The 205,106-nt window shown below is 41.5% G+C and overlaps 6 protein-coding genes and 1 long non-coding RNA gene across 8 annotated transcripts in view; all 7 read right to left on the bottom strand.

The window, feature by feature from the left end:
- Window positions 1–28,174: 28,174 nt before the first annotated feature.
- gad2 (glutamate decarboxylase 2) lies at window positions 28,175–50,870 on the bottom strand (the record flags this gene model as incomplete). Its single annotated transcript, XM_083778206.1, has 16 exons — window positions 28,175–28,348; window positions 32,931–33,020; window positions 34,249–34,356; window positions 35,423–35,572; window positions 36,325–36,403; window positions 37,180–37,244; window positions 39,955–40,071; window positions 41,489–41,543; window positions 42,130–42,209; window positions 43,605–43,720; window positions 45,583–45,695; window positions 47,432–47,522; window positions 49,177–49,410; window positions 50,042–50,203; window positions 50,359–50,421; window positions 50,780–50,870. 16 exons carry the CDS (start codon window positions 50,868–50,870, stop codon window positions 28,175–28,177), a joined length of 1,788 nt encoding a protein of 595 aa, XP_083634332.1.
- Window positions 50,871–56,494: 5,624 nt separating this feature from the next.
- On the bottom strand, window positions 56,495–79,205 carry LOC310867635 (myosin-IIIa-like; the record flags this gene model as incomplete). The annotated part of the gene is made up of 14 exons (XM_083777753.1): window positions 56,495–56,609; window positions 58,127–58,321; window positions 62,855–62,895; window positions 63,832–63,923; window positions 68,026–68,182; window positions 68,305–69,817; window positions 71,463–71,586; window positions 71,676–71,762; window positions 73,041–73,203; window positions 73,351–73,462; window positions 73,585–73,790; window positions 74,211–74,288; window positions 77,143–77,225; window positions 79,190–79,205. The coding sequence occupies 14 exons, from the start codon at window positions 79,203–79,205 to the stop codon at window positions 56,495–56,497; spliced, it is 2,982 nt and encodes a 993-aa protein (XP_083633879.1).
- A 7,217-nt stretch (window positions 79,206–86,422) lies between these two features.
- On the bottom strand, window positions 86,423–118,434 carry LOC310867634 (myosin-IIIa-like; the record flags this gene model as incomplete). Its single annotated transcript, XM_083777752.1, has 16 exons — window positions 86,423–86,596; window positions 91,580–91,727; window positions 92,102–92,196; window positions 92,781–92,896; window positions 93,727–93,853; window positions 98,926–99,040; window positions 99,175–99,273; window positions 101,371–101,573; window positions 103,058–103,192; window positions 103,462–103,545; window positions 104,828–104,932; window positions 105,153–105,269; window positions 107,455–107,551; window positions 114,951–115,106; window positions 116,329–116,394; window positions 118,406–118,434. The coding sequence occupies 16 exons, from the start codon at window positions 118,432–118,434 to the stop codon at window positions 86,423–86,425; spliced, it is 1,866 nt and encodes a 621-aa protein (XP_083633878.1).
- Window positions 118,435–119,899: 1,465 nt separating this feature from the next.
- On the bottom strand, window positions 119,900–158,823 carry LOC310868083 (myosin-IIIa-like; the record flags this gene model as incomplete). The annotated part of the gene is made up of 6 exons (XM_083778339.1): window positions 119,900–120,049; window positions 128,476–128,552; window positions 138,970–139,069; window positions 139,600–139,704; window positions 157,240–157,374; window positions 158,656–158,823. 6 exons carry the CDS (start codon window positions 158,821–158,823, stop codon window positions 119,900–119,902), a joined length of 735 nt encoding a protein of 244 aa, XP_083634465.1.
- Window positions 158,824–188,875: 30,052 nt separating this feature from the next.
- LOC310867849 lies at window positions 188,876–190,094 on the bottom strand. The gene is made up of 2 exons (XR_014570033.1): window positions 189,689–190,094; window positions 188,876–189,655 (listed from the first exon to the last, which is right to left on the bottom strand). It is a non-coding gene; the product is annotated as an uncharacterized lncRNA (long non-coding RNA).
- Window positions 190,095–190,764: 670 nt separating this feature from the next.
- On the bottom strand, window positions 190,765–200,076 carry LOC310867940 (coiled-coil domain-containing protein 106). The gene is made up of 5 exons (XM_083778112.1): window positions 199,943–200,076; window positions 196,166–196,379; window positions 194,047–194,256; window positions 193,021–193,227; window positions 190,765–191,149 (listed from the first exon to the last, which is right to left on the bottom strand). Exons 2-5 carry the CDS (start codon window positions 196,365–196,367, stop codon window positions 190,767–190,769), a joined length of 1,002 nt encoding a protein of 333 aa, XP_083634238.1. The 5' UTR covers window positions 196,368–196,379; window positions 199,943–200,076; the 3' UTR covers window positions 190,765–190,766.
- Window positions 200,077–201,911: 1,835 nt separating this feature from the next.
- Window positions 201,912–205,106, bottom strand: part of anxa13 (annexin A13) — a 9,389-nt gene continuing 6,194 nt past the window's right edge. For both annotated transcript variants that reach the window (XM_083778348.1, XM_083778349.1), the window contains exons 10-11: window positions 204,676–204,788; window positions 201,912–204,175 (exon numbers count right to left, since the gene is read on the bottom strand). In XM_083778348.1, coding sequence (XP_083634474.1) covers window positions 204,056–204,175; window positions 204,676–204,788 — 233 coding nt within the window. In that variant the 3' untranslated portion in view covers window positions 201,912–204,055. The remainder of the gene's footprint in view (window positions 204,176–204,675; window positions 204,789–205,106) is intronic.

The following is a 205,106-nucleotide window of genomic DNA, read 5'->3' as shown; positions in this document are numbered from 1 at the left end:
GCCGTTTTTCATCATTATTGGGGATTTGAAAAAAATTCAAAATTTCAAAAAACATGGGTTATAGCCCATCGTTTTTTGAAATTTTGATAATATAATTTAACCTCGTTTTTCATCATTTTTGAACATGGGCTATAGCCCCTACCGTACGGCATACTATAGCACGTCGTTTTTCATCATTTTTGAGGATTTGAAAAAAATTAAAAATTTCAAAAAACATGGGTTATAGCCCATCGTTTTTTGAAATTTTGAAAATATAATTTAACCTCGTTTTTCATCATTTTTGAACATGGGCTATAGCCCCTACCGTACGGCATACTATAGCACGCCGTTTTTCATCATTTTTGAGGATTTGAAAAAAATTCAAAATTTCAAAAAACATGGGTTATAGCCCATCGTTTTTTTAATTTTTGAAAAAAAAATTAACCTCGTTTTTCATCATTTTTTAACATGGGCTATAGCCCCTACCGTACGGCATACTATAGCACGCCGTTTTTCATCATTTTTGAGGATTTGAAAAAAAATCAAAATTTCAAAAAACATGGGTTATAGCCCATCGTTTTTTGAATTTTTGAAAAAGGAATTAACCTCGTTTTTCATCATTTTTGAACATGGGCTATAGCCCCTACCGTACGGCATACTATAGCACGTCGTTTTTCATCATTTTTGAGGATTTGAAAAAAATTCAAAATTTCAAAAAACATGGGTTATAGCCCATCGTTTTTTGAAATGTTGAAAAAAAAAATTAACCTTGTTTTTCATCATTTTTAACATGGGCTATAGCCCCTACCGTACGGCATACTATAGCACGCAGTTTTTCATCATTTTTGAGGATTTGAAATCAATTCAAAATTTCAAAAAACATGGGTTATAGCCCATCGTTTTTTGAATTTTTGATTTTTTTTTACCTCGTTTTTTATGATTTTTGAACATGGGCTATAGCCCCTTCCGTACGGCATACTATAGCACGCCATTTTTCATCATTTTTGAGGATTTGAAAAAAATCTAAATTTCAAAAAACATGGGTTATAGCCCATCGTTTTTTGAATTTTTGAAAAAAAAACATTAACCTCGTTTTTCATAATATTTGAACATGGGCTATAGCCCCTACCGTACGGCATACTATAGCACGCCGTTTTTCATCATTTTTGAGGATTTGAAAAGAAATTCAAAATTTCAAAAAACATTGGTTATAGCCCATCGTTTTTTGAATTTTTGAAAAAAAAAAATTTACCTCGTTTTTCATAATTTTTGAACATGGGCTATAGCCCCTACCGTACGGCATACTATAGCACGCCTTTTTTCATCATTTTTGAGGATTTGAAAAAAAATCTAAATTTCAAAAATCATGGGTTATAGCCCATCGTTTTGAAAAAAAAATTAACCTCGTTTTTCATCATTTTTGAACATGGGCTATAGCCCCTACCGTACGGCATACTATAGCATGCCGTTTTTCATCATTTTTGAGGATTTTAAATAAATTCAAAATTTCAAAAAACATGGGTTATAGCCCATCGTTTTTTGAATTTTTGAATTTTTTTTAACCTCCTTTTTTATGATTTTTGAACATGGGCTATAGCCCCTACCGTACGGCATACTATAGCACGCCGTTTTTCATCATTTTTGAGGATTTGAAAAAAATCTAAATAAAAAAAAACATGGGTTATAGCCCATAATTTTTTTAATTTTTGAAAAAAAAATTAACCTCGTTTTTCATAATTTTTGAACATGGGCTATAGCCCCTACCGTACGGCAAACTATAGCACGCCTTTTTTCATCATTTTTGAGGATTTGAAAAAAAATCTAAATTTGGAAAAACATGGGTTATAGCCCATCGTTTTGAAAAAAAAATTTACCTCGTTTTTCATCATTTTTGAACATGGGCTATAGCCCCTACCGTACGGCATACTATAGCACGCCGTTTTTCATCATTTTTGAGGATTTGAAAAAAATTCAAAATTTCAAAAAACATGGGTTATAGCCCATCGTTTTTTGAATTTTTGAAAAAAAAAATTAACCTCGTTTTTCATCATTTTTTAACATGGGCTATAGCCCCTACCGTACGGCATACTATAGCACGCCGTTTTTCATCATTTTTGAGGATTTGAAAAAAATTCAAAATTTCAAAAAACATGGGTTATAGCCCATCGTTTTTTGAAATTTTGATAATATAATTTAACCTCGTTTTTCATCATTTTTGAACATGGGCTATAGCCCCTACCGTACGGCATACTATAGCACGCCGTTTTTCATCATTTTTGAGGATTTGAAAAAAATTCAAAATTTCAAAAAACATGGGTTATAGCCCATCGTTTTTTGAATTTTTGAAAAAAAAAATTAACCTCGTTTTTCATCATTTTTTAACATGGGCTATAGCCCCTACCGTACGGCATACTATAGCACGCCGTTTTTCATCATTTTTGAGGATTTGAAAAAAAAATCAAAATTTCAAAAAACATTTTGAATTTTTGAAAAAAGAATTAACCTCGTTTTTCATCATTTTTTAACATGGGCTATAGCCCCTACCGTACGGCATACTATAGCACGTCGTTTTTCATCATTTTTGAGGATTTGAAAAAAATTCAAAATTTCAAAAAACATGGGTTATAGCCCATCGTTTTTTTAAATTTTGAAAAAAACATTAACCTCGTTTTTCATCATTTTTTAACATGGGCTATAGCCCCTACCGTACGGCATACTATAGCATGCCGTTTTTCATCATTTTTGAGGATTTGAAAAAAAATAAAAATTAAAAAAAACATGGGTTATAGCCCATCGTTTTTTGAAATGTTGAAAAAAAAATTAACCTCGTTTTTCATCATTTTTGAACATGGGCTATAGCCCCTACCGTACGGCATACTATAGCACGCCGTTTTTCATCATTTTTGAGGATTTGAAAAAAAATCAAAATTTCAAAAAACATGGGTTATAGCCCATCGTTTTTTGAATTTTTGAAAAAAGAATTAACCTCGTTTTTCATCATTTTTGAACATGGGCTATAGCCCCTACCGTACGGCATACTATAGCACGTTGTTTTTCATCATTTTTGAGGATTTGAAAAAAATTCAAAATTTCAAAAAACATGGGTTATAGCCCATCGTTTTTTAAAATTTTGTAAAAAACATTAACCTCGTTTTTCATCATTTTTGAACATGGGCTATAGCCCCTACCGTACGGCATACTATAGCATGCCGTTTTTCATCATTTTTGAGGATTTGAAAAAAAATCAAAATTTCAAAAAACATGGGTTATAGCCCATCGTTTTTTGAAATGTTGAAAAATAAAATTAACCTTGTTTTTCATCATTTTTTAACATGGGCTATAGCCCCTACCATACGGCATACTATAGCACGCAGTTTTTCATCATTTTTGAGGATTTGAAATCAATTCAAAATTTCAAAAAACATGGGTTATAGCCCATCGTTTTTTGAATTTTTGATTATTTTTTACCTCGTTTTTTATGATTTTTGAACATGGGCTATAGCCCCTACCGTACGGCATACTATAGCACGCCGTTTTTCATCATTTTTGAGGATTTAAAAAAAATCTAAATTAAAAAAAAACATGGGTTATAGCCCATCGTTTTTTGAATTTTTGAAAAAAAAACATTAACCTCGTTTTTCATAATATTTGAACATGGGCTATAGCCCCTACCGTACGGCATACTATAGCACGCCGTTTTTCATCATTTTTGAGGATTTGAAAAAAATCTAAATCTAAAAAAACATGGGTTATAGCCCATCATTTTTTTAATTTTTGAAAAAAAAATTAACCTCGTTTTTCATAATTTTTGAACATGGGCTATAGCCCCTACCGTACGGCAAACTATAGCACGCCTTTTTTCATCATTTTTGAGGATTTGAAAAAAAATCTAAATTAAAAGAAACATGGGTTATAGCCCATCGTTTTGGAAAAAAAATTAACCTCGTTTTTCATCATTTTTGAACATGGGCTATAGCCCCTACCGTACGGCATACTATAGCACGCCGTTTTTCATCATTTTTGAGGATTTGAAAAAAATTCAAAATTTCAAAAAACATGGGTTATAGCCCATCGTTTTTTTAATTTTTGAAAAAGAAATTAACCTCGTTTTTCATCATGTTTTAACATGGGCTATAGCCCCTACCGTACGGCATACTATAGCATGCCGTTTTTCATCATTTTTGAGGATTTGAAATAAATTCAAAATTTCAAAAAACATGGGTTATAGCCCATCGTTTTTTGAATTTTTTAATTTTTTTTAACCTCCTTTTTTATGATTTTTGAACATGGGCTATAGCCCCTACCGTACGGCATACTATAGCACGCCTTTTTTCATCATTTTTGAGGATTTGAAAAAAAAATCTAAATTTAAAAAAACATGGGTTATAGCCCATCATTTTTTTAATTTTTGAAAAAAAAATTAACCTCGTTTTTCATAATTTTTGAACATGGGCTATAGCCCCTACCGTACGGCAAACTATAGCACGCCTTTTTTCATCATTTTTGAGGATTTGAAAAAAAAATCTAAATTTAAAAAAACATGGGTTATAGCCCATCGTTTTGAAAAAAGAAATTACCTCGTTTTTCATCATTTTTGAACATGGGCTATAGCCCCTACCGTACGGCATACTATAGCACGCCGTTTTTCATCATTTTTGAGGATTTGAAAATAATTCAAATTTTCAAAAAACATGGGTTATAGCCCATCGTTTTTTTAATTTTTGAAAAAGAAATTAACCTCGTTTTTCATAATTTTTTAACATGGGCTATAGCCCCTACCGTACGGCATACTATAGCACGCAGTTTTTCATCATTTTTGAGGATTTGAAAAAATTTCAAAAAACATGGGTTATAGCCCATCATTTTTTTAATTAAAAAAAAAGAAATTAAACTCATTTTTCATCATTTTTTAACATGGGCTATAGCCCCTACCGTACGGCATACTATAGCACGCCGTTTTTCATCATTTTTGAGGATTTGAAAAAAAATCTAAATTTCAAAAAACATGGGTTATAGCCCATCGTTTTGAAAAAAACAATTAACCTCGTTTTTCATCATTTTTGAACATGGGCTATAGCCCCTACCGTACGGCATACTATAGCATGCCGTTTTTCATCATTTTTGAGGATTTGAAATAAATTCAAAATTTCAAAAAACATGGGTTATAGCCCATCGTTTTTTGAATTTTTGATATTTTTTTAACCTCCTTTTTTATCATTTTTGAACATGGGCTATAGCCCCTACCGTACGGCATACTATAGCACGCCGTTTTTCATCATTTTTGAGGATTTGAAAAAAATCTAAATCTAAAAAAACATGGGTTATAGCCCATAATTTTTTTAATTTTTGAAAAAAAAATTAACCTCGTTTTTCATAATTTTTGAACATGGGCTATAGCCCCTACCGTACGGCAAACTATAGCACGCCTTTTTTCATCATTTTTGAGGATTTGAAAAAAAATCTAAATTTAAAAAAACATGGGTTATAGCCCATCGTTTTGAAAAAAAAATTTACCTCGTTTTTCATCATTTTTGAACATGGGCTATAGCCCCTACCGTACGGCATACTATAGCACGCCGTTTTTCATCATTTTTGAGGATTTGAAAAAAATTCAAAATTTCAAAAAACATGGGTTATAGCCCATCGTTTTTTGAATTTTTGAAAAAAAAAATTAACCTCGTTTTTCATCATTTTTTAACATGGGCTATAGCCCCTACCGTACGGCATACTATAGCACGTCGTTTTTCATCATTTTTGAGGATTTGAAAAAAATTCAAAATTTCAAAAAACATGGGTTATAGCCCCTACCGTACGGCATACTATAGCACGCCTTTTTTCATCATTTTTGAGGATTTGAAAAAAAAATCTAAATTTAAAAAAACATGGGTTATAGCCCATCATTTTTTTAATTTTTGAAAAAAAAATTAACCTTGTTTTTCATAATTTTTGAACATGGGCTATAGCCCCTACCGTACGGCAAACTATAGCACGCCTTTTTTCATCATTTTTGAGGATTTGAAAAACAAATCTAAATTTAAAAAAACATGGGTTATAGCCCATCGTTTTGAAAAAAAAAATTACCTCGTTTTTCATCATTTTTGAACATGGGCTATAGCCCCTACCGTACGGCATACTATAGCACGCCGTTTTTCATCATTTTTGAGGATTTGAAAATAATTCAAATTTTCAAAAAACATGGGTTATAGCCCATCGTTTTTTTAATTTTTGAAAAAGAAATTAACCTCGTTTTTCATAATTTTTTAACATGGGCTATAGCCCCTACCGTACGGCATACTATAGCACGCAGTTTTTCATCATTTTTGAGGATTTGAAAAAATTTCAAAAAACATGGGTTATAGCCCATCATTTTTTTAATTAAAAAAAAAGAAATTAAACTCATTTTTCATCATTTTTTAACATGGGCTATAGCCCCTACCGTACGGCATACTATAGCACGCCGTTTTTCATCATTTTTGAGGATTTGAAAAAAAATCTAAATTTCAAAAAACATGGGTTATAGCCCATCGTTTTGAAAAAAACAATTAACCTCGTTTTTCATCATTTTTGAACATGGGCTATAGCCCCTACCGTACGGCATACTATAGCACGCCGTTTTTCATCATTTTTGAGGATTTGAAAAAAATTCAAAATTTCAAAAAACATGGGTTATAGCCCATCGTTTTTTGAATTTTTGATATTTTTTTAACCTCCTTTTTTATCATTTTTGAACATGGGCTATAGCCCCTACCGTACGGCATACTATAGCACGCCGTTTTTCATCATTTTTGAGGATTTGAAAAAAATCTAAATCTAAAAAAACATGGGTTATAGCCCATAATTTTTTTAATTTTTGAAAAAAAAATTAACCTCGTTTTTCATCATTTTTGAACATGGGCTATAGCCCCTACCGTACGGCAAACTATAGCACGCCTTTTTTCATCATTTTTGAGGATTTGAAAAAAAATCTAAATTTAAAAAAACATGGGTTATAGCCCATCGTTTTGAAAAAAAAATTAACCTCGTTTTTCATCATTTTTGAACATGGGCTATAGCCCCTACCGTACGGCATACTATAGCACGCCGTTTTTCATCATTTTTGAGGATTTGAAAAAAAATCAAAATTTCAAAAAACATGGGTTATAGCCCATCGTTTTTTGAATTTTTGAAAAAAGAATTAACCTCGTTTTTCATCATTTTTGAACATGGGCTATAGCCCCTACCGTACGGCATACTATAGCACGTTGTTTTTCATCATTTTTGAGGATTTGAAAAAAAATCAAAATTTCAAAAAACATGGGTTATAGCCCATCGTTTTTTTAAATTTTGAAAAAAACATTAACCTCGTTTTTCATCATTTTTGAACATGGGCTATAGCCCCTACCGTACGGCATACTATAGCATGCCGTTTTTCATCATTTTTGAGGATTTGAAAAAAAATCAAAATTTCAAAAAACATGGGTTATAGCCCATCGTTTTTTGAAATGTTGAAAAAAAAAATTAACCTCGTTTTTCATCATTTTTGAACATGGGCTATAGCCCCTACCGTACGGCATACTATAGCACGCAGTTTTTCATCATTTTTGAGGATTTGAAATCAATTCAAAATTTCAAAAAACATGGGTTATAGCCCATCGTTTTTTGAATTTTTGATTATTTTTTACCTCGTTTTTTATGATTTTTGAACATGGGCTATAGCCCCTACCGTACGGCATACTATAGCACGCCGTTTTTCATCATTTTTGAGGATTTAAAAAAAATCTAAATTAAAAAAAACATGGGTTATAGCCCATCGTTTTTTGAATTTTTGAAAAAAAAACATTAACCTCGTTTTTCATAATATTTGAACATGGGCTATAGCCCCTACCGTACGGCATACTATAGCACGCCGTTTTTCATCATTTTTGAGGATTTGAAAAAAATCTAAATCTAAAAAAACATGGGTTATAGCCCATCATTTTTTTAATTTTTGAAAAAAAAATTAACCTCGTTTTTCATAATTTTTGAACATGGGCTATAGCCCCTACCGTACGGCAAACTATAGCACGCCTTTTTTCATCATTTTTGAGGATTTGAAAAAAAATCTAAATTAAAAGAAACATGGGTTATAGCCCATCGTTTTTGAAAAAGAAATTAACCTCGTTTTTCATCATGTTTTAACATGGGCTATAGCCCCTACCGTACGGCATACTATACGCTCTGGATTAAGAGCGTCTGCTAAATGCCTAAATTGTAAATTGTAAATTGTAAAAAAAAATTAACCTCGTTTTTCATAATTTTTGAACATGGGCTATAGCCCCTACCGTACGGCAAACTATAGCACGCCTTTTTTCATCATTTTTGAGGATTTGAAAAAAAAATCTAAATTTAAAAAAACATGGGTTATAGCCCATCGTTTTGAAAAAATAATTTACCTAGTTTTTCATCATTTTTGAACATGGGCTATAGCCCCTACCGTACGGCATACTATAGCACGCCGTTTTTCATCATTTTTGAGGATTTGAAAATAATTCAAATTTTCAAAAAACATGGGTTATAGCCCATCGTTTTTTTAATTTTTGAAAAAGAAATTAACCTCGTTTTTCATAATTTTTTAACATGGGCTATAGCCCCTACCGTACGGCATACTATAGCACGCAGTTTTTCATCATTTTTGAGGATTTGAAAAAAATTCAAAAAACATGGGTTATAGCCCATCATTTTTTTAATTAAAAAAAAAGAAATTAAACTCATTTTTCATCATTTTTTAACATGGGCTATAGCCCCTACCGTACGGCATACTATAGCACGCCGTTTTTCATCATTTTTGAGGATTTGAAAAAAAATCTAAATTTCAAAAAACATGGGTTATAGCCCATCGTTTTGAAAAAAACAATTAACCTCGTTTTTCATCATTTTTGAACATGGGCTATAGCCCCTACCGTACGGCATACTATAGCATGCCGTTTTTCATCATTTTTGAGGATTTGAAATAAATTCAAAATTTCAAAAAACATGGGTTATAGCCCATCGTTTTTTGAATTTTTGATATTTTTTTAACCTCCTTTTTTATCATTTTTGAACATGGGCTATAGCCCCTACCGTACGGCATACTATAGCACGCCGTTTTTCATCATTTTTGAGGATTTGAAAAAAATCTAAATCTAAAAAAACATGGGTTATAGCCCATCATTTTTTTAATTTTTGAAAAAAAAAATTACCTCGTTTTTCATAATTTTTGAACATGGGCTATAGCCCCTACCGTACGGCAAACTATAGCACGCCTTTTTTCATCATTTTTGAGGATTTGAAAAAAAATCTAAATTTAAAAAAACATGGGTTATAGCCCATCGTTTTGAAAAAAAAATTAACCTCGTTTTTCATCATTTTTGAACATGGGCTATAGCCCCTACCGTACGGCATACTATAGCACGCCGTTTTTCATCATTTTTGAGGATTTGAAAAAAATTCAAATTTTCAAAAAACATGGGTTATAGCCCATCGTTTTTTTTTTTTTTGAAAAAGAAATTAACCTCGTTTTTCATAATTTTTTAACATGGGCTATAGCCCCTACCGTACGGCATACTATAGCACGCAGTTTTTCATCATTTTTGAGGATTTGAATTTTTTTCTAAATTTCAAAAAACATGGGTTATAGCCCATCATTTTTTTAATTAAAAAAAAAGAAATTAACCAAATTTTTCATCATTTTTGAACATGGGCTATAGCCCCTACCGTACGGCATACTATAGCACGCCGTTTTTCATCATTTTTGAGGATTTGAAAAAAAATCTAAATTTCAAAAACATGGGTTATAGCCCATCGTTTTTTGAATTTTTGAAAAAAAAAATTACCTCGTTTTTCATCATTTTTGAACATGGGCTATAGCCCCTACCGTACGGCATACCATAGCACGTCGTTTTTCATCATTTTTGAGGATTTTTAAAAAATTCAACATTTCAAAAAACATGGGTTATAGCCCATCGTTTTTTGAAATTTTGAAAATAGAATTTAACCTCGTTTTTCATCATTTTTGAACATGGGCTATAGCCCCTACCGTACGGCATACTATAGCACGCCGTTTTTTCATCATTTTTGAGGATTTGAAAAACATTTCAAATTTCAAAAACATGGGTTATAGCCCATCGTTTTTTTAATTTTTGAAAAAAAGATTAACCTCGTTTTTCATCATTTTTGAACATGGGCTATAGCCCCTACCGTACGGCATACTATAGCACGTCGTTTTTCATCATTTTTGAGGATTTGAAAAAAAATCAAAATTTCAAAAACATGGGTTATAGCCCATCGTTTTTTGAATTTTTGAAAATATAATTTAACCTCGTTTTTCATCATTTTTTAACATGGGCTATAGCCCCTACCGTACGGCATACTATAGCACGCTGTTTTTCATCATTTTTGAGGATTTGAAAAAAAATCTAACTTTCAAAAAACATGGGTTATAGCCCATCGTTTTTTGAATTTTTGAAAAAGAAATGAACCTCGTTTTTCATCATTTTTTAACATGGGCTATAGCCCCTACCGTACGGCATACTATAGCACGCAGTTTTTCATCATTTTTGAGGATTTGAAAAAAATCTAAATCTAAAAAAACATTGGTTATAGCCCATCATTTTTTGAATTTAAAAAAATAATAATTAACCTCGTTTTTCATAATTTTTGAACATGGGCTATAGCCCCTACCGTACGGCATACTATAGCACGCCTTTTTTCATCATTTTTGAGGATTTGAAAAAAAATCTAAATTAAAAAAAACATGGGTTATAGCCCATCGTTTTGAAAAAAAGATTTACCTCGTTTTTCATCATTTTTGAACATGGGCTATAGCCCCTACCGTACGGCATACTATAGCACGCCGTTTTTCATCATTTTTGAGGATTTGAAAAAAAATCAAAATTTCAAAAACATGGGTTATAGCCCATCGTTTTTTGAAAAAAAAAAAAAAAAAAAACTCGTTTTTCATCATTTTTGAACATGGGCTATAGCCCCTACCGTACGGCATACTATAGCACGTCATTTTTCATCATTTTTGAGGATTTGAAAAAAATTCAACATTTCAAAAAACATGGGTTATAGCCCATCGTTTTTTTTAATTTTGAAAAAAAAGTTTTACCTCTTTTTTCATCATTTTGAACATAGGCTATAGCCCCTACCGTACGGCATACTATAGCACGCCGTTTTTCATCATTTTTGAGGATTTGAAATAAATTCAAAATTTCAAAAAACATGGGTTATAGCCCATCGTTTTTTAAATTTTTGATTTTTTTAACCTCGTTTTTTATGATTTTTGAACATGGGCTATAGCCCCTACCGTACGGCATACTATAGCACGCCGTTTTTCATCATTTTTGAGGATTTGAAAAAAATCTAAATCTAAAAAAACATGGGTTATAGCCCATCGTTTTTTTAATTTTTGAAAAAAATAATTAACCTCGTTTTTCATAATTTTTGAACATGGGCTATAGCCCCTACCGTACGGCATACTATAGCACGCCTTTTTTCATCATTTTTGAGGATTTGAAAAAAAATCTAAATTTCAAAAAACATGGGTTATAGCCCATCGTTTTGAAAAAAAGATTTACCTCGTTTTTCATCATTTTTGAACATGGGCTATAGCCCCTACCGTACGGCATACTATAGCACGCCGTTTTTCATATTTTTTGAGGATTTGAAAAAAATTCAAAATTTCAAAAAAATGGGTTATAGCCCATCGTTTTTTAATTAAAAAAAAAGAAATTAACCTCGTTTTTCATCATTTTTGAACATGGGCTATAGCCCCTACCGTACGGCATACTATAGCACGTCGTTTTTCATCATTTTTGAGGATTTGAAAAAAAATCTAAATTTCAAAAAACATGGGTTATAGCCCATCGTTTTTTGAATTTTTGACAAAAAAAATTAACCTTGTTTTTCATCATTTTTGAACATGGGCTATAGCCCCTACCGTACGGCATACTATAGCACGTCGTTTTTCATCATTTTTGAGGATTTGAAAAAAATTCAACATTTCAAAAAACATGGGTTATAGCCCATCGTTTTTTAAAAATTTAAAAATAGAATTTAACCTAGTTTTTCATCATTTTTGAACATGGGCTATAGCCCCTACCGTACGGCATACTATAGCACGCCGTTTTTCATCATTTTTGAAGATTTGAAATAAATTCAAAATTTCAAAAAACATGGGTTATAGCCCATCGTTTTTTGATTTTTTGATTTTTTTTTAACCTCGTTTTTTATGATTTTTGAACATGGGCTATAGCCCCTACCGTACGGCATACTATAACACGCCGTTTTTCATCATTTTTGAAGATTTGAAATAAATTCAAAATTTCAAAAAACATGGGTTATAGCCCATCGTTTTTTGAAAATTTGAAAATATAATTTAACCTCGTTTTTCATCATTTTTGAACATGGGCTATAACCCCTACCGTACGGCATACTATAGCACGCCGTTTTTCATCATTTTTGAGGATTTGAAATCAATTCAAAATTTCAAAAAACATGGGTTATAGCCCATCGTTTTTTGAATTTTTGATTTTTTTTTAACCTCGTTTTTTATGATTTTTGAACATGGGCTATAGCCCCTACCGTACGGCATACTATAGCATGCCGTTTTTCATCATTTTTGAGGATTTGAAATAAATTCAAATTTTCAAAAAACATGGGTTATAGCCCATCGTTTTTTGAATTTTAGATTTTTTTTTTACCTCGTTTTTTATGATTTTTGAACCTGGGCTATAGCCCCTACCGTACGGCATACTATAGCACGCCGTTTTTCATCATTTTTGAGGATTTGAAAAAAAATCTAAATTTCAAAAAACATGGGTTATAGCCCATCGTTTTTTGAATTTTTGACAAAAAAAATTAAGCTTGTTTTTCATCATTTTTGAACATGGGCTATAGCCCCTACCGTACGGCATACTATAGCACGTCGTTTTTCATCATTTTTGAGGATTTGAAAAAAATTCAACATTTCAAAAAACATGGGTTATAGCCCATCGTTTTTTGAATATATTTTTTTTTTTAACCTCGTTTTTTATGATTTTTGAACATGGGCTATAGCCCCTACCGTACGGCATACTATAGCACGCCGTTTTTCATCATTTTTGAGGATTTGAAATAAATTCAAATTTTCAAAAAATATGGGTTATAGCCCATCGTTTTTTGAAATTTTGATTTTTTTTTTACCTCGTTTTTTATGATTTTTGAACCTGGGCTATAGCCCCTACCGTACGGCATACTATAGCACGCCGTTTTTCATCATTTTTGAGGATTTGAAAAAAAATCTAAATTTCAAAAAACATGGGTTATAGCCCATCGTTTTTTGAATTTTTGACAAAAAAAATTAAGCTTGTTTTTCATCATTTTTTAACATGGGCTATAGCCCCTACCGTACGGCATACTATAGCACGCCGTTTTTCATCATTTTTGAGGATTTGAAATAAATTCAAAATTTCAAAAAATATGGGTTATAGCCCATCGTTTTTTGAATTTTTGATTTTTTTTTTACCTCGTTTTTTATGATTTTTGAACCTGGGCTATAGCCCCTACCGTACGGCATACTATAGCACGCCGTTTTTCATCATTTTTGAGGATTTGAAAAAAAATCTAAATTTCAAAAAACATGGGTTATAGCCCATCGTTTTTTGAATTTTTGACAAAAAAAATTAAGCTTGTTTTTCATCATTTTTGAACATGGGCTATAGCCCCTACCGTACGGCATACTATAGCACGTCGTTTTTCATCATTTTTGAGGATTTGAAAAAAATTCAACATTTCAAAAAACATGGGTTATAGCCCATCGTTTTTTGAATATATATATTTTTTTTAACCTCGTTTTTTATGATTTTTGAACATGGGCTATAGCCCCTACCGTACGGCATACTATAGCACGCCGTTTTTCATCATTTTTGAGGATTTGAAATAAATTCAAAATTTCAAAAAATATGGGTTATAGCCCATCGTTTTTTGAAATTTTGATTTTTTTTTTACCTCGTTTTTTATGATTTTTGAACCTGGGCTATAGCCCCTACCGTACGGCATACTATAGCACGCCGTTTTTCATCATTTTTGAGGATTTAAAAAAAAAATCTAAATTTAAAAAAACATGGGTTATAGCCCATCGTTTTTTGAATTTTTGACAAAAAAAATTAAGCTTGTTTTTCATCATTTTTGAACATGGGCTATAGCCCCTACCGTAAGGCATACTATAGCACGTCGTTTTTCATCATTTTTGAGGATTTGAAAAAAATTCAACATTTCAAAAAACATGGGTTATAGCCCATCGTTTTTTGAAAATTTTAAAATAGAATTTAACCTCGTTTTTCATCATTTTTGAACATGGGCTATAGCCCCTACCGTACGGCATACTATAGCACGCCGTTTTTCATCATTTTTGAAGATTTGAAATAAATTCAAAATTTAAAAAAACATGGGTTATAGCCCATCGTTTTTTGAATTTTTTAATTTTTTTTAACCTCGTTTTTTATGATTTTTGAACATGGGCTATAGCCCCTACCGTACGGCATACTATAGCACGTCGTTTTTCATCATTTTTGAGGATTTGAAAAAAATTCAACATTTCAAAAAACATGGGTTATAGCCCATCGTTTTTTGAAATTTTGAAAATATAATTTAACCTCGTTTTTCATCATTTTTGAACATGGGCTATAACCCCTACCGTACGGCATACTATAGCACGCCGTTTTTCATCATTTTTGAGGATTTGAAATCAATTCAAAATTTCAAAAAACATGGGTTATAGCCCATGGTTTTTTGAATTTTTTATTTTTTTTTAACCTCGTTTTTTATGATTTTTGAACATGGGCTATAGCCCCTACCGTACGGCATACTATAGCACGCCGTTTTTCATCATTTTTGAGGATTTGAAATAAATTCAAAATTTCAAAAAACATGGGTTATAGCCCAACGTTTTTTGAATTTTAGATTTTTTTTTAACCTCGTTTTTTATGATTTTTGAACATGGGCTATAGCCCCTACCGTACGGCATACTATGGCACGCCGTTTTTCATCATTTTTGAGGATTTGAAATAAATTCAAAATTTCAAAAAACATGGGTTATACCCCATCGTTTTTTGAATTTTAGATTTTTTTTTAACCTCGTTTTTTATGATTTTTGAACATGGGCTATAGCCCCTACCGTACGGCATACTATAGCACGCCGTTTTTCATCATTTTTGAGGATTTGAAATAAATTCAAAATTTCAAAAAATATGGGTTATAGCCCATCGTTTTTTGAATTTATGAATTTTTTTTAACCTTGTTTTTCTTCATTTTTGAACATGGGCTTTAGCCCCTACCGTACGGCATACTATAGGACGTCGTTTTTCATCATTTTTGAGGATTTGAAAAAAATTCAACATTTCAAAAAACATGGGTTATAGCCCATCGTTTTTTAAAATGTTGAAAAAAAAATTAACCTCGTTTTTCATCATTTTTGAACATGGGCTATAGCCCCTACCGTACGGCATACTATAGCACGCCGTTTTTCATCATTTTTGAGGATTTGAAAACAATTAAAAATTTCAAAAAACATGGGTTATAGCCCATCGTTTTTTGAATTTTTGATTTTTTTTTTACCTCGTTTTTTATGATTTTTGAACATGGGCTATAGCCCCTACCGTACGGCATACTATAGCACGCCGTTTTTCATCATTTTTGAGGATTTGAAATAAATTCAAAATTTCAAAAAACATGGGTTATAGCCCATCGTTTTTTGAATTTTTGATTTTTTTTTAACCTCGTTTTTTATGATTTTTGAACATGGGCTATAGCCCCTACCGTACGGCATACTATGGCACGCCGTTTTTCATCATTTTTGAGGATTTGAAATAAATTCAAAATTTCAAAAAACATGGGTTATAGCCCATCGTTTTTTGAATTTTGGATTTTTTTTTAACCTCGTTTTTTATGATTTTTGAACATGGGCTATAGCCCCTACCGTACGGCATACTATAGCACGCCGTTTTTCATCATTTTTGAGGATTTGAAATAAATTCAAAATTTCAAAAAATATGGGTTATAGCCCATCATTTTTTGAATTTTTGATTTTTTTTTAACCTCGTTTTTTATGATTTTTGAACATGGGCTATAGCCCCTACCGTACGGCATACTATGGCACGCCGTTTTTCATCATTTTTGAGGATTTGAAAAAAAATCTAAATTTAAAAAACATGGGTTATAGCCCATCGTTTTTTTAATTTTTGAAAAAAAGAATTAACCTAGTTTTTCATCATTTTTGAACATGGGCTATAGCCCCTACCGTACGGCATACTATAGCACGCCGTTTTTGATCATTTTTGAGGATTTGAAAAAGAATCAAAATTTCAAAAAACATGGGTTATAGCCCATCGTTTTTTGAATTTTTGAAAAAAAAATTAACCTTGTTTTTCTTCATTTTTGAACATGGGCTTTAGCCCCTACCGTACGGCATACTATAGCACGTCGTTTTTCATCATTTTTGAGGATTTGAAAAAAATTCAATTTTTCAAAAAACATGGGTTATAGCCCATCGTTTTTTGAAATTTTGAAAATAGAATTTAACCTCGTTTTTCATCATTTTTGAACATGGGCTATAGCCCCTACCGTACGGCATACTATAGCACGCCGTTTTTCATCATTTTTGAGGATTTGAAATAAATTCAAAATTTCAAAAAACATGGGTTATAGCCCATCGTTTTTTGAATTTTTGATTTTTTTTTAACCTCGTTTTTTATGATTTTTGAACATGGGCTATAGCCCCTACCGTACGGCATACTATAGCACGCCGTTTTTCATCATTTTTGAGGATTTAAAAAAAAATCTAAATTTCAAAAAACATGGGTTATAGCCCATCGTTTTTTTAAATGTTGAAAAAAAAATTAACCTCGTTTTTCATCATTTTTGAACATGGGCTATAGCCCCTACCGTACGGCATACTATAGCACGCCGTTTTTCATCATTTTTGAGGATTTGAAAACAAATCTAAATTAAAAAAAACATGGGTTATAGCCCCTCCCCCTGCCTGGCCCCTCCCCCTCCTACTCTCCCCCTGCCTGGCCCCTCCCCTTCCTACTCTCTCCCTGCCTGGCCCCCAACCCTTCCTACTCTCTCCCTGTCTGGACCCTCCCCCTTCCATCACAGTTATGACTAATGTGGGATTTGAACCCTGGACCTGTGGCTCCCAAGGACAGCCTCTGATCAAACTGAGCTAACTGCTGGATACTACTACACAGCTTTTTTGTGCTATTTGATGTAAGTGTGGAAAGCAAAGTGTCACAGTAAAGAAAGACCGCTGGGACACGCCTACTCTAGGTGTTGGTGATTTGAACACCGCATGTCATATGTCGGGTTTGAACCGGCACACTTCTACTAGGTATACTACGGATATCATCTGACTTATCCGTTGGGCCACTGAGGCACACAAACATGGTGAATTTCTGGGCTGCTTTAAAGTTGTCCTTCTGGAAATCAGTGTGCAAAGCAAAGTGTCACAGTTATGACTAATGTGGGATTTGAACTCTGGACCTGTAGCTCCCAAGGAAAGCCTCTAATCACACTGAGCTAAGTGCTGCATACTGCTACACAGCTTTTTGTGCTATTTGATGTAAGTGTGGAAAGCAAAGTGTCACAGTAAAGAAAGACCGTTGGGACACGCCTAGTCTAGGTGTTGGTGATTTGAACACAGCATGTCGTATGTCGGGTTTGAACCGGCACATTTCAACTAGGTATACTACGGATATCATCTGACTTATCCATTGTGCCACTGAGGCACACAAGCATGGTGAATTTCTGGGCTGCTTTAAAGTTGTCCTTCTGGAAATCAGTGCAAAGCAAAGTGTCACAGTTATGACTAATGTGGGATTTGAACCATGGACCTGCGGCTCCCAAGGACAGCCTCTGATCAAACTGAGCTAACTGCTGGATACTACTACACAGCTTTTTTGTGCTATTTGATGTAAGTGTGGAAAGCAAAGTGCTTTTTTGTTTGTTTGCTTGTAAGTGACAAATCCAGAATGTATTTTTCAATGTATTGTTAGTTCTTAAACATAAACTCATACAGTTCATCACACAGTGAGATCAGCTTGAGGGTCATACGGTTGTCTGTACCTCATTTCAACTGCCGAATCTCAGGTTTGAACCAGGAACCTTCAGATCTACAGCCTAACGCTCTCCCAGCTGAGCTATTACGGCTTGAAAGTAACACATCCAGTATTTATTTTTACATTGACTGTTACTTGTTACTTCTTAAACAAAAAAACTCAAAGTTTTTCACCCAGTGAGATCAGCCTAAGAGTCATAGGATTTTCTGTACCTCATTTCAACTGCCGAAAGCCTGGATTGAACCAGGGACCTTTAGATCTTCAGTCTAATGCTCTACCAACTGCGCTAATTTGGCTTGTAAGTGTCACATCCAGAATATATTTTCCCAAACCTTTTCTTGTCAAGGACCCCCACATTTACACTTTATTAACCTGTGGAACCTGAACCTGAACCTAACCCTAACCCTAACCCTAACCCTAACCCCCCTAACCCCATAAGAGAAGATTGTTACAGATCTAGCAGTGATCTAGAATGATCAATTATATTAATAAAACGTCAAAAAATGTGAAAATGAAGAAAATGAAGTTGAAGAATCACTATAAATCTAAAACAGGTCAGAGTATTTCATCCAGTTATAAACAAGGAAGTGGTCCGGGTCTGCGACCATTTGATTGGAGGAGACAATGTAAGGAGCCCTAGGATTGGCTGAAGGCAGACCGATCTGATTGGCCAAGGAATCTGTCAATCAGAATGATTGGCACGTAAAAAACCAGCAGCTTCCTACTGAGTGTGTTGGGTTTGAACTAGCACAATTCTACAAGGTACTCTACAGATAACTTGTGATTTATCCGCTGGGTCACTTAGCGGCACACAGTTCAGCTGGAATCGTTTTTTGAATTTTGGATTTTTTTTTAACCTCGTTTTTTATGATTTTTGAACATGGGCTATAGCCCCTACCGTACGGCATACTATAGCACGCCGTTTTTCATCATTTTTGAGGATTTGAAATAAATTCAAAATTTCAAAAAATATGGGTTATAGCCCATCATTTTTTGAATTTTTGATTTTTTTTTAACCTCGTTTTTTATGATTTTTGAACATGGGCTATAGCCCCTACCGTACGGCATACTATGGCACGCCGTTTTTCATCATTTTTGAGGATTTGAAAAAAAATCTAAATTTAAAAAACATGGGTTATAGCCCATCGTTTTTTTAATTTTTGAAAAAAAGAATTAACCTAGTTTTTCATCATTTTTGAACATGGGCTATAGCCCCTACCGTACGGCATACTATAGCACGCCGTTTTTGATCATTTTTGAGGATTTGAAAAAGAATCAAAATTTCAAAAAACATGGGTTATAGCCCATCGTTTTTTGAATTTTTGAAAAAAAAATTAACCTTGTTTTTCTTCATTTTTGAACATGGGCTTTAGCCCCTACCGTACGGCATACTATAGCACGTCGTTTTTCATCATTTTTGAGGATTTGAAAAAAATTCAATTTTTCAAAAAACATGGGTTATAGCCCATCGTTTTTTGAAATTTTGAAAATAGAATTTAACCTCGTTTTTCATCATTTTTGAACATGGGCTATAGCCCCTACCGTACGGCATACTATAGCACGCCGTTTTTCATCATTTTTGAGGATTTGAAATAAATTCAAAATTTCAAAAAACATGGGTTATAGCCCATCGTTTTTTGAATTTTTGATTTTTTTTTAACCTCGTTTTTTATGATTTTTGAACATGGGCTATAGCCCCTACCGTACGGCATACTATAGCACGCCGTTTTTCATCATTTTTGAGGATTTAAAAAAAAATCTAAATTTCAAAAAACATGGGTTATAGCCCATCGTTTTTTTAAATGTTGAAAAAAAAATTAACCTCGTTTTTCATCATTTTTGAACATGGGCTATAGCCCCTACCGTACGGCATACTATAGCACGCCGTTTTTCATCATTTTTGAGGATTTGAAAACAAATCTAAATTAAAAAAAACATGGGTTATAGCCCCTCCCCCTGCCTGGCCCCTCCCCCTCCTACTCTCCCCCTGCCTGGCCCCTCCCCTTCCTACTCTCTCCCTGCCTGGCCCCCAACCCTTCCTACTCTCTCCCTGTCTGGACCCTCCCCCTTCCATCACAGTTATGACTAATGTGGGATTTGAACCCTGGACCTGTGGCTCCCAAGGACAGCCTCTGATCAAACTGAGCTAACTGCTGGATACTACTACACAGCTTTTTTGTGCTATTTGATGTAAGTGTGGAAAGCAAAGTGTCACAGTAAAGAAAGACCGCTGGGACACGCCTACTCTAGGTGTTGGTGATTTGAACACCGCATGTCATATGTCGGGTTTGAACCGGCACACTTCTACTAGGTATACTACGGATATCATCTGACTTATCCGTTGGGCCACTGAGGCACACAAACATGGTGAATTTCTGGGCTGCTTTAAAGTTGTCCTTCTGGAAATCAGTGTGCAAAGCAAAGTGTCACAGTTATGACTAATGTGGGATTTGAACTCTGGACCTGTAGCTCCCAAGGAAAGCCTCTAATCACACTGAGCTAAGTGCTGCATACTGCTACACAGCTTTTTGTGCTATTTGATGTAAGTGTGGAAAGCAAAGTGTCACAGTAAAGAAAGACCGTTGGGACACGCCTAGTCTAGGTGTTGGTGATTTGAACACAGCATGTCGTATGTCGGGTTTGAACCGGCACATTTCAACTAGGTATACTACGGATATCATCTGACTTATCCATTGTGCCACTGAGGCACACAAGCATGGTGAATTTCTGGGCTGCTTTAAAGTTGTCCTTCTGGAAATCAGTGTGCAAAGCAAAGTGTCACAGTTATGACTAATGTGGGATTTGAACCATGGACCTGCGGCTCCCAAGGACAGCCTCTGATCAAACTGAGCTAACTGCTGGATACTACTACACAGCTTTTTTGTGCTATTTGATGTAAGTGTGGAAAGCAAAGTGCTTTTTTGTTTGTTTGCTTGTAAGTGACAAATCCAGAATGTATTTTTCAATGTATTGTTAGTTCTTAAACATAAACTCATACAGTTCATCACACAGTGAGATCAGCTTGAGGGTCATACGGTTGTCTGTACCTCATTTCAACTGCCGAATCTCAGGTTTGAACCAGGAACCTTCAGATCTACAGCCTAACGCTCTCCCAGCTGAGCTATTACGGCTTGAAAGTAACACATCCAGTATTTATTTTTACATTGACTGTTACTTGTTACTTCTTAAACAAAAAAACTCAAAGTTTTTCACCCAGTGAGATCAGCCTAAGAGTCATAGGATTTTCTGTACCTCATTTCAACTGCCGAAAGCCTGGATTGAACCAGGGACCTTTAGATCTTCAGTCTAATGCTCTACCAACTGCGCTAATTTGGCTTGTAAGTGTCACATCCAGAATATATTTTCCCAAACCTTTTCTTGTCAAGGACCCCCACATTTACACTTTATTAACCTGTGGAACCTGAACCTGAACCTAACCCTAACCCTAACCCTAACCCTAACCCCCCTAACCCCATAAGAGAAGATTGTTACAGATCTAGCAGTGATCTAGAATGATCAATTATATTAATAAAACGTCAAAAAATGTGAAAATGAAGAAAATGAAGTTGAAGAATCACTATAAATCTAAAACAGGTCAGAGTATTTCATCCAGTTATAAACAAGGAAGTGGTCCGGGTCTGCGACCATTTGATTGGAGGAGACAATGTAAGGAGCCCTAGGATTGGCTGAAGGCAGACCGATCTGATTGGCCAAGGAATCTGTCAATCAGAATGATTGGCACGTAAAAAACCAGCAGCTTCCTACTGAGTGTGTTGGGTTTGAACTAGCACAATTCTACAAGGTACTCTACAGATAACTTGTGATTTATCCGCTGGGTCACTTAGCGGCACACAGTTCAGCTGGAATTTCCAGGCCACTTGATGTCAGTGTGGAAAGGAAAACTTCACAGTAAATAGTTGAGTGGGGTTTGAACCTTCAATCTCCAGACAATGACGACAGCACCCTAACTCAGTTACCTATTGCTATCTGCAACAACGGTCTTCCTTTGCCTGTGAGTTAGAGTTTGGAGTTGGATTTTGGCTGATATTTTTTAATCCTCCAAATCATGAAGTACACATGTATGTGTTCCAAACCCATGAACTATAGTATGTCTTTTTTTTATCCTTCAAAATCATGAAAAACAACATAGTAAGTCTTCCGAAACTATATACAGTTTTCTGTAACTCATTTCAACTGCCGAAACGCAGGATTGAACTAGGGACGTTTAGATCTTCAGTCTAATGCTCTTCCAACTGAGCTATTTCGGCTTTTAAGTGACACATCCAGAATGTATTTTTCAATGCATTGTTAGTTCTTAAACATAAACTCATACAGTTCATCCCGCAGTGAGATCAGCTTGAGAGTCATACGGTTGTCTGTACCTCATTCCTACTGCCGACTCACCATCTCCCGATCATGTGGCAGCGTTCTAACACACTGAGCCACTGGCTCCAGACAATTCACACTGCTTTTTTGTTTGTTTTCTTCTTCTGAAATTGGTCTTAAAAATAAAGACTTATTTGGGGTTTGAACTCACCATCTCCCAAACATGTGGACAGTGTTCTAACACACTGAGCCACTGGCTCCAGACAGTTTCTAGGTGAAAGTGATGTCTTGACTTCAAGGTCCTTTTCTTTACCAACTGCACCATCAGTACCTTAGCCTGACTGAGTGAGATTTCTGGGCACTTTTATCCTCTTCTTTCTTCAAAGTAAAGTTTCTGCAAAAGACCAGAGTGAGATTTGAACACACAACATCTGGATCATGTGGACAATCACTTAACACATTGAGCTAACAGGCTCTCTGTGCTAAGTCATGTTTTCTCCTCTGTATTATCTGATTAACATCCATGATAAGTTACTAAAGACACCTTTGATGCACCGCAAACACCATTAAAATGCTCTGTACATGATCCCAAGGCCCCATTTGAAAAGTGTCACCCTTGTTAAGACGACGTCCATGTGAGCCAGAGGTTGTGAGTTCCAATCCAGCTGAGTTCCTCCTCCTTTCACTCTGCAGCATGTAGGTTAGAGAGAACATGGTGGCTCCCTCTCTAAGGGCAATAGAGACATTAAGCAACAACGGTTTTCAGGACGGCTCCGTTACAAAATATCTCGCGATCTTTATAGTCATGTAATCACGCCAGATCTGTCGTAATGTTTAAACACATGCATTCATCTTCATTACATTACTAAGCATTATGAATATACCCTTACGTCACAAACGATCATATCCTGGTTAGTCATGTTTTCAAATTCTTCTTGTGTGATTGTAATCGGTAGGAATATATGTCTCTCTCTCTCTCTCTCTCTCTCTCTCTCTCTCTCTCTCTCTCTCTCTCTCTCTCTCTCTCTCTCTAGGTGTTTGGAAGACACAATGTAGTAACATCTGAGGGCACATAGAAGTATCAAAACAACAACAAACAGCTTTTCTTTTTATTTTTTTCTGTTTTGGCAATATTTATTTGTATTTCCCCAAGAGAGTAACATAAGCCTACTTCAGGATAACGGAACATCTGAGAGAAGCTAGCACAGTGTTTTGCAGAAGAAGATCCATAACAAAGGTAACCGTATATGACACATTAGAACTGCTTTCTGTGAACAATGGAATTACATAATGAATAATTTGTTTTCTCAAAGTCGCACGCACGCACACGCACACACACACACACACACACACGCACGCACGCACGCACGCACGCACGCACGCACGCACGCACGCACGCACGCACACACACACACACACACACACACACACACACACACACACACACACACACACACACACACACACACACACACACACACACACACACACCATCTTTCACTGGTATGTTTTTCATAGCAATTCACATAAATGTGTTCTGGAAATGAAGCCAGTCGAAAGCGAGCAGACAAGCTATGAACAGAATCTGTAATGTCCACATAGTTACCAGAGGTGTCGCCAAAAACACAAAACAAAAGCAAAAGTTACACAGCATGACTTTAAACTTTGTTACAGGAAAAGAACAAACTGTGTCCTTTGGACTAATCTTTGAGCAACTGACACTGATTATGGGTTCATTAATGTGTTTTTCTTTTATCCAGTACATCACAGAGATTCACTTGACAAAAACAAACATGATGTTCTTGGCACCATGACACAAATCAACAAACTATCTTAGACATACAAATGGAACAGCAGTGGGTAGCCAAGAAACTTTGTAGAGGAAAAGTATTAGTATATAGTGTTATATAACATGGCATTGCTAGGGCAAAAGCGAAAGAGAAAGAGAAAGTTCATATACATAGTTACATAGGATACATACGTATGCACAAGAGAGAAGATCAAGCTTTCAGGAAGACATGCATGGGGACTACACACATATATATGTAGGCCTACTGTGTATATATATATATAGCATTCTACGTACTGGACAGTGACAGACCTTTGAAGCAGAAGAGAAAAGACAGGAGCGATAGACATATAGAGACAGCTATATAGCGCAGAGAGAGGGGTGATTATAATATTAGGCAAGATTTAGCATGCTTGCGGTGTGCGAACATTCACAGGAAGCCAAAGAGAGACACACAAACACACACACACGCGCGTGCGTGCGCACACACACGCGCACACACACACACACACACACACACACACACACACACACACACACACACACAGGTCACATGTAAAGGCTATAGCGACAGTAGTGCACTAAGCTACAGGTATAGGCTATATTCATCGGACGCTAACGATAAGTACAAGAGCTACATACACGGTTTATATATTTATATAGGTTGGGGTTGTTTATTATACACAAGCTGGATAGGGCAAGGCATTGCATGCACGTGCAAAGGAGGAAAGTTTAGCAGTAGCAGCAGCAGAAAGAGAGAGAAGAAAGGTTATCTGGCTTTTCCGAGACTACCACAGTGAGGTTCCTTTGTTGTCGTAATAAAGCAGATGCTATGTGTCATGGTGTGCGAGTTCCAATTATTATTCTAATAATACTTAATAATTTATTATTATTATTATTATTATTATATTATTATTAACCTTATTATCATTACTATTACCTTATTATCATTATTAGATTCATATATATATATAGGGCCCACACTAGATACACCCAACTACGGGGCGGGCGTTAATTATTTCAATTTGTAGGCTCCCATCTTCAAGAAAGACGCTTGGCAGGATAAATATCTACAAACAAACTGCAAAAGCAACAACAGAACAAGAAAAGAGAGTATTTACAAAGACAAAACCCAATACTTATAACAGAACCCTCAAGTCGGAACACATTCAGACTAATGAATTTAAGATCAGACCTTTTTGTTTTAAACATCAACTTATGAACAACCATTGGACATTGCACATTAATAGGTCATGTGTTTATACTCTAAAGTGCACGAGCTCCCCGTCGGAGGGAAAACTAGACAATACTGGCAATTGATACTATAAGGCAACACAGTTACAAACACTAAGGAACACGTCATCAGCACATATACTGTCAAGTATCACTTGCGCACAAAAACACACAAGAGCTTCAGAGTCAAAATGGCTTCTTAGCGTATTCATTGGAAATCCATACACCAGAGTCTATGAGGATCTATGTAAGTTTTCCAAGGTGAAATCTTGTCACTTTCCCTTTAACCATGTTAACCATGTTCAGTCCCTGAAACATGTAATTCTTTGAAATAGCTATATTATATTCACTAAACCAAATTAAGTTTTTGACACACATACACACAGCTTATTTTTTTTTAGGAAGAAAATACAGGTCATTTATATATATTGAATAGAGAAAATATGAATAACTTTACCTCACAAATAGTCTCTGGTTATATGTCTTATATACACGTTATGTATACACAAAGATATGTACTTAGATAGGACATCTTGAAATTCTATTTACAGTCTATGATTAAAAGTGATTGTACACTGACAAACCATGTTGAGCTAATTGTGCTTTTCTAACTCGTGTTCAAATGCTACAGAACCTCTGCACGGTATGGACAGGGTTCCCCATCCAAAGTCTTTCTACAAACTACATGTGCATTTCGTTTTCAAGTGTGTGACAACAAAGCTTTCCAGGAACTTGATCATCATTAAAGCAGCACTATGTAACAAAAAAAAAAAAAAGGATCTATAGCATATTTGTCCCACAAAATGATAAAGTTACACGTTTAAACAATAACAATCATCCTTCCATAAATGTATAGACTCAGGGGGGTCCCTGCTATGGGCTTGACTGTATTACTATGTATAGACAAATCCACAGAGGGGTGCACTGGGCGCAGCCATTACTGAGGTGTACCATTACTGATTAGCTACACCTGGGCTACAGGGCACTAATCCATGGAGCAGTACGTTCCATGTAGGCCAGGTGTAGTCAGTTAATGGTACACCTCAGTAATGGCCGCGCCCAGGGCACCCCTCTGTGGATTAATTCGTCTATAGGGGAGACAATGAGTTTCTTCCTGGCATTTGCCACGGTGCCAAAGGCAGAACTGCCAATCGAAGCGAAGCCTGGCCAATCAAATCACATCCTCACCAGACATGCTTGCAGAGACTTTTGGGTAATTGAGTCATAGTCTTTGGCTGATACCCCAAACAACATAGTGCTGCTTTAACTATTGTACATTGGAAATCATTGTTTGTATTAATATTTTTGCAGGGTGTATAGATAATTGGACCCATAATCAAATATTGCTTGTGAATGATTATAATAGAAAACTCAGTCACAAATGGCAGATGCTTCCACCTCTTTTTGACTATGATTTAGTGCAAGTGATGTCAGGTTAGCTGCTAAACTGGTGCCGATTCTTGAAACAAGACAACTACTAGTTGCCCGTGGCCCAGTTTCTTGTGATCCTGGATCTTTTCTTCTAAGTGCTTTAATCTTTCAAAAGTAAACTAATAAAACCACTGACAAAACCCTCCCCACGCTTGTTTCATTACCAGTATTCCAGTATGGTGAACAGGGTTCGTACAGTGATTTATGTGAGTTTCGATAATTTGATAATTATATTGGCAAGAACACGCCACACAAATACTATAGTAGTGTGTGGCGTGCATAAAATATATATAATATATCATTAATTAACGTCCAAATGGGATCTCAAACGAGTTTGAGTTTTATACATATTGAAGTTACTGAACATCTTGGTGACCAACTCAGAACTCCCAAGTTGATTGGACAGAATGTCAGAGAAGCTCCACAAGGTCGGCCCCCGAGCACTACATGGCATGCAAAAGTTAAATTATATTAACCACTTATATCCCTGCATCCGTATTGGAAAATAGCCGATCAACAAGCTCACAAGGGGGGGAATGTTGAAGACCCCTGACATGGATAGACAGATACAATCAATTACACACCCCATGAAGCCTTGAAGAATTCAAGTCTCTTGTTTTTTTTTCTCTCATTCCTGAGCCAATATAAGTCGATGACCGGGTCATCGGTCAATAGGAGACTCAGTAGGAGACTCTCTTTGAGACTGCGCCAGTCATCATAATCATTATTGGCTTAGGAATGGGACAAAAGACAAAAGAATCTCCCTGAAGTCATGGCTTCATTGGGTGTGTAATTGATTTTTTTAAGTGTTTTTTTTCTTTTGGGGGGGGGGGGCATTTTCTTGAAGTATATACGTAGCTGTCGAGGTTATTCTGAATGTCGGTTACAGAGGAGCACAACAACCACATTTTGGCACTTAACAACATTACCTGGCAGATGAGAATAATGGCTGAAAAATAATCTCTTCCTCAACGACCTATTATTGCACAAAAATACATATAAAGTTACATCGATTACACTAATACTTCTACACGAGGAAAGGCAGACAGAAGCACTTTCACAGAGCTTTGGGGTCGGACCCAAGACATTGATCCGCCCCACAGCAAAAGCTAACAATACGTAATATATATTCTACTTATAGATATTGTTTCCCTCAAATATACTGTTCAGTTAAGGGACTTTGGAGGAAAAGTAAAAAAAAAAAAAGAAGAAAAAAAAAAGAGGATATATATTACCGGTACATTCACGACAATCATTTCATCCGTCTAGGGGTGGAAAAAACATGGACGGGATGGTTTTGGTGAGACGATGATGAGTCTTTTTATAGATCCTGGCTGAGCCGTTCGATCTCCTCGATGAGGAAGTCGATGTCCTCGAAGGTGGCGGCGGGGTTGGAGATGACCATGCGGAAGAAGTTCACCTTGTCCCCTTGGGGCTGGTAGCTTACCATGGTGGTGCCGTATTCCATCATCCTGGCCTTGATGACCGGAGCCACCTGACCGACAGTGACACAAACATTGACGCATTAACATTTACTCCATGATGACAATTGGCAATTCGTTGTTTCACTGCGGTAACAACGGTAACCGGAACGCTCGTCCCAAAACACACTCGCTTTACTGAGGTTACGTTTAGGAATAAGGTTAGTTTTAGGTATAGTTTTACTGAGGTAAAGTTGAGGAATAAAGTTAGGTTTAGGCATAGTTTTACTGAGGTTGTGTTTAGGAATCAGGTTATAGGTTTGGGATTTTACTGACGTTACATTTAGGAATAAGGTTAGGTTTAGGAATACCTGGTGGCGACAGAGGTCGCCGGATTTGACCCAGGGCGATTGTGTCTTGGGGCGAGCGTTCCGGTATTCAGCAGTTTGTTCGGTTTTTAATAATTGAAAGCAAAATAATGTGAATGCATCTGTGCACACACAAACCCCATTTAGTCAGTCAGTCAGTCAGTCAGTCAGTCAGTCAGTCTGTTTTCCTGCAACGTGATTGGCTGGGCAGACGCCAGGGCAGCCTTTTATGTTGATGCTGGAGGAATGCGGAGCCGCAGACCATTTGGACTCAATAATAAAAGTGTTGGGGTTGAAAACAAGGCAGGCGCCTCAACAGAAGTGGCCTTGAGGCTTGTGAGGTTCCCCTGAGGGAGGTGCTGCCCGCACGGGCCCTATAGTATACTATACAGTATACGTTTAGCTGGAGGACTTTTTATTTGAAATGAATGACAGATGATGAGGGGATGCACTGGCTAGTGAAGTGTGTGGCCAGTAATGGAAGAAGTACTCAGTTTTTCTTAAGTAAAAGTACCAATATGGCAAGGTAGATATACTCTGTTACAAGTAGAAGTCCCATATTCAAAATGTACTTGAGTAAAAGTAAATATTCTTAAAGTACCACAAGTGTACTCATTGTGCAGAAATGTCCCATGTCAAGTTTTCAAAATGTATTAAAATCTTTGGAAAATAGGAGATCTACGAGCTCACAACGTGGGACGTGTTGTGTGCTTGCAGATCGGCTATTTATTTACGTGGTTTCTCTTCTGAGGTTTCGTGAGGGAAAGAAGCCACAGAACGCTGCTGTGAAATCCCGGTGTACAAGTACAGGACTCGTACAGGGGATGCTTAATTCAACAGGCGATATAGTGGTACAGGCTTAATGAAATGGACAGTGTGTTCCATGGCAGAAGAAGCGTTGGAATGACACGATAGGGCGTGAGATCACCTCAAGGGTGGATCAAGGATCACGCCATGTCACGTGAGGTTATGGATGTACTTCTGTGTTCACGCCACGAGATGGCGCTCCCCATAGCCGATCCTCTGAGCGGAATGAGATTAAATAAACTAGTAACTAAAATTTTCAAATAACTGTGGAGTAAAAGTTTGCATCTGAGATGTAGTGGAGTAGAAGTATGGAGAAGTTAACTGCCACTGTGTGGCCACTGGTGGTAGTTAGCTTGCGCCGGCCGGATTTGGGCAGATTACTACGCAAACAAATCTTGTTTTAAAAACATCTGCCTAATGATGATGTCACTGGTGGACGGGTTTCTGAACTGCCCACAGCCCTCCTATGAGACACAGACCGAGTAGAAAGAAATTGACATTAGTGAGGACCAATTATATGAAGAGATGTTGAAAAGTGGTGAAGTGGTCCTTTAATATTTTAAACGCAATGCCATGAAAAATCGGAAATCAGATCCGAACCTCGGATGTCTGATCAACACCACAGACAGAGACTTTATGGATGTGCACACATGTTTCGTGCGGGCGGGGGTGAGCAAGGCATTGCCTATAGCAACCGGCTCAGGGCTAAAAGTCGATTTTTAGCTAAACGGTTTCATATCCTTAAGAAGCGATATAAAACATATATAGGCCTATACATCAGCAGCAGACAATAGATGGCTATTAAAAAAACTTACAAAAATGTATATGTCAGCAGTCAATGTGATATTATAGGATTTATTTAAATAATAATAATAATAATAAGTCTTGAAAGACTAGTAAAAACGCAACTCGTGTCTCAACGGGACTATTCCTGGTAAAACATAAAGGTGCAGAGAAACAAAACCCCACAAAAAGAACAGTACTTGAGTAAATGTACTTAGTTACTTTACACCACTGTAAGCTGGTTGTACATAGTTCTCATCACATCATAATTACACCCATTCCTCTGAAATCTGTTGCAGGTGTCCCATTGGCAGTTGGCAAGGATACCATTTGAGCTAAAATAACAATAAATCAGGCAGCTGTGAATTTTCCCCCTCAAATAAATCCACTGTCAATGTTCTATTTCGCCCCCTCCTCCCTCCAATTAGCTTTTAAAAGTAGACACCAAAGCAACACGAGAGGAAATGGAGTAGTGGTGCATGTGGGCCTTCCCATCTGGGCTCTTCATTCTGCTAAATGGGAAGCGTCACATCACAGTGACTGTCAATGTCACAGTGTGCGTGCACGCGTGTGCCTGTGCGGCATGTGCGCCTGCGTGCCTATACTTGCATGTGTGTGCATGTGCGTGTGCGTGTGTGTGTGTGTGTGTGTGTGTGTGTGTGTGTGTGTGTGTGTGTGTGTGTGCGTGTGTGTGTGTGTGTGTGTGTGCGTGCGTGTGCGTGCGTGTGTGTGTGTGTGTGTGTGTTTGTGTAAAAAGAGCAAGCTGGCTAAACATTTAGTCTAGTGAAGCGTGTCCAGGGTGAGTTTTAACTATTGATATTTTGGGGGAAACAACAAAGGAACCTCTCAATCAGATCATCGCGCAATATGACGGAGGTCAACGTGATTTATGTTTGCTTTCGTGGAGAGCGAAGCAGTGGTGGAAAATAACTAAGTACATTTACTTAAGTACTGTACTTAAATACAATATTGAGGTATTTGTATTTTACTTGAGTATTTCCAAATGTTGTAGGCTACTTTTACTCCCCTACATTTATTAGAAAATTACTACTGTAGTTACTTTGATTATTATTACAAAACATACATTAAGCACTATACAGCCCTATTTTGGCCATTTGAAAATAGCCGATCTACAAACTCACAATGTGTCGCGATGCAACGCATTGTGAGCTTGTACATTTTTATACATTTGAAAACATTTGAAATGGGACATTCTGCATAGTGAGTACTTTCTACTTTTGGTTTAAGTAACATTTTATGCCTAGTACATTTCGAATTCTGGACTTTCACTTGTAACAAAGTATTTCTACATTGCAGTATTGATTGATACGTTCTCTCTCTCTCTCTCTCTCTCTCTCTCTCTCTCTCTCTCTCTCTCTCTCTCTTAGGTAGAGAGAGAGAGAGAGAGAGAGAGAGGGAGAGAGAGAGAGAGAGAGAGAGAGAGAGAGAGAGAGAGAGAGAGAGAGAGAGAGAGAGAAGCGACATGGAGAGAGGTCTTTGTATGGCTCGCAGGCAGCACCATCTGTTTGTATTAATTGTCGATTAGTAGCCCAAGCCTCCCACTGCCGCAGGCACCTCTGAAGGACTGCCCCAATGACAACCTTTTCTTGGGGTCGTTTAGTGTTGATTTTCACAGCACATGTGAGATATTCTATAGGCAGGCCTATATGAGATTGAGGCTTCCACCCGACAGAGACTACAGTCTATGCCATAAAGCAGTTTCTTTAATAATTCTAAACACCGTGCCTCTCCCCGTATTATCCTCTGCTGCACTAATTATTTTTAAAAGTGATCTCTTCATTCAACTCCCACCTCCCTCAGCTAGCCTCTCCCACCACATTCCCACTCTCTTTCTCTTGAATACCTGCTGTTATATTATGAGTTGCCCAGACATGTACATCTTAGTCTGTGTACTTGAACTTGAGATACAGTGTACTTGATATGTATTGTGTACTGCCTGTACTGTAGCATACTTTATGGATAGGCTACGAGAGACATTGTGCGCCAGCAAGGTCAGCCTTGCTGCATTAGTCATTATCATGTCACGTTCCTACTGTATGTCTTATCTTGTTGTCACGTCATTATGATCCAGCACTATATATGTTCCTGTTTGTGTAATAAACTTTGTGAACCTTTAGCGTGATACGGTCTCGTGTCGCGTTATTGTTCTCCCGGGCAGTCGCCGTACCAAAGGAATACTTCAACCGGATTATCACACACACACTAACAGTCTGTCAGAAGAGAACCAGACGAGGGTCCAGTTTAGAGATTACAACACCTGCTACATTCCATAATGTCATGCTCCACCGACTCATCCTCCTGGCAGTGTTCACATAGACCTGTAGGGTGTTGTTTGCCCATCAACTTCAAAGTTTTAACCGTGTTATTATTACTTCTCGAAAATGGTGCAGGGCCCTATTGTAAACAAGTGTAATGCTGGTGTCATCAAGTCTGTATTGAGTTGTACTTGAAATGTACTGTAATTCTGTAAACTGTTAATCAATCAATCAATCAATCAATCAATCAATCAATCAATCAATCAATCAAACAAACAAACAAACAAACAAACTCATCTTTGCTGCCATTCTTCCATCACCTTATCTTAATATCTTCCATATCACCACTTGTGCGTGCGTGCGTGCGTGCGTGCGTGCGTGCGTGCGTGCGTGCGTGCGTGCGTGCGTGTGTCATGTCTCACCTTATGCAAACGCTCTCTCTTCTCCTCTTTGTCCTCCAGATAGCGCACCCCCGGTGGCAGGTACCAGAAGCACACGTTGGTGTGTTGGGGCTGTGAGAGGACACATAATACATTATTCATTATTATACCAACAATAGACAGTGGTGGAAGTAAAATTCCGGAATTCTGAGATGTAGAGGAGTAGTAAAAAAGAATACCTCAAATTTGTAATTAACCCATTTTGGGCGGGAACCCCTTTTGGTGTTAACATTATGTTATGCTTTAGCTATTGAAAAATAGCAGATCTACAAGCTCATAGCGCGCCACCGAGTGGTGCGCTACGAGCTTGTAGGTCTAGTTGTATTGCTAGTGGTGGGAAACAAGTATTCATTACCAATGGATGACTGGCCATGCATGACATTCATACAGCTGGGCTGGTTCAGGTCTGCTGTAGGCCTACTCTACATTACATTGATGCAATGATTCTCTGGGCAAACCCCAACACCTGGGGAGTAGGCCTCACTCGAGGACTCTGATGTTTTTTGACCCCATTATTGTGTCTCAGTGGGAAGATAATGAGCCTTAAAACATTATCGATGTTGGCTCTCCAAGCAGCTCTTGGTTTCATAAGCGTTCCTGTCTTTTGGTGGGGGATGGGTATGGGGTTGCTCTTTTTCTTCTTGGTGGTGGTGGGTATTTCCGAAGCCAGGCTATTCATATGGATATGAGTAATTAGGGGCTATTATGCTATTCATTGAACATAATAGCAACATATTATCCAGACAGCCAGTGGGGAGAAAAAAAGGCCATTCATCCAACACAAAGCAAAAGCACACGGCTTGTCGGTCAAGTCAGCCATTAAGTGGCACTGAATAAATGGGCAAAATGATGAAATGAAGTAACATGGACTTGCACTTTGACTGTGCATGCATGGCTAGTCAGTCAGGTTAGTTCAGAATACAACTGTTCAGAATTGCCTTCCAGAGTTGACTGGTTTCATTGTGTTACTTTTAGTGCTTTATTGCTTTTAATTCTTATATTTTATACTTCTTTATCTGTTTTCCTAATACATTTATTATTTTCTTTTGTCCTCTCCCCTGGCCCCCACACATGTAAAGTGTCTTTGAGTAGCAAAAAAGTAGAAAAGCGCTATATAAATCCCAGATAGTATTATTATTTGAAAACCTGCATTCACCCATGCCTATATACTGTACATATCATTGTGACATGACATCACGCCTCCATACTTTAATATATTAGCGCCCCTCACTTCACACAGGTGTGATTGTTTTGGGTTGTTTTTCACAGAAGTAAAATGGAAAAATAAATGTGGACATACCTTCCCATCAAAGACCATCTCATATCCTTCTCTGTCCTTGATCTTGTTGTACAGGTACTCTGACAGCTCCAGACACTTGTCAATCTGGGCTTCGAAACCGATGGTACCCTGTCAATGGAAGTACAAAACATTTATAAAGTTGTATTAGTGTGTACTGAAACAAACAATAACCAGGCAGAGCTCACAAATAGAACAAATCAACCAGTTGATTTCGTCGACAAAACCATGTCAAAAAATGTCGACTATACCTTTTTTCACTGAGGAAAACTAAATAAAAACTATGACTAAAAGTATGACAAAATATACTGACAATTTCTTCAACAAATAAAAACAAAAATGTTAGGGAGGGACTAGTGGAGAAGAGATCTAGTAGAACTAGAAGACATGTCGTCTAAGTTTTGGTTGTGATCGGGTGTTGTGCTCTGAAAATAGCAGATCTACAAGCTCACAACGCATTGTGCTGTGACATGTTCTGAACTTGTAGATCTTCTACTTTCAGCATGCAACCAAGTGTAAAATCAGCCATTTCAATGCCATCGGCCCGACAAAATTTTAGTTGACTAAATCAACTAAAGTATTTAGTCGACTAAAATATTAGGATAATAATTAGTCGACTAAAAAAGGTCTGATAACATAAATATCAAATATCATACTGAATTAAGCTGTATGTGTTCACAAAAGCCTGAGTAGACGTTGAAATGACCCCAAACATGTTTGAAAGTGAAATATCCCTTTAATTAATGCCTAGAGTGTGACTGTGAGTTGACATTTTGGACATTCACTCAAATGTTTAGTGTTGATCTTCCAGGGAGCAGGACTGCAAACATCCATTTGTGGAAGTGGGGTCCCCAAAATCAGAATCATTATTGGTGAGTATACATTAGAGTTTCATGGAAAACCAATTGTTAGATTTTGATAGTTAATGTGTGCAAATGAACGATGTAACCTCATGGTGGTGCTAGAGGGAAGGCACTGGGAAGCATGAAGGCATAACTATAATATCATGGCAATCCAGCCAGTAGTTTGTAGTGTTGATAACACAGCAAACAGAATCTGTATTGTCTTTACCACTTACTAGTCCAATAAACAGAGTGTAGTCTAAGGCTAGATGTATGTATGTCTATGTGTAGTTGTTTGTCTCAAAAGGACAGCATGGCTGCTACAGTATGCCTACCTTGGCTCTCCACATGAGCCAGAGCTTGAAGATGTCCACATGGCGTCCACACTGCAGGGCCTTGTCTCCGGTGTCGTAGGAGAGGTCGTAGTGCTTGTCCTGCTGGAACAGGTAGCAGGCGTGCATCTGGTTGCAGCTCTGCATCAGACCCTGTTGAAGAGACAGAACATATAGAACAGGTAGCAGGCATGCATCTGGTTGCAGCTCTGCATCAGACCCTGTTGAAGAGACAGAACATAATAGAACAGGTAGCAGGCATGCATCTGGTTGCAGCTCTGCATCAGACCCTGTTGAAGAGACAGAACATAATAGAACAGGTAGCAGGCATGCATCTGTTTGCAGCTCTGCATCAGACCCTGTTGAAGAGACAGAACATGATAGAATCCATGTCACTGTGAGTGATGATGGAGCAGAGTTGATGGAACCTGCTGAGTTATGGAAATGGAACCAACAATCTAGACATATGGTTTGTACAATAATAACACGCAATATTTGCTATGACCAGTGTTTCAATCCCAACCATATTGAGGCACCACAACAGAGCCTTCATTATGTGCCTTATAATTGGTAAGACCTGAAGTAAGGAAGAGGCCCAATTTCTTTCCAATATGGCTGCTGTGCATTGAACATACTGTATCATGCCACTCTACATTGCTTCCCATTGTATACCATGCTATTAAATCAATTAATAAATGATCACATAACATTAGAACCAGTGGTTCCCAAACTGTTTAGCCCGTGACCCGAAAGAAAAGTTGGATGTCTCCCTGCAGGGACCCAAACTAGTGAAAATAGCCGATCTACAAGTACAAGAATTTTTTTAATTCATGAAAATGTTTGCTTTTTTGGGAATGTTTTTTGAAAATGGTTTTAGACTCTGCGTAAAATGAAGCATACCATACCTCCTCTCTGACTAGCAGGGCAGAACACTGCAGAGGAACAGACATCATTTTGTGTGGGTTCCATGTTACTGAATTTGCCCTGGAATTGGAAGAATCAATTATATTATACAGTATTCCAATCATCATCATCATCATCATCATCATCATCATCATCACCACCTTTATTTAAAGGAGAATTCCGCAGTAGCCGCTTTGGATATATTAACGTCAGATTACAGTAAGAAAACGGCTACTCTACTACGGAGTCCGGAATTCTATATATAGATAGACGCAATCCAAATCCATTACAAATTGACAAGGGATGTGAATCAAAGTGCAATTACAAAATAATAGTAGTATGAAAAAAAGTCACTGAAACGAAATAACGTAATTAAAACAGGTGCAATCACAGTAAAACATGTTAAGGACCATTACTCTGAACTGACCCTATGGCAAGGGCTTGATTTAGACCTCACAGTCACAGAGGATAAACCTGAGTTCTCAAAAAGTGCACACAGGCCCCTTTTCCACCGGGGTTGAACCGCTTCAGCTTCTTTTTTTCCCCCATCTAATTTTGAAGCAGCTCAGAGTGTTTCCACTGAAAATGAATTGGTTCAGAACCCTTAAAGTCCCAAACTGGAACCAAAAATGGCTGCCAGTTCCGTGAAGGCACCACGGTTCCAAGAACGCAATTCTAGAACCAACTAATTTGGTTCAAAATTAGGCGAGGGGAAAAGAACGGAACCGGTTCAACCCTGCATGGTGGAAAAGGGGACTGTCATTGGTGTGGACCAATAATAATAAATAATAATAAATAATAATAAAAATAAACGACAATGAATCCTGCACACACAGCGTCACGTTGATGACACTGACCTGTCGACACCGTCCAGCTTCCACCTGTGCCTTCTGGACATGAGGAGACTTCCTCCCCATGCTCCCTGCGAGAACAGGGACAACATGACCATCACACACTATGGTATATATTATAAATAGGACTTAGCTTCAGGCTGTGGGCCATGTTGAATTATACCAGGCACAACATGCAGGGGTAGTACGAGCTTACTGGCAGTGGTGGAAAGTAACTACAGTAAGTATATTTACTTACCGTACTTGAGTACAATTTTGATTTGTAGCCTACTTTACTCAAGTATTTCCAATTTCTACTGCACTACATCTCGGATCCAAATATTGTACTTTTACTCCGCTATAGTTACAAGTTACTTTGTAGATTTTGATTGTTATTACAAAACATACACTTCAGCCATATACACATTTTGAAAATAGCCAACCTACAAGCTCACAATGCATCGTGATGTGGCCCATTGTGAGCTTGTAGATCTGCAATTTTCAAAATATTTTTATACATTTGAAAACTTTGCTAAACTTTGCAGACATTCTGCATAATGAATATACTTTTATTTTGGTATAACAATTCTTTTGTACATTTACTCAAGTAAAATTTTAATTCCGGACATTTACTCGTAACTCGAGTATTTCTATATTGCAGTACTGATACTTTTTTATGTATCTTTTGAAAATAGCAGATCTACAAGCTCGATGTGACACGTTGTGAGCTTGCAGATCTGCTATTTTCTAAAAGATACATGTATGTTGTGGAATAATAATCTTTATCCACAAAGTAACTAGTTACTAAAGTTTTAAAATAATTGTAGTGGAGTAAAAAGTAAAATATTTGTCTCTGAGTAGAAGTATTCATGAAAAGTGGAAATACTCCAGTGAAGTAAGAATACCTCATTGTAACTACAGTCTAGTTACTTTACACCACTGAGAATCAGACATGTTATAAATAGGACTTGGCCGCAGGCTATGGGCCATGTTGAATCATAACAGGACAGCATGGGGTGGTGCATGGTGAGAGCTTTGCTGGAATAGATTTTGTACAGTGGCCATACCACTCTACTACGCAAGAAGCCTGGTTTACACGTCAGAATGTGCACCGGCAGATCTACAAGCTCACAACTTCCCCTCGCACCTAATGCTTGGTGGTGCAACAAGACACACAGCCACGTATGAATCAGGCATTATAGATTTGTTCATCACTCGACACAAACATAGATCTGCTCAGAAACTGCCGGTAACAAAACATGATATGACAGGCTATCTACTAGCCTTGAGCCCAGACTGATTTCCCCCGTTTGGCGCATATATTTTCCCCAAATAGGTCAGGGTCCACACACACACAAACCAATCAGAAGCCGCAGTGCCTGGGCGCCCGTGGGATCAGTACCAGTCTGAGAAGCACTCAGATTGGAGTGAATCAGTCCTGGATCCCAGGCTAGATAAGAACCACTATACTGATATACACTCACAGGCGCGCACACGCACGGTACAGCACTTCAGAATGACATTCTGACGTAGCAGAGGACCTTTCTTTATTTTCCTCTCTGAGCCGGGTGAAAAATGACAGGCGATGATGTTTATGTCTCTTAATAGAGCGACCCCCCTCCCCCCCTCTCTGTCACGTCTAAATCACCGTCATTAATAGATACTGAGAGAGAGAGGCCGTGATGGTGAAGTCAGGGGAGGGGATGATTTAGTGCCTCTGCTCCCATTCCTCTGGTGCTAGATAGGAAATGGCTGCTATCTAGGTCGACTGAAAGCAGCAGAGGGGGAGACACACATATTCCATTTGTCAGAGGCTGCTGCCCGTCGTCGTGTCTACATTATGTCCTCCGCTAAATGCCACTTGAAGTGCGTACGTTGGAGTACAGTGAATTATACACGCATGTGATGTAACTAACAACCACATTTAGACATGCAAGCATGCATCCCCTTCCCCGCACCACGATATCCGTCCCCCGGCCATGAGTCATTCCACGCACTCTCCCCATCTCTTGAGCACACTCGTCCTAGTTCTTTTGTGTTTTTTTTCTGTAAAGGATGCGTTACATGTGATCGCGACAAATGATAAAATTAGACAGATAACTTGCAGATTTGAGATTGAGGCCAATACTAGCTTGAGAACATTTTATTTATAAAATGTGAATAGTATATAGTATTATATTTATCTAGTATATATGTCAGTATTATATTTATCTGTGAATAGTATATATGTCAGTATTATATTTATCTGTGAATAGTATATATGTCAGTATTATATTTATCTTGGTGTTCAGGCTATAAGCCCAAAATAACTAGCCAGACAAACTAGTCACACTGTTGTGTGGTATACCGGCAGGCAATTTTTCACAGCTGATTCGCGTCTGGCTTATTAGCCAGGATACAAAATAACACAAATATCGACCAAAATGTTTTCAATAACACAACATTTTGCTGCCTCCTGCATTATGTGACATTTAGAAACAGGCCGGTTGAGTGATTTCCAATGAGCGCCTCCAAACTCCCAACACTCCATGCTGCTCAATGTTTTGCCACTCAGACAGTCTAGATGAGGGGGCTTGTCCTGATGGGAAAATCATGCATGTGCATACTCTCTATAGTGCTGCAGCACATAAACCTCTGAGTGTACTGTATCTGCCTGAACTAGCTCGAAGGCTACGGATCATCATAATTGACTTAATGTCCTAAAACAGAGAACAACAGCTTTAACTCCAAAAGGGATGCTCAGGATCTACTGTATAGTCGCAATTCTCGCTATATTTCACTCAAAGAGAGAGCATTACTCACATCCACGTGAAACCACACGTTGTACTTCTTGCAGATGTCGGAGATGGCGATGAGTGGGTCAAAGGCCCCATACACTGTTGTCCCTGCAGTTGCACTCACGAAGAAAGGCACGAAGCCCTGTGTGTAGGCAAACACAAAGAAACAGAATGATGGTTGGTCCTTAAAGCACAAAGCCCTATATGCAAACCAGAGCTCTTCACAGGTCCAAACAAATGGTCCCGGACCTGAAATTCACTAAATTTTCTCCAATTTTGATGTGACAATTTAGTCTGATTACAAGCAGTTCTGTCTTTTCTTTTTTTAAACTTAACCAAGAAACATAATGATGGTATACATGTTTTATTAAAGCACAAAGGCTGCAATGCGACAGATGCTTTTGCACCAAATATTGACTGTGACGTTTCGAGCACAAGGCTCTTCTCTTCTTAAAGCACAAAACCATATGCAAACACAAGAAACATGATGAAGGTACATGGTTCTAACATGGTTCTCTGGAGCTATAATGTTTTGAGTTTTAATGTTACAGACGATAATTATGTTGATTGAGGTGATGCTGCCTTTATGACCGATATCCGATATCCGATTATTTGCAGGTCGGGTCATGGTCTGCCGATGCCAATTCGGACCAATTCCGATATTATACAGAGGATCACAATGGAAACAAGCCTAGGCCGTAGGGGCTTCGCCCAAAGCCTGTTAATAAAGTATTCAAGCAATCAATAAATATACTCTTTTTCCGAGTGTCTGTTTTCACTACTGAATGACTACTGAATGAGATGAGTATAAACAAGTTAAATGTAAAATCTATCCATTGATGGTCGGTCACATTATTATTGCGTCATCAATATCGGTGAAAGTAATCTGGATTATTTTGAGACAGATCAGAATTCCCTAATTAGTAGGGTTTGAAATGTCCGACATACATCGCTATTTATCACACTGCATTTCTGTCAAAAAGAAATGTATCACACTGTATTTCTAACAGAAATAATAATAATAATAATAATAATAATAATAACAATTAATTGCATTTTATAGCGCTTTTCCAAGTGCTCAAAGCACTTTACAATGGTTCATGCATTCATACATTTGGAGGTGAAGCGGTGAACCGTCGACGCCAGCTTCCTCACTTCCCACATTCACACAACAATGGTGGCGAGCTCACACCGACCAACTCATTGGAGGCAATGTAGGGTTCAGTGCCCAAGGACACTTCGACATGTAGACAGGAGGAGCTGGGATTCGAACCGCCGACCCAGGGATCATTGGACGACCTGCTCTACCTCCTGAGTCACAGCCGCCCTATGCATTAATCAGATGGCCTTTCTGTCAGAAAGGCAGTAACCACACTGGTAATTCTGTCAGAAAGACACCCGTGGCTTCTGCGTTCAGTGCCACTCAAAGTGAGTACTGGGTTGGACTGCTGGATGTAAGCGGTTGCGCTGTTATGTCTGGCAGATATAGCTGAAGGGTGATTTCACCCGTGCGCGCTATATTGGTTTATTTCACAGTGGGTGAGGGTGTATGAAATTACCTTCTGCTTGGCCTCCTGGATTCTCCTCTCAAGGTCAGCCGGGATCATTTTACCACTGCAAACGGTATGGGGAGAAAAGAACAGTGTACTCTGCAGTCACATGTTTTACATAAGTAAAAGTATGAATACTGTTACAAGTAAAAGTCTGGATAATCAAAATTCACTTGAGTATGCTACAGTAAAAAGTATTGCCATCAAGATATACGTAAAGTACCAAAAGTAAAAGTACTGCTTCTGCAGAATGTCCCGTCTAAAATGTAAAAATAAAGTGTAAACGTTTTTTTTAAATAGCAGATCTACAAGCTCAGATGGGCTATTTTCAAATAGCCAACGTTTAAACAGGGCTGAAGTGATTAATGTATATTTTAATAATTTCATTAAAATCTACAAAGTAACTAGTAACTAAGGTTTTCAAATAATTGTGGAGTATAATGTACAATATTTGCCTCTGAGATGTAGTGGAGCAGAAGAAAATGTATTGAAATTTGGAAATACTCCAGTAAAGTAAAAGTAGCTGGAATTAGGTATTGAGTAAATGTACGAAAAGAAAGGATATTATATATAAGAAACGAATGAATGGATATTAAGTGTTTCATCTTTGAGCTTTTCTCCTGTGATGTTCAGAGGCTCTCCCGCCTTACCATTCATCTGCTTTGATGCAGATCACACTCTCCGTGCCAATGCCGAGGGCGGCCGCTCCTTTCTTGATTGAGAAATGGCTCTGAAAGACCATAGAGCGAGAGCCGGGAGAACAAACAAGAGAAGAAATAGTAATTAAAAGAGGGAGAAGGTGAATGCCTAATGGACCCAATGCAGGGGTCTTCAATGTGTTTCAGCCCAACCAAATGACCACTTAGCTGGCAGAGAGATGAAGCAAGGACCCCCCCCCCCCCTCCCCACTACATATTGTATAATAGTGTTTCATTAAACCTTTTCATGGATTTCCTAGATAGATTCATGGACCTGCTATGTTTGCCAGTGTTGTGTTGGATTCACGCTAATGTGTATTTTCAGACATGTAACCACTTAAACTGTCAATAATTTGTAAACTTGAGCTTTTGCATTTCTTTCCCCCCCCCCACCTCTACACTAAACCACTTGGCCGAACATAGCCGATCTGCTATTTTTGGCTAAAGCTCTCCTCACAATAGGAATGCTATGAGTTCAAGTGTAAAATGTAAAAAGGGATCACACAAAAAGCTATGCCCTGTAACACAGTTCAATAGATAGAGCCCATGTAGTTTCATTCTACACACCTACTCTATTGGCATTAGCATTTGAGAATTGGCTGGGTAATCATCTTTCAAAGCATGTTGAAGTGGTACAGAATCATCTTGTGTTCTTTGCATTTGTCACATGCATATGCCTGCATGTATGGTACAAGTGACAAATAAAAGCCACCAACCATCCGACCAACACAAAAGGTTAGCATTATTGAAAGTGAGTTACAGTATGTCAGTATAAACAGCTAGTGCTGTTCCACTGGCTGAAAGTCCTCTTTAGCATCTCTTGAGCTGTATAGCAAGGAATGCCTAAACCTGTCATTTTGTGTGGACTATGTGAATCACTGGTTTATTTCAAAACTGCCCTGAAAAAAGAATCAGGAGACCACAAGGGGAGGTAAATGCAATTTCCCATAGAAAGGAGGTGTCATTTACTGACAACGTTTTTTTCATTTTTTTTTTTTTCATTTTTACATTGTATTTGATGGCATGTGTTATTGTATGAATGTAATGTCTGTCTGTCTGTCTGTCTGTCTGTCTGTCTGTCTGTCTGTCTGTCTGTCTGTCTGTCTGTCTGTCTGTCTGTCTGTCTGTCTGTCTGTCTGTCTGTCTGTCTGTCTGTCTGTCTGTCTGTCTGTCTGTCTGTCTGTCTGTCTGTCTGCCTGCCTGCCTGCCTGTCTGCCTGCCTGCCTGCCTGCCTGATTGCTGTATACAATTATAATACAGCACTCAATCTATCACTCAAAAACTTTTGAAAATAACTTTACATTTCAATACAATTGTATTTGGATCCCAATCAGTGATCAGATAAATAATCCCTAACAATAAAACAAAAAAAGCACTAAACCATGTATAAAATTAAGATGAGAGGTGGATATTGTAGAGAATCCTACATGTTCGGATGTGAAGGCCACCAATCTGGGTACAGCTGACATTCCTTTCTCCTTGACATCAGGGAACATCTTGTAGCGAGCAAGCAGCATGGCATACATGTTAGAAATGGCACCACCTAGAGGACAGATGACGAAACACTGCTCAATTTCTCTTGATTCACATGATTTGCATAATGCACATTGGCATGTCCCACTGTCGAGATCCAGGACCAAGTCCAACAGCCAGTGGTGGAAAAGGTACTCATATAGTTTTTTTTTTTACTCATTATACAAAATGTCCCATTTAACACTAGCATGACTGAGAGCTTTGACCAATTTTTTGAGATTTTGAAGTTGATTTTATCTTTGCCCATGACGCCTTCAGAAGGTTCCCCTTCCATGACCATCATCATCCATCATCATTCCATCATCTCAGATATCTTTGACATCTGAAACATTTTCTAAATGTGAATTTAAGCACATGCTACCAAGTTCAAAATGTATGAAAAAGTATTTTGAAAATAGCCGATCTAGCTGCATTGTGAGCTTGTAGATTGGATATCTTCAAAATTTCGAAATTAAGTGGTTACACTGCAATGTTTTGTAATAATAATCAAAATCTACAAAGTCACTAGTATAGTTTTCTTTTATATGTAGTGGTCGAGTAAAAACACAATATTAAAAACCGCAATATTTTCCTCTGAGATGTAGGCTTAGTGGAAGAAAAGGTACAGAAAATTGTGGAAATACTCCAGTAAAGTAAAAGTAGGCCTATACCTCAAAATTGCACTCAAGTTATACATACTTAAGTACATTTACTTAGTTTCTTTCCACCACTGCCATACAGCCAGCTGGGATAAATTAAAGCTTAGCAGGGATGAAGGGAAAAAAATAATCCCCCATCTTAATCGACCATGAAACGTGTTCTGTTTATATCATCAAAATGCAAATTGACACATCATATATACTGTACAACAAGCGTGCAGACTGTTCCATTTTCCTCAGAGAGGGGGTGCCATGATAATGATGATGTGAGGTACCAGAGGCGTGATTTCAGAAAGAATAGGGGGTGGCAAAACAAAAGTTACCATTGCCCCCATTTCTAAAAGACCTTGTACATCAACTATTTTCCAGTAATTTGTTCAGGGGCAAAAAGAGAGAATGTTTGACAGTGTTCGCCTGTATTGACATTCTCGAAATAGGATGCCACATTGAAAGTGGTTTAATACATTCATGGTTGAATACAATGAAAGGCTTAATTAAATTATAACACAACCGCCATTGATTGCGATCAAACCATATTCATAATAATAATAATAATATCTCAAAACTTATAGCACTAACACGCGATGTGTTCATGATTTGCAGCATTTTGTTTGAAACTGAGCACTCCTGTGAACTTTGGAAGCCAATCTTAACCAATCAGGATGGAGTCTGAGAAATCTGAAAGACCGGTTTTGTTGAATGGCTCTAGAAAGACTGTGTACCAATTTGCGCGATGTTTGGACAAAATCTGTAGGTGTACTGTGCAAAAACTTGTTTAGCACAAAGCGGCCTCCTGGTGGCGCTATAACAGGCCGTTCTGGAAAGTTTGGGGCAGAGGTTCATCGTTGGCATCCAGGGAGTGTGTGTGCAAAATGTGGCATCGACCGGGTTAACGGTGGCCGAGATTAGCTGCTCACGGACACACACACGGACACACGGACACACGGACGGACGGACGGAGTGCAAAACATACTCTCCCCCCATGCCTTCGGCCTGGTGGAGACAACAATTAGCTATAGGGAAAGCAATATTGAAGAGGTGGGTTTTGAGGGGGCGGTTTTGAAGGTTTGGAGGGTGTGGGCATCTCTGAGGAGTGCATTGTGCATGAAATAACCAAGTTTGAGGTTAAATGTGGACACTAGGGGGTGATAATTGCCATCCCCCGAATGACCCAAATCATAATGGCCCCCGTGAGGGACTTCATGCGTCACCCTAATGATCATTGATGACGTACCCGGGGAGAAGATGCCATCCCCTCGCCCGTCCGACCAGCCAATGATCTCCCTCATCTTCTTCAGAGTGACGTACTCCAGCAGGACGAAGACAGGAGCCACCTCGTAGGTGAACCTGAGTGGTCGCACAGCGGGGGAGACACCATGACGCAGGTTAAGGACATCAAAACCGCTTTCAAACAGAACTTTAATACGGGTGGCTACAAGTCCCGTCCCGCCTTTACTGCACACTTTTTTTAGTTTTTTATTTCTAACCGTATATTTTGCATAGTAGGCCTACTGTCTGTATATATGTGTATGTCATTAGATGGTCAGATTAATTGAATATGAAGGACCGCAATGGAAACAAGCCATAGGCTTTCTTGAGATTGAATTCCTCTCGTATTGAACTGTACATTATTTGACTGCAAAGTGCAAACTGTTTATAAAGTATTCAATCAATTGATCTGTGTCATTTTAGATAATAGCCTATTGCTCCATTGGTTGGCTATTCAAAAAATAGCAGATCTACAAGCTCATATAGCTTAAAAAACATCATGAACATTGTTAGAACCACTGATATACTGCAACATACTTATTGTTCTTTCTTTTATTCAGAAAACGTTTTTTAGAAGGCATTTCAAGAATCACCCTTCTAGGTCTAAATGATGCGCTCACACTCACACACACGCACGCACGCACGCACGCACGCACGCACGCACGCACGCACACACACACACACACACACACACACACACACACACACACACACACACACAGATTCTGATTCATTGTGACATTTAGAGTCTTTCCTCCCCCCTTTTCTCTTTTTTTCTTGCTCATGACACATGATGTTTTTGTAAGCCCTGATCAGAGTTGATGGTGTCGACCTATAGTGCAACCTTCTGTGTCAATTTAACTCAGAGGCAACAGTGTAACCAAATGCACTTTGGTGTTCAAATAACACCATGGATTTATAAATACTGTGTGCATGAGGAGTTCATGGTCAACCTATAAGGGGCTTGCAGAGAGGGTCAACCTTTTTAGGGGTTATGGGGCAACCTACACTCCTACAGTAGCCTACTATATAAGGGTAAGGGGTTCAGGATTTATCTATAAAAGGGGTTCAGGGTCAATGAGTAAATATACATGCAGCATTTTGTTCTTGCACAATAATGCAATTTTCTAAAACAAAAATTAAAAATGAATAAATACAATTCTGAATAAATAATAATTAATAATTACCACTCACATTATACATGTAGTCATCAGATGGATTTATTGGAATTCAATTTGTGTGTTTGTGTGTGTGTGTGTGTGTGTGTGTGTGTGTGTGTGTGTGTGTGTGTGTGTGTGTGTGTGTGTGTGTGTGTGTGTGTGTGTGTGTGTGTGTGTGTGTGTGTGTGTGTGTGTGTGTGTGTGTGTGTGTGTGTGTGTGTGTGTGTGTGTGTGTGTGTGTGAATGTTAATAAATAGCTTTTATTTTACATGGCTTTTTATTTACCCGAAATAAAATACAATTTCATCCATTTGAAATGTTGCCAATTCTCTCTTTTTTATCAACCCACAACACAGAGTATGATTAGGTTCAGATTAGGGTGATTTTTTAAAGAGCTAATTTTCTCCCCTTGCATGAATGAATCCCCATGGGGACATAGAAAGAAGGAGGGGGGTCAAGGAGGGCTGGCTTTCAATGGCTGGCTGACTGACTGACTGACTGACTGACTGACTGACTGACTGATTGGGTGAAAACCCTGCTATCAGCCTCTGCGCAGACACAGGCAGAGGATAATAGGGGACGCCATTATCATCATTAGAATCAGCCGGGCCATAGATGATAGGAAACATAATATAGCCTGCAGCGTATACTTACATGTTGGTGTTGGCCGTTGACGTCAGCCAGTCCGCTGCCAGGCCGACCATGTCTAGTCCTGTAGACAGCTGATTGAAGTAGCGAGGGTGTGCTGCATTATGGGGAGAGACAGAGACACATAGCTGTGTTTACACAGTGCTATATATAGGCCAATGCCCTTGAACTGTATACTTTCTCCATGTTCAACCGTTTTTTTATTATATTTTTTACACTTATAGTGCTTTGGTAATGCAAACGTGTTTTCTCATACCAATGAAGCTCCTATATTTGAATTGGAAAAAAAGGATGAATGAAAGGGAGAGAGGGACGTATTTAAATAAACATCCCAGACAAATCAGTAGCCTATAGGCTAATAATAGTTCTCACATTTTCAAGATTTTTAAAAAATGTAAAAAAGAAAAAAAGAAAAGGGGAAATGGCTCGCAGCTCTGGCTGCACGAAGTGACGCACTGAGAGCTCGCTATTTTTCAATAGACAAGGCAAAAATCTAAAATTATGACTATGTTAATGGATTAAAATAAATGGCCCTATATAATTGGTTTGGTATACACATTTTAGAATGTCACGATTCACGACCATTTACATTTTTTAGCCTACATAATTTAAATGTTTACTATCGAGTTGACGATATATTATTGTATTGCTACAGGGCAGGCTATATTGCAATGTCTCAATTAATTGAACAGGACCACAATGGAAACAAGCCCTTATAGAATAGAGTTTATGGCCCTTAGCCATAGCCATAGGGCATTTTGCGTGTTATGCTTGGTGCTGGTGCACCATTCATTGTATAGCCTACCACTTTTTTAATACATTATTCAATCAAAAAAGCAATCAATCACTGTGTATACTGTGTGTAGTGACTATTAAACTAATTGTCTGCGACAGACAGTCCACAAAATAAATATATGCGACAGTCCACCAGATCATTTGTTTAGGTCTAAACAATTCAAATATGTATTTTCAAGATATTCGTATATAATTCGTTCAATTCTTCCTTATCGGCGATAATAATGATTGTACATTTGGCCAGGTGGTCCGTGGTTCATCCAGCTCCTCCTACATAAATGTCTGCTCATTAAGTGCTCCAATCGACCGTCACACAGAGGCTGTAATAGACTTGGCCCCAAGTAGCTTATTCGCTCGGTGCCTCCGATATAAAAGCCAAATGTAAGCTTTGACGTAGCAGGCATAAGACAAAGACACGATGAGATGAGACAGTGGTCTTTTTTGTATGGAAAATGAGGATCTATAAAAAAATATATATAATATATATATAAATGTAAAATAAAAAAACTGGACTATAATTCACAATGGGGCCTTTTTGATGGGAAAAAAGGACAACTATTTCAGTTAAAAATAATTAAGAAACAAAGGCTGCGGGAAATAAGCAGGTCTACAAGCCCAAACGGAACGACTAGGCCAAATGAGCATGAAAAGTGACATTTTAAAATAGCAGATCTACAAGCTCACACAAGCATGGCAATGCCACGCTGTGGGCGCCTTATAGATCTGCTATTTAGAAAGAGAAAAACAAAATCTTCGAAAAAGGAGGAAAAGTAATTAAATAATAATTTAGGCCCAGTGGAAGAAAAATAAATAAAAGAGAAAAGATGCAGAAAAAGAGAAGAAATAATAATAATAATAATAAATCACAGAGAGACGAGACTCATGTCGCCTGTCGCGTCCTTTTGCAGTGAAAGGGGAAAAACCTCTATAACGTCATCATCGAGCCGATATTATACCTGTTTTGATGGCATATTTCAAGGTGGCGCGACAGCTAATCAAGATATCATCCAGGGTCTCGGGCTCGTCCTGCAGCTCCCAGTTGTTTCTCTGGAGCAGCTCGTTTGGATAGTGGAAATCGATGACTTTCGTCTCCCTGTCGAAAGACTCCACGATGTAGGCCAGCAGAATGTCCACCACCTCCTGCAGAAAGGTCAGTGTTTTCGTGTCGCCGTTCAGGGCCGGTAGCAGGTCTAAGTGTGGCACAAACAGTCAAGTCAATTTGATTTATATAGCATATTTAAAAACAACAGTTGACCAACGTGCTTTCCAGAGAACATAGACCGTATAGTCTATCCACAGTGCAATGGATAGAACAATCATAAAAACAGGCCAAGCAAACAAACAAACGGCGCGGGAATTCATTCATTATTATTTAATTTTTTGCATTTAACTTTGGATTGACTTGTCTTAATTGAGGGAAAAAAATGTATTTTGATATATATAGAGGCTAAAATGGAAGATATTTACATGCATCGTTAGGTCTACACATCATCTACCAGGGCCTCGTCATAGGGGTCATGCTTTTAATTTGGCAATAATAAATTGTATCTTGGCCTCTGAGGGCGAATAAACCCCTCGACAGACTATAGTCAAGCATTTATTTATTCTTTAATGAACCTTGTAATTGAGTGGCAGCTTCATCCGAAAGGCATTATAGCCCATGACAATGGGTTTAGCTGAAGGTGACCTTATAGAATATGCCAAGTGCAAGGCCAGCATGCAGCCCGGGAAATAAGGCCAGACTTTAAGATTCGCTATAGACATAATGATATAATACAAGGTGATAAAACAACACGGAGTTTTCCGTTTTTCCTTTGTTACCTGTTGAGTAGAGATCGGAGAAAGCGACAGCATCGACCGTTTTGGCACAATTACACGGTTTGTTACAATCGCATGGCTCCGACGGCGTGCTTTCTGCTTCTTTGGCGGTCGGTTGAACAGCCGTTGTTGCTTTTTGTTCCACTTCCCCGACATTAAGTAGAGCTTTGGATAGGCACACACAATATATTGTCGAAAAGTGAAATATATATATTATGTCCTTATAACAACAACAACATCTAAGCTACAAAGCAATTGGAAGACAATGAAAGTTGCCAATATTGCTTCGAGACACATGCACCCTCCAGTAACCAACATACCACATAATTTTGATCCAATGCCCCCTGACAATTTTTGGGCAGCCGCCTGGCACCATGCCCTAGCTGGAGAAAGAAACACATGATCGGGATAAATAATGGGGCTCTGCTTCACTTTCACACTGCATACGAAACACAACATCATGCATTCAAATTGGAATAGCATAGATATAGTCCACTCGAGTTTGATTGCACGTAAAAAATAAGTGATACAAAAATTAACATCGAATTAATACATTATAGCTTATATAAGGCCCGTGGGTGGTCTCTCTGCACTGGTCTGCTATTTTAACGGAATGCGAGGCTGGCCCCGAAACTGTGCCACCTGATTTAAAACAAAACGACAGTTAAAATCAATCCCCACCGGCGGTGGCACATATTTCAAGGATCTTCGGAGATTAAAAAAAAAGCGTATACTACTCACTCGCGCTGGGGCTTTGGCTCCCTGCAACGCCTGTATTGTCTCCCTCATTGTTATCTCCACCACCAAGAGACCAAAATCCGTGCGCTGCCATTGTATCAAGCCCGGTAGTGGAGTACAGTACTTTCTAAGAAGAGCTGTGAGAGAGACGGAGACGAGCGGTGCCCATCAAGACGGACTGGGAGCTGTTCACAGAGACGTGGTTCTGAACCCTCCGCACCTCCCTGAGTGGGAGCTGTTCACACAGACGCGGTGCTGAAACCCTCCGCACCTCCCTGAGTGGGAGCTGTTCACACAGACGCGGTGCTGAAACCTCCGCGCCTCCCTGAATGCTGAAAACCCAGCAGCGGCCGAGCAGCATTCGACTCGACTCGACGGAAAGCTTAAAGAAAACGCATGCTTTGTATTATTCGTCTCGTGTCGTCTTCACAGCAGCAAGGACAAAAAGGTGTCTGTTGTCGTCGTCGTCCGTTCGCCGGAGGCTGAGCCCAACACAGGTGCACAACACGCAGGAGACATGCATGGAAGCGCGGGCGTTTCGGAGTGAGACTCGCGCGCTTCGACGCAGAAAGCGCAGCCACCTATATGCACTCCTTTTTTGAGGATGAAGGGAGTGCAGAATGCAGATCGAGTGTGAAGTGCAGGGTCTGGATCACAAAATGAAAATCCGATGTCTGTCCCTATATATTATGTCCCATGTGTCTCCTTTTATCCACAGTTCAATATTTGAAGCCAATTATTAAATTAAAGACACATAGACAGCATGAAAGGTGCGCTGGAGGTGGAATGATGCTTATGGTTAGGAGTTAAAATGAGCGTCTCCATCCACTCATTGCAGGACTGTCACATGTCACGGTGTCACCTGTGTTGTCGCCTGATGATTTCACGTCACCAAAGACATTCTGGTCATTCACACGAAGTCATGACGAACTAAGTTGCGTGGAGGAGTCGTGACTCTGACGCCCGTTGTAACTTGTGTTAAGTGTTGCCAGATTTCGCAAGCAATCAGGTATATGGAAATATAACAAGCCGGAAAAGAAGCGACTATTAGGCTATAGGCCACTCAGGGTTAGGCCTACTATTGGCTATTTGAAAATAGCAGATCTACAAGCTCTCAACGTATTGCGATGCTACTAATATCTGCTATTAAAACAAATCTTGTTAAAATGTGGAATATTTTTGACAAATTTTAACAACACAAATCTTGTATGGGCCGGTCCTTTGGCAGTGCATCTGTTCATGTGCCAAATAGTAATGTGGGGGTCCTTGATATGAAAATGTTTGAGATCCACTGGTTTAAACAACATTAGGAATGAAACCCAAATAAGCAACTATAGGGCCCGCATGCACTTTAATAACTGCAACCCTCAACTATAGCAATATACTAAGCAACTTTACAGAATAAACAAGCCCAACGTCGCTTAACATGAGCAGACATGGCAACACTCCTTGTGCCCCCCCCCCCCCCCCCCCTATTTCTGGGCGACTGCTATAATTGTCCGCCTCTGGTAGAATATGAAACATTGGCCGGCCCGGTATGCACACGCCATGTGCGCACTCACGCACGCAGCAGGTCCCTCTGTCTGTCTGGCACGAATTATTGTAGCCCCCAGAGGAATGTTTTGCTAAGCTCTCTGCATGGCAGACTGGAGACTACATGCATCACGTACAGTACAGTGCACCACCATGGCGGCAGCTATGTGGGCACCATCATTACACTGACTGTGTAAGAAATATTGTCATGAAAATAAAAACATTTGTTTTTACATTTTGAATTAATGAACACGCACACGCTCGCTCGCGCGCGCACGCACACACGCGCGCGCGCACACACACACACACACACACACACACACACACACACACACACACATACACGCACACACACACACACACACACACACACACACACACACACACACACACACACACACACACACACACACACACACACACACACACACACACACACACACACACACACACACACACACATTTTAGTTGACAAGACTAAAAGACGAAGATTTTGATATTTAGTCGAGTAAGTAATTTACACTCTTGAGAGTGTAAAATGAAACCAAATGGTCCCGTTTTGGTTTCATTTTACACTCTCTAGATTTAAAAATGTAATAACAGTCGATCCATTTACCATTTTACCAACTCTCCATTATTTAGCTGGGGAGCACCTAACCCACTTAAGGGCCACTGGTGGTCCCCGAACCACTGGTTGAAAACCACTGCACTATAACCCATAAGAAACCTGATATAAAATGGCATCATTATGTAAATAATTTAATTGATAGCCTATACCTAAACAACTCTAAAGAGGAAGCACATAGAGGTTGAGTGCCTTGCCCAAGGACAATTTTATTTTATTTTAAATAAGTTAGTTTATTGTTAAATTGCTTTATTATGATCCATGGAGGCACAGAAAGCCAACATTTCCTAAATAATGCAAATACATTCATGTCAAATTATTTTTTGTATTTTCTTTCTTTTTGTTATAGACTCAAGTCTCAGAGTTTGAGTGTGTGTATGCTGATGTAGTTCGCCACTGTTGGCATGTTGATGCCTGGATGATGTTGATATTTTCCAGGATAATACATTTAGCATATGATTAACACCTACAGATATATTATAAAACTATATTTTGTCTCTCAAGTGTATCTTCATATGTGACCAACTGGGAAGAAATTGACAGCATTCAAAAGTGAATCAATTATTATTTATTTCCTCAATACATTACATTATGTTAAAAAAACACTTAAAAGAGTAGTTCACCCAAAACATTAAAATGTTTTCCCAATCAATTACACACCCCATGAAGCCTTCAATTCATGCAGGTTTTAGTTTCTTGTCGCCAATAAAAAGCCAATAATTGAATAAAAACAATAAACTTAATAATAAGGCTTCATGGTGTGTGTAATTGATATAAACTCATTAGTGGTATACCAAACCTACCCTCATTGGCTTTCAAATTGCCTTTTTTTTACATCCAATTATTCACAAGTTCTATTAAGAACAGCACATAGAATCTTTACAAAAGTGAAAGAAGAGGGAAATATTTTAGTTTACCCATATGACTAACACGTGCAGAGTTTAAGGCAATTTGCCTGGTAGTGACATCATGTAATCTACACGGTACATTACATTAAGTGCGAGAAGGACTCAATGTTTCTCTAACATAATAATTCACCTTGGTTAAAGCAGCACTATGTAGTTTGGGGTATCAGTGCAGCCACTTTGGACACAAATAACATGGAGGCCAACGTCTTTGATTTCATTACCCAATAGTCTCTGCGAGCATGCATGTCCGGCGAGGACACACTGTGATTGGCCAGTCTTCGCTTTGACTGGCAGTTCTGCCTTGGTGCCTTGGCAAATGAAACTCATTGTCTCCCCTATACAAATAATACAGTCAAGCCCTGAGTCTATGGAAGGATGAGTATCAGGGCAGGAATTTCAGGGAGACCAAGAAGGCCATGGCCGTCGTTGTGCCTCAGTTTGGCCTTGTGGCCCTAAAAACAAAGTCATGCCCTGAGGCCTTAATGCCCCCAGCTGACTGTACCACTTTCTCCTCTGTCTCTTTCATGTCAATATGTAGACACCAGTGTCTCTTTCTTGTCATGTAGACTTTTGTTGAGATTCTGAATTCTTAACTCCCCCGAGTCCCCATCTTTAAGCCATATGACTTTGGTGCAGGGCTGAGCATGGGGATCAGATAGTGAATACAAAAATGTATTTATTTCACTGCATATAGTCTACATATAAAATGTGAAATCATCTTTAACCCTTACATTCAATTAATTATCTCAATGGACTAAAATCTTGTCAGACAGTGTAATTTTTTGTGCCCTCAAAACACCAAAAAGTGGCAGTGTCACCAAAAATGATGAAATTCCAGGCCTGATTGTTACTGCTTAAACATGTTATAACGTTGTGGGACATAATATGCCATATAGTTGTTAAAAAGTGACATAGTGCTGCTTTAACAATAGTATCAAAAATAATATTAGTGTTATGTGCAAGCCGTGATGAAGTAAATATACTGTAGTGCTCGTGCACACCCAGCAGGAAAATGCATGTGTTATACATAATCACAACATGTGATACCGTTGCTGTCACGCAGAAACCTTGTGTCTCCAAAGTTCAACTTTTTATGGTTATTTTTCTCCGTAAATTAATGTCCTATACTTAGATCATACAAGAGAGTGTCGCACAAAAGTAGGAGATATAGTAGCAGATCTATGGTCTACAGATCACGGCACGTTGTGAGCTTGCAGATCGGCTATTTTCACTAATTCGGCCACATTAACAGTTTCCGTGCCTTGAATGGATTACTCCAGGTTAATGTCGCTGCCGTATCGGACATACCCGCCTTTTGTTTTATGTGTTTAATCCGCCGTAATGTAATGAATCAAAAGAAAATCCGTCTTCGTCGCGGAGTATGAGACTGGATGCCTTCGCTGTGATGACAAAACCGGAAATCGTCACATGCTGTGGGCTGCTAGGGCTTCTGGGAAATTGAGGCCAATGGAAATGCATTGGATGCAACGCCTCATTGAAACCAATCTTGTGTGCGTCTTCCGGGTGCACCAAGATGGTGGATGCTACACACAGATCATAACAAACCACGGGAGCTTTTTTTGATGGATTTTCGCGGATTAAAAGCCCAAATAATTCAGCGTATGCTCTAAAGGTAATACAACAATCTCGGCAGTGAAGGGGGGTTGATTAAAATGCGGGTTAATCGTAAAAAACAGTCAAACTGTTAAGTGAAGGTGGGGGCCGCATGAGGCCCCCGGGCCGCCAGTTGCCCACCCCTGGCCTAGATCTATCTCCTATACCTGCTGCATCATTGTTCCTTATTGCCTATGTCCTAAGCCAATCAGAATGCTTGTTACATACATTCCAAAATGACTTAGGCAGAAAGTGCTTTAAAGCCAATTTAGAAGAAACAGCAGTGTTTTGAGAGTAGAGTTAGGCAGTCAGGCAGATATAAATTTAAAAATATATATAAACGAAACGTTTTTTACTCTTGCCTAAGTCAACATATGACTTAGGCAGAAAGTGATTTTTTTTTTTTTACTTTCCCGGAAATCTTAAAAATATGACATAGACAAAGTTTTAAAATAATAATGAAAAAATGAATGTTTTTTTGTACATACCGTACAAGGTTTATCACCCGACAGCAACGATATATAACTTTAGGTATATTCTTCGTTCACTGCATCTTGGCTTCTTGAATTGTGGTCCGAAAATAAACAAACTGTCTCGGCGATATTGTCGGTGCTGGAGCTGCGGTTTTGTATCATTTACGATAGTCAGTCACTCATTTGATACAGTCTGTTTCTGGCACAAAATGTAACTAAAGTGTAATTATTTGTTTATTTTTGGAACACAGTTGGAATTTGTCGCGATATAAAATTCAGATCCGTCTGAATTGAGTGGTGCTTTGTGTTGTGTGTGTGTGTGTGTGTGTGTGTGTGTGTGTGTCTGTCTGCTCATCAACAGTGACACTTGGTGGTCAAGCAATGTATACATTTCTGTACTCAGACATACACATAGGGACAGACATACATAGGGACACACATAGCTGTTCATATAGGAGTGGCTAGTGCCACTCAAAAAGTCTATGGGAATTCAGAATGGGGGCGAAAAAGAAAGAAACTAAACGCGCCCCGGGTAGGACGTGTACAGTATGTACAGTACATGACGTCAGACTTGTTTGATGAGCCGCCGTCTCTGGGAGGTCTTCCTCAGTAGGTGTCTGTAGTCGTACGGGTTCTCCTCTTGCTGGCTCTCCGTGGAGGGCAGCCTGGGGACCGAGTGCCTGTCAGCAAAGCAACAACAGATAAACGTGACCATAATGTATGCTGTGGCATAAGATGGGGGGGAAAGTAAGAGCTGTAGGGGAAGGAAACAGAGAAAGTGCAAACGGAGAACGTGAGATGCCTTGAGAGATTCGCGTTAAAGGAACGGAGTTGAGAGTATCAGATGAAAAGACGACAAGATTAATGGTAAAGGCCTTCCTTTACCATTTCTTGTGTATATGAGTTTATCCTCTCTAGCAGCCATTTATCATGTCTTGTATCACCTCCAACTATGTCATAGTTGGAGGTGTATTCTTTTGTTTTGAATGGTGTCTCTTGAGGCAATGCTCTACGATACAGCATGCCTTGTTTGCTAACCATGCTACCTGTGTAGCATGGTTAGCCAGTTGCTGCAAGTCCATTTACTTTCAACAAACAGATGTGTTTCCGCTGATGATCATCACATAGTTGCCCCGTTTCTCCCTCTCTCCTCTCTCGGAAGAATTGGGTACAGCTGAATATTAATATTTTCTTTATACCAGTATTGCACAACAACAGCCGCTAATGACACATCCTGTCAATGTCTCAACTACAGTATAGGCTATGGGCCCTATTAGGGACCGGCGAAAATCTAGGGCCCCAAAGGCCCTATCCATGAAACCCAGCCATGTGGCCCATTGGACAGGAACCTCGTTTCTGTAGCATGAGGCAGCTTGATATAATAGCCTACAAGTATGTATGAATGAATGAACCATTGTAAGCGCTTCGAGTAGGCACGTAGTGCATAGAAAAGCGCTATAAAAATGCAATTCATTATTATTATTAAGTACATTCCCTGGACATGACACTATGTGTCATGTGACGATGTGTCACATTGTGTGCTTGTAGATCTTCTATTTGCAAAATATTGCTATACATTTGAAGACTGTAAATGAGACATTCTGCAAAATGAGTACTTTTACTTTTGGTACATTTTGAACAGGCTTCTTTTGTTTCAAGTGCGAAATTTGGTATATAGTATTTTTTATTGGCCTAAAATATTGTCTACAGTATATACATACATTCATGAATCCACTTGCTGACCGGCTGTCATCACAAATGTGATGAGGTCAGCACATTTTGAGCACATTTGTGCAAGTGGCTATGGCCGTTTTTAGGAGTGTTTTTTGTGCAAAACAAATGCTTGGAATGGATTCAGAATCATGAAAAAACCCTAGTTTGACATGTCACATGCTACATAAAGCATAATGAAAATGTGAAAATCTTGCCTTATATAGGATGTTAATCGTATGGTCACATATAAATCCCTATAAAATAAATTGCTCTATGCTGACAGCTGGTCAGCAAGTGGATTCATGAATATATGTACCTGTATATAGACAATATTTTAGGCCAATAAAAACAATTCCCACTAGTTTGCAGTATTAATACTTTTACGTAGAAAATGTGAGTACTTTTTCCACTACTGATTATGTGGTTGATAGCAGTGGCAAACCTGACCACACACTAAGATGTACTTCTATTTGTGGTCAAGCACCTGTTGTCTTTGGCAGGTCTGTTGGCAGTGGGGGGTGGTGGTTCTGTGGTGGCCCTCTCCCTGGACTGCCTTTGGTGGGCAGCAGCAGGCCCACCCATCGATTGCCTGTCGTCCACAGACTGCCTCCTCTCGCCCGCCGCGGAGGTGGACATGCCCTGGTAGTACTGGTCATCTACATCCAACTGCTTCCCTGAACTGAAAAACACACGGAAAAACAAGTGCATGAAAGGATATTTTAGCTGTCGGGGGACAAGCATCACTCGGTTTCATCTGTGATGAGGCGTAGGCATATTCGTTTAAAGAATGGGTTTCTAACAAGCACATCGGGGAATAATTGTCATAATTTATACAAAATCAAATCAAATTTGTTGCTAGCTGTAGCGAGCTGTATATCACTGCTCGCCAAAGAAAGCAACATTAGAGGGAAGACAGATTGAACTGAATTAACATTAAACTACTGTGTGGTACAACATCAGCAGCTTTGACAGTGTTCAAGTTGAAGACTTGCTTCTCTCTAACTTAGCAAGACACGTTTATTAAATACATTTGGTACAGCAAAATCAATATATTCATATCATCCCATAAACATATTTTTCTAATATATGTTTTATCCCACGATTTTGTCAATCATCTAATGTGATCCTGGGCTCTACACACCCTCCGCCAACCTGGTCCCCATATATGGGGGACAAGGGGAGAGCAACGGACTTGAACTCATGCTTCCTTCATGCCTGAGTGTCCAAGTTGCTCCTTTACACCTGACAGGGGGAGTTTCCCTGGTTGGACGTAGCGCGTGGAAGGAACACGTTATTCCAACCAGTTCCTTTCCCCTCCATCAGGCTGGCCAGAGGGAGGCAGTTTCATCCCATAAACATAAACATAAACAAAAACTATACGAGCATTTTGTCAATTTCAGTTAATCTTAGTTAGTTTTGAAAACACAATAGTATAAAGGTTTTTTATACATTTTGAACCTGTGAAATGGTTCATTCTGCACAATGAGTACTTCACTTTTGGTTTATATTCTGATGCCAACTTTTACTCAAGTACAGGCTTTAGATTAGACATACTATTGGTCCGACTGTCATTAGACCGACAACCTCCCTCAAACCCTAACCTAACCCTAACCGCAAGCACGGGAGCAGCGCATGTTCAACTGCATGTCCGACCATTGTTGCCGCATGTCGGTCCGTTGGTGTGTCTAATCTGCGTGTGCATCCCGTAGCAGACTATGTATTGATACTTTTACTTGAGTATAAATGTAAGTACTTCTTCCATCACTGCCCCCTCCCCCCCTCCCTCTCTATGCTGTCAGCCTCAGCTGGAGATGCCATCTCTCCTCCTGACCTTCTCCTTCTTAATGATGCATGTAAACGGCTGCTGTCCGTCCAATGGCTGCCTTTATTTATCTGATAACAAATGATCACCCTTGAATGATGTTTAGAGTCTGGCTTGTGTGTGTGTGAGTGTGTGTGTGTGTGTGTGTGTGTGTGTGTGTGTGTGTGTGTGTGTGTGTGTTCAGACTGCTGTGATGAAGTACCCTGGCCCGTCCCCTCTGCACCCTCCGATCATCACCTCTCCCCAGATGGCAGAATAGCCCCCCCCCCCCCCCCCCCCAAATTAACTAGAGGTTGGGGCCTCTATACGCTATGCCGCACCCCCGATCCGACCGATATTTGATACATGTATATCCCTGTATCAAAATGCCTTGTTACATTTATGCCCATATATGGAGATCCAAGATGCCATCGGTATGCTCGTACTAGGGGTGCAACGGTTCAGTTAGCCCACGGTTCGGTTCGAACCTCGGTATGGGGGCCACGGTTTCGGTTCGGTTTCGGTACAGTAAAATAAAAAAATCACACATTTGTGAAGTGAGTGGTGCAACTCTGTGTGGGGGTTCCCGGGGGGGGGGACCCCCAGGAACGCGCCCAGGGTGCCGGGCCGGTTCCGAACTGCCGCCCTGTGTCCGAAACGGCTGAGAAATGACAGAGTTCTGTGTGCCGGTCCCTCTACTGTACTGTACTGTAGCCTCCTGGCACACACAAAATCATCATATATACAGTTAATATGTGCGTGTGTTTGTGTGTGTGTTAGGTTGCAGGTACAGGTACAGGTGGTGAAAAACAACCATGCTGCTTTCATGCTCATACCCACACACATAAGTCCAGGGACTGGCTTGCACCAAAAAAGTTTTTTTTATAGCATTTTCTTTTATTCTTTTTTAGCATATATTATTTTATTAGGCATTTCTGCCTTTTCATTATTTTAAAGGGGGGGAAAAAACCTTATATTGCTATTTTAATGTGCCTCATCAATATTATGTTCAAGGGAAAAATAATGCACCCATGCGCTCACACGTGGTGCAGACTCACAGCACATGCAGGGAGGAGAGGAGAGTGGGGGGGAGAGGGGAGGAATTCACAGCAGAGTGCCGTGTCGCACAGAAACATTTACAAAAGTTTACAATAAAGATCTCTGCATGCCATATTATGCTTTGCTTATATTATTAGAAGAAGGGTTTCTATCTACAGTCATGGATTGGACAGGAGTATTTTGTTGGGACTTTTCAGACGGAATATTCTTCTCCTGCTCCGAAAAAACAACGAGTTGTTTTTACTCTCTCTCTCCCTTTTCACCACTCAAACAGCGAGTGCAGATGCAGAAGCAGATCTGAACAAACTTAAAAAGATGCGTGCTTAGAAGCCTGTTGATTCGAGGTTACTCCGCTGTGTGTGTGTCTCTGTGACGATCAATAATTATTCCACAGAGAGGTCTTTTCAAGAAGATGTTTAAAGACGAGGGCTGGATTCTCCTCATCATGCCGTCTCTCTCTCTGTGTGTGTGTGTGTGTGTGTGTGTGTGTGTGTCTGTGGGGGGGATAGGGGGTGGGCCGACAGAGTGCTACACTTCTGTGACCGAAAGAGTGCTAGACTTCTTAGTAGGACGGTGTGTGACCGATAGAGTGCTAGACTTCTAAGTAGGCCGGTGTGTGACCGAGAAATACATTCTTCGCAGCTGTAAGAAATTAATTAATGCAAACCGAAATAGCGCGGTTCATTAGAGCGTATTGAACCGTGCATGCCGTACCGAACGGTTTCGGTTTAAACCGAAAACCGTTGCACCCCTAGCTCGTACCGTATATGGGTGTAACGATACATTGGTTGACGATACGATACATGGACGATATTGGTTCATTATGGCGATACGATACGATTCAATGATTTGAAATCGATACAGTAACTATTTAAAATACATTGACATTATTTTAAACTAAGTCATTAAACCCCTCTATTTCTTTTTTTTTCTAAAAATTGCTAAATATCATGCACAAAAATGTATACAATCGATTAATTGCCTAGCAAAACAATTCGATACCGATTATTTGCATTGCAAAACGATACGATACATAGTCAATGTTGCCGTTTTCATTTCGATATACTTCGATTCTTGAAATAGATTTTTCGATGCAGTTACTATATCGTTACACCCCTAGTATATGGGGATGCCTGCTTTTGTGCCCATATATGGAGCTGACTGATTTGTTTGCGCCTGATGCCATGATGATACATTGCGGCTTAGACGTGCACCCCAGATTTGCCATTCGCCAAGTATAGCTACATTAGGAAGTCCTTATGCTTATGGATGTGTCTTAGCCGTCAAGTAGTTTGGATATCGAGTTGTCCAGGAACCGCCGATCCGGACACAGGTAGACAGACAGAAACAGACGGTACAAAAGGGACACAGACAGACAGGTATACGATGGGTATTTTCACTACTTTGACAAAGCCCCAGCAGTATATTCGTCGGATCGGCAGTGCAACATTAAGTGTGAGGACCGCAAAAACCCAAACCTACAAAAAAGCCAAAACCTACAAAAAACACATCCCACAGAAATCAACAATAGTTTATAAACCACACAATATTCGCTTGGGATGCCCAACCTTAGATAGATCATTACTATTTCTCTTTGTCATTGCAGCAAGCACTGAACTTGCCATTGTCCATTATTCATCGCATGGAAAGGAGGTGAAAGATTAAGCTAATTAATTTCATAGTGGCTGTGTAATGTCACAGGTCGTTAGGCGTGGACCCACACACATGCACTGTCCTCATGTTGGCACAGCGCCCACAACCACTACTGTCTGGACGTAGGGCAGAGTGCCAGCCTTTTAGAATGCTGCCAAGTTAACGAAATAAGACCTGAGGCCGATTCTACAAATGCTGTCTAAATCAGTGGTTCTCAAACCTGTTTGTGCCAAGGAGACCGCCAAATTTATATGCAATCAAACGCCTTCCGTGGCCGAGTCGTTAGCTGCCAGAGATTCAGGGCGTTTTCACTAACCTTTGAAAAATTACAGAATATTCTTCTTTACAATGATCCATCCTCCGATCACTTTAAAGGACGTGGTAGTCTTGTAGAATCAGAGGGAAAAAAACCTTGCCGTCGCGATAATTAGTTTGTTTAATAGCTTGTTTTTGCCAAAAAGCAAGAGAAACCAGAGAAGAAAATCATTTTATAAATCATATACACAGTAACAAAACAAGCTTGGTAATCCTGGGATCATGCACAGGCTGCAGAAGAGAGCTCTATCGTAAACCACTGAAAAAAACCACATTGGCGGTGTGAGCCTTGGAATGAATCTCGTCATTGGCAGTCAAAAGTTTGATTGTGACACCGATGCTTTCAGCGGTTTTAATGTGTTAAAATAGAAGCCATATACTTACTCCTGTTTCCTGGGCCGGCGCTTATCCTCCTGGACCGACCGCTGAGAGGAGAGACACATCCAAAATTACGTGTCAATCAAAGACACCCAATAATTGTGCCGTTTTAGTAGACAGCACAATTATTGGGCTGAGGGTAGCCCAATTATTAAACTTGAGTGATCCAAAAACACATTTGAAAACAAAAACACATACAATACATACAATAATTTGTATACCTACAATAATTAGTTTGAAGTCTCTTCATCTAAATCAGTGGTTCTAAACCTGTGGGTCAGGACACCCAGGGGGTCCCCACGTGACTTTGCAGGGTCCCAAGGTGACAGTGAAGTGACAATGTAAGGACTTTTTTTAAGGGATTTTAGACAGACAGTTCAAATATGATTTGATTTCTGGTGACGTGGCCCAAAAAGGTTGAGAACCACTGTTCTAAATGATTGACATCTTATTTCAGTATTATGTAATGTATTAGTTGCCTATATATGATTAGGTTGATTATTAGATCTACTGTAACTCTACTACAGTTAAACAAACGGCAAACAAACCTTGAGTGCTGTGAATAGGCCTAGTTTGCGTTGCACTAGTGTGTGCTGAAATCATTGACAAAATAATTAAGCGCTGAAAATGTACATCATGAATATCTTAGCTCCTATTTATTTTGGAATATATCACAGCCTCTATACACGACACAATCAAGAAATCTTGACAATGTTGTCTTTTTCAAATGTGTTCCCTAGTTAAGAAAAATATGGACAATCAATAATGCATTATAAATGCCAGTAGCTAGGAAAATAGTCACAACATCTCGCCTGCCTCTTGGCTGTAAGTAATGCATAGCTGTTGTATCTGAAATCATTCAACATTGACCTTAACTAGCATAACCAGACAGGGGAAATTGTTTCATATACCCTCCTGCCTGAAGAATGATGTTGGAGCAAAATGGCCACCCTGTGAATATGTTAAATTGCTATTGGACTCACATGAATCAGGTTGTAATAGGTGGAGTCCTCTGGCGTGTGGAGGGTCTTGGGCTGCTGAGTTCTGCGTGGGGTCCGCGACACTTTTGCATCTGCTGAAAGATGACAAAGAGAGAGACAGTGACAAACATCTGCCACAAGTCAACTATTTTCTGTCATTTAAACCAGTGGTTCCCAAAGTGGGGTCCGGGGACCCCCAGGGGTCTTTGAGGGAGCTCCAGGGGGTCCCCAGCTAAATGATAGTTAGGAACCAAATGGACCCTTATGGGTCTGTAACTCTGAGAGTGTACAAATGTAACCAAACAGACCCAAACGGATCAATGTTAAATTAACATTGATTTTACAATATAAATTGGGGGTCCCAGAGAGAAATGCCAAATGCGGAATAAATAACGGACCTTGACATGAAAAGGTTAAAAACCACTGGATTAAACTAAATATCTAAATCAGATGTGTCTGGTCAACGCATTCTCACTCCAAAGACGGAGAACGTCTGGGTGATTTCTTCCGTATGACTGGAAGGGGATCATGTATCATGATGTAACCACCATTAACCACCTGCTAGCTCATTGGCATTTTTAAACAGCCAACAAAATATGACGATATCTTTCCTTTATAGTATTGTGTATGATATTAATTCATTTGGGTAGTTATATTTGTTTGTTGTTCCAAAAAGACCGAGAATGTTTTTGCGAGGTCATTCCACATGTCCACTCTATTACAACCTATTGAGTGTGAACCGCACCGCAGCGACCTTTTGACCCAAATGTACTTATTGAGCTGCCCTCTATATATCTATAGCATACATGGGCAACTGGTGGCCCGGGGGCCACATGCGGCCCTCACATTCACTTAATGTGGCCCACCGGTTAATATTGGAATACTGATATATTATTGAATTCAGCTGTTACAATTCTAAACATGCAAACATGACCCGCTTTAATTACTTCAGTCTATATTAGTAGCTTAACGGCTAGTATTAAAATGTTAGTCTTTTTTATTTCCAATGTTTTTGCATTTAAGTTCATAATAAAGTTAACATAAGTTATAACGATAACAATGTAACTTTTCACGATTCCAATTAAAAAAAGAGCAAAAAAATAATACCCAAAATATTCAGGATTTCAATTCAAATATAGCAAATTCAATAGGCCTATAGCAAAAATAGCAGATCTACAAGCTCAAAACGCGTCGCACTGTGACGCGTTTTGAGCTTGACTGCGACGCTCTATAGTGGCCCTCTCCATCAACAAAGCTGCCCTGATCTATAGTAGGCTATACTGCAGTTTAAACCTCAGGCCTCTGGCGGCTTGCATTGTCAAACGGACATTATTCAGAATGACCCCTAGCTCTGCCGGTCACCATCACAAAGTGTTCAGTCTCTCTCCTCAGAGCCATTATCCGGCACCATCATGGTATTGAACAGTGGTGTAAAGTAACTAAGTACATTTACTGTACTGTACTGTACTGTACTGTACTGTACAGTACTGTACAATGTTGAGTTTTCTTTTCTTCTTTTACCTTACTGGATTATTTCCTATTTTCAGTACTTTTACTTCTATACTCCACTACATCTCAGAGTCAAATATTATACTTTTATTCCACTACAATTATATGAAATCTTTTTGTTACTAGTTACTTTGTAGATTTTGATTATTATTACAAAACATACAGTACACTACACATAACCACTTCAGCCCTATATACATTTCGGTCATTTGGAAATAGTATATATACACAAGCTCACAATGCGACACATTGTGACAAAACCCCCCTTTTTTTTATTTCTACTTTTGGTACATTTTCAACACTTTTGCACTTTTGTACTTTTGTACTTACTACTTAAGTCAAAAAGTACATTTTTCCACCACTGGTATTGATCATGAAGATGTTCAATGATTGTGTTGCCCGTCTGGACAGCACAATCATCAGGGCGTACGTCATGCATGACATATTCCCCATATTGTATGAGTTGCAATCCATCACGTTTGTCACAAGCAATGTACTCCACAAGCAATGTCCCCCCCTCCCATTGGGGGGGGGGGGGGGGGCATGTCTAACGTTATTGCAATTATGAATACATTACAGCGACCTTTGGTTCTTGCTCTGTATTAATCACTGTTCATGCCAGGCCATAAAAATACTGCAACGGCATCCATCAAATGCAGAAGCTATCAGGTGAAATGGAACAAAAAAAAAGAAAGTTTGGATTATTATCAAACATGTCTATCTAAAGGTCATTTCTGTATTGCTCAAGGAATTGAGGGCAATAATTTGATATCCCACCATATTAATTCCCGTTATAATTGCAAGACAACCTGCGCACGTGAGATGTGATTAACATTTAACAACCTTTCCCGTGGAGAGCGGTCTGAACGACATTCCCCACTCTTTCATTTTGCAGGTCACAAATTAGGCGTGTGATGCTTATTGTTGTCACTGCAATTTACGAGGACGTACAGCTGTGCTCCACCAATGGAGAAACTCCAATATGGCTATAACAAAATCTGCATACTGAGTACTTTCATTCTACTTTTTTGATACCAACGTTTTTTGTAAAAAACAAAAAACATAGTTGTTGTCGTTGAATCTGTCCTTTCTATCCTGGCCCCCATCTGAAAGAAATGTTTCAAATATATTCCAAATATGTCCCGTTTTCTTTTCAAGATACTTTTGAAAATAGCGTTGCGTTGTGAGCTTGTAGTTTAAAGTGATATGTAGCCTATAGTCACTTCTTTTGGGCTTTGTTTTCATAGACCTGGCTGCTTATTTCTCTCACAAAATCTGGCAACGGTGCTCACAACCCGCCCAAAGCAATTACACATATCACCAGTGAAAATCTAATGAACTATACATTCACAAAGCTGAGGGAAGCCGAGGGATTGTTTTGATGACAAATCTTATAACGAGTTTTCCTTTGGAACTTGACATCCGCAGGGTTTTCTGATACTATCAAGCATCATAAGAAAAGAAAAGAAACCTATTATGTGCTTTATTCAGTGTATTTCATACACATAACAAGCAATATAGGAGGATGAAAACAGACCTGAGGCTGATTCTAAAAACACCTTCTAGATGTTTTCAGAAAAACGTCCAAAAATAAAATAAACATCACACCCGTGTGAAGTGAGGGGCACTTTACCAAACCCTTATCATATTACATCATTGCGATATCATAACATAATATCATATGCCGATTTGCTCAGTGACAGACAAAACAAACATTAAACTCTGTTCATTGTCAATGGCTTTTTTAATGTTTGTCTAGGAAAGACAAACATTAAACGGCCTCAAAAGTGGCTCAGGGGTAGAGTGGTTGGATGGTAACCGCAAGGTAGCCTGTTCAAACCCGGGCTCCCCCAGAGTTAGTGTCGAAGTGTCCTTGAGCAAGACACTGAACCCCTAATTGCTCCCGATGTGCTGGTTGGTGCCTTGCATGGTTTCCTCTGCCATCGGTGTATGAATGTGTGTGTGAACGGGTGAATGTAATGCACAATCTATGTAAAGCGCCTTGGATAATATAAATGCACCATTTACCATTTAACGCTGCGTGAAGAACTGCTACTTTTACTCTTTTGTGTGATGCTGTAGTATGATCACATTAATTTACGAAAAAGAAAGAAAAAAGATTGAATAAGGGGATAAGAGATAAACAACAACTAAAATGAGGCGGATAAACAAAAAATAGTATTTTAAGAGTATATCAACCTATAGGTGTAACAGGTCTAAGGATGCGCTCACACTGAACTTTGATTTTGCCAATGCTTTTCAAGGCATATCAATTGCACTAACCTTTCTAATTTCCACAGACGTAGACAATTGTTTTTTTTTTTTTTTTTAAGATTTTTTTTTTGCGGCTTACGCCTTTTATTGATTTTTGAAGGGACAGACAGTAGGCTGACAGGAAACGGGAGAGAGATGGGGGGATGACATGCAGTAAAGGCCGTGTCGGGTCCGGGAGTCGAACCCGCGGCACACTGCGACTGGATTACCAGTCCGGTGCCCAGACCGTTACGCTACGGCCTGGGCCAGACAATTGTTTTTTGACGACGTTTCAGACAATGTGTTAATGAATGGCTCAATTACTCTCAAAATGATTTAGACTGGAAAAGATTTCATGTCCTCCTAGTCAGTCATTAGACTATCTAAGCCATAGATAGAAGTTAGACTTCGAAGATCCAGTTGCACTTATCTTACCTGATTGGTTAGCTGATTGGTTACACGTGGGAGCAAGGCCATTGACTGCAGGTCCTTTTACAAACATTCCGTTTTTTCCCGGATTTAATTGGTGAGCCAGGATTATATCATTGATCTTCTGTTGAACGGCGTTTAAGTCCTCCGAAGTTTGTGCAATCTGTGGAATGTAAAACCAAAACAATAAAGCTAATAAACAACAACAACAATAGCAGGGATTGAATTGGTATTAAACATTAATGATTGAATGAATACATATGAGGTGCTTTAAATGTCATTTACCTCGTTGGAGAATGTTTCCGTCTCTTCGGCTTCACCCAGAGCTCTGTTTTGGTGTTTTGCTCTGTTTTGCTTCAACTCCTTCCGGTCCTTATTGCCCCTGAACTTGCTCTGGATCTTCACAGCCGCCTGCTCCTGCTCCAACCGTTCCCCGTCGGCGTCCGTCTCACCTCTGCGCTCTATCACCACATCGTCCAGATCCAGGGGCTTTGTGTCATCTACCGTTTCCTCCTCCACGACACTTGCAACCGTGTCGACTGCTTCCTCCTCGTTGTGTTTAGTGTTCACATCGGCAAGATCCAGGGAGCTATCCGTCATTTCCTCCTCTGCGACACTTGGAACCATTTCCTCCGGGGGCTTCTCATTGTCCATCGTTTCCTCCTCCTCCTCTGCAACACTTGGAATTGCGTCCATTGCTTTTATCTCCTTGTTATTTCTTGCTTCTCTTTCGGCTTTGAACTTCTTCCTGTCTCTGTGGCCTCTGAAGTTGCTTTGAAGGACAGTTGCAGCTTTCTCTTCGTCCCCATCCCCCTCACCCTCCTGGCCCTCGGCGGATTGCTCTGTTCGGAGCTCTGCCGCTGGCTCCTCCTCTTCCTGTATAACCTGCTTCTCCACTGGAGGAGCAGGTTCGGCCACGGTGTCTGCGCTCGGCTTCGTTTTCTTGGGTATTTTCCCTTCGTCCTCGAGTCGTTTGCGTTCCTTGTGGCCACGGAAGTTACTCTGAAGGACAGTCGCTGCTTTTGCCTCTTCCGCATCGTCCAAAGTCTCCACGCTTGCAGGAATGTCTGTAGTTTCTTGAGGATCATTTGCTGCTTCTTGTTCTGCCGTCTCCCCGCTGCATAGCTCCTCAGCCGGAACTTCGACCATTGGTGCGTCTTCCTCTCCGGCGGGAGGACTCTTCTCTTTTGTTTTTCTGGCAGGGATCTTGCCCTCTTCCTCCAACCTCTTTCTCTCCTTGTGCCCCCTGAAGTTACTTTGCAGACAGGTGGCCGCCTTGGTTTCGTCTTCTAAGTTAACCTCTTCAGCCGCACCGTCTCCGCTTTCCGCCTCGACGTTGTCACCCTCTTCTCCGCCTCGACCGGACTCTCCGACCGGAGCCTCTTCATCCTCGATCTCCTTGAGCGCCTCCGAATTGTCCTCGTCGTCGGGCACCTGCGTGTCATCACTGTTGTCTCCCCCCTGCTCTTCTTCCAATGTACTATCTTCCTCCTCCTCTTCCCCAGCCTCGACCCCCTCACCTACCACTACTGTCCCCTCTTCCATGGCGGTAGGCTCCTGACCGCTCTCCTCGCAGGCCTCTGCCACGGCCTGCGATACGTCTACCTGGGCTCCGGCTGCATTCTGGTCACTCTGAGGGACCACGGCGGCCATTTCATCATCGCCCTTGTTGCTCGCTCCGGTGTCCACAGCGGCAGGGGTGCATTGCTCTGCTCCACTTAACTCCTCCGCTTCTCTTGCCGCCTCGGCTTCTTTTCCTCTGACATCTGTCTCCTCGTTGTCCTTCTGTTTGGCATCTCTAGAGTCAGAATGAGTGAATTAAACTTTGTCTTGTGTCTGAATCGCCATGCTATACTAACCGGAATAGTAATGCTAAAATGAGTCCTCATTTGTTCCACCCTTTTGCGGTGGAACCATAAAAAATATGTAAAAAATATGGACAAAGCGTTCCCCGGGTCTAACATGGACGTAAAATGAAGCCTGTAATTCTATGGTAATTCCTGATGTAAATCGCCATATTTCTAGATCCGTTTTGGCCCAGCTGGCCATTGGCTGGCTCCGTTTTGGCCCAGCTGGCCATTGGCTGGCCCAGACACGAGGCGGGACTTCCCCCCTTCTTCTCCGTTGGTTTGTATTTTGACTCGAGTGGGAGGGGAATCCCGATCATAGACTGTAACGGTAGCCACGCCCCTCAGAACATACGCGACTTTATGGTCATTTTTTTAATTAATGGGACCATAATTTTCCAAAAAGAATATTATGACATTAGAAATGAGACTTTAAACTAGTGACTGGAAGCAGAAAGTATTCATGACCATGTTTATTAAGGTAATACAGTCTAGGTGAAGTTGGGCCCAAATACATGGACTTCTATGGGGCTATGGGTTTTTCTGGGTCCAATGACAGCGCCACAACAGGCCATTATATGAATCGCGATTTCCTTATAGGCTTCACAAAATATCTGTCTGACTGCCCCCCTGGGTGGAACAAAGGGGTTCCACCGCACCTTAAGCCAAATGCACGCTGGTCCAGTGTATCTCAGGAGTGGGACTGGTATGTGTAGAAGTAGCAAGAAGTAGACAATTAAAAGGCTTCTGTATTTAGGGTGAATGCAAATAACGTTTCGATGTCAATACATCTTCATCAGGTCACGGATATATATATATATATATTATTGTCTATCTATAATAGACCAATGATTTGGGACTGGGCGCACGGATGACTGTTTCATGTAATCAATTCGAATTCCCAACAGATCTCCAAACCTGTTGTTTTGGGGAGCGCTGGTTTCAGTCCATTCAACCTCCGTTTGTGAGTTGGCTAGTGAGATGCACCCTAGGAGACATTTATACTTCAAAGCTCAACAGTATTGCGCACAGAGAACAACTGATATACAAGCTCACATCGCATCGCAGATGCGACTGTTGTGAGCGTAGAGGTCTGCGTGCGCTACACCATCGCGGGACGAAGGATAAATTATACTTAATGGGCTGCAGGTGCGCGTGCAGCCATGCACACAGCCGTGTTCATGAGCGCACCTCCCGTTCTTATGACAGCGACTGGAGGTGTGGTTTGTTTGTTCAAACACAACAGAAACCAAAAGATTATATATTTCAAGGGCTAGAGATCACAATAAAAATCCTAATCATTCTTCCTCCACACTGGGAGAAAAACAGCATCTGAAAGTTTGATGGGGCATTTTTTACACATGAGTGCAGTTAGAACTTTTCCATTGCATTTTATGAGAGGCAGGGTTCTTGTGCTGCCGCTATGCGCGCGCATTCTGGTGCTTATCAGTGTGACGTCGTCTGTTAAGGCCTTTACCTTTGTGGTAACAAGAACAGTATAGCTAACAGTTACACCAACTATCTTTAAATAAAGTGTTTACACTAAAGTGTATCTGTGTTAATTCCAATGTTTTATGGATTCAAGCTTTTGCTTACCTTTTTTTGTTGAAGCTCTTCCTTTCCTTGTTCCCTCTGTAGCGAGCCTGAATCTTGGTTGCAGCCTTATTCTTCTCCTCCACTAACTCCTTGTATTTCTGTCTAGCGAGGTAGCTTCGACAGACTTAAGAGGGCGACAAGAGAGAACAAAGTAATATGTTACTCAATAATCTGGGGTTCTCTGGTTAACTCATCCTAATTTGTCGTACATACCAGCCTGCAGTTGAATGATGATGGTCTCCAGCTTTGCTTTGCTATTGTCATCGGCAGATTTCTTCCGAACCTTATGTCCTCTATAGGCTGATGGCAGAAACACAGGGAGATAAATTATGAACTTAAAGACGCGGCCCGAAGAATCTTGATTTCATTCACCCGTTTGATTCCCATTGCTGCACATTCCTCCCAAAACAGCTGATTTTAAATACAGAACTATTAAATCAGTTTTTAATAAATTCAAGATAACATCCAGAGTGTATTACTCTTTTTAAACTTAATCAGCACGCTAACATATGTATCTGAAAACATTATAGGTTAGAAATAAGCCACGTGGGGGTGCCCGTTGGCCTAGTGGTCCAGGTGTATGCCACATACTGTATAGGCTATGGCCTGATAGCGTGTGTGTGTTCGAGTCCCGTTCATGACGACCTTTGCTGCATGTCTCTCCCCTTCTCTCTCTTCCTCTTTCCTGTCCATCTTTTGTAACTAAGGCACAAAAGCCAAAAACAAATCTTAAAAAAAAGAAAAAGAAATAAGCCACGTGGTAGCAAACATGCTTTGTTTGTAACAAACACGTTGTGGATGGCAGAGCTACGTCCCATAGACTGAAGGGATGCGACACTCTGATTGGCTCAGAAGCACACAGGCTTCCGTTTCAGACTGAAACTTCAAAATAAAATGACAGAAAAAGCCATTTCACACCGACTTTAATGTGTATTTGTAAACAACATTCATAACAGGATGTCATGCTGCATACAAGAAAGCTCGTCCCAAAACACTCTCGCCCCCGGTCAAATCAGGTGACCTTGGAACAGTCGCCACTAGGTATTCCTAAACGTAACCTCAGTAAAACTAAACCTGATTGGCTCAGAAGCACACAGGCTTCCGTTTCAGACTGAAACTTCAAAATAAAATGACAGAAAAAGCCATTTCACACCGACTTTAATGTGTATTTGTAAACAACATTCATAACAGGATGTCATGCTGCATACATGAACGCTCGTCCCAAAACACTCTCGCCCCCGGTCAAATCAGGTGACCTTGGAACAGTCGCCACTAGGTATTCCTAAACGTAACCTCAGTAAAACTAAACCTAAACCTAACCTAATCTTATTCCTAAACGTAGTACAACTATGCATTAAACCTAAACGTAACCTCAGTAAAACTATATGCCCAAAACCTAACCTAATTCCTAAACAAAATCTCAGTAAAACTATGCCTAAATTCCTATAGTATAACCTTAACCTCGGAAAAACAAATACAAGAATAAAAGTACCACCGGGGGGGGCGAGCGGTCCGCAGAAAAACAAAGGGGGTCGAGTGTGTTTTTGCGAGCATTCCGGATGGCATAATGTTACCGACCTGACTGCAACACCCGTGCACTGTGGGTTCTCTCCTCCAGCAGTCGGCGGTAGCGCTTGACCCCCAGCCAGCCATGCACGTACGCCTGGACCAGGACGATGCGGTCCGTGTTCCGTTTCACCATGAGATTTAGATGTTCTACGTGGTAATACTTCAGGAACACCTGAGGAAACGACCGCCACAGAGAACAACTATTTCGCAAAACACCATTTGTTTGCATTTCTTAGGCAGCTATAGTGATCGATCAGCAGTCACCAGAAATACGTGAAACGAATGAACCCATATTTGAGTGCATCATAAAGGGACATACTTTAGTTTTCCCCATGGCCCAGTTCTCCAGCCTGGACTTCTCCAGAATAGCAGCACACGTCTCTGGACTCACGGATGGCTCTTCATGGGCCCGGAAAGCCAAGATGTAGTACCTGGATGTGATCCATTGAATACTTATACCAGACACTTAAACCATTTTCTTACTTTACTTTATTTCTTTATTTAGACGGGACACAGAATGTGACCTGTTTTCAGCAGATAGAGTCCTGCTGACCTCTTGATGAAGTTATTGAACATGATGCGGTGAGAGTAGCCCTGCCGCCGGATCTTGGCCGTCTCCAGGACTCCGGTGTAGCGCAGCTGGACCAGAACCTTCTCTCGGTCAAACTTGTTGGCGTGCCGGTCGTTGTTGGGCTTGATGCAGCGCACAAACTGGGGCTGACCCGCCACCATCTTGGACAGCAGGTCCATCAGAGAGTACTGACAAGACAGACAAGTTCAAATATGTTTTATTTTGGAAGTGTCTCTGCCTGAAAAGGTTGAGAACCACTGAACTAAACGATAACAAAACGGACGCTGGTTTGGCGCAGTGGTAAAGTGCCTGCCCACCAACACGGAGGTAGTGGGTGTCTATGTGAACACAATTGGCCCGTGTTCAGGGTAGGGAAGCCGGACGCGAGGGTGATATAGGTCATTGAACGTACTCCTACAGGCTGGAGTGTTCGGTGGGAGGAGTAGGACAAAGGCCTCCCTGTGGTGGCTCCTGCCGGGTGAGTCAGTATACAACAGCAGTGACAACACAGCATGTGTGGGGAGGAATTCATTGGCATAACTACTACATTGGGACAACAAAAATAAGTATTAAACTGACAACTATATAGCAAGGAAACATGCACTTACTCTGAAGTAGGAAGCTACGGTCTGTGTCCTCATGTTGGTGGTTGCTCTGGGGTGTGAGGAGGACTCTCCGGGATCACCCTGATGAACAAACAAACACTTACCCTGGTCAAAAAGCACTAGAAACATTAGTTATGTTGGAGTTACACCATGCACGACTCAAGCTGGTCCGGGGCATCTCAGGAGCTGGTATGTGAAGAAGAAGGAAGGCACAGGTCATGGCCTGATGAAGATGTATTGACATCGAAACGTCACGTTATGTGCCTGCACATTGTTATTAAAAAAGGCTTTCATTGTCCATGGTCTGAGTTTGCTCCAGTGCCTTCCTTCGTCTATCATTAGTCAAATTGGATTAGGAATACTATATATATATACTGTATGTATATATATATATCAAATATATCAGATCTAAAAGCTCATAGCGTGTTACTTTGTGCATTGCGCTATGAGCTTTTAGATCTGACATTTTTGAAAAAAATTGTGCCAAAACAAACAAAAAAACTATATTTTGGTGAAGGAAATGTTGTATTTCTGTGCTATTGAGACCGCCTCTCATGTATTTTCCCAGATGGCATATTGGGCTTAGTTATATATATATATATATATATATACACGCTATATCTATAAATCAAAAAATGACCCAGGATTGAACAGGTTAAATCACCATTGGTACTTTGTCATGAACAGGCAAGGATTTGTTCACAGGGCTGAGCATTAATTTCCAAGTAGGCTGCAAAAGAGATGTATGAAAAGGCATAAATGAAAAGAGTGTGCCAAATCAAGAGGATAATTGCAACTTGTTCAGATACATTAGGCTACTTCAAATTTTCTCAACAAATTAATTAGTACCGAAGATCTGTGACATGTATGAAATACTGGCAGCAAACTATAATATAAAGGGGAAATTAATTAATTGTGCAAATGTTTGCTAATATTGGTCATACCGTAGGTAATATTAATCGTGACATTGCATATACAGTATATCATGGTACAAAAAAACATTTAGCAAACTATACAGTACAGCACACAACAAACAGCACTGAAATCAACTAAAGCAAACAGCTAAACATACAGTTTAATCCAACAAAGTGAATTATCTAAAAAAAATCCTTTGATGGGCTTAATTTCTCAGGCAACATTCAAAAATATGCAGATTAATGCTAATATATTCATTCAAAAAAAAAAAGAAATCATTCAAAAAAAAAAGTCAGCTTGTATCTATTGTCAGTTGCTCTTAGGGTACAAATTGCCTTAAACTTGTCATCCCAGTGGGATGTGTGCAGTGACAATTTAGCTAAATCACAGCGCTCTCACATACTCAAGTTTAAAGAAAGACGTGCATTAATCTTGACAACTACTAGAAACATATATGTTCAGGTTAACATCTTATGTTGATTGCAAAACATAATGGAGAATTCACTCTTCTTTTTAATCATTCACTGATGAGTGAACTTTTAACCACATGAATCCTATAGCATACTGAGGTTCCCAAACTGGGGTGAATTATTTGATGATAAGCTTAATAATTAACATAGTTAACAGTAAACAAACCAACATACAGTATACGTGTATACAGGGTATCTGCACATTTCTAAAAATGTGACAATCGATGGACTTTTTAAGACATTTTTTCAGTGTCAATTGATGTAAGTAATCCTGGGCGCTACACTTCCTCTGCCAACCTGGGGATGGCAGCGGACTGACTTCATGCTTCCTTCTAGTTCTATGCATGATGAGTCCAAGCTGCTTCTTTTCACCTGACAGGGGGGGAGTTTCCCTGGCCGGACGTAGGGCGTGGAAGGAACACGTTATTCCGACCAGTTCCATTCCCCTCCATCAGGCCAGGGGGAGGTAGTTTAGAGACCAGGATTACTGCATGTTTTTTGTGACGTGGAGAACATGCAAACTCCACACAGAAAGGCCCTTTCGCCAATCCCGCCTTGGGTATGGGCACTGATGACGTGGAGGAGAGAACACGCACGCACCCAGCGCCCACAGTGTCCCCAGCGGGAATCGAACACAGGACCTTCTAGCTGTGAGGTGACATTACTACAGATTGTGCCACCGTGCCCCCTTATAAATAAATATATAATAAATATTTAGAGTAGGAGTTGAACGTTCAGTAGGGGTTTTTTACTTTCCCTCTCCACACGCAAGTGATATGAACAAACTGACACAGGCAATTAACCAGGATAAGGCCAAGCATATTTATTAGGCCTAATCTGCTTTGATTAAAATTATTATTATTTCCCCCCTCCTGTCTGAGGGGGGAGGGGGTGCTCCAGCCCCCCCAGCACCCCTACTTCCCTCAGCCATGTAGTACACGACACGTACACCAACATACACAAGACTGTATGCATGCTCTATCACAGAACACTGAATGACTATATTGAACACAAACCATACAGGTATGCCTAGCTTTAATACCACATTTATTCAAACACAAAGTACTGAGAACAATGGAAACTAATGTTCAATATAATGCATCCTTTACCTCAGTGAGTGACAAAGAAGTGTATAACCCCAACTTTGGGGTTAAGGCACGGGGAAGAGAGAGAAAGAGAGAAAGGATGAAAGGGGAAATGTAAAAAGAAACAACTTACTGCAAATGGTCAATAAGGTAACCATTTTAACGTATTGTGTGATCACCCCGGACAGTTTTTAAGTTGCTTGATTCAGTATCAAGAATAACGATTGGTCACCATAACCAAGGTTTGAATCTAACATGGTTAAAATGGAGTTTGAAGTTTGCATAGGAAGGGGGCGTGTCTGATATAATTAATGTAAAATATCTGGGGTATATCACAAAAGGCTGAATATACGTTGAAATTACCCCAGACAAATTGGAAAGTGAAGTATCCCTAAGTATCCCTATAAGAGACTGAAACCCGTAGCACTTTTAAATGGCAAACCTGTAGAAGAGTGCTGACATTACCTTGGTCATGTTGATGGTGCGTGTCGGTGTAGGTGTGGAGTGGCGCATGTTTACACCTTTGCCCTTGGTGTGGGCAAGGTTGCCTGTGAAACAAACACAAAAGATCAAGTATGAGAACTGGCATTAGGTGATAGTTAGCACAATCATACACCAATCAAGAAAATTAAGAAATCAAGAGAAAGCAAAAGCAAGACAAAGCCAATCTGTACCTGTAAATTGGGAAAACAAATTCCCAAACACTTTCTAATGGCTTTTCATTGTTTGATCTAAGGAAGCTAAAGCATTATGTAGTCATTATGGTCATGTGTCCTGGGTGACATCAGTGGGTTATGGAGGGCTCTGCTACTACTAGAGCCACGATACACCACCGAACAAGGAAAAGCAAGCTAGTTGCCGTGTCGAACGTTGCGAAGTTCACTTGAGCTGACTCAGCGCCGTCCGAGTTGCAACTCGATTTTTGATTTGATTTGATTTATTTAGAAAAGCAATCATAATAAAACATTATAATCAGCGATTCAAGGATTTCACAGTAATGTCCGAAGACTTATTTCCACTGAGGTCCTATCGCACTGAACGGAACAATACTTTAAACTACATCACAATACATACACAAAACAGTACATATAGCCTACATTACATACACAACACAATATGTACGTCCCTACTCCCTATCCTTCCCTCTAAGATGACCCTTAGGGGAACCTTTTCCAGTAGCCACATAGTTTAATATTCTGTTTAAATGACCTCAGATTGTCGATTGACCTCAGTGTAGTTTAACACTGCCTTCCAGGCTGTTCCACTCTGTGGCTCCTATGTACAGTAAATGAATGAACCTTTGCCCACTTTACTTTTAAAAGCAGGAAACACCACATCTGCAATACTGGCTCTGTGCCCGACAGGCACAGAATAGTAACACCCCCCTAGTGTGCTGTCCAAATGAACACAGCGAGCGCTTGCTAACCCACTAACGCCACTGTGTTGCATAAAGGTGGGCCCATCCTTAGGATGGCATAGGATGGCTCCGGGTAGAAGACAGAGTCAAGCAGTTGAAAATGGGTCTGACTTTCAAAATAGTAAATTCAGCCCTGCCCTCTGTGCCCTCAGTCCTCATTTACTTAACCGATTACCTCACAAAGGTGAGCCCTTATATACTCTCCCAGACCACACCCCACTCAGGTGTACACAGTTGGCCTGACGGCCTGCTCCACTCTGCCCTAATCACCCAGGCTGCCAGATAGCCTACTGAGCAGAGGCAGAGGAGGCAGGGCCGTCACAACTCTCACAGCCACAACACTAGAGGGAGTATAAATAATGATCTGGTGCCACCCACTTATAGAACAAATATGGGTAAATTCACTTTCCACAGCACTGCCACTCAGGTGTGGATTGCCCTGCCCCCTTCCCTCAAAACAAACAAATCACTGGCTTCCTTTAAAACCGGGATGAAAAATCACCTAGCAATGTCAGCGGGTCAAAAGGAGAGAAGATGACTGCCCAATCTCCATATACCCCCCCCTCTGAGCGATTTATTTGGTATTTAGATTTTTTTAGATTTTTTTGGTACTTACACCTGTAAATAATTTTCATGTTTTTTGAGGTATCTTCAATTAATGTCATCATAGTATTGTGAATGAATGCATTGGGACCCGAATGGAAACAAGACCGCAAGGTCTTTTTTTGGTGCTATCCTTTTGGATAAATGTGCTTTTGACTGTACCATGTACTGTTTTTGCATTTGATATTGTCTAATAAAATAATCAATCAATCAATCAAACTCACTGGTGACAGTATTGGGAGGAAAGGGCAGGTCATGTTTTAACCATAAATTATATTATTATGCAACAAATCCAGATTTGAACTAGAAAAAGTTTTAGTTGTTAACGTTAGTTCAACTTAGAGCTGTAATGCTCCATCATCCGTCTGCTCCAATCAGATCTGCGTTACCTTGTCCGCACCCCTTTATAAACGGTCCTCACTTCCCTTCGCTCATCTGTGCTTCCGTTCAGGTGACAGGTAGCACACAGACACGATCGAGCTCGCAGCTCACCTTCATCGTCCGTCATTTCCATCCAAGTTCAAGAGTCAACAAACTTCTCCACGGCCGCAGCTTTCATCCCAGGACACACCGACGGGTGTTTCGCCAGCGTCCCAGGCCCTGCATGCCTCCATCAGATACAGTATCATTCTAATTGCTCGCCACTGCTATTTATCCACCTAATTGGTTCAACCTTCAAACAAACGTAACTGCTAACAGCCTCATTTCGATTCCGTTCCGATGCTGCCTCCGCACGCAATCGCCACTTTTTATCCTGCTTGCTTGCTGCTACTCAGTGCTTTGTATGTCGTGCGTTGCCGTTACAGGCTGCTTATGCTGTATAGTGTATACTGCTGCTAATGCCTCATGCCACGAGTCTCGCTACTGCTTCAGGTGGCGTCTGGGCGATCATGCATTAAACGTTGCTTTCACGGCAGTAAGCTACTGGTCATCCTGTGAACGTAGCATAGATCAGGCTGCAGGTCTAAAATCATACACGGCGTTTTAGTTCGTCCACAGTGTAGAGTGGCGACACGCTTTGTCTAGTTCCAAACTTTTTGTTCCTTGGCGGAACTTTCCCCCGAGATAGAACGAGCACTTCCGCATTCCATCGTTGCCACGGGAGTCAACACTAGTGTAGGCTCGAGGATCGTTTGCTTTTGCCTGAAGGCTGGCGTGCTTTGATGACGCAGTGTTGTGATGCGCCAGTGTTGGCTGTGATGAGCTGTTGGATGGAATAATAATAAACGGAGCGACCGGTGGCGTTCCAATGATAAACTCCTCGTCATCTATCCTTATAAAGAGAGTCTAAAGCCTGCATTTTCTTCTAGCTGCGGCCGGCGCTACACTAGCGTCACCACTATCGTATCTTAGACTCCTAGACTACTCTGAGCATGTCCGGTGCCGTCAGGTTGCCACGTCCGCTCATTATAAGCGTCTCAGGCTTGTTTTATTTAATCACTTGCCGGGTGGACGCCGTTGTTTAAACCCACGGTTCATTCGAAGCACCCTCAGTGTTACATGTTGGTAAATTATCTGACGCTGTCGGATCGTTTTCATAATGATTCAAGTTAGTTTTCGTGACTTGTTTTCGCGGACCTGGCGCTTGTCTCCTCCAACATGGCAACTCGGTGCCCCATTCATTCATGCCCTGGCAATCTACTAGTGCTCCGGATTCATGCTTCAATCATGTGGATTGTGATGAGATGTTGAGCGTAATCATAGGAAAAAGAAAAAGAGAGAAGAGAGAAAGGGAGAAAGAGAAGGAGGAGGAAAAGAAACAAAGTAAAAAGAGGAGAAGAAGAGAGAAAAGAGAGGCCAGGTCAGTGTGAACACGTTCAAATAGCTGATCTACAAGCCGTGAGCTTCACAGGTCGGAGCTCCCACTATCAGCTCAATAAGTCACATTTTGCTGTGGTTTATTCCCGGGTTTTCATTCCATGTCTAACCCCCTGATCGACGTTAGACCCTCAAGAACGCTCCATTATTACATTGTCAATGAAGGGAAAATGCTTGCCATATTGTCCCTCTTTACGCCACTCTGTTCCTATCATTCACGGCATTTAATGTTCATGCCGGCACCGCTCGTTCACTTGACCTTTCATCACCTAGTTAACTCGAGCTTTCAACGCGTCAGTCACGCTAACTCGACGCAGGTATAGTGCAAACATACAAATGGCTTGTCTTCAGGGCGGCCGTGTTCCATCTGGTATTCCTCTCCTTTCACAGCAAATCTCAAATCTGCTGCCGCGTTTGCACATTGTCGTACCTCGCCCAGCAGATATGGGAGTTTTCGCCACGGGTCACGTTCTCAATCTCCAGTTGTAATCCGTGGGAAGTACGTGTCTCTGACGTCTCGGTTCAACACATGGTTAGAAAGCGTAGCTCGCTTTCCACTTCATTCACGCGCAGTGGGCGCATAGTCTGTCTTCTCTCAGGATTCAGGTCCGCCTATGTCGACCTTCTCGATGGCGAGACCGTGCTCACCGAGCCGTACCTAATTAAGATTTTCTCTGTTACTCACCCGTCAACTGCATTATTTCTCCCGTCAATTAAGTCTTAATATTCTACTCTCACTCCAACTGCCACGTCGGTCCGACCATACTAACTCCATGCTTGTGCCCCTCCTGTCCAGCTACCTGCTCGGCGATCATCAGGGAAACGAGCACTGTTCACGCATGCCTGGAAGGCCAGGTTCCCGGCTAGGCCTCAACACGGACCCCCACCGAGCTGAACTCGTCAGCCATCCACCGCAGCCTAATCCCATCAGCAGCCACGCACTGCAGCAGCCAAACCCAGCCGGCAGCCACGCACCGTGACAGCTAAACTCAGTCGGCAGCCATGCACTGCAACAGCTAAACTCAGTCGGCAGCCACGCACTGCAACAGCTAAACTCTCTGGCAGCCATGCACTGCACCAGCTAAGCTCGACAGCCACGCACCGCAACGTCTCAACTGCGCCGTAATGTCTAAACTCATAGGTAACCACCCACTCAACGTCTCAAACCACTCACCTCAACCCATTTCCGGGCGGGAACCCCTATCGGTATCTTACCCCCTCAGGCCGGGAACCCATACAGTACGTACAGTATTCAAATGTAAAATTTCGATGCTGCTTTATAAATATTTGAAGTTTTTCAGAAACCTTAGGTCAGGATTCAGAGGCGTTTTTAGAATCCGCCTTAGGCCTAAATGGATTAAGCCATAACCTATTCACAGCCTCCGTTGCTCGGAGAGCTCAGGCCACCGTGCTACGCTCCCACTTCAGTTTTGGGGGGGAATTCCAAGCGGAATAGTTTCCCGCAGTCGGCCATATCACTATTAATAATTTCGGTTCCACGTCCACTGCGTCAGCCATAGCCCAAGAACCTATGTTCGTCAAACCTTTCCCCTCGGGTCTGCCGCGTTCGTCAAACATCACGACGCCCAGCTTTCGCTCGATGCCCAGAGATCCATGGCGTCTACTAGTCCGGCACCGTGGTCAGGTACCTCTCCTCCGTGCTCCTCCCCCTCCACGTTAAGACCAGTTTCTTCCCTGCTACTGCGGAGACCGTCCTCCTCCTCGGCCGTGAATGCCGGACACTTCCGCCCCACGGAAATCCCTGGACGGGTGCTGCACCAGGATGTCTCCGTGGTACTTGACATCAACCAGGATGAGCACATCACCAACGAGCATCCGTACGGGCCATTACCAAGTATAACAGAGAAGATAGCAGTGAGGAGACTAGCTGGTCACTGCCACCGCCATCGAGAACTCCCGGCCAAGGCCGCACCGCGGGAACCAACGCTGGGCGTCGATCGAGAGGACGTCCCACACCTTCCTAGGCAGACGCACTAAAGAAAGATACCGGTGCGGAAGCACAAAGGAGCTGGCCAGATGTACGAAGGACCGAGATGACCGGAGTCGTCGTTGGAGGGCTCGTCTGAGGTCGTCGTAGAGAGTTCGCCTCCCATCTACGCTCGCTGCTCCTAAGATGTGGTCTCCCTCCTGACCGCTATACTCCAGCCACTCCCTGAGAATCGGAGCCGCCACCACCGCTGCTGCCAGCAGCGTCTCCGTCCTGATCCTGCAAGCCTCGGGCCACTGGTCGTCCTCCGCCTTCTCCTCCTATGTCAGACCTTCCTCCGCCTCCGTGCTCGATGCCCAGAAGTCCATGGTGTCTTCCAGCGCGGTACCTACATTGACTGGTGGATGTGTCGGGTGGCGGGTACCTCCTCCTCTGCCCTCTTCTAAACATGTTCTCCCTCTCCAGGACGCCCACTCACTTCCTCCAAAACGACGGTCGACCCGTCCTCCGGCCACGCAGGCCTCCTCCGTCGGGAGTCTCCCTGTCCCGCCAGGCGAATCAAATTCTCACTCACTGCCCTCTGTCGAGAGGACGCCTGCTAATCAAATTCTCACTCACTGCCCTCTGTCGAGAGGACGCCTGCTAAACAATCATTCCATTCACGTTTCATTCATGCCATGCTAACCAACCTTACTCTCATCCCAAACAGACTCCGCCGGCAAACGATTTCCGGCCAACCATCCAGAGGCTCGCTAACCATCGGGCTGTTCGCCTACCAACCATACCTATTAACCATTCTCCCACAAGCCCCTTCCGCGAAGGCTCCCATGTCGGCGGCACCAGCCGTCGTGAGGCTCCAACGGCGCGGGGCCTTCCTCACTCTCCCACGGATCCCTTCTCGCTAAAGGCCCCGGCTCGTCGAGGGAATCTCTCCAACATCGTTTGTATAGTCCCTTCCAGGTAAACCTTAATTTACTCCTTCCTCCAGACGTTTGCACCATTCCTCCAGGCGCGCACTATTTAATTCCTTTTGGGGGGCAGGCTCAAGAGCCCCCCCTGCCTCCGCCAGGCAGGATCCGAACCGAGGCTCTGGTCCGTCCCCAGGGGGCCCACGCCAAAGCTCCTCCACTGTCTCCTCCTCGTACCGTCATCATTCTGTTATCATTCTGTTATCATACTGTCAGTCACTTCTCTGTCCATTCACTCAATCCCAGCTCCATACTGTAATCAATTCATCTGCAATAAATCTCACCTCCAACCTCCACCCTCCGTCTTAAGTGTAAGCTCGTTAAGAGTTGAAGTTTTAGTTGTTAACGTTAGTTCAACTTAGAGCTGTAATGCTCCATCATCCGTCTGCTCCAATCAGATCTGCGTTACCTTGTCCGCACCCCTTTATAAACGGTCCTCACTTCCCTTCGCTCATCTGTGCTTCCGTTCAGGTACCCGCCACCTCCCCGACGACCGCCCAGCAGCAGGCTCCACCAGGTCGGCCCCAGGGGGGCAGGCTCAAGAGCCCCCCCTGCCTCCGCCAGGCAGGATCCGAACCGAGGCTCTGGTCCGTCCCCAGGGGGCCCACGCCAAAGCTCCTCCACTGTCTCCTCCTCGTACCGTCATCATTCTGTTATCATTCTGTTATCATACTGTCAGTCACTTCTCTGTCCATTCACTCAATCCCAGCTCCATACTGTAATCAATTCATCTGCAATAAATCTCACCTCCAACCTCCACCCTCCGTCTTAAGTGTAAGCTCGTTAAGAGTTGAAGTGCCCTTCTGGGCACAGGTCTCCACCAGGTTATCCACAGATCCGTGCAGTTAGAGGTAAAAACACTTTTCGGCCAGTTATAGCGCCACCTTGAGGCTGAGTTGAAATTGTTCATGTGGCATTTCGTCCTCGGCCTAGTGGGAATGTGGGTGCACAATTTCACGGAAATCACGCGATGTGTTCATGATTTGCAGCATTTTGTTTGAAACTGAGCACTCCTGTGAAATTTGGAAGCCAATCTTAACCAATCAGGATGGAGTCTGAGAAATCTGAAAGACCGGTTTCGTTGAATGGCTCTAGAGAGACTGTGTACCAATTTGCGTGATGTTTGGACAAAATCTGTAGGTGTACTGTGCAAAAACTTGTTTTGCACAAAGCGGCCTCCTGGTGGCGCTATAACAGGCCGTTCTGGAAAGTTTGGGGCAGAGGTTCATCGTTGGCATCCAGGGAGTGTGTGTGCAAAATTTGGCATCGACCGGGTTAACGGTGGCCGAGATTAGCTGGTCACGGACGGACACACACACACACGGACGGACGGACGGACGGACGGACGGAGTGCAAAACATACTCTCTCCCCATGCCTTCGGCCTGGTGGAGACAATCATGCAGGGACATTGGGAGATTGATGGAAATGGAACCATTGACGTAGTTTTTAGGTGCTCTGAGGAAAAGGGTACCTGTTTTGGTGAGAGGATGGGTGACCAGCTTCTGAATGAGGGTGTTTTCCGACGACCTCAGCAGGAGAACAATGTCAGCCGGCAGGGTGTCTCTATTCTTGGCCAGGAAGCCTGCAGCGTTGTAAATCACCTGAGAGGAGCCACAAATATTCATATTTGAGTACAGCAAATTCACAAGTAGGGCAATACTTATTATTTTCTATCAATTACACAGCCCATGAAGCCTTGAATTCATGGAGATTTTCTTGTCGCATTCCTGAGACAATCATTTCATGTCCAGTAGGAGATTTGCGGAGTGAGATATTAGCATCTTTCCGCCGGTCACAAACTGTTTTTTTTGTACCTTAAGTAAAGTCCATAGTATATCATGTATAGTATACATCTGCTGCCATGCTTTTCAATGGAAATAACAAAAACGATAAACTTGCACAAAACACATTATCCACTTTTTTACCTTACCATATGATGTGGCAATAAAGGTAATTCTGATTGTGGACACTATTAATAATAATTAGACATATCAGGCCGCATGGGGGGAACTAACAGATAACTGAACTGACACATACTGTACTGTATTATATCCTTGTATTTACCTTTCCAGCATAGTGTTGAATGCCAAAACCAAGATCTACCCGCTTTGGCCTCCAGAAATGTTTGGTCTTGAGGTTATCTTCAAACTTGTCTACAGAAAGAAAAGTGTTGCTGAATGAGGACAATCACGGGACAATCATGTTTATCTATAAAATGAGTGACGATGGAAACTACGCAATTGTAGTTGTGAAATGTGTTCCTAAAAATAAATCAGTCACACTTTCTATCAAGCCTGTGTCTATAATGCATTATAAACACATATACCACTGTATATAATCATAGTCACAAACATTCACCATTCATGTACTCATAATGCGTTAAACCTAAACATAATAATAATCATAACACATTACAAAGTATATTATACTGACTCATGAGGTCAAGTAATAAAGTAATGAAATGAGGAAAAGCATTGCGTTAAATAAATATCGTCTCTGCTGGATGGAAACCTCATACAGGTATGTCCAGAACTGTTACTTTTCAGGATTCAAATTCAAATTTGGGGGGGGGGGGGGTTGGGGGTGGGGGGGGGAGAGTCAGAGTCAAGACCGTGTGTGGGAGTGGGGTAGAGTCCGAGTCGAGACCGACGGGGGGGGGTGAGACAGAGTCGAGACCGAGACCAGTTAAAGAAAACACTGTGAGAGCTGTTACTTAACAAGTATAGCTGTCTATAAGCGCCAGACAGCTCTCTTATCATGTTAATCTGAATGGGCTCATAATATGGGTATAATACATTAATTTCATCGCAATATAGTGACTCGTGACTCGAGTGGACTCCTGGGTTAAGAGTCCCGAGTACCTTGGTCCGAAACCGAGTTAAGTCCAACTCAAATTAGGGGCGAGCCGAGACGAGACACATTAAATTAAAATGTGGACCCGAGACCGGACTCGAGACGAGTCAAGCACTCGAGTACCACAACGCTACATTTCAAGGGTTCAAGGACTTGCCTACGAGGGTCTGGTCAGTGGCCTGTGGGAAGCGGCTCTCCTCGTCCAGCAGAGAGAGCATGCCCATGGGCTTCTGGAGGAACATATCCAGGAGGGGCCGGTTGTCCTCGTACTCGATCATGCGAGCGTCCACCTCCTCGTTGAGGTACTCCTCCTGGCAGGGCATAGAGGAGACAGTGACAGGGTGAGGTACTCCTCCTGGCAGATTGGTGATTGTAAAGCGAGAGGACTTCACGTGGAGTAGACCTACTGCCAGCAGCAAGCAGTGGACAGCTTTGCTCTTCAAGCCCGTGAAAGTGTCTCTCATAATTATCTAGGAAATCGTCTTCTTTTATTTTCACTTAAACCCCAGCATTCATACAGTCTCTATAACCCTGCTAATGAGAGCAGATGAAACATTAAGTGCAGAATTTGTCTGAGAACTTAACACATTGTATGCTAGAGTTTTCTATTTGCTCAGGCTTGCTGGTGCTAAGCGATTAACATTGGACTTTTGAACTTTTTAGGGGCCCACAGCGAGGGGCCTCTTATAGCTAGAATCACATCGCATAAATAAAAAGTAGGCCAAACATGTCCACTTCAATTTAAAAAAAAAATTATGATTCTACCATCTTCCATTCTGGAGATATTGACCTTTTTCTAAAACCTGCTTTTGAAGGCACGCTGCTCGCTTGAAAAAACAGCAGAGATATGGAAGGTTGAAGTTGACAGACATTGACAGACAGATATAAAAATGAACACAAATAATATCATATACATACTACACACTGAATGAAAGCCCTGAATGTCTACTTTTAGGAGGAAAACAAATACACATGGTCCCATGTATAGTTTGTCAGTAATTGGCTATTGAATGCAGCTTGCGCCCACCAGAGAGGATTTCAGAAAATGCATGGACCAGAAGAACTATTATTCACAAAATAAGGCCTATAGCGAAATGTACATACTATATACCGTATGAAACAGAAGACTCTCTGCTTTCATAAGAAAAATACTTCTACTGTAATAATAATGAAAATCACACCCCTGTGAAGTGAGCAGTGCAATGTTGCGCAACATTGCACTGCTCACTTCACAGGGGTGTGATTTTCATTATTATTACAGTAGAAGTATTTTTCTTATGAAAGCAGAGAGTCTTCTGTTTCATACGGTATATAGTATGTACATTTCGCTATAGGCCTTATTTTGTGAATAATAGTTCTTCTGGTCCATGCATTTTCTGAAATCCTCTCTGGTGGGCGCAAGCTGCATTCAATAGCCAATTACTGACAAACTATATTTGTATATATTTGTATATTTGTTTTCCTCCTAAAAGTAGACATTCAGGGCTTTCATTCAGTGTGTAGTATGTATATGATAATAATTTATTTATGTTTATATCTGCCTGTCAATCTCTGTGACTTTAAACCTTTATAACTCGCTATGATAACTTCATGAGGAAATGCTCACTTCACAGGGGTGTGATTTTTATTATTATTACAGTATTAGTTTTTTTCTTATGAAAGCAGAGGGTCTTCTGTTTCATACGGTATATAATATGTACATGTCGCTATAGGCCTTATTTTGTGAATAATAGTTGGACCTGAACAACTGCATTCAATATCCTACTGACAAACTGTACATGGGATCAATATTATGTATTTGTTTTCCTCCTAAAAGTAGACAATTAGGGCTTTCATTCAGTGTGTAGTATGTATATGACAATAATTTATTTATGTTTATTTTTATATCTGCCTTCAGAACGATAGTATAACGGTGAGATGCGTTACTGGATCGGTGAGTTTAGTGGTTGAGGTTGACATGTCTGGACATGTTTGAGGAAAGAAGCACAGGAGAGAGAGATGATCAAATAACTGGCTGCTTTGTTGGACAACGCTATCTTCACTTTGTTTGGGCAAAGAAGCAGAGATCAGCGATGGAAAAGAGTTTTATCCACGGCAGATAAGTAATGACGTATTATCGAGGGACCGCCATGATCAACTAACTGCCTGGGACCGAGGCTACGTTGTCACCAGCCAATGCAGCCATCGCTATCCGTTGTGTGATTGTAGCCTTTTTATTCATTATAATTGCAGTGATAAGACCTATATCACAGCCGGGCGTCTCTCTCGATACCGTGGATATAGCCTACATCCATCCACAATCACACAACGGATAGCGATGATGGCTGCATTGGCTGACGAAGACGTAGGCAGTAAGTTGATCATGGCGGTCCTTCGATAATACGTCATTACTTATCTGCCGTGGATATAAAGCTCTTTTCCATCGCTGATCGTGCTTCTTGCCCAAACAAACAAAGTGAAGACGCGATGGCGATCCACACAACGGATAGCGATGGCTGGTGAAGACTGAAGACGTAGCCAGGCAGTTAGTTGATCATGGCGTGTGCCGTGTGCGTGTTGAAAACGTTATGAAATGGCGATCGTTGAAGATTATTCTTGGTTTATATACTGGCAGAGGGCAAATCGACACGACTGCGTTATATCTTTTTCCGAGAATGAGAGCGCGGTGCAAGGCGATTACAAGGCGCAGTGTGGCCTGGGGCCAGGGAACTCAAACTGCAATGCGATCCGGGCAGAAGAGACTCAGACTCCCCCCACAAAGATTCCTCGGGAGAAACCATGTAGAAACAGGAGGGGAGGGGGAATCGAGTGTATTCACAGACACTAGACTAATACTAGAGTATGGGTAACTCCATTTTAGATGCCCTGACATCTGCGTTGGTCTATGCCGTTGCCGTGCAGACCCATACGTGTAATGGAGGCATTGGAGGAGGGAGCGTCTTCGCCACAGACAGACCTCTTTTCAGGAGGGAGGGGCTTTTTACTCCCGGATCACATATTGGAGCTTCCTGGAGACGATCGCTGTTATTTTCCTCGGTGTCCTGGAGCATAGGACGTTGATGTACAGTAAGCAATAAAAAAACGTATAAAACGTATACATACGCTTCGCGCGTACGGCGTTCGATATTAATAAAGCGTATGGATACGTTTCCAGCATTTTTTGTGTTAAGTGTCCAAAATGAAAATCGATTACTATAATTAAATATTAACGATTAATAACGTGTAATGATTTATTTATTTTTATAAACCATAAAAAAGCATCATTGTGGGGGAAGAAATCTGTTATCCATCCACATAAATTTGCCTCAATCAGGCTAATGATAACAATACCATTACCACCAATAACGCAGGCACACTTTGGTAGGCACTAGGCCTGTACTCAATATAGCATTCAGCTCACCTGCAGTAGGCCTAAGCTAGCTGGTATCCTAGCTGGTATCCTCTAAATGTAGTTACTATGGGCAGGGTTTGGATGACAATATAACCTTTGCAACAGATTTTCTTTATATATATGTATATTGGTCTGCCCGGGGGTCTCCTCCCAGTGGGACGTGCCTCGAGGACCTCCCCCTCCTAACCAGATGCCCGAAACTAAAGCTGGCTCCTTTCCAGGCGAAGAAGCAACGACTCTACTCAGAGTCTCTCTCGCCTGACTGAACTTCTCACCCTATCTCTAAGGGAGATGCCAGCCAGACACCTGTTGAAGAAAACTATTTTGTCCAATTGTATTCGCAACCTTTATTCTTTCGGTAATGACCCACACTTCATGACCATAGGTGAGAGTAGGAACGAAGATTGCTCGGTAGACAGAGAGCTTTTCCTTCTGGCAATACTGTTCATTATGTTGATTAATCCGATCGCATGGGACTGACTGACTCGACCCGATGTGCTTAATTTTTTTTAAATAAAAAACATGATTTGTTACAGAAGCACGTATCGTTGCAGAGATTATATCAGAGAAACTTTTCAATAAAGATTCATATAATTGAGAGACTACATATTCAGATTATTCTATTCATGACCATTTTGCACAATATACAATTTGTCAGTCACAGTTGGTCTGGGGAGCCAAGCTATATTATATGATATTTCTATTTCACACAGTTGAGTTGGATTATTACCTCAGGGTCCTTTTGATGGATATCAAAACACTTCTGTGCACATTACAAGCCCCCTCAGGCACCGCTGCATACGTTGCATCGCAGGACAAACTATATTTCTGGGCCCACTGCCAACAGCGCCCCAGAGTGAGATTAGCTCCTGTACTAACCGTCTCCCATTCCTAATTGACCCTTGTTGGGGGATGATTTATGGCGCCTCTATCTCCATGGGGGATACCAAATCATTTAACATTAGCAAACTGTTCTCGTAGCCCTTGGGGCAGAAACAACCCCATGAGACCCTTCATGGAGAATACATGCGTGTACACCCCAATCTCCCGTAAATAAAGACGCTGACATTATTCACCCCTTGCCGGCCCTCCTGAGCCATAAGGTGACAGGTCATTGGTTCTCAAAGTGAGGTCCGTGGACACGCAGCGGACCTTGAGAGGTGCCAGGGGGTCCCCAGCTAAATGTGTTAATTTAGTGTCACAATCATTTAAATTGTTAGCTTGTCTGCTATTGATCTGCTATTTTCAAATAGCTAAAGCAGGGCTGAAGTGGTTAATTAAAACCTCTTAAACCTCATGGGGGTCCAGGAGGGAAAATCAAAAATATCGGAGTTGGAACCTGAGACCTTGACCAGCCCCATTTACCCGCTGAGAGCTGTTCATGAGGTGGACAGCCGCTGCCCCCGCCGGCGGGGGATTGGGGCTTAATGTATGCTTTGTAATGGACCGTTATTGTTATAGATCTTTAACTCTTGAGAGTGTAAAATGAAACCAAATGGACCCTAATGGGTCTGCATTACTTAATTTACAATTAGTCTACTCTATAGTCTACACCAGGGGTTCTCAACGTTTTTGGCTGGGGTCCCCCGGAAATGCTTTGACCATGTGTCGCGATTGTGATTTTGATCAACATTTGCCTGTTATCTGTCCTACTGTACCAACATCAATACTGTACATCATGGCATTGTGTACAATTCCTTATCCAACGACAACAACAACATATTATAGGTTTTGGCCTGGGTCTGAGAGGCTAAATCTCATCAAAATTGGTGGTCCGTGGCTGAAATGGTGAATAAATAATGGACATTGACATGTACAGTAAAAGGTTGAAAAGCACTGATTTAGATGATTTTAATGCATGGTGGGCCATGTTGTCCGTGGTGGCCAGTATATTGCACTGTACCTGCTCCCATGCAAATATGTGTTGGTTGAAGTAGAACTGGATCTGCTCGTTGGCTATGTTGATGCAGAGCTGCTCAAAGGAGTTCTTCTTGAAATTCTCAAAGCCAAAGATGTCCAGGATGCCGATGTTCAGTTCCTTGTCGTCCTCTCTGGTGGAGGAGAGGAGAAGAAGGACCAATGTTGATTTTGACAGCAAATGTTGATTGAGTTTTAGTCATAGCCTTCAATTCAATTATTTTATGTTGTAGTCATATTTTAGTCACCTGAAATATTTTTCAGGTGACTAAAATATGTTTTAGTCAATATCTTCCCTAGAGGTTTACTTTGTGTGACTTTGACGATATGCTTTTGCTGTTTCTTTTCTTTATTATACACTTTTCATCTGTATGACATGTCTAATGTATCCTATGAATGGACAAATGTTCCCTGGAGCGTTTTTAGTCATTCTCCTAAACATTTTAACTGTCACTTTGTGTATTCATTTTAAATGACCTTGTAAGTGAAAAACAAACAAACATCTCACCCTAGCTGGCCGTCGGGCCGCAGCAGGGAGTTGATGCGGTTGACGATCCAGTTGAAGAGGCGACCGTAGAGGGCCTTGCTCATGGCGTCCCGCACCTTAGTGTTGATTTTGACAGGACATTTTGATTTAGTTCTTTTGATTAAATGTAATTTAGTTTGAGTCATATTTTCTATATTATCTGAATGTTTTAGTAATTTGAAAAGTTGTATAGCTTTGTCCCGTTGTGAGCTTGTAGACCTGCTATTTTCAGAGCGCAACACCCACGTGCATGCCAAACATACAATGACTTGTCTTTTAGTCACATTTTCATTTGTTGACGAAATTGTCAATATATTATAGTCTTAATTGGTCTTAGCCCATTCTGAACGGGAACCCATTTTGGTGTTAGCATCATGTTATGCTTTAGCTATTGAAAAATAACAGATCTACAAGCTCATAGCGCGCCACCGAGTGGCGCGCTACGAGCTTGTAGGTCTGCTATTTTTGAAAAATCGAAGAACGACTGACATTTTCAGGTCAGAATGGGTTAATCAGACCAGTGTGTGTCCAGTGGAAACCTCGTGTGAATCTGATCTCAGGTCAGAATGGATTAATTGGTCTTAGTCATCATAGCTTATGACGTTTTCGTCAGTGAAAAATAAATGTAGTCGACGGATATTTCCTAGTTTTAGCCTCTTACCTCGGCTGCCTTCTCCACGGTGTTGGGCCTGACGATGGTCTCCCCCCGCGCCACCACGCAGTGGGAGGTCAGAGCCTCCTGGAGCTCCTCAGAGCGGATGCACAGCAGGGACGCCGCTGGAGCAACATGAAGAAATAAACAAACACAAAGTTGCTGTCGGGAGGAAAATCACCATTGTTGAGGCTTTCGATTTCAATAAATCACTGCTATTACACCCTTAAACATCTGTGTGTTGGTTAAAACAATATTGAACTAATGGATAGTAGTAAAAAGTGCTTTGGACGAAACCTCTTAACTCCATTGTTGGACCCTCAAACTGTCTGCTATATGAAGCAGTTAACTCGAAAATAGAAGTTAATAGTTAAATAGAAATAATAATTTCTTTCATTAGATGATAAATGTACATTTTGGAGTTAGGTGGTTGCTCCCAGACAGCAGAGATATTCATGTGTCATCATCGATGATGAATGTGTGGCCGTTACTCATTGTGCGTTCAGTGTGTTATACGGATCAACATAAACAAAGCAAATATGTATTAGCCGTCGTCTTTGCACAAACCAGAAATGATTCCATTATTCATGAAAAAGAGATAACAGAGGCTAGTTTTCGCCGGTCAGCAAAAGCCCCTGAGTCGTCTGCTCCAGAAATTCCTCATCCATCACATCAAGCAGATAACAGCCGTCTAGACAGCTCTGTAGAACTGCCTTTTGCTGCCAAGACTTCCATGTTAAAGGAAAATGTACTCCAGTGGTGGAGAGCACATTTAGGGCATGGTCACACACACCACACTTTTATTCTACCTATGACGGCGGATTCTGCCAATGCACTTCAATGGGACTGGAGCATATTTATTTTAATTTTAATATTGTTTCGGCAGAATAAAAGTGTAGTGTGTGTGCATGTGTGTGCGTGTGTGTGTGTGTGTGTGCCCTTATATATGTCTCACCGTTCTCCAGGACAGAGCTGTCGGAGATGTCGCTCTTGTCGGTCTGGTGTTCCGTAGCGACCGGAGTGAATTCTATGTCTCCTATGTTGAGGATGGCTGCCAGGGTGCCGTACACACTGCCCAGTTCCTGTGTGGGACAGAAGGACATTATCATAAGAGAGCTACTGTATATACGGCAGTGGTTTTCAAACCATTATTTATTCCGCATTTGAGCCACGTACGGACCACCGATGGGTGTTATACCGATGATACTAATTAAGGCTCTGTTCCATTCAGTGTGCAGTGGTTCTCAAACTTTATAATTTCAAGGACCAGTAGAGCCTTAATTAGTATCAGCGGTAACACCTGTGAGGGAAGTAGGGAAGGGGCCCAAGTTCTTTCTAAAATGGTGTGTGTGGTGTGTGCATACTAGAGCCCATTGATGAGATTTAGCCTCTCTGACCCAAGACGTACAATTTTGTTGTTGTTGGATAAGATTTTGTCCACAATTCCATGGTATGTTGATGTTGCAAATTAGGAGAGATAACAGGCAAACATTTATCAAAATAACATTCTGAAATTGTGTAGACTTCTTGTAAATTAAGTAACGTTAAAAATAATAATAAAGAGCTGATAAGGGTCCATTTGGTTACCAACTCTCCAATATTTAGCTGGGGACCACCTGGAACCCCCTACACCCAGACCACTGGTTGAGAACTACTGAGCTTCAGTATTAAATCACTATAGAGTGTGACACCAGATGATTTGCTTAATGTGCAACATTGTTTTCTCACTCAACAATAAATGAAGCAACATACAGTGTATATCTGCCCATTTCTAAAGTGACGATGTAATGACTTAACCCATTTTGACCTGGGAACGATTTTACGAATGTCTTCTAAATCAGTTTTCTGAAAAACCCATGTTTCTATGTCAGTGGTTTTCAAACATCATGTCAAGGACCCACAAAAATGTATGGATTTTGCCGCCGACCCCCCATCTGAAAACATGTTCCAGGGACGCCCCAAGATTTGAGTTAAAAACCTTGGCTCTGAAAGAATATATTCAAAGATTTGCGACACGTTTTCACAATCTTTCTAAAATAGCAGACCTACAAGCTCGTAGCTGAGCTTGTAGATCTGCTATTTTTCAATATAATAGCTAAAGTATAACATAATGCATAAAACACCAAAAGGGGTTCCCGCCCAAAATGTGTTAAAGGGCCACTTCATCCCTTTTGCAACCAGATCTGATTTTAATGATGTTTAGGAAACAACATTTTTTTGTATGTATTTTTAGATATTTTAGTTTTTCTAAGGCCTGATTGATGACTCATATGGCATTGGTCTCACTTCCTTCCTGGACTACATGCTGGACTCCCCCTCTCCACAAGGAGGGGCAGTGCACCAAAGCATTATGGTCACTGCAGGAATTAAGCAATACAACATATTTTATTTAGAATTATATTATATATAATATTACCACACGGCCAAATCACGATGCATTGCCGCGTCGATTATTTTTGACACCACTAATGTTGAAGTTATCTGTCTGTCTAGACTCTAGTCTAGAAGGATAATATCCCCAAACTCTCCGCAGTTGGTGTGTAACAGTTGCACACTGTACTGATTTCATGAACTGCCCTCCTACCCAAGTACAACATAGCACATACTATACATCATAGACTGTCCTCCAAGTCTCTGACAATGTGTGCTGACATCATCACGCTGTTTCACCTCGTTTCACCCACACAACAACCTGGGCAACGCTGGCTACAGTACTGCAGTGGTGATTTATAAGCACATAAATACTATGCCGTATCTGCCCGTTCAACTGCTGTTATCATCCTGCTACATACTCGACTACTGAAAGCTGGCAAGCTCTATATTGGGTCTTCAATGGGGGGTCTGGGACCACCGGATCTTTGTGCAAAGAGGTTTCGTGTAGACAGACACACAATTCAAAATATGCTGTCAAAATCAACACTAAGACAGAGAGACAGAGAGACAGAGAGAGAGAGAGAGAGAGAGAGAGAGAGAGAGAGAGAGAGAGAGAGAGAGAGAGAGAGAGACAGAGAGAGAGAGAGAGAGAGACAGACAGACAGACAGACAGACAGACAGACAGACAGACAGACAGACAGACAGACAGACAGACAGACAGACAGACAGACAGACAGACAGACAGACAGACAGACAGACAGACAGACAGACAGACAGACAGACAGACAGACAGACAGACATGCAGGATTTAGCTAATCAAATTTGGATAAATGGTAAATGGTGCATTTATCTCACGTTTGTGACAAACTCACCCACAAGTTAATTTTAATATTATGGGTACATTTGTTGTCCTTCTGAATCAATTAAAGTGTCACATTTCTTTAGTTTTTCCAGTTTTTCATGTGTTTATGAGGTGACAGTACTTCATTAGACACCCTGGAGTCGTTTTTATGTGCAATGGTGTATTAACTTTCTATTTAGGGTTTCTTCCTGGAGGCTGAACCCTTGACAGTCAAACGTGCCAATGGGTGCGGCTTCAGTTCAGGTGGATCACCAACCATCACCACCCAGGCCAACCAGGCCTACTTAATGAACTGGTGGGGGTGCAACTGCATGCCCACATAAAAACGACATTTTAACAAATACTGTACACTTTTTTGAAAGAAATCTTCCTCCTATATAATATAACAAGTACAATTTACAATTTACAATTTAGGTATTTAGCAGACGCTCTTAATCCAGAGCGATTTACAATAATCAAGAACAAAAGCATGGGAATACATCACAAAAGCATTTATCATAAAACATGCGTAAGCTAAGAAAGTAACAGTGGAATATCTATATTATGAGACTATACATATAAACTATGTACTATGGCGTGCTATGACAAGTAAGACGCGCAAACGCGGGAAGCGAACGCAGCTCGTAAATGGCAATAACAACAATTAGAATAAATTACATACTTTTTCAAGGTTTTCTTTTTTGTGTTTTTTTAAGATTTTATTTTTAAGTTAAGTTTTTTTTAAGTTAAGTGTTTTTAAAGTTTTTTTTTAAGTTAAGTTTTTTTGTGTTTTTTTAAGATTTTATTTTTAAGTTAATTTTTTTGAAGTTAAGTGTTTTTAAAGTTTTTTTTTAAAGTGAAGTTTTTTTTAAGCTAAGTTGTATGTGTGTGTGTGTGTGTGAGTGCGTGCGTGCGTGTGTGTGTTTTGTGTGATACAGCTCCGCCCTCTGGTGGCGGGCGGGTGGTGTAACAGCGGGACAGACAGACACACACACACACACACACACACACACACACACACGGACACACAGACATGATCTGCAGGGTCTCATAGTTAGTGCTCATTGCGTTCGCAATAATACCTGATGATCATGTTTTAAATCGCGGCACTCCATCTTTGAATCACCACCGTCCAGTTGTACACTTAAGATGTGCTTTCGGCAATTTAAATAACACCAAGTTGGATATTAGGAGTCAGCTCCAGCAGCACTGCTACAGTAAGTGGTTCATTTTAGGATAAGTGCTATTGATGTGCATGCAGGTCCCAAAGGCAATGTGTTCTCTGGGCTCCACTAGCCTCCAAGATTTGGTTAACAGGCTTCATGTTCCCGTAAGTATATCGTAACAGCAAGCCGCCATGCATTCATGGCGGTCTTTAAACTTTTTGACTCATTGACTGCCATTAGTAGCCACATACTATTTCTATCCAGTATATGATATGGTAAACACTGAAAACATCAACTTAAGTCCTTAGCGGTGGGCTTGGGCCATGGCTCAGTGGTCCAGGCACCTTGGCTGGTAATCCAGCCTGGCAGTGTGCCGCGGCTTCGACTCTCGATCCCGACGGCCTTTACTGCAAGTCTTCCCCCCCCTCTCTCCCCATTTCCTGTCTGTCCCTCCATGAAAAATATAAAATAAAGGCGAAAGCCACAAAGAATAAAAAAATCAAACTTGTGTGAACCGAGTGGTGCAACTCCCCTCTCTCTCTCTCTCTCTCTCTCGCTCCCCCCCCTCTCTCTCTCTCTCTCTCTATCTCTCTCTCTCTCATTAGCAGGCAACAGTGCAGTACTACAGCACCCCCACTGGCCCCTACTGGTACATACTGGTGCTCATTAACGTCACATAGGTGCATGACCAATACATAGGTGCATGACCAACACGGACATTGCTGGTTGTAGGAGTGGTTGCACCACTCAAAATAAGAATTAACGACCCACTTGATGATCATACAGCATCACACAAAAGTAGCAAAAGTAGCAGATCAACATTGTCTACACGAACACAATCGGCCCATGTTCAGGGGAGGGAAGCCGCGCGGGGTGGGTGACAAATGACAACTGTCATTGCACGCAATGCTACAGGCTGGGGGCGGCACCTCTCAGGAGGGCGGGAGGAGTAGGACGAAGGTCCAGGGCAGTGTTGTTTTTAGTTTTAGTCCTATAGTCTCTTGAATAGTTTTCATTTAGTTTTAGTCACATTTTAGTCACCTGGAATGTTTTAGTGTTTAGTCTAGTTTTAGTCGACTAAATATCATACGATTTTAGTCGACTCAATCTACAGTTGATTTAGTCGACTAAAAATTATTTTGGCGGGCCTTGATGACTGTTTTGACAGTTTTTGACTCTTTGACTGTGACTGGTTTTACACTTGCTGAGAATTGCCGATCTACAAGCTCACAACGCGTTGCGCTGCGATGCGTTGTGAGCTTGTAGATTGGATATTTTCAGCATGCAACCAAGTATAAAAATCTCTTGTCCACTAGTCCCTTCCTATCATTTTAATCTAGTTTTTATTTGTTGACGAAATTGACAGTATATTTAGTCTTAGTTTTAGTCATAATGGCTTAGTTTTCATTTAGTTTCCATTTAGTTTTCGTCAGTGAAAAAAGGTAGTCGACGAATATTTTTCGTCTTAGTTTTCTAAGACCTGCCAGTGGGGGCTCCTCACTGGCAGGTGAGCCAGTAGGATACGACAGCACTGACAAAACACACATGCATGTGTGTGGGGAGGAAACATGGCATAACGACTAAATTGGGGGTAAAAATAAACAGTTCGAGCTTTTGATATTTTTGTATTTTAATCCTGAAAAGTAACATTTTTGGACGTGCATAAATAAAAGTGTGCACAATGTACATACTGCTTTGTGCCCTATATCTACAGAGAGACCTCTTTTCGCTTCTCGACCAGTAATTAAATGCTGTGTTGTTGGGGTTGGGTTACCTCCAGGGTAAATCCAATGACTTTGAAACACTGCTCCACTGCATCAAACTGCTCCTTGTAGAAGGCGTTGCTCACAATGTCAGGCCCTAATTTAATGTGCTCATTGCACAGATACCTGCAGGACAAAATAAGGGAAACACGAACAAGGTCAAGTTGTGTGTGGTCTCAGGAAGTGTAGTGAGTGAGTTTGATACATGAGGGGGGAAATAACAGCATTTCAGAGGAAGGTTAAAAGAATGTCAAACCCACTTAGGAGTTTTGCTGTCGGAGAGCTTGTAGTGGGCGAGTTTTTTCCTGTCCGCCAGGCCGGCGTAGATGTAGTAGAAGATGTGGAAGTTCTTCTCTCCCCTGTAAAGACACAGAAAGAAATAATTTACTGGCGTTTGCAATCACTGGCGTTCGCAATTATACAGCATTTTAAGGTGTATCTATTCGATGCCCCTAATATTAGCCCCTAATCTGTTGTGCAGATTTTGGTTTATCGTCCCAAAGGGGGACTGCCCATAAGTCATGGTGCTCACACATTTCTTTCAACGTGCTCGCCATGTGATCAGAAATATTAACTACTAGAGATTAATTTTTCTCTTCTCGATTCCGACTCCGATACCCATAACTTGCATATCGGCCGATTCTGAGTACCGATCCGATACCATTGCTTAATAAAAAAATCCCATCACCCGTGTGAGGTGAGGGGCACTCTTATCATTATACTTTGTCATACATCATCTCTGTCTGGCCAATCACAATTTGTGTCTTATTTACACACTTCAAAAGCTGGACATAGGATCGGCTAGCGCCCCTCAAAAGTAAAATGAGCAGCTACAAGTTAGTACAATTATAATGTAAATAGTACCATAAAACAGTATAAAACAGTAGTGCATCAACTGAAGCATTCAAAATATGACTGTAAATGAAATGCCATCCATTCCCCCGACTCCCTGGTTCTCCCCTCACCTACGTCAGCTGAAAGCTGAAGGTCGCCAGTTGGAGCGGTTATCCCGCAAAACCAGACTCACTGTTCACAAACAAATGTATGCCCACATCCTCCAATACAAAGATGCCCTCCCCTCAGCTAAATCTCAATATTTCACAGATAAAATTACTGCTGTTACTGGGAACACCAGGGCCCTGTTGTACCTCTCTCCTGCTTCGAACTCCCCTCTGCCGCTGATTCATCCAAACTCATCCGGAATTCCAAGCCATCCACCTGCCAACTTGACCCCCTGCCATCCTCCTTGGTTATAGCCTCCCTCCCCTCTCTCTCTGCTGCCCCTGATAACTGCCATCATTCACTCCTCCCTCACCTCTGGTTCTGTCCCTTCATCTCTCAAATCCGCTGCTGTTAGACCATTACTCAAAAAACCTGTTTTAGACCCAAACATCTTCAATAACCTCCGTCCCATCTCCAACCTGCCATTCCTCGCTAAAATCCTGAAAAAAGCAGTAACATTCCCTTCAATATTGTGTGAAGAATATTCCCTGAATCTACGTCCACAATTTCCAGCCATCAGTCAGCTTCGACAAGTCTGGTCTACGCCAATATAAAAAAGAAAAAAAAGAAAAGGACTAAAGTTCAGATTGTAAACATAATTAGTTGTCCTTCGAGATTGTTCATACAGTAATTGTTCTTGTAAAGATGTGATTTAGGAACACCCAGAGGCAGCTATTGTAGTCCTCCACAAGATTATAAATTCCTGTCTGGAGGAGGAGGAATTAGTTAGTTAGTTAGTTCATTACAGAAACAAGAACATAAACAGCATGTTCTTTTCTGTCAATACAAGCCTTTCAGTCCTTTGTGTCTGCCTTCTAATGAAATACTCAAGCCTGCCTTGCCTTTGAAGATGCAAGACACTTCAGAGCTGCAATCTTTGATCAAACAGGAAATAAATGTGCCCCTTTCACTTGAACCTCTGTACTTCCGAGAGACGGTGAAAAAAAAGAAGATACATTCACTGAACTGCAGGAGGAAGGCAAATGAAAGAGAAAGTCCATTATGACCTGATCCATTGCCAAAAGGCTAAGAAAATAAGCCTTGTTCTGATGTTATTTTAGAAATCGGCAAAAGACACAATTTACATTTCTACAAATGTAAATGTCACCTGAAGGTCGGCATAGTAATAGTTATATAATCATCATATACATAATCATAAGGTCAACAGAAAAAGACAAAAATAATGTGGCCTAGGTTGCCGGACGTCTACGGCAGATGTCCGGGCACCTACAGTAGGCTGCTGACAGCGTGTTGCAGGTTCAAGTCCCGATCCCGATGACCTTTTGCTGCGTGTCACTCCCCAACTCTCTTTCCCCATTTCCTTTCAGTCTACTAGGAGATACTGTCCTCAGAAATCTGTAACCTTCTACCGCTGCTACTAACTTACCCGGCCTGGTGGATGACTCTGGACTTCTGAGGGCAACTAAACTAACTAAATTAACTAACTAACTTACCCGGCCTGGTGGATGACTCGGGACTTCTCCAGGAGGTACTCGGATATCTGCGCTCCTACCACGGTCCCGGCGCTGGTAAACTTCATCTCCAGGTACTTTCCGAAGCGGCTGGAGTTGTCGTTGATCACTGTGCAGGCGTTGCCGAACGCCTCCACCAAGCCATTCACCAGCAGGATCTTCTCCTGTAGCGTCCGATTATTGGCCTGGATAATACAATATTCCATCAGCCAATCGATTATTGGCCGGGATAATACAATATGCCATCAGCCAATCGATTATTGGCCTGGATAATACAATATTCCATCAGCCAATCGATTATTGGCCTGGATAATACAATATTCCATCAGCCAATCGATTATTGGCCTGGATAATACAATATTCCATCAGCCAATCGATTATTGGCCTGGATAATACAATATGCCATCATCCAATCGATTATTGGCCTGGATAATACAATATTCCATCGGCCAATCAATTATTGGCCTGGATAATACAATATTCCATCAGCCAATCGATTGGCCTGGATAATACAATATTCCATCGGCCAATCTGGGGGAGAAGAACGGGGAGGGATCAAACAATAATGCTATTTTTGCTATCTGCTTAAAATAAAGAGCACTATACTGTAAGTATACACAGTGGTGGAAGAAGTACTCTGATGTTTTACTAAAGTAAAAGTATCAATACTGCTATGTAGAAATAGAAGTACAAGTTCAGAATTAAATTGTACTTGAGGCAATACAAAAGTATTGGCATCAAAATGTACCAAAAGTAAAGGCACTCATTACTGTATGCAGAATGTCCATATTTAAAGTTTTCAAATGTATAAGAATCTTTTGAAAATAGCTGATCTACAAGCTCACAATGCGTTGTGAGCAAAGTATATACTGTAGGGTTGAAGTGGGTAATTGTTTTGTAGTGATAATTCAAATCTGTAAAGTAACTAGTAACTAAATTAAGTTCTCAAAGTAAAAGTACAATATTTGGATCCGAGATGTAGTGGAGTAGAAGTAACATATTGGAAATTGGAAATACTCAAGTAAAGTATAAATACCTCAACAATATACTTAAGCACAGTACTTAAGTAAATGTACTTAGTTACTTTCCACCACTGCATATACAGTAGCCTATCATGGAAACTGAGCTTTCTTCTTCTTTAAAAAAAAATCTTAAATTGCTCTATATTTCAATAATAATACACTTGCTAATGGTATAGTGTCTTGTCACTAACAGAGGTCTCCCTTTCTCTCCAGCTCAATTTACAGGAAATATATTTTGAGGTCGGGACCTCACATACTAGGAGAGAGGATAAACAACTGAAATTGGATGTGATGAAAAACAAAATAATGAGTAGACTAAATTGAAACTGGAACACTATAAAATTGAACGTGATGAATGGGTTTTCTCTCTCTCCTGGTTGGATGAAAAAGCTGAAAATACGGTTAAATCAAAAGTTACAAGTAGCTGTTCATGGGGGACGTGAACACACACTGCCAAAGGCGTCTTCGACGTCTTCTTTCCCAATGGCACTGGAAGGCGCTGTTGGCTAACCTATGGTTCGGGGGTTCTCAGGACACCACGTGACACGTCAATCACGTTGATCACCGTGCAGGCGTTGCCGAACCTCCTTGAATATTCTATGATTTTTCAAAACGCTATGAATCCTGGCATTCAAAGTGATCATCACCGGTTTAAAGTCCGCTTTCCAGGCACCGCTGGGTTGGACTGGACTCTCGATATGGCTTTCCTCCACCGGGAACGGTCCATGGCCACCTCGCGGTCGATGCCGAGCGCTTAAAAGTGTAGCCTTGCTTAGCCGTACCTGGCCGAGGGCAAGGGGTTTTTTTGCACCGGAGATTCGCACTGCGAGGCTAGTCAAAATGTTAAACTTCAAGTGATCGTGCTTTGGTTAACCTATTTGACAAATTCAATAGCAGTGAGTCGGGATGTGTCCCAAGAGAAGCACCCTCTGAACATTCAGGCATTGTAATTATAGTTTATTTGACTGCACGCTGGACTACTGTACCTCTACATACAATTACCAACGTACTGTACCTACACATTTCACTCTGATTCTAATAGAACACTGACCTTTCCGAGCACTGTGAGCTGCTGCACCAACAGATGAGCACCCTCCGTCTTCCCTGCTCCACTCTCCCCACTGATGACCATGCACTGTACATACAGTAGACACACACTGATGACCATGCACTGTACATACAGTAGACACACACTGATGACCATGCACTGTACATACAGTGGACACACACTGATGACCATGCACTGTACATACAGTGGACACACACTGATGACCATGCACTGTACATACAGTAGACACACACTGATGACCATGCACTGTACATACAGTAGACACACACTGATGACCATGCACTGTACATACAGTAGACACAAACTGATGACCATGCACTGTACATACAGTAGACACACACTGATGACCATGCACTGTACATACAGTAGACACACACTGATGACCATGCACTGTACATACAGTAGACACACACTGATGACCATGCACTGTACATACAGTGGACACTGGACACACACTGATGACCATGCACTGTACATACAGTGAACACACACTGATGACCATGCACTGTACATACAGTGGACACACACTGATGACCATGCACTGTACATACAGTAGACACACACTGATGACCATGCACTGTACATACAGTGGACACACACTGATGACCATGCACTGTACATACAGTGGACACACACTGATGACCATGCACTGTACATAGATAGACACACACTGTCACTGATGACCAGTGTTCATTCATTTCTCAGACAATACTTTGAGGGAATGACAAAAAGGGAGTATGAAATTGAACAAGTAAACACCAATAACCAACCATTAAATATAAAACAATTACACCCTCAAAATGAAGCAAAGACTGGACTGAGCCAGGCTTGCTGATTCATTGTTACCAACCGCCCACCGGAAATAATAACTCGTCTTCATGTCACAGGCATAGACCACACTTTCAAATGATTCTGTCCAAAGCACCCCGATATGATAGGATTTATTTTTATTTTTATTCAATTACACAAGAAATAGATTTCATCGTGGTGATATTGAAACAATCATTCATTTTATTATTTTTACTGAAACGATTTTTAATTAATGAATTTATAGGAACCCCTGGTGGTCCCTGGCCTGTACCCTACTTTGAAAACGGCTGATCCAAACGATACAAAGTACTATTCAATGTCTAAACTAATGGTTCTCAAACCTTTTTGAGTGAAGGACCCCCACAATGATATGTATTTGAACAAGGGATCCCCATCTGTGATCACCACACACACACACACACACACACACACACACACACACACACACACACACACACACACACACACACACACACACACACTCGCAATACATTTTTCGCTCTCATCCACCATGGATCAATATAACCTGAACATGCACCTGATCAGCATTGTCTGACACCATAGACTGGTAGGCCAGATCAGCCATAGCAAAGATGTGTGGTGGATTGGAAGTGCGTTTGGCTCCTATGTAGGTCTTGGAGTACTGCAACGGGAGGTAGATACAAATGACAGATGAGTTACTGTACTTTCATTATAAATGGTTGGAAAAAATGGAGCACTTTAGCACTACGGGGCATTTTACTCATTGCTAAACTAAATGTACTATACAATATTGTACAGACACAGACATTTTCTTTTTAATGTCAATTCATTGCTGTAATACAATTTAGACGTTTATTTTGCGCACACAAACATACACTGACCTCAGGCGTATATATGTCCATCTTATGGAAAGGATTAACGGCAATGAGGATGTCTCCAACATAGGTGTAGACTTGGTCCCTTCTGTAGCGACTTTGAAGCTGTTCTGTGACTGCATTCTGAGACAAAAAGAAACGCACGAAAAGCACATACTGTAACAGTCCATGCATCATATTGGCATTCAACACTGTATGTTCAATGAGCAAACAAACAAGGGGTATAGGCCGTGATATCACATTGGTCAAAATACTTAAAACGCCTCTAGAAAGGGCCTAGAAAAAAGTATTTATTGCATTAAAAAAGTAAACCCGGAGCACTTTGACCAACGGACCGGATGTTGTTCCGGATGTGACTGTAGCAGCTAGATGTAGCCACACCACTCTAGAGGTGATCGACGACAACGGGAGGTAAGAATAAATCTATCGCGACTAGCGACTGGACCGCGGAGGGCCATCTAACACAGGATCTTTTTTTATAATTAGACGGGATGATTTAGATTGCGAGTTATTAACGTTTTAAGATATTCGTTGTCATCGGCTAAACGGGAGGAACATTTTCGATGACGTCTCACTGTTGCGCAACATCGAGGATTGCACAACATGCGCTCCCAGGCTGTGGAGCGATGCGATCCGTTTTCATATCAATAAACTTCGTCTTTTGGATCAAATTTCGTCCTGGGCGTCGGGCGTTACTAATAGAAAGGACAAAGAACTTCGCCCTGGGCGATGGGGGTGTTAACCACCCTCCCCACCCAGCTTCCGTCCCCCGAACATGGGCCAATTATGTTTGCATAGACGCCCAACAAAGCCGGATGCACCATGGTGGATTCGACCCCACAACCTCCGTGGTGGTGGGCAGGGACTTTACCACTGCGCCATCCGAGAGCATCCCTGTGAAAAGTTTCAACAAAGGGATTTGGTGAAGAGGGAAAAAGGAGGGGTCAAGTATATATCCCGAGGGGACCCGGTGAACAACGTATACAGGGTTTAAGTGATTAATGTCCATAGACAGGTACATCATCAACAACAGGACAGTACTGCCTCCCTCCTATCTTGAAGGATGGCTGGAAATATCCGTCGGCAAGTGAGACTGGTTGTATCAGTCAATATGTCAGTGGAAACGCTCAGCCTTGATGAATCGCCCTACAGTGCATGGGATTTGGACAAACCGTGGACACAGTGCGTTTGTCACTCAATTCGTTCGGCCGCGACCGAACGAACAACAACCAACCAAGGGCCTTGGGAAGAAGGCAGCTGGGAGTGATGTGTTGTTGTTAAGACTAAAATAACAGCACTGAGTTTAACTGAGCACACATTATATCCCTCTGAGCAACTACAGGGAAAGTTCCAGACCCACAGGAACAAGGAAGCCAGGGGGCCGGTTCCGGCGTGCCGCCCGGCGTCCGAAACGGTTGAGAAATGACAGAGTTACCGTGTGGGGGTCCCTGTACTGTACTGTACTGTACTGTACTGTACTGGCACACCCAAAATCATCATATGTATACAGTTAATACGTGCATGTGTGTTTGTGTGTGTGTTAGGTTGCGCACAGGTGGTGAAAAACAACCATGCTGTTTTCGTGTTCAGACCCACCCAGCCACCCAGCCAGCCACACACATAGCTCCGTAAGGGAGTGGTTGCACCATTCAAAAATCACACCTGTGTGAAGTGAGGGCGCTCTTATCATCACACATCAACATACTTCACATTCCGTACATGCTCAACCAATCAAAACATCACAAATGTAATTCCGGCCAATCACTTTTGGCTGTCCTCACTTTTATCTTCAATGTTTATGTTTAACCTGGAAAGTTGGGCATATGAGGGGATAGCGCCCCTCAAAAACAATACTTCTATAATAGAGAGTATGCACATGCGTCACGTTCCCACTCAACAGTCCTGTGTACCACCTGTTTCTAAATTGCACGTCATAATGCAGGAGGCAGCAGGAGGTTGCGTTACTGAAAACGAGCACTCCCAAACTATGACACTCACACCTACACAGAATTTCTTGACATAAAAGTACAGTAGCATGTCTATGATGGATTTTTCTGAAACAAAAACTTTGCAGATAGAATGAGGATAATTCAAGGTCTCCGTACAGCTGTGATGTTGGTGAGTCAGATAGGACTGTCAAGGCCAGAAAGTAAGTTCTTTGCCACTCAGTCAGTAGACATTCCCGCACGGGTACGATCTATAACCAGAACCGTCCCTGAAGCCGTGGTGCATGAAACAAATCCAGAACCAGTGGAATATGTTAGTTATTGTGGTAGAAAAAAAGCCATGAAGTCATCCTCTTTTTTACCTCATCTAGAAACTCCAGGGTGGCGAGGTCGTCCACCTCATCAAAGGCCGTCTCCGTCTTCATGTAGCTGCCTTTCTTGGTGTGGATGCGCTCATGCCTGAAAATCACAGGACAGTATGTACAGTATACAGCATGTAATGAGGTAAACAAAACTGTGAGTGATGCCGTATACAATGTATCGAAGCATAAAGGTGTCGGTCCGAAACGTTGGTGATTTCTGTCTCTGTGTCCACTATAGGGCATAGCAGTGGGCGTGGTTCTCTGGACCCACTGAAAAATAGGCCAATCATTTTTATTTTTATATCAATTATTTTAAGCCAAGAATCCAACCATCCGGGATTCTGGTGAATCATGAGTGAGTTTTGACCATAAAATTGATATAAACTATTCTAGTAAATCTCTATGGGAAAAATGAATGGCCGATTTTTCAGTGGGTCCAGAAAACCATGCCCACTGCTATCTTCTATTGGCTGCTATACCTCTTTATTCTTCACTCAATAGCCTGGCATGTCCAGACAAATATCAGGGCTATTGTTTTAGAGGGGCGCTAGCCCCTCCTATATTCAGCTATAGTGTCGATTCTTGTCCTAACACAAACAATAAATGCCATTGACACGTTACGTTACATGTTACGTCATGTCATGATGATGGTAAGAGAACCCCTCACTTCACACAGGTGTGATTTTATTAGGGACCAGTGTGCAACACGTAAAGTGTTTGTTGCCAAGGGGACTTCAAGGTTTTTAATATTTTGTTGTCATTCCACAATTCTATGCTGTATTGATGTGGTACCATAGGAGAGATAACAGGCACACGTTGATCAAAATAACAATTCTTACATTCTCTAATTGTGCAGACTTCTTGTAAATTAAGTAATGCTGATGTTTAATGTAACTCTTGAGAGCATAACATGAAAATCAATTTTACACTCTCAAGAGTTACAGATCAATAAGGGGCCATTTGGTTACCAACTCTCCATCATTTAGCTAGGGACCACGTGGACCCGCCTCAGGGACCACTGTTGGCCCCCGAACCACTGGATGAGAACCACTGCACTAAAACACATTGTTGTGCACGGTATTTGGCCATCAGTACACAGTTCTGCCCCGTGAAGGATAAACGAGGAAGTGGCAGAATTAAATGCCGATGGCTGACCACAGTCAAGTCTGACTAGAGTGTAATCTGCCTTAAAACCACATGACTCATTCCATTCAATTGAGGCCTCGCTGGGCAGCAGGCCCTGTAGGAACAGATCCTTTGTTTTCTAAACTCGAACGGCTGATTCAAGGTGGCAGCAGTGATGTCATTCTAATTACTGTACTGCACAGTGACAGTGAGCATATCTAGTCTATGCATTTAACTGTTCAACTTCAAACTAGCAAGTGTAGAATGTTTCTTTTTGTCACAGTGGGGGGTATTAGTCCACTTGCCAGAATGTGTATGGGTCCAGAGCATTCAGAAACACACAAATGGTGACTTGCATATGTTGGGCAATTTTTATAATTATCATAATAGCTATAATAAGACAATATTTCAGCAACTGCTTGGCCAATTTGGAGTGGTTTTATGGGTAATTGGAGAATCTCAGTCTATTTCTGACATATTGCAATTTTCTAAATCGCTGTTTAAATTGGAAATAAGGTAATTTTGGTAAAAGTTAGCATTCGGCATGTGTTTCTAAATGCTGGGGACCCATACTTAACATTTCTAACGTACAACTTCAGGGTACTCAACATGTCCGGGTTCACAATGGGGCTCTATGGGCTGGCAAGTAGACTAGATATTGCAAGGTACAAGGTTCTACGCTATAGGCTTTACACCAAACAATAAATAAATATCTGAAATAGCTGATCTACATTACAACGTGATGGGATGCGTTGTGAGCTGGTATTTTTTTTTATAATTTACTTCTGTGATTAGGTGGCCATGTGTTTCATTGGTTAGGTGGTTCACTTCCACATGATTAGCTTCAGTTTGTTGAATGCTATAGAGCGCTAAAGTCCTGACGTCACTCGCTCATCCCCTGGTTCCAAGGGGTTTGCGGAAGTTTTCCTCTATGGAGAATAACATTAGGTCATCTTAAAATCGTCTCATATAAGAATGAAAGAAGAACAATAAACAAACTGTCTCTGCGATATTGTCGGGGTGGTGTCACACCACCCCAACAATATCGCAGAGACAGTTTGTTTATTGTTTTACGATTTTAAGATGACCTAATGTTATTCTCCATAGACTAACTGAGAGAAAATGTTAATGCTGCCGAATTATTACGATACAGAGACACCACTGGTGTCTCTGTATCGTAATAATTCGGCAGCATTAACATTTTCTCTCAGTTAGTTGATTCTTCATCTCCATAATGAGTGAAACGGCCGGGATGATTTGTTTATTTTTCAAGCACAGTTCTTATATGAGGCGATCTAAGGTCCCCCTATCTTATCTCCCCCCTATGTTTGTATTATAATACAAATAACTAAATACACAAACCCGTGAACCCTCTAGCGATATTGACGTCACACTTTGGCGCTGTATTAACACATGATTTGGTCACAGTCGGAATAGGAAATCAGTTAAATACTAATACATCTTTGGCTGTGGCTTGTTAATGAATGCTTAACACTAAATGCAGTGGTGGAAATAGTACTCATAATTAAATTAAAGTATCAATATGACAGTACAGAAATACTCTGTTACAAGTAGAAGTCCGCAATTCAAAATGTACTTGAGTAAAAGTACAAAAGTATTGGTATAAAAATGTAGCAAAGTACCAAAGCACCATTTAAAGTACCAAAAGTAATAGTACTCATTGTGCAGAATGTTCCATTTCAAGTTTTTGAAAATGGCAATGTGTTGTATATGTACATGGTTAATGTATGCTTTGTAATAATAATAAATATCTACAAAGTAACTACAATTAATGTTTTCAAATAAATGTAGTGGACAATATTTGGATCCGAGATGTTTTGGAGTAGAAATAAAAGTATTGAAAATACTCCAGTAAAGTAAAAGTACGTCAAAATTATACTTAAGTACAGTACTTAAGAGTAAATGTACTTATGTACTTTCCACCACTGACTGCATGCTTGTTAAAGTTATCTACTATAAGTAGCAATTATTTTGACGTTCTGTGATGTTCTAAGAAAATCTATTGAAAATCAAAGAGACAGGTCAATTGCATCCAGCCACCCTGAATGATGTATACAAAACAGTTACTGATCAACGAACCATGTCATGAACCAAACATGTTGGGAGGAACAACAACAATGACTGATTAGAAAGGATGTCTGAATGACAGTGAGGTAAATATTAATGAGGACAGGGTACGTACCAGGGAAACATACTAGATTAATGAGGACAGGGTACGTACCAAGGAAACATACTAGAGTAATGAGGACAGGGTACGTATCAGGGAAACATACTAGATTAATGAGGACAGGGTACGTACCAGGGAAACATACTAGATTAATGAGGACAGGGTACGTACCAGGGAAACATACTAGATTAATGAGGACAGGGTACGTACCAGGGAAACATACTAGATTAATGAGGACAGGGTACGTACCAGGGAAACACACTAGATTAATGAGGACAGGGTACGTACCAAGGAAACATACTAGATTAATGAGGACAGGGTACGTACCAGGGAAACATACTAGATTAATGAGGACAGGGTACGTACCAGGGAAACATACTAGATTAATGAGGTCATGAGGACAGGGTACGTACCAGGGAAACATACTAGATTAATGAGGACAGCGTACGTACCAGGGAAACATACTAGATTAATGAGGACAGGGTACGTACCAGGGAAACATACTAGATTAATGAGGTCATGAGGACAGGGTACGTACCAGGGAAACATACTAGATTAATGAGGACAGCGTACGTACCAGGGAAACACACTAGATTAATGAGGACAGGGTACGTACCAAGGAAACATACTAGATTAATGAGGACAGGGTACGTACCAGGGAAACATACTAGATTAATGAGGTCATGAGGACAGGGTACGTACCAGGGAAACATACTAGATTAATGAGGACAGCGTACGTACCAGGGAAACACACTAGATTAATGAGGACAGGGTACGTACCAAGGAAACATACTAGATTAATGAGGACAGGGTACGTACCAGGGAAACATACTAGATTAATGAGGACAGGGTACGTACCAGGGAAACAATTTACAATTTACAATTTAGGCATTTAGCAGACGCTCTTAATCCAGAGCGACTTACATTAAGGAAGAACAAAAAGCATGGGAATACATCACAAAAAAAGCACAACACACTAGATTAATGAGGACAGGGTACGTACCAGGGAAACATACTAGATTAATGAGGACAGGGTACGTACCAAGGAAACACACTAGATTAATGAGGACAGGGTACGTACCAAGGAAACATACTAGATTAATGAGGACAGGGTACGTACCAGGGAAACATACTAGATTAATGAGGACAGGGTACGTACCAGGGAAACATACTATATTAATGAGGACAGGGTACGTACCAGGGAAACATACTAGATTAATGAGGACAGGGTACGTACCAAGGAAACACACTAGATTAATGAGGACAGGGTACGTACCAAGGAAACATACTAGATTAATGAGGACAGGGTACGTACCAGGGAAACATACTAGATTCAGTCCATTTGGTTGATTGCCAGTACAATGCATTTTCGAGCTATAGTTCAATCTGCCTGGAGGAACCAGCTGATTACTACTACTACTGCTACAGTGGCAAAAATGAGGGGGGAGGGGGGATTACCTGTTACTGTCTGTGCCTCGGTCTGAGGTTCTGTGAGGGCTTAAATGACAGAAAGTAAATTAGAAATTGCGTATTCTTGTGAGATCTACAGATAAGCTGCGGCAATATTTGACGTGTGCCGTCATCACCTGGGCTCATTTGCAATGCGAAATGTATACTGTAGCTATCCACTTCATTGCCTAATTGCACATGTCAAAATGGAAAAATAAATGGAAATAAACCTTGTTTAAAAGAAAAAGAATGAGGTTTGGGGAAATGTCCCAACAGCATTTCATGAAAGCAGGTCTGTCATTATAAAATGACAGACCTGTCAGTTAAAGTTAAAGTTAGAAATAATTTCATCATTTTGACACTTTGGCCCCTTTTCTACCGGGGTTGAACCGGTCCGGCTCATTTTTCACGCCTAATATTGAACCAGAGTGTTTCCACTGAAAATGAATTGATTCAGAACCCTAAAAGTTTCGGGCCAAAAATGGCCGCTAGTTCCGTAAAAGCACCATGTATGGTTCCAATAATCTAGAACTGAACCAGTTCTAAAACCAAAGTTATTTTGGTGAAAAAGGAGCCGTTGTGTGTTGCTACACACACCCTCCTCCTGTATATATACCAAATATGGTCACGCCATCACGTGGCATCATGGAGACCCTTAGATCGTGTGCATTTTTTGGTCAAAGACACTGACCTCATCTAACCCTGGATAACCATACATGGAAAAGACTGGATCATCACCTAGATCTGCATATATGGAGCCGGCCAGCAACTCTACATCTGACCTCAAACCTCAATCCATTATATCTCCATATATGGAGCTGACCTGTTCTGACATTCCATACGTTGGTCCCTCCCCACCCGTCCTTCCTTTTCTGACATTCCATATGTTGACCTCATCAAACCCTGTACACTCAAGACACGCTCCATATAATGGCCAGTACAGAATTAATTCCATATGTTGATCTGACCCCCCATGCCAAAGCGCTAGTGCTCGACCAGCAGTCTGCCATCTGCCGTCACCCAGGCGGATGCGTGCACGCGACCTCGCCCTCACTTCCCTCAAGGCGTCTTACTGGTATAATAAACCCAGAAAAGGGAGACTTATATTTGGATTACCGTCTGAATCCAGACACTGAAAGTTAAGCTGCCAACACTGCCAACCATACTGGCTGGCAGTGTTTCAGCTCCAAATGTCCTCCCAAAAGGGTTGTACTGGAAGCTAGAGGCATTCTAGGCATTCAATGCTAATCTTTTTTTTCTTTAGCATTCTTTAGAGCATTTATTTTGCTCTATAGTGCTTGCATTTCTTGGTGAGTAGTACATACCAAATAGGTGGAAGTCATTCACTGTTCAATTGAATTTCCTATATTGACCTTTTTGTTTACATGCAATTGATTTTCCTACTGTTGCGCTCCAGCAGCGTTTTCAATATTTCTATCACCACCTGAAATAAATTAGATAGATTTAAAAATGTATTCCTCTCAGCTGATGGCCTTGTGCCCAGGCCCTCGTTCACAACCTTTTAAAATACACCCCCCCCCCCCCCCCTCTCTCTCTCGTCCAGAACTAGCAGAACTATAAGCTCACCTCACACATTTGCCATACACCTCGATCATAAATAGAAGACACTGGAGCAACTTGGACGACAACGTTTCAATCTTCGTCAGGTCCAAAGACGTAATTAAGCAATATTACACGAGAGGGTATGCTTTACCGTCATTAATGGCATGCCAGGAACGAGGCCATGGATGAGTTCCATAGGCAGTGCAGAAGTGCCATTAATGAAAGTGCAGCACACCCTCGACTTATAATATTGCGATTATACAACAGTATACAACAGTACAGTTACCCTTTAAAAATTATAACTAAAAACCATATTTTCTTAATGACAGATGTAGCCCGCTACGACCGAATATGTCGGTCGTAGTGGCTAGCCATAGCCACCCAAACGGCCCTGTCTCTGGGAGAGCACTCAGCACAACTGATTTTTATGTTTTCATTAGGCGTTCCATCATGCTCGTTTAAGCACAGCTAGATGGCTATTTTAACCAATCAGATTGCGTCCTCGAAACGACCTGTTGTATAATAGACATCCTAATGTTGTCCTTTGCGCCCGTTCTATTGAAGAACAAGGCTCTCAACCATCCGAGCTGCTCAAGTGCCTTATTTATTCAAGGCGTGTAATCACTTGAAATGTGCAAGGCCAAGCAAGCATTATCATCAGTACCTTATCCAGTGGTGTAAAGTAAATTTACTTTAGTACTGTACTTAAGTACAATTTTGAGGTACTTTTACTTTATTGTACTTTTACTTCCACTACATCTCATCTCATCTCAGATGCAAATGTTGCAAATGTTGCTCACATTGTGAGCTTGTAGATCGGCTATTATCAAATGACCGAATACTATGGCCAAATGCTATGCTGTCGTGAGCTTGTAGATCGGCTATTTGCTATTTTCAAATGGCCAAATGCTATTATCAAAAGTAATTTGATAACTTAAGGGACATAAGGGACATTCTGCATAATGACTAACTACCTTTACTTTTAGTACTTTAAGTACATTTTGAGCCAATACTTTTGTACAATTCCGGACTTTTACTTGCAACATAGTGTTTCTACTGTAAACTGCAGTATAGGTACTTGTACTAAGTAAAACATGCAAGTACTTTCCCCACCAATGGTATTTGGTATAATCACTTGGAAGGTACCAAGGCCTAGCGCTATCAGCGGTACCTTATCTTCTCAATGTTCCCAATTTGCTGGCTGAGATCGATGAGCTCCATCAGCTGCTTCTGAAGGACCTTCTCCCTGCCGAGGATCTGAGTGATGAAGACATGCTGGAGCAGCTCGGGAACGCTGGGCCGCAGCTCAAAGTCCTTAATCAGGCACCTGCAGGAGGGATGGACAGAGCACCGCTACTTTAGACAAAAACTAAGCCGACTGAAACTATGACTAACTAGAAAAAGTGCCCTACTGGGCACAGGTCTCCACCAGGATGAGCAGATGTGAAGAATTCCAGGCAAAGGTTTTTCCTTGGCCTCTAGGGAGTTGGCATAGAAAGTTATCCACAGATCCGTGCAGTTAGAGGTAAAAACACTTTTGGGCCAGTTATAGCGCCACCTTGAGGCTGAGTTGAAATTGTTCATGTGGCATTTCGTCCTCGGCCTAGTGGGAATGTGGGTGCACAATTTCACGGAAATCTCGCGATGTGTTCATGATTTGCAGCATTTTGTTTGAAACTGAGCACTCCTGTGAACTTTGGAAGCCAATCTTAACCAATCAGGATGGAGTCTGAGAAATCTGAAAGAGCGGTTTGGTTGAATGGCTCTAGAGAGACTGTGTACCAATTTGCGTGATGTTTGGACAAAATCTGTAGGTGTACTGTGCAAAAACTTGTTTTGCACAAAGCGGCCTCCTGGTGGCGCTATAACAGGCCGTTCTGGAAAGTTTGGGGCAGAGGTTCATGGTTGGCATCCAGGGAGTGTGTGTGCAAAATTTGGCATCGACCGGGTTAACGGTGGCTGAGATTAGCTGGTCACGGACGGACACACGGACACACGGACGGACGGACGGAGTGCAAAACATACTCTCCCCATGCCTTCGGCTGGTGGAGACAAATATACAGACAATTTCATCAACAAACCAAAACTAGACAAAAATGTTAGGGAGAGACTAGTGGAGAAGAAACCCAGTAGAACTAAAAGACTAGTCATTTTTTGGTTTGATTGTGTGCAGGTGTCACTCTCTGAAAATAGTAGATGTGCTACTTTCGGTGCACAGCTGAGTATAAATCGGGGATTTCAACGCCGTCACGACCCGCCAATATTACAAAAAATTTGTCATCTAAATCAGTGGTTTTCAACCAGTGGTCCGGGGACCACCAGTGGTCCTTGAGGGGGTTCCAGGTGATCAGCTAAATGATGTAGAGTTGGTAACCAAATGGACACTTATAGATCTTTAACTCTTGAGTGTAAAATGAAATGTTACGCTCTCAATTTATTTTTAAACATCTGCATTACTTCATTAACAAGAAGTCAATTAGACAATGTATAAGAATTATACACACACACACACACACACACACACACACACAAGCATCCCTCCGACTCACTTGCTGATAAAGTCGTTGAAGTTGTCTGACCACAGCTCTGGCTGGTGGAGAGTAGGGGGTGGATTCCTGTTGAACACAGACACACATGGAACATTATAGAGAGAGACAGATCATGCTGAGTTAATTGCAGTTGTGTGTGTACAGGCAAAAGATGGTTGATCTAGAAAGACAGGCAAAATGGTACACAGTCCGATACTACGAATGGACTCCTATATGTGGGTGACGGCAGAACTCGAGAACGTCAGAATCAGCATCAACAGCACAGGTTTCCAGGTGCAAAACAGTGGGTGACATTTGTTTTTGTGCAACAAGCTCCATCATTTATTTTTGGCTATTGGTTATTTTTGGTTAATATCCCCCCCAAATAGAGCGTCGCAGTCCCTCCCCCTTTCAGAACAACAAGTGGCCCAGGAAATGAATCTCAATGCATTTTGCCCATAGGCTTTTCTTAAAGTATTTATTTAAAGACGGTTACGCCGCGGACAAAGCCAACTCGGATCGTGACAAATCATTTGGGGCGGCGGTGGCTCAGGGGTAGAGTGCCTGGATGGTAGCCGTAAGGTTACCAGTTCGAACCCGGGCTCCCCCAGAGTTACTGTCGAAGTGTCCTTGAGCAAGACACTGAACCCCTAATTGCTCCCGATGTGCTAGTTGGTGCCTTGCATGGTTTCCGCTGCCATCGGTGTATGAATGTGTGTGTGAATGGGTGAATGTAATGCACAATCTCTGTAAAGCGCTTTGGATAAAGGCGCTATATAAATGCACCATTTACCATTTTATATGACAATGAACACAATATTTTGGGCCGATCAAATCATTAGAAAGAAGAAAATAAAGGCAGGAGACAACACTATTTGTTTTGTTTTACTTCTTAGAAATTATTTGATCGGCCCAAAACATTGTGTTCATTGTCATGATTTGTCACGATCCGAGTTGGCTTTGTCAGCGGCGTAAGCGCCTTTAAATAAATACTTTAAGAAAAGCCTATGGGCAAAATGCATTGAGATTCATTTCCTGGGCCACTCGTTGTTCTGAAAGGGGGAGGGACTGCGACGCTCTATTGGGATGATGGGGTTCGTTCAAGTGGTTAAAAGTAAAGAAATATGTCGGAATGGAAATAGATGTTCTCTCAAGTTTTCCTCGTGACATATGTCAAATCTTTGTAAATCTTTCCCCTAAGATACAGTATATATACTGTATCTTAGGGGCAAAGATTTACATTATTTACATGTTGAAATATATGTAAGGTGCAATAAAGTAACACTGTCAGCAGGGGTGCCATGGATGAAAAGATTATTTCGAGGGGAGACCCAAGACAAAAAAGACCCAAGACTCAAGTTTGAGGTGATAGCTTATCACCGCAGTGTAGTTTCCTAAAGGGTAGAAAACTACAACATTACGTCACTGATCCCGACACATCGCTCTGTTTTTACTGTCAGAGGAGTCCTTTCACCTGGGGCTATCACCTCGTTCACTGATTGGTCTAGAAGTTGGGTGGGCAGTCCCCTTAGTTTTGCAGGCACGGGGTCTCGCATCTGATTAGGTCTACCATCAAAAACAACAAACGGCCTTAGACCTGGCCTTAGCCAGAGTACTAACAAGGAAAAGGAAATTCGATCATATCACACCCACACTCATAGAATTACACTGGTTACCCATACAGGCCAGAGCCGATTTCAAGGTGCCCCCCCCCTTGACCTTTAAAGCCCTAAATTGACTTGCTCCACCCTACATGTCCAGCCTAATAAAAGCATACATCGCCCCACGACCTCTACAATCCCAAGATACTGGAAAACTCACAGTCAAATACCACAATAAAATAACGGTTGGGGGCAGTGCATTCACACATTGTGCCCCATGTCTCTGGAATGCTCTCCCACAAACGGTAAGAGATGCCAACTCACTAGACGTTTTTAAATCTAGACTTAAAACCCATCTTTTCTGCCTGCATTATGGTTCCCCCTAGTTTCACTGAAATCACCATATTCACCTTGCTCTGCCCCGTGGTTTCAAAACGCTATATGCTATTTTAATAGATTTTCTGAACGCATTTTAACTGTGTCCTAACGTAGGGTACTTGTGTATGGTACTTGTGTATTGACACATCGTATTATGCTTGTTATTGTGTTATTGTGCTATTGTATTTTCTGCTTTTTGCTGTGTATTGTTGTGAAGTGCACAGAGACCCCTTGGGGTGATGTTGCACTATAAATAAAAATAAACTGATTAGGGAGGGAGGCGGGGTCAATGCTTAAGGACATATCACCGCGAGTATGATGGCCTCGACTCATGAGCAGCTGTTTTAGGTGATACCTAAAAAGGCGATAAATTATCGCCTAAAACTGTAGGCATGAATGAATGGTTTCTATTTTGTCTGCAGACTGCAATGAACCATACAACAAGAACATCATCATCATAATGTACATATGCAACCAACTCACACAAAATTAGAATTCATTCACAGGAATTGAATAATTGTTCAGCAATATATGGTGTACAAGTATTTGCATCGTGGTTGTGTGCACAAGAACGCACCCACATGCATTTGTCTTGCATCAGTGTGTGTGTGTGTGTGTGTGTGTGTGTGTGTGTGTGTGTGTGTGTGTGTGTGTGTGTGCGTGCGTGCGTGCGTGCGTGCGTGCGGAGGAGGAGGAGTCCGATGTGTCACAGGAGCAGTAGACAGACAAAGTAAACTGACAGTGATGATAAGTCTCTCAAACCCAGAATCAGGAGAGAATAAAAAAAACCTTCAGCCCACAACATAAAGAGCAATAGAGCAGCAGAGAAAATAGCTGCCTGTACAGCAGACACTCCACCCCGACACACACACACACACACACACACACACACACACACACACACACACGAACGCAATACAAAGTGTCAAGAGTGAAGGTGGTTGTGACCTTTACAGCAATCAAAAGAAAGAGACTGAAAAGCCATTTGGAATTGGAACAGAATGGAGTGCTTTGTCTGTGTAGCACTCAGACACACATAAGCTTTTAAACACAGTTTCATTCCTCACAACCACAACAAATCCACATACAACAAGAGTGTCTGAACAAGTCTGTCTGGCTTGAGCTTTGGTAAAACATTCAATATGAGAGCAGAGTCGTGTTGGGAATATAATGACCTTGGTACTATTGTAAGTCAAGTGCTCGAGATTATCTTGCGCATCTTGCCCGTTCCACACTGCGAGGAACATTCAGGAAATACACACAAACATGGAAACAGGCCCAGGACTTTTGGTGTTTGGTCTTTAAGCATTATTGTAATAATAATTATACCTCTGTACTGTTTTGCAAACTGTTAATAAAGAATTCACTCATTCCATCCATCAAAAACCCTGGCACAAAATAATTATGTACAATGATATGTGAGCGTGTAGTTCGGCTATTTAAATCACGACCAGATCAAGGTGCGCCAAAATATATTTTTGGCAAAAACAAATCTACTGTAGATTTAGTCGACTATATTATGTTTGCTGTCAAAATCAACACTGAACAATACCGATCAAATAATACACCAAACTGATAATATTCCCTCTGGAGGTTGGGGGCGGGACAGGGCCTCACCTGGGTATCTTGAAGAGGGCTCTCATTGGGTGCAGCTCAGAGAGGGGCGGGTCTCCATCTCCCAGCTCGATGGCGGTGATGCCCAGCGACCACACGTCGCAACGAGCATCGTAGGTCGAGTCCAGCTGCTGTTCACACGCTATGACCTGTGTCAACGAGGGTTGAGTAATATGGATTGCTCTAGTCTAATTTAACCTGTATATTACACGTGATGATAGCAGGATGAGTCTCTAAGGGCCCCAGAGCAGAGGTCAGTAATTCATGAAGTTGCATGAACTCAGAGATAAGAGAGGATGCACGCATGCAGGCTGATTCCGCGCACGCACGCGCGCACACACGCGTGCACACACGCGTGCACACACGCGCACAAACCACTTGCACCCACATGCATTAAACTGTTTATTTGCTGACATTTGCGAACTGGGGAAAGAGAACAGTTGATCATGGGGTCAGGAGGTGATGAAATACTTACATCCTATCTGGTGAAATGCTGGAAAGAACATGTGATGAAATGCTGTACAGAATATGCTGTGAGATGGTTTACTGAGTCCGGAAAGAGGAGGTGACACAGCCTTATTGGGACATAGAGGAAACACATAAATAGGGTTGACTAAAGTCACCAGCGGGCTTCTTCGTTTCATTTCATCAGAGCTACAGACCTCTCACCATGAGAGATTTAGTATGTTCTGTATAGTCAGAACCCATACGCTATTGAAAGATCATACTTAGTTATTTTTTCCAAGTTATACTTGAGATAAAAATGACATTAGGATGATAGACTAATAGATAGGGTATTCAAATCTAGCCAAACTAAATGGAACATATTGGCATAAGGAGCTCCCGATTATGGAGAGTTAGACTCTAATTCTAATAATTGTAAACTGGCGAGGAACGAGATTGCGCACCTTTAACCTCACTCCGGACTCAATATAACATCAGGACGAAGGCATTTGAACTACGGTGAGTAGAACTGACCCTTGAATTAGGATAGGAACTTTGTGGGAAGTGAATATCTTGATTGTTTCTACGAACTAATTAATTTGTATTAACTGATTTGAACTGCTTCAACCTGAGTAATTACTTAAAGCTATAACTGCTATTCCAAAATAAAATGTATATCATTCCTGTATTTAAAGCAATTGTTTCAAGAGAATCATTTGACACTGTGTGGGATTTATTGCACTATTGGGGTTTTGACCCCCTTGTTAGAGTAAAATATAGGTTCATGCATCTTAAAGAGTTTTATGGGTTACCTCTAACAACACCATTTTAAAACAACACTCTAGGTCTAGACTATATGTAGACTTTAAACAACAAAACCAGTCATTCACCAAGTGCACGCGCGATTAGTAGGGTAGCGGTCATCAAATAAGGTATTAATAATGGTCCTAGTATGTTATGGGTTGTTCATGTGCTAGGCTTATTAATGAAAATGAGTGTGGCCTTATGATTAGGGCTGTCAACGAGCTGGAGTTAAAGGACAACTTTAGTTATTTTCAACCAAGGTTCATGTTTTAGGTTGTTATTAGAGAAAGTAAAAGATGAATGTAATTTTTTCTTCATTTGCTGCTTTCTTTCGTTTTAGGTTTTTTGGCTGTTTATGACAGCCAATGAGGAAGTCACTAATGTTGCTCGGGAGAGGGAAGTCTGGAGCTCTCTGGTGGAGCTGTTGCCCCGCGACCCGACTACGGATAAGCGGTTGAAGATGGATGGGCTGTTTATGACAGGGGGGGGCGGGGGCATTCGAGCATGGGGCTAAATATGTATTTTTTTTACAAAATGTCATAGCGATTAATTTTTTAGTCTATCTGTGTCCCGGCCGGGTACCCCTCACATAAGTGATCTCAGCAGAGTGGTGGCGGTCTCCCCATAAATCCGCTCTTGCGTTTATCACACTGTGGGGGGCCTTAGCGCTTCTTTCTATCACCAGGAGAAATAAAAAATACTAAGTGGCTCTCAATGGCCAGGCAGGAAGGATACCTCTTCGTGTCCTCCCCATGAGTCTACCTCTGAAAGCGAACTCTACAAAAAATATATTCTCCTGGAAGAATCTAATTTCCTACTACTGGACTAGGAAAGTCCACAGAGTAGTAGGGTAAAATAAGGGGTCCTGACCAGACCCCCAATTACCATAGAACAACCCAAAGTAAAGACTCAGAATAGGCAAAGAAGCCTACGGATGAGTAGTTGGCTCCGTGGTTATGCGTAGTTGAACTGGTTTCAAACGACTTAACACGGCGCGACTCACTGGCGACAATAGAAAATGGCTTGTGGAGGAGCTCCTGAGCCGCCTCCCATGCCACTAAGCGAACGGGCATTGGTACTGCCATACGCCAATGGATGGGAACAATGGAGCGAGGGGGTACGCTCCGAGGTGGCAAAGCAATGCAGGGTGGACAACATGTTGTTAGAAACCTACATGAAAGGCATAGCTAAAGAAGGGATAGGCTTTGCTAAAATAGTATGTGTCGGCCACGGTGAGGCAAACCTGGAAGACAACGACGAGAACGAGTACCTAGTAATAATAGGAAGCCCGGTGGAGCACACAGAAAATCCAGGTGGGAACGACGTAAGGGTAGAATGGTGGGCAGAGGTGCTGCTGGAAGCCCAGGGTACATCCCAATATTAAAGATGCTAGCGAATGTAGCAAACGAAGTGCATCACACAGCATTCTGTGTAGAAGACACCAGAGCCTTAGCGCCCCTTATAAAAACTATAAATGGACTAGAGAGTAGGAGCGCCTTGAACCAGGAAATGGATAGAGAGAGACCTGGACCAAGCAGGAGCGCTGGGCCGCCAGGAGGGATAGCACAGGGCAGAGAGTCAGGGCCACGAGGGGATGCAGCTACGGCCTTAATCTTCAGCACCAACAGGTGTGGATTTGCGATATACCATGTGAAGATAGCTTGTTGAATAAACCTACATACCAGACCCTTGAAAAATTACGGCTGATATATGCAAGAAACCTGATAGATTGCCACCTCCACGAATGTGACCTCTGGCTACAGGGTAAAAACCGCACATTCTGCGTGAGCCCATATCCGTTGAGTGGCGGTTATAGCACCATCAAGCTCGGACATAGACCAAGAGTCAAAGGCGCGGGGGACAAAAGAGTGGCACCGCCGAGTGCAACAATATCCCGCGTTTTATACTGTATCTCAGGAGAACTAGATAGTCCTGGGGACCACCTGCTCAGAGGTCAGGTTGTGGCGGCCAATAGGGCCACCTAAGGGACAATGGGATATGTGGCAATCAGAATCACCCGGTGTCATGATAGCAAAGAAAGCAGGAAGGGGAATGTAAACCTTGCGTTCCATTTTGTATCACCAAGGCCCCAGGAATGGATGGGGTCACAGAGGTTAACCGAGGGCCAGGCTTACCGACGGTCGTTGACAGCGTCCCAGGCCAGTTGAGTCTGTCCTGGTTCAGGAGTTATATCTCTCCACATTATGAGTTTTGCATAATACAACTAGCATGGATTATGTACTGTGCCATGGGACCATGGGTGGTTAATTGCTGCCTGCGATCATTAACTTTACTCGCAGGCCTAGTTAAGACTGGCATAAATTTCTGGATTACAGTGGCAGGGGCGCTGGACACTGGCCCCTGTTCTGGGGTTCTTGGTTCGCCATTGGTGGCATGTCAGCATGAAGATGATGTTACCAAAGCGATGGGGCGAGAAGGTGCTCAAGGTCTCATTATGGGCAGTGGTATGGGGTATTATCACTGGGGCATACTGGGGGAAGTACTACAGGGGCGATGACAACCTGCATTATACGGAACTTCCGTTCCTAACATGGTTTATGCTCTACGAGGCATTGTTCCCTAGGGAACGTCGAATATGTGTCCGTGAGCCTACTCCATCCTCCCTGAAAAAGGTGGAATCAGGAATAGCTAAGCATTATATAACCCACGAGCACCTGACAGAAACCTATGCCCCAGTAGAAATTGAGGATCAGGCCAAGGCGACCTCCTGGCCAAAGGAACCAAGCTTGGTGGGGCCCTGTGCGGTCAAGGGACCAGAAACCGCAGCTAAGCAAGTGGGTTTGGCGGGAGCGGCACTAAGTACTGGCCATGAATTATAACCATGAGTCATGACCAGTATGAAAGTGCCGCGGCCGCCTCTCTCTTATGAAATCACCAAAGCCCTCTACTGTGCGGAGGACAGGGCGTATACCCTGTTGCCTGGCGACACCTGTGGCACGCACACACACGCAGTCACGCACAAGTCCAAGCAGGCCCAAGGTCATACACGCATGGATACAAACAAACAACCACACCCAACCACACATGAGCCGACACGCACGCATGCATGCACGCACACACGCACAGTTTCAATTCAAAGTGATTAACGTAAGCATTTAACACATTCAGGAAGGGAACCCCTTTTGGTGTTTTAACCATTATTTTAAACGTTAGCTGCTGCATGATAGCAGATCTACAAGCTCATAGCGTGGCATCAAGTGGCGTGCACTTCCATCACCAGATACCAGCACAGGATATACACACACATGCACCGACCGACCGACCGACCGACCGACCGACCGACAGACCGACAGACCGACAGACTACACACGTCACACGTTGGTTGAGGTGCTGCATAGAAAAGGTCAAGAAGTAAAACAATAAACCTGCCCACTCATCATCTGCTCCAATGTAATTTAATGACAACGTTTCGAGCCAAGTCTCTTCATCGGTTCAAACTGAAACATGAGTAACCTCATAATTAGTGTGCCAATACTGTAACTAGACACTCATGTAGCCTACAGATATGCAATATTATGCATACAGACAATGTATGGCCCTCATTTATCAATCAAGTGTAAAATCTGCCACAGATTCGAGTGCAGGTTTCGTAGTACACCCACGTCGCCACGGCATTTATAAAGTGATCGCAAACAGCTGATCCTTCCTTAATTTTGTTCTCACGTTAATAAATGTCACGGCTGAATTTGATCTGGCACGCCCTAAGAAATCAAGCCTCGCCCTCGTTTTTGCGACCTGAACCACTGCTATACGATCTGGAAACCATGGTTACCGTGCCTTTCTGCCCGCCTCACCCCCCTCTCTCATACACACACACACACACACACACACACACACACACACAGACGCACACACGCTGCACGCACACGCAACTTGCAAGCCCAACTAACTGGTGTGTTGTTAAATAAATAAACAACGAACACCTGCATGAATTAAATAAAGTTGTAGGCCTACCCTGTCTCTGTCTGTTTCCCTCTCACCTCGCTTGCCTTGCTGTCATGCACGCACGCACCTACATGACACATTAAATAAAGCTGTCTGTTTCTCCTCTCGCTTCGCTTCCCTTGCTGCCCGCCTCACCCCCGCACGCACGCACGCACATATCGCTATTTGCAACTTTCACTGTGTGTTGTTAGTTGTATATTAAATTATTAAAGTATTTTTAATTTAATATACAACAAGATATATTAGTGAACGAAAACCTGAACCTGTGAACCATAATTAAAGAACAAATAGGCACACACACGCTGCTGTTTTGCAGGTGCTCCTCCTGTCCTGTCTGTCTGTCTCTCTCTATCACAGTGGTCCGTCCGTGACCAACTGACCATGCACGTTCCGACGTTCGACAGTCTATTTAGATTGCCTCGCAGTCGTTAGTCACTACAGTGGCCGGGCTGTCAACTGTCATTATATGAATGTGCAGCCAAAATCGTATATAGCCTCATGTGGCTGGTGCATGGGCTGGCTGGCTAATATACCTATATCTCCGATGCAGTTCCCACTTGCGCTGGGAGCCTGGCACGGTACATTTGGCATTCGAGCGACGCGTCAGGTTTATTATATTGCACATACCGTAAGAAAGACATCGGCCTTCATGCTGTAGATTAGGCTACAGTAGGCTATACCTGCACGTTGGGACTCTCCGCAGCTGAGCTGCAGCACTGCTGCACTATACTCTCCAACGTCATGGAAATATTTCAGCACAGACAGCCCAAATCCTCGCATGTATGCGCTCATGCAAAACACTGTTTAAATGGCTTAAGCATCTCTTGCAACATTGTTTTTAATTGCGCGATTTTATCTCCTACTAATTTCATATGACACATGTATTCCTTAACATTTTTATTTATTTATTTTTTACATGTAGCCCATATACATTATACATACCTTTTATATAAACATTTTAGGAGTGAATACATATATGTTTAGATGCCTGTGACAGCCTCTCAGCAGTTCAGACAAGGCTGCTGCCAAGCAGACGTGACTTTTGATCGTTGTCACGTTCAATTTTAAGCTTTGCCGGAAATGTTAAATGCCGAAAATGTCGGTAATTTCGGCGTGCACCCATATTTTGGCGTACGCACGGTTGATAAATGAGGGCCTATATGTGTACTCTAATGAGTAATTCACGTTAGAACTTCAAGAGACAACAAATGTGATTCAAACACTGTCAAAATCAGTATTGTGCTCTCCAAAAAGGTTGTGTCACTATATTATTTCCATTATCAATCTATAGCTTTACCAAGCTATAATAACCACACGATGCACTAACAATAGCCTGTATACAGTGGCATATGACTTTGTACAGCAAAGTACAAATCATTTGTCAAAAAAAAATATTTTGTTAATGGAAACTGAACATACCTCACAGGTGGAAATCACTAAAGAGGAAGCGGCATCGTTTCCTCAAGAAAAAACGTGCTGAGATTTATTTTGTTTCAGAAAAGAAAAGAATAAGTCTGCCACTCCACACCGATCAACAAGTAAAAAAGAAAAAGATGAAAGATCCTTCACCCTCTTCCTCTACAAATCATTATATCAACACATCTCCAAACGCCACGGAGAGACTATAGAACACGATAAGAGAGAAGCTGATAAACATAAACTTTTATAAATTCATTGTAAAAAAAGTTGTTCTGCTCCCAAATGCAATATTACTTTAAAGACATCCTAGAACACCCCATGGCTTCCCAGTCTGCACCGGCTTTGCTTTTCTTTATTCGTTAATGGAAGTTTGCTACTCAAATCAGATTAAAATCAGCGAGGGCACACAGGATTGTGTAATGTTCCTTGTATTCTAATACGCTGCGCCAATGTTTGTGCAGCATGCAAAACTTCAAGTAGGATGAGCCATCCTCGACTTGAACGATGTGTCATTGACGAGGCGAGAAGTCTCATTGCGAGAAAGTGAATTTCAAAACTACAAATGCTTTTCAGTACCGCAATACTATAAAAAACTCTCTTCCCCTCTATCCCTTGCCCCCCCCCCCCCTCTTCTTATTCTTTTTCCCTTTATCTTATGGAAATAACAGAAATTATGTATGGGGTATTGAATTAAGTTGATATAAATGTCTGTGGGTGCACACATGTGTAATAATGTGGATTTGATACACGAAATGGGTTGAGGTTCAGTATTGCTAGATTTTGCAAGAGAAATAAGCAACCAGGTTTGTGAAAACAAGCCCAATACAAGCAACCATAGACCACATGAACACTTTGAACCTATATACATTGCAAAATAATGTTTTGGGTAAAAGAATAATACACAAATCTTGTAATTCCCTGGTCACAATATAGTGGGCTAATTCTGAGTATAGCTTGTTCTATACCTCTATCCTCAGCCTGGGTGGGAGTCAAACCTAGCTTATACACACACAGCCACAGCAAAATCCAGAGTTGATTAATAGTATAGCATATTATATCATTATATCATCATACTCGGAATGGGGGAAAGGGAAACAAATATCAAATGTCTATCTATCAAAATATCTTTATAATATATTGTGTTTCATTTGTCGTTATGCCAGTGCAGTGCTAAAGCAATAATGATTTTACTGAAAGCTATAGGAGCAGGATAGTGAAGGCCATCTATTCAGGCTTATTATGGATATTAGAAATGACAGTGTTATCTGTGTGATGATGATTAAGAGTGGCCCCATTGGGTTTTGCCCCCTGGCTAATGTAGTGGAAAGAGAGGGGAGCCACAGGAGAGAGCTTTTATACAGTCGGGGAATGTTGCCTCTCCCCTCACTCACTGATGTATGGAGTATTGAAGTTGATATGGATGAGTGTGGGTGTGTGCACCCCTCACTCACTGATGTATGGGGTATTGAAGTTAATATAGATGAGTGTGGGTGTGTTCACGGCTGCACTCATGTGTAAGAATGTGGATATGATCGGACATGGAATGGGATGAGTTGTGTCTTGATCTTGATGTGTTATTTGATTGGGGTGTTTGTACAGTGTGTACAGTACATATGGTGTATTTATACGTGTTTGTGGTTATCTATCTTTGTGCAAGTATGTGGGATTGATCACGAAATTCATGTGTGCCAGTTGCCAGTGCCATGTGTTCATTTGGTTACCAAATGCATGTGCTCATGAAGACTGCAGTACTGCAGCGTACCGCAGCAGCCATCCGGACGTGTGTGTGTGTGTGTGTGTGTGTGTGTGTTTGTGTTTGTGTTTGTGTTTGTGTGTGTGCATGTGTGCGTGTGTGTGTGTGTGTGTGTGTGTGTGTGTGTGTGTGTGTGTGTGTGTGTGTGTGTGTGTGTGTGTGTGTGTGTGTGTGTGTGTGTGTGTGTACCTCCGGAGCCATCCAGAAGGGGGTCCCTACAGACGTGTTCCTCCTCAAACGGGTGTTACTTAGCTGGGCTGACACACCTGCAAGAAACACAACACACTTCGTCATTGTGAGAATGATATTTTTAGGACATGGATATTCACATTCTTTTGACTTGCACTTGCAGTAAAAGTACAAAAGCATTGGCATCAAAATGTACTTAAAGTACCAAAAGTATACTCAATGTGCAGAATGTCGCATTACACATTTTCAAATGTATAACAATCTTTTGAAAATAGCAGATCTAGAAGCTCACAATCTTGTCGATTAACTATTTTAAAATGGCCGAAATGTATATAAGGTTGAAGTGTTCATTATATGTCCTACAAAGTAACTCAATCTTTCAAATACATGTAGTGGATTAAAAGTGCAATATTTGCCTCTGAGATGTAGTGGAGTAGAAGTAAAAGTATTGGAAATACGTAAAGTAAGTAAAGTACAAATACCTCAAAATTGTACTTACAGTACAGTACTTAAGTAAATGTAGTTAGTTACTTTACAGTTTACACCACTAGTGAGTAGTGACTGATAAGCTGATCAGGAATAGGCCCTCCTCTGATTTGTCTGCCTGGACCAGCTGCTCGGCAGGCTTCATTTGCATCATTTATAAAAAGCCTTCAGGGCTCGTATAAAGGTACATTATTATTGTTACACTATTCCTGACGTCTCAACAAAATGGAGGAAGATCTGTCAGACATGTCAGGCATGTGCATTTGTGCGCCCATTCATACCAACACATAGCGTATTAAGTTGTGTTGCAATGCACGTACGTACGCACACACACACACACACACACACACACACACACACTCCCCGCCAAACAACGTAGCCTGCGTTAACAAGAAATTCTTCAACACAAACATCAGTCGATGCACAAACTTGGGAATATCAACAAGTGCTTCAGGATACAGATCACGGATACAGGAAGCATCGTCTCCTCCATATGTGGCAACCAACAATTATCACAGACAGAATTTTGCCAATGCTTCTTGGGCACAACTGATTTATGGACATTACAGAGGCTTCCAAATATGAACACAAGAATGTACCCAAGCTGTATAATACCATATTAGCATCCTTATGCCTCTTCCAGACTGTAGTCAAATGTACATGCCACTTCCAAAATGGTCACTTCTCACCAGATGTTGTTGTTGATAAGGACAGTAGTCCTTATCAACAACAACATCTGGTGAATTAGCTGTGACTGACGCACGCACACACACACACACACACACACACACACACACACACACACACACACACACACACACACACACACACACACACACACACACACACACACACACACACACACACACACACACACACACACACACACACACACACACACACACACACACACAGCGCAGATGATGGATTGCTTTGAATTACTAATATTTATGTAACCTCAGGTGATTTGATTGGGCAGGTTAAAGCGAGTGCCATTTGAATTGAAACCCCAATGTCAGCAAGCTTTGAGCAATAATGGGGCACGACATTCATCCTCTGCCATGGGAACAGATATACTTGACAGACAGGTTAACGTAAAAAAGAATGCCACACTCACTTGATGTAGCCGCCTGGGAAGTATACAGGTATAGAAGAAGTCTTCTGCAAGATATTACTCATTAGCCAAGACATGAGGCCGATTATACACAGGCCTTCTAAATCAGTAGTTCTAACTGTCAAGATATATATTTTAATCAAAAGTTGCAGATGTACAGAAACGGATCGGCGCTTCTGGACAAGCACATAGGCATAACCAAACACCTCTGCGGTGGGCACAGCAGTCCCTCACGTCCTTGCCGAGTTTGAAATGGGTCGGTCTCATACGAGTATATGCACATGACATAACCATACGAGTATATGCACATGACATAACCATAATATGGTTACACTGCTATGCACATATATTACAGTAAATGTGCATAGCAGTCGAATATGTGGCTTTGGACAACTGGATCTCCATATGCCTATATAAATATATATGGGTTTGTTTGTTTATGGTTATGTCTGAGTCAGAGTGACGTGGCCGTGGTCTGCCCACCATTTAATTATAGTATATACAATTACAATACTTTTGAGCCAACTTTGTGCGTCTGTGATCCATAACTCTGCACTTTATATTTATTTATACTTCTTGCACGGTGCTGTATTTGTGTTCGTTTTATTTGTTATGTGTGTAAAAAGGAAAATGGAATGCACACACGCAAATGTCAAAGCAAATTCCTATGTGTTTTACACAATGGCAAATAAGGGTATCTGAATCTGAATCTGTGTGTACCAAATTTGAGATGATTTAATTGGCTGAGCATGGAATGTGATGTATGATGATATATGATGATGGAGGACAATGGATCAGCGTTAACGTCGCGTCCTCCGTCAGTACCCGGGCTCGCCCGGGGAAACTAATGATCCCAACAGCAGACTAAATTCTAAGAGACAACGCCTGAGAGCCAAGTCAAAGAATCCTAGTCACAGTCCTAAATCCGACAAATAGCCCCAAGAGCACCTCGCAGTAGGACCTGCCCTTCGAATACTACAACTAAACGTCGAAGGCCTCTCTGCAGCCAAGCGAAGCCTCATCGAAGTCCTCGCCTCCCAACACTATTGATGTTATCTGCCTCCAAGAGACTCACATTGGCACAGAGGAAGCCGGCCGCTACACCATCAATGGCTTTGACCTCCTGTGCTACACTCCACATGCCAAACATGGACGTGCCACCTATGTGCGGTCTGAAATAGTTGAAGCAAACCATGTGACAACTACACCTTTCTCAGACACCATAACCATTGGTGGCTTTCATATTGTCAATGTGTACAAGCCCCCAAGTGCCAACTGGGATCTGCAGGTCTTACCCACCCACCCCCACCCTGCCATCTATGTGGGGGACTTTAACAGCCACCATCCTGACTGGGGATACCCAGTAGTGGACGGTGATGGAGAGGCACTTTCAGACTGGGCATCTAGAAATGACCTTGCTCTGATACACGACCCCAAACAAAGAGGAACTTTCCACTCCGCCAGGTGGAAAAAGGACTACTCCCCTGACCTGTGCTGGGTCAGCTCTTTGAATGGAACGCCCTACCCTGCACAGATCCTCATTCTTGACGATTTCCCACGCAGTCAACACCGGCCCCTGCTTGCACACATTGGCGTACAACTCCCAGTCATAAACAGCCCAAGGAAGATGCGCTGGAACTTCCGCAAAGCCAACTGGAAAAAATACAGTGAAACCCTGGACCGGAGTGTCGTCACAATCCCACTCCACACCATCACTGTAGATGAAGCATATCACCGCTTCTGTAGTGCCATCTACAAAGCTGCCCACACAGCAATCCCTCGAGGCTACCGACCCCTCTACGTCCCATGTCTGGACGAAGAAAGCGCTGCCCTCCTACAGTCCTACAAAACATCAGGGGACCCTGAGATTGCAGACCATCTCATTGACTCGCTAACCACAGCCCGGCGAAATAAATGGGAGGAGACAGTAGCTGACCTGAACTTTACCCACTCTAGCAGGAAATGTTGGAGCCTCATCCGTCGCCTAGGAGCTGCACAGAAGCCCCCTAGCCAAAGCCGAGCATCTGTTACACCCAACCAAGTTGCATCCCACCTACTGTCTATTGCAAAGGCAACGCAAGACAAACACACCAGAAGAGCAGTTACAACTGAGCTAAAACATCAGAGAACACTTGAAGAGGAAAGAAACCCTGAGCCTTTTGTGGTTGCTGAACTGGAGAAAGTCCTGCAGGGCCTGAAAAGTGGAAAGGCAGCAGGATATGACAACATCTCTCCAGAGTTCATGATACATCTTGGCCCCCGAGCCCTAACCTGGCTGACACAACTCTACACCAGGATCGTACAGACAAACTTGATCCCAAAGAAATGGCGGACAGCTAAAGTAATTGCCATACCAAAACCTGGCAAGGACCACAAATTACCAGCAAGCTACCGCCCAATCTCCCTACTCAGCGTCCCCTTCAAAATCCTGGAACGCCTAATACTACAACGTATTTCTCCAAGAGTAGAGGACATTCTCTGTGTGGATCAGGCAGGTTTCCGCAAGAACCGCAGCATAGGAGAACAAGTACTGGCCCTAACCACCTTCATCGAAAATGGTTTCGAGAACAGACTAAAGACAGGTACTGTGTTTCTTGACCTCACAGCAGCCTATGATACTGTCTGGCACAAAGGCCTCATACTAAAGCTCACAAAGGTGCTCCCTGCTTGGGCAACAGCAACTATCCAAACTCTGCTGACCAACCGGAGGTTCAGAGTCCACCTCGGACAGAACACAAGTGCATGGAGAACACAGCAAAATGGACTCCCGCAAGGCTCAGTTCTAGCTCCAACCGTGTTCAACATCTACACAAATGACCTACCAACCACCAAATCCCGCAAATTCATCTATGCTGACGACATCTGTCTGGCATTTCAAGCACCAGACTTCGACCCACTGGAACAAGTGCTCACCGAAGACCTCGACAGAACTCTGTCCTTCAAGGAACACCTAAAAGGGACGGCAGCTAAGGTGAAGTCCAGAAACAATCTGCTCTGCAAACTTGCTGGTGCAAAATGGGGGGCGGCAGCCTCCACACTGCGCACCTCAGCACTGGCCCTGTCATACTCTGCAGCAGAATATTGTGCCCCTGTCTGGTCTAGGTCATCACACACACACCAAGTGGACACCCAGCTCATCGAGACGACCAATTTGGAGGAACCCCACATCAGCTGACTTCACCATCAAATCAGCTTGGAAAAGGGAATGGGAGTCCAATGAGGTCCCAAACAAACACCTGGTGTCAGACCCCAACCAACAGGTACCTGGTACCAGCCTCCCAAGGAGACAGTGGTCTACGCTCAATAGATTCAGGACTGGACATGGCCCCTGCTTGGCCAGCTTTCACAAATGGGGCAGTAGCCCAAGCCCACTGTGTGCGTGTGGTGAGGAGCAAACTATGAAGCACATCATAGAAGTTTGTCCTCTCCAAAGACTGGAAGGAGGATTAATTACCCTCCACACAGCAGACCAGGAGGCAACCGTTTGGCTTAGGACTTTGCATTCGCTAAATAAAAAATAAATGATGTACCGTATGACGATAAGAGCACCCCTTCACTACCCACTTCACACAAGTGTGATTTTTGTGGACTATGAATCCATGCATAACATTCTTTTATTGCCCTTCCCTACTGATAAAACCGTCTACAACTACTGATAAATAATTTCTTCAGCGGGATCTTGTGTAGCCTACTGTACAGAATATTGTTACAGTTATGCATGTGCAATTGTGCATCATGCATACTGTACGTATGCACCACTTTATGGAAATAATGTTATTATTCTACCATACTGGATATACTGCCTTCCGCAGATGGTGCCACAATCTGACAATCCATTACGTTTAAAATGCTCACATGCTAAATTGGTTCCTATTCACTTTTCTTAAGAGTGGAGGGAATGCATTATTTGCATCACGTGCACAGGTTGGTGAACCACTTTACATTTACATCCTCACAGCATCTGACGTCTCGCTTCCTTTCAGTACAGAGTGCAGAGGGTGGTTGCTATTCAGGCCCGGTCTCTCCATACTGATTTGTTGTCAGGGTATTCTTAAGCAAATAAGACACTCAACGCAAGCGCTGCCGTGCTCAGTGTTGCCAGATTCTGCGACAGAAATGAGCAACCAGGTGTATTGAAAAACAAGCCCACAAAGAAGCGACCACACAAGCACACCTGTCGGTATTTGAAAACAGCATGCATGATGGTGAAAATTGCAATATGTTTTTTTTTTTGTGGTTTGTGTTTGTGTGTGGGTGGGTGGGTGCCGGTGGGTGTGTGGATGGCTGGGTGGGTGGGTGCGTCTGAGCGCGAAAACAGCATGGTTGTTTTTCGCCACACACAAACACACACGCACATATTAACTGTATACTGTATATGGTGATTTCGGGTGTGCCAGTACAGTAGTACAGTGACAGTACAGTACAGTAGAGTAGAGTAGACTCTAAAGTGTTCCCTGGGACAAAAAAGGTTGGGGAACACTGGAGTAGACTGTAGAGGGTACAGTAGAGGGACCCCCACACGGTAACTCTGTCATTTCTCAACCGTTTCGGACGTGGGGCGGCTCGCCGGAATCGGGCCAGCATCCTGGGTGCGTTCCTGTGGGTCTGGCGCTTCCGCCCCTGCCCCACGGAGACCCCCACACGGAGTTGCACCACTCACTTCACTTCAATTTTTAAAGATTTTATCAAGACAAATCTGGCGATTCAGTCTTGCGATTCATTCAAATGTTCCTCACGAAATCTGAACCTCAATTCAGAGAACAATGCAGCTAAAGATCTCGCTTATAATGGGAGTGGACGGTGGGGGCTACACTGGGGACAGAACGGAACCGTACCACACATGGAGCAGAACGGAAGCAGCTAGGTGGCTGCACCGACAATTTGTCCGTCCTGCAGGGAGTTCCATATTTACAGTTTATTTCCTCTGAGGCGAGGCGAAATGCTGCGTAACCCCCGCGGACACGTGGAAAAATAGAGCACTTGCGTAAAAAAAGATATTCACGTGCGGACCTTATACACAACCTGCGCACCGCACACTCACTCGGTGTAGCCGGGTTCCATCGATTATAGTGGCAGTGCAACAAGTACTTTACTTTTGGTACATATTGATGCCAATACTTTTGTACTTTTACTCAAGCACATTTTGAATTCCGGACTTTTACTAACAGAGTATTTCTAGATTGCAGTTGGCTATTGATACTTTTACTTCATTAAAAAAAAACACTGAACTTGCCTATAATAAGCAGACATGGCAACGCTGCCAGTGCCACCGTTGCCTGTATGGACGCCCCAATAAGCCCAGATTATGCATACAGTCCGGAGAAAACTCATTATTGGATAATTTATGTTTAGAAGACTATTAGACTGCTGCCTCTTTTCATTACACAACATCAAATCTCCACTCAACATTTATTTTGTGTTGTGTTATTCCATTAAAGTGCAGGGCTTCTTTTAAATGTTTTTTTTTGTGGCTTTCGCCTTTATTTCATAATTTTAAGAGCATTTGACTTACCTATTAGCGGAGGAGCACAAAAGCACAGAGCTTTTTCCTCTTTTATTGACACAGCTGGGAGAACCTGATTGTTACTGTCAGGCAGAAACCTCTTTTGTTTTGTAAATTACTAATGGGGGTGGCAGTGGCTCAGCTAGGAGGTATAGAGCGCTGCAGTCCTGCCCTGCACTGCGAGGGCACCAGGAAATAATTTCCCATTCATTTTCCCCATATTTATTTATTTATTGTTATTGTATATCTATCTCCCTGCTCTTAAAGGAGAATTCCATACTAAAAGGCTTTCTTACTGTACCTTTCTTTGTAGTTGTTACGTCCCCATCAAAGAGGTCCAGGTGTTATTTTGTGCAAAAGCTCCTTATTGGCTATTTCCCCTACCATAAGCCCTAAATGAATTGCATTGAATTGAATGGGATGTATGGGGTGTTGTGCTAATTCGCTTATTTCCATTGCTCAAAATTATATATATTTTTGTATATATCCTCTCTTCATAATGTAAATAATAACCCAAGCGGCACACTTTACTACTTATTTCGATGGAAATAAGCGAATTAGCACAACACCCCATACATCCCATTCAATTCAATGCAATTCATTTAGGGCTTATGGTAGGGGAAATGGCCAATAAGGAGCTTTTGCACAAAATAACACCTGGACCTCTTTGATGGGGACATAACTACAAAGAAAGGTAAGAAAGCCTTTTAGTATGGAATTCTCCTTTAATAATGATGGTGTTTAATTGTGCCGCGCAGGGAGATTTTTTTTTAGCAGAGCCGAACGCCAAGATACAATATTATAACACTTGTATTCTCATTCTATAATAAATATTGATTTGTGAGTTATCTGACTGAACTGTAAATTTAGTCGACAAATCTTTTTAGATGACTAAAATGTTTTTCTGTCAACAAAATCAACTGTATATTCAGTCGGCTAGTCTAAGTCTTTTTGGATGGCAAAATTTTAAATCAGGCATAGTATGGAAAAAGGAAGGGAGGGGGTATAGTGAGGGGACACGTGCTCAGTGCAGTGGAACACACATGCATGGAGTCACGATGGATTCTCACGCTCCGCTAAGCAGCTGAGGAAGATGAAACCCCCGCAATGACTCATCATCATCACCAGTAGAGATGCTAAAGAGGCACATCCGACACGAGGTGGGGGGAAAGAATCATAATGCTAAGAAGGATGATGGAGGCCCTCTATCTTCATGCATATTCTAATTGACAGTGTTATCTCTGTTTATGAGTCACTTCTGGCTAATGTAGTGGAAAGGTATAGGGGTTTTCAAAGGGGAGTGTACTGTACTGTATGTACTGTACACTCACACTCTGATATTATGGATAGTTAGATATAGTAGCACACTGCCCGAGTCAGACATGGGTCCCGAATCGGGTCACAGACCCATTTTTTAAAGTAAAACGCCCATTTTTCTTTTGGGTCTCGAGCTAAAACGATTGATTGACTGATATATTGATTGATTGAATATTTTATTAACAGTTTGAAATAGTACGTGTGGTACGATTTTCCAATGATTGCTAAAAAGATAACATCAAAGACGGATTGCCTTGGAATTATTTTCTTTGCAAATCTGCAGTCTACACCTTTTTGGGAATTACGTACTTCTTTGAAACCCTTTTTTTGTCTATAGCCCTATACTGTATAGGGGCATGTTTCCATTGTGGTCCTGTTTATTCAATTCATCGAGACATTTAAAGCTATAAGAAATACACAACAATAAACAAGACATCGTCGACACTCGACTGCAGTAGCACATACAGTAGGTGTGTGTGTCTGCATGGCAGAGTGTGTAAGAATGTGGGCATGATCGGATTATTTAGGAGAAAACAAATTGCCTACTGTACTGCAGGTTTATATAACTCTGTGTGTATTGTGTGCGTGCGCATGTTATCATGCCCAAGCATGTCAGTATAGCTTACAGTAGATCCATCCTCCTCCACATAACTAATCCGTCTACTGTCACAAAAGCGTTGAGGATCTCTTTCATGTGGCCCTCCTCCTGGCTCTCTAGCTGGGAACAGTTGTGAGTCAGAGCATGCAGCATGCTATAGTAACAACTAGGGGTGGGACGATATGGGTACCTCACGATACAATATCTGTGGCGATATTATTCCCTCGGTAACGATAATATCATGATATTCCATATATTGCGATATTCAATATATTGCGATTTCATCAAGGACATACTGTATCACGATATCTGTACTGAAACTGCACTCACAAAGGTCACCAACGATATCTTCCTGTCTGCTGACTCTGGTCACCTCCCCATCCTCATCCTCCTCGACCTCAGCACGCTACGAGCTTGTAGGTCTGCTATTTTTGAAAAATCGAAGAACGACTGACATAGAAACATAGCTTTTTCAGAAAACTGTCAGTATGTAGAAGACATTTTTAGAATCTGATCTCAGGTCAAAATGAGTTTTAAAAGAGTTGAGTTGGGTATGACTGATTGATTGATTGATTGATTGATTGAAATATGTATTAACAGTACATTTTAAGCACAAACTCAATACAAAGACTGTCAACTGTGAGTGGACGACCCAATTAAGCATGACTGTATACTGTCCAATGAGAGGGCAAAGCACTCACGTTTTCAACCATTTATGACGTCAGAGGTTACTCCAGTCATACAATAAACTGACAATAACAATAGTGTGGTTGCGCTGTGGCAATAACCACACTAATAAAGCTGAGAAAACCATGCCCCGGCCACCGAGAGGAAACACTGAAGCGGAATGGACATGGTGGCGGAAAGTAGGTACTACTACCAGTGCCTTCTTGTGCGGCACTGGGCCATTACACATGAATACGCGAGCCAATACACAACAGTCGTTCCTGACGTTCACGTTTGGTCCAAAATGCACCCAGAATGCACTCTGTTCCAACCCGGAAGAACGGGTGAAAACGCCTCATGCACTGCGTGAGCAACTTCATGCAAGTGGATGGGAGGAGGAATAGGTCTCTATCAATTCTAACTCTAGAGAAAACGGGTGAAGTCGTCTTTTAAAACACGGAGATAAGAGGTCTCAGCCCGACAGCAGCGATATGAGCAATTCTCCATAGCTTGTTGTAGTGTGTCACAATCTGTCCAATCACCACGGTTTGTCTTGTTGTGTGTCACAATCTGACCAATCACTCGGTTTGCCGGTCTTATCGTCTGGAGACTCTGCTTCACTGTAACACTGATATGTCTGGACTGTATACTGGCTCCAAAGACTGGAGGTCAGCATGTACTACATATGTCAGGTTCACGCACACACACGCGCACACACACACACACACACACACACACACACACACACACACACACACACACACACACACACACACACACACACACACACACACACACACACACACATACCAAAGTCCACCATTTTGATGCCTCCTTGCGTGGTGAGCAGGATGTTGTTGCCCTTGACATCACGGTGGATGGTCTGGTTGATGTGCAGGTGTTTGAGGCCCTGAGAAGCGATTTACAATTTACAATTTAGACATTTAGCAGGAACCCCGTTTGGTGTTTTAAGCATTATGTCATGCTTTAGCTGTTGAAGAATAGCAGATCTACAAGTTCATAGCGCAGCACTCGAAGGTCTACTATTTTTGAAAAATCGTGAAAATGCGGCACAAATATATATTCTTTCAGAGCGTACATTTTAACTCAAGTCTTTGCTTCTGAGGGGTTCCTGGAACAACATATTTTCAGATGGGAGTCGGCGTCCTTGACATGAAATATTGAGCACCACTGATAAAGAAACACAGGTATTTCAGAAAAAACTGTCAGCATTTAGAAGATTTTTTTTTAATTTCGACGTCAGGTCAATAAATGGGTTAAACCGTCATGAATCATGAATCATATTGTAAGCAAAGAACCCAGTGGATTATCTGTATAATGAAACTATGCGTATACCATGCTATGTCTACATAAAATACTATCCAAGTTACATAAGTTGATCACGGCACTCCATCTTTAACAGCTGCCACACGCACTTACCATCAGTGCTTCGTGCAAGATGTAGGCGATAACGGCCTCCTCCATTCGGTCCCCTCTCTTCAGCATGCCTTTGGCCAGTTCCGTCACGGAGCCACCGTTGCAGAGCTACGATAGAAGCGGCACACAAAAGGAAAAGAAAATGGCTTTTTATCATGCTCAAAATGAGTCAGCACATTTTTAACAATGGGTTTAAGTTAAATCTGCAGCATCTACAGTAAAGGTACCGTATGCATAATTTTCAGTCTGAGATATTATGGCAATGGCTGAAATCTTTTCTGATCCCAAGATTTCACAGTGTGGGCAAGAGATGGAGCGGTTCTCTTTCTCATGGGGCAGATTAGTAATAGTAATAATAGGGGAAAGAAAGTAAGAAAGTACTCACTGTTCTGCCTGATTTGCTGCTGTATTCATGCTCTTTGATAATGTTTTATTGTCTAAACCCTAGAACACTAAACACGGGCAATTCTCACCCAGACAACTATATTTTTGTAATTTTCATTTTTAATGTTGCTGATTTCTGAGGTGGGTGGGTCTTTCACTACCTTCATGATGCTCAGTGACGTCATAGAAGGTAGGTTTGTTTTCCTGCCCATATCCCTGTTTTTATTCTACAGGCACGTGTTCGGGTGAATTTCACCCGTGTTTAGTGACACTGCAATCCTGCAAGTTTGTTTATTTACCTGATTGCTCAGTTAACTTTCTGAGTTAGAAAACTGCGCGAATAAGTACAGTAAGCTAGTTCATTGCAGAGGGGCGGGCTGGCAGGGGCATCTTTGTAATAATGTCTCAAATGTCCACACAGTGATTATAATCAAAATAGTAAAGTTTACTGAAAAGCTTCGGCAACAACACAGCAGCATGTACATATAGGCCGTATTGTGAGGTCCCTTTTCGTTCAGGTCCGTTCCCACGGAAGGGGGACTACACAATTTTTTCTCCATAAAAGAGATTTATAGGTAGACAGTCTAAATAAAAAAGTTCTACTCGTCCGACGCTGCAGTTATTTTATAATCCGCGATCTAAAACGGGACTATTTCTTACAAGGCGTAATAATATGTGCAAGGGGAGTGGTGTGGTTTTGGTCACGTGGACCAATCGCGTAGCCGCTTTATTCCCTTGAGTATGCGCGTAACGTCTTCGTATGCGGAAGAACTTTTTGTTGTCCATAGCAACCTAGCAACTCACTGTTGCGACGCTGTTTTCATTCTCTAAACTGGGAAAATGGGAAAGAGCCATTGTGCGATTGACTGTACAAACAGATTAAAAAAGAACTCGGAGCTATCCTTTTACAGACTGCCGAAATGTAAAGGAAAAAGAAGTAAATGGATCGCTGCACTTCGCCGATGTAGTCATGTTTCAGGGCTACATGGATTTGCGGGTGCCACTTTCACTTTCTGTCAGGTATGTTGCTTTTTTTGTAAAACCATACGTTCAATGTAAAAGGGCCTTTTCACACAATGTCCCGTTTTAAACGAACCTAACGGAGTTCTCTTCTTGTGGACCAAGAAGTGGATTAACATAGTCCGTTCCCCTGAAAGAGATCTGGTCAGGAGTAATTACTCATCAACATGTTACGTGAGTCCGTGGAAAGACTTTAATGTTAATGTTCTTATTGATCAACACACCCTGCAGTTACTGAATGTTAAGTCTCCATGGTTTCCCTCAGAATATCGTATGACACTGATTTATATGACACATTAAGAGTCCACTGATAACCACTACAGTGGTTTAATATCAAACTTTTTTTGTTTTGTTTTTTTTTGGACCCACATAACGTTTGATTGTTATTGCACAAATGGACTTACTCTGAGAGTGTACGAATGGAACCAAATGGACCCATAGTGTCAGAGTTACAGACCTGCATGTGTCCATTTGTACACTCAGGCTGTAAGGGTCCATTTGGTTCCATCTCTCAGAGTTACAGACCTGTAAGGTCCATTTGGTTCCTAAGAAGGGTCCATTTGGGGTCCAATGGGGTCCATTGGTTCCATTTGTACACAGTTACAGACATGCAGGCTAATCCTCTCTCACTCTAATGCCAGACTGGCATTAGAGTGAGACACTGGCATTGCCAGTGTGTGCCAGTGGTCACCCTTGGCACCCGTGGTTAAAGCTGCCTACCCCTGCTCTACACCAACAATGTTGTGAGCTTGTAGATCTGCTATTTTCTGCAAATGTTCCCTCCAGAATAGGGATGCTATTGTTCCAGTGGTTAATGTAAAAAAATAATCTCACAATGATTTGGCAGCCCCGTCCCGGATGAGTTTGTTTTGAGGCTGATGTCTGAAACACCCCATATATGTAAACAAATTAATATCATATTTCTAGTAAATGTTTTTGTTGTTTTTGTTATTTAAGGGGAAAAGAGTGATGATCCTCTACATCCTGACTACGTGCCAAGGTTATTTGGTTTCACCTCCATCACTGATCGAAGTACAGCAGAGGTACAGACTGTTGTTGAAGTCCCAGGCATTGGGGTCCAGACAGAGGAAACACAAAATGACATTGCCTCATTACATGAACAGATTAAATCTTTAAATGCTGAATGTCAATCACTTAGGGATAAAGTCAACAAATTAGAAAGTGAGTTGAAACATCGTACTCTTGATCCTTCAGAATTTGATGACAGCAAAATGAAATTCTTCACAGGACTTTCATGTTGTTGTTCAATTTTGTGTCACCAAGTTTACCACCTCCTGCAAAACAGTCACTTAGTGATACTCAGAGACTTCTGCTTACACTGAGGAAGCTGCGCCTCAATCTGTCTGAGGAACTTTTAGGTTACCTCTTTGGCATTCTTTGAGTCAACTGAGGTAAGCCAAGCAGGTTCATCTTGGCAGCAGTTTTAACCTTGACCAGTCAACTTTCAACACACTGAGCAAATATGTGTGCTACCTGTATGGCCAATCATCTGCCAAAAACGTGAATGATGCAAGGTACAAATCATTCTGTACGGCATCATCAGCTTTGCCAGAACTGTCCATTCCCCCAACAAGTGATGCTCTCCACCAACATTGCAAAAGGGAAAACTACCAAGCAGCAGTGATGAGACGTTCTCTGACTAGTAGGATGTGTGCTCCTTCACCCATTGGCAGTGGATGGGGCATGGAGGATGGGGAGTTAACAGTAACATGGATGACTAGAAATCCTGCCCCTGATAGTGTGTTGCAGGTAGTCCACTGTAATTGTAAAAAAAAAAGCAAATGTGAGACTGAAAGATGTTCATGTATGTCTGCAAAACTGTCTTGCACTGATTTATGTCACTGCCAGGACTGTGAAAATGTGTCAAAAGAAACAGAAGAAAGAGGTACATGGGATGATGACTGATGAAAGTGATAGGGATGAGTAACCCAACATGTTACCATGTAGGCCTACTACTTGTTTTGTTCAAGAATTATTAAGATGTTAAAGAATTGCCACACTACCTACATCCATTTAAATGCAATGCATAAATGCAAACAGCACAGCCAACAGAAGGTTTTATTGTGAGGCATTTGTATGCTATTTTGTATTTTCATATATTTCCTTGGCAGGGGGGGGGGGGGGGTGTACAAATGACAGATGCTGTGACACTTTGCGGTACTTGTAAATAAATAAATGTTTCATACAATTATGTTGTAATCATTCTGACCTCTAGTACCTAATTTTTAGTCTTGTGCATTTTTTGCATTATTGCAATTTAGGGGGCGTGGTAACATTTGGATAGATTTTCTGCCATTTTGGTCCAAGGTGCCCTGATTTTCTTTTCTACCTTTCATTACACAGTAGGTTGAAACAGGTATGAAACATAAGCTCTTGGCACAATTTACTGTGTAGGTTTCATTGTACTGTGTGGCAAACACTTAAGTTGAAGCATATTCTTTAAGAAATATGCTACATTACATGATCTAAATTCACATATGAGTAAACTAAAGGCACCAATACTTGTTTCAGATGTTAAGTATATGCATTTGACATTTGAGAAAGATTTTGTGTTGCCAAAAACACATTTTACAAGCAAAAACAGCAGCACAAGATTTTCGTTTTTTGGTTATACACTGTTTATACATTTATGGCTTTAAAAAAAAAACAGCAGGATATTATGAGTAGAACTTTTAACCCAAAGTCTAGAAGGGTATTATCTATGAAAAAATGCATTGAATGCGTAGTTCGCTTGACATGGGAACGAAACTCATTTTCTAAGCACTTTTTCATGGGTCCCAACACGGCCTAATAAGAGTCACAACAACTCACGTTAGTCACCCAGAGACGACCTTTTTTACGGCAGATTCGTAACCATAGTGATGCCGGTCTCTTAAAGTAGGGGTTCTCAACCTGTGGGTCGGGACCCCCTGGGGGGGTCGAAAAAAAACATTTTCTTTTCCAGTTTTTTTCTTTCCACTGGACCATTCCTACTGTACATGTCCCAGGAATGGGTGAACCATTCGAAAGAATCCTAAAAAGATGTGTACAAAACTGTATATACTGTACAGTACATACAAGGGAATAGGATGCTACAGAAAATGGACAGGGTCAGGTTTCATAATTCAACACGGTGCATATGTTATGTGGGTGGAAGTGATGTTGTACAGCAGTGGTAATAATAATAATAATTAGATAAGACGTTTTCCCGGGACTCAAACTAGTGAAAAGAACAGATCTACAGGCTCACAAGCGACCTTTGTATAGGTTTCTTGAGGTAGCCTATGTCATGGATGTATTATTTGGCTGTTGTGTATATTTGACATGTACGATGTAGCATTGAAGTGTAATTTTGTTTCTGCCTCATGGCCAGTTCCCACTTGCAAAAGAGACTCAGGTGCTATTTACACGAGGATGGTGTTCATAAAAAACGGCAAAATAAAGTACCGTTTAGCGCTGTCATTTAGACGAGAACGGTGTTCTCAGGAGGTGAAAACGCATCGAAGTGAAACCGCCTTCCAGAGTGGAAATCATTCAGAACACCGTTTCCTATGGTCTCCATATAAACAGGCAAAACGGTGAATCCGCAAAACTTATGACATCATGGCTCATGTTGGCTCACAGCGCATATGTTTATTACATTGATGCAGAGCCATATCATTATGATATAATGGAGTTCCTGAACAAGCCTCCCTCCTCGCCTACAAACTACAAAGTGCTGCTCATCAGCGATGTTGAATGTAAAACCATGATGTAAATAAAAAGCCTTGTGATAGACGGCAGCCGCGGCAGCAGCGTTTATGTAGCCTAATGTATTATAAAATATATACCATCCCGTGGCGCGCCCAGAGCCGTGTTGCGCAGGTGACCTGTCTATTTGGCAGCCCGTTATCGCCACCTAGCGACAGTATAGCATAATAGCACATCATATCATAACGTGTGCGTTCTCGTGTAAAGGGTAAGAAAAAATGAGAACGCAACGGGACTTTGACGTGTTATATGGAGATGGTCCCCGTCTAAAAGAGGCCTTAGTTGACTAAAACTGTGGCAAACATTTTGTCAATGTACTCAAACTAATTAGACCACTTCGGCAATAGAAAGCCACTTGAAGAGTGGAGATCTTTAAAGATAGACAACTTGCAAAGATGGGAAATATGGAAGGTGTGCCATTCTGCGCTGTGATTGGCTGACCATCGCATAACGGGTGTGCCGAGTTCGGAACTCAGAATTAAATAACAGCCGGCCAGGTCCATTCAGTTCTCTGTACCTTTTTTGAGTGGCGCTATCCCCTCCCATGTCTAGTATGTATGTTCACAATCTTTGTCCTACACAAACATTAAATTCCCATTGACAATTAATTGACCATGTTACGTAAGTGTCTGATGATGTCATAGTGCAGGGGTTCTCAACGTTTTTGGCTGGGGACCCCCGGAAATGCTTTGACCATGTATTGCGACCCCCGCCCCGCCCCCCTCCACCACCACTAATACAAAATGACTGCAAAAATAACCTTAATAATAGAGAAAATACATCATAAATAAATACTGAAACCAGATATAATCATTAAGGAAAGTTCTCTCAGTTGTATCTACTGTATCTATCTTTCCATCTGCCTATCAACATCCATCACAAACCCACAGCAGCGTAGCAGGATGGATAGGGTAGGATGTAGCCTAGCTTGACTGGAAGCTTAATGGTGGTTGAGCAGCTCTCAGACAGACAGACAGACAGACAGACAGACAGACAGACAGACATCAGTCTCACATCACCGTCGGGATCAGCTGTCATCATTAGCTTACACACAGATCCATATTAATGAGAGAGCTCCTTTTTTTTGCCCTATAGCATAATAGCCGAGCAAAACGTTAGCCCTAGCTATCTTAGTGTTGCTTTCGACAGCACATTTTTATTTTGTTTTAGTCATAGTCTTTGGAATCAAATTAATTTAGTTTTAGTAATATCTTAGTCATCTGAAATGTTTTTGTTTTAGTCTAGTTTTAGTCGACAAAATATCATAAGATTTTGCTTGACTATAATTGTAATGTCGTAAGATGGCAGAACAACTGAGAGCAATCTCTTTTAGTTCTACTGGATTTCTTCTCCACTTTCTTCCCTAACATTTTAGTCTAGTTTTTGAGGGGCGCTAGCCCCTCCTATGCACAGCTTTGTGTGTATGTCAGTTTGTAGCACGGAATGTGATTTATTTACTGTTGTTTTTGGCAGCAAATTTTGATTTTAGTTTTAGTCCTAGGGCTCTAATTCTGTCGCAGCCTTTAACCACAGCGCGGCCCGCAATTCAAATTGATGAAGCAGGGGGTCCCTATACTTCATCTCTCTCAGCTCAGGGGTCATTGACCTGAAAAACATTCAAAGACCAACATCTATATCTCTAAGTACTTTATTGATGACTCATCACATTTGATGGCATCGCACTCCTAAAAATACTTAAATCATTCTATTACAAGGACTAATGGAAGATAAGCTAGATGTATCTACCGTCAACCGTTGAGTTTAAATTCATACTGTGTGGTTCACTAAGAACTAATCCCTGCAAAAAGATTATAAATATTATTTATAGAGCTGGGACTCGATTAAAAAAATTAATCGTAATTAATCGCAGGCTCTGCGATTAATTAATCTAGATTAATCGCATTTTAATCGCATATCATTATTTGACCCGAGAACAGTGAGAAAGCAATTTTTTCAAATGGATTTTGGTATTATGACTTTATGAGTGAAGGAATGAATAGTGAATACATAAACTTCAGCAACAAAACATTGTTTATTTTTTATCAGGTGGTACTTAACCAAAACCAACAGATCAGTGCCATTTTTGCCATAAAGTGCAGCTTTTTTTTGTTGAATATACAGTCTAGACCATATCAATTCAAGGACCTGTAAACTCACAAGTAAAACAAATGTATACTATTTCAAGTACATTCCAGAACCCTGACCATTAGAAAACAAAACATCTGTTTCTTCAGAGGACAAACAGCCATAACAACATACAAATAAAATAGACCCTATTTCAATCCAACTCTCCCATAACCTTGGAAAAATATGAAACAGTTAACTGTTCAAGTTCAAGCTTTTTGTCATAAAGCTGCTGGATTCTTTTTGAGATTGTCTTTCTGCATGGCAGCACATATGTTGTGTCAGACGAAGCTATCTGTAGCACTTTTTGCAGCCCCATATCTTCGACCACCGCAAGTGGTCTACAGTTGACTGCAACCCAGTAAGCCAGGGAGTTTGTTATTTTGTCAGACGTGGACTTAGTCATCTTGCCTCTGAAACCAGGCATCAGGTCGAGTGTAGGTTGCGACGTTGAAGAAGACGGAGTAACGTGAACTTCCACGCTAGCTGCAACATGTTTGGCATTGATGTGATATGTGAGGGACGATGTGCTGCGGTGATAGGCAAATTCTTTGTCGCATAATGTGCATACAACTGCATTTTTGTCCACGCTTCCATCGGCTCGCTTTTTAAATCTAAATGTCCCACTAAATTTCCCAAGCTGCGCATTCTTATTTGCGTCGGCACTCATGCTAATTGCTAACGTGTGCTGTTCCAGTTTGTTGTTGTTATCGTCTAGTACTAGCGGAAGTGAATGCTCACTGCTCAGACAGCAATGCTGCTGGGTGCGTCAGCATCTTAGGTAAGTGAAAACGCGCGCCCAGTGAGAAACGTTCCGGTTCGGCGGTGAAAACAAAATATGCGATTAAAATATGCGATTAAAATGCGTTAATTTTTTTAACGCGTTAATTTTTCTGTAGTTAATTAATCGTAATTAATTGCAATTAGTCCCGGCCCTAATTATTTATGCTACAGTGTTTTGACAGCACATTTTTAGTGAGTCTTTTGAATACGATTTCATTTAGTTTCAGTCATATTTTAGTAATCTGAAATGTCTCCGGTTTAGTCGACTGAAAATCATAATATTTTAGTCGACTATAAATCTACACTAGTTGATTGTATATATCATAGTCAGTGAAACTTTTATTTTGGCAGGCCTTGATGGCGTCATACTCGTAATGCCTGATTTTACACTTGATTCCATGCTGGAAATAGCCGATCTACAAGCTCACAACACACTGTGCTGTGAGTGAATCGTTGTGAGCTTGTAGATCGGATATTTTCAGAGCGCAACACCCGAGCGCAACCAAGCATAAAATGACTTAGTTCTACTAGATCTCTTCTCCACTAGTCCCTCTCGAACATGTCTTTCTAATTTTCATTTGTTGATGAAATTGTCAATATATTTAATCTCAGTTTTAGTCGTCATAGCACAGTTTTTATTTAGCTTTTGTCAGTGAAAAAAGTAGACGATGAAAGGCTTACGGACATTTATCTTGAAGCAAGTACTTGGCACTTCATATTACCTTGATAATACCCACGGTTGACATTAAATTATTACCTTCAGCATAATGAGAGATAAAGATGTGACTTAGACCCCAGACAGACATGATGCCGTACAGTGACATCAGCCCATCTATTATGCTTTAACATCTTATCAAAGCAATTCTTGGGTGAGCAGAGCAATATGTCAAAACACAAAGTGATAAAATATAGAAACCATGAGTTCAGAGCAAAGTGAGCAAATCAGCCATTCATCAGAATGTTTTGTCGTCGTGTAATATTTTGTTCACAATTCCATGCTGTTGATCAAAATAACAATTCTTCTACATCCTCTAATTGTGTGGACTTCTTGTAAATTAAGTAATACAGCAGTTTAACAATAATTCAACTCTTGAGGGTGTAAAATCAAACCAAATGGACCTGTGAGGGTCATATCAATAACAATAATAATTGTTGTGTAGTAAAAGTACAATATTTGCCTATGAGATGTAGTGGAGTAGAAGTAAAAGTAGCCTATTGCAAATTAGAAGTGCCCCAGTAAAGTAAAACAATATCTCAAAATTGACGGTCGCTGCTTTCATATAGTATACGGTTGTCTATGAACGTACGCGTAGTTAGCACCAGCAGGTACCGATAGCCTAGCTACGTTTATAAACATAGATAGCAGCGGAAAAGTTAAGTGCCGTACCTGAGTAAATGTACTTAGTTACTTTACACCACTGGTACAGTATGTGCACATTTCTGCGTGCAGGTTTGAGTCGGTATGCACCCTGGATCCTCTCCAGGGAAAGCACTGCCTTTTGTTACACTAGTGACCTTATCGTTTACACGGCCACAACAGCCGAGGTGTCTGCTTTCACACAGGGTTTATTGAAAAGTCCTAACAATACCATTTTAGACCTCATCGTCAATTCAGGATGGCAGAGTCCAGAGAATATGGACAGGGCTATAGATAGAGACTTGTAAGAGCGGGTAAATTCAGGTAACAGACATTTAAGCGGGTTAATTTTTCCAGATGCATGATGATGGCATCAAACACTGGCAAACAGAAGATCGGGGCAAAATGGCAGGAACAAAACTGAATCCCAGAAACCAATATAGTGGTAGTCAGTGGACACAGACAGACTAATGCCTTTTCAATTTACCACTAATACACAGCTAGGCTTTTAAAAATCCCCCACAACGGATCACAATGGCAGCACAGGTTTCTTTAAAACATGCTTTTAAAAAGGGGATGGAAAAAATAACACATAAGTGCTCCACTCATCTCCTGCCCACATCTGCTATACTAAAGGGGGTGCACAGTGTTGCCAGGTCTGTTTATTTTAAGCAACGTTGGGCTTGATTGTTATGTAAAGTTGCTTGTAAATATTGGTAGCTGCGGGTTGTATTTTGCAGGGTCTTGTTATAAAGTGTAGTCGCTTATTTGGGGCTTGCTTCCTAATTGTTGCTTAAAATTTTAAACCAGTGGTTCCCAAACATTTTCATGTCAAGGACCCCCAGTTGAAAATACTTCGTGCCAGGAATCCCCCATACAAGTAGTTGCATATTTAAAGGTATATTCAGTGATTTCACTTAATTCAAATATCACTTATTTTTTTGTTTTGTTGTGATAATCCTCTCTACTATAGAGTGTGCTGACCATATAAGGAGTTCCTCCCTGTCCCCAGTTAACCCCTGGGGGTCAAAAAACCTTAGGTTTCGTTTTTGACTCTCTATCCTGATTGGACGAAAGGCTGGGTCCCACAGCCAAAAACGAAACCTAAGGTTTTTGGAGTGACATCACTGAATATACCTTTAAGATGTTTCAAAATTATTCAAAATTTATTTTAAATTATTATTAGTTTAAGAGCTACAAGCTCACATCGTGACACGCTGTGAGCTTGTAGATGGGCTATTTTCAACCATCTGATGCATAATAGGTTTAATCCATTTTGGACGGGAACCCCTTTTGGTGTTAGCAAATAGCAGATCTACAAGCTCATAGCGTGCCACCGAGTGGCGCACTACGAGCTTGTAGGTCTGCTATTTTTGAAAAATCGTGAAAATATTAATTTCAGAAAACTGGAGGATTTAGAAGATTTTTTAATTTATTTTTCGAGGTCAGGCCTAAATGGGTTAAAGCCCTCACATGGCCTATTATAGTCACACCGGTAACAAGCACTCGTATACCGGACCCACCAAAGTGGAGGGGAATAATTTGTGCTGAATTAAGGTTGGTGATGACGAGAGGGGCTGGCTCTGTGTGCTGCAGGAAAGGGGGGAGGATGGCCCTCTGCTCTCTTCTCAGCTGAAATGTGGAAAATTACCGTTGAGAGGATGGAGGTAGGGACGGTAACCATGGTGAGTGACACCCCCCCCACCTCCTCATGCTTACTGTCACGGTGCTTTTTTCCCCACCCTAAAACATCATCATCAGGTATTATTGTTATATAATGAGGAATAATCTTTTCTAAAAAGGGTACAATGTTGTTGTATGATAAAGGGGGAGGGGTTAGGGGAGGGGATGATATGGTGATGTCACTAATATATCACAGTTTTTTTCATTGGCACGTTTGACTGTCAATGTTTCAGCCTCCAGGAAGAAACCCTGAATACAAAGGGAAGACATCATTGCACATAACAACCACACCAATGGGTCTATTGAAATAGGCCTACTGTCACCTCATAAACACATGAAAAACTGGGGGGGGGGAAATACAAAAATCACGGCACACCGTCGTTAAGTAACATTTTGAGCTACTTTTACTTTACTGGAATATTTCCAAATTCCAATAGTTTTACTTCTAGTCCACTACATCTCGGCTCCAAATATTCACACACATACACATGTACCCAAGCGCTCACACACAGACACCCACACACACATGCACGCAGCCACGCACGCACGCGCACAGCTAAACTGCCAGTAGTGATTTCAGCCACTGGATTAGTGCTGCAGATTGGATGGTGTGTTGTGCTGTGAGCTTTCAGTTTGCATGGAGGTGAAGTTTGCATACAGAGTAGGACATTCAAAATGGTGTGGAAATGACTTGGCGAGTAAGCACTTTGCAAAGCAGTCAGACTGGCTGCTCAACTAAAACTATGATGAAAATAGCAGATCTACAAGCTCACAGCGCGTCACATTTTCAGCATGCAACCAAGTGTAAAATCTGCCATTACGATGGCATCAAGGCAAAATCAACTGAAGATGTATTCGACTAAACTAGACTAACAGAGGCATTTCAGATGATTCAAAAGACTATGACTAAAACTACATCAACATTTGCTGTCAAAATCAACACTGGTCATGATCCATGGAATCCAGGGAGAGTAGAATTTTCGATCGTACGACCTACGGTTCAAGAGTTATTGGCCAAAACGTGAAACGGCCCTATTATACTGTAGCTCCACCATGATGCCAAATTGGAGAAAGAAAAATGTGGGGCAGAGGTTCTTCTTTGGGCCGACAGGGAGTGTGCGTGCAATGTTTCATGCCGATCAATCAATGTCGCCGGAGATTCACAGTTAATCTTCGGCGGGCTAGTCTGGCCGAAGAGAAGACAATAAATGAAAGCTGAACAGGTAGGATGTAAAATGATACCCGGTTGATTCCAGGACATGAGTAGGAAGGGCTTATAAAAAACATTTACCGGTAGCCTCATCTTCCCCTGCAGGCGGTCTGATTACAGTGGTGTAAAGTAACTAAGTAAATGTACTGTATACTTAAGTGCAACACAGTAAATTTACTTCACTGGGGTGTTTCCAATTTCCAATACTTTTGCTCCTACTCTATACTGTACATCTCAGAGGCAAATATTGTACTTTTAACTCCATCCACTACAATAATGATGTGAAAACTTTGTAGATTTTAACAAAACATGCAACGACTTCATGGCCCTATATGCATACTTTGCAAAAGCGACACGTTGTGAGCTTGTAGATCTGCTATTTTAACAAAGCATATTTATACATCTGGAAACTTGTGACATGGGGCATTCTGCTAAATTAGTACTTTTACTTTCAGTAAACGAATACTTTTGTACTTTTACTCAAGTGAATTTTGAACACCGGGCATTTACTTGTAATGGTAACGGAGCACTTCTACATTGCGGCATCGGTAGTTTTACTTTAAGTCGAAAAAAAGTACTTCTTCCTCTGCACTGTCTGATTATTCTGGTGTCTTAGATTCGCAGGGCTGGAGAGCCAGTAAGCCAAGTGATTATAGGACCCTTAGCAGAGGTCAACGAGGTGGACGGTGATGAAAGAGCACAGAAACACAAGCTGTGGAGGTGAAAAGCACCTGATGCCGTGGCTCGGTGGCTGCAGTGCCCACTGAGCTTGGATTACAGAAATATGGGTGCCTTATAGAGGCTAGTGTCCAAGCGCCGCTACAGTATACTGCCTAGTAATGGAAACGGGACAATGCCACGCACAGCCTTATAGCTATTTAAAGAATCCATTCAGATAGATCCTTCCTCGAGACAAGAGGGTCGGGTTTCCGTCATGCATAATGAACCCGATGCCCCAAATAAAATAATAGGCATTATAACGGACGGACATATAATACACTTCGACCTTCATGTCGGCAGGCATTTAAGTGTTTCCCATGTCTGTAATACAAAGACAGATTTCTTTTTGGTCTTTGTTTAAATCTTTGCTCATTTCTTTTTCTTTTCAGGCCTATGACGGGGTGGGTTGGGACTGAGGGATTATTTTTTATTTTTTATTTACAATTTGTTGTTAATTAAAAAAAAAAATCAAGCTTTATGTTGTATTTAATTGTTATAATCATTACTATATTTTTCTCTTTTTTTGTCAACGGTGGTTGGTGCTGGGGTTTGGGGGTAGGATTTTTTTAAATGAGGCAAAGGGAAAGCCACTGATTGTAGTTGGCAAAGATTTTTTTAAGTTTAAGTTAAGAATGTTTTATGTGCATTTTTTTGTATGCCTGTACCTGTGCCTTTCATCTAAAAATGAAATAAAAATGTATAAATAAATAAAAAGACATGTGCACACTATACACACCCAGACCAATGTACTGGAATGTATCCTTCAACAAAATAGGCTTGCAGAAAACACCAACCAGACACATCTCACGATACGTTACATAATAAGCTATGATGTCAAAGTCCACATGCCAATCACAGCACTTTCCTGAGCCTAATTATTAAGACCACAGGAAATCCAGTTGCATGGCCAATGTTAAAAGGTGATTTTCGGCTAAACTGTTTCATATTTGGTGTAAAGCTTTATAATAATACACTTCATGTATATAGCACCTTTCAAAAGCAAGTTTACAAAGTGCGTCACAACACAAATAATAACAAATCACAAAGGCAAAAAACACATGGGTATAACAAACAGATAACGTCCCTGGGGGACTGCATTAGAAAAGCCAAAAAGGGTATACAAAGAGCATCAAGGGTTGGTTTGGGGGTAAGTCCCTGCAACATACAGTACTACTAGCGTCACGTCCAGGGAGTGTACTTGTACATCAAGCTGCCATACGCTACAGAAACAGGTTATAGGATCCTGCACTGTCCTATGGGCCTCATTGCTTGCTTACTCTACTAGTACTAGTTCAAAACACGAACGTGTTTCCACCACAAGTCTCCGGACAAAGACCAAACTACTGCATATGGTGAAAATGCTGTCTTTGTGTTCCACACAGTAAATGTGGTGGAGCAGCCAAGCCATTGTGTGGTATTTCCCTGTCCTCTTTGCCGCGTCAGACCTCACACACACTTTCCTCTTGGCCCTGTTGACCTCCATTACACTTGACATTTGGAAATGGGCTACATAGCAGGAAATGAAATATGAAAGCCAGGGTCATTTGAGACATGATTGAGGAAAGCAGCTGGTGCCTCAAAGTCCTCTTTGATATTTTTTACATAAAATATCACAGTTTGAACCTTGTATGCCTCAGACTTAGGGATGGGACGATAATCGATTCGTTAGTATCGTTTATCGTGATAAAAAACACTCACAATCGTATCATATCACAGATTTGAATGTATCATGAAATTATCCTACGTCATAAACTAAGACGAAACTTTTGTTGAGCTGCAAATTCAGCACCACTTAAAAATAAAATAGACCTGTAAAGAGTTGCATTTTGGTATGTTCTGATTTCACTCTACACACTTTTTACATCTTTTTTTACAAAGATGTACAAGCTTGCAACGTGTCGCGTTGCGAGCTTGTAGATCGCCTATTGTTGGTGAACGTTCCCCCTAGAATATGGATGCTGGAGGTTCAAGTGGTTAACAAAGGTGATAGTAATGTTGCCACAATAACTGTGACATGTACTATTCATATCATCCCATGATGATATCATGTTGACATACTGTAGTGTAGATATTGTTACGAATTGATTCTCTTATATGAATTATGTAATGATCTCACCTTACTACTGGAATTACAAGTATTTGGTGGCGGGTCCATGTTTGTGGTGGCCACGACATACAGTACACAATACACACCCATTCAAACCGGTAAAAGAATAAACACTGCAGGTGCCAGTACTGCTTCCAATTCAGCTACAGTGGGAAAACATGGCACAGGCTGACTACATTTAGCGATTTAAGCGGTTGTTTCACCCCGTCTTAAACAAATGTAGGTTTCTGGGACAAGTGTCTGGGACTACCTTTACTTTTCGTATCTTCACTGCACTTGGACGGACTCTCCCGACACTAGGGGGTGCTCTAGCACCCCCTAGTGTCTATCTGTGCACACCACTGCAGAGCAGTTCATGGCTAAAACAAACAGAATGGCCCAGATAACCTGAAAATCCTCACGCTGTGATGCTGGCGAAGCCAACACTGACACCAGAGCTGCCTCTGCTCCGACCGACCCACAACCTACCGCAGAGTGATAAAGTGGCTCACTATACCAAGCCCCAAAGGTGGCCTAGAAGTCAAAATCACACCCGTGTGAACTGAGCAGTGCAGGCGTGTGTGTGTGTGTGTGTGTGTGCTGTGCTATTGTTATAGTGGTTAGTGTGAAGCTCAGCTGTACTGTAGCCCTTTAGGCTGCTCAACAGTATCTGCGAATGGTCACCCAGCGGTGTTGCAGCTGTCCGCATACTGTAAGGGAGGGACAGACGGACGGACGAACGGGCACGCACACACACACACACACACACACACACACACACACACACACACACACACACACACACACACACACACACACACACACACACACACACACACACACACACACACACACACACACACACACACACACACACACACACACACACACACACACACACACACACACGTGCATTGGAGCTCAAAGAGGCCCAACACTGCCTGTGGTGGCTTAAATGGTTACATAATCCTTGGGTCTTATTTGGTCATCACGTCTGTACCTGGCTAGACGGCATGCCGTGTGAGGTGCAACTGGATCTTTAGTCTGCATGCTACAGTTGTAAATGTCTACATGACATGTCGCATGTCACAGCCAGCATGCAGGGAAATAAACTGAGGCGTTTATACATGACGAATGCAAGATAGCAGTCTCTCACTTGGATGTGTATATGACACAGCAAAACATGTTTACTGTGCAAACAAATCATTCCAAGTGAATTTTGGCATGTCCAATGAACTAGAATTTTTTATGAATTGAACATGGTGGACCCTCTTGTAAACAAGTGTAATGCTTAATTGGGTCGTCCACTCACAGTTAACAGTCTTTGTATTGAGTTTGTGCTTGAAATGTACTGTAATTCTGCAAACTGTTAATAGATATTTCAATCAATCAATCAAAGAAACAAGCCACAATTGACATCATATGTAGTGGTCTCGACCCAAGCTGGGATCGAACCACTGTCTCCCACTCAGCAAACCAACACACAAACTACCGTGCCTGAGCTGAGCCCGATTGGCAGAGTTGTTGTGGCCTTGTGGTCTTGCCTGGGGCACTACATCTACATGTAGCCTATATGGATAAATCTTTATAGAAAACCTTCCACACATGCAATGGCACAGCTGGACGTGGAATGTTAGAGAAGGATCTGAAATTCCCTAAAAGGACACTTTTGGCCCCAACATTGCAAAAATAGCGGATCTACAAGGTAACGCGTCAGAGCTTGTAGATACGCTATTGTCATGGCACGACCCCGCACTCTTTAGCTACTGAAGATGTAGCCTGGAACTCACCTATGCTTTCTATGGCATAGGCAGCTCCCGGCAGGATCCGCCGGCAGAAACTGTGTGCAGCTGCTGGACATGAGACTAATTAATTAGAGCGACAGAGAGAGAGAGGAGTGTGTGTGTGTGTGTGTGTGTGTGTGTGTGTGTGTGTACGGGTGTGCGTGTGTGTGTCAATTTTTCAAAGGTGCCAGACGATCAGAAATCAGCAGAGAGTGAGCGATGTTTGCGCTACTCTATGCCGTATTGAAGTGGACTCGGAACCAGACTTTTTGTTTCTCCCTGGAAATAAAAACGTCTGGGTTTCCGAGGCTACTGAAGATGTGGCGTAGGCCTACAACATGGATTTCTATACATGACATAGTTCAGGAGAGTCCGGATAAAGGCAATTCTCCTGATAAATGGTAAATGGTGCATTTATATAGAGCCTTTACAGAGATTGTGCATTACATTCACCCATTCACACACCAATGCCGGAGGAAACCATGCGTTTCTTTCACCACTAGTAAATGCAGCATTTATGGTCTGGAGAGGGCAGTTTTCTACAAACGGGTAAACGGGCAGGGCTCAAGCCCCCTTTGATGTCTATGTGAGAACATGCCTGCAATAAACGAATAATAATAAAAGTCACACCACAAATGAGCATGGTCTTCGCACTTTGCAGTCATCATGTGGGAGTTGTTATTATCATCATCATGTACCATATTAGACTCACAGTAAAGAGGTTGCTACAGTGGTGTCCTACCTCCAGAGCGAGCCACAGCTGGTCGCCGCATTTCACATCCTTCTTGTAGTACATTCCATAGAACTTGACCACATTGGCGTGGTCAGAGAGAGCCTGGAGGATGTTGTACTCTGCTTCAATCTCCTCATCAATGTCCTGCCAAAAGGGACAATTGCCAGTTAACGTTGAACACCTGCACTTATTTCCCTACTACAAAATGTCATCTTAATAGTAAATAGTTAATCGACTGAAGTAAGGCATAGTGAGAGGCAAAGCTTTACCAATAACCTTGTCACATTTATGAATTATAAATCACTTCATGTGTATATGCATTAGTATCACTGTCAGGACAACCATTTTGTTATCGATGTGCTTGCATTGAGTCAGACCTATTAAAAATGATTTCACGCCAACATTTAATGCAGTCATGCATACAGCTATAGTTTATTAAAATGAGGGAAATGATTTGTGCTCCAAGGGCACATTTTATTACAAGAAACCAAGGTAACAGAGATAAAAAATAAATAAAAAACAATTTGTATGCAGAACAGGTTACTGTGTTCAACAATATTTCCGGAGGGTTCCAGTGGGCAACTATTGTAACTATATAAGTACAAAAGAAGCGACGGCTATTTGACAATAGCTTGTTGATCTGCCAATTTCAATAAAAGGAAAAAATATAGTTTTCTTTATTTTGGAAAAGGCCTATTTTTTAACCATATTAACAACACAAATTAAAAATGTCCCCACAAATTTTCTGTGACACAGATGCTTTCCCGGATTGAATTGGTTAAGACAGCTGGGAATGGATATTTAGCAGATGAAAATGGGCGGCTCCTCGTTAGAGCTGTTAAATAAGCCATGTAGTTCAATGTACCGTGGAGAGACAAGACATCTCCCTTCAGTACTCTATAAGGAGGTTGTGACAGTACAGTACAACATGACTAATTATGACTATACTTGTCATCTGTTTTGGAAGATTGACAGGTGAAGGAATGTAAAGGAAACAAAGTCTCAGATTGTGTCTCCTGTTTGACTCTTGCTTTTGGCTTATCATTATTTATGGTGGCACTATGTAACTTTTTTTAAGTGAATACATTTTCATTTTGTCCAATCTGTATGGTAGAGCATGACAATTCAATACAGCATTTAGTCTCTTCTATAACCAGGAGTTAATACTAGTGCATTTTTAATCATGGCCTTTTATTAGAAATGATAACATACTAAATTAATGAGGTCTGTGCTCATTATCCACAAGGGCGGAACTGATTCAACCTTTATATATTTTCTTGGAAATACATTGAGGGCAGAGCCCTCATTTTTGATGATGCCGAGATCAGAAGTCATAATAGGCAGTGTAATAATATTGACTAATATTCTACTAAATTAAGCCACACATGCAGCATGAGTTTTCGGACATAAACTGATTAAACTCACATGGACGGGGTCCAGTATCTTGACGGCCGCCTTGCTTCCATCGGTCTTGTTGAGCACCTTGTAGACCTTGCCGTAGGTCCCCTTCCCGATGGTCTCGATGATTTCCCATGTGTCTGTGGGATCAGGAAAACTGTCGAACACGAGGGATTTCCCTGACTGCGGAAACATGTTCTGGAGAGATCTCCTGTTAGAAGCAGAAAACACAGTTCAAATGAATGAATGCCGGGACAAAGTGAACAGAGCATTTGGTCGGGCTAATCTGAGAATTAGCATTGTACAGTAGGCTATGGCCTGCAGTACGCATACTTTGGCATTCTTAATAACACATTGCGGGCTCTGACCAATTTTCACATGATGTGGTGCCAGTTTTTATTTTTTCCCACCAGGCTTAGCAGAGCTGGTATATGGGGAAAATACGTTTCATGAGAAGAACCAAGGCACAGGAAGTACTCATGTTTATCCAGGAATTAGTTAACAAAGATAATAACCACGAGTTTCCGGGTCTTCTGATGTGAACGCAAATGTCCAATTTGTAGAACCAAAACAAACGCTAAAGTGAAAAGTTATTGTTTTTACACATGGGACCAATTTTACAATGTCAGGGTCAAATCAACATTGAGGATTTTACTGTGTGGTAACTGGGTTCCATAATCTTGCGTTAACAGTTCAATAACAAGAACGTTGACTTATTATTTTACCTGCGAAGATCAAAATGAAATAACATAATAATGACACGCATAATGGTTGGCGCATTGCCAACCACCACGGACGTTGTGGATTCGAATCCACCATGGTGCACCCGGCTATGACGGGCATCTATGTGAACATAATTGGCCTGTGTTTGGGGCAGGAAAGCCGGGCACTGAGGGCGATATTGGTCATTGCACGTGTTCCTACGGGCTGGGGGGTGGCACCTGTCAGCAGGGAGTGTTAAGGCTCATACATAAGTCTGGATTTTCGAACAACAACATGACGTCACGAGCCGCGGTGAAGAGCAAACCACCGCCACAGCTCCAGCCCTTCTCTCTGTTTTTACTCACCACCGCTCAACGTTATTTCAGCTCCGGTGGTCAGCTCACCCCCGGAGCAGTGGTCACCTCACCACCGAAAATCCAGACTATGAATAGGCCTTTAGGCGGGAGAAGGGCGAAGGCCCTACGTCCTCCCGGTGGGAGCTCCTCACTGGCAGATGAGTCAGTATAGGATACGACAGCAGTGACAACACGGAAATGTGTGTGAGGAGGAAATCATTTGCAAAATGATGACTAAGTTGGGGAGAAAAGGGAGTAAAAAGAAAAAAATTAAACAGTTCAAAACTAAGATCCCATCTCAGAGGCTTATGCTCAAGAGGTGCGCAAGTGTCCCATGCTAGGGGAATAATGTTGGCTTATTATTTTAGCTGTAAAGATAAAACATAGTGGAAGCTGCTGTGCTTGCTTACCGGTCTAGGTATAAAAACATATAATAGCAGGCTAGTTGTTCTGGATTGATCCCTAGCTGTTAGTGGAAAGATCCCTCGGGTAACATTATTGGCCCCATTACAGGATCAAAGGCTAGCACAAAACTAGTGAGGGTCCCTCACTTTAGCAACAGCATTTACTGAGCACAGGAAATGCCCATTAGTGGAGCACAGGAAAGGCCTATTAGAGGAAGAAGCCTCTGATGAAAGAGACCAGATAATAATGTTACAAAAGCTCTGACAGACAGCGAGCTGCTAAATGATATACCCTCATTTGAGAGACTCTTTCACATTACCTCAACAAATTGGGACCACGCTGTAGTAGCGTTATTTGTTGCATTGATTCCTGTTTTTTACGAATCTGCAGTGCACTTAAATGCAGTAAGACATTTACCAGTCACTGATTAAATAAATTATGTTTTAGGCTTTGTGTTGTTTTATAATGTCATTTATATTGTATGCCGTTATAATGTTTAGAAAGGTTTTATTTTTGAAATACTTAAGGACCCTTACATTGAAATGCCTTCTTGATTAGAAGAGGTCACTGTGACATTTGGCCTAGTTAAGGCAGGTGTGTGAGTTTAGATGATTGCACTCACTGGATAGTAATCAGCTGTGTTGGCTTGCAAACGTCAAGCAACACAGAGAGTGCACCCACTCCTTCTCTGCAAAATGTGATGCTTTTCCTTTCTAACTTCTACAAATCTTCACCAAGAGGCAATGCTGTAAGTTATAATTCATTGAAATGTATTGTATTTCATGTTGTGAACTTGTGAATGTAAATTTCATGCATAATTTAGTTAATGTTTAAATAAAGGGATTTCATGGTAATTTTGGATTAAAAAGGATTGTATTTACAAGCTACTGTAAAATTAAGAACAGGACAACTGAACTCATGTGTGTTGTATTTTATGTTTGTTTCAGTTTTTACTCCATGACCTTGTAAAAGATGAAGAACCACTCAGTAAAGGAACTTTACATCACGATCATCATTATTTCTATGGGGAATTGGAGTTTAGCTCGCTGTTGAGCTGAAGTTCAGCATACACTTTGGCAGGAACAGCACAGGCTTACATCTTATATATTTATATAATTTGGGGATGTGTGCACACAGTGATATCCTGTGTTACTGCATTTACTGTTGTTGACATTACAATACAGTAAATGCTGGACCTACTCGGTGGAGGTTGATATTGAAACATGTTTAAATAACTGATGTTGCATCTTGTTTTGACTGCAAAGGCTTCATTTTATTGTGACTCCTGGTATAACCATCAGAACCATACAATTATTTCTGAGTTATATTAAGGAAGTAAAGAAATAACGGTCCTGTACCTGCGACAGTAAATCTTTATACTGGAAACGAACTGTATTGCAGAGCAAAAAGGAAAACACAAATAACTTTGGGGCAGGCCCGTCTAGAGTTTGAATGGACATGTATCAGTCAAAAGGGAGACATCGAAGAGGAAGGACGGGTGGGGTGGGATCAATATATGGAACAGCTATGTCAGAACAGGTCAGCTCCATATATGGAGATCTAAGGGTTTGAGGTCAGATGTATAGTTGCTGGCCGACAAAGTCCCTATAAATGTGTAGTATTCCAAAGTAATCCAAAAAAGTAATCCAATCAAAAGTTGTAGGACCCTAAATTAAAACCTCCCTCACGTTCAAGTTCACCCCCAAGGCAATCGCAAGGAAAATAATATTAATATTACTATGTATGTATTGTTTTTTCTTGTAAATATAAAACAAATTGCCTGTAAATGATCTTATAATGGCAAACAAGTTCAAGATCAAGTAACCCCCAAAGTTAGGAAACAAAAAGGCAATGCATTGCTCGATAAAAAAGTTAAATCCTCCTCCTACACAAAGTTCTTCGGTCAAAATCCTTATTGGTTTAAAAGAGTTTGTTTGACAAACCACCACAACACTTTTACTGACAAAAATGGAAACGCCGGCCGCCTCACTTCCTGTATCTTTATTGTGTTCCTGGAACTATTGCTCACATACTGTTTTCCCCACAGCTCCCCCTATGATCAAACAACAGTATGTATGTCATGTTTCTTCTGTTTTTCAATACTCATATTCAATACTCATACCAGGACACAAAAACATTACATTACTGTGTGTGTATCACACTGTGTGTTGTAGAGCTGTTATCAGGCTTCACATGAGGCAACGAGGGGTCGTAAAATAAAGCCACTGAAAGAATTGCATGGCCTTTATTCACTTGCACATTAAAAAGGACTGTAAAATGTGGATTTGGGATTAATGTGTTTGACTATGAAGTGGAGAGAGTGTGCTGTCTGTCAACCTACAACCGTGTTAACAGTGTTATTACAAGGGGGGAGATCAAATATGCGTGCGATAGAAACCTTTTTCTTTATTTTCTGACATTAACCGACCTAGTATCCCTATTCTGGAGGGAACATTAGCTGAAAATAGCAGAACTACAAGCTCACAATGCCTTGCAGCACGAGGCGGTGTGGGCTTGTAGATCAGCTATTTCCAGGAAATAATTATTGGTGTAGGTTATTAGTCTATGGCATAGACTAATAACCTACACCAATAATTGTCTATGCAAATGTTTAATCTGCAACACAATTTTATACAATATGTAGTGGAGGCTTCATCTCTCTCTCAGCTAAGTCCTTGGCCAGAGAAAAACGTTGAAGTTGCATTTTGAACTCCACTGTGGAATTACGTGATATGCAAGACCTACACTGCTGGCTAATAAAGACAACAAATGTAATATGATCATGGATTTTTCTAAATATATATATATTATTTTAACCTAGATATGTGAAAATATGAAATGGTTATAACAAAATATAACGGTGTAGAACTGTGAAAGAGGAAAAGCCATTAGGGAAGAACCGGATCCAACATTTGGAACCGGTTCTGGAACAGTTCCAAATCAGTTTCCAGAACCTGTTTCATCACACTGTCAGAACTGGTTATGCAGACTTCATGTCTGCTATAATAGTTCTGTTCTCAAACGTTTTAATTTCAAGGACCACCATAACTCAGTGCACAAAAACCAAGAACCAAATGGACCCTCACAGGTAACATTTACATACACTCTCAGAGTTACTGAGGGCCAGAGGGTCCCTGTACATCACCAGGTACAGGGACCAGGTACCAGTGAGGTGTACAGTATATAGGAATAGTAAATGTGAAAGGGAACCGTTAAGGAATGGGACCATTAATAGGGAATCGTTAAGGAATCGGAATCGTAAAAACAGTAGCTACACACGCACGTGTATAAAATACCTTGCAACGGATTCCGGTCTTTTACTTGTAACAGAGTATTTCTAAATTGCAGTATTTATACTTTTGCTTAAGTAAGAAAAAGGGAGTACTTCTTCCACCACTGACATCGACATAAAACTAACACACAAAAGAAAGGGCAAAACAAAACAAAACAAACTTACATTGTTTTCTCAACATGACGTGGGCCTTGTGTTGGAAGGAAATGTAATCCATTTAGGTATAGTACTGTACATGGTTAGCATGGAAGCAGACAGAGAGAGAGATAGCCTGGTATAAACTAGAGAGGTGGAGCTAACCTGGAACTAATCCCACCAGCCGTTCTCCCGCGGCTCTGTGGCTGCCATTGGTAGGAGACATGGCAGGATTAACAGGAATTAGCCAGTGTTGCACTGTGAGCCTTTCCTCATATAGACCTACATTCATACACAATAGCAAAGCTGGTTAGGAGCCCTGAGAATAATATGATGCTGTGTGGAGAGAGAGAAACTAGTAAAGGAGCACAGGTCTCTGCCAGGTCAGGAACGGTTTGTGATGTTTGGACAAAATGTGTAGGAGTAATATTTAAATATGTGATTTTTGTGCAAAAAAATGTGCTCCTCAGTGTAATGGAAATGTGTGTCCAAAGTTTCACAGCAATTGGATGCTGCGTTCATGATTTTAGGCATTTTCCTAGCTTGTTAGAAAAGCTTCGATGGAGTAATATCAAAAAATTGTTTTACATAAGTCAACCTCCATGCTAGAAAAGGCAGGTGTGAAAAATGCAGGTTTTTCCTTGGCCTCTAGGGAGTGCGCATACAAAGTTTTACACAGATCAGTGCAGTTATAAGTAAAAACACAAATTGGCCTGTTATGGCGCCTCCATGAGGCTGATTAGAAAATTCTCAAGTGGCATTTCTTCCTCGGTCTAGTGGGAATGTGCATGCAAGATTTCACGGAATCCTGCAAACTTTGGAAGGCAATGTTAGCCAATTAGGATGGAATATGTAAAATTCACATCCATGTCGATCACATGACTATAGAGATACTGTGTACCGATTTACGTGATGTATGGATAAAAATCTGCCTCATGGTGGTGCTATAACAGGCCTATCTGGAAAATGTGGGGCAGAGGTTCAGAACTGGCATCCAGAGACTGTGCACAACGACAGGGCCAATTGAAGGTGCCGGAGATTAGTTGGTGGCAGACAGAAGGATGGACGGACGGACACACACGGCCGGACAGACAGGGTGCAAAGCATACTCTCTCCCTAATGCCTTCGGCCTGGTGGAGTATGCAAAACCAGGTCTATGGAAACAAGCCCAAAAGAAGCAACTATGGGCCACACTATGGGCACTTTAAACCTACAGTATCTACATTGGCTATTTGAAAATAGGCTATATAAGTTCACAATGTGTTGTGAGCTTGTAGATCTGCAATTTTCAAACAAATCTTGGAGAAAGAAAATGAATATTCTTCAAGTAACACAAATCTTGTCCCTGGCACAAAATATAAGTGTGGTCCATAGAAAAATACTAAGTAAGCAAAACATTTCAGGCCAATACCATTATTTACAAGCAATTTCACAGAAAAACAAGCCCAAAGTCACTTATAATAAGCAGACCTGGCAACACTAGTAGAGGCTCATTCCAACATAATGGCCATTTCTGATACAACTGTTTGCAATGCTATACAATTGTCGCCCAGCCAGCTATCTAGTCTACATTACTTTGTTATTCACGCCGAGGCAATTACTTCACGTGAGTCATCACTATTCCAATCTCACCGCCATTGACTTACTGTTGCACTGAACATGAATAAATCAGCCCCCAGCCAGCAAAGATAAGACTCGGGCCTAAACTCTGATGGCACCCATTATTTTTAGCAGAGACTTAAATGTATCTGTCATTGCCTATGTATGCCGTGTAATTAGGCCTCTGATAGAAAGGCACACACAGGTAATTGTTGCACTCATGTTAGTCTAATGTACAGTGTCCAGACGTTGTCAATAATAGATCATGTACGGGTACAACATTGGCTGTGACACACGACACAGGACGCTGAAACCTAAGGATTCACCCTGGCCCACACACTGTCTGCAAGGAAATAACCTTTGGAGTCTGTGTGTGTGTGTGTGCCTGTATGCTTTTGTGTTTGTGTATTCAGGCCTGAACAGTGTGTGTGTTGGTGCTTGCCTCAAGTTGCCTGTATGTTTTTGTGTTGGTGTATGGGAGCCTGAACTGTGCGTGCGTGCGTGAAGGTGTTGATGCATGCCTGTATGTTTTTGTGTGTGCATGGGGGCCTGAACAGTGTGTGTGTGTGTGTGTGTGTGTGTGTGTGGGTGGGTGGGGAGAGAGAGAGAGAGAGAGAGAGAGAGAGAGAAGAGTGCATGCATGCATGCATGAGAGGTCTTGTGACCTCTGCCCTGGAGGCTAGTGGCTGGCTGTCACTTGCAGTTAGTTATTTATTGTGCCACGAGGGCAGTCTATAGCCTGGTAAACCACAGATTTATATGGTTTCCAGGCTAGTAAACCAGCCCCTCCTGGAAATCGCCTGGATTTGCCTTAAATGCTATTTCAAGGGGAGTGGATGAACCAGGCAGTCTAGGATTGCATTTAATGGACTGCATTGGTATTATTATTATTAGGTCCGTCTTGATGAACTGACTACAGAGAATATGACAAACTTTTGTTTTGGAGTAGCCTCGGTACCCAGGCTTTTATTTTCGTTCACATTCGGCTCAGAAAGAGAAGTCTGGGGAAATGAGACACATTTGGGGTGAACTACAGTGGGAGTGAACTACAGTGCAGAAGGGGCGTCGCTCCAAATTTGTTGATGTCATTGTTGTCCGCTGTTTTTTACCAGGAAGGGGAGGAGTGGAGGGGGGGCGGGGCCAGGCGCTCAGATCGGTTAACCAATAGAGGGTATGCACATGACATCATCGTACCTGGAAGTTATGCGGGAATGCCCACTGAGTGGCAAAAAACTACTTTCTGGCCTTGACAGCACATTCATCCAAACAGAAAAGTCCTGTCTGATTGCATTAAACAATGTTAAACTCACCAACATTGCAGCTGTACGAAAAGCTTGAATTATCCTCTTTCTATCTGCAAAGTTTTTGTTTCATAAAATTCCACCGTAGAAAAGTTATGAGCTACTTTCTGTCAAGAAATGCCCTGCATTTGATTATTTTTATAAGTTTGGAAGTCCTTGTTTTCAATAACACAACATTTTGCTGCCTCCTGCATTATGTGACATTTAGAAACAGGTGGTACGCAGGCAGGTTGAGTGATTTCCAACGAGCGCTTTCAAACTCCAATTAACACTCCATGCTGCTCAATGTTTTGCCACTCAGTCTAGATGGTAAATGGTAAATGGTAAATGGTGCATTTATATAGCGCCTTTATCCAAGGCGCTTTACAGAGATTGTGCATTACATTCACCCATTCATACACCGATGGCAGCGGAAACCATGCAAGGCACCAACTAGCACATCGGGAGCAATTAGGGGTTCAGTGTCTTGCTCAAGGACACTTCGACAGTAACTCTGGGGGAGCCCGGGTTCGAACTGGCAACCTTGCGGTTACCATCCAGGCACTCTACCCCTGAGCCACCCCTACCCCTGAGCCACCCCTACCCCTAGATGAGGGGGGCGTGTCCTGATGGGAAAAGCATGCATGTGCATACTCTCTATATGATCTAAGGCCCTCTATATCGGAAATCACGGTGGCTGGGCCAGGCTAATTTAGCAGACATCCCCGTTGTGGTGGCGCTATAACAGGCCCATGCAAAGTTTCGTGGGAATCGGACATTGCGTTGATTTGAGGCACCAAATGGACCCGTTAGGGTCATGATTTGAGGCATTTCGTTCAAAACGGACCACTCCTGCAAACTTTAGATGCCAATCTTAGCCAATCAGGATGGATTATGAAAAATCTGACAGATCCGTCTTGATCACATGAGTACAGAGATAATGTGCATCGTGAAGTTTGGACACCATTTGTAATAGTAATGGCCAAAAATGTGTTAAACAAAAATCTGCCTGCTGGTGACACTAGAACAAGCCTACTGTATGTGAAAAATGTTGGCCACTGGTTCAGCTCACGCACACACACACACACACACACACGGTCGGAGATACATAATTAAACAAACGCCTTCAACAACATTCCCAAACGTCGTGGTGGAGGTGGTTGGATAGATACCAGTTCCTGTGTTCAAACTGGCTCACGAGAGAGGTCCCGTTTATGGTCAACTTTTCTTGTCAGACTCATTCAGGCAGACCGACCAAATGGACCCGTTAGGGTCTATCAACGGACAGGGCAGACACATTACTACCTTTCCTTTTTTTAATGGGGGTGCTGGTTTGGACAGGAGTGGACAAAACCAAGACGACAGCCAATGGAATATATGATTTTGTATATCATACGTGTCTACTGCAGCTGCTTAAATCAAAACAATTGAATGTTTTTGAAGGTTATGTTATTTTGTCATCTGACACCCAAACCATACAGTGTTTATTAAATTATTTTAAATACATACAATTATGCATGGTATCTGTCTCCTCAGTGAGGCTGGAAAATGTAGCCTACCAGCCTACTGTACGCACGAAGATGGTGGGAACACTAAAATACACTTTTTGGCCAAAATGTAAAATAATCCACCGGATGGAAGAAATGTTTTAGTTGCTCCCCAGCGCCCTCTACGGTATTCTTTCCATCGGGTGGATAATTTTCCATTTTGGTCAATTTTTTTATTTTAGACGTGAGGTGTTGGGCTCCCAGTGTTCCCACTAAGGAAAGTAGGCGTCCAACGTCTGAAGACCGTCTTTGTTTTGGTGAGTAGCGAAAAATTATTTTTTTATTCTTTACTAAAGACGAGAGGGTGCGGCCTCTAGCTACGCTACCGTGCAGGTGTGAGGGGAAAGGATCGAAAGTGCCATAGTGTTTAGGAGAACTCCTTTTAACGCTATGGACCAGAGCTAATGTTTGTCTAGTATTTACCCTCACTTCTGGCTGGCAGATCTTTTTCAGGACATGATAAAGCAATTTTCTAATTGATGCGGTTGTGTTTCAAGGAGTAAAAGGAATGTCCACTTAGACCTTTCAAGAGAAATCAGAGACCCATTTGCTAAAGAGACCTGGGGCTAAACTTCCACACTCAACGGTTGGTTAAAGTTTCGTGACGCCTTTGCATCAGGATCCTGCAGGTATGCATGCATGCTAGGATAATCTATCTCAAAGTCCAAAGTAGTCCACAACAAATTTCACCCACTTCTTTACTCTGTAAGTCTGTGACGTGACATTAAAGCTGATTCTGAGTGTAGTTTCTGTATAAACAAATATTGTCTCTTTCGGGTGGCAACCTCACAATCTCAAAATGCCTTGATTCACACTTTGATGCTTTTGTGTGACACTGTAGTATGATCAAGTAGTAGGGCATTAATTAAGAAAAAACACAACAAAGTTAAAATACCTGACAGCAACAATATATTACACTTGCTATACTGTACATACTGGCATGAACCCACTTCATATACGGAATGATTGACAAAATGTCTGGGCAGAAGAGCACAAATGATGGCTACAGTATCTCTTGATAACATAGAAGCAGAATAACATGGCACGTCAGCATCTCTGCATGTCATACAAACGTCGAAATGGCAGCAATCTTAAACTGCTTCTGGAAAAAAAGAACTACAGTATATATACATAATAAATAAAAGAATACTAGCAGGCTGATAGTCATACGTAATATTTACTGACCTTTGACGGTGAGTATAGGACCAAAAAAGCGAACGCAGAAATCATTCAGTCCAAAGCATGTCTTTGCACACACACACACACACACACACACACACACACACACACACACACTTTGTATTTAGCCACTCCCAGGACTTGCAAATAAGACAAAACCACGTTCCCTTCCACTTTGTGAAAAAGCTGGTATACTGTAGCAGTGAAAAGAACCACAAAACGTTTTTGAAACTAGTATTCAGTTACAAAACAATACAAATCACAACATGTCATCGTTTTGCGAGACAGACAAGCAACCATGTCTATGAAAACAAGCCCAAAAGAAGCAACTATAGGCTACTGTATAGCCCAGTGGTTCTCAACCAGTGGTCCTTCAGGGGGTTCCAGGTGGTCCCCTGCTAAATGATGGAGAGTTGGTAACCAAATTGACTCATCCTCTGAGAGTGTAAAATGAAACCAATTGGACCCTGGCTCACAGGTCCATTTGGTTTCACGTTATGCTCTCAACAGTTAACTTAATTTACAAGAAGTCTATACACAATTAGAAAATGTAGAATAATTGTTATTTTGATCAAGGTTTTGCCTGTCATCTGGTACCACATCAATACAGCATGAAATTGTGAACAAAATTGTATCCAACAACCACAAAATATTCTATGTTTTGGGATATTTGAAAATAGCACATATACAACTTACTAATAGCTCACAACGCATTGCTGTCATCTTGTAGATCTGCTATTTTTAAACAAATCTCGGGAAAAAAGCGAAGCATTTTGAATATTAAACTCAGGAAACAAGCTCAAATAAGCAACCTTAGAAACAAGCCCCCCCACAAAAAAACGCAAACCGCAAAAGACAACCAATATTCACAAGCAACAAGAAAGAAAAAAACAAGTACCAAAGTCGCTTATAATAAGCAGACAAACATGGCAACAGTGGCATACCGTACGTACCCCTGTGGGAGATCGTCCGCACGCCTCAGTGTGAATCCTTCATTTCATCTACACGAGGTAATGCGAGGTCGGCAGCAATCGCTTTCCTTAATCTTCAACCATACATTATTGATCACCCATAAGGAGCAACGCTTTGCTTAGAGCATTAGCAGAGTCGTAAGGCTATAGGTTAGCCTATATTAGTACAGCCGACAACGCCTGTTAGACACACCAGGATATATATCTTAGTAGCAGTCCAGGTGAGGCCGGCACTGTGATAAATAAAGCCCCGAGATGACAGCATAACAACCAGCACCGTGTATGAGAGAGAGCGAGCCGGGTGAAAGTGTAACAAGCCATGACTTTGCACTGCTGAGGTCCGCTCCACAATGGTTTAGCGGTATCCCCTTACAGTCAGTGGTGGAGGGGAAAAAAAGTACTCGCTTTAAAAGTATCAATATTGCAATGTAGACATACTCTGTTACAAGTGGAAGTCCCATATTTAAAATGTGCTTGAGTAAAAGTATTAGGTAGTCATGTAATACTTTTGATACCGTATTGGTATAAAAAAGGTACTCATTATGCACAATGTCCCATTTCAGAATTTGTATAAAATGTATCAAACTATTTGCAAATATGCGATTGATTAATAGTAATGTATGTTTTGTAATTCATAATTAATAATAATTCAATAATTCAAATCTACAAAGTAACTAAAGTTTTCAAATAATTGTAGTGGAGTAGAAGTATTGAAAATTGGACATACTCAGGTGAAATGGTAAATGGTGCATTTATATAGCGTTTTTATCCAAAGCGCTTTACAGAGATTGTGCATTAATTTCACCCATTCAAACACCAATGGCGGAGGAAACCATGCAAGGCACCAACCTGCACATCGGGAGCAATTAGGGGTTCAGCGGTGGCCGAACGGTTTGCGGAGCGGTCTTGATATAGGAAGGTCGCTAGTTCGTATCCCTGGAACGGCACGTTAAAATTACCACCGTTGAAGTGCCCTTGAGCAAGGCATTGAACCCCTACCATGAAATGTTCTATGAGCAGGGCCTAAACAAGTTCTTGAGCTTAGTCCAGTTACCCTGGGTAAACATGGTAACTTTGCTTTGCTTTGCTTCAGAGTCTTGCTCAAGGACACTTTGATACTAACTCTGGGAGAGCCCGGGATAGAACTAGGAGCACCTCGCGGTTCCCATCCGGCTGTTCTACCGGCCACTAAGCCACTGTCGCCCCATATAGTACAAATACCTCCGAATTGTATACTTAAAGGTTGTAGATAAAGTTGAATAGGTATACGTGTGTCACAAAACTAAACTAATCTTTAGAATAACTTCTACTGTACCTGCCTTCCTGATAGTGGTGGAAAGTAACTAAGTACATTTACTTAAGTACAATTTTGAGTACTTTACTCAACTTTTCAATACTTTTACTTCTACTCCACTACATTTCAGAGGCAAATATTGTAACTTTTACTCCTTACAATCATTTGATAACTTTAGTACTGCAGGGAAAATAGTAAACTTGTACAACAGCCAGGTCTGTAGCTATAAACGGTGATTCTCAAACATTCTCCAGGACACCCCTAATAACTCTGAGTCACAGACCTGTAAGGGTCCATTTGGAACCCTCACAGAGGAACCCTGCTTTTAGAACCACGGATATAAAGCATCAATTTGTTGATGTTGTTTTTCAAATGGGTTGATTGGGCTCAGACTGATTGCCAGAAACAGCTTGCGGTGTCACTGGAGCTGTTAATTTCCGTTTCAGGCTAACACAGATGGCACAGCAGTTTGTGAGGACAACACTCAAAGGCATGTATCCACCACACAGAAACAGAGCCAACATTGAGGCTGCTGTCAACTTTAGCACCAAGGAGGAGAGCCTATTAGACTGATGTATATCATCTATTAGCATCTTCAAGTTTTTCAACATTGTGGAACTCAACATGGCACGACTCTCTGCAAGTATTGTCTCAACTTTGGGCAGTTGCCTTGCCTCGCAGATTATGAATGGGATCTGAAGAAACTAACATTTCATTGCAATGAAATGACGTTTCTAGCATTCAATTAAAAGCTTATCACTGGAGAGTGATGTGCTTGATATGCGTGATTTAGTGGTGGCCATAGATTAGCGGGTAGAGAAAGGCAGTCTGGTGTTAAAGTGTCTCTGAGCAAGACATTTAACCTCTACGGCTCCTCATCATAATCATCTGAGTAGCCATCACTTGGGTGAAGTGCATGGAAAATGAATTACTGTATACCCATATGTACGATATCCAAAAAAAAGGAACAAAAAATGGTAGTCGTGTCCAGTTATAATTTACTATTTAGGCATTTACTGTAGCAGCAGATAGTCTACTCTTATCCGGAGCCACCCGGAGCAAATCGGTGTGAGATCAGAGTAAGCAGAGAAATCATGAACCCTAGCCAACAAAGAAGAAGTTAAACAGTACAAAGAAAACAACGCAGTGCCTAACAAAAATACCAGGTAAAATTAAATGTTGAGAAAGACAAATCTTTATGACAAAAACACGTGAACTAAAGTAACTAAAACATATATCTGCTTAGTAAACTAGAAACCTTTGAAAAGGTTGACAAGAAGCGATACTACTAGGAGATACAAGGAGATACAATTTACAGTTCATCTGTAAAGTCATCTGATTGGTCAGCAAGTCCGACTCAACTTTCGCACCCAATACCGCTTTTAAATAATACTCACTAAAGGGTATTTAAAAGTGGTATTGCTGTTAGGTGCCACACGTCATAAAGTCCAGAGACAGGTTACACTACACTGTAGTAGTGTAACCTGTCTGTTTAGTTGACATATTGAGGGCAGATTCCCAGTTAGCTGGCCGTAACTAAAAGCCTGGGTACCGAGGCTAGCTGGCCGTTATCACAAACACCCTGTGAAATCTATGGAAAGGTTTCATCTGCAACACTGTTGCAGCGGGGGTGCCTGCTTCATCTGTCTCTCAGCCAAGAGGTCTGTGCCTTGACAAACATTGAAGACCCCTCATACGTAGACACAACGACATGCAAGTATGTTATCTGTTAGTCTACTGAGCCTTGGCACAGCAGTACCTGTCCGCAAGCTCCTGTCATTGCATATTACTCTTATCATTAAGTGGAAGGAGAAAAAGACAGCAGTTGTGGAAATAGGGCCTCAAAATCCTGCAAAAGCATAAAACACAGGCCTTTGTTCAGGGTCTCAGCCTCAGCACAGAGACTCATCCATCAGCTTATGAATCTGATGTCTTTGTCCACACACTGAAAACACTGTCATCACCAGGACTCCCTATCCGCCCCCCGACCCCCTAAAATGTTACCCTGTCCCAGAGAGGCATGTCGGCGGCGGCGTGATCAATGCCTTACATTTAAAGTGCTGTTCCCTGGAGCGTGCCCTGCAGGCTTTGGGTTACCGCCACTGAAGCAGACCTCATTTCCTGGTCTGCTGCTTTAACAAATGGCTCCTGGAAGCTAAAGGGAGAGGGCTGCACTAGGTGGCCATAATGGCAGTACGATATATGTGTTTGTTTGTGTGTGTGTGTGTGTGTGTGTGTGTGTGGTGCTCCAGCTCACCTTGGGGAGTTGAGTGGACACAGCTAAAGTAGCGGAATACTTTGATAATATTTGGAATTTTACAATATCGCTTCAGCTTAACCACACAGACTATACTTTGTAAAATGGACCCAAGTTAAACTGTAATTGGTGCATTCTTTTTCAGCCTACGGTACACCATGGGCTCTATTTTCATCCATGCTAAACCCCTTATCCCTAAACTTCTTTGCCTTTTTTACTGTATCGAAAAACATTTTTGAATAGTTCAACTACCCGATCTACATCGACACATTGTGAACGTGTAGATTGTAGATTGGCTATTTTAACTATTCAAAAATGTTTTTCAAAATAGTAAAAAAAAAAAAGCCAAAGAAGTTTAGGGATAAGGGGTTTAGCAATTAGCGGTGATGAAAATGGAGCCCTATGTCTCTTCACCAAGCTCACAATGCGTCACAAACACTGGAATGCTGGGATTTTAAGTGGATAAATGCCAAGTATAAAGTTATTTTCAGTCTGTCCTAATTGAAACAAATATTCTCTCTAGTTTTCCTTACGAAATACTGTATCCTTGGGGTAACCAAGTACACCAAGTACAGAGCCAAAGGTCAAGTTACTTCTAAAAATACACATTAACATGAATCCAACATAGTGCTGTCAAATAGTGCATGTCAAACTAGTCAAGTGATCTATGAAATCTATGTATAATCTGCTACATAGCTATACAATGTAGTGGGGTGTCCCTGCTTCATCTCTCTCAGACCACGGCTGTGTAGAAGGAATATCTGACAACGTTCATCTGGAGTGAGCCTGTAAGCAGTAGGTGTGGTTTTGTAACAGGAAACTAGGACAGTTCTGTTTCACTGCCAGCCTCTCATCCCACACATTAGTCACGACACTGTGACAAATCTGATCTCTCTGAAACACACAAGAATGCCAGGACATTTTATGTATAGTGATTATATGAATTACTGATGGTGGTGAAACGATAAAATGATCCAATTCACATAAGTAATAAGTATGCAAACAGTGCTGGCTTAATGTAAAAACTTTAACTCGTTGACTGCTATTGAAAAGTGCAAATTACTAACAAACTGGCAAGATATATGGAGAACCAGGAATGGCTGGAAGTGATGATGGAGGGCTCGTCAGAGTTTGATGCACTAAACAGCAGGACAAAAGTGGAAGAAGATAGACCGGCAGAACATCGAAACAATGACTGCCGCAGAACCGGTAAAACAGTGAAACGGGTCAGCAGCACACACTGGTGAAGCGTACATTTTCTGCTGCAATGAAAACACAATACACCACATGATAATATTATTATCTAATTGGTTGAGAGAGGGGTGTTGTGTCTGTAGACTGAGCTCCAGGCGAAACAAAACAACATTGACAGAGGAAAGCAGATACACTATATTGGGGCCTGAACTCAAAGCTCAATGTGTACGTACTAGGGCTGTCAAAGTTAACGCACTATTAACTAGTTAACTCACAATCCTTTTAACGGCACTATTTTTTTTAACGCGCGATTAACGCACTGTGAAGTTTGACAGAATGGTTGAGAGACGCATGGCACGGGGCACGGTGGCACAGTTGGTAGTGCTGTCGCCTCACAGCTAGAAGGTCCTGGGTTCGATTCCCGCTCGGGGCGCTGTGGGTGCTGGCGGCGTGTTTCCTCCTCCGCGTCATCAGTGCCCATACCCGAAGGCGGGGTTGGCGAAAGGGCCTTTCTGTGTGGAGTTTGCATCTTCTCCCCGTGTCCCCTAGGGTAGGTACCCTCACAAAAACATGCAGTAATCCTGGTCTCTAAACTGCCTCCCCCTGGCCAGCCGGGACGCCTGATGGAGGGGAAAGGAACTGGTTGGAATAACGTGTTCCTTCCATGTGCTACGTCCAACCAGGGAAACTCCCCCCTGTCAGTTGTAAAGGAGCAACTTGGACACTCAAGCATGAAGGAAGCATGAGTTCAAGTTTGTTGCTCTCCCTAGGTTGGCGGAGGGTGTGTAGAGCCCAGGATCACATCACAGGATGATTGACACAGGGGTGAAAAATGGGTTACAAAATCGTGGGACAAAAAATATAAATTATAAAAAAAGAGAGACGCACGGCAATTTTACACTGAAGAGTTGAATAATTGTTAAACAGCTGCATTACTTAAGTTAATTTAAGTCTACACAATTAGAAAACTTAGAAAACATGTTATTTTGATCAACATGGCCTGTTATCTCTCGTAATGGTACCATTGGCCAACATCAATACAGTTCTTTAGTTTGGGTCTGGAAGGCTAAATGTCATCAAATGGTGGTCCGTGGCTCAAATGCAGAATAAATAATAGACCTTGATATGAAAAATCTTGAAAACCACTGATTTAAGGTATATTTAGAACAGATAAAAAATATGCGATTAATTTGTGATTAATCACAGTTAACTATGGACAATCATGCGATTAATCAGATTAAATATTTTAATCGATTGACAGCCCTAGTACGTACAGTATGTGAGTGATTTTGGTTGGGTTGTCTGTATGTGATAATGTGACACATGATTGCATACTAGTGACACATTGATTTGAAGGACAAGTGGCAAACGTTGGCTGAATGATGGGGCATTGATTGATACAGTAATTCCATGTGTGTGTGTGTGTGTGTGTGTGTGTGTGTGTGTGTGTGTGTGTGTGTGTGTGTGTGTGTGTGTGTGTGTGTGTGTGTGTGTGAAATAGGGGGGGGGGGTGATCAATATCACCCCTCACCTCTCAACATCCACATTATGGGGCTAATTCTGTTGTGAATGAGGTGACTTCCTAATCAACCTTGAAAACAAAGGAACGGCACATATATTGATCAACACTATAGGAAGGGAGTCAATGCATGCCTGATAGCACTGTATAGTATAATCCCATCATGCTCCTAAACCATTAGACTAGTCCACACGAAAGAAGCGATACACAGGTGGAGACAGATACAAGTTACAGTTCAGCAGTAATTCAGTAAAGCCATCTTGATTGAGTGGTCAGCAAGTCTAGCTGACTCAACTTTCACACCCAATACCGCTTTTAGTAGTGTAGTGTAGTGTAACCTCTCTCACTTTATAACATGTGACAGCATTATATATTTAGCTTGTTTGCATTGCATTTAGAGCAAATTAGATAAAATAGAGAATAGAGAAAATTCCTTTTCATGTCAAGGACCGCCAAAATGATACGGATTTGGCTGCAATCCCTCCCCCACCCCCATCTCAAAAATATTTTCTACCAGGAACCTACTCCAGAAGCAAAGATTTGAAAAAAAGAAAGAAAAAAGCTAATTTTTTTAACGATTGGGAGGTATTAATTAAAAACCCTTAAATTGTCACTATCATCTGGGGACCCACACCGCTGTAGCCTACTGTACTATTAAATGTGTGTGCATTTCCAGAGCTTCTAGAGGCCAACTGCACATCAAAGAACTGCAACGAGCCGCCTGCCTGTCCACCTGCTTACACTCTGGAGTGGCAGCTGTGAATGTGGCGCTAATGACGGGGGTGATGATGAGTTCAGCTCTGGAGATGGAGCCTAATCGAGCCTGAAGCATCCGCCTCGATCCCCCCTCCCTTCTCCCACCACCGCCATCCTCTCTGACTCACAAGTGTCGATGATGATGGCCACAGCTAGCAGCTCACCTCTCCGGATTCCATTTTGTTTCCGTTGTGCTGCTTTTCCTGTGGTCTGGCGTTTTGTCTGTGAGCAGGTGCCACATCGTTGACAGACTTGCCACAGCTCTGAGTCAGTGTTGCCAGATTATGTGAGAGAAATAAGCAACCAGGTATAGGGAAACAAGCCCAAAATAAGTGACTATGTACTGTAGGCCACATAAAAAGGACAATTCCATCCCGCGCTTTTCTTACCGTAATCTGATTTTATTAGATCCAACAACCTGTGGTAGAGGCCAAAAATAAAAATAAAATAGAAAAAGTGCCCCTCGGGGCACAGGTCTCCACCAGGGCAGTTCAGGTTGTGGCCTCCTGGTGGCGCTATAATAGGCCAATGTCAAAAGGGTGCCGTTTCTTCTTACGCCTTGGATGGCAATTGGATGATTTGAGGCATTATGTTCCAAAAATGTGTTTTGCAAAAATCCACCTGTTGGTGGCGCTATAACAGGCCAATGTGAAAAGGGTGGGACATATTCCTCAGCCTAGTAGGAAAGTCTGTGAAGGATTTCACGTAAATTGTACGCTGCGTTCATGATTTGAGGCTTTTTGTTCAAAACGGGCAAATCCTGCAAACTTTGAAAGCCAATGTTAGCCAATTTGGATGGAATATGAAATATCGGACAGATCCGTCTTGAACACATGACTATAGAGATAGTGTGTAACGATTTGCGGGATTTTTGGACAGAATCTGGAGTAGTAATATAAAAAAGTCGGCCTCCTGGTGGCACTATAACAGAAAATATCAGATCTACAAGCTCACAACACGTCACAATGCAACGCGCTGTGAGCTTGTAGACCTGCCATTTAAAAAAATATATACTGTATGTCTTGAAATAATAACAAATCTGGTACGGGAGCTCCCTGGCATAAAACTGGGAGTAAAGCAACTAAACTGCAACCCGCAACCACCAATATTCACAAGCAACTTTACAGAAAAAGCATTTCCAAAAAGCAGACATGGCAACTCTGGCTCCCAAATGCTTGATGGCCGTGACGTCTATCGCGGTTTTGGGGAATCTGATCATGACAAAAGGAAAGAGCAGCTGGATGCTCTTACAAATAACAATATCTCATCATCCTCTTATGTGTGCATGGCATGGGAGGGGATCTCAGTTGAGCTACCGACTGAGTTCAATTAGGGGCAGCGGAGCTGTGTGCTTATACTCACATTATGTACTGGACCTACAGTATAACCAGTAGAAGCATTGTAAAGAATTGAGTTAACGAGTCTGAGGTCAAATTGTGTTTGACCTAAATAACACGACTAATTGTAACGGCTCACAGATTTGTAACATTATTCAATTCAAAGGAGCTTTATTGGCATGAGAGAACATATGTTGACATTGCCAAAGCAAGTGTCAAAATATAATAAAACTGTTGAAAATGGGGAAAGTACAGTTGGAGTTATACATTATTCATGGCCATTGTGTTCTACATAAGTATTATATTCATGGATATATTGTGTATGGGCCATGCTACATTTAGTATTACTGGCTAACAATGAATGAGTTTAGTATCCTATTGTTATGACGTATATTAGAATTTGAGTTAAGGGCCATGGGATTATGGTAACACTGTTTATTCTACCCAAGTTTAGCCACGCAAGCCCTATTTTATACGCTCAAGATATGATGCATTGTGAGCTTGTTAGATGGGCTATTTTTATGCTAGGTTTTTGATCATTTCCAAATGCCCAACATAGGACGCCCGGTTGAACGTGGAAATCCAATACGTTTCTCCATACTGACTGGGTTTTGTATACATTCTTGCCCTATAGGTCAGCTACGTTACTTATACCTTCTTTTGTTAATTTCTTTGCTTTCCGCATGATATTTCTCAACGTGGACAGTTTAGATTTTGTGCCTTGTCATTCCATTTCACAGAGAACCAGATGAGTGTAATTGTGAGTGTAAATATTGTGTAAATGTTCCTGTACTGTCCTGACTCGGTGGAATGCACCCATCTTCACCGAGACAAATTCCTCGTATATAAACGTAATACTTAAAATAAAATAAAAATATTTGGATTCTGACTAATACATCTTTCCAGAGTTCCACAGCGATTGAAAACATATCCATTGACCCTTTTCTTGTTATGCAAAAATAGCAGATATACAAGTTCACAGGGTGTCACTTTGTGTCCTGCTGCGAGGTTGTAGATCTGCTATTTTTGAAAAATCTTAAATCCGGTGAGAACTACTGATTTAGAAACAGTTGAATTGGCCTCAGGTCTTAATATATTAATGGTGACACCAATAGATCACAACCAGGGTGGCTTCAGTCCGCTGCTCTGTGCTGCTAGAAGGCATGAGGACACTGCTGTGTCCAATAATAGGCCAGTGTCATGTTTTATTGTTGTTCTGGCCCAGACACGTCATGGCACGTCATCCCTATAGATGCACAGTCTGAGCCACTACGGCCAGTTCAGTTCAGTCTGTGGTTTGTAGGGCACGGTCATGGCTGTAAAACCAAGAGGCCTGTGGGGCATAGCAGTCATGACGCGTTTTGAGCTTGTGGCTCAGTGGCCATTTCCACTATATATATATATTATTATTTTTATAAAGCTATTCAATTATGTATGTTATTTTTCATCTGCCCTGGGCACGTTTTCTTTACGAAGCCTAAAAACAGAAATGTAATTTGTATTCATAATGCTCCAATTTCCCCAACGGCGCAATTAAATCGTTATTTGTTAATTATCTGAGGGACAATTCATCGTCAAGTAAAAATTCATAATGGTGACAGCCCTAGTAATTAGGAAATTATATATCTATATATTTTTACCACAGTCTCTCTAGATCTCTTTTAGCCACGATGTCAATCAACGAATCACGACGTATTGACATTGCCGGATGACTTTTCCATCTGGTTGCCACTGATAAGAACTTCACAGGGGGCTTCTGGGTAATAGTCTCCGAGGCTTAAAAGAAGAGGGGGGGGGGCATAATGTATTCTGCCGGAGTCCCAACAAGCGAACACACCCCCACTCCCTCAACGCCCTTCTCCGTATATAGTCGGGTAGAAAAACCCCCATAGTGTGAACACATTGAGGTTGGATGGGAGCGGATGGTGAGATGAGTCATCTATTGCTGTGGCTCAGCATTACATTTAAATATGACTAGGTTCCACAGATAAATAGTCGGCTATTTTCACAATATTTGACTCTTACGTAATATTTGACAATTTGATATTAAAAAGGTCTTAAAGTCCTTAAATTGACACTTTAGAAATGTGCAGATGTATACACTTATACTGTATGTTGGTTTGTTTACTGTTGAGTGAGAAAACAATGTTGCACATTAAGCTAATCATCAAAATAATTTGGGGACCCCCCTGCTCTCCCGCTCGGGGGGTCCCGACCCCCCAGTTTGGGAACCATTGGTGTATACTACATATAATTCAATATATTAGCAGACGCTCTTAATGCAGAGCGATTTACAGAAAGCACGGAAAAGGTAATACATCAAATGCATAGAAATAGTAATGTCGGATCATAAGTAAACCAAAAATCTATAAACTGTACATTGAGACTATATAAACTATAGGATGCCAGGTCTACAAATGACCTGGAATCTGTCTATATAACCATCTAAGGACTGCAAGATCGTCCAGGCAAGGTCAAGTGCTACAGCAAGTGCCAGGGGATAAACTGGAGTCTGAAGAAGTGAGTCTTCAGATTACCCTGGAGAAACATTGAAATCGGCATCTCACAGACCGAAGCGAGGGACAGAAACCGGTTGGTATATGGGTATACCAGGGGTGCAGATTAGAATTCTGCACATAATAGGGTCTCATCAATATAGCACACCAAATCTATTCAAAAGCAGTGATATGTGTAGTAATCGTAATTATTGTATTACTGTATATTCAAGCATTCATGCACCAATATGGGTCATTCTGCGGAAGTGCGGATAAGTGCCGTTTCCTTAAATTGTCACAAAAACTGTGCAATTTGGACATGTGAGGTTTTCACCAGACGGTGTATACGAGAGTATGTGACGTATCACACAGAAGACGGAGAAGACGACTGGCCTGTGACACTAGCAGATGATGACGCGATTTAGGTCATGACGCTGTTCATCCCTTCTCCATCCATGGATCCGTCTCGTTGGCTCCGCCGTACGGTGACGTGCGACAAACCACGACACGTCTTTCAGGAATAGAAGGGGGTAAAAAAGGAGGCAGTGGGTGGAGTTGCAGGGGGGATTAGACTAGAGGACAAGTGATTAGTGTGCACAAAAATAATAATTCAAGTGAAATTATTTAATAAATGTGTTGAAGAATATTTTGCTTTTAATAAAAAAGTGAGCACATCCAATTCCAAAGCCGCAAATGATTTGGTATTTAATTAACTATGTTGGCCTGGAGGTTCCACTGCTGTCTATCTATAGCACTTATTATTATGGTATTAACTGATCATTTCACGGTATTCATGAGTGTGATCTTGGTTCTCTGAATGATTGTGTGTGTTTCTGCAACGGCGGCAGAGGGTTGCACAGTTTTAATGAATGAGTCATGTGCCCACGTGACATAAGCTCTCTCCCTCTCTCTCGCTCGGAAAGTTAATGACGCAGAAAATGCATGCAAAGGGAGGGAGGACAAAATGGCGGTTGGCCATCAAGTGCCAGTCATATCATCAAGAAACACAGATAGATTTGGGGCGAGGGGTGTCCTAACCCAGGGTCCTGAGACCAGTGATAACCAGTGAGAATGGTGCTGGAGGCTGAGGCTTTACAATGCATGATGCAGCTTCATCATAATGATGACAACCCCACAGAGCCACTTAAGAATGGGTTAATGAGTTTAAAAAATATAATTAACAAGTCACAGAAACAAAAACATAGCCTACATATAAACACAAAATAATATACTGTACAACAAACAACAACCCCAGCAAAGAAATGGTGGCCTAGTGATGAGCTTTCTGTATTTGCGACTGTAGGTCGCAGATTACTATGAAAACCTGCAAAACATGTCCGTCACTCTGTCACTCCGTCGCCACCATATATGACCGTCAGTCCGCAACGCCTCGTGAGTCGTGACACATCACGCCACCATATATGGCCTTCAGTCTGTCACGCATAGTCGTGTTACGCTACATATATGGCCGTCTCCATATATGAAGATCATGACACTGACCTCATCAAACTCTGGATTGCCATATATGAAGACTGCATCATAACCTAGATCTATGGAGCACCTCTACATCTTACCTCAAACCCTTAAGATCTCCATGATAATTCTCAACAGCCATGAAAATTAATAAAAACCTTTACACTCAAGACGCTGCCCCCGCTGCCACCCTTAGATCTCCATATATGGAGCTGACATTCCATATGTTGATCTGACCTCATCAAACCCTGTACACTCAAGACACACTCCATACTGTGTATAGTACAGAATTCATTCCATATGTTGATCTGACCCCCCCATGCCAAAACGCCAGCGCTCGCCCAGCAGTCTGACATCATCCAGGCGGATGCGTGCATGCCGAGGTTGCTTCTCACCCTCAGGGCATCTTACTGGTATTACAGGTTAGACAACCTGGGCTTCTATGTGTGTTCTCTCTTACTTTGACCTCCATTATGAATATGATAACAGATGCTAGTAATTACACAGTGCAGAGGGTTGCCCAGTGAGTCTGTATAGTTGCCTTCACACATCGCAGGGTTCGTCCCTAGCATGTCCTCTTCTCTCCTCCCTCCCACAGACCCTCTATGGAGCACAAAGGCCTGACATCACTCCCACTACCCCTTGATCACGGTGTTAAGTTTCTCTTTTTACACTAACCACCTGAAGCCTAGCATCGCTATTCTGAAGGGAACTTTAGACAAAAATCTACAAGCTCATGTGAGCTTTGCTATTTTTGGCAAAGAAAGAGGACTCGGCGCAAACCAAGTATTGACGGTTTAAGTGGTGAAATGTCTGATATAAACAAAAAACTTGAATTTACTCAACATGATGATAGTGTTGTCAAACAAGTCTTTGAAGCTATCTATGAGATAGATGATATACAATATATGTAGTGGAGGGTCCCTGCTTCATCTCTCTTCCAGCTAAGGGGTCCTAGCTTGGCCTGAAAAACTTTGAAGATCCCTGGTGTAGGACATTAGAAGAGTGGGAAGTGTTTACGTTTTGTGTTTAATGGATTGGAGCCATTAAACTGATCAGATGTTCAAGCTGCATCACTGTCATACATAGTTAAGTTTTTAGGCTACTACTGAATTCATAAGACAAACAAAAGGCAAATTGCCAGATTGTGCTAGTACTGTATGTCAAAATCTGGATTATCTGATTTACTATCTTGTATTTTGTCAGCTGAATTGAATTGATGCCGGATTAACATACAGGACAAGATATCCACGTGTTGAAACTTGCATACAGGATAGACATATTTGCCACAAATTGCTTGTCATCTCCTCTTCACATTAACATGACATTTATAGAGGTGCAGAGAGGGTGCTGTGATCAAACATCATGATGAGAATGATAACCCCGTGCCTCTTAAGATGTGTTACTGTCCGGCTGGACATGGAAAATTCAATTTCTGTGCATCAAAGGCAGCTATAAATGCAACGTAGCAGTGTCCTGAATGACATCAAACAAAGCTAACATAATAATCATTAACATAACATCGAAGCCGAGGCCTACAACACAAGCTGTGCTTTTGATAGTATTCTGTATAGCTCCTCGTTGAGCTTCCTTGCCTCATCACATGTTTTTTGTGTAATATTGAAGTTATACAAAACACTGATTTACATGTGGCTTCCTTCCAGACCCCCAAGGCTTTGTTATTATGAGCAACATGCAAAGTCAAATGGCTCATCTCATTGCAAATGTCGTCATTTCTTGCCCCTTAATTAGCACTGTACATACAAGGTTATTTTGAAAGGATGGCTAGAGGAATCCACGGAGCGGTGCCCTGGGCGCTGCCATAGCTGAGGTGCCATATTAAGCACAGCTCGACACCTCAGCGTTGATAGCTACACCTGGCCTACAGGGCACTGCTCCATGGATTTGTATTTGCAAAAACTATTCCATGGGCATACTAGGGGTTTCACAGAATATTAAAATATTTGACTATTCGAAATATCAAAAGATTATTTGACATTGTACATCAAAGTTGAATATTCGCTGAATAAAGCAATGGCAATATATCTACAGCAGATATGGAGCTGTGGGCTCTGGTATTGGGTAGTTCTCCTAATCCATTCATGGTTGATTATTGTTGTCAAATCATATCATACTGTACTGTTGTCACTCAATACAGGTGGGGCGCTAAAACAGCAGCACACATGCCAGAAAGATTTTAAAACAAAACTTGACTCTATGGCTACGCTTGTAACACTGCATGTTAATGAGAAATGCAGAGAATTGCTCATTTCTATTGGATGAAAAATACATAAAGTAAAAATCTGTATTCATGAATGATAACAGATGCTAGAACAGATGCCCAGGGCAGTGGTCCCAAACTTTTCAGGTCGAGAGAGACCCAAAAGAAAGATTAGATGTTTGCTCAGGACCCAAACTAGTGAAAATAGAAGATCCAAAAGAAAGACTACCGGTAGATGTTTGCTCAGGACTCAAACTAGTGAAAATAGAAGATCCAAAAGCAATACTTCTTCATCATTATTATTTCTTTATTTCTGGAATTTCTTGGATTTGTTTTTGGTTTGTTGAAAATGGGATTTTTACGTGAGTTGTAACCCATAAAGATTGTTTGGGAAACAGTGTGCTAGGCCTAGGACATAGCAGGATATGCTTTGCACATAGGCCATCACGTGGATCATCATTCTGAAACATCACACCAGGCCTTTGACACTTTAATCAACCATTAAATCCCCAGTAAACTCATTTAAGCAGCTGATAGTTTGCTCTACACCACAGCTGGGCAAGTCACGGCTCAATGGCTGGCCACAATGGCAGCGGCCAGTCATTGACGGCATCCACTGGACCAGTCAAGCATTCATGCCACGTACCTATTGGCCACAATGGCCTCATCATCAGTAGCCTTATTCAATCAACCTTCACAGACAGACAGAGCAGTGTGTGTGTGTGTGTGTGTGTGTGTGTGTGGGGTGGGGGGTGTTTGCAGTCTCAGCCGTCCAATGATGTGCATCACAGTGGAATCAGAGCGTGGCGGTTTTTTTAACACCTTGACGTGAAGCACTGATTTGCCTTGATTGCGCTGCCATTCTGCTCAGGTATAGGACATTGCCAGGCGGTGCGTGGGGAAGGAACAATGGGAGTAATCTTATACTGTTTGTCCCAGTTGCTGTTAGCAGTATTATATACCGTACCTGCTCGTACAAATCTGCATGTGAGAGACCATTCTCATATGCTCAATTCAAATATGATTACGGTATTTTGTGGGGTCCCCAGGTCAAATATGATTATTTTGTGGGGTCCACAGTTTAAATATGATTATTATTGGGGGGGTGGGGGGGGGGGGGGGGGGGGAGACCCACTGGGGGGCTGAGATACAGCACTAATGCCAGTTTGATATAGCCTGGAGAGAACATTCAAGAAGACATGGTGACAAGTTATGGTGAAGAGCATGGACATGACATGCATGCTGCCTCGGGAGGTTTGAAGAGGCACAGGACTGCATGGCAACCTCCTATGGTTCAGTGGACCAGCATGCACTGCATGTCCCCTCTGGCCACTACACACAGCGGCATGGCAAGGCAGGGAGGACAAAACTCAAAGCCTGCTTGTCTCCGCCCCCTGCTGGTGCTCAGACCACACAGCAGCCCTGCAGCCTTGTGAAATCTGTGGGACGCACGTTTTCCTTCCAAGGCAGCAGAATCCCATGTGTAACCGGTTTTATCGCACCGCCAGAGCTGAGTTACAGACATGTAAGGGTCCATTTGGAATCCCCTATTAGAATCGTTAAAGAGAACCATTAAAGGAACCAGAATCGTTTAATTCCTTATGGATCCCAAAACCAGGGAAAATAGTATTCTGTGTTGCGTATGTGTAGTTAAGGCCAAGAGACTAAAGGCCTATATATTCCTAATGAGCAATAAATACCCCAGAGTCTCCAAAGAGGAGGGGAGGAAGAGAGACTCGATAAGACAGATTCAACGACAACAACTACGACAGTGACACAGATGCAGAGAAGGCTCCCTTGACTCAAATACACCAGAGTAAGGCCAAGAGTGGACAAGGACCGATACATGCACACCGCACAGACGGACAGTCTGGTGAGACGTAGGAGGCAGGAGGCAAACCATAATCCCAGAGACCTTTCAGTGCCTGCTATCCCCCAAGAACGCACAAGGCAGAGAGAGCTTCCCGTTTGTTCTGGCAAGAGAGAAAGGACAGTGGGCGGGTCGGCGGGGGGGTTCCCTGGGCGCGGCGGGTGCTGGGGTGTGGTCAGCACTGGTTTGCTGCATCTGGCCAGCAGGTTTCTCACTTCCCTGTTGGCCAGGTGTGGCCCTCTCTCCCGGTGCTGGTTGCGCCTCGGTGGTGGCTGCGCCCGGGGTGCGCCTCCGTGGACTTGTTTATAGCTGGAAGCCTGGAGAGGAGCAGTGACTTAGCCAATCACTGCTGACCCGCCAATTGGAGAGTGTAGTGATTGAGGGTTGAAACACTCTAAGAAGGTTGGAGACCACCTGATGACCTCTCCTCCATTAGGAATGGTTTACATTTGCATCTTCGATGTATTTACAAACTTACAAACTAAGCCATCATCACATCTCGCTTTTTGGAACGTATAGGCACAATGTCAAGTTGTTGGTAACAGACAACGGAGAAGAACGAAAGTCTGAGGCAGGTAAGAATATCAAGAGAGATGCAGAAGTTCAAGTACAGTGCCCTCAACACGCATATACCTGTCTTAGTACTTCTCCAAAAGGAGTGGCAGTGCACCCAGTCACAGGTATAGTGGGAGCGACAACGATCTGGTACCAGCCATCTATATAGAACATACATTTTAAAGTTCTCATTCTACTACTCTGCCACCAAAATGTGGAATGCTCCCCTGACACCTGATGTGAATCAGTGGTTTCATTGAAAACTGGCCTGAAAAGTCATCTATCAGGACTTGACCACAAGGCAAATGCAAATTCACATAGAAAGGGATTGACATTCACTGCCTGACGCCGTTTTTCCATGTTATCCTGTCTTTTTAATATGCTATGTTCATGATGGGAATACATAGGACTAGGACCACAATGGAAACAAGTCCCCATGTTGTTGTGTTATCCTTTTAGCCTTAATGTCTGGCTGTACTACATGCTGCATTTCTGACTAATAAAGTAATCAATCAATCGAAAAGCAAGCACCTTACGAGAGAGAGGGAGATACAGTACGGAGATGGGAGGGGTGCTGTGAGAGTGAGAGATAAGCAGCAGATATATTGTACCTTGAATTTGAATGGGAGTGACAGAGTCCCATGAGAAGAGCAAGTGGCCGGGTTGAAGGCCTCTGTAATGGCTTCACACAAGTCATTTGTCACTCTGTGTCAATGGTTCTCAACGAGTGATCCGGGGACCACCAGTGGTCCTTGAGGGGGTTCCAGGTGGCCCCCAGCTAAATGATGGACCCTTATAGAGATTTAAGTCTTGAGAGCGTAAAATGAAACCATCACTCGAGACTCAAGTTAAATTATTGTTAAACATCTGCATTACTTAATTTACAAGAAGACTACACAATTAGAATGTAGAAGAATTGTCATTTGATTGTTTGCCTGACATCTCTCCTATTGTACCACATCAATACAGCATGGAATTGTGGACAAAATGGTATCCAATGACAAGACCGTATTGGGTCTGAGTCATCAAATGGTGGTCCATGGCTCAAATGCTGAATAAATGGAGAATGCAATTAAATAGCAACACTTTGCACTGACACTTACTGTACCACCATGACTTTGCAGGGATGTCGGTCTCAACAAGCCTCCCCATCTGTCTATACACAAGCCCTGGTCAGCAGACTGTCCATGCCCTGGTCAGCAGACTGTCCGCAATACTTTCACCTGTGGAGCTGCAACATTTAATATGGAAATCAATGATGTATCATTGCTGTCGAGCAGAAACCTCGTGTCCATATTTTAACTGTTTTTCAAAATGAATGCCCTACTCTCTATTAGTCTAATCTCTCAGGCTTATGGCGAAGAGTTGTTTTGTTTTGTTGTTTGGTTGTTCTTTGTTTTTGATGTAAAGCATCCTTGGGTTCATGAAAGGCGCTATATAAATTCAAGCTATTATTAGCATACTATAGTGTCACACATTAAAAGTAGCAGAATGCGTTTTAGATCTGCAACTTTTTCTATTTTTGTGAAAAAAAATATCAGTTTTGGACATAATGAGGTTTCATACCCAAGACGATATGATTTTAACTACAATTCATTACATACCATATAGTTAACATCGTTGGCCTCTAGATAAACATTTTTCCATCACTTGTTCATCACTTGAGCTTTGTGTGCAACTTTCCTTGACATGAAAGTGTTGAGAATGTCTATATAGCACCCCTCCCAACATTGTGTTTGACCATGACAAATTACACAATATTCTACACAATGGTCTAGGGTGGCCTGGGTGGGTAAACATGAAAAAGCACAACAATTCAGTGAGTTTAGTTTCAAACTAATTTTCAATTGAAACAGAGCAGTTAAGAAAATAATAACTAAAAACTAAAAAGAATATATATATATTTGGAACAGTTTAAATATTCTCAGAATACGAGTACAGTGAATTATTCAACAAAACCATTACCAACCAAAACATTACCAAACAATAATAAGAACATGTGTACATATACGGTGTATACAGTGCCTAAACAGAATTAAAGAATCCACCATTTTGAAACAAAATTCCAGCTACTCTGTGACTTCCATAATTTGTAAACATCATTTAACATGTGAGCACTGCCACCTTGTGGGCACATACACTAACAACTACCTCTGTCTGCCTTCCTCAAATAAATAGAAAAAAACAGCTCCAATTAAAGCGGCACTATGTAACATTTTTCTAATTAATAAATTTTTATTTAGTCAAATCTGTATGTACGAAAACGGGTAGAAGATGAAGGTTACATAATAGTGCGGCTTTAAATCTGTAACATTTGCTAATATAAAGATACCAAGATACACATTCAACATTCATGATCACATTGAGATAAGAAAATAAGGCAAACATAAAAACAGTGTTACTTAAAAATGAGATACCTGAAACTTAGAGGTCAGTTTAGGTGCCGGGGGTTGGGCAGTACAACAAGTACAACTACTAGACATTCTGGGCCTCATTCACTAATTATTTTGATTTAGTTTAGTCATAGTCTTTTGAGTACAATTTAATTTAGGCATTTTAGGCATCTTTCTTTTTGTCTAATTTTAGTCGACTAAATAATAAATATCATAAGATTTTATTCCACTAAATCTACAGTTGGATTTGTGGGGGACAAAAAGTATTTCGTCCAACCGTAATGGTGTCGTAATGACTGATTTTACACTTGGTTGCTGGAAATAGCCAATCTGCAAGCTCTATTGTGCATGTTGGCTCACTGGAAAAACTCAATGTGTTCTTGAGTGGGTTCAAAATGGCCCTGTACAGGTTTCAGGTCCATTTTGGTTCCATTTTACACTCAAGAGTTATGGGGGGTTTAAAAGGTTTGAGAACCACTGTACACCAAATGGAACAGAGCCTTAATTAGTATGATCGGTAACACCTATCTCGATATAAAGCACAGATTTGTGTTAGTGAATGAGTCCCAAGTGAATGTAAAGGCATGATTTTGTTCCCCAAAAAGCAATGGCTGTCAACATTGTCATCCCGCGACCTTCCAAAACAATCCTATTCAGTATTTTAGCTGTGACGTGAGCGCCCCCTCCTGAGATACTTCCGGGTCCTACTTTTGTGTCGCTTTTGTGTCCCCCATAGAGTTATACTGTGACGCTCTGTCGGTCTAAATCTGAGACGAAAACAACCACAAAAGTCTAATTTTACCGCTTTCCTCGCAACAACAAAGCTGCGCTGCTCTCCCAAATCTGGCTGTGACAGGCCGTCTGCCCCACATGGAATACTATCGCCATTTTATTTTATTGTGTCAACTAAATCCTCATTAATGCAAACTAGATTTAACATACTCAAGCCTGCACACATTCTAAATATGCCCCCGAAATATTTTACAGAGGAAATACCTTCAATAATAATGATAATAATAGTCTTTATTGTCTCCACATCATATATTATTGTTGTCATGGACACTTGTACAAAACATTAATAATTCTACTCGAGTTGGAAGCATTAAGACCCATTTTAAACCTCAATGGCTTCCTTTCTGAAGAATAACGTCATTGTAAAAAGATTCACGCGTTTAGATATGCTATTTACAATGAGATGCGGACGGGAGCTGGTGCCACTTGGACCCGGACGTAACGCAGCACTACAAAATGACGTCGGACTTAAATACTGAATTTGAAATGGGGACACTCCTCCCCCCCCTCACATTATTAACCAAGCAATATGCTTTCTCCACCACCTCCACCTAGCTGCTGGAGGTGGGAGTGCAGTACCCTGGGCCTTTTCCCAGAGATAGGTAGAAGCTCTCCGTTGGATTTCATCTGGTCTATCTGTCTAGCCAGCTCCGCGTCGGTATCAATGACCAGGGAGCATCTCTGAGCGTAGTTTACCAGAGTCTCGTCTCCCTGGCGGAACGTGCCCACCAAAGAGACCAGGTCCTTGCCAGCCAGATGGAGCTCGGCGATGGACGCTGTGTTGGCGATGGTGTTGCGGTCGATTCCGTAGTGGCGGAAGGCCTCGCTCATGCTCTTCTTCTTGATAAAGGCGGAGAGGACTTGTTTGTAGCGATGGATAACATACTGGACGCCGGTGGCTGAGTACAGATAGAAGAAAAATTAAGACTGTAGCCACTTTTATACAGAGATCCCGCAATAGTAGCATAAGGAAGTGCCTGTCAATGATGAGTTCACATTTGTTTCACAAAATACAGACACAAAACAGACTGAAGATGTGTACAAATGGAACCAAAGGGAATAGTCAAGGAGTGGGACCATTAGGAGGGAATCGTTACGGAACCGGAATCGTTAAAATCCTAAGGATCCCAAACCTCTAGTAAATCTGGTCGTAAGAACTGGAAGTGTGCTGTTACTTTCAAATGGCAAAAGAGTGGCTGAAATTCACGCAAATATGCCAATATGACCAGCATTCAGCCTGTTGCCTTATAGAGGTAGCGGTGAAATGCTGGAATCCAAGCAACCGTAAGTGAAAAACAGGAATGAGTAGATCCGAGGGACAGTGCATGTTAGACGTTTTGGAGATGAAGCCAGAGAGGCCAGACTGAGATGGTTTGTACAGAGGAGGGATAGTGAGTATATAGGTAGAAGGATGCTGAGTTTGGAACTGCCAGGCAGGAGGTCTAGAAGAGGAAGACCAAAGAGGAGATGTATTGATGTAGTGAAAGAGGACATGAAGTTAGTTGGTGTGAGGGAAGAGGCAGAGGACAGTGTGAGATGGAGGCAGATGATTCGCTGTGGCGACACCTGAAGGGAACAGCCAAAAACGTTTAAGTGCTATATTTATACATAAATTGTATAGTATTATTGTCTCCACCAGCCGAAGGCATGGGGGAGAGTATGTTTTGCACTCCGTCCGTCCGCGTGTCCGTCCGTGTGTCCGTGTGTCCGTCCGTGAGCAGCTAATCTCGGCCACCGTTAACCCGGTCGATGCCAAATTTTGCACACACATTCCCTGGATGCCAACCATGAACCTCTGCCCCAAACTTTCCAGAACGGCCTGTTATAGCGCCACCAGGAGGCCGCTTTGTGCAAAACAAGTTTTTGCACAGTACACCTACAGATTTTGTCCAAACATCACGCAAATTGGTACACAGTCACTCTAGAGCCATTCAACCAAACCGGTCTTTCAGATTTCTCAGACTCCATCCTGATTGGTTAAGATTGGCTTCCAAAGTTCACAGGAGTGCTCAGTTTCAAACAAAATGCTGCAAATCATGAACACATCGCGTGATTTCCGTGAAATTGTGCACCCACATTCCCACTAGGCCGAGGACGAAATGCCACATGAACAATTTCAACTCAGCCTCAAGGTGGCGCTATAACTGGCCGAAAAGTGTTTTTACCTCTAACTGCACGGATCTGTGGATAACTTTGTATGCCAACTCCCTAGAGGCAAAGGAAAAACCTTTGCCTGGAATTTTTCACATCTGCTCTTTATAGCGCCACCAGGAGGCCGACATATGTAAAACACATTTTCTATTATTACTCCTTCACATTTTATCCAAATTTCACGCAAATCGGTACACATGATCTCCATAGTCATGTGATCAAGACAGGTTTGTTTGATTTCTCATATTCCATCCTGATTGGCCACGATTGCCTCCTACAGTTTTCAGGAGTACCCCGCTTTTTACAAATCGCCACAACTCCTCAACGCAGCGTCCGGAGACCTGTGCCGATTGGCACTTTATCTAGTTACTAGTGTGGTTGGTGTTGGACAAGCAACACACTACTGTTCTCGGTCTGAGATTCTTTTGCCAGCAAAGTGAACCTGCTTTTTCTTAACTTTTGCATGACAGAAAAGTTACACACTGTTGTCGTGCTTCACATGACATCACAATGGCATCATTGTTATATCAAAATCTTTAACCACTAGTGTTTAAGTGGTTAAAGCTTTTGATCCACTACCTGGATTATCATTGTGTGGTGTCTTGTCATTCCACGTTACCTCTCTTCCTGCTGTAGTCCTTGCCTTTCTTGGCTCTTCTCTTGTCCTTGTGGTGTCTCTTCCTCTTGTGTTCACTGGAGGCGGCAGACATCTCGGAGAAGCCAGACGCCTCCGAGTCACTGCCGTTGCTTATGGAGGAGCTGGAGGAAGCCCGCTCTCTCCTACGAGACTTAGGCTCCGGGTGTGGAACCTTGGTGGCTTTAGGGGCTGTGTATGAACAGAAACAGGGGAAAGATTGAACAAATTCATTTAACTATATGCTTTGGCTATATCAATGTGGGGGTCCTTGACATGAAAAGGTTTGAGAACCACTTCTGAAATATATATACTTCTGAGCATATAGCAGAGCAATAGCCAATCTATGAGCGTGTAGAACTGCCATTTTCAGAGAACCCGAGCGCAAACAAACTAAAATGAACATAAAAATCTTTTAGATTCTTCTTCACTAGTCCCTACCTAACATTTTAGTCTAGTTTTTTATCCGTTGACAAAATTGTCAATGTAGTACTTTTTAGTTATCGTAGCTTAGTTTTAATTTTGTTTTGATTTAGATTTTGTCGACGAACATTTTGGTCACAGTTTTAAGCGACAAAATCAACACTGCTGTAGGGCTGTCACAATTATTACACAATCGCCTAATCGCAATTATCTGAGATAATTGCAATTATTTTGGCATAATCGTCAATGTCCAATTGTCCATACATTTTCCTTTAAAAGATTTTCATTTTTCAAAAACAGTGACGTGTTGTAAGCTTGTAATGTAAATTAACTATTTCTGCTATTTTTAAAAAGAATTGGAAAGAAAAAGATATTAAACACTTGTGACAGTGATTTCTTTATATATTTAGGTTTTTGTCATATTTATCTGCCCTGACGTGCAATTTGTGATTACGAAGCCTAAAAGGCAACAGAAATACAAGTTGTAACGTTTCAATGTTCAATGCAAAAAAACACAATTAAACGGTTGATCGCAATTATTTGTGTGACAATTAATCGTCAACTTAAATTTGTAATCGTGACACTGACCTTCGACCACAGGGGTGGGCTGTGCAAAAGCGGGCATGGATCTGTTGCTGGTGAGGTTCTCGATCTGGCTGCGGAGGAACTTGCGGTCCTGCATCAGGTCGTCCACCTGCCTCTCCAGGGCGGCGATGCGCTCCTGCTTGCTCTCCAGCATGCACTGCAGCTTGGTGATGGTCAGCAGCACCCTGGGGGGCAGGCCCTCCGAGGTGGAGGCTGAAGGGGAAGGGAGGGCACACAGAACAATAGAGTATATGAAACACATTAGAGTAGAGTAGAGCCTCTATCAGACTGAAGTAGAGGCAGCTGGGGAGGGAGGGCACACAGAATAATATGAAAAGCATTAGTTTGTATTTATTGACTTTTATTTATCCCATTGAGATCTGAGACCAGATTCTACAAATGTCTTCTAAATCATGACAGTTTTCTGAAAAAACCTATGTTTCTATATCAGTGGTTCTCAAACTATTACATGTCAAGGACCCCCAGAGTTATCATTACTTAAATAATTATTTCCATTATTTGGCTGCCGACCTTTGGCTGCACACGTTTTCACGATTTTTGAAAAATAGCAGATCTAGTTCGTATCGAGAGCTGTGCTATGAGCTTTGTATATCTGCTATTTTTCAATAGCTAAAGTTTAAAATTATGGTTAAAGTGGTTAAAAGCTAGTGACACTCAGGTCTGAGTGGGTTTTTAATCAGGGAAGACCATTGAGGGCATGCTCTCTTTTAAAAGGACGCCCTGATCACAACATACAACAAACACAATTTTATATAAGGTGAAATATAGTGAGCTGGAAAAAACCCCACCATAATTACACAGGGGCTACACAAAACAGGTACAGCCCATACAGTATGTGATGCATCCTCAAGTAGTGCCTTAAATGTCTCTATAGAGACTCAGGTTTCAGAGAGTCATTTGTGGAGTGTCAAGTGTAATGTAATGTATGCCTGTGAGGTCATTAGATATCCTGTGGTTTTTTGATTTAAAAGCGAAGATAAATACAACGGAAGCTTAAGCTTTCCACACAGGGCCTTATAAAAAATACAATGTTGTTCTCCACGAGTTGTGAGAGAAGGCCAGCCCATTTTTTCATAATAAATACAGTGAGAGTAAAAGCCCTCACCAGTAATGAAGCGTAAAGCATTCGTAAGGCAGTTATTTGAATAGAAGATTTCAAGGCAATTCAGTTTACACAGTACACCAAGCAAAGGAAACACAATTAGCCCTTCACTAAATCCCACCCCAAAAAGCGAATGTCCAATGCCAATCCAAATAGTTTAACTGTTGCTATGCAGGTCAAGCTTTCTTCGCTGCTAACGTGGAGTGCGGAAGTCAAATGTTCAAAAATCACATTTGACCCAAAAAGTCACAACAATATGCATTATTTTTAGTACTACAGCACGAGTACAGTACAGCACCACTCAGTTCAGAGACGGGTCTGATTTCTTAAGGTATGTTTTGTAATAATAAAGTAACTAGTAACTAAAGTTTTTAAATAAATATAGTGAAGTAAAAGAACAATATTTGCCTCTGAGATGTAGTGGAGTAGAAGTGAAAGTACTGGAAATACTCAAGTAAAGTACAAATACCTCAAAATTGTACTTAACCGATTACATGCCGCCATCTGGTGGCTAAACTCATGAGTCCTGTTGCCAGAGAACTGGAATAGACAGGCCGTCTTTAACATACAGTAACTATATGCTCTCTGAGCCTAGTTGAACCCGAAGTAGTTGTGTGGTTCACAGAGCTGCAGTCCAGAGCGTCATCACAAGATGTAAACAATTATCCACTCGCGAGGTTGGAATGAAGTTATATTAAGCTGTAAACATAGTCCTTCATCTCAATGCGAGCCCTAGAAATGCTTTAGATCGCGTGCGTGTGCGTGTACGAGGAAGATTTTGGATATTCGATGACATCACAACATGGGTGTCACCGGAGGCTAGCAATGGATGCTAAAAACAGATAATGAGCAGTAAATAAAATACTATGAATTCTGGATTAAATGACATTAACGAAACCTGAGATTCTGCGGGTTTGGCACACGAGGGTACAAGCATTAAACCCGAGAAATCGCGGTTACTCAGTTACTTTCCACCACTGCATGCGTATTTGTGCTTACTGGACATGCTGCTGGGCGTGTTGTCCTGAACCACGTCGGCCGTGTTCCCAGTGGGAAAGGTGTCCCACTTCATGATGCTGAGGTCGTCGTGCTCCTGTTTGAGCCAGGGGGGCGAGCTCACCCTCTCCTTACGCCTCACCGAGCTGGAGTCGATCTCCACGCAGGGCGAGTAGGCCGACGGCTCCTGCTGCCACAACGACATCTCTCCACACACCTGCAGGCAATTATGGACAATAATGTTCATGTTCAACACATATTTCCGGATATTTAGCCACTTAAATGTGAGACCCTCCTATCTACTCATATCCGCCTATGAGCACTCACTTATGCTATGCTTTGTTTTCCCTGTGTAATGTAATGTTATGTACTATTAGCTAATTCCATTACATTGATTGTATTGTTCATTAATATGCAGGGTCCCCGGTCAAAATAAACACAATTTTACAAATCCTGGGTATAGAAGTGGAACTGTGAAATAACGTCCTTAATGAAAGATTTCATTTTGGTGAGGAATTAATTATGAGTTTGTGACAAATTCGTAATGCATTCATGTATGAGTTCATCATTAATTCAATTAAATTAAGAGGAAATGCACAAAAAATTGAAATAGCACAGAATGAGTGTCTACCATGGAGCAATTTGGACAATGATGACGATCATCATCGAGACGATACAATGACTCCACCATATGCCGTTTCAGAGATATCGTACAGTGCTAAGGTATCTGGGTCCACAAGCCCTCGAAACCCCCAATCCCACGTCCCGTGCTCTTGACCATCTAAGCCGCACGCCGCTAGCCTGGTTAATAAACCAGACCGAATCAGCCGTTGGCAAAAAAAAATTGCCTACCAGCGGATTTCGGTCTGGAGAGGCTCAATTTTACGCCCATTTCCTACACAGGAGAATGTGGGCGCCCAATAGGGACACGGTATGCAATATGGGCGGGCTTTGGTACAGTGACGTTCAATGCTTGAGACCTTTGACTGACAGTAGCTCTGACCAATTGCGTCAAAGAGAAAATGTTTCCCTGGAAATGAAATCCAAGCTGAGCCTCCCCAGACTAATATCCCGCGGATCCGTGCGATATTAGTCTGGTTTATTAACCAGGCTAGCACGCCGCATGCTTGCGCGTGGCGATGACCTTAGATGATCATGCCGGCAACCCCGTTGTCATTTGTGCCCCCGACTATCTAAGCCGCACGCTAAACGCTCGTGTGTAGCGATGACCTTGGCATCCGACCCCGACCATCTAAGTTGCATGCTACGCGCCCACGTGTAGTGATGCCCTCAGATGTTCTCGTTAGCGCCCCACATGTCGTTCGTGCCCCTGACTATCTAAGCCACACGCTACACGGTTGCGTGTAGTGATGACCTTAGATGTTCATGCTGGCACCTCTAATGGCATCCTCCCAAAGACCTGACCATCTAAGCTGCATGCTACACGTTCGTGTGTAGTGATGCCCTTGGCTTAGATGATCACGCCGGCACCCCACATGTCATTCATGCCCCTGACTATCTAAGGGTGTAGCGATGACCTTAGATGTTCACGCCGGCACCTCTAATGGCATCCCCCGCCCCTGGCCATCCAAGCCGCACGCTACACGCTTGCGTGTGGTGATGACCTTGGATGACCATGCTGGCTCCCCTAACGTCTTTCCATGCCATGGCTGTTTATGCCGCACGTCCCATGCTTCGCATGCGACGTGCCCATAAACGACCATACTCTACGTGTATTCAATCAACAACCCTAAAGGTCCTTTTGTCTGATGCTTGGTCTGTCCTAGTGAAATAGGCATAAAACGGACACAGACATAATAACTGGGTGGGGCATGCATTTCCAACTTGCATCGTTCAAATCTTCTATCTTATCCATCTATAAATGCACCATCTGTCTGTCGGTCGGACCCACGGTTGTCCAGACCAGAACCGCCACAAAAGGGAACAAACAGGCCAGCTCCATACATGGGCATAAAAGGGACACAGACAGTTGGGTGGAACGGGTACTCTGACACGGGAACAACGGGTATTGCATAGCCGGGTGGGGCATGGATCTCCAACTTCCATCGTTACCAACTGGGTGCTCTACAGCCGGGCACCACCAAGTCTCTGTACGTCTGTAATTCACGTAACTCGAGAACCATTCGCCCCAAAACTTCAAATTCGATACTAGCCCCTTTCGGGACCCTCGGTACCCTAGGGTCCCTCCTTAGTTATTCCACTCTCCATAGGACGCAGCTTTACCTACTGTCTGTTCACGGAGACGCGCACTGTCGCTTGAGTGTTGGTGAGATGTTTCAAAGATGCATACAGCAGCAATAGGAGACAGCGGAAACGTATGCGAAACGGCGTTAATCGACGTTGCTGTTAAGTTTTGGCTTCTCTGAAATTCTCTCTTCCTCACTTCCCATGTCCCGCCCCCCAAGACACAACAGCATAAAGGGACAAATTCCCTTAACCCATTCAGGCCTAAGGCCGATTCTAAAAACGCCTCTAAATCCTGACCTAAGGTTTCTGAAAAACTTCAAATATTGATATAGCAGAATACTTTTCTTTTTTTTACATTTTTGAATACTGTACATACTGTACAGAACCCAAATATGGGTGCCCGGCCTGAGGGGGTAAGATACGCCCAGAATGGGTTAAAGAGGGAGTGCCACAATTTTTTAATTTTTCCAGTTTTTCATGTGTCTATGAGGTGACAGTACTTCATTAGACACCCTGGAGTTGTTTTTATGTGCAATGGTTTATTAACTTTGTATTTAGGGTTTTTTCCTGGAGGCTGGAGGTCTCGTTTGCAAGGCCCTTTAAAAACATCCAGCATGTACGCGGTCGGCCAATCAGAGGCAGTAACTAGGACGTCACGGTGCGGGAGGCGGGACATGGGAAGTGAGAAAGAACTCCATATATGGGCATAAAAGGGACACAGACATAATAACTGGGTTGTCATGCATTTCCAACTTGCATCGTTCCTAGTAGGCCTGTGCCCTATTATATTTTCCATATCGCACCACCCCCCCTCCAATAATACTTCACCCATTTTCAACTGTTTTTATTATATTTTGACACTTGCTTTGACAATGTAAATGTGTTTCTTCATGCCAAGCAATAAGTCAAACAACATGTAGGCTAATGTCTCAACTCGTACAATTCCAAGTTATTGTCGAGGTGGGGGTTCCCCAGTTCAAATATCATTATTTATTTTGGGGGTTCCCCAGTTCAAATATCATTATTTATTTTGGGGGTTCCCCAGTTCAAATATCATTATTTATTTTGGGGGTTCCCCAGTTCAAATATCATTATTTATTTTGGGGGTTCCCCAGTTCAAATATCATTATTTGTTGTGGGGGGGTCCCCAAGTTCAAATATGATTATTTTACCACTGCTCTACATGAGGAGGTGATAATAAGCATTGCTTTTAGATTAAAGAAACACTCGCAGCTTCACTTAATTGATGTTTCCATGGTGACGGTGAGCTCGTGGACGCAGCACTGATGCAGACTAGGTGCAGTGGAGCAATTAATTAACGTGCTAATTGATCCACAGCCTTAAACACAATAAACTGACTGTTTGATATTGACACGAGTCGACACGACGTTTACACACGCTAAGCACCATGTGTGCATGGTAAAACTAATAGAATAACGTTGTTATATGATTTAATCTCTTGGAGACGATAATAATTACTGACAAGATGGCTGACAGACAGTAAATGAGTAAGGTTACTGTCTACAAGCAAAGAAATACACAAAATGAATAAAAACCAAGGCGAGTGCGTACCTTATGTTGCGTCCAGACCGGTCGGTAAAATGTATGCTGCTGTTTATTCTTCAGTAGGAGTCCTACACTGCCTCATTTGTGGTAAAAAATGGCTTCTTTCCGCCAAAACATGAACAGCTGAGCTGAGGAGGAAAATAGGAAATGCTGCGCGGCTGTATTATGACAACATGCATTACTCTATGGCATTACCCCAAGACGGCGCCAGAGGCCGCTAGAGCACCATCAATGTGACGCTTTCATTGGTCTCAGGATGAAGGCAGGGCGGAGCCAGAGGTGGAAAGTAACTACCGGTATAGACCGATTCCGTACCGGTTTCATGGTCGCAGCCCACGTATTTCCTGTAGGCGGACTCGACATAGCTGCGGGGGTAAAACCCTCACCAGGCGCACCTCTTCCACTACAGTGAACGGCAGAGTGACTGATGTTAGTTTGCCTCAAACTTTACTCCTTTACCTGCTTTTTTACTAACACTAACATTACAAAGATGCCCAGAACATCGAGATGAACCTGTGTAGTTTATGGCTGCTCCAACAGTAGTGGCAACATAACAAATAAAATAAAACGGAATGTCTAATATCCACCGCGATGGCTGAGACCAGAGCCATTGAGTAATGGTTGAGACAAAGCAGTGAAGAATCCTGCAAGATACATAATTTCAGTCTTACCCAATACCCAATCTTTCTGTTTTATGAACACAAGGCTGCTGTATTTTATACCTCATACTAAGCATTTAAAGTATGAGGTATAAAGTACAGCAGCCTTGTGTTAATAAAACAGAAATATTTGGTATTGGGTAAGACTGGCGTTATGTATCTTTCACTGCTTTGTCTCAACCATTGCTCAATGGCTCTGGTCCCCGCCAACGCGGTGGATATTAGACATTCCGTTTTTATTTTATTTGTTATGTTGCCACTACTGTTGGAGCAGCCATAAACTACACAGGTTCATCTCGATGTTCTGGGCATCTTTGTAATGTTAGTGTTAGTAAAAAAGCAGGTAAAGGAGTAAAGTTTGAGGCAAACTAACATCAGTCACTCTGCCGTTCACTGTAGTGGAAGAGGTGCGCCTGGTGAGGGTTTTACCCCCGCAGCTACGTCGAGTCCGCCTACAGGAAATACGTAGGCTGCGACCATGAAACCGGTACGGAATCGGTCTATAAGTACATTTACAAATTTCAAGTATTTTTTTTACTGTAGGCCTACTTTACTTGATTATTGCCAATAATTATTCTAATTATTCTAATCCATTACATATCAGAGGCAAATATTGTACTTTTATTCAACTACAATTATTTGAAAACTTTAGTACTACTTTGTAGATTTTGATTATTACAAAACACTTAATACGTATACATTTTGGCCATTTGAGAATAGCCATCTACAAGCTCACAATGTGTTGTGAATGCAACGCACTATTCATGTCATGTCATGTTGGATTCATATTTGTACATTTTCAGACATTTAACCACTTCTTAAACCAATATTTAGTAGCCTACACTTTTTCCCCCCTCTACACCAAACTGTTTTTGATTAAAAAAAATAACCGATCTACAAGCTAAGTTTTCCTCAGAATAGGAACATATTAAGTGGTTAATGTGAAAACTAAAATCACACCTGTGTGAACTGAGTGATGCAACTCCATGTGGGGGTCCCCGGTGGGTCCCCAGACATAGGTACATATAAGGGACATTGCTGTTCTTTGGAGTGGTTGCACCACTCAAAGATATATCACAAAGTTTTGGCGGCCCCCTGCCCTGCAGTAATTCTGAGGACCCCTAGGTGTCACCTGTTGAAGAACCCTGCATTAGGCACTCCGACATCAATTAATTGATAGCTTATCTCCAAGTCCAACATGGTTTCAATACCCTGGCCGTGTTTATTTCTAACTGCAGTGCAATTCAAGAGGATAATTAGGTCGCTTTTAACAAACAAAAGAACCAAAAAAGGAGACATTTACATTTAACTTACTAGGTTGCTTTATTTGCATTTAACACAGTTCTTTGGCTATACTGACTGAGGCAAATGTTGGTCCCAATTATTTTAATTCTAAAAAGGCCAAACTGAATATCCCAGTTCTTGCTGCTATTGGGCTACTCTTAAATGGAGTTAATTTCAGTTGGCCATCCCGTTTACAAATGTTGACAATAGGGGATATTTGTAGCATGTTAAAACACAGCTGCCATGGGACACACACAAACACACACACAAGGGATCGTTAGTCACAGGAACAGATCTTTGTGCTAAATATATATAACTGCACTTTAAATATCAGCAGGCTGGTTCTCCGCTATAACAGTGAGAGTGGGCACTAAGGAAGAATGGGCACCTCTATGTAAAAATGCCTAATTTGGTCCAAAATGTAAAATATGTAAAGTATACGTGATTAGAATATGATTGAACATTTGACAATTACGGTCTTATATTTCTACAATTGCTACAAAACCTTTATATCCAATCACTTTGGCCATAAACAAAAAGTTGAAGGGTAGCGTAAATTTAAGTCTGATAATGTACCATGCATTTTCACATCATGCACAGTGTGCTTTGCATTACTTAAGACCATTTCTCAAACATTTTATATCTTTACATTTTGGACAAAATAGCAAATGTTACATCAAGGTGCCCTACCTTTGTGTCCCTTCTAACAATTGTAAAATAAGCAAAACTAAATTATACACCGTAGTCAATACTTTGTTAGTCTTTAAGTACAAAAATATAACATTGTGAGGTGCATGTGGATTTGTCAAGGCATGTCTTTTGTCTTTGCAGGACAGGATGGTATTCTAACATCAAGTCAATAACAATAGATTCTTTAGTACAAACACAAAATATGGTCTTCTTATGGAGAGATTGTGATTAAAAGGCTAAAAAACAACATTACATTTTCATCTTCTATAATACCATGCAGTGGCACTCTGTCATAACAGACTTTCAGCTTTCTCTCCCGTGCAAATATGTTCAAGCTAATAGGAGCAATTGCATTTTACGTCACAGTAACGGTTAAAAGTCGTTCAGTCACAGAGAGTTGGAGCATGGAGGGTGGGAGATACTGACTAACATCAATTTTAGCTGACAAAACCATGTATGCTCTCAAAACCATGTCCCTTTTCAATATACCAGTAGCCTACCCACCACATGTCTGTCAACATACAGTACATTTATGTTTTACTTTCCAGCAGATCATGCCCTTCCCTTTACAGACTGATGGGCTCCATTTAAAATAAAAATGTAGTGCTTACATCACTTTGGGGGGCAATACAATACTACATTCACTCACTTTTCTTTAAATGGAGACCATAGCTTTTTATATTAGTCTAATAATTTCTGCTCAGCACCTGGCCAACACAGGGTGTGGATGTGCACATCTTAGCTTAATTTTTCTTCTCTATACAGTAAACTTGACATACAAGGCATAATCTAGCCACAGCATGTATACAGTCAGTCAGATTATGCTAGCATTAATGTCCGAACTAGCTACAACTAGCTACAGCCTCCCATGGCGTAACTACAGATGCCTATACCAAGAAAGGCGGTAATCCAAAAATGTGTTAACAGTACATAACTTCAAGAGCCACGGTATGTGTATATGCTAGTGTATGATGCCTGCACAGTACAGCATGTCTCTTATGATCCTAACACATTTGTTAAAGCCATCCTGCTGGCCTTAAACTGTGTATCAGTATGTACTTGTATCTGCGTTAGTGTCAGTCCTGTAAATCTGTAGTAGGCTTGGCAAACAAAAGTGATTCTTGTTAGCAAGTTAACTAAAAACTGAATTCAATGCATGACTGTAACAAACTACTGTAAACATACTGTACCCCATAACTATGAAACAAGCCCTGCTCTTATACGCCTCCTAGATGACAATGTTACTGACAAGAGACTACGTAACTACGATGGACTTGTATCTAACGGCCCCAACCCTTCCCACTCCAACCCAACACAAAGTTGTCAAACGGCATGTGGACAAGTCGGACCGAGAGTAAGTAGTGTTAGTTTGCCCAACAGGGAAGCATCAGCAGTCCAATGTAGGCCCTCCCTCTGCTGTCTGTCTCACGCCCCTGCCTGTCACCTCCTGTCTGTCAACTCCTCCTCCTCCTCGTCTTCCTCGCTCTCAGTGGCAGATGGCCAAGAGGAGACGCTTGAAGTCCCCACTGCACTCGTCCCTAAGGGCGTCCTTCAGGGACACGTCGTACTTGTCCAAGTACAAGTCTTTGATGGTCTCCAGATCGTACTGTTTGTTGGAGAAAATTAAACGATAAACATGAATATGAGTCCTTCTCATATCATTTATCAAGCTTACTGTATAGGATGCCTAAAATTACGGTAAATACCTTTAGTTTATTTGCACTAGAGGTATACCAATTTTATCCGCCCGTTTCATCCATACCGGTTACGATAACTTGTATCGGTCGATATCGACCGACCAGTACAAATAATTCCATTTGTACACACTCAGAGTCATGGGGGTCCTTGAAATTAAAAGGTTTGAGAACCACTGATCTAGGAATAAATAAAAGATTGCAGCTAATAAAATAATAATGTATGTAAAATAATAATGTAAATAGCACAGTAAGAGTGTAAAGCAGTAGCGCAACATCAACTGATGCATTCAAAATGTGACCTTAAATGAAATTGCATATGTGATGAATTACGTGGTATAGGAATGTCAAATGGCATATAAATACTGGTATCGGTATATGAACAAAAGTCTACTTTTCACATTTAGCGCACCTCGGATCGGCACACGATGATCCGGATAAGGGTGTCCTCGTCGGTGCCCGCTCCTGCCATGGCATCGTGCAGACGTCTGGCAAAGTACAGCTGGGGGTTCTTGGCACATCTCACTGTGGGCAAAGAAGAACAGGCTTTAGTGAAATCGACCCTAAAAGAAATATATTCTAAACAGCAAAGTCTATGTTTCTAAAAAAAAGAAACCACTTTATTCTCCCCCACATCTTTAGGCTGGCATTCAATGTTTCACTCTGATGAACAGTTGTGTCTTTATCCAACTTCAAGCATCTATCATTTGAAAAGAATCGATGGACGCTTATAAAATGGAACAGTGCTGGTATGAAAGTATTATTAATTAATTACTCACTAACTACTAGTAGAAAATCTTTCATTAAATTAACATTTCAGAAGCACAAAATGTCAATTATTTT

This window comes from Protomyctophum parallelum, assembly GCF_964188405.1.
Source record: "Protomyctophum parallelum genome assembly, chromosome: 12".
In the NCBI taxonomy this organism is placed as follows: Eukaryota; Metazoa; Chordata; class Actinopteri; order Myctophiformes; family Myctophidae; genus Protomyctophum; species Protomyctophum parallelum.
The sequence above is the reverse complement of the archived record's forward strand: the minus strand, read 5'-3'. Positions and strand labels throughout refer to the sequence as shown.

Excerpts from the sequence above, each read along its gene's own strand:
- LOC310867940 (XM_083778112.1), bottom strand. The coding sequence starts at position 196,367 with ATGTCGTTGTGGCAGCAGGAGCCGTCGGCCTACTCGCCCTGCGTGGAG. Across the intron at positions 193,228-194,046 it reads GCCCACCCCTGTGGTCGAAG|CCCCTAAAGCCACCAAGGTT; the intron begins GTCAGTGTCACG and ends GTTCATACACAG. Across the intron at positions 191,150-193,020 it reads GGACTACAGCAGGAAGAGAG|CCACCGGCGTCCAGTATGTT; the intron begins GTAACGTGGAAT and ends ATCTGTACTCAG.